Source organism: Lonchura striata, chromosome 1A (genome assembly GCF_050655825.1).
Source record: "Lonchura striata isolate lonStrDom1 chromosome 1A, ASM5065582v1, whole genome shotgun sequence".
NCBI classification, from domain to species: Eukaryota; Metazoa; Chordata; class Aves; order Passeriformes; family Estrildidae; genus Lonchura; species Lonchura striata.
In genome coordinates, this window is record NC_140741.1 from 47,770,810 (window position 1) to 48,058,370 (window position 287,561).

Sequence of the window (287,561 nt, forward strand, 5' to 3'; positions counted from 1 at the left end):
CCCTGCTTTGAAGGCGCAGCGCGGTGCTCATTTTCAGCCGACAGCCACAGGCCTCGGCTGCTGAGCACCAAGGCGCTGTGACTGCGCTGGAGCTCCCTTCCCGGAGCGCGGCGGAGCGGCACACCGGCCTGCGCCCCGCAGCGCCGACACCGACACCGACACCGACCTCACCGCCCGGCACGGTGCGGCCGGCGCAGCCCCGCCGAGCCCAGCAGCGCGGAGCAGGGCCGGGCCGGACGCGGCAGCAGCAACGCGGCCCCGCCGGGCGGGGAGCGCCCGGGGCGGGGCGGGGCGGGGCGGGGCGGGGCGGGAGGAGCGGCCCGGCGCCGCCGCCGGCGGAAGCCCCGCCGCGCCGCCGCGGAAGTGACGGCCCGCTCCGCCTCCCCGCTCCCTCCCCCTCCCGGCGGCGGCTCGGGAGCCGGGCGCGGCTGGCGGCGGCCCCGGGCGGGACCATGGCGGACGGCGTGGACCACATCGACATCTACGCCGATGTGGGCGAGGAGTTCAACCAGGTACGCGCGGCCGGCGGGCGCGGCCTCTCCGCTGCGCTCCCCTCTGCGCTCCCCTCCCTCGCCCGCCTTCGCGGCCGCGCCGCCTGCAGGGCCCTCAGCGCGGCGGCCGCAGCGCCGCCATTGTTCGGGCGCTCCCGCCGCCGCCGGGCGCGGGCCCGCGCGGGGCCGGGCGGGCGCGGCCCCCCGCCCGGGCCGCGGGTGCCGGCGGCGGCCCGGCCGGGCGGGGAGCGCGCCCGGCGCTGAGGGGCGGCTGTGCCGGCGGGCTGGGCGCGCCGGGGGCGAGCGCCTTCCTTCTTTCCTTTCCTCGCTGTTCCGTTTCTGCCAGCCTTCCTCCCTCTCTGCCTTTCTTTCTCAGGGCCGCTCCGGAGGGCTCTTCCGCGCCGGCTTGGCGGGCGGGGCCCTCCCGGATGCGGCGGGGAGAGCGGCCCCTTCCCGCCGGGGCGCAGGGGAAGCGCTGCCATTGTTCGTAGATGAATCGAAAAGCCGCCGAGCGGTGTCTGTTCCTCGGCCGCGCTTTGCGGGGGAGGCGGAACTAGTGCGGCTTTATTCTGCAGCACTGGAGAGAGTATCCAGCTTTTTGTATTTCCTTTTTTGTTTTTCTTGCTTGTTATTCCATTCTAAAAAGTGACACAAGCCTTTTTTAGAGGGTGAGTTCATATTTTGTTGAGGCAATATAGATGAAATATGAAACTTCTCTGGATTATAAGTAGTCCTCTTTTTTTCTAGGTGTGTTTGGTTTTTTTGGTTTTGTTGTGGATTTTTGGTGTTTTGTTTGTGTTTTTCCCTCATCTTTACCACACAGCCGTGTGCCAGCTTTCCTACCTAAACGCGATGGTTGTATGAGTTTTGCATGCCATCTGTCCTGTTAGCGAGTGCTGCACTTCTCCAGGTTGAGTTGCCCCAAATTGCTTTGTTCCTACCCTAGAGCATAAATAACCGGGAACAACTGCACTTTCAGGAACTTACGGGGCCCGGCTGTATGCCAGCTTGCCCTACAGAGAACTGGGAAATAAGCAATGGCTTTGGAATTCATAGGGAATATGTAACTTTCTCAGCAACTTGTAGCTTTTTTAGAAGACTATTTCTTCAGACATCGATTAATACAGTAATTCTGAGTATTAATAATCTCATAAAGGTGTACTCAGAAAGAGTGCCATACTAAAAGGAGATGATGAAAAGCACTGATTTGCTCTTATTTTGTCTGTATGTGAAGGTTTCTCCCTTACAGTTGAAGACCCACTGTATGAATTTAAACAGGAATGAACCCTAGGGCAGACACCATTCAGCAGAAGAGTACATTTTTGAGGTTCTATGATAACTTGAATTTGGTTTAATCAATTCTAAATAAAACTGAAAACAAAGGAGATTTTTCAGAGAAAAAACCCTCACTTGAATCTGGTAGTGTTTGTGTAAATTCATGTGTGCAGAAGGGCTCAGAGTAGAATAGTTATGTGCTGTAAGAGATAGTGCTGGAACAAAAGTGATGGGGATGATCTGTTTCACTCACACGGTCCTGGTCTACTTAGGTCTCAGGTAGTCATTACTGTTGATATTCTATATAACCATGGTGTTACAAATGAAGAGAGTCTTGTGATAATTTAGTTTAGCTTAATCCAGCAGGCAGGGAACCCTTTTGCTTTTTCTCTGTATTCACTCCAGTTGCTTCCCTTGTGGGTTTGCATTTCTGCAGTTTGTTGTTTCAGTTCATAAATCTTGCAAAATACAGGGCAGAAAGGTGAGAAGAGGCTACTGCCCTTTTTCCATCAGCTTAAATTTGGGGGTTTTGTTTGTTTGTTTTAGGGGGTTTTCTTCTGTGTTTTTGACTGTGGCACACACCCCCAAAAATTGCTGTTTGTTATTTTCCAGATTTAATTTCTGTGACTTTTTATTTAAAGTAATATTGTTGAACTGAGTAAGTCTGGAGACAATATAAAAGTTTTACTTTTGTAAAATTGTGAGAGATTGATGCCTCTGCACTTTGGCATTTCCTTCTGTCATATGTGAAAGAGAGTTGTATTAGTTACTGCCTCTTAATTCTGACATCATTGAGAAAAGGTGTGTAGAAACTTTTATTAACAAAGTGCTGTTCCTGATTTGAAGCTGACAGCTTAAATGGATAATACAGAATTATGTGGATGTGTTAAGATGACAGTTAAAAATGCTTTAGGAAGAAAGTGATTTCCATTATTAATTTGATTTTGTATTTTTACAATTTATGCATTTTACAAACACCATATTTGTAAAATAAATTGGTTTTATCTGTTAAATGAACTTGATTTTTGATTTTGTTGTTCTACATGAATGTGACGTACTAATATTTTTTAAATTGGAGTATAGAAACCCTTTCCACTAGTTTTGGCAGGGACTGAAAAATGTGCTGTGGAGCTTGCTGTTCTTCTCTATGCAGTACATAACTGTATTTATACCCAAGCTGGGACAAGACTTGTGTTTGCATCTGGAGTTAACCCTTCATTTAGATTTAGGACTTATTAACTGGATAAACTTCCCTTGGTTATTTTGTCTTGTTCTACACCTCAAGGTACTCATCCTTGAGGCTCTTCTGGGATTTTTTTAATGCCTTTTTCCAAGTAGGTGGAGGGTAAGGTTGTTCTGCTTGATTAGTGCTAAATGAACCATAGGTTATAAAGGTGAAATAAAGACCACAGAACCATGGGTTTACAAGCTGGCTAAGATGGATGATAGCCATAAACTGTCATGGGTTGTATTTAGTTTTGGTTACAAAACTTGATAAAAAATCTTTTGAGTGAAGATGCATCTTTCCTATTCCAGCTGAACCTCATTGTCTGTCAGTGTTGCCTCTTTTATTAACTTGTTGTTCATGAAAATAATACTTTTTGTTCTTGGGCTAACAGCATTAGTCAATTTGGCTCTGACCAATTACAGTTTTGTTTAAATTGTGGTTTCTTTTTTTTGTCTTGGAGAACTTGGTTGAGTAATTTTTCATTTTTCTTTTCTTCTAAGCCGACTTCCCCATCCAGCAGTCTTATCTATTTATTTAAAGTCTCATTTTGAGATTATAGCTCATAAATGTAGTACTTCCTGCATGCATTGCTTTTGCCCTGTTAGAAATAGGTATTGCATGGAATATTTTACCTTAAGCATCTCCTTACATGTTACACATCTTGCTCTTCAGGAGAGGCAGATCTGTGACGCTTGTTAGAACTGTTACCTGCATACAAATAGCTGGGGATGGTATTCTTTCAAGGGTCTTCTACCCTCAGTAAGTTTGGAGTGCTTTAGGAAATATTAGGGTGTGGTTTTATACACAAAACCCCAGAATATTGCTGTGTGGTACAGAGATAATAAGGAACTTGTGCAGAAGGCCAGTTTGTATCTGACTTGACGCTGCTGCCAGTTTGGCCAGCAAACTGGGTTGCTTTTTTATGGTCATGAAAATTTGACCATGTGTTACCAGTTCCCTGATGCCCTAATCAGCTTTGCATTTTCATGCTTGGAGGATTTTTTCCCCACATGTCCTCATGCATGTAGTTAAACAGTAAAAACTTTTATTATACACATGTATACATGTAAAAATCTTTCTGGTCAGAAAGAGGATGCAAAAGAATTTAAGCATATCATATTTTAATGCTGTGGAAAAGGTGCTTGCTTTGTTTATGCTCTTAATGAGTAAACTTGGGTAGTTGAATTGTGGATATGTCTAGACATGCCTGTAGTGTTCTATTTTGATTTTTAAATGCTAACAAATTAGGGATGAAAGACTTTTCACTTTGTATTTTGTAACTGGGTAATAAATCTGATTTAGATGGACTAAACAGTTAAGAGGCTAATTATCTGAAAATTACAGTATCTTAGTAATGTGTTAGTTACTGTCTTGACTTCAGATCTGTAACACAAAGGAAGTTTTTTTGTGTGTGATAAATAATAAAAGCTAGCATTTAGTGGCCAGTTAAAGCCAGTTATTAAGAACAGCCTTTATATCAGAAAGAGAGGTGTCTTATCATGGGAGGGGATTGTGGTATAATAAATTTCTACTCCTTAGGGCTGTCCTAGTCAGAAAAAAACATAAAGTGACAGACCTGCATGTGTTATAAAATATGTCCACAACATGTGATGGCGTATACATTTTGTCAGTTCTGCTGAAAGGGGCCATGGAAAGACATAACTTCTGTATATATATTTTTGTTTTGTAAATATCAAACTCCAGAAAAACTTCAGACCTTCTTACCTGGCACCTCTTCATTTTGTTTTAATGTGAACAGTGATGATATGTATGTTTAGTTTGTATTTTTGACTACTTGTGAATGTTTAGTTATTTTTTGTAACTCTGTACTTACTCTGTAATTTTTAGTTACAAGGGATCAGGTTGCTTAAATTTTAGTGCTGTGCCGTTTAGAGCCAAGAGCATTTGGGCCTGTAGAGTAAACGTGAATCCTATGGTCTAGCAAACTTGTCCACTTCTGCCATAGGCAAGTTTGCTATCTGAGAAGTATCAAAGACCCCCTTTTTTGTTAATGTTCCATTTTGTATGTTCAGACAGGTAATCAAGACCAGAAAGATTTTTGTTTATGTCTTTGTTATTCTTCAGGATCTACAAATTTATTTTTTTAAATGAGGATGCTAACATGTGTTTAGAGTTTTTGACCACAAATATGGTAACTTGAGTGAAAAAAACAATAAGGGGGGAACTGAATAGTTTAGGTTTTATCTTTTTTTTTCCCCAGAATTAACAGTAAATGTTTCTCATGAAACTTTATTTACCTCAATTTTTTACATGTGGGGTTTTTTTTCGCAATGTAAGTTAGTGTTTAACTCTTAAATTGGACAAAGGTCTGCAGAAAAGGCAAGTCTAACAGACATATGGACACCTTAAAGAAATTTTACATAACAACAACAAAAGCCATTTCCAAAACAGCACTTGTAAAGGAAGTAAGTGGTTCTCTGCAGCTAAGAGGAGCATGACCACTAAGTTCCAAATAAGAAATAACACGTTAAGTTTGTCCCTCCTGGACATGAAGTTCATCGTGTTCATGGCTTTCATGTGGGAATGTTTCACCCAATAGCACCTATTAGCATAGAATGTGGAATTTCAATCCTGATTTTATGATAAAGTATTTCAGACTGTAGTCTAGTTAAAACATAGACTTTGGAAATGCATTGCTGTCTGAATTGGTCTTAGAGGGGGCCATAACAACAGTGCTCACTTTATTTCTTAGCATGTTTATCTGCAAGCTTGTGAGTTACAGTCATTGAGAAGAAATAATTTCACTTAATGCTTGATGTACTTCTTGTACCTACAGAAGCTGGAAGAGGTCAAACCTTGTTCTGATGCAGGCAGAGCATTTGTTTGAATAGCTGAGACTAGAGAAGTAACACTTCCTTTACTTTTTTTCCTCTTCTGCATCTCTTCTGGGAAGGAAGATTGTGTTTAGATAAGTTTCCACAGAACATGGATGAAGGAGAAAGGTTTGTTGGATCTTGTGCAACATCCATCAGGACATCTTCTCTTTACACTTGGAGTTGCTGGTTCAGATCATTCTTAATCATTGAAGCACACACCTTGCTGACAGATTGGTAACTGAATGAATTCCATGCTGGATGCAAAACCAGCATGATGTGAGAAGAAATTCTGGTGAACAACATCGGGTTTTCTCTTGTGTCTTTCTTTATTTAAAGTAAGACACTGGTGCTATTGGGCCTGCCCTGCCCCCCTCTCAATTACATGTGGACTCTGCTGCCTTAATAATTCTCTCCACTGATGGAGACCTGAAAGCCTGTGAGATACAAACAATCTGTTTCAGAGGAGTTTCTTGTTGCTAGGAGAGTGCAGCAGAGCTGTGGACTGCTGCCCACTCTGGTGTTTTGGCAATGCTGACCTCAGAGAGCTAGGTTAGTGTACATATATCTGCTGTGAGCTTGGTGATTGTGTTTTTGCATCTGTCTACCAAGACTAAATTCTACTTCCCTGAAGTAATTATTCATATGCATAATGACTAGAGTTATTGCACATTTAGCAGAGGATTTCCTTAATTGCCTCGTGACAGCAACTTTTATCTAGCTGTAAGATGGCATGTTTAGGCCTGTCTCAAGCAGTTCTGTGTACCTGATTTCCTTAGATGTGGTGATAGGAGGAATCAAACTGAGAACTGGATAGAGTAGGTGAAATATGAAACCCTTAATTTAATTGTGGTAAGCTTACATTTAGAGAGAGATTCTTCAGTTGAAGTTTATTGGGACAATGCAGTTTACTGAGGATTAAAAGTACTTCATTGACAATGCCAAAATTCAGTTCACCTATTTGTTTGGTTTTTTAAATTATATTATTTTAGTTACACTATCCCTGTTTAAGCAGTAGTTGATAATATTTTTGTGTTTTCAAGACAGTGGATCTTTTGATCATGGTTGTAGATATCTTGGGTGTACAACAAACATTGCCACCTTTGCAGCCTGTGTTTTGTGGAGTCCAGCTTGGTTCTCTGTAGCTGCCATATATGGTACCTTGAACTATTCTGTCTAGGATACTTCTGTGAGTTTCTGGATGCAAATTCATAGTGGATGCTGAAATATCTCTGATACCAAAAGCTGGTGGAGGCAGTTTCTGTTCTGGAGCAAGGTATGAGGGTACAGGGAGCTGCGGGAGGTTGGCTCAGAGGGGCAATTGCTGCTTGTGGATAGACTGAGCATTGGTCAGTGAGTGATGAACATCAGTGGTTATGCATCACTTGACTCACTTGTGCATTACTTAATTTCTTTTTGTCTTCTTTTTCATCAACATCATTCATTTATATTTGACTTTATTTCCGTTATTAAGCTGTTCTAGTCTCAACCCATGGGTTTTACCTTTTCACAGATTCTCTTTCCCTGTTCCACAGGGTTTCAGGAGTGGAGTGAGCAAACGCCTGTGTGGTACTTAGTTACTAGCTGGAGTTAAACCACAATAGCCCTTTTATGATCACCTATTGTGTGGCTTGACAGGTTGAGAAAACAACAAATGTGACCAGAACATGCTAGAACAAAATTGCTTTATGCATTTGTTATATGAGCTTAATAGTTGTTGGGCACAATGTTGATTTTATGCTCTCAACTCTCAAGCAATTGTTCTGCTTGTTCTCAGAGCTCCATTGTTTCTCTCCTTACTTCCAGCATGTGCTCTGTGTTGTCCTGTTTTTCACCTGTGGAAACTGCTCTAAGGTTGTTGTGTTGTGTTGTGATAACCATAAGCGTAAGTCCATAAGCAATCTGGTCTAGTGGAAGATATTCCTGCCTACAGCAGGGGGCTTGGAACTAGATAATCTCTAAGATTTCTTCTAACCCAGGGCATTTGATAGTCCTGTGAGCACTGGCATATGATACAACAGAATTGTTGGTTGTGAAAGAAATCTGTTACTTGTACTTGGCTCTGTCATCTTTGTACTTCGTGAGTGATCTATTGTAAACCATTAATAACTACACCTTTTACCTTTCATCCTTTGAGAGTTAATCTGTGGAGGAGACATGATCCTACATCTTCCCCTTCTCTGCCGGGCTAATGACAGTAGCTTTTGAAAATTTTGAATATCCTTGGGATGTTGAAACAAGCATGGCCCTGTTGCCAGGAATCATGATTGTGGGCCAGGTCTTGTTTAGGGTTAGACAACTATTTGCAACTGCTTAAACCTTGTGACAGGCAGTGTGGCTAATCAGACCTTGGTGGCAGGAGCTCAGACCCTTGTGATGGGTGATGCAGCTGACCCAGAGCACCAAGCCCTGCCAGAATCAGTCACCCCTTCTCACCAGAAGAAATGCATACAAGAGAGCTTGTTTAGCAAAGGAGAACAAAGCAGCACCATCACAAGAGCAGGAGGAAGAGGTGGAACAAAAGGGAACCACTCAATCCCTATCCCTGAGAGAGCTGTGGGATATGCAAAAAGATTTCAGCCATCACCCAGGTGAGCAGGTGATCACCTGACTGCTTGGATGCTGGGGAACAGGGCTAGGAGCCTGGAATTAGAGGCTAGGGAGACCAAGCAGCTGGGATCACCTTCTAAGGAAGGGGGCATTGACAAAGTGATTGGCAAAGGGCCTCAGCCTTTGGGAGGTAACTCCTCTAGAGTGTGAAGAAAGATGTCCCTTCAAAGAAAATGTTCCATGTTACCCGGGGCCACCACAGAGGTATCCAGTACCTTTGTTATGTCCCAGACAGTGCTCAGTCACCCACAGACCCAGATGAATTCCAGTGCATATGACCCTTGTGGCAGAAATTTGTCCAGAGCATGCAATTTTCATATGCTGGGTTTACAGAGTGTATGGATCCTGTGGCCTGGCACATCAGGCCACAGGATCCATACACATCAGGCTCTAGTGCACAGGGTACCCCAATGCTATCCAGCTCTTCAGGGGCAGAACCTATTTCTGTTTCTGGAGAGAGAGGGGAACCCAACAGCTGACTAAACCAGAGGCTGAAGTGATCCTGACCCAGATTGTGTGGCAAAAGCACCCTCTGTGTCTGTTCTTGAGGTTCTGTGCATCCCTGGCACAGATTGTCTTAGGAGAGGGTATTTCAAGGACCCAAAAGAGGGTGTTCAGTACCACTGCCTTGGAGGCAGAGGAAGCTAAGCAGCTGCCTGCCTTGCCTGTTCCCTCAGAGGACACTTCTCTTGGGCTTGCTGAAGGTCAGAGAACAGGTGCTGGTTGCTACCATCGTGTTGCACCAGCAGCAGCATTGCACCAGCCAAGACTCCATGATTTCCCATCCACAAGCTGATTTATCAACTGGAGAATCAAGCAGTGACCAGCAGGATCATATGGCCAATGTGAACCACTATGAGAACCATAGTGAGCTATGGTGGCCTGAATGAAGTCACACTGTGTGGCTGAGTGCTGCTATACTGGACATGCTGGAGCTCCAATTTGAGCTGCAGTCAAAAACTGCCAAGTGGTTTGCCACAAATGACATTGCTAATGTGTTCCAGTACCTTTGACAGGCCCCAATTTACTTTTACTTAAAGGAATGTTCAGTAGACCTGGAATCCAGTGCCCCAGGGGTGGAAACACAGCACTGCCAATTCTATGGACTGATACAGGTTGCATTGGAACAGGGTGAAGGTCTGGAACACCTGCAGCACGTTGATATCGTCATGTGGGACCATACAGCAGCAGAAGTTTTTGAGAAAGGGAAGAAAATAGTCCAAATTATTCCGAAAACTTATTTTACCATAAAACATAGTAAGGTCAAGGGACCTACATGGGATATTGAGTTTTTAGAAATAAAATGGCAAGATGGATGTTGTCAGATGCCAATGGATGTGATCACAAAACATCGGTAACGTCTCCACCAACTTTCTTAGGTGGTGTGGGTTTTTGGAGAATGCACATATTCCAGATTGATGTCTAATTGAAAACCCTCTCTATGAAATGACCTGGAAGAAGAATGATTTCAAATGAGGCTCTGAGCAACAACAAGCTTTTTAACAAATTAAATGAGACATAGTTCATGCAACACACCTAGGCCAGTCTGGGCAGAGCAAGATGTAAAAATGGGCTCTGTACTGCAGCTGGGGCAAATGGCCCTACCTACAGCGTCTTGGCAGAAAGCACCAGCAGAGACTCCAGTCCATCTCCAGCCCTCTCTTATGGAACTGGGGAGACAGAGTATCTGATGCCTCCTATATTCCTGCTGAAAGAGATATTGGAGTCTAATCAAGGAGCTGCTTTGAAAGGGATTAGTCCTGAAGCATAGCTCCCCAGTGACTGCCAGTGCTGGGCTGGATGTTCAAAGGAGGGTCTTCTCTACACATCCTGCAGCTGGTGCTACATGAAATAAGTGGGTTGCAGTGACCATATAATGAGCTCAGTTAACCAAGAATCTTGAAAATTATCATGGACTGTCTAAAATACAAAGATTTCAGAATGTCACCAGAGGAGGAGATAACACATGCTGAAGGGGCCCCATTGTATAATAAGCTACCAGAAAATCAGATGCAGTATACCTAGTTTAATGATGGGTCCTGCTGTCTTATAGGAAAGCAGATGGAAGAGCATCATGCCCAGTACATAAACTGGTGAGAGTTGGGTGGAAGGGGTTGATCTCTACTCAGGGACTTGCAGTTTATTTTATTTCTGTTTTGAAGCTGTTCTTATCCCACAAGTTTTAGCTTTTTCTGGTTTTTCTCATCCATCCCACGGAGTGGTTGGGGAGGGAGAAGTGAGTGAGTAACTGTGTGGTACTTAGTTGCAATCTGGGATTAAACTGTGACACTTCTGCATTTGAATGTATACAATTCTGGGAGTAGGGTTTGTGGATTTTTTGATTTCTGCTTATATTACAAGGGTAAAACTATTGGAATAGAAAGCTGTGGCTAGAAATATTTTTTCCACATAAGTTTAGAATGTAATAGGAGTCATAGGAATTTTATATGTTTTGACATGGAGGAAACTGGTGCTTAGCTTTTCAACAGGGGTGTTGTGTAGGTGGTCGATCAGACTTACTGTGTCTGTGGAACATGGCAATTATAACAACTTTTGCTTCAATAAAATTTTAAGAGTAATATTAGTTATAATCAATATGTCTTTTTTATTTCAGGAGGCTGAATATGGTGGGCATGATCAGATTGATTTATATGATGATGTAATTTCTCCATCTGCAAATAATGGAGATGCTCCAGAGGATCGTGATTACATGGATTCTCTTCCACCATCTGTTGGGGATGATGTAGGTAAAGGAGCTGCACCAAATGTTGTCTATACATATACTGGAAAGAGAATTGCCTTGTACATTGGAAATCTCACTTGGGTAAGTATCTTACTGCTGTTTAGTTGTACATGGGAATTTTAATTATGGATGTAACTACTTGTAAAATTGTTTTGCTTTAAAATGTTTTATATGAAATATTGAGTATCAAAACCCAGTTGTTTTTGTTGTTGGTTTGATTTTCTTTCATTTTCATTTGTGGTTGTGGGGTCATTTTTCCTTTTACCTGAAATTCAGAGAGCCTGTCTGGAGCTGTCATGATGTCATAAAAATCAAGAAAGTCTTCAGAAAAATATAAACTTAAGAGTTTCTGTCATGTTTTAAGTGTTATGAAAGGATGTTTGTGCTACTATGTTCTTAAGGTTTTCAGAGAATCAAATGAAAGAAGAGAACAAGTTTAAACTGTTAAATACTTCATGCTTGTAAATACTTCAAGGTTTCCAAACAAACCAAATTTTTAGTAAACTCTTGCTGAAAGTTTTAGTTTAAGGTTCTCTGGGATTTTCTTGAAATTACTTTTCACATTTTTCCAGGGCCTTTTCCATCGGCAGTGACTCTTTCAGCATAACTGTTTTCAGGTATTTGTCTTGAGGCTTATTTCTCCGTCCAAGAAGAACAGGTTTATGATAACTCACTGAACTCCAGTCACCCTTAGGATAATTGCTTTTATTAGAATTAAAATATTTTAAAATCAGTTGCAGTTAAGGAAACACTGCAAGAGCTAGTCAGTAGCTTAATTAAGTGGAGCTTTTATATGTTTACATGAAATCAAGTGCTTCAGGGCCCACATACGCAAAATTCTATTTTAGAAGATAAATTAAATTTTTTTTTTCATTTCTGATTATTACTTACTGTAGGTGTTTTTTTCATTAGCTATTACAGTACTTCAGGAGCTAATAGGTAAGTAAAGGACCTGACTGTTGACTTAAGTTGTCCTGTTTTGAAGTACATGACATGAAATCAGTACAATGTGCGTGAATTATCTGAACGAATTGTAAAATAAAAATTACTGTTCCAAAAGTCAGACTAGATTGACAGCCTGAGTAAAATACTCCTCTGGATCAATTTCATACAAACACACTCAAAAAATCCATGGAAAATTTAGTTGCCCTTTGCCTAGTGTTTTAGATAAGCTCTCATTGTTGAATATTAAAAATATTTTTCAGTGGACAACAGATGAAGACTTAACTGAAGCAGTTCATTCACTGGGGGTAAATGACATTTTGGAGATAAAATTTTTTGAAAATCGTGCTAATGGCCAGTCTAAGGGGTAAGAACTTGTCATTTGTTTTTTTCTATATGTGGACTGAAGTTTGGGAGGAGAAGGAGTTCTCAGTTTTCATAATTGTCAGTCTTTGAACTGCTCAGCTTATTGATCCAGAAATGATTTCACATATGATTTCGTACTAATGACTTAAGTTTCAGGCATAAATTTTTATAATAGTATTGTGTGCCTCATTATTTTGGGAGTTAAAGCTCGTTGGTGATCTTCATATAAGACTTCCTATATTTTTATATTTGTAGTATGGTGGTGATGCTTGTTTTTAGTCAGTGTAAATGCTGTTTCCCCAACCTTCATTATTATGTCTTTGTTTACATCTTTATTTTCTATTAGCTGTTTAAAGTAAGTGCTTGAACCCATTTTTCACTGACAACCTAAATTTCACTGCATGAATGTGCCTTTCTGTCTCTTTAGCAGCAATGAGCACAGTGTATGAGTATATGCTTAATAACTTCATCATATTAATTCATTATGTAGTCTGTTGATACTCCACCAAAAAGCTGCCTTTGTTGGGATAAACTTTGATGCATCCTGTACTTGCTGTTTTGATTCCTTCTTTTATGTCCTAGGATAAGTTATTTTACCTGTTCTGAAAGCTGGACTAAGACCTGTGAGATATTGTCTGTGTCTAGTTGTCAAGTATTCCTTTGCTTACTTTGTGTAATCTTTTTCATGAGACGTCAGGATGTCAGAAAATGAACAAATTGTGGTGTAATTGTTTTTGTTTCCTTTCAGGTTTGCCCTTGTGGGTGTGGGATCAGAAGCATCCTCCAAAAAGCTGATGGATTTGTTGCCTAAAAGAGAATTGCATGGGCAGAATCCTGTTGTAACTCCGTGTAATAAACAGTTTCTGAGTCAGTTTGAAATGCAGTCAAGGAAAAGTAAGCTTTTCTTAAGTGCTGTCTTGGAAAAGCAGAAGAAGTAGAATGGCAGGTTCTTAGCTCAGCGTCTTATAATTTCTGCACAGTTTAAAATAACCATAAAATACTTAGAGTCCAGGTGAATGAAGTTGTATCTTTATTTAAAGAAATCACTTCATACACTGAAGAGCTGCTGCATTTTGAGAGAAGGTTGCAGCTTTGTGCAGCTCTTGTCTTAACAGCTGTGGATGATTTCTCAATTTCCTGTGGATGTAATTAAAAAAAAAAAAAAGCACAAGAGCATTTAGAAATTTAACATTTGTAAACAAACTGGACTAAATTATAATGAGTGGATGGTCTGTATTTATAGTAGAATGGGGAAGAGAGGTTCCATGTTGTACTTTAGCACCATGTCTTGTGTTTCCCAGTGTGGTGTTGGGCTTCATTGAAGGAGACTGGCAGTCTCTCCAGATCCTCTTCCTTTAGTATGAGGCATAGTATTTTAGCAATGAATGGTTTCCTTCCCAAATGCATTGGGTTTGGGTACAGGGAGCAAGTTGGTGCTCGTAAGGTCACACTTCAGCACTGCATAAAACTTTAGGTCAAGTGTTGAAATATTTCAACCTATTTTGATTTATGTAATGACATTATTGCTTTGTTATTGCAGCCACACAGTCTGGCCAGATGTCTGGGGAAGGTAAAGCTGGTCCCCCAGGAGGAAGCTCACGAGCAGCATTTCCACCTAGTAATAGAGGTCGGGGCCGTTTTCCAGGTGCCATTCCAGGTGGAGATAGATTCCCTGGACCGGCAGGGCCAGGAGGGCCACCACCGCCTTTCCCAGGTAAAATTATGCATATATGGAGTTCCAGTCTTATATGTGTTTCAATGTGTCTTACTTATTTGGGAAATGATAAAGGTCAAGGAAATTCAGTAATGAGCTATAATCGGTGGTCACACATAGATTATAGGACTTGACTGTTCCTTTGTTGATATTCAACAAGAAGTTGGACCTAGTAAATTTGGTAGCAAGGCAAGAGTTTTTTTACATACATTATTTATACAGTGTCAATATACATATTTAAGTATGAAAAAAAATTAAAATAGATCATGTTAGCAAATAGATTTGGCTTTAGGGTAGTGCTGTTGAGATTTCTGATTTGCTGTATGTGCTGAGAATTGCCTGTGCTGCATAGTGTAAAGTAACTAATTTCCTTATTGTAGTACAAGTTTATTCATGCCCACTGACTGGTCAGTTAGTAGGCACTTAAAACACCAGAAATTTGAAGAGGAGGTCTTAATGTTTAGTTAAATATCTGATATAGAAGAAATATCTTAAGCAATTAGGTTTGCACTGCACTGAAGTTCTTTTTTCAGCTGACATATTTTTTAGTAAATATCATTCAGAAATAGATTGTCTACCAACAGTCCAAGGGGCATAGTTAAATAAAAAAAAACAGATGAGAATCTAAAGTAAGGCTTGGATACTGCATTTACATTACTTTCTCCAATACACCTTGTCTAATATTTTTAATATATATTTTATCTTAAGCCCCACATGAAAGACTAGCTGCAATAAGATGTAACATCTTCTAGCTTTTGTAATTTGCAGATTTTGGAAACAGCAGGTGATTAAGTGATTTGAGGAGCAGAGTTGTCAGTGTTTAAGATAATGTTGTTCTGTTTAGATATCTCTAGATATCTAGTATCAATAGATACAGATAAGTTAAGCACTTTTTAGGCTACTGGACCCAAAACAGGAACATTCATGTCTTGTACATGTTGCAGTGTTCAGGGAGGGAGGGTTGGTTTCTTTTTTGTCACTGTTTTTTAGAATAAAAAACCTGAAGAATTTTAAATTTTATTTCTTTGTATTTATTCACTCAATTTTTTTTTTTTCTGTTTGTTTGTTTATATTTTAGCTGGACAAACTCCCCCACGTCCTCCCTTAGGTCCTCCTGGCCCACCAGGCCCACCAGGCCCTCCACCTCCTGGTCAGGTCCTCCCACCTCCATTAGCTGGACCTCCTAATCGTGGTGATCGTCCACCACCACCAGTTCTGTTTCCAGGACAGCCTTTTGGTCAGCCTCCACTTGGGCCACTTCCTCCAGGCCCTCCACCACCAGTTCCAGGCTATGGGCCACCACCAGGTCCACCACCACCTCAGCAGGGTCCACCTCCACCTCCGGGTCCATTTCCCCCTCGTCCACCTGGTCCTCTTGGGCCACCCCTGACTCTTGCTCCTCCTCCACATCTCCCTGGGCCACCGCCAGGTGCTCCACCACCGGCACCACATGTGAATCCAGCTTTCTTCCCCCCACCTGCCAATAGTGGCATACCCACTTCAGACAGTCGTGGGCCACCTCCGACAGATCCATATGGCCGACCTCCACCATATGACAGAGGTGACTATGGGCCACCTGGAAGGTGAGTTCTTTTTGTCTAATGTGTTTGGGTAGTAGATTTTACTCCTCTTATTGGAAACATTTGATTTTTTTTCCATTTTAATGCAAATGTTAGGAGTAATTAGAAGTAGGGCCAGAAGGGATCCCACTGATCTTGTAGTTTCCCCCTTTTAACTTTTCCAAGGGATTAAATCTGAGAAACATATTTGCAGCAGGAGGAAAATCCTGAAATGCAACACCAGTAATCTCACTTCACTTTTCAGCTCTGAACTGTTTGTCTTCACTGTATTTGGTAGTGTCATCATTCCATGTGTTCTACATGTAAACTTATATATAATTTCTTATGCAGCAACTTCTGGTTGTGCTTCTGTCTTAACTTGAAGTTCTGACTTTTACCTGTATCATGGTGCTTTGCAGGCTGCCTTTTAAGAATGCTCTGAAGTTTTCTTTTTTGAATATGTGTCAATGTTGAGGTCATACCAAGTTCATACCATTTTCATCTTTCAGCAGTGTTGCTTGTCCCTTTTTTTCTTTAGGATTTAATTAAAATTTAGTGTTTGTCTTAAAAGCCAGGGGTGAATTTACTGCAAGACTTTAACCTTCCTTTCCTATCAAGATGTTTCTGCTCATTTGGTGCAATCTTAACTGTGTTTGTAGCAGTGGCTTTTCCTGTGGTTAATCCTATCTGTGACAGAGTTCTTAAGTCCCTGACTTGACTTGTCAAGTTTTTCACATCTTGTTTGAAACATCTTTTTCATCTGTGATTTCAAGCATCCCTGTCTTGCTGCTATTTCTTGATTTTCACCATATTTGTATTTGTCAAAAATTTTGGCATAAATTGTAAGAGATTATTTTACATAGTTAGATGTGAATTTTTCAGTAGTAATTTTACTGCTAGCATGAGACACACTTTTCTGGCTTAAAATGTTTCCTGCAAAGATACTGTGCTTTGATTCTTTCTTTACCACAATGTTTAACCCCCCCCCCCATTTGTACATGTGATGTTCATACCAAAAAAACTATAGAAATTCAAGCATTTGGCTTAATTGCCTGAAATATAAGACTATAAGGTGTTGGGTGTTTTTTGATGAACTAAATCAAGGTTGTCTGCAGTTTATAGAATGTCTGGGGAGGGAAGGAGTGGGAATAGGACAGTATAAATTACTGTCCAGTATTTTCATTTAATAATGTTGAAGTTATCATCCATAACTATTTAAATTGTCATTAATTATATATCATAGGCGTTTCACTGGAAATAACATGTCCATAAGAGAAAAATTACATATTCCATTCTATGGGAGGCACACGAAAAATAATACTCAAAACTCAGGGAGGTATGAATTTTTAGACATTTCCTCTTATGCTAAACTGGCTATAGGATCTTGTTCCACTTCTTGCAATTAAGAGGATAGCATTGCTTATTATTCTGCATTTTCTTTCTACCAGAAGAACTAACACTGTTCTAGAAATATCAAGCAGTGGGCCAGTTTGACAGTCTCATCATTTATCTCTTAACACATTTCTCCAAATTTTCTATGTGACACAGAGACTGGCTAATAGGACACTGCAAAACTTTTGGGAAAATTTAGGTTTACTTCTGTTACTTTGCAAACCCTGTATAGGTAGCTGATAATTGAAGTGCAATGAGTACGAGGATTTTGCTTTATTGTTTCCTCCTTACTATGACTAGTAGGGAGATCAAATTGGAGTACCTTGAACTTGACCAGAAATTAATTAAAAAAAAAAATTGCTGTAAAATGCTGACATATAATTCAGAAAATTGAGTGTTTTAAAGATGGTAACTATATTTGTTTTTCAAAAGTTACAGCATTCTGGTCTTAGTTAAGATCTGGGAAACAGGATCATATAGTTCTGATTCCAGTATTGTTATGAAAATTTTCTCTAATTTTGCTCAAAGCTGCATTGCCTATGTACATGTATTTCCACATCCATTTAGTTGGGAATATCTATTTACGTACCTTCGAGGATTTTATGAAAATTGTAAATATTTGTCAAGCACAATATTAAGTGCTGCTGAATATTTGAAATAGATGGGATAAACAGAAAAAAAAGTCTATTTATACAGCAGTGTCTTAATTGTTTCTTTGGGGTTTTTTGTTTGGTTGGTTTGTTGGGGTTTTTCTGTTTGTTTTTTTTAAGCTTTCAGGATTTTATACTGTAACGATGGTCCTTAACAAAAACCAAACCCAGATCCTGCTTTCTTTTCTGTTTGTCATTGCTTAAAGTTGCAAACTTGGATTGTTGAAATTGCAATGCTAGGTTCTGAAGTTCTCCTTAACCTTTTAAATACTAGTTTTATTGCTTGCAGAGAAATGGATGCTGCGAGGACACCTCTGAGTGAAGCAGAATTTGAAGAAATCATGAATAGAAATAGGGCAATCTCAAGCAGTGCCATTTCAAGAGCTGTATCAGATGCCAGTGCTGGTTAGTAAAACTTAAGTCATGTGTTTGTTTTTCTACACAGCTGAAAAGAATTTGCAGGGGTTTTTTTTAAATTAGGAATCTGAAAAACCTGAAGACACATTTTCCTGATGTGAATTTAGATACAACTTACAAATGATTTTGTACTGTTCTTCGGTTAGTTTCTAAGAAAACTTTCTCAGTACTGATTGGGACAGTATTTTAATAGTGCTGCAGTAAATTATCTAGATGGCTGTTTAAGAGAAGATACTCAAAATGGCAATACTGTTACAGATAAAAATCTGTCTTTTAATTTGCATGATTTTCTGATCCTGATCCTGCATCATTTTCAGGGGACTATGGAAGTGCTATAGAGACCTTGGTAACTGCAATTTCCTTAATCAAACAGTCCAAAGTATCTGCAGATGATCGCTGCAAAGTACTTATTAGTTCTCTGCAGGACTGCCTTCATGGAATTGAGTCCAAGTCTTATGGTTCTGGATCCAGGTAAAACATTCCTCTTCCATCTGCTCTTACTTTAAAAAAGAGAAGGTATGGTGCAGGACTAATTCACAGAGAAGAAACTAAGGCTTGTAAGAAGCCAGTGATTTGCTGAGTTGCACATGAAATATGTGAAGGAACCAAATAAGGCTTTCCCGTGAAGGAACCAAATAAGGCTTTCCTGAACCTAGGAAAGCTGCCTTTTAATTAACCCTCTTTTCAAAATTGATCTGATTAGCTTCAGTTTAACTTTTAGTTTTGAATGGTTTTGGCCCATATTTTCCATATGCAGATTAGCAGCCATGTTGTAGTAATCATTTGATATGTGTTGCATTTCCCCCAGCGGATTTCAGTCATTCTCCATTCTGAGTACATACTTTGACTTTTCCTTGCTACATTAGAAAGTGGGTGCCCCTTTATTACTTGTAACTGTGTTCTTAGCCACCACTGTTTGTACCAGATATCTTTAATGTTACATACAAAAATATACCTGCATTTTGATCAAATTCATACTCATAAGCAGAATACAAAACTGGCATGGGGATGACAAGTATTTTGAAGAAAAAGTTAATGAAGTAATTTCTTTTAGAAGACGTGAGCGATCCAGAGAGAGGGACCACAGTAGGTCACGAGAAAAAAGTAGGCGCCACAAATCGCGTAGTAGAGATCGTCACGATGACTATTACCGGGAAAGAAGCCGTGAGAGAGAGAGACATCGCGATCGTGACAGAGATCGTGACAGAGAACGAGACAGAGAGAGAGAATATCGTCACCGTTAAAGAAGGTGAGCATTTCTTTCATGTTCTTGAACTGTATTGGCTTACTAAAAGTAACTTCTCTAGGTTTGAGATTATTTGTTTCATTCGTGTCTGTATTTAAATGATCCTGCAGTATGTACTGAATCACCTTCTTCTTGCAGCACCTGATATGAACACAGGTAAGTAATAACAGGTAATTAACTCATCTTGGGAAGGAGCAAGTACTTGTGCAATTATCTTCTACATTCTGCATGCCACTTCTCTTATTGTGGCTGATAATAGTGTTTCCAGTTTTTATGAAATGTGATTGAACCACTCCTTAAAAAGGCAATAAGTCAGACTGTTCTCTTTGTAATCTTAAAATATTATGTGAATTTTAGTTTTATTTCTTAATTGTATTTTAAAATACTAATTTTCAATTTGTGATTATACTTCTGTAAAGACTGTATCATTTAGCCCTTCATAGTTTGTGTGTGGATTATTTCAAGTCCATACAGTTATTGTCATTGCACAGGTATGGTGGTGATTTTGTGGGTTTTGTTGTTTTGTTTCATGTTGCTTTTGTTTGATTTTTTTTCCTGGTGAGTTTTAGTCAAATTCAGGAAATATAACCAGATTTTGCTCTTTATTTTATGAAATGTGATCTGTCAGTATCTTCTGCCTTCTAGCTAAATCCAGGTATTAACCTTCAGTAAAATTTATTATCAGTTGCTGCCACCACCCTGATTTTTCAGTCCATCCCCCTTCTGGTAGTAGAGTCATTTTCTGAAGACCAGTAAACCAATGTGTGACAATAGAATTGGTTCTTTTCTGGTTGTTCACAAACTAACGTGCACTTTTATGCACTTTCATGTGTCTGAAGTCTTGTATGCATCAAATGTCTAGACAGCTAGAGTAGCATGCTAAACAATGATTCTTTTCAATGTACTGCTTTAAAATACATAGAAATGATGGCATTATGTAATGTACCATTTTTAGGGTTTGGGATTAAAGCCACCCATGATGCCTTATATTTGACAATTGAAAAAAAAAACAACCCTACCTACACTAGAGAGTAGTGACTCTCTAGTGGTCTTTTCTTTTTTTGAAAGAACTACATCTACACTGAAATTGAAGCTTGTAGACATGCCTGTCTGCCCAACTTCCATTTCTTACATTTAACCTCAGATTTAGTTTTGAGATTTACATGTGTTTTTTGTTCATGGGAGTTCATTTATAGATGTTACAAAGCAAAGTTTATAGACGTCATATAAAATGTAGTATAGTCCTAAGTGAAAATACAGTTCTGTATGTGTTATATGTCAGATTTTCAGTCAGGTTTTTGTGTCACTGACACTCCTCTGGGAGAGAACAAATTATGATAGTAAATGCTCTAGTGTGTTGAGAATTAAGTGGGATGTTGTCTCAGATTCATATACCAGCAGGGGACACAAAAAGAAATAAGAGCTAGAGAAGGGGAGTCAAAGGCTTAAATAGAAAGGTGAAACATGGCAGCTGAAATAAAGTTGGCAGTATATTTCTGTTAATGCCACTTTCTGCCATTAAAAATGGATTGGTAGAAATATTTCTGGAATTTTGTAAAAATATCAACTCTGGTTTTTAATTGTAAAATAAGAACGTAAAAATACAGATATAACAAAATAAATGTAATTTCTTTTGTTGAACTGGGTTTTTACCTTTTATAATAGCTGCATATTTTTGATATTTGCAAATAGTTGTTACTAATAGAGGTAACCATTGAGCTGAATAATGGATGCATTTCCAGAGTGTTTTCCTTCTGGTGGAGATGAGCAAACCATACTAAAAATTGTTAATAGTGTGGAATGAAAGATAATTTTTTTAACCCTTGGCATAGTTTACTAATCTAGCTTTAGTTTGTGTATTTAGTGTTGTGCACGTAGATACATATTTACTGTGACAAGTACAGATTTCCTACTCTCTTACCCCAAGAATATATATCAAGCAGCATTAGGTTGCATTTTATAATTTCTGAAGCACAATTTACACTGAGGCTATTTCAGTCTCAGTTCAGGTGGGATTTATATTTGTAAGATCCTTCAGCTTTGTTGTGTGCTGGGATTTCTTTTTTCTTTCAAAAGGGGGACTTGGGCAAAAAGATTCCCTTGTGCAAAGAAAATAGGTCCATAGAACTTGATTTAAATGGCAAATTAAGTGTACTATATGTAAATTAGAACATTTGGTATTTTTTTAAGTTGTAAACAGTTTGTCTTGTTGCTGTCTTAATGAAGAAGGGATATATTGTAGTTTTGTTTTTATATATTTATACACACACACATACATATAAAAGAAATACAGTTATCTCCTGGTTTGTATGTTTCATTTTCACTAAGATATATGTTCCCATACATTTTTGTTTCATTTTTTACATTGAATAATATTCATAAACTGATTTAACACTCAGTCATTTAATAAATATCAACAGTGCTGAAACGAGTTATTCCCCATATTACTGTGTTTTGCCAGAAAACATGAAGTTGCCTCTGTGCCTGTACCCTATGAATGGCACCTATATTTCTCCTTATTGTGTACCTATAGTCATGACTGTGATACTGTACTGGCATTTTTTCCAAAGTGTTACACGTCTAGTTCAGAAGGATTCTAAGGGTCCATTGTGAAAACTTTTGTGAACAGTGAAATTCGGTTTGTTCTGTATAACATTTATAGAGATGGGTTAAATTGGAATAACATATGAAATATGTTTATAAAAGTAAAACTCTAAAAAGTTTAGTTGTACCATATCAAGTAATTTACACTTCTGTTTGTACACTTCATGATTTAAAATCAAATTGTTGCAAGATTTTTGTGCCTCCACTTGAGTAAGACTTCTGTACATTAACAACCCATTACTATAAACTGAATGCTTCCTTGGAATATCTTGCCTTTACTCATAGAAAGCCTGTAAATATAAAAGATAACAATGGATTTAAGACGAATGTCTAACCTGTGTTAGTCAAAAAACTGAGAACCCAATAGATAGACATTTAGAAAAATTAACGGCAAAATTAACGTGTACAAACAGAATAGTAACGTAACTTCATGAGCAAGAGTCCTGACGTGTTAGGCAAAAATTTTTTTAACTGATAATAATGTATTTCTAGCTGATACATCGTCCCAATCTTAATCTGTCTGAATTTCTATAACTGCTGAATGTTAAGTTTTTCATTTTATGTTTTTGTTACTGGGTTGATTGATTATTTCCTATTTAAACTGGATTTGGATTGAACTGCAAAGACAAAACCACAACATTGTAACAGTTGATATGTATGTAGACTTTGTACTCCATATTTCATGTTTATTCTCTGATTTTTCTGCTCTCAAACCACTGTAAGCAAAATAATTTGAAGTTCAAGGCTCATATGCTTCATCAAAAACTGCTTCAGATCACTCTGAAATTACTTTCAGCTTTAGAGTGATTCAAGATTAACATGGTTGAAATTTTTTGTGTCAGTAGGAGGGGAAATTGTACTGACAGTTTACATAATATTCATTCTATTTTTGCTTCTCTAAGTTGGAATGGTCTTGTAACTGTGCTAATAACCACCTAAACATCAAGTGAAGTATGAAATTAGCCTTTTAAGAAAACTTGTAATGAATTGGCAAATGTTTGCTTTTAATAGGCTATTTTAATAATAAGCTTCTAGCTAATATTAAGTGAATCATGTGGTAACATTGTTCAAGACCTGGGTATATATACCTTTCTAGAATTATAACAGGTCTTAGTCTTAAGATGTTATTAATATTGTTTACCTAAACTCTTCTTTTTTAACTGTGTGTTTTATGTGAGGCTGGCACAATTCTGTATTTAGCATTCACCAGAGAAATAATGCTTTGTGCATCTGATTCAGTATTTGCAATCCAGCATAGCATGAATAGAGGCAAGCAGTGCCACTGGTTTATATGCTTCATAAAATCTGTTTTACCATTATTCTGGTGTTTTGCAGAAACACAGAGCTTGTTAATGTTCAGTGATGAATCTGATTTTCTTGAGATTGAAACAAGGATTAAAAAATGATCAGAGGATCTTATGCTACTTATTTTCAAATGCATTAACTTTTATTACTTTTTTCCCATTAATATGTTGCTGTAATTTTACTAACTTCTGAGGTGTCTGTAGACACACTTATTTTTTTTGTTCCTCATATCCTGGGGTTTCTTTATTTTGTGAATTCATTAGTTTTGACAAATTTGAAAGGTTCCCCAAGAAATTTTTAGGTATATGAAACACAAAAATGAAATTGTTGGTTTGAATCAATGTTCTTCAAAGAATGAAAAAAAAATCACCTTTTTACTTTTGCTCATTGTGGTTTGAGAACTAAGATTTCTTTTTACCAAAAAAAAAAAAAAAAAAAAGGAGACATATGAGAGATCTTATTTTTATGTTTTCCTGTGGCATCTCGATCTACCATTTTGTCTCTCCCTCATATATTAATGTTAAAAGTACTTGCCAATAATTATTATGTTTTTAATTTGTAAACTAAAGATTGAATTTTCTGAACATGCCTCTCTGTTCATCAGTTAGTTTTGGTGAATAGACAGGCTGGGATAATAGAAGAAAATACCTGACAAATGAGGGTCATTTGTTTAGGAGGATTTTCCCCCATGTAAAATGATTTAAACAATCATGAAATTGTTGTTGTGTGGATCTTAAATTACACACTAAGACTGAACAAAGACAGCAGGTAAGTACACTCGTTATAGGAGGGGGGAGCAGGCAGCAAATGTGAGAAGGTGCTAGTGCTGGTAAAATACTCTGTATGTGTATAGTGAACAGGACAGAACCACATTTGTATCTCTGCTTACATGCTGAAAGACAAATAGAAAGTCAAGCTTGACATTCCTTCTTTGTCACTATGTTACAGCTAAAGCATCAGAATATTTGGGGTATTTTGTGATGTTCTGGAATGTAGGTTAAATTTAAAATAAATTTTTAGCTTTTAAGCTGATACTTTTTGTGGGATTTTTGGTTTGTATATTTCTTTTTCTTCATGTATAAAATAAAATAAAGGAGAATTACATTAAGTAATTCATAGGAGCGTCTAGGATATAATACCAAATGTATCTTGTGCATTTTACTGAAATGTGAACATGTGAGATTGAAATTCAATCTCTGAAAATAAACTACTATAATAAACTTGACGGGTATATGTATATACAGCTTTAAAATTACTGTAGAATTTTCAAAATTTTAAAGGCTGTTTAAAGCTTTTATGTGAATATTTGGATAATTGAAATTAAACAGAAAAAACTAGAGCTGCTATTGCAAGATGCTTTTGATATATATATAATAAATCTATTGGGGTTTTGTTGTAAGAGTGTGTTTTTGTGAGTAAAAAAGTGCTCAAGTTGCATCTTGCATAAATATAAAAATGTTTGATCACTCAAGTTCTGGGATTTCATTTGTGAAATGTTCTGGCATAAACCCCTAACTTTTAAGCCACAAAATTCTATTCAACACCTAAGTCTGAAATTTGGATAGAGTTGGTAAATTTTGGTAGAAATGCTGAGAAACTGATTGCTGTTTGGTGTTAAATTGTACAAATATAACACGTGCTTGGGACAGATAGCTTATGTATGAGCTTGAGGCAGATGGAAAGATGCCAAGAAATACTGACTAGAGATTTAATTTTTTTAAAAAAATTTTGTTGCTTCAATATTCTACTTGCTTGTAGAATACTGAAAAAGGCTAAAATCACGCAGGTATAATCCATACAGATTTTTCTTTTCCGAGCCACAAGGGTTTTCAGCTTTGCCAAGATATAGTGGCAAAATACTTGGAACTGAATGTACACCACTTTGGATTTTAGTTGGTCATGTTTTTAAAAATGAAGGCTCAGTGTGGTTCTGACCATCTTAAGAGCCCTATACCAAAAAGCATTAATCCTAAATTCACTTCATTGTGCATTCTTTAGAGTTCCTGTAGATCCGTAAGTACCTTTACAGATATAGCAAATTATTCCCAGGAACTGAAGCTTTCTTATGGTAGTATTATAAATCGTATATAGGGTGCTTTGGATCTGTTAATTGTTGCCATAGACATAATAAAGATCCATAATTCTGGCTGCAGCAATTGTATAATGAGAGCAGCAAATTCTGATGTACAGTCTCACAGCTGTCAAGTACTGGCTTTCTTCACTAGAAAACTGAGATTGTCTCCTGTCTGTTTGTGCTAACTTAGTTCACAACTCTGAACATGTTTTTCTTGTAGAGGTAGCACTTTGTCACTTTGCTACTAATTAATTTCAAAAGTGTGTAACACTGGCCTCTGGGAAAGGAGCTTCCCCAGAAGTAGTTGTCGATAAATTCAGGACCTGGGAACAAAATCTGTGAATAAGATAAGAAATTTCACTCTCTGATTTGGATTAGTTTATGTGCACACTATAGTGTATAGGATCTACTTGGTTATACTTAGGAATTTTTTAAAAGTTATTGTTAACAGTCACTTTGAGGAAATGAAGAAGAATTGCATACTTAGTTTTCCCAGCTTTGAAATTATTGTACTAGTAAAAGAATATTTGACAGCTGTGTACTGTTGTACATTCATGAAATTGCTTCTCTAAATGTTTTGGTTTTCAAATGAATAATTTAATGTGTTGGGTTTTTAAAATAATTTGATTGAAACTATTTTGAAATTATTGAATGTTGAAATTGTTAATTATTAATGAAATTAAGATAGCTAATTGTTTTGTAATGGAATTCAGCTGAAATCCAGTGTATGGAATTATACCATCCCAAGTATTTTGTGAACTCTTACAGTAATTAACTTTGAATTGTGTGGTTCCCTGATTTGCCAAAATACGACAAGAGCAGGAAGTAGGGCTTGGGGATTTTTCAAGGGCAAGTAGGTGAGGAAACCTGCAAATCTACATTGTATTCATTGAAAAGTGGGTTCTTGTGCATAACTACAAGTGTGTATTTTTAGATGTGAGCCCCATCCAGCTTGCCACTATTCTTTTGAAGTACTGGTGTCAGATTCTGTGTGCTTTTAAATGTTACTGAGCTGTGAGCCATCCACTTCATTATAGAATCAATTAACTACTTAAATGTCAAACCAGCTTCAAAATTATGTAAGTGGGCAGGTAAAAATGTAAAAATCTAATTGTGGTAAAATTACCTTAAATTCTTGTTCAGTTACTCTTGCAGAATGCATACTTTAGGAAATGTTCTATATAAATTTGGCAGTCACAGAAGCAGTAGTTATTTCTTTCTTTATCATCAATACTTTAACTGTGAAGTTTATATTCTTTCAACTTTGTTGTACAACAACATTAATCTTATTTTTAATTACTTTATTAGAAAACAACTTCAAATAAGTAGCTACTGCTTCTGGGTGTTTTGTGTTAGTTAACATCATGGTGAAATAGATGCACGAGTTGTGTATGTATAGATAAGCCAACAATTTTCTGTGTGTTTTGGGGACTAGCAAAATCTACATCACAAATTTTGACACATTACAGCTGAAGGAAGAGGAACAGCATGCAAGGCAAGATACATTCTTCAAGGAAAGATGCTTGTCCAGCAGTTTGCTTCATGTGATTGAACTGAGCCTGTAAGGATTCATGGATAATATGAACAGGAATAGATCTGAATAAAGCAAATCTGCATACATGGTAACCAGTAGCTCTTTTACTTTTTATGTTGCTTAACTGTTTTATTTGAGGGAAACCTGTGTGATTTAAACCTTATAGCTTTTGCAACTTTATTACTGGTTATATACATTTGGCAATTATAATGTGCAAGCAATTGAAAAAGTCAAGTAAATGCTTGTTTTTATCGTAGTTTGTTCATGTTAAACTGTTCATATAATGTCTGTACACAGCACCACTGATTACAGTAGATGTAGTGTTGTAATAAACTGTTTAATGGGGCTGATGTGTAAAGCTGTTCAAGTTATTTGATGTTTACACCTCAGGGAAAGTCATGTGTTCAGCAATATTTAAAGATAATGTTACAATGAAAACATTGATGCTGTCTTCAAAAACATCGCAATAGTTTTTACATATGCCTCAACCTAATCTTGGATTCAGTGAGTTAAACATACTAATGTTGTGCTCTCCCACTCAATTTTGATACAAAAATAGGTGGTTACGTAAAACCTTTAATTCTGTTTTGCTTTTTAGCAGTGTTTACCTAGGTGGCCTGTGAATTTGCTAATTGACTTATAAAACTGTAAAAACTGCAGCTCTCTGTGGTCAGTTGTTCTGAGGAGAGATAGTCCCAGGTCTGTGATTTCTAGCACAGTGAAAATTTTGTCTCTCATACACCCTTGATCCTGATTGACACTACTGTTAATATAAACTTAGACTGTTTGTGTGAACTTAAACTGCCCATAATAAGCGGTAGAAAGATGAGGTTTAAAACACTAAAAATCCTGCAGTTGTTTACAGTTTTATAGTAATAGTGCTTTTGTGTGTTCCCTGTCCACCCCCCAAGGCCGTAGCAGTCTGTACATAGTTGTATATTAGAAATATGCCAGAAGAAACAAGATGTTACCATTTTTATGACTTCATGGGTTTGGTATTTTCTTAATACTTAGGTGTTTATTCACACATGCATATGGAAGAGAAGGTACATTTGTATGTCCTTGTTCACCAGTGGGCAATATTTAAAATGTCTTAGCAAAAAATGGCACTGATTAAATTTGTCAGATGAGGTTTTGTAAATTTACCTAAAAACAAATTAATGGAGCACTCAGTGAACGTAGGGGTCAAATTAAAGATTTTGTTTTAAATTTCATCAAGTATGAAATGCAAGCAAATAGAAATTGCATAAAAGCTGCAAAAGCTTCATTTCCGTCAGCCTTGACAAAGGCTCATTTTTAGTCTATTGTAAAGGGTTATGTAACAGACACACTCTTGGAGTTGTCACTTGTTCAAATAGCTGCACTTAATGTTTTAAGTTAAGTTTCAAGACCTCAGATGGCTTTAAGAGGCAACTCCTAGAAGCCTCTTTATTTCTTTTTTACCAATTTTGAAGATTTTACAGCTGACTTTAAATGTTACCCTGTTCAGGAAAGCATTTAAATCTGTTCGGTTTTCCAGAGCATATAAAGCATGTGCTTACATTTCATAGATTCCAAGAAATGCAAACACATGCTTTAAGTGTCGGATTTGCATACGTGAGTGATTTTTATGCTTTACTGAGTTGGGACCGGTAGCTTGTGCAACTGCAAAAATTTTGCATAAGCCTGAAATACTCTAATATTTTTGGCACCTACTATTCAACCAGGTTTCCTGCAGCCAGGTTAATACTGTTGAACTTGGCTACAGCTTCAGACTCTCCCCTTTTTTTCTTGTGTACCTCCGTTCCTCACACATGGGATCACTGGTGTTTATTGAACTATTTGCTTCTGAGAAGATATTTCAAGTGTTTGTTTAATCCTGTTTTAAAACTGCCTTCAAAAAATTTGTAAAACTGAAAGTTGTATCAAGCAAGTAATGAATCACTTCCTGCTTTTTTTGTGAATAGGTATTGGTTACAAACAGTACTGTTGTAACTTCATTTTCTTTACTTAAAAACATTGTTTACTATTGTGTGTAATAAGTTTAAGGAAGAAATTACCTGCCTGTAGCAGTTAAATGGGGAATAGCTAATACTGAAAAATCAGCAGGTAAGTAATGTTCCATCGCATAGATATATTAAATTTTAGAATACAAAACAGTAATGTTACAAGCATTTTATGTAGGAACTGATATTTTAGTCCACATTGAAATAGATTTGAGATTGTTGCTCTTTTTACATAAGAGCGTCATTTCTCACTCACATATTTCCGTTGCTGGCAATGGAAATAGCAGGGAGAGTATAGCAGGGGGTAAATAATGTAAGTTAAACAGAATGACCATTGTGATCTGAGAGATGAGATCCCTGTATGAAGCCCATTATTTCTGCCTGTTCTCCAAATCCTTAGTTTTAACCGATAAATGTGCTGTGTTGCAATTTAGATAATATTCTCTTCTTGTTGTGAGCTTCCTTTGTTAGATTTTTTTAATAAAACAAAAAAATGTACAGAAAAAAAATCCAAAGACCCTGATAAACACCAAAAAGGAATATGCCTAATGTACATCATGTGTAACTGGATCTGTAGTAGAATTTTTGCCAAGTCTTGGTTTACTAAAGGTTCCTGCAATTTCCTGTGCACATGCAGGAAATGGCAGTTTGGAAACTTGCTGACTGGTGGTTAAGCTATGATGGCTACTGCTATTTAATATTCAGTTGTATTTCATTTCCTTTTGCTTATGAAAGGATGAAATAATCTGTGAGGAAATACTTAATTTTTTTTTTTCAAATATTGAGTATATAAATAACATTGAAAATATTATCTTAAGGCTATGTCCTTTATCTTGAAAGACAAAACTAACAAGTAGTGACTTAGGGGTGGTGGTGCTTTACCAACAGAGCTTGTTTTGGTGGTTTGTTTTTTAGAAGTAGAGGGTGTTTTTTTTAAAGTAAAATTTTTACAGGACTATACATTTTGACAGGTCAAAGTACTTAAGAAGAAGAACATAGCATTTTGGAAACTGTACAGTCTTGCTTCCTCATTCCTTTTTTGCTTTCTGTGCCAATATTTTTTGTTCTGATGACATTTTGGAAAATGTTTGTCAGAACTTCAGATTTTTATTTACAGTGTGGCTTATAAGCTTGGATAGCTAGTTTTTTTGTGTTAAACAAGATATTTTTATTAAATTTAGACATTAGCTTTTTTCTTTATGGACTGCGTTCTTTCTGGTTTTGTTCCTTTGAAATTGGTGAGGCTTAGTTTTTCTATCTGTATTTTTTTACCTGATTGTTTAGTAGCATACCCAAACCCTGGTAAATGTTTTTTTCCTAGTTGTATGTGGACAATTGGAGATTTAAATGTTGTATATACTTGTCATCTGTGTTTCTAGTAAAATACATGGCATTCTTTGTAGAAATACTTAATTCCTGATTTTCTTTCTTATCCACTTGCTCTTTGTGTACAGGTTAAACAGACATTGCTCCTGTTTTTATTTATAGAATTTTATACATAGCCTGTTAAAATTGTCTTTGGTTCTTGTGTGAACTGAGATACAGCCTTAAATTTCCTAACACAATGCTCATTAAGATACTGTCAGTAATGTAGAATTAAATATAAAACATGCACGTTTAGGACGGGTACTTTTCAGAGATCTGAGACACTAAATTGCTTCTGCATTGAAATATAAACCCTTCAAAATTTTAGAGAAGGAAAGTGCAGGTCAGTGTCCATATAAAAATACGAATTAATTTGAATTCCTTCCAAAATAAGAATTGTAATATAGAAAAGAAGCAATGTGGATTCAGTTGAGATGCAATTTATTTTGGTAATTGACTGCACAGGTCTTGAAATAATGATTGCAGCATGCTGATGAATCATGATGATTATGCAGAAATACTGTCTCTTGCAATTATGATGCCTTGCAATTAATACTTCGGACTATCTTGGGGTGGATGGGGGTGTTGAGTTGGGGTTCTTTTGGTTTTGTAGTTGTTTTGCCTTTCTCCCCTTTCTTCCTCGTACCCTATTAAGGTCTGACATCCCATGTATTTTTAGATTTCCATTAAGCTTTAGAGGATAAATTCACTAAGGAGCAGTTTGGAGTATAGAAGCTCATCAGTTTGATATTCTTGTGGAAGTTGTTTTTCCCCATGTTGGACAAAATACAGTAAAGCTCCTTATTTCATTTATATATTATATGTTTGTTAATTCATGAACCCTTTCTGTAGCCCCAGTGATTGCAGTGGGTTCTGGGATGATGCATATGCCTGTGCTTAAATCTTCAAAATACACTAATTTTACAGAAGTCTCTTGAAAATAGTAAACATATACCTTTGATCCTGATTGAATGGGGCATTTAAGTTGTAAAAATTCCTATCTATTCATACCATCTAATGTGATTTTTACATGATTTCAGAAATAACACTTTAGAGTATATTCAATAGACTTCAGCCTCACCCTCTTGTACACAGTATTTTGTAATAGAAAATATTTTAAACTGTGCATATTATTATCACATTGAGACATACATTCCTTTGATCTTCAGAAGTAAGAAAATGAGGAATGTGTGCTTTTATAAATATAAGTGGTTGCAAATTCATATTCCTTACTACTGCAGTTGTCCTTTTTTAAAATAATAAAGAAAGGAAAAAAAAAGCCAAGTGTTTTGAAGGTGAAATACATTCCTATTTGGTAAACTTTACATTTTTATGACGACTACCAGCATTGCTGACTTTCTAAACAAAAGGCTGTATTGTCTTCCTGTACCATTCCATTTTCTGGTTTCCGCTTTGCACAAGGATATGTGAGTAAATATTCAAGAAATGGTTTGAAATACAGGAGGGGGTTGTCCAAGTTGGAATGCAGAATTGCAATATAAAATGTAAGGAAATGGATGCCTGTCAGAATGCCTGACGCCAAAGGATTTTATATATATAGTAAACAGTTCCCTAATGCTGGCAGGCCAGAGAGACTGTTGAATACTGCAGTTTTTGGAGACCTCTATTTCTCCACAAGGTAAGATGGTATCCTAGCAAATGTGCATTTCAATACATTTTTAGCAGAGGTACTTAAATAATCTGTAAATTTAGGAATAATTTCATTTTTTAGATGTTATACTTGAAATACTGCACAACTTTTAGCTTTCATAGGTTTCTTTTTTTCAGCCTTTAGGAGACTGTTAAGCAATTTGCTGTCCAACTTTTGTGTTGGTCTTAAACTGCAATAGTTTACCTTGTATTGAAGAAATAAAGACAATTTTTATATTAAAAAATACTTTTGTCTGTCTTCATTTCAGCTTGTCTAATTTCTTTGCAATTCTCATTATTGACAGACTTCAAATTTTCAGGCATTAAAACTTGGAGGGTGGACTTTTTGAGATAGATTCTGTGCTATAATTACTTCTGAATCTAGAAACAGTTTATACTAGCTCTTATCCTTATCTGAACTTTTTGCAGGGTTTACAACCAGTGAGACGTGCAGACTTTTTTTTAAGCTAACCTTATTTTTCTGTAAAATACAGTGACCCACATGAAGTCTGTTAACTAAAGGGAATAAAATAAGCATGTGCATAAAGCAATTTCAGTCTCAAAATTACATTTTCAGACTCAGACATCAGTGTAGTAATGTTTGGCGCTGTGGGCTTTCTCTATAGGAGGCATTAAACCACTGATGATAGAGCTTTTTAATCTGGTTTCTTGCTTTGAGTAAATCTAGCAAATGTTAATGATTGCAAAGCATGTGAGAGTTAAACGCAGCGGTTGTAAAACAGCTGTATGGCAGGTTGAACTACTGTCAGCTCATTTCATGCAAAATACTGGTTTCGTACCAGTGACAATGTCCATCCTCTGATGATTTAAAGCTGCTTTTGATACTGGGGTTACATGGGCAAACATTTTAACTGCTAAAACAGAACATTGTGTTGCATAAAACACATCTCTGTGTTACATACATAAAGGCACTAGCATTGCTATACTGTGTCATTCTAGGGGTGAACTTCCATAATTCATAGTACTTGTCAAAGTTAATTCCCTCTGGCACAAAACAAGCTAGATCCATTGTACCATTTTAGATTACTGGTACAATTTTCTGTGCTGTTGGCTCCACCTTTGGTCTGTGATGAGCCTCTGCCATTTGACAGTGGTAAGATTGTGAGAATGCTGATGTTCATTTTTAAAAAAAATTACAGTTTCAAAAATAAGTCTAAAATTTAATCTAATTGACTTGGAAGAACACAGCATTCATGACTGTATTCACCATGGGTAACTGTCCAGGTCTCTGTAGAGAAAACAAAATGTTAATTAGAAAATTAACTTGAATTTCTTTGGGTAGTGCTCCAAACCTGCAACAATGGAAATCACATTCACTTGCTCTAAAGGGCTTGGGCGTTATTTATCCAAATAGCAAACAGGGTAGCAAAGCCAACTTTGCCACTGAGTTTACTGTGTCAGAATTCCCTGTAACAGCCTGAGTTTTTAACATGGTTGTGTGTTGTAGCCTGGTTTCATTGACCATGGGAAATTCTGAGATGGAAATGGTGTTGGGCTGTGGCTGGTGGGGTTTAGGGGATTCCAGGCTTTCTTCTGGGTTTAGAGCAGAGAGGGAAATCATTGTGAACTCTTGATTTTAAAAGTATCTTCCTGCAATTTTCCTCCAGGTTAGGGTGTTCAGCAGTTCCAATGGCTGAAATGTGAAACAAGTTTAAAGTATCCTGTCCCCCAAAACGTATATATTTATAAGATAAACACAGTGAGGATTCAGTAGTTCGTGGATGAATTAGTTGTGGAGGTGTTCAAGCATAGGTCAGCTAACCAGGATGCAGGATCATCAAGGTATGCTTTGAAATGGTATTGGAGAACGGGGAAGGTACTATAACAAGTATGGGGTTTGTTTTCTTCCACCGCCGAGAGTTGCCTAGGAAAAATATCCTTTGAGTTGTAGACCTGGAAATAATTTGATAATGCTTACTAGGAAAATGTTTTTGCTCAATTCTACTTGTAAAGACCTTGCCTCCAACCTCTTTCAGGGTCTTCTTCATAACTGGTGCAGATTGAAAGGTCTAGAGGCCTAGATGAGCTGGAGGGAGAGATCTTGGTGGAATCCAGGCTTCAGATTATTGTCCTTGCTTGTTTCTCTCAGTCTGGAGAGTCTCCAATGCTTAGCAATGTGGAAGCTGGTGCAGAAACCTCCTCTCTGCCACCTCATCTGTCATGTCCTCTAACATTTGGAAACAAGATAAAAATGCCAAAAACCCAAAATCACCCCCACACCAGGATAAACCTGTTCCTGAACATGACTGTACTTGGCTGGATAACCTTACTGTGTGGCCCTTACTATTGACTGTTAGTTTTTTGGGAGGGAGGTGGAAGGCATTTGTGAGGTTTGGCAGGGGAGCCTTAAAATAGTTCTGTGAGCCTTCTGTTGTCACACTAACTGCAATTGAAGGGAGATTACTGTAGTAACTTTTTCTGTGAGGAAGCTCTGGAGTTCCTTTACATATTTGCTGTGGGTTTTGCATGCCAGGCAGTGGGACAGCTGAGTTCTCCAGGTGTTTTTACAGGAAGAAATCTTCCCTTTTGCTGCTGCACCTTTTCTGTGTCAGCTTCACTGAAAGCACGACTGAAGTTTCTTCTCTTGCAAAGCTGGCATTTTGCTTTAATTACTGTCAATACAGGAGTTATTGATCAGAGAGAAGCTTTAGTTTTAAAAGCTCTCTATGGAAGCGAGGCATCTTCAGCACCTTCAGGGAAGCAGGCACTGAGTAAGGAGTTGAAAGTGTCTTTTTTAACCCTTGTTTGGGCTGGAAAGAGATGCTCAGGTTTGGAGTATTAGTGCTGTTCTCTGCCTTTTAATTTTCCCCTGTTCAACATTCAGACAGTTTCACAATACTGCAGCTTGTCCTGGAAAAATGGTAAGCTGCAAAAGAGAGGAGCAGCAGAAAGCAAACACCCAAGTAAGCAGAGTAAAGTCTATGAAGCTAGAAAAGGTAAGTTTGTCCAGTGCAGACCGAGTAAAGGAAATCAGAGGTATGTGTGTATTTCATTATCACAAAGATGCCTTTTTTACAAACATCATTACGTGAAGTTCAGGTGCAGACACCTGAGCATCTGTACCACAAAATTCTGGACTATAACAAATCATGACACACAAGGTGAGAAAAAACTGGTTTAATAATTTTGGGGCTGGGATCTCTGTTTTGCATTGGGATTTAGCTAGTCCCCTGGAAGGCCTGCAGTATCATGCTCCTATATATAAAGTAGTTGATTGAGAAAGGAGTTTTGCCAAGTTAGCATTTTTGTAAAGATATCCTCCTGGTCAGCACAGCATATTTGTTAAAGGAACACAACACTTCTGACAATGAATTTAGCACATCCTAGAGTACTTAAAGCCTGACACTACTTTCTGCATGTATCTTGACTAACAACAGAGATTACTCCAGACATAGTGAAGAATTTATGACTTAATGCACATTCTTGTTCTATGAGTATAGGTAAGGCTGCAGCTGCTCAGGAGACTTTGTCACACAATAGATGGACAGATGAACTGGAACTGCATAAGGAGAAAAACGTACCTATCACATTGAATTTTTAGCTATTTTATCTCTTGGAAGATATAAAAGCAAGTGATGGCTTCTGTAAAATGTAATTAAATGGCTGGGAATGGGGAGATGATAAGTCTGCTTGTGTCCAGGAAAAGTAATATGCTGGGAGATGTACAAAAGACAACAGAGAGACCAAAGTGAGAGTGAGGTGGGAATATATTTCCTTTCTTAGCCTGGAGGAGAAAGGAGGGGTTTGTAAAAGGTGCAGAAGCAGTGCTGTGGAGTGACAGCTGGGGAACGCAGCACATTTGTCAAGGATGTTGCAAACTTGAGAGATGTGGTGGTGTCCTTGGGATGAGGGAGGGAGAAGGGCTGGTATATTTAAGCTCTTCTGCTGGACAGATTTTTAATTACTGAGTTTGAGCTTGAAGTGAATCAGAGAAGTGACATAGTGTAACATAATGTGTAATATAGAAAACAGATAAAGATCAGCTCACACTCAACACTGAAACATAAAAGTATATGGTGTCAAAGAACTCATCAAAAACTTGATAGCTTTTTTCTCCTTTCTTTCTGTTCCTCAAGAGAGTGTGAAAAACAAAATGCAGCCAGGTAGAAACAGCTTTTTGCTGCAGATAGAAGACGGCTAGTCCTTTCAATTAATTCAATCTGAACCTGTTTCTGCCTTCTTGTGAACAATTTGCAGAAAATTTTTAGTACTTAGCTTCTCATCAGATTGCTGGAAGTCTTGTGTTAGGTATAAATGGGAAGGTAAAAATTAGCTTCTTCTCAAAGACGACTTCTCAGCTTTACAGAAAGGAGCCAGTGTAAACAGATGGTTTTAAAAATTATATATTGCTGAACATTTTTTTTTCAAAACTAATCTACTTAGCAATGGCAGTTAAGTAATTTTTTTTCTTTTATCCTGCATCTTAGTGGTGAAGATAAGCCCCTAGGAGTCCTGTATATGTTCAAAATGGTGCAGATGCAATCAAGGAGTGTAAAAGGGCTTTTTCTGCCATCTAGTGGCAACAAAAAAACCATTCCTGTGCACTTAATAATCTCATTAATTGTGTCTGCAGTGTCAGCAGAACTAGGTGTAATAATCCTCGAGTGTCCTAAATTTAGGAAGATAGCAATCACTTTTTACTCCCATTTCCACAAAATAACCTGTATTTTCCTTGCCTTGACACCTCATAAAAAATTACAAATCCTTGTTTATTGTCTGAATGCCTTTTGAGTGCACTGCTCTTAAATTTCTGTGTGTGTTTCCCTATATTATACACTGGTACTGAAATACTTTAAGGCTTAGAAACCTTTCTTTGATGCTGAAGACATTGGAAAAAGACATTGTCCACACAGGTAGATAAAATGTTGCCTGTAGTGGAATGCATCTCTGAAACCCTTCTGAAAATGAGTGGGTTCCCCTGTGGAACAGCAAACAGCATTTGCTTCTGAAGGAGCAGTAAGCTCTATGCAGCTGCTGCATTTCAGAATGGTTACTTTTATACTTAAAACTGATTTCTGAGGCTTGCTGGTGTCCCATTTCCCTGTTAGCCATTTACTACTTTTGACAGGCCCTTGCCACCTTTTACAATCTGCAGACTGTGCTTCTCTTAAAAAATACATGGCTCTGCTTGGATGTCTTATAGCTCCACACTGGTGGGACTGGATAGAAACAGAGACCATTCACGCCAAACAGAATCCTTATTCATGGGTCAAGTTGTAAGGGACTTGGGCTCCCTCCTCAAAAAGTTAATTGGAGCCTATATGTAATTAAAGCTGTTGTTCTCACTTTCCTGAAAGTGATATAGCCTGAATTATTTGCAAGATGAAGGTTCATAGCCCCTACTTCCTCCAATACCTGTAGTGTAAGTGTATTGAAAATGGTGAATAGTGTAGAATGGCTAACAGAACTCTGCAGAAGATACTATTGAAAATAATGTCTAAATTGTTTGGTGGATTTTTTTTTTTTAGTACATAAAGTACTTTAAATAAAAAGAGTCAGAGAAGGCCAATCTTTTATTAGCAGCTCTAAAAAGCTGTATTTTGAACTTCTCTATGTAAGTATAAATTCTCCATAAGATTAAAGCTATCTGCTGGCTGGTTTCCATCTCAGCAGCAGTTCAGGAAAATTTTCTTCCTGTTAATTTCACAGTGGTCACAGTGTGATACTTCAGAAAAATAACTTATTTTGTCATGTAGGGTTCCTGCTGTGCCCTCTAGTTATCCCTGCCTGTTCCATTTAGTTAAGTAATTCATCATATTTTAAAATTACTTTTATGCCTTTTACTCAAAAAGAATTTAGAAATAAAATTTAAACCTTTACATTATTTTTTTTTTTTTTTTTTTTTTTTTTTGTAATAATTACAGCACTAGATAGTTCAGATTTTTAACTGTGAGGCACTTGGGTACATTACTGAAGAAGGGAAGGTTTCTAAAAATGCAAATTTATTTGTGGGAAAAAGTAGCAGCTTGCCAAAACCATGTTACCATCAAATTAAATTAGTAGTCTGTTAAAACAGGGTTAGTGAGAGAGATGATGGTATATCATTCCTTGCTGGAACCAGGTTTTTGCTACCTCCAGCTGCATTTGATCCTTGGAACAGATGGCCTCTTTGCCTGCTCAGTTTGTCCTTTCCAGGACTGGATGAAGTTTGAGGAAGGTCTTACATGACACTTCTGCAAGGGCAACTCCTGTGAGATTGTATGTAATCCCCTTACAAAGAATTAAACCCCACAATTTTGGAATTAAATCTTGGTATGACCTGACCTGGGTGAGGATGCTGAGGAACCTGGTAATTTTGCTGAGAATCTGAGTTGGAAGTTGTTCTTTTTGTGTTATGTATGACAGTATGCGGTGTTGTGTGTGCCATCTGAGGATGGCTGGCAGGTAAAGGGCTCAGCTCTGAGGAGCAGCCAGCTCCCTGTATGTGGCTCTTTCACAACAGTGACATGAAGAAACTTCACCTAAACTGCACACTTGGACACAGGCTGGGCTCAACAGTTACACTCTACATGGTGGCAGATCATGTGCAGCAGCTCCGAAAAACAGGTTGGTAGAAGCAGATTTCAGCATTTACCTTCTTCAGAGTGCTGCCAGCACTTTGCTACAGCCAGGAACCTGCCTAATGTGGTTTAGTTCAGACAATCCCATCCATTTCTAATCTCTCCTGTGTCATCTTGTTACGCAGGTTCTTCTCATTCCATATGTTCCAACAAAGGTTTGCCCTCCATAACCACAATCTGACTCTGAAATTCAGTGATTGTCTTGAAGCCTTCTGCATTTGAGATTATATCCTTTATTTCAGTTGGCACAGAGTGCATGTCCAGTGCCAGTTTCTCCAGTTCTGCCACTTCTTTTCTTAAATGTGCTTCCATCTTTGTAATAACATTCAAGACTGTGAATATTTAGATAATAAATCCATTAACCATTATTTTGGTGAACAAATTTTTTAGAAAAGGAATTTATTTCTTTTTCAATCAACCTATATCTCTATGATTGGCCATTCTTATAGGCAGAGCAGGTTGGGAATGGTGTGGGTGTGTTTTAACCTTCCATTGCAAAGCCACACAAGAAAGCAAAATAGCAAGAAAGGCTGGAAAATGTTGCTTGGTATATGAAGCTCAGTCTTGTCCTGGGGCAGGCAACTGCATCATTTAACTTCTTCTATCATTTATCTTGAAGCCTCGTAAAGGTCTGCCTGGGGTGTTTGCTCCTGCACTTCTTACAGGATGAGTATCCAGCTGCTCCCTTGATCCAGGGGCTACAAAAGGAAATTGCTGCCTGAGTTGTTTCTTGGCTAGATTATATTAATCTCATTTGTTTGCTGATACTACTTGCCCTCTTGTTATTTCCCTTCCCATCTTACTTAACTGTCTAAAGCATTTGCAACCTTTACCTTTATTTTGGCAAATTTGTTTAAGGAGGCTCTGGACTTCTTTAGGGCACATGGTGTTTACACCAATTTGCCCTGTTCTTGCGTATTTGCCTTTCAGTTAATTTTTTTCTATAACGGGAGATAATACACTAGGTATTAAGAATTGTTTTTTACTGTGGGGGTGGTGAGGTACTGCAATGGCTTGCCCAGTAAAGTTCTGGATGCCCCACCCCTGGAAGTGTTCAAGGCCAAGGTGCATGGGACTCTAAGCTACCCACAGTGGGGGCGAGGGCGAGAACTACATGGTCTTTAAGGTTCCTCCCAACCCATTTTATTATAGACTCTTTTAACAGAAATGTGCACTCTTTTCCAGGTGAGGTCTTAACAGGGTTTGTACGATAGCTTCTGATGAAGTTTTTGATGCTCTTACTTTTCTCTTTCTGACAGATTAACAAAGGTTGCTTACACTTTTCTTTTTAAAAACCAAAGCAGATATGTTCAAGCCCACCTATCCCAAAGGTAGATCTGTAAAGCAGTCATGAGTAAATGGGAGAAAAAGGTTTCTTCAGATCAGGAATTGCACCATTCCCCTTTTTGTTCATCTTGTCACTGGAATAAAGAGTCTTCCGCAGAAGCCAATTATTAATTAGAAGTTAGATTAACCTCAGAAAATTTTTATTTGAAGATAGAGCTTGACCACTTGTAAAAGAGTGGCCCAGCTGCCAGTCTTGCCAACTTGCTTTAATAAACATAGCTGTAACATTTCAGAGCTGTTCACACACTCTAGTTCAAACAAGGAACAGGGTAGGAAATTTTTGCTTTCTGGGAGAGGGTTAGGCATGATGTTCACTGTCTTCTTGTCTGCCAGGAGTCCCAGCACAGGTGTTGGAGGGATGCTCTGGAAAATGATTTGCAGGCAGGGTCTGTCTGCATCTCCCCAGAGGAGTCCACCAAGTCCTGCAGTCCGTGGCAGGGACAGACAGAGCTGGGCTGGAGGCACGGAGCAGCTCCACAAGTCAACAACCCCCTCAGACTCATCTCTGAGAGAGCTGGAGAGGGACTTTTTGCAAAGGCACGCAGTGTCAGGCCGAGAGGGAATGGCTTTAAAACTGAAAGAGGACAGAATTTAAGTTGATATCGTGAAGAAATTCTTCCCTGTGAGGGCGCTGAGGCAGTGGAACAGGTTGTCAGGGCAGCTGCGGATGCCCCATCACTGGGAGCGTTCCAAAGCCAGGCTGGATGAGGCTTTGAGCACGCGGGGCGTGGATCCGGGGCGCCGTACGGCGCCCCGGATCCACGCCCCGCGTGCTCAAAGCCTCATCCAGCCTGGCCTCGGCGCGGGCCGGGCGGGCTCCCGCTCCGCCCCGGCTCCCGCTCCGCCCCGGCTCCCGCTCCGCCCCGGCTCCCGCTCCGCCCCGGCTCCCGCTCCGCCCCGCCTCCCGCTCCGCCCCGGAAGCCGCGGGGGATGGCGGTCGCGGGGCGGCGGCGGCGGGCGCGGGTGGCGGCGGCGGCGGGCGGCGCCCCCGGGCAATATGTTCAAGAGAATGGCAGAGTTCGGGCCTGACTCCGGCGGCAGGGTGAAGGTGCGGGCGCCGGCGGGGCTCGGGCCGCGGGGGGCGGCGCGACGGCGCCTCTGAGCGCGGCGCGCTCGCTTGTGTTCCTTTTCCCTCAGGGCGTCACCATCGTGAAGCCCGTCGTGTACGGGAACGTCGCGCGGTACTTCGGGAAGAAGAGGGAGGAGGATGGTCACACTCACCAGTGGACGGTGTATGTGAAGCCGTACCGGAACGAGGTAGAGCGGAGCCGCTTCCCCGAAAGGCTGGCCAGGCTTTGGAGCAGGCGTTGTGGGGAACCGGGAGCTGCCGTCCATGGGAGTGTGCAGAGCGCCTGTGGAGGTGGCCTTGGGTTAAGGGTTGGACTCCGTGATGTTAGAGGGCTTTTCCAGCCCAGCAGCACCGGGACGCGGCGGTTTGAAAAACCGGGATTGGAGGAAACGGCAGGAGGGTCTTTGGCTGTAAACCGAGAAACACACAGGCTGGTTTGGGCTTCCGAAAAGGAAAACCGTGGGAAAGGCATGCTTCCATTTATGTTTTCTGGAGTGATCCTTCCCAGTGTAGGGGAAGACTGGAGAATATTCACGGGGATGAAATACTAACAGACCTGTGTGCAAGAACTAATTTTTGCATTTACTGCTTTGCTTTCCTTCTGTGCTTAAAGTCAGAAGAAATACTATTTAAAATCAGAAGTAATGTAGGCACGTAGGATAGATGACCGAATAGTAACTTGGCATGCTGAATAATCACAAATAACAATGTTTCTGTTTCAGGACATGTCTGCATATGTGAAAAAAATTCAATTCAAGTTGCATGAAAGCTACGGTAATCCTTTAAGAGGTGGGTTTTGCATTTGGGCAGTTGTTCCTAGAACTGGGCTTTTGTTTTAGCTTTATCATGGGATTAACACTTCTATGTTGCCTCTTGCAGTTGTTACCAAACCACCATATGAAATCACTGAAACAGGCTGGGGTGAATTTGAAATAATCATTAAGATATTTTTCATTGATCCAAATGAAAGACCTGTAAGTACATTGAACTTTTAACAAAGCTTAAATAATTAATTATGGTGGCCTACAGCTCTAGGAAATAGTTGGTCAAAATAAGTCTCATTGGCCATGGAAGTAATAAAAGTCTTTTTTGAAGAAAATTATTTTAAGGATTGGTCTCATTTTCCTCTTCCTGTGCTACACTCCTGGTATTCATGTGCTTGGCTTCTCCAACTCACCTGGGTTGAGCACATGCTGAGGATTTCTCTTCTGCTTAACTTCCAAGCTCTAGGATATTTGAGTATTTTAATTTTTATTTTTTCTGTCAGAATAAAATCAGTCAAAAAGCAGTAGGGCTACTATGCTAACATAAGTCTCTGCCTAAGAAGACCACGTTTAAAACAACTCTGTAGTTGTATAAAGTATTGGAATTAATTTCTTCCATTTGTGTGTTTAAGACATATATTGTTGGTTTGTTTATGCAGATTTAGGTAGGAAACTCAATTATGTTAGGGGAAAAGGATGTTTATTTCTGGAAGGATTGAGTTCCTTCTGTACATGAACAATCCTTTTTTAATCCATTTGTTGCTAAATGAGAATGAAACTGAATTTCATAGTTTTTTTGAATACGTGTCAATTGGTAACAATGGGTTTCCTTTGGTGTTGGGCTCGGTAGCATCCTGACTTGTATTAATTCCGTTCACAGCTTGACCAAGCTGTCCTAAGGTTGGTTGGGTGTTTTTTCTTTGCTGCTGTTCTTGGAAGGCTGTTTGGGAGCATGTCACGTTCTTCCTTTCCAGGAGGTACCAAGGGGAGTCAGGTACTGCTCTGTTCCACCGCCGCTCCTGGGCCTGTTTGTGGAAGGGAGAAGCGTGGGCTGTGTGTGCTCTTCCCAGACCATGGGCCAGGTGGTCAGTGGCTCCTCCAAGCTGCACAGAGGGCTTCCAGTCCTCTCCCCACCCTGCCATTTGCAGGGCAGGGATGGAAGAGTAACCCCACAAAGAGAGATTTCAGTGAAAAGCAATTCGTAGCATCCCTGGTGCTTTGTTTTCTCAAGAATAGAGGATAAGGTCACAGAAAGCACTTTCTAACTGATTAATTGAGAAAGTCAGTTCTAATTAAATCACCCATTTGGAAATGTTTCAGAAGAGATAGTATTTTTTATAGATCAGTTCTAAACCACTTTGGAGACATTTTTAAAGTCTCAAGAGGCTATTGGACAGTTGGCATGTTTTAAGAGTTAATGTTAAATTTAAAGTAATTCTACTGAAGCTATATGACATTTATATTTGCATTCCTAAAACATTTTTAAATCCTGCAGTTATTTTGTAGGAACAAATACTACTTGTTGATATCTAGAACAAGAGTTCTATTTTGCTACAATTTTGAAGCTAATAAAATTCTGTCTTTTGCATAGGTAACTTTATATCACTTGCTGAAGCTTTTTCAGTCGGATACCAATGCCATCCTGGGGAAGAAAACTGTAGTTTCTGAATTCTATGATGAAATGGTATGAACATTCTTAATGTAATCCTCACTTTATTTTGAAGAGCATTAGTGATACCATGTATTTTTCTCTTTCATTAGATATTTCAAGATCCTACTGCAATGATGCAGCAGCTGTTAACAACATCTCGTCAACTAACACTAGGTGCTTATAAACATGAAACAGAGTGTAAGTTGAAAATTAAACTATTAAACTTTAGAAATAACAATAGATGGATTTGCTTTTAACATGGTTTTTGTGTGGGGCTGTAACAGTACAATGGATTTGGAGGATGCAAAAAGCTGGTAATTTTGGATTATATTTAGCTTCAATTTTTGCAAAGGTATTAATACTTATCTGAAAACTTCTAAGATTTTCTTATCCCTGTGGCTGCAAAAAACAAAAGGAATTAGGAATTATTTGGTATGATGGTATGAACTACACCTAGTCTGACATCTTTGAAATGAATTAAACCAGAGGATAAATGAAGGCCACCCTATAGTACAGTTATGTTCAGCACTGCAAGCAAAGGTCACACTTGAAGGCATGAATTACAGAACAGTTAGTGATGTTTAAGTCAAAGCAGCAATCCTTTGTGGATAAAGAGTAGTGTCTGAAAGTTCTTTTTCCCTTCTACTTCTTTAATTTTAGGAAATTTCATAACATACTTCTTAAGTACATCATAATGGTTTTTGTGGCATTTTTATCCAATTTGTCTCCAAATATAAGCAAAAATATTAAGAGAACTAAGGAAATTTATTTAAAGATCCATTGATTCATAAGTTGTAATGCATTTAGTAATTATTTATTTTCTGATCTTTTGTATTTCATCTGTTGTTTGCTTTCTGAGAGTAGAAGATCTAGTATTTATTGAGCCAAAATCCTGCCCTATTAATTACAAACCTTAATCCATTGTAGTCCGCCTCACCTGACCTTAATGTTCACCTGACAACAAATGTCAGGTATTTTTTGGTCAGCAAACACCTAGAGCTAAGAGTGGCAAGTGATTATGAGTTTGAAGCTCTTTAAAGTTAGGGTTTCTATTTGCCTGATGCCTGCTTGCTTATGTGGATATGTGAGCTATTTGTATTTCCTGCCTCAGGTCAGCCAGTCTTGAGGTAGATTTTTGGTTTTGTTGCATGTTACAGTTTTTGTTTAGAAAATGTTTAATAATATGATTGAGAAAAACATCCTCATTTAAACTTTTTTTCATTTAAAATTTTTTGGATATTTCTCCAGACAGCAGTAGAATTTTTCAGTGTGGTTTCTTTGTAGAAATAGTTCCTTAAAATGTGCTAATGAAGCAGATATTTGCCACTGCCACAGTTATGTAATGTGTGGGATATGAGTGATCTCTGCAGCCTTCATAGATTTGTCTTTACCATCTTTGTCCTAAAACTTGTGCATGAAGAAATAATAAAAAAATAGAATGCTTGGTGTCAGATATTTGTTAAAGCAGGGCAGTGTAACCAGAACTTCCAGATCTGTAGAATTAAACTCCAGTGAGACACAGAAAATGGTTAAAGTACATGGAGGAGGAACCACAGAATGGTGTAGGCTTGAAGGGACCTCTGGGTGCATGTTGTCCATCCCCTGCCCTAGCAGGGCCACCTACAGCTGGTTCCCCAGGATTGTGTCCAGATGGCTTCTAAATGTGTCCAATGGTGGGGATTTCACAGCCTCTCCGGGCAACCTGTGGTCACTTTCACAGACAGAGTTTCCTGACGTTCACAAGGAACTCCCATGTTTTAGTTTGTGCCTGTGGCCTCGTGAGCTGTCACTGGGCACCACATACTAATATTCTCTGTAATTTTCTATGTATTTGCTGTCACCATGTCAGGTTTTATTTTCATCACCTAACTTTAAAAAAAATCAGAAAATTATTTTATTAATTGTATAACTATTTGCAAAACTGATGGGCTGAGGGCTGAATAACAGCAAAACAAGTTGGGGTTTTTTTTCCTACATCGAGATTCTTATGTGGATACCATTTTGATTACAACTATTGAATCTCTAAGGCTAACAGTAACAGGTTTTTTTTCAGGACAAATGATATCCAAATTACTGTTTCAATTTTTTTTTAAAAAAAGAAAATTTCATGACACTTTATATTTTTCTTTATCACTGCCATAGTTGCAGATCTTGAAGTGAAAACCAGGGAGAAGCTTGAAGCTGCCAAAAAGAAGACTAGTTTTGAAATTGCTGAGCTTAAAGAAAGACTAAAAGCAAGTCGTGAAACCATCAACTGTTTAAAGAATGAAATCAGAAAACTTGAAGAAGATGATCAGTCTAAAGATATGTGACAAATGCTGACTTGAGTGTGTACTGAAAATGGAAAGACTTGAGTCATGGAATTGTATGAGTTTTCTTCAGCTCTTTAACTGGGACTACGAGAATTTCACTGGCAAATGATGCAAGTTTGTGGCTATCAACTCCGTAAATGGAAGAAAAAAGAAAGAATGTATTCTTGTTTTATAGTTAAAATCTATGGGTACTTAGGATTTTGTTCAAGTGGAAGTGGTCTTGAAGACCAGACTACTTTTTCTTTGAAAACTGCATTTGAGTCGTGTATGAAAACTTTGTATCGTCTTGTATTAGTTCAATATGATTTTACAAAATGCTGGTGTTTACTTTTTTTACTTTTTTTTCTACTGACTGTTTAGAGCTGCATCTTTAAAGCTAAAAATAAAATACACATTTTTTTATTTTAATGCTTTTTGCCTCTGTCCAGCTTCAAGAATAACTGTAAGTATGCTACTTACAGTAGCATACCCTGATTTCAGGTAGAGGCTGAAATACAAAGGTATGCAAGTTATTTAAGTCTGGTTACAGTGATTTTTGGCATGTCTCTCTATGGTCAGCACAATGAGAACACTTTCTGAAAACAGGATTTTAAATAACTTGTATCTACAGATCAGAGTTTCTGGCCCCAAAGCTGCTTTAACACATACAAATGCATCAATGCTACAAACTATGCTCAGAAGCAGCAAATAATTCCAGTATGTTTTGTAGGATTTTGTTTCATATTTGTAATTTACTACAGTCACTTCATCAAATACTGTCTCTGCCACTTCTTCCTCCTCTCACTCTACCCTGCTCCAGCCTGGTGTCCATCCCACAAGAGGCAGTCTTCCATTAATTCCTCCACTGGGAGAGCTTCTCAGTGGCTACACTTCTTCACAAAGCATGAAGTCCCTCTTGGGACTTCCAACAAACCTGTCCTGCCAACAAACCTGACCAGTGTGGGCTCCTTTCCATGGGGCCACAGGAGCTCGTCCAGTGCAGGCTTTCCACGGGATCAGAGTCTCCTTTGGGCGTCCCTTTGGTCTCGTGTGAAGTCTTCCATAGGCTGCAGGTGCATCTCTGCTCCAGCACCTAAGGCATTTCCTTCCTCACTGACTACAGTGCCTGCAAGGCTGTTCCTCACGTATTCTCAGTCCTTTCTCCACTCCTGTTCCCCCTGCCCAAGCAGGTTTTTTTTCTCCCTTTTAAAATCAGCAAGCTGTTGTGCTCAGCCTTGGCCTGTGGCAGGTCCAACCTGGAGTCATCTGGCATTGGCTCTGGTGGACACAGGGGATGCTTCTGGCAGCTTCTCACAGAAACCACCCCTATAGCCCCCTCACTACCAAAACCTTGCCACATAATTCTTAAGTCATTTGCAAGTGTTCAATCCTTTAAGAACAAAGCACTCATTTCTTCATATTTGAAACAACTGATGATTGATGGGCTTCTATATGGCTTAGTGAAGTGAAAGTTTCATCACTCTGTATGTAGATTTAGAGTTTTCATTAAGAACAGCAACTTTGCATAGTATTATGAATACACATAGGTTGAGGAACAGCTTGTACTGTGGTATCCACACAGACCCTTCCTAGTAGTGCAGAATATCCAAATTTGTCAGTTTTTGGTTACCTATGTGCTTTGGTTTCTTTATTCAGTAGCCAAGTTCTTTCTAAGCAGCAGCTGAAGAATGTCATTTTCAGAGATGTGCACTTGCATGAGCCACAGTATATTGTGCGTGCTGAAACAAAAATGGGAATGGAAAACACAAGTTTTGGTGTATACATTATTATTTTCATATTTGTCAGTTAAAATAATAGTAATGATGACCAACTCAAATGGAATATTAAAGAGGTCTGTAGGAGCTGTGACTAGCATGAATAGGTCTGCCACAACAGACTTGAACAGACCAAAAAATAATGGAGATGTACCTTTTGAATCCAACTCTTTGTGGGAGGCTGAAATACTTTTTTTGTTTACATCCAATAAACAGCCTAGTGTCTTAAGATACAGGAGCAATGATCTTGGCTCCGCTGCTAGTAGCCATCAGCATGCTAGACCACAGATGTAATTTCTGTTTGGAGTTAGTGGTCTTTTTTTCTTCAGTTTTTCTTTCAACTGTTTGTATTTTTTTTCCTTCTCCTTTGCACTCTCTGCAAAGATCTTAGAAGAGTCATTAGGCTCCTTTCTCAATAATAAGAAAATTATTTGCTAACACAGCTGTCTGTGCTGAGTAGTCACTGTCAATAGACAATAGGAAGAACACAAAGTTCCAGTTAGATTCTGTGCTTTCGTTAGAAAACATTTTTTTCAGGTGCTGAGAAAACAACTGAGCCCTAGATAGTAACTAAATTCTGGGAGAACGACAATTCTTCATAGACTCAGTCATAGAGTATCCTGAGTTGGATGGGACCCACAAGGATCAAGACCAGCTCCTGACCTTGCACAGGCCATCCTCAAGAACTCCATATAATCTCAGCTAATTGAGAGGTTATGCTTGTTCCTATGTGCTCTGCAGTTAAAAGCTATGAATGCAAACACCTGAGAGCGTGGTTTACACAGTAAATTTGCAGTAAGTGTTGATCTTCTAGTGCATATCATTTTCAAAGGTATTAGAACTGAAATGGAGTGGGCTACCTAAGGACACAGTTGCATTTGACCTCCATTGCCTTGAAGAAAAAGCCAAATGCTACACTAAGGACACAGTTGCATTTGATCTCCATTGCCTTGAAGAAAAAGACAAACCCAAATGCTACACTTGGCTTCATTTTTGGCAACCCTATGGAGATGCAACTCCAGAAAAATAGTTCCAGTTTGTGCTTGCCAGGGTGCAAACTTAAATGCTGTTTATATTGCTGAAGCTGACCTTATACTATGGCTTCATCCTGAGTTATCATTGGGAAACACAATTGTATTTAAATCTTGTTTTGCAGAGGAGGAGAAAAAAAAAATCTCACTGTGCTATAGGTACAGTTTGATATCATTGAATGGCACAGTGATTTGTTCAGTTGCTGGCACTAAAACTTTAACCACCACTTGAAGTAACCTTTTGCTAGGTAAAGATAAACATGGTTTATCTCAGTTTACATGCTTACTGTTTTGAGTTTTACCAGTGAGCATCAATATCAAGTATGCAAAACTATTAGTTAGTGTCATTGCCACTTAAATTATAAAGACCTGAGCATTTAAAATGTTTTTGATAAGACAAATTAATACTCATCACAATAATTTCAGACAAGGAATCATTACTCAGTACCCAGTATTATATATCACTAGTCTTTTTCTTACCTAGCTCCATCTCATATAACTCAGTTCTTTCCTTTGGGTTTGGCACACTGTAGTTTACTGTCAGACTGTGAAGTACTATAAGGCTGTTGCCCAGGATGTTTCTCATCAGAAGTGCCATTATCTGACAGGAGATGTATAGATACAGTTAAAGAATTTTCGCAGTCAATAGAGATGGAACTGGAAGCAACATTAAAGTACTGTCTTCATTTTCTTTCTAGACAGATGCTGGTAGTAACACCAATCTTTTGCTGCTCATGTATTTAATCCATAGAAAATACATCAAAGTGTGTTTGTGTCTTAATGAGAATACAGATTTAAGAGCATTTCAGGTTATTTTCAGACATGATGTTTTCCAAACACCAGGGGGCAGGTATGCCCAAAATAGTCTCCAGTCTCTACAGCAGTTTAATTACTGGTATTTTGGCAGATCTGTGACATCTGTGGTTAATCTCATTTGCTTTGACACTGGGTCCTGATGAGAGCACCTGTATTTGTTTCTGCAGAGGTGACCAAATGATGTCTTGCATGTTACAGAACTGTTCAGCAGCCTTGTCAACAAATCAAGTGTGCCATGCCAGGAAGCACAAAATAAAGCATGAGTGTTTAGAATTTTTCTCTATTTGGGAAGGGAAGAAGCTTTCAAAATACAAATCTCTGGTGCTGCTTTTAGTTTTTGGGGTTTTTTTTCCCCTTTCAGGCCAAGATTATGTGTCAAATGAGTGCACAAAACATAACTAAGGCATTCTACTGGACTGCACACTTTGCTTGCACTCAATTGCATGTCCAAATTGGCAGAATTTTACACCAGTAAAAGCAATTATTTTTTGCAACTTAGTGTTGATAAAGTTAATAAACTGATTTGACTACTTACTGCATTATGAATAATGAACCTTTGGCTTCCAAGTGTGTTGGAAGTTCTAATTTGCCTGCATACAGCAGGGAAGAACAGTTTCACTTAAGAGGGGGAAAAAAAGAGAATTAGGATGGTAGAAAAGGATAGCAGCAACGAGAAATTATGTATCTATTTAGTTGGGATTTATGTAACATTTGCTTATACATTCATACTATTTCCACTTAAAAATGTTTTAAGCTAGCACATGAAGTCATGTAAGTTTCTCGTGAAACAGTCCAGTCTATACAAATAGCTAATACATATCCAGAATTTAAATTTACATCTTGATTTTCATAGGAAAAATCTCTTGAATGTCAGTGATTAGGCCACAAAAAGAACTTCATTAACATTGCAATATACAGTATTTGTCCTACTCTACCCCTAATAATGACTGTCTTTTTAAGGTGTTCATTCCCTCACACTTGTGGGGAATTGTGTACTTTAGGACAGAAAACCAATTTTATCTGATCTACTACTGGCTTCTGCATTGCAAATATTTTCACCTGAAGTGATCAATACCTTATTTTCTTCTTAATATCTTAATTTTACAATGGTAGGAAAATCTCACTTTTTTCCAGTCTACAAACCAGCTTTTTTCAAATTGAACATTTTGTTTAACCTCTGATCTAGAATGTTAAAGAAGCATCTCTATGTTTTTAAAATAAGAATTAATCCAGGTTATTTTTGTTTTAATTACTGTCTTGAGTAGAGTGACAACTGTGTTCCACCTAAAGTTCCATTCAGGTCCCAATCCACCTGAAATCTGAGCAGGTAAAAAGAAGAATATTGAGAAGTTATGTTTGAGGAGTTTGCAGTTAACTTTTGATGTTATTTCCCAGTTTCTTTCTGGAAGATTATATAGTAGGTAAAGCATTTACTTGGTAAGCGAAATATTCCTGAGGAAAACTGCATGACACAGTTTTAGTTCTTCACCATGATATCATGAGAGTACTCTCCTGTGCTGCTGCCAACAGTGAGCTCTGCAGGATTCCTGAGCTGTAGCTGACACTGATGCTGCAGAGTGCTAGCTTCAGTCTTACTTAAATCTAGACACAGTTTGTGTGACAACTCTGAATACATTGTGATCATTGAGTAGCTGTGCATTCCAGCATGTCTCTGTGCCCCTGTGTAAAAATACCCCTAAGAAACCAAAACTCTGGGGCTGAACTTCTATCCTGGATACAAAAAATAAAGTTTGCAGATCTACTGTATTTTAATAATAATGTTTTGTAAATGCTATGTAATGCTAAATCATTGATGTTTCACATCAGATTCTTGTTACCATTACAGCTTTGGTTGGAATTTCTGTCTAAAAAACCCCATCACCACATAAATCAACTCAGTTATTTGTGTTCATTCTGATCTCTTTACTGCTCCATACTCATACCTGGTTTTTTGAGGACTGACTGTGGTTTACTCTACTGGGGTTAGAATTGCATCCAAACTAACTTCAGTGAATATACTTTGTAATTGTGAAGCAGAACTGGATTTGAAATAACTCTCATGATCAAAGATTCCAAGAAGCTTTTGTAGTAATTGGAGAATAACAACTATAAAAAAATGTGTTTGCTTCTCATATTTAAATGAAGCATAAAGATAAAATGCATGAGAGACATATTAAATTAACACAGAGATACTTTATCTGATAAGACCAAAGCAATTGAGTGGGATTTTAATTTAGGCATTTGACTGACTTTGTGAAAAAAGAAATGTTTTTGAAGTAATGCTGGCCTTGTTCCACAATATCTGAAAGGTTCACTCAGTTGTGGATTGTTACACTGGGCTATTCCCTTCACTGATGATATATTATTATTTATATTGTATCCTGAGAATACTGCACATGTAAAATGCACAGGCAGAGTTCCAGGCCTGAAGGCCTGCAATCTGAATGGGCAATATGGGATGGGTGGTACAATAAATTGCTGTTCTTTTCTCTAAATGTAAGCAATGTCTTTCAGCTCTAAAATGATACCCATCACCCACTTTGATCTGAAGAAGCATTCAGTACAGTGCAGTTCTCATCCTGTGGCAGCACAACCCAGTCTGACTATAGTGGGTAAGAGAAGCAACTGTTGTCTATGAATTCACCATCTTTAATAAATCAGACTTATTTTAAAAGAAGCAGTATTCCAGGAAGTCATTTGCATAAAAAATGTTGCTATGGCTTTAAGAAAGGAGAGATTGAAAAAGAGCGAAAATATTCTGAAAATCTGCCATTTGTAGCAAAAAGGCTGTTTGAGGGTTGAAGTGGGTACACATTTGGTACAGAATTAAGTAGCCTTGGGAAAAAAAAATAAAGAACAAAAACTCCAATCATCTTGCTTCATACTTTGACGAAATAATCCTGTTCCCACCAATTTTGAAAGCAGAATAAAGAACCCAAATACTTCAGGCTGCTTCACAGTGGTCTGCACTGATGAGTGGGTCTCATTTAAAACCAGGATATGCAGTCTACCCTGAGCTCTGACACAAACAGCAACTAATTGAACATCTCAGGAAAGGCCAAGACTGTGACAGAGAGAGAAGGAAAAGCCCATCAAAGATCATCTATGGTCCACAGTTACCAGTTTGGCTCTCCTGACATAATGAAGCTCTCTGTCATGAGGGGCAGAAGTTTTCTTGGCAGTGCAATGAACTTCTCCAAGAGGCAGGCTCATAAACTTCACCTTTTTTCACTTCATCTTGAAGGCCTATTTCTTTGGGGTTCTTTGATGTAAACACAAGACATTTTTTTAAAAAAATGCTTTATTAAAGCAAAAACTGTTTTGTCATCTTTCACTCCTCCTGCAAGCAGTGAAGCAGTGGGGAACAACAAACACAACTGGGCAAATCTCTATTAATAGAATTAGTTAGTCCCACCTGAACCAAACTGCTTCAGGAAAAATCTTATGAGCAAGACTTCCTTGGTCTCCATCCTTCAAACTCTTCCCCGTACTTGTTTCTGCATGAGAGAATAATGTTGGTATATATTTTGATTTTGTCCCTAAATTGCCTTAAAATACAAGCTATTATATGCTACTGAAGGGAAATTTAATTATTTCTGCTTGAAATAATAATTGGTTAAAATATCATTACGTTAACAACTCAGCTTTTATTTCCCTTGTTTCAAGCAATTATGTAGTTTGCTTCTACTGACTTATGTGTGAACTTAGGCAGTGCTAAAAGTTAGAAATAATATGCTGGCTGCAAAATGAGAGTGCGAAAACAGCTCTACATTTTGTTACCAATAATTCTGCTTTGCCACAAGTCACCTTTTCTTCTTCTATGCCTCTTCTGAGGGAACTTGTCCAATGTTATTTCCACAGACTTTTACACTGTCTGTCTCAACTCTAACTAAAGTTTTTTCTTGGAGGGCTTGGAGTGGTTCATCACTTTGGATGGCCCATTACCTTTACTTGGTGGTTTCTGCCCACATGGTTATAAGGTCATCTTTTTCCTAAAGAAGTCCACTCCTAACATGATGGGGAGAAATGGAAAAAAAAAAAACCAAAAAAAACAAAACCAAAAAACCCTGGCACTTATGCTTTTCTTCTCTTAAAACATGGGGGTATGACCAGTACTTCAGCAAAAGCTTTGTAAGCTGAGCCTTTCCCTAAGCAGGGGTGATACCCTTGGGGGGGGGGGTAGGTGGTACCTTTCAGAGTGCTCCAGTTTTCCCCTGTCTGGCTAAGTCACAGTGCTTAGTTATCTACTCATGTCCAGGTGTGATTCTGGAGTCTGTGGGACAACGGCACATGAATGAAGGCGAGTGAAGCCTGCTCTACCAGTGTTCAGAACAGCTGACCTTGCACTTCCTTTGACCACTGCTTTCACTAACAAATCATGATTAAGAGGCAGAAGTGTAATCCTGCCAGTGTGAGCTTGGGTTCCCTCTGTAGATTTACTGCTAAGTAGGCAGAATTGTTTTGGAAGAGAGAGAGTGTGTTTTACTTTTTCTCAACATGATAATTTGACTTCTTCAGAAGAGCTTTTATGTTTTTCCTGAAGTACTATATCCATCCCAGGGAAACTGCATATCGCCATGAGTCCAATTTATGTCACTATTTATATAAAAGTTAATTTGAAGTAATGAATTTTTTTTTTTTTTTTTTTTTTTTTTTTTTTTTTTTTACTCTGGATAGGAAAAACACAGGATTAAAACAATCACCATTAAATCTGATTTTGCTAAATCAGTTCTATCACTGCTAGGAGAAAAAAAGTTCCGGTTGCAACTTTAAATGTTCCTTTAAACTTCTTCCTGAGCACACCAAAGGGCACTTTTCTAGGAAAAGCCACTCTCATTGCATAGGATGTGCTAATTTGTGTGTAAGAGAGTTTCAGAAAGGCAGATACACAATTCTGGTATGTAATGTAGATTAGAAGTTAACATGAAAGACTATTTTAATGTCCCTTAGCTATGCAAATGACCAAGTAGAGCAGCAATTATCTACCTGTGACAATGCAGGTCTTTCCACTACTGCTAAGGATAGCTTTTTGAGAAGGTACCTGCTGCCCCTAAAAGCATTGGGTTGCCTGAGGATCATTTTAACAATCTTTGAACATGAAAAAAGTTTATTTAAATGTAGTCCTGAGACCTGGAATGCTTCATTCACCCATTCATGAGAAGCTGTCTGTAAGCTGATGCAAAATACATACAGTCAGAGCTATTCTAGTAAAAGTTTACACTCATTTGCCAGTTTTCTTCCCTCACTGTCTCAGATCCTACATGTTGCCATGTTATCATCAGACTTTCTGCTACTGCCCTGCATTTACTGATTTGAAACCATAGCAGGACATACTCTTGTAACAATGCAGACCCAAGGAGAAAGTTGTTTTTTCTCTCTAGTAGTCACCATTCATAACTTATAATATACATTGTGAAAAGACTGAAGAAAACCATTGATTGATTTAAATCTGCTTTAATTTTTGACCAAAGGCAAAAACTCCACACACTGATGCTTAATCATATTTTGCATCAAGTACAAGCATGCAGTATTCCATACAAATTCCATAAGGTGTTTAATCTGCTATTGCAAAAATACTTATTTGCATACAATCACACCCTGCTGTGGTTTTAAATGTTTTCTGAGAATGCATTTTGAGACTATTATCTTAACCTCACTGCCTTTCTACCCACATACAGACTAACAAACATGCAAACCCTTTAATTTTTATTCAGGCCTGACTGTAATTAAGTTGAAGTACATTTGTTCTTTAAAACTATAGGACTCAGCTTATTCCATAAGTATTGCTGATGGTTGTTAAGTTGCTGAGCTGCGGCAGGATCTTCAGCTTACAAATAAAAGTTCTTATTACAGGAGAAAACAGTGATGGGCAGTTTTGGGTGTTGCTGTAGTCTGAATTGTTTGTTCATGCCATGCATTCCAGGTGTTGAACAGAAGCAGTCAGCCACAAACAGCATTATCTCACCTTTCAAAGATCTTAGCCCAAGTACTAAAAAGCAGTGACCCTAGTTAGACATATCAGGGTGAAGAACAACTTTTTACTGACTTTCTTGCTGGAGACAAGTTTGATCCAGATGCAGAGAATATGTACCTATACAAACACATCATGTGACATGGCAGCACATAGTATGCCAGGTTAACTATTCCCCATCATTCAGTCTCTGACAAATTAATTATGTCATATTTTTAAAGAAGACATTGGAAGTAACAAAAAAGAATGGACAACAAACAATACAACTAACTGACTCCTGCTATAGCTGCACCCTGACAATAAATTCCTCTTGTCGACATTTTATGAAGTATTTTAATACTTTGTCAAGCCACTAGACAGAAAGTTCTATACTCTTGCTTTGTTCATGCCAAATCCAAAGGGTCTTAGCCCCACAATGTTCTTGAATTGAGTTTTAATATGTAGTTGTTAACCTGGAGCAAATACATTCCACATCTGTCATGGGTATGCCATCTAAAATAATGTATAGATAGGGCACAAGCATATGGTAAGATCCCCTCTTAAGAAGCCAGAAGTCATAGGTTGCAATGGGCCTCTGGAGGCCACTTAGGACAGCTGCTGCCCAAAGTGGGGCCAGTCAACCCAGATTGCTCAGGAACATGTCTAGTCAGACTCTGGGTATTTCCCTGGAAGGAGGTCACATGCCTCTCTTGGCAACTTCTTATGATATTTGACCACCTTCTTGATAGAAAGAAGGACAGAAAGAGACAGAGAGACAGAGAGACTGAAAGAAAGCAAGAAAGATAAATAAATCTCTGAATCTCAGCAGAACATAGTAGGATGCATCCATTCCCTCTCAGCTTATCACTGTGTACCTCTGAGGAGAATCTGGCACATTTTTCCATGTGGGCAACAGCAGTAAGTCCTTCCTGTAGCTGGCTCCTTCTAGCAATACACAATTTTTCCAGCCCCCTGCCCATCTTGGTGTCTCTGTCCTATATTAGCTGCCAAATGGCCGTACTGCATCAGGCTACACAAGTATTCCCAACCTGATTCTGGTCTTAATGACTAGGACTAAACAGTCAAGGCTAGAAAGAACAGGTCAGGTACAGCACAGTCTTTTTTGATATATATTCAGCTTTTTGTAAATCATTGGCTAGGGTAAACCATAACCAAAGGCCACTATATTCCATTCAATGTACTAGCTGATAGTGCACTGCTTTGCTTTTATTTCCTTTATTGGTTTTGCCCGCATTACTTCACATTTAGAAAACAAATTTCCACTTCTGGTCTAAGACCCACGCTGTTTAGCAGAAGGAGATCTTTTTGAAACTACTTGCTGTCAGCTTCATAGAGGACTACTGCACAGGATTTTGCATCAGCAGCACACTGTGCTGCTGCTTTTACTCAAGTTTCTTTCCAAGACCATTTCTGAGTATGCTAACTAGTGCAGGTCCCGGCATGAATCCCTGTGGGAGTCCAATCTACTCTCCCACATTGTAAAAAATGACTATTTATTGCTACATTGTTAACCCTTCTCTTTCAGCAAGTTACTAATTCACAGGAGAGGCTTCCTTCCTAGCCTGTGACAGCCAGTACTCCTTAGCAGCGCTGTGAGAGACTGTGCCAGAGGCTCTGTTGAAATCACTACAATGAATGCATCACCCTGGTTTATCAGTTTGTTGATTTTGTCAAAGAACTTAATAATTATGAGAAAGCTCCTCTATCTATGAAAACCCATGTTGATTTTTCCACAGTCTGACATATTTGTCTGTATGCTAAAGCCTCACCCCACCTCTCTGTCACTGGTTAGCTTCTATGACCTGAGACAAGTCTTGCTGACTATTCCAACAAGAGGGCTCAAATACTGAAAATGAACACTTATGTTCCATAAATCTCAAATTATTGTCTCTAAAATTCTCACTCAATTGTTTTCCAGCTATGAAAGTGCTTGTATTCCGCAAATTCATGTACCTCTTAGCAAGCTAATTCTACTCCCAAAAGTTCAGTCCACATGATCAATGAAACAATTTCAGTGGATTTATTTCAGAGCTGAAGGCAGCTGTAGTAACTCTATGATGGCTGTATAACACACTGAGTATGTGGAAAATACTAATTTATAAATTCACAGATTGAGGATGAAATGAAACCCATATCCCTGACAGGTGAATTTCAGGCTTTCTAATCATTGGACTACAGGAAAAAAGACAGGATGGCTTTTCCCAGCCTTGAATATATACATTCTGCACAAAAGGTGTCTAGCAAAAAAAGTTAATTAACATTAACTCCTAGTGGAGCAAGCAGCTCTTGATGACTCTGTTACTTTGAGGACTTTGAGGGACACACTTTTAAGTTTTGCATCTGTACTTTCCTGCCTGCTCTGCCTCTGCACCGAAACACTGAAAGACTTGCTATGTTGGCAAAATTGAGTGTTTGTCAGTGTCCTGGTTATGAACTTGCAGTGTGGACTTAACTGAACATTCCTGAATTAGCATTGTCATGGCTGAGGCAAAGGTGCACAATCCACCCACAAGTTTTCCAATAGCAGTTGTAATACTGGTTCACAGGGGACAACTGACACAAGCCCAGCATTTGCCAAGATTATTTAGCACTATTCCCCAGTCACTGTGACTTCAGTCACATAAATGCCATTTCACAGTGAAAAGTTTAGCCAGCATCTTTTTCATAGTGGATCCCAAGTGATCCTTTTGTCCACTTTCTTCCATCACACACCACACAGGAAACCTGGACAGAGAACCAGATGCAATTGAATTCACCCAGCACCAAAGGTTATTCAATTTGTTAACTGCCACAAATCTGAGCTGTGCAATACCAAGACCTGCTGCAGAGCTAACCCACATTTCCTTGTAAGCAAGATGAAACTCTATTGCAGAATTCATGTGTCCTTTAACCTTGTTAGAGGTTTAGTTGTACAAGGACAAGGCAATTTATAAAACTGAGGAAAACCAAATTGCAATACATATAGTCATCAGAAGAATTCCTGAATGACCAGGTCTGCTCCACTTTTCCCTGTAAGAACAGAAAGTTTGTCATATTCCAGTAGTCATTTCAGGAAAAAATTCACTATGTGAATTAAAATGTCCAACTGCAAGACACTTTTATATATTATTGGATTTATACTTTCTTTTTCACTTTAAAGTGAAATCACAACTAATGACAATATTCAATGAAGCAGTAAACTACTAGTTTAAACTAGCTCAACCTTGCACTTCCTTCTGGAAAAAAAAGCCCCAAATATTAGCTATACTGTGGATGTGTGCTTTCATAAGAAGGGCAGGATCTGGCCTAAGTAGCTGCTGTATGGTCCTTACTATATGCAGGGGGTTTGTTTGGTTGTGAAAACAAAAACTTGTTGATGTGGTGTACAAAGGGTTATTCTACTTAACATACCACACATGAGGGGATGCAGAATGTGATGTGACTGCAGTAATTATGTTCAGCTAGCACACTAAGTCCAACTGTCTCCCTTTGTAAATTTTTCTTCCAGCTTTTGAAATGTTTTCATAGTCTGAATGTGTGGGTTTTAATTTTTAGTAAGGGTTTGTTAGTGTCAAATGGGTTTTGGAAAGTGTGGGTCAGAATACAATTACTGCAGGTAGCCTTCTATAGCAGAGAAAGTACACAAGATTCTGCACTGATTTCAACCAGAAACATGCTTTCACTGCAGTCATAAACCAGGAGTGTTCATAGTACAGCTCTCACTATAGCTCTGTCAGGTGGTGCCTACAGGAATATCAAAGGCCTTCTGTGTTACGAAACAAAGCAACTGTAAACTTCTGTGATTGGTCATGAGGCTGATTTTATTTTTAAGAGAAACGGTATACTCTCCTATGTTTACTGCAAGAGTAGAAGTTATATTTGAAACATTAAGGATCTGAGTCCATATTCATCTCCAAGAACATATCCAGGCTTTGTGCTGGTGTAGACATATCTCATACCGGTCAGAAAAGACTTCCCTGAGGATAAGAAAAACTACACATTAAATGCAAAAGGATCCAAAGTTCTTGAAAAAAAGTGATATAAGTTTCCACTTGGTGGCTTTGATAAGTTTGTTGCCATGAATCTCTGAACAGCATAGAAAAGGAAACTGCAGAAACAGAATGCAGAATTTGGCGTTTGATTCCCCAAGAGTCCTCTCTTTGACAGATTCAGATATTAAGAAAGAATACAAAATAAAAAAGAAAACACTGTTTTAATCTGATAAATCACAGACTCAATGAGGTTGGAAAAGACCTCTAAGATCACTGAGTCCAACCTGTAACCAATCACCACTTTGTCAACTAGACCATAGCATAAAGTGCAGTCACTTCTTGAACACCTCCAGCATTGGTGACTCCACCACCTTCCCAGTCAGTCCATTTCAATCGTTAGCAACCCTTTCCATGAAGAAATTCTTCCTGATGTCCAACCTGAACCTCCCCTGGTGGAGCTTTAGGCCATTTCCTCTTGTCCTGTTGCCAGTTGTATGGGAAAAGAGGATGACCCCTACCTTACTACAGCCTCTTTTCAGGTAGTTATGGAAAACAATAAGGTCTCCCCTGAGCCTCCTTTCTTCCAGGCAAAACAACCCCAGCTCCCTCAGCTGCTCCTCATATGACTTGTCCTCTAGACCATTCCCCAGCTCCACTGCCCTTCTCTGGACACACTCCAGCACCTCAATGCCTTGCTTGCAGTGAGGGGCCCAGAACTGGCACTGGACTTGAGGTGAGGCCTCACCAGTGCTCAGTGCAGGGGGAAAAACAAATCTGCTGTTAATATGTATGTGACTGGACTGTGTTCCTGCTTACAGAACTGAATATTGCCTAAATCATCGTAGGCCCAGGGCAAAAGCACTTGATCTGGAGAGTCCAAATTTCATTATAAAAGGCACCAAAAGGTGTCAGGTATCATCTTGTAAAGAATTCAGGATCTGGAACAAGAGTGGTCTATGAATCAACACTGAAATACTTTTGGACAGTGCAATAAGAATTTCTGGAAATACAATCTATGGTATATCTGATGCAGTTCAAATTTATTCCCTTTTAAAACACTACAAATATTTTCAAAATACTTATATGACCTAATTTTTAAATTCTGTTGCCTCAGAAAAGCCATACATTTAGCACACCCTGTAGTGACTGTATAATACCATATAAAGAAATGCTGAAGCAAATTATTTGAAAAGTTTCCTTACTCAAATAATAATTTAAAAAAATTTATCTATGGATGAAACATTTTTGGAAAAGCTTTAAAGATAGTAGCAGCACCTAATTTTTAAAAAGAGAGAATGTGAGCTGTAGTGAAATAACACAGAAGGCTTTTGACTTCAAAGCTGACATAAAGAAAGTTTAGCAAGATCTACTAGAAATGAAGATGCCATCAAAGGACGTAAAACAATAAAAACTCATAATTTACAGAAGTCTGTAAGCAGCTATGTAATCTTCGAAAGACTTGTAATTGATGCAGCATCTGGACAGACCTGAAACAGAACAGAAATTCCCACCAGGAATGCAACACAGCAAGGTCTCAAGAAGCAAGAAAATGCCCTGGAGAAAGATCTATAACAGCCACAAAACGCAGGCCCAGTATCTAAATACTGAATTGGTCTGTCAGAAAATGAGTGAGCTGGGTAAGGTATCACTCAGGTAAACAGTAAGGATGACCAATTTCACACATGAACAAACACAGCACTTCACCTTTGATGAAGATGTTGAACTTGACTGTCAAAGAGATGCTGTGCTATCCTAATTTAATACAAATCCTGACATAATTTAAGTGCAGCCATTTAAATGAACTGATGAAGATGTGGTGAGCGCTAGAGGGAGGAGAAAATAAATAAATTACCCAGAAGAAGAGACACATTGAAACTTTGTTCTTTGCTCATCCAGACACTGCTGAAAAGACTAGGGAAAAATTGCGAGGCACAGTACTTAGTTGAAGGTGCACTGACAGATCACGATCAACAACTGCATCTGAACAGACTTTAAGGCAAGTCTTGTGACCTGAAGGTCACAAGGAATCCTGCAGATGTTTAAGAACAGCCTATTGCTTTGTAGCCCGTTGGTATATTATGTTTATGGCATAGGAGCAGATACTGTATGTTAGACGACAGCATTTGCTATGTGACTTCTCCTATTACATGACTCAGATATAGGAAAATCCCATTTGCTGTGCTTTATCCATCTAGTCCTCTCGGTCCTGACTCACACGCACAGGAGCCAATAGCTGCGGTGATACAAATGCTGAACCACAGCTGTGCTCTCTCCATCCTTTTCTTTCTAGGTATTATCACCTTTCTAAGCATGTCCAGCTGAAGAAAATTTCTGCATGGACTTCAGCTTTTTCAGCTCTCACACAACCTACAGATTAAAAGAATCTTAGGATAGTGGATACTGTGATTCATTTACTTTCAACATTTCTGCTACAAAGAAGTAACTGTCCAGGGAAGGGAAGAAAGTGAGCAACTGTGAGAGCAAGATTTTCTCTTCTCCTTATCATGTGGTGACTGAAACAAAGTCAAAAGAGGAGTTGCACACCCCCTGAGAAAGTCAGGGTCATAGAAGACCTATTCTATGGAGCAACTTGGTGCAAGGCATTGTTTGGTGAAGAGTTCAGAAGTTAGATTACGGCCAAAGCAGGTGGATAACAAGAAGAGACAAAGCTGAATTTCATGCAGGCTGCTGGCTGCTCTGACTGTGAGCAGTGTGTTTCTGTGGATGTTGGGACAAAACCTACACATTCTATATTTATTGTGGATCACAGTGTGATCTGGTCCAAGACCTGTCACACGTACTGGTCTGTAAAGAGGGAAGAGACAACGGTGATAGAGAGGTAGCGAGAGCAAGAACTAACGTGCGGGATTTTTTGCACTGGCTAAAAGGAGTGTTAAGCGTTTCCACAAACCTGCACAGGTGTGGCACCTCCTCTGGTTCTTGCTTCCCGCATCAGTTGTTTTTGTTTGTATCTTTGTTTTCAATGTGCACAGCGCCTGCCTTTGTGTTCAGTCGCATGTAGCGCAACCTTACCAACACAGCCCAACTCCGACGGCTGTAGGCGAGGAGTCACCGCGGCAGCGCCTGAGTTCACGGCGTGACATCGAGCGCTACAATTGTTAGCGCAAACCCAGCCAATTCTTCCCAGAGCTATGCGTGCGATTACAGCTTTATTTGTTTATTTATTTATTTGTAACCCGAGGAACCAGTAAGACACGCTTCGCAGCCGGGGCCGCCCGCCGAGCCCGGCGCTGCCCCGGAAGCGATCGCGCCGCGCTCCGGAAGCGGAGCCGGGCAGGTCCGGCCCAGAGCGCGGCCCTGTCGCTGCCGCGGTCGGAGGCGCAGCTGTGCCCCGGCCCGACGCGGGGCCGCCGTCTCGCCCGTCACAGGCGGCCCGGCGCGGCGGCAGCGCGGGGCTCACGGCCCAGGTGGGTGCTGGTTCTCGCCCTTCTCCCGGCCGCTTCCCGCGGGGTGCCTGGCCGGCTCCGCTGCCGCCCCCTCCCAGGGAGCCCCCGGGCCCCGGGGCAGCCCTTGTCCGGCCCGCGCCACGACCTGCTGCTCTTTCCCCGCGGGTCCGGCCGGAGCTCCGTGGGGCTGGGCCCCCACGGGCACGGGGGGCTCCGGCCCGGGGCTGTTTCTGGGCGGGGAAGGCCGGGCACGGAGGGGGCTGGCTGCCTTACTCGGGGGCTGGGGCGGGAGCAGGGGTGGACGAGCGGAGTTCGTGTTTAGAAACACAAGACGAGGCGATGAATTTGTCCGTGCTGTGGCTGTGTCGGAGGCAGGTCTGGCGCGGGGAGCGGTCCCGGCTGCCTGGCCGCCTCCTCGTTTCTCGGCGTGTCTGATGGCTGTGTCTCGGCTCGTGTCACCTGTCAAGCCCTCGCACCTTCCTCTCGGTCAGCTGTGTGCGGCACATGCCTGGCAGGACAAGTTGTTTGCTATTCCGCGGCGTTCGAGGTGCGAGCCCTGAGGCTAATCGAGAGCTCTGTCGGGGCGGTGGGTTGGCAGACAGAGCAGACAGGGGAAGGGGGTCCTCCCGGCTCTTGGAAGGGGTGCCGTGCATAGGAATGAAAGCGATACCGGGCTCACTTCCTCGTCATTTTAAACTGCCCTTCCTCTGACGTATCGCTACGCATAAATGTAGCAATGATAGAGCTGAAGACATGCAGACGTCAAAAGATGTCTCGACACTGATTTGGCTTGAGTGCTCATGTAAACTTGAAATTTTGGAAGAAAAATGCATGTTTTTCCATCTTCCTGGTCACTGCATCTTGCTCAAAGTCATTGCATAAGATGTGATAATCATAATTAGAAATCACTTGGGATATTGTTGGACTGTGAGTTGAAAGTAATGCTGTTATTGCAATGAAGAAATAGTATAGAAATCAAGATAGATTTCAGTAAGTATTGCAAATACTGCCAAGTGTGATTTGATATTAGTATTTTTAACAAGCATTTAGTCACTTTTAAATACTCTTGGATTTTTTTTACTTTAAGGCCTAGTGACAAAGTGATGTTTAGTGTAATGAGCAAAAAGAGTTTTCTGACTAAATCTTTAATGTTAACACTAGCAATAATTCCATATTGTGAGCCTGTCATTTAATCTGTTCTGCTAATTCTACAGTGCATTTATATTTAGCAAAATGAAAAACTAATTTTTGAAGATTTATTGCTCTGTTAAAAATGTCTTGTTATTAAGATATACAGGTTCAGATCCAATAAACATTCTGGTTTTTTGTTGAAATCAGCAGAACTGCCAAGGAAATGAATTTTCTGTTTTCCTTGGTTAGCAAGTGCATTTGAACAGCACACCTGTCTATACCTACTTGAAAGGAAACCTGTATCAGTATCAATAACCAGTTCAGATCCAAGTACTGCTAACTCCACGCTGAAGGGAACAAAATTAAGAACCTTACTCCTTGACAGAGAGTCCCTCAGTTTATTTACTTCCATTTAAACAATGCTTTGAAAATGCTTGTTGAAACAGTGTGTCAGCAGTTGTATGAATATATAGTTAAATAGGTTTTCAGGGTTTTGCTCATTTTTCAGTTCAGTGTCTTATCTCAACTGTTGGTGGTGAATTGTAGTAAAAATGAACTATTCTTCTCTAAAATTTTTATAGGCAGAATACTTTGCAACACTTTTTCATCATACAAAAAACTCTGTTAAAGAGTAAATAAATAAATAAAGCTGTAATTGCACACAGCTCTGGGAAGAATTGGCTCAGTTTGCGCTTATAAAATGCTGTGGTAGGCAGGTGGTAGGTAGTCTGTGGAAGAATATGGCTTTGTAAGAGAGTTTCATTAACTGGAGAAATAAGATGTATGGCACTTGGGAAGACTGGTTTTCAGGAAAAAGCATCTGCTTCTGCATTTCAGTTCTTGAACTGTAATGTTGCTAGGTCTTCATCTTTTGAATTGATATGATTATGTTTCTTTTCTTTGTTAACTGGATGAACATAAACATACATTTACTTTGCATGAAAATAATTCTCTGCTAAATTTAACAATTCAGTTATAAATCCCATTGTTTATAAGTTAAAAAATCGCTGCTAACAGTTGCACTTCTACTTATGATACTTTGTTTTTCAAAAGTTAGCTTGAAAGTAACTACATCAGTGTTTATTAGGTGTCTGATTATGACCTCATTGAAATTGATTTTGTTAATTTCTGTGATCATTGGGACTTTAGTTTAAGCAAAACAACTTTTTGAATAATGGGTGAAATTCAATCCTGAGTGGAGAAGTTTTAGATAACTTTAATCACCAGAGCCATTTAAATTCCTTGTAAGTACTAAACTATGGTTTAGATAATACTTAACATGACTGCAGTGGTTTTATTCCATGTATGTTCTTGTTATGCAAATATCTGAGGTCACTTAATCAGTGATGCTTAAAACAATTATCTGGTAAAACTATCATTAAGTTAGAGAAACTAATCCTCCCTCTTTGTTTTATTGATTATGAAGGGTGAAAGTGGTTAATGTAGTGAACTGGCCTCACTTCTTGCTTGTTGTGCTCAAGTCGACTGTGGCTGCTTAGGCTCCTGCAAAGATTGGAATAAGGTTTAATCTTTGGAAAAAAATTGATTAAAATAGTCACATTCAGCTCTGCAGGCAAGTTGAAATTTAAATGTGGTGGTATCTGAGTATGTCCACAGCATCCCAACCTGATAAAAATTGGACCTCCCACCTTCCCAGCATCCTTCCTTCGCTTCCTTCCTTGTACTGGTAAGGATTGCAGTGGGCACTGGTTTACAAACCTGTACTGGCTGAAAAGTAGCAATTTTTTTTTTCCTTGGTAGAATTATGTTTCACTTGACTCGGCACCCTGAACTGACTCGCCCGGCAGTTACACAGCTGTCAGTGGCTGTGTGAGGAGGGGTGGGATCCCCGAGAGGAAGGGCAAGAGTGGCACACTGCGGGCCCCCATGTGTGAGGTTGGTTGGTGCAGGATCCATGAGGCGGCTGCGGACAGATCTGTTGGTGTTGCAGGACTCCAGCCTCGACCTGCTACTCCTGCTTTGCATTGGCATACATTGGCACAGACCAGCTCCACCATTGAAAAACATGGTCCTGTTTGCTTCCACCCTGCTCTGCTGCTTCCTCCTTCGTGCAGGAAATACTTGTATGGTTATGTGGTGAGCTGGGCTGAGGATTGAAGTAACCTGGGGGAGGGGCAGGCAGGGAAGGGTTCGCTTTGAGCTGGATCAGTTTGCTGCACAAACATTTGTGCTGGCGCAGAGATGGGGATGGAAGCAAGCAGTAAGGGGAGTAGGGTGTGTCTTTCTTTTGGTGTCAGTGACACATGATGCCAGTTTCAAGTAAATTTGATGCTGGCCTAATTCCTGAAGTTAAGATGGTACAGCATTAAGGGTTTGAAGACATCATTTGGTTATGGTTCTTGGGAATATTTACATCTAAGACCCCTTAAACCAGAGTAGTGTGTGTCTGGTTTCATTCTGTGCTTTGAAGGGATTTTGGGGGCAGAATCTGACCTTTTGTATAGTAACTAATTAAAAAAAGTTATTTGGTATCTATTGTTTCATATAACTGGTGTTCATCAAATTACTGCACAAATGGATTTGCTTGGCATGTATATTGAATTTTTAAATTTAAAATACTTAAATAAGGAAAGTTAGTGATCAGAGTGTCCACTAAGAAAATGCCAGGCTATTTTGCAGTAACAAGTAGCTAAAGAGACAGAAGAAATCTATTAAAATTATGAGGCTGATGTAAGATACACATACTAACTTCACACAGTTTCTGGGGAGGCAGTCTGTGACTTCTCTTCCTAAGTAACTATAATGGATAGTGGTTCAGCCTGTCATAAAGGTTGTAGCTAATGTTTCAGGATATGGATAGGCATTGATTTTTATATGTTTTTTGCCTCCCCTGATATCTGTGAAAATTGTAGATAGAGTGCCCCCTATCCATTTGTGTCTCCTTCTCTGTCATGGATTACCATGTGTAATAATCCTTTCTACCAGAGAAGCCATATGTGGTGTTACATGCTTTAGGCATAATCAGCCATTAAATGGACAGGATTAGCTCAGCCTACCTTCACTGGTTAGTTACCTTGATTAATTTTTCCCAAAGTGGATAAATGTGCTCTTATGTGATTCACTCTGTTGGAAGTTTGTATGGGTGGTAGACTCTCTTTGCTCAGTGGTGATGAGTAACTGGGCAGTAGCTACTGCTGGAAGAGATGACCTATCTGCAGCTCCTAAGTAACGTTTGCTGTAAAAATGTAATCGGTTTTATTTTTGCCTGCTACTGTTTTTTTATCAAAACGAATTGAGGAACTGTTGGCTGAAAACTGCTGTCGAGAGATGTGTAATTTCATGTAGGGCATGCAGATGGTATTTTGGTTGTGCGTGAGTTGTAGAACAGCAGTTGTAATAGACTTACACTTTTCTGTTTCTACATCATCTTTTGTTGTTGGCCCTTCTGTGTAATCAGTGCTAGATGTGAAGATTCTTTTTAAACTTGAACTGGTGATAAACAGGTGTGTGGTGCTTTCTTGTATAAGCATGTGTGCATACAAATGTCTGAGTATGTATGTCATGTATTCTCCAACCATAGTGCACTTTTCAAAGCTTCATCTTCACTCATCTGGCAGGGTGGCAACAATCATGATGGCGAATTTAGTTCACTCTTTATTGAGTTCCCTCTTCCTGCAACCATGGGATTCTCCACAATTTCATTTTTCCCCTCAAGCTTCAAATGACAACAGAAATAATTACCTCTTGGCTTAAATAAAAAGAACTAATAACTTATTTCTGATGTTTATACAATAAAAATTCATGATTATTGCATGCTTGGGACTGACTATATGCATTCTTTTCTAATTAGTGGAAATGGCATGGTGATTACTGACCTTCTCATGTCTCAGAGTACTTTAATTTCATGTTTTATTTTGTTATTTTTCTAAAATGCTTTTATGTCCCTATGTGGGGTAGTGAGATGAGAAGCTCCTTGTCACAGGAGTGATATGCAATCTGTCACTGACTTCTCAGGTGGTCCAGGGTAATCCCTGAACTTTTTGCTTGAATCCCGATCAACAAAGTAATACTAGTATCTGTGTCAGGCAGTGTGTTCATCTCAGATACTGCAAATGTAAAATCATTGTGTTGCATGGCATTACAATCATACCTGACCATGCTGGATGGCCTTTATTCACTTCAGCTTCTAGAATCAGCCAGTTACTGGACCTGCTGTTTCTTCTCACAGAAGTGGGAATTTTTTGTTTTGTTTTTATTTGGTTGCTGTTTGATTTTTTTTTCTTTTTTTTTTTTTTTTAATAGATCTTTAGGTTCTGTTTCGGCTGTAGGTAGAAGCATGTCTGTGTTGGTATATTTTTGGACCAGTATTTAAAAAAATACCCCAAATGTAGGTTTTAAACTTATACTTTTTCTTTCCTTTATTTACAGTAAATATGTATCTTATGGAAAGGCTGCTCAAGTTTATCTTGCTATTCAGGTTTTTCTTGTACATGTGTTTATTATTTTTCTGTTGAGAAAAATCTAATCTACAAATACTGTATTAATTGTGCTTTTAGCAAATGCTTGTAGCAAAATACTATCAGACAATTGGCATATCTGAGATAGTGATACTTCTCCTGTATGGATGCCCAAGTCAGGACAGGCTAGAGCCCCAGGTTGTCAGTCTGAAGAACTGACTCTTTTCCTTGGCTTTTCTTCATCGTGATTTTGGTCCTGGCAGGGTTGAGATGTTGCTGCTGTCATTCGCACAGTGGTGATGGTTACTGTAAACCCCTGATATGTACTGAGTGCTGCTAACTCAGTGGTGAAAAGTTGCTTTAATTTCCTGCCTTTCGAAGGATAAAATAAACTCTCTATCCCATATTCCCGGATTCCTGTGTTTTTAATGCAAGATACAGATCTTTGATCTCTCATGAGACCTGCAGTTTAAAATAGTGTGTTGATATTTTCACTGTTCTCCTGTCACTGCTGCCAAAGAAGTTAAACTGCATAGTAGCTCTTAACCTGCTGGGATTGCACATCTTGACACAGATGAAGCATTTGTCTTTCACAAAGATTTTCTTAAATGCTTTGCACAGGGATATTACCTTCTTGTGTGATAGTATGACACCTGGCACAATATGCAGGTGGGGACATTTCATTCTTACAATTATTTATTGGGCAAATGTGATTTTAGTAATACTGCTTGCTGAGAATCATAAAATAGGATTTGGAAGAGACCAAATTGTGTGAATATTGGAAAAATATCAATCAGCACAATACTAGATTAATTTCTGAGATGAAATGTCTTTATTTCATTACTTGCAAGATGTTTGACAGGGTGGGGAGTTGACTGATTTTGCCATGCTTTAGGGCAGTAAGACATTTTTCCCTGATGGGGATGTTGAAGCAGTTGGTTTAAAGAGGGAACTCACACTATTTCCTATTTTTCTCCTGGAGAAATGAAAACTTTAGTTTATATTTAAATTTGAAGTGAGAAATGAACAATCTAGTGCTGTGTTCAATTTTGGTAGCAATGTATCAATGTTATGCTGAGCTTGTCTGAGCTGACAGCAGTGTAGCTTTTTGCTTAGCAGCATGGCAGAGCAAAACTGAGTTGACTATGCAGCAGTTATCCATCAGACATGGCTAAATTTTTCAGTCTATTTATGAGTATCAACAAACACTTTGTGCATACTTCTGCCATGCATTGAATGCTTCTATTTTCCTTTAATTTAGCTGAAAACTAGTAATGGAATTCCTGAGGTTTTGAATGGAATAGCTCTTGGCAAGCCTAGGGTTTTGAAACCCAAGGCAAATTAAGATACCAAACAAACACAGGGAGGGCTACCTCTTCAGGGAAATATGTTAAGATTCTTCTAACATCTTAGCATTTGTTGTAGGTTATTACTGTGTTTTTTTTTTTTAATCTCTTTGAATTACTCCTTTAAAGCACAGTTGTTGTTGTTGTTTTTATTTCCCCTTATGTTTGAAATACAAGGGGACCTTTTTTTCCCCTTTATGTCACTCAACGAAGTTAGCATTTTCAGGCAACCATCACAAATAGAGGGTATTGGACTACTTTGTAGCTGTCTTTTTCAGCAACTCCACACTGATTGAAGCATGTAGCTAGAACACAAATTTTAGTTTAAATATGATCTTGTTTTTAAATCACCACAAAAGTTGTAATTGAAGGTAGTTGCTGTTGTACACCTGTAATTGTACAATAATACAATTAAAAATAATTTAAATTTTCCAAGTGTAGGTGGGCTTTTTATAAAATGCATAACTAAGCTTCTTTAGGTTTGTGGGAATGAGTGGACGTGTGATGTCGGGAAACTTGCCTGGCTGTCACAGCCTTGACCCTCTCCTGCCTTTGCAGTGCTGCTTCCTGCAACCATCTTCCCACTTCTCTACCCTCTTCCTGCTAATCCCAAAGGGTGCAACATTCATAGAAATCTCTACATCTCCTATATTTTAGGTTGCTGTAAACTTTGTAGAGTTTCATGGCTTGTTATGTGTCTTCATTCAGTCCTGCATTTCCTTTAAGTGTTCTTTATCATCATAAGCATTTTGAATGTTTCAGAGCTCTTTATCTTCTCTGTCAAGCTTAACTCATTTGCCTGCCATTTGCAATGCTGCTGACAGTGTAATAATCCTCCCTCACCCAGGGAGGGCACTTGTTTGGGAATAACCATTTCTTCTTCTTGAGTCCACAGCCATGTTTTATTAATATACTCCTTCCTTGTCCAAATAGTATTTTCAAGACCACATTTTCTTTTTCTCTTTGCAAATGGAGTTTCTGTATCTGCCATCTGGTGTACTTCAAGTACCTTCTCCCTCTGCTGATATTCCTATCCCTGCAATCTGTTCAAAATACAGCTGCTACAATTTTTCAGTAGTCTGACTGCTACTTTCAGGCTAAAGCTCACTTATTGTCTTTGAATTCAAAGACCTGTATCTCATATTTCTGCATCATAGTCTTTTTCCTTGCTACTTTTGGCACTTGAATCTGTCTTTTTTTCTTCCCCCCAAGTCTTTACTTATGTTTCATGTCATATACTTTGATTTACAAAACTTCTGAGATATTATATATGTTCATCCTATTACAAGAGAAAGTGACTGCACCTCTGACCTTTCTTCTTGGGTATTAGACTTTTCTGTTGTCTCTTTATTTATACAGATAACATTTTAAACCATGTAAATGGTCAGGGATACATGTTACCTTTAGATCTTTCCTTATAGGTACTTGGGAAATGTATATTGCTGTATGTCTTTTAAATTTGATTTATTTGTCCAGTGATTATACTTTGGAGTAAAGTGTACCAGTGGCATGATTTAAAATCTTTTGTGTGAATGCAGTGTCATATTTTGTGGACATTTAATATCATATGTGATTTCAGTTTCTTTGGTGAGGCAGATGTAATCTGCAGCTTTTATTGAAATAATATAAGAATTAAACTGTCAATCAAAGTAGTATTAGGTGCTGTGTCATATACTTGACTTATTGTAGGACTAATGCTAATATTAGCAGAGGTAATATTTTTTTGTTGTTGTTATTAAGGAAAGCCAAGTCACTCTTAAATATTCTTTCATGCTTCATGAAGCTTTGGTCCCTAGATTTCTGTGGCTTGTGTTTTGCATTTTGTTTGTGATTTTTTGAGGGGGGTTTATTTTGGAGAAAGGTAAACCGCTGTGGCTACTGGTAATTTGAGGTTTTTTGCTAGTAAGATAATGAAAAAGTAAACTAGTTATAATGAATAAAATAATAAATTTCATTGTATAGCTTGCTGTATGTGTTTTAGACATATTTTAGGATAGTATTGTTAAATCGTTGTGACTCTCTTCTGTGTCCTGGCAGCTGCCTTATGTTTTCTTCTCTTAGAATCTGCTGAGTAAACTTTCATGCTTGAAATTGAGAATGTAGTCTATGTGTTGCACATCAATTTGTATTGTCATAAATGTAAAAGGATAAGGGCAGTCATAATTAGGGTGTTAATTCTCTCAGGTGTACCAATGTTTTGCTAGGAGGGATGCCATTATGTTAATCTTAGTTGTTAAAAGGTATTTAGTTAAGACTTTTTAGATGTTAAAAAGAACAAACAAGCTAATATTAAATCCAGTCCAATGCATTGTTCGCTGAGCTTGAACTTTGTGGTATTTATTTAGTATTATATTAACAATATTGTTGTCCCTATAGTTAGAGAAATTCTGAGTAATACATGCTAATTGTTCAGTCCTGCCACTCCATTCCTAAAAACTGCTGGTCTGGAAAAGAAGGTATAGAGGAAATGAAAAAGAGAAGGTGCTACATAGACCTCAGACAAATGATTTTTTTTTTTTTATTTTCTTCCCCCCTCCTTTTTTTTTTTTTTAGTAGAAAAGTGAACCTTTCTTGTGCAGTACTTATATTCTCCCTCCCTAAGTTCCAGAACTTTTTTTGATAACAGAGCTTTGGAGAGAATTTCCAGCTTGTCCTGTGGCTCTTTAGTTCTAGAGCAATGTGTGTTTTGTCTCGGAGGTACAACATACACCAGAAACTTAGATAAGCTTCTAGTTTCTGTAGGACTCTTTGGGTTTAAGTGTACATTATGACTCTTATTTTTAGATACTTGTGGACACTTAGGTTCTTGAAATATTTCTACTAGTAAAATGCAATTAAGTGCTCTTCAAAATCCAAGTTATTTGTCTTGGATTTTCTCTGCCTACAGTGTTATGTTGATCATCTGACCTTCACAAATGTGTTTTCTTTTATAATTATTTTAGTCCCTAAGTGTACGTACATTTGCTTAATAAATATTTATTTCTTTCTGCTTTAGAGTTCATTATTCTGTTAAGTTCCTGTTCAGTAGTCCCATAGAGCACAACTTCATGTATGTCTGCTAAATTTAAGTTTACTTCTCTTGAAGAGTTTGTATTTCTTATGTCAGCTGTAATATAGAATTCTATTTGTTAAATGGATATAACTTAGTAATTGTAAATGGTATGGTTCTAAAATAGTTTCATATCAAAGTGAAAAGCAGTTTAACAATGTCAGTAATATCAAATTAAAACTACCTCTCTGAAGGTTTGATTGTGCTTTTACCATATCAGTTTAGCTTTACTGGTTATAAGGTCTTAGGATTTTTTTTTTAAGTTGTAAGATGATGTCTGAAGAGAAGAAACATGTTCAGCTGAGGCCTTGAGGACAGGCTAAAGTACTTAATGATAAATGGTGTAGTCTGGGGAAAACTCTAAATAAATTATTAAATGTTGATTACCAGGAGATACTTTATGCTGATAAGTAGAGATAGAATCAGTAGTTATGTGACATATCAGACAGCTCTTGAAATGGTGACTGGATGCAGTGGTACTATTTCATTGATGATGACCTCTAAAGTGAGCAGTGCATTAAAGAGAGTGCACTGGATTCTTATCAGTAGTGTCCTATCATTCTGTATTAGTGAGCTTTTAAATTAGTTACACTTTAGGTTTATTCTGTATGAAATATTATTTCTTGAGTGCCAGGGAAATGTACCTTCTATAATTATGACTTCAAACAAGGACGTATCAGAGAAGAATAGTTCTGATGATGGAATAATAAAGTCTAGCAGTGGTGAACACTAGAAGTGTTTTTTTGACATAGTACTTTGAACAGTAAATATTGTGTCTGACAGTGATTTTTGAGAGATCATGGTTGACATTCATTGCAAAGGCTTTCTATGAATTAATTCCAATACCAGACTGTTTCAGCAGTCACATCTCTGATTGCCTTTCAGTGTGAATGAGCTTTCAGTGTTTCAAAGTGGGTAGTTATAGGAAATTTTTTAACTACAGAGTGACAGGCAAAAAGAATGTAAAACTAGAAAGAATAAGGGAGTGTTGTCTTTGAAATACCAATCTTGGATTGTGAATAAAATGCAACTAAAATTGTTACCAAAATCTGTAACCAGAGATATTTGATGTTAAATTTTGTATGTTAAAAGCTATTTGCCAAGCTGCTGATAGGCTAATCCTAATAACAGAGTTTATTTAAACTTTTTTTGGGCTTCAAAACGATTTGTGAATATATTACTCTTATGTTAGTGGTGAAAGTAAAACCATTGTTAAATGGAAATTTGGCAAAAATAACTGAAATCTAGAAGCTGGATTTCCTTTGGTCATTGCTAAATATTGTATAATTTGGGACCAGGGACTTTAGACTTTTTTTTTTTAATATATTTTAATAGAAACACTATTTCCGAGGCTTGAAAGTTTTATACTGGTGCAGATGCACAGTGAGTAGATAATTCCCTGTTTCTCAAACTATATTTTTAATTTGTTTGAATAGCACATTTCTGCCCAGCAGCTGTACAATTGGTAAAATGGTAGCAGTTAAACTGAGCATCAGTAGGTTTGGGTTTTTAAGTCAGAAATGGCATATCTGAGGGCAGGTAGTGAACTTTTTTCTGTAGTCTGTTTTACAATCCTCTTGCACACATATGATTAAACTATTTGTAAATGAGTTTGCAGCATGGCCTTATGGTATTTTTTTGTTTGTTTGCTTTACGAGGCCATAGTGAAAACTGCAGCAGTTTAGCAGCTGGTTCATAAGTGGCTTGGGGTTTGTCTCCTGAGTAAGGTGGGGATTTTGGTGGGGGCCTTGCACCTAGTGAGTACAGTGAATTTATCAGCTGGCTCTTTGGTGGTGGTAGTTGCTACATCCCAGAACTTAATTTCATTTCTAAGAAGACTGTAAATGCTTCTTTGCGAAGTGTGTGCATTCGCAGGCTCCTATTAGACCTGTGGCTAATGTAATGAATTGTGCTAGTGAGTTTTGTGGTGCATTGCAGCTTTTCATATGGATTTAAAGCATTATTTACAGATCTATTTTAGTACTTTTTTTAACTAACAGAGCTACTAGATGTGCTTCAACTAAGGTAATATTTCACAACTGATGACATAAGTCTATAGTAGTGACTTGGCAGAGATTTTAAACACTTAAAAATGTAGTAAGACTTCTGCTAAGTGTCAATTTTAGAAGATTCCCTAGGGAAACTCTCAAATGAGTCATGTACAGTACCACATAAGTAGCAGACTGAGTTCTTAGAATCCTGTGATTGCTTCTTGTTTGCTAAGCTATCTGATGACCATCAAGGAAGCCTAGGTTTGCTAAAGGTTAAAGAACTCAGCTCTTGCTTCAATACATAGTAAGTTACAAAAATGGCATTAACATACCCATACAAATTTGTCCTATCCAGTTTGGTCATAGTTCAGTGAATATAACAAACAAAATGTATTGCCTCAGCAGTCAAGAATTAATGCAATTTAGGTTGAATAATAGAAAAATTACACCATTTGGGTTAATTGATTCATGCTGCTTCTGTGTGGGGTTGTTAGAAAGGGCAAAGTTAACATGCTCAGTTAACAGGTGTAATAGGGCTGCCTGCAAAAGTCACTTCTGCAGTAGGAGAATTTATGTCAAGATGCAGCACTAAGCAGGTTTCAGAATTTGACAGCAGCCCTCCTTGCTACATCATACTACAGGCTTTTACGTGCTGGCACAGCAGAAGCAGGGTATTAATATAATCTTGTTGTGAGTATAATCTTGTGTTCTTTTCCATTCTGCACTACATTTTGCATCCCTCTCCCTTAGGATGTTTATGGGTGTGTATAGGATGACTGAAATAATGTAAATTAGAAGTCTTTCTTGTTAAACAGTATTGACTTCCAGCTAAACTGTACAGTTTTCTCCTGCTGTAGTTTAGGGGGTAATGTACAGAAATTGAGCTACGTATTCAGATGGTCAATATAAATGGGTTGGAATTCATATGAAGGAGTGTAGGGATGTTAATTTACTAATATTGAAAATGTCCAGAGTCAAGTAATTTACTTGGAGTTGTACAGTGGTATCAAAGCACATATGTTTACAAACACAGTAACAATTTACTTCTTTTAATGATCAGCTATTAGAGGGAATACCTCCAATTCAGATGTAGAACTGGAGTTGTGAAAACTTGCAGTATTTTGCACAGGTGAGTAGCCTAAAAGTTGGTGGGTTAAAACAGAAGTTGTTGGAGCTGGGCAGGATAAGGTAAGGCAGTGAATCAGCCCAGAGAATTGTATGGGAACTGTTATAGAAAGAGGCCTTGAAATCAGTTAGGAAGAAGCTTGATTTTTTGGGAATTTTGTGTGCTTGCTTTAATTTATCCTAATGTTGCCTGTTACATATAGAATTTGAATTATAGTGTTTTATTGTCTTAACATTAGATAATTATCATGTTTCTTAGTTCTAAACTACTTTCAAAATCCCTGCAATATTTTAAGGCAGGGATAAATGGCTTCTATGCTTTTGGGTGTCTTCCAGTATATACAAAGGGGGGTTGCAGTACACTGTAAGTAGCATAATGATTATTTCACACTGCTTCTGTAGCTGCATCTAAACCTCCATCAGTTCCTTTCTATTTCTGTTCTAGAAAATAATGTAACTTTTGCAGATTTTATTGTTGGGTTGCAGTTTCTGTAACATACTCTTGTTGACTGATTTCATTATTTATTGATGATAATCTGTTGCTCTTACAGAAGCTTGTATTTTGTTTGCTTGTACAGTGTTAGACGCACCATTTTCATTTGCTTTTGAATTTTTATATTAACTGGAAAGTACAAAAAAAAAGAATAGGAATTATGGTTTATCTTGGATATCCAAACTTGCTTTGGGATATTACTGCCAAAGGCAATTACTCTTAGTGATTATTATGTTTACGAAGTTGTTGTGTTTTCTCAAACCACAGTTCTTGTAAAAGGGTAATTAAGTTAAAGCTTGGGCTATTCTTTGCAGATTCTGTGCCAGTGCCAAAATATTTTCAGACAATATGTAGTTATAATTTCAAAGATATCCTTTTAACTTGAAAGTTAAAAGCCAAGTAGTATAAGTTTTTAAACTGGTATTCAGTAAACTAGGACAGTAGTAAGTGTAAGGTGAAAATAAATAATTTATCTTGCAGTGTCATTAGAAATCAGATGTAAAATGTGAAGGCCTAAAATTTGTTCTTGCTCTGAATTAATTTTTCTCCTATTTATCTTTTGCAGATGGGAGGACAAAAATCTTTCAATTTATAGCTGTGCTAGCTGAATACTTTAGTGATCATGTTTAGAAAACTTCCAAAGGTTTCATGCTGAGTGTTCATGTAAAGTGTAATTTAAAACTTGATATTCGTATTTGTCTGCTTGACAAATGATGGGAATGACTTCCATCAGTCAGCTGAAACAGCTTAACTGTTAGGAGCTTAAATTGTACACTTAAATGAGATTTTGTGTTCTTATTTTAAACAAAATGCAAACTTAAGTGCACTTCTGTAAGAAAACAAAGTCTGCACTGGCTAAATTGTCACTAATCCCACTCTTGAATATTTAGGAACTTTCGAAGCTGTATCTGTGCAGAATTTTTGACACACTGTAGTGTAAATGCAAGTTAGAAATAGCACTGTTAGAAGTTTGTGGAATACCAAGAAGCTGTGTGTATAAGTCTAGATGTAATAAGCCTTATCAGTACAATTTTTTATGTTGCAACTGAAATACTGTACTTTGTATGTATAAAACTCTTTCCAACTTTTAAACAGATTTACACTTTGCATTTTAACTTTGCCTTTTTATGAATTTAGCTTTGCATAATATATGTTAAAAGAAAGCAGTTTCAGAGGCTACAGATTGGTTCCTTTTCCAGTGGATTTCCTGTAGGATTCTGTAGCAGTTATACACAGGTTAATTTATTTTGGCAAATTCTGGTATCATCTTAGATTACAATGAAGCTTTATTTTCATAACAACTTTAAGATAGTTGAAGTGTGACCTGCTGTGAAAAAAGAAGGATCTAATTTCTCCTTAGGCATCGTGGTCTGGCCTTCCTTTTGTTGGCACTGGTCACAGTGTGGTCATTTGATCTGCAAGACCAGTGCAGTAGTTGGGATTGAAGCTTGTCTGGCTAATTAGAATATGGCCAGAGCAGGAAAGATCCTGTCTTTCAGCTGTTGTCACCATTACATTAGCTGACTGGAACACAAAATAGCATTCTGAGAAAGAAAAGCAGTTCATTTAATACATCTCACCTCACAATGACTTTTTAATTTAGGAAAGCAAAGCTTCACACTACTTGGTAAAAATACAACTATCTTCTATACATGTGAGGAAATGATAGATCCTTATTATAAACTGATTTTGTATGACCTCAGAAACATAGGTTTGGTTTTGAAAGAGATGGGTTTTGTTACTACCTTTTAACTCTTATTTTGTCAGTTCTAGTAGACATAACTGCAGTAGAGAAAATTACAAATTTTAAAAATAAATATTTTTGGCATTTTTGGGCTTCAATGTCAACATATAAGGAAGAAAAAGTGGAGTAGGACATAGGTATGTAAATATTAGTATTGAGTCATTTGGATTTCCCTGTGATTTCACAACAGTAGTAAGAAATTAGGTTTTTTTTCAGGCAAGCAAGCAGAGATTGGCAGTATAAAAATATATGGAGCAGCCCAACTTAATCTTTAGTGAGTGTTACACAACTGTTGTATTACCAATATTCACTGTTTTGGCCTTTTTATTTTTTTTCTTTTAAAGTTGTCATCTTAAGTTGCTCCCTTAATGTAACTAAAATCAAACACTGTGGTTAAAGTACTTCCTATAATGAAAATTATATTCAGTAGAATACAACTGAATTTTTTCTGTTTATGAAATTTTTTTACCTCCTTCTTCCTACCTCCCATTCATTCCTGCATCACATATACTTAAATATGGCTTCTGGGACACATTTAATGTCATGTGTGGGATTTTCTTTTTTTGTAATTATGAAAGAGACTATTTAAAAGAAACTCAAAACTTCTAGAAGTTTAGCTTTAATCTTGAGTATAAGGTCAAAAGAGCTTTCACAGTTTCAACTGTTTGAAAGCTGTCTGGCTGTAATGTTCAAATCTTTGACACAAAAGATGGCCCTTATTAACATGAGCTTATTGGAGTAGAAAAGGCACACTTTTCTTTTAATGTATTTCCTTTTGATATTAAGTACTTGTTGCTACCTGCAAAATAATTGGACTTTTGGGTACATTCTGCCTAGATTAGTATTGTCTTTGGATGTGCAGAATATATTAAAATGCAAAATTTTTTGGGATTTCTCCTGACTTTTAAATTTGGAATTATTGAAATATTACTACAATAAACTTAAATTTTTAATATTAACGTGCAGCTTTACTGACTGTGAGTAGTGTTATTAGACACAGCTGTTCACTTATTTTCTCTGTTCTTCCCAGAAATATTCTATCACTCCTGGCTGCATGAAAACCCCAGAAACCCCAGGTTTCTGGGGTTGCAGTGAATCAGTAGGAACCTTGTGGTGTTAATTAGATGTTATTAACAACATCTGGCTTTGCTATTTGTACTCCTGTCTTTTTCTGGATGGACTAAATAAGCAAGACCACTTCAGTATTTTGAATTTGGAAGCATCAGCTTCTGGTAATTGAAGATGCGGCTTTTAAGAAAAGACTTGGAAAACACTTTAAGGAATAAATTTAAGGCGTGACTTGGAAAATACATTTAAATTTTAATGGTATCCTTTAATGGTTCATATTGTGTATATATATAAATTTTTATGGGAAAATGCAGAGTGTGGTATACATGGCTGGGCTATTGTCAATATGTCTGGTTGTTTTTAAGTGGTGGTTTGAGGGGACCGTCTCTTAACTCAGTGTAAAATGATAATCTTTGTCTTGGTTCTCACAGATCTGGTACAACTTTTTGGGGATCCCTGTTGATATTTACAGGTAGGAGGATCTATCTAATTAGCGCAGGCAGCAGTAGCAGTGGTGAGATGGAGGCAGGCAGTTGGTGCCTTGAAGTTTATAGAAAGCTCAAAGAGGTATTCCTTTTTATGAAGTGAAGACCAACAAGCTATTTCAGAGTTAGGAGAGCAAATACTGGATTTATGTATGGTGAGACCACATGTAAAATCTGCCCTGCTTAAAATCAGATATGCTGGGTAACGAGGTTTTGGTGTGTAGTAAAACTTTGGAAAAGAGAAACTACATGCTCAAGGATTCTGCATCTGTATCACCATGCTGATGAGTACAAATTATCATGTCTTTCTCTTAGTTTATTGCGTAGTTTGGATAAAGATTGAACTTTTTTCTTTAGAATAATTCTTTGTATTTTGGGAGTAGGTAATTAATGGATATTTCAATACAAATAATGACCAAAATTTGCAAACCAGTCAAGTATACTTGCCAGTGTGTCTCCAAAACATGCTTATATCCAAAATTGCAAGTTTGTTGAACCATTTAGGCAGATTAATGAGATAATTTTTGTGTATTTGGTAGAAATAGGTCATCCTGAAGACTGTTTATTCGTTAAAGTTCTCACTGGTTATTTACAGTGTAATCCATACTAATTAGTGCTCAACTTCATTTGCCATGCAGTAAGTTTTCTGAAATGTTTGATGGGTACATGTTCTCTTCACTCACCTTTTCTCTTTGCCACATAGACTTTCTTTTATACAGCCTTCAGATTGTAGGGGAAGGGTGAGATTCCGTGACAGGGTACCTCTTTTACCTTAGTATGTATGAGCAAAACTCTTAAAAATTGTTACAAAAATATTTTAAATACTTTATTAATATGTAATATTTAAAATATTTCATATTTAGGACATGATTGAGTTTCCTAAATATGGACCTTTGGACTTGCTAGTTGTATTATCTCTAAGAACACAGTTTCTGTAAGAAAAGTAAACTAATTGGCACAGCATGTCTTGAGAGTTTCTTTATTTCAAGGTTGTACAGCATCATGTTTTCTTCCCTTGTCTCTTGAACTATTGCAGAAAAGTTTTTAAAGATAAAAATAAAAGAGATTTGTCATCACTCTGCTAACTTGAAGTAAGGTGTAGCTATAGTCTTTTAGGAAGCTTTGTTTTAAGCCAAGTATACTGACAAACTGTACACTTTCCCTTTTAAAAACCTGTGTCCATCAAATGTGTGTTTGGTGTCTTCACAGTTCAGGGTTAGAAGGGTTATAAGCAGTACAATATGAGGTAATACCTCTGTAGGTGTAGAATTGCACATGAAACCCCCTGTACACAAATTAAAGATGAAGTACAAGGCACTTAAACTGTATTATAAGCATAAGAGTGTTTTAACATAATTGAAAATATTCTGCTCATTGCTAGTTCTTGGATGCAGAATATTTTCATTGCATGGGAACAGACAAAAGCAAGGTAGCTGTGCCATAAAATGGGGATACCAGTTTGGACTGGTAGACATATTCCTGCCAAGGAGCTGATGCTGGCTTGAGAATTTTTGTGTCTGTTACACTGTGTGTAATGATCAGCTGCAATCACATCTTCTGTGATGGCTGCAGTATAAATATTAGGGCAGGTGTTACCAACTGTTCTTTAGAGTACAGTCTAAATGGGTAAGACAGGCATGCAAAACAAGAAAACTACATTATATAAGAGATTGTAGATTGACAGCAATGATGGTAGCAAATTCCCAGGTATGAGCTAGGGATGAGATGAACAAAGAAAATGAAGAAAGAGGCAGATAACGTGAGATGAGGTGAGATTGTGCAAGGAACTGAGATGAGGACTGTAACAGAAAGAAAACCTCTCGACAACATAGGAAGGACCGTCAGTGAGCTGTACAGAGATTATTTCTGATGTCCTGGAAACAAAAGGTCCTGGCCTTTTGTCCTGCCATCTGGCTCCAATTGATGCTGCCTTCACTGGACAGAATAAGTGGCAGTGTGGTGATTATTACTGATCACCCTATTGATTTGCTAAACCCCCCTGAGTTGGTACAAAAGGGTCAGTTGTTATTTTCAGGGTGTTTGCCAGCAGAGGTGTATTGTGGAGATGAAATGCTATAGAAAAGACAGTAAAAAGTAACTGAAGTAGACATAAAAGGAACAAGCACTGTGTTCAGTTATCATGTTTTATGAATCAGTTGTCATATAAAAATCTTACCTGAACTGTTTGCTGTTGGAAAACCTCCCCTTAGAGAGTCCAGTGACATTTTCTCCTTTAATGAATAGGGGAAAGTCATTATAAAAGATACCAAAGAAAGTAAGTATAAAAGATAAATAGTTATATTAATGAAACCTTAAAGTTTACATTGCAGACTTTGTAGCTTTGCTACATAGCAAACATTGTCATTTTTCTATCTAAACATCCACATATGTTCAAAGTATTGGTGTCTATTTGTTTTATTTCCATGGTTCCATTTTTAAGATCCTCAGTAATCATTTTTGTAATTTATGTCAGTTTAGTATGTCACATGGTGTTATGCTAGAATTTAGTTCTTGCCAGGAATATATTTCAGCACAAAGTTCAAATGTAGTTTTTATCCTGAAACTGCTTTTGAAAATCAGTAAGTATTGGAGAAAGGGATTTTTTTCTTGTTTGGTTGGATTTTTAATGCCAGTGTTTATTCTTTATTGTAAGTTGCTTAAAGCTAGCATGTGTGAACCTATCTTTACTCCTTTGTGTTCTGATAAGACACTACATCTCACCCATTTATTGCAAGCTGTTAACTTTCTATCTAATTAGGTATTCCAGAAAGTTTTTTAACCTTGATCTTGGAGCTCTTCAAGACATTGAAGCTCCACCAGGTTTCTTGTCATCTTATTGCATACATTAATTACCATGTATTCATTCGGTATTTAATTATTTGGTATTTTTTATAATTAATGGGTTTAAAAGGTTTTTTCATTTTTAAACAGTCTATCAAGTTTTCTCATCATGAAGTGTAAGCTTTTTTTTATGTGTAGCCAATAATTTTTGTGTGTAAATATTTATTAACTGTGATTTCTAATCCTAGAACTTGTTTAAGATAAAATAGCTCAGGTATCTGGTAATATCCCATGTTTCTTATACACAATAGTGCACCACAGAAAAACCTGCATTTGTTCACACAATAAAATATATGGGTCTCCAGTGTCAGGGTCTTCAGCAGAAGTTACTTTTAAATTACTGTATTTTGTTATGGTAACCAGTAAAAGCCAGTCTATTCTGTAGATAGTGGTAGTTCAGTTTAGCTGGTTTAGACTTTTTGTGTATCATTCCTTGGACTCCCTGAGCAGTTGTAATGTGCTATAGGGAGTGAGAATATGCTGTAACTACTTCACAGGATTTTGAATATTAACAGTGGTAAGAAGCAATTTCCCTTATTTCAAAAAAAGCTGGTAAAATATATAGTTCACTGCAGAAATGCTAATAAGCTGGAGTAGAGAAATATAACAAAGGAAACCAGTACTTTATATATGTTACTGCTTTGAGTTTTCACCTAGAGAGTAAATCTAGAAGGGGCTTAGTAAGTCAGGAACTTGAATTCCTCCGTACTTGAAGTCTAGTTTAAGATATTGAGTCATGTATAAATACTACATTTAAAATACAAATCTAGTTCTTAGAATTGAGCAAATTAGAATAGATTTTGTTTTCTTTCCACTCCTTTCTAAGTAAGTGCCAGCAAGCTTTATGGGGTTGTTATTTAAATGGGATTTTTGCCAAGTCATATTACATTTCATGTTTTTAAACAAGTGGTGCTGGTTTGCTAGAGACTGCGGAGTTTTTACCCACAAAGGGTTGTACTTTCAGCATCTGCAAATGACTGGGTTTTTTGTCCTTTTTGGGCAGACTTCTAATACTTTGAAACAGTAAATTGGCTGATTGAACTATCTGACTTATCTGTCCTCTTCTGGAAAATTGTTGTATCGGAGTGGTATCCATTTTGCTTGTTGTAACTACTTTGAAATTAAGCTCCAAGTCCTGTGGATTGGTCAGAACCATAACTTTCTTTTAATTATTCTGTTTAAAAGAAACTGCCTAAATCTGAATTCTTCTTTATTCTGTCCTTTCTTTCAGGTTTTCTGTCTCTTTTCATTGACAGTAAGATGTGACTGATTACTTAACTGGAATATGAAATAAGTAACTACAAAGATATATCTGTAGGCATGGTTTCAAAGTGCATTTTTCTTTGTGCTGCTGTTGGTGTAAACAGTGCCAGCCCCTGACTTGTGTTTGAATGTTCGTGTGGTGAACCTGATCAGGAAGGTGGCCCAGGTTAAAAAAAATAGCTGAGCAAGGAAAACAATGAGCAATTATGAGTTATGAGTGACCTGCTGATGTTTGGAAGTGATGGGTAATGTAAAAAGTATTTCTAGAAAGGAAAACCTGAGGTAGCTGGAATTCAGGTGGTTATGGGATTTTATTATTATTTTGTATTTTATTTCTCAGTAATGACAAATGGTATTTTACATACATTTAGGTAGAGATGCATTAACTGGAGGAGGAACATAACTCAGTTTATCCCGTTGCAATTCTCCATTGCCTTCTGCAAAGAGCTTCTTGAACTGTGGGGAGAAGAAGAGGGATGGGAAGATGAAATGAACCTTGAGATTGTGAGCTTTATTTTGAGGATTGCTGGTTTAGGAGATGGTGGCTAACTCATGAATAGGGACTCTTCATAAAGGAGACAACTTGTCTTTATTGGCTTTAGCCAATACACCTCATAATCAACAACTCTCATGGAGGCCTGCAGGGTTTCCAGAGCTTCAGTATTCCCTTTGTTTTGGTTTCTTGTTTGCAAGGCCTTTTTGAAGTTTAATAATAAAAAAATTAACAGCAGAGCTACTGTTTGGACCTTATAAGCCAGTGTGCTCTGCCAAGTGGTACTACTTCACTATCCATTAAATAGCACAGGTGGCATACAGTATCACAGAGTGTGATCAGTTTGACTAGTGATTTGTGAGAGAGAGTGTCATAAAATATGAAGAATTAATGTAGTGTATTCTACACATGCTGGCCCCCTGGCTTCAAATGTATATATTTTCCACTGTGTAAGTCCATCAGAAAAAGCACAAACTGTGTAGCTGTGGAGGGTAGATTTTGGAGACTTCAGTCCCAGGTAGAGACAAGACCCTGTTGTGTAACTCATAGCATTTTCAAAGAGTGTTGTGAGTGCTGCTTTGATGTAGTCATGGTTAGTAATGGTAGTAAAATTTGGCATCTTCAGCAGTTTCTAGAATTAATTCTTTATGAGAGAAAATGTGCATTCAATATAGCCATCAGATGCTAACAAAATGGATGGGTAAGGGCAAGCTTGTTCATGCTAGCTATAAATCAGTTTATTTTCCATATGCAAAAGTGTTTGGAGTTTTAGTGTGGTATTTAAACTACATCAACCTTTTTCTTATTATCTAGAAGTTACAGAAATTTGCAGCACAAAATGAGTCACAAAATAATACAGAAAATGTAGCCAGTGTGAACTCGTATGTAGAGATTACCTCTGAATGCAGTTGTAGAGAAACAAAACATCTGTATGGAGGCTTTAAAGGCTACACTGTTTCAAGTGATATTTGACATTGCAGTGTTTGGAATTCCCCATGGCCAAGGAAAAGAGAAGGTGTGTGGGGTTTGTCTGAGGCTGAAACTTAAGGCTACTGTGCCTGCATTGGGAAAGTGCAGGGTACTTCTTTAGGCCTTTTAACTTTTTTTTTTTTTAGCCTAGTTGTATCACTCCTGCTTATTCAATCTGAACAGGTACTTATGAATCCAAATCTTGGATATGACTGTTTTGTGAGAGTATGTAATACACACATTCTAGCATCATAGTTGTTGATTAGAATACATGCATGTGTTACAAAAATGAAGATCCAAAAAGGTTGTTTTTTATCCTTAAATATCTACCACTTATGACGATAGGAGATAATTTCAGTACAAGAAAGAGAATGTGCTTCTAAAGAGTGCTTCTAAATATCATGTTACACACAAAATCAACAGTTTAATCCTAAAAACCTTCCACAGAAATTATTTTCTAAATGATACCTATTCAGACTTGTTAATAGAAGGGATCTTATGGAAGAACTTGTTTAAACAGAAACGTATACGTATATATAAAAACATAGCTATACACTTCTAATGTGTATATATATTTTTTTTTTTTCTCTCTGGTGAAGAAAGCTTCCTTTTGTTGTAAATGTCCTTTCTTCAAAAACGGGCACTATTACCATACAGTCTTTCTATCTAAATATATCGGTCAGTAAAGTGCCTGAAGATTAAGCTGCAGTAATGTCTTGGGAAGAGTTAAATTTTACAAAGAGAAGAAAATCAGATTATTTTCTTTTCACCTCCCTTTTTCCACCATCTCAAATCCTGTCCCGGGCCATACTCTTCTAGGAAATAAAGATAGAGTTGGTAATAGAAATTCAAAAAGGTGACCCAGGGAAAAAAAAAAAAATTATGTAGCAAATAATGAGGTCTGTTATGAACAAAACAGCCTTGCTGGGACACCTTGGCTTGAGCTAAGTACTAACATTGAAATGTTAATTAGCTAATTGCTCCTGGGAATCACCTACAACCTCACCCACACTAGGAACTGGGATGCAAAATAATCCAGTGGAATCATGGGAGGGGGTTTTGGGAATGAAAAGCACCCCTAAATGGAAAAGCTGGGCACTGTGGAGGGGGCTGGATGGGTGTGCTGGTTGGAGAAAAGGGAACCCCATCCCTAGTCTTGTGTTTGACCTGTCACCATAACCTGCAGAGGACCAGACTGGACTGGGAAGCAGGCACAAAGGAACACACTCTTCCTGGTGTTACCAGGAGGGAAGGAGAGGGATAGCTGCTGCTGGATCTGGCAACAGGCTCTGCACATCCCCCCCCCCAACCCTTTGGCTACCAGTGTGCCAGGAGGAAAGGAGAGAGGACGGTCTGCACCTCTTCAATTCCAGCCACCAGTGTGCCATGGAGACTCCAGGGACAGACTGCACACCTTCTCACCCTTTGGCTACTGGGAAAGAGCTGCAACAGCGGGGGCGAGCTCTGTGTCGAGCCCCCTGCCCAGCCAATCTTTTTAATAAAGAGCTGAACATTAATAAAGGCATAGACCCTGCTCATTTCAAGGTCCACAGCTGATGGTATTGAGGAATTCTAAATAGTTGCTGTGTTTGCATAAGCCATGTGTTCATTCCTATATAACAATTAATTATGTTGACTTTGTCATGAAACCAATGGTTCTGTGACAGTTATTTTACCATAAGAATCAGAGATTTAGTTTTATCTTTTTAGGAAGAATGTCATAACAAAATTCAGTGCAAGATCCTGAGGTAGGGCAAAGTGATATTTGTTTCTATGATCTTCAAGTTACCTGAGATGCATTCTCTTGACATATTTAATTTGCTTGCACTCTGTCTGCTTGCTCACTATGCAGCCAGGCTTGTTCCTGGGTGATTTAGCCAGGATCCCTTGTGAGTGACACAGGACAAGAAAAAAGCTGTAAAATCTTAATAACATCTCCGACATCTTTATCAACTGCTAATGTGAAGATGATTTTTGCATGATCTTTTATGTCTTTTAATCATCATGAGATGTTGTGATGTGCTTTTCTTAGTCTTTAGCTTCCATGAGTCACAGAAGGGTCATCAGTGAATTTTGTGTTAAAATACATGTCAATAGTCTGTTTCAGGGATGTGGTAACAGGAAAAGGAACGATATACACAGTAAGATGCAAACTTTTGTTAGGCTGCAGGCTCTTCCACCGGTGGCTGTTCTGATCAGGCCTTGCTGCTGGGGAGCACTCCTGTGGGTATGGTGCTCTTCCTTATGTGGGCAAGCTAAGCTTTAATCTTTGTCCTGCTCCTTGTTCTGGTGTGTGGATATTGACATGCACGTGCTGACATACGCATTTCTATTGACACATCTTCTCCTAATATTTTTTTAGCTTTTTAAAATACTAAAAGGTAAGTTATGCAAAGCAGACAATATGGATTTATAAAAAGGTAAGTTTATTTGTTAGAACAAAATGGTGCCCAATCTTAACGTTGAAGAGCAGTTGTCAAATATGGTGTAAATCATCCACAAGAGAATCAATCTTTGTAGGGTTCTGTATTGAGAGAAGTAGGCTAATGCAAACATTTCTGTAGTTTTTCAGCAATGATCAAGAAGGACACATAAGACCCTAAATGGAGCTTTTTAAACACATGGAAGTAAAATATAAGGAAGTGGACTTTTTAGGTGTGTTAATTATGGAGGACTGTGAATAAAGGTTGTTTTGCTTAATGAAACTTTGCTCTCCATTGTACAGGTAGATCAAACTAGTTTTTAGTAGCTTCCATCTCAAACATAAAAATAATTTTTAGGGCATGGATCAACTAGACTAATGGGAAGGGTGTTAAATCACTAACAAAGAAGTTCTCAAAGATGTAGTTGTTTAGTGACATAAAATTGACTGTAAGAGATTCAACAAGGAAAAGGAGAAAATAATTGCTTGTATGTAAAAATGTGATTTTGGGTTTTACTTAAATCTGCCATGCACATTCCAATAATCAGAATTTGAATGAGTTGCTTTAGCCCAAAGCACAGACATCTGTGCAATCAAGTTACCATGATTTAGCAAATCAGCCACATTAACTAAATGTTTTTATGCTCTTCTTCACTGTGAATACAAAGAAAATAAATTTAATTTAAACCTGCTTTTTCGCAGATGCAATTCAGTGGTGACAAAAGATACCGTAAGACTGTGAATTTTACTTCAGTGACCAATCAGCATAGTTTTTTATTTAGTCTTTCCTTTTTATGTAATGATTTGGGGCCACAGGGTAGGTGAATTTTAATGATTATTGGAGGGTCTTCTAAAGTGGGAAGAAAAAATGTGCAAGAAGCACATGAAGAGATATGTAAGCAGAACTAAGAAAATTGTGAGCCTTTCAAAAGTGATGAGAAGAGTTCTGTGTGGAAGATGGAAAAATGGAAATTAAAGAAGGCAAGCTATTTTTAATAGCTTTAATGAGGTCTTGGGAGGATTCGGTTGTCAGTTTTCCAAGAAATAAAAACCATATATAAAAGCTTGATGTTCAGGTAGGGCCAGATTCCTTGTATCCAAGTACTAAGAACTTGCTGATAGTGGAAGCAATAGATGGATAGATGAAGAAGGGCACATACTGAGAATACATACTAAAATGATATACAAACTATGTTTGGTTATTTATTTAGTTTAATAAAACACAGTGGAATGGTCTCAGTTTTGATAACTTCTTACTGAATCTACTTAATATTTCAGTAAGAACGACCTTGCAGGCTTTCCAGAGTAGTTTCTATTAATGTATTAGAAGATTGCGTATAAAACATGTCAAAAACATAAAAGCAGAACTTAACCCTTGCTGAAATGTTTGAACAAACAATATTTCAAAGATTAAAATATTGCAAAATATAAACTTAATGTCATTTACTTAATGACAAGATTTGGCACTTTACTGGCTTTGAAAACTTGGCAAGAGCTGCAGGCCTCAAGTTGTACGAGGCATTTGTGGTTAAATATTGGAGAACTGACTCACTATTTAAACAATTTCAAGTCAGGCTTCCTTTTCAAGAATTAAGCTAGATTCTCTCTTCTTCCTTGGCCCCATTACTTAATTATTGTAGCCTTCCACTATATTTTCCCATCTTGTTACCTTACTCCTTGATCCTGTATCCAAAAAGCATTTCCATAGCACAGCTCTTAAAACTTCAGTCCCATGTCTGCTGGTTTATTGTTGTGTAAAAATGATGCTTTCAGTATATGCTATTTCTTAGAGGATGTTTTAAAAGAAATTCAGATTTTCCAAGAATAAAATACTTTATAATGCTTGCTTATTTAACCTAATGTCATGGTTTGGAGTTTGATGTTCTGCTATTCTGTTAAAAGGATGCAGTTAATCTGGCAGACATTCACAGGAAACAATATGGTGCTGTGGATCTGGAGAAATTGTTTTACTAAGAAATTGAAAAATATTTGCGTGTGTGTAAGTTGTTTTAAAAATGATACCAAGTAAAACATAAGTCTTGTTTCTCTGGAAGTTTAGTGTAAGAGGATCAGGTTTTGGAGAGTGATTAAAGAGTAGAACAAGCAACCATGTCCCACATCCTCAGAGGGACTAATGGGGACAGTGAAGCAAACCGTGTTTGTGCTCCTGTTCAAGATTCATGTTCATTAAAGACCTAGAGTTTTCAAAATGCACTGAAGTAATTCTTGTTCATTGACAACCTAGGGTTTTCAGAATGCACTGAGGTGAAAATTTGAAACTCTGTTTAAGGCTGTACGTGTGTCTGTGTGCACTTGGTGAATCGAACAGTTGTACCAACCTAGTATCGGGATGAAATGTGTGATTACCCTTTATATTGCATTGGGATAGGCCAAAGTATGGGGGTACCACATCTCAGGATAAAGGAGTGCAGTTCTTAGAATGTCATGCCAGAGCAAAGTGGAGAGATGTAGGATTGGTGTTACGTAAATTGGTCTTAAATGCCATGAAGTATTTAGGGTTGGCACAACATTGCTGCCTGCTGCAGTTCTTTCTCTGCTCATCGTAGCTCAGCTACTTGACCTGGACTTTAATCTTCACTTCTGCAGTAATTGTGGTGAATATAAAAGCTTTTCTGTCAGAATGAACATATGTTTTTTTAAGGAATTACTGTTGAACAATGTTCCTGCAAATGTTTAACTATCTCACCTAAATGTGAGCATTTTGCTGAAATTATCACTTTTAAGGAGAACTGTAGAGAATTAATAGTAGCAGAATGTTTCAAATTTTTGCATAATGACTCTTCAAGATCAATTGCTAGTTCTGAATTTAAACAAACAACAAGGCTCCAAAGTTGCTTTTCCTTATGTTTAATTTTATGCCATTTTAGTTTTATTAAATGATACTGGCTATTTTTATAGGGCACTAATAAATATGAAATAAAAAGTTGTTGTTCATTTTGAATCCAAATATATGGTCAAGTTGTGAGGTGATTTGAGTGTTGAAAAGCACGAGTAAGAAAAAAAGAAAGTCTCCTGTGAGTTTGAGGAGCAGGCAGTTGGCAGCAGCAGAAGGTGCCGGCAAAGGAATGCTGCTGAGAGGGCGAGTTCTGGTGTGATCCTGCATCAGCCTCCTCAGGGTGTGTTCAAAGAGGCTCTGAGGGCACTGCGCTGAAATGGCAAACTGGTCTGCTCAAGCTGCTGTGTGGTTGCAATAATTTTGTTTTCATTGGAGCCAGAAAGCTTTTACAGTTTAGCTTGGGTTATGTCAGTTTTGTTGTTTTGTTTTTGTTTTTCCCTTTGGAAAAGGCTAAAGAGAGAAAAGGAGTGTACATTTATTGCTGCGTTTTAATCATGAGTCTGACAACATGCTCATTTAATAAAAATATTGAGTGAAAACTGCACCTGTTAGCATAAGCAAAGTTATAAACTAGATTCTGCAGCTTCACCTCAACCCTTAGTACTTTGTTTTCCCTAATTGCAGCCAGCGGCACCAAAGTATTTCTCAGCATGTTTAGTTTCTTCTTGGATCTCCTTCATTGTAGTTTTTAACTCTGCTATGGTTTGTTAGTACTGCTTTTTTTCATCTGCCTAAGGTACTGAGGCACCTTCAATATTAATTTTCCTAATAATCGTTGCCAAGAGGATGAAGGGCAAGGACTATGTCTGACCCTAGTTCAGTTTGCTTTACTGTTAAAGCAGCTTCTTCCCAAAATGCGTTGGTTTCTTGGGTGTGAATTGTTGTTGTTTGTCAGACTGCGTGAGGCCAGAGCCTTCCAGAACACCTGAAAGAAGATGAGTAGATTTAAATGATGGTGGCAGGCGTGGGCAGGCAAGGAGAACATTTTGTGCTTCTTTTGCTGTATTTCTCATAGGGTTTCTCCCTGTTCTTCTGAACACTCACATGCCATTAAACCCCTGTGTTTCCATGAGAGAACATTCCAACTTTGTCACCTCTTTTGTCTCTTGTAATTCCAAACATTCAAGTCAGTCTTTGCATGTACAGATTTTACTTTTTCTCTTCTGGTAATTATAAAGCAAAGAAGTCCTTTTTTTTGACCATTGGGGAAATAAGGCTCTTGGATTTTAAGGCCACACTCAATAATTATTAGCTTTATTTTGGTGCTTCATCTCTTATGTGCATGTGAGGTCTGGTACATAGGAGTCCTGTGTACCAGAAACATTTTGTTTTCCAGTTAAAAAACTTGGCTTCATGGCAGTGAAGATACGCTAGCCAAAATAAACAGAAGGTCAAAGTATAGGTTATTTTAAGTCTGAGTAGGATACCAGGATTCTTAAATCATGCAGAATTTGCCAGCATGGATTACATCACAACTCTAAAGACCTAGGATATATCACATTAGGTACAGAGGTTATCCATTTAATTTGTTGCATTAGCCAGTTGTGAAATGGGCAGTTTTCAGCTACCAACAAAATTCAAAAGACTGACTGCAGTACCATTCAGCATTCTTCACCTATATTCTGAAATGAATAGCGTGCTAATAAAACAGTCATTGTCTTACTAAATAACGTTTTTCTTACATGTTAAATTGTTTTCTCTTATTTGTCTGCTGTCTTACACTTTCATACAACATTTCTTTTGTGTGGTAAGCTGAAAGCTGCTTTGGTGTAGTGACTACTCTGGTTAATGAGGAGAGAGGTGTAATGAGTTACTTAGAAATTTTCTATGTATAACTTGAAATGTTCAGATTTATACTCTCGGTTTCAATTTAATCTCCGAGGCAACATTTTCCAGGTGAAATTATCACCTGCTGTATGAAAACCATTGACAAGTGCTTGGAAACGGAGATGAGAAAATGAGTTAAAATATATCTGTGGGGATTTGGCTGTGATTTCTTCAAGTATTTCCTGTTTGTGTGTGAGATTGCAGGATGGGCAGGTGTACTGATGGTCACTGTAATACTAAATTGGGGATACTTCTCTGAATCCTTCTAGAAATTGTAAACATCCAAATTCTTGAGGGCCAGGAATTTTGAACTTTGGGAGGAGGTTATCCAAGTTAGTTTTGCCTCTTTCAGTGTGTTCAATTGTCTAGCACATTACTTGTGATATTTACTCCTAGTGTCTACTTTAGATGCAGTTTAGACAACCAGTGTTTGGACTCTGTTTCTTACACACTAAATGGAAAGACAGAGCAGAGGACCTAGCACTGTGGCAAGCTAGTGGTTTGGAAGGCCAGTTTTTCATTTGAAAAGACTCTGCAAAAGATGGGTTAACAGACAAGGCACCCTTGCTTCTCCCTGCCTCTTCTGAGGTGTGCTATGATTTGGGCTTTTTTCTCTCCCTGATTTTTAGGAGGTTTGTGAGAGGAATTAATGTGTATGGAAAATATCTCCAGCTTTTAGATCAGCTTTTCAGCCATGAGCTGACTTGAATGAGGTGACTACCAGCAAATGAGGAGTAGGATAGCAGCATGCCTGTGTGGCCTTTTTGTGTAAGGGGAATACATGCCTTTTTCTCATCATTCCCAGCCTGGAGAGACTGCAGAATTGCAAATGTTTGAATATCTGCAAGCTTTTGATTGTGTTGTTCTTTTTAAAGTACCCACTCTTGTTTACACTGATGCATTGTCTTCTGAGAGATTAGCATAAATAATAGGCCCTGCTTAATCAGTGAGGTAAAGAGCCATGTTTTACTTCACAAAGTCAAGTAATAAATCTTAGTGAAGTTAACAGCAGTTCCCACCCTTTACTTCCATTAACAAGGTTTAGATGAGTGTTGGTCCTGGTTTGTCTTGCCTGGGATTTTTACCTTGCAATGCAGTAATGAATGTGTTAGGAACAAGCAGAGGATACCCTCCATCCTTTTCCCCCTCCTTGAAGGACTGCACCCAACCACCACTGATGCTTTGTGAATGGGAAATTACAGCTACTAAATTTGACATTGTAGACATAACTTAGGGTTGTGACTGTGGAAATGTCTACTACTTCTTGTATGTTTAAGTTTGAGTAAATATTTTGCAATCTGAAGTTCTGAACTGAATAAACAGCCAACTTCTGATTGGAAGCAACTGTTTGGAGAATTTTGTTATTGCTTTACATTTAAAAGAAGTTAAGTACTGCAAGTTTGTGTGCTTTCTTTAATCTATTATAAAACTCTGTTTAGATTGTTTAAGAATCATTCTTAGATAACTGAAATAGGCTACTCTGCTTTAGGTAGCCAAACCATGTAAAAGGGTTAAAACTGTGCTAGAAAAATACCAAGGTAAAGACCAGTGCAAACATACCTGCATTAGAATAGCTAGCCTGTGAACATTTTTATTTTAATTATTTTTCCAATGACTACCTCCTAAGATTCACCCAAGTGAGTAGGTCATGTTTTCTGCTCCCTCTTTCTATTTGCCTGTTCTGAAAATTTTAACAGGAAACTCGGTAAACTTCAATCCCAATAGTTAGTAAAGTGGCTAATTTTTCTGAAAACTGGGTGGATGTGACTAAGGCTGTGATTCTGTCCCCAGCTGGTTCTGGCACTTGCCAAACTCTCTGCTAGCTGGTTTGGTATGCTAAGCCAGCAGAAATCTAACCTGACCAAAATCACAGTTCAATAATATCAGCTAGATTGGGTAGGGTCATCCCATAATCAAATCTTGACCTTGCAGAGGGATAGGTGCACAACTGTATGCAAAAGTGCATCTCTGTCAAGCAGTTCAATAAGTTTACCTTTTGGTACCTTTGTGAAATCTCGGATTTAGTTTCAAGTTATGTATAAGTTGTTAATTATTTCTTTTTTTTAATGTCCTATTGCAGAGTGCTCACAAACTTATGTTGATATCATAAGTTGATATGATCCATACATGTTAATCAGAATTACTTTATTGGGTCACACTTGAAGTATCAGTTTGTCCAGTATCCTGTTTCTGACAGTAAATAGTATATTCGGAGAGCCAATAGTAAATATACAGGGAAGAGTATAGTAAGAAGGAACATGTTATGATCATTCCTTAAGGCCCTTCTAAGTATCTGCACCTTAGAGACTTTTTAAGCAAGATATGACATCCTTGAATTTAAAAGTTATTTGTGGAGCTTGCATTTGTCCAATTTACTTTCTGAATCTTTAACATTTTGGAACTCATTGCAGATCACAAAGCTTAGCTACAGATCATGTGCAAAAAATAACTTTTATGTGTTTGAACCCCAATTAATAATGTCAACTGCTGTTCTCTAATGGTTGCATTTGGAAAATACTTTTGCTTTATTTAACTTCTCTTTGTCACCTATAATTCTGTACTCATTTTTTCTGCTCTGTGTGCTCCTTTTTTCATCCTAAGTTGTCTAAGTAGCATATTTCTGCTTTCACTCTGTCTTTTTCGACAGGGGAGGCCTGATGGCATACATTACTACATCTGTGGGTACACTGTGGATTAATGCCATAGAATTGTCTTTTTGGTTTGGCACTTTCAAGTCTTTCCAAGCAGTTATGTTTTGTTTGCTTTATGATAGCTGTCCAGCTAGAGTTTCCTTTGGATTGCATGACTACGTGACTGATCTTTCCTGACAGATGAGCTCCTTTGCTAGGAGTGTTATTTTTGCATTTGCCGATGTTGAATTTCTGGTAATTTCTTCCACAATCCCTTCACAAGTAAGAGGGTTCTGCAACTGATACAATCATGCATGCCTAGGACCTGGGATGAAATTAGGACTAGATTGCACGGATGTTATGCAAAAATGCAGAGTACTTTGGTTTGCCAAGATTTTAATCCAGGGGCAAAACAGGGGACAGCTGATGAATACAAAGAATTGCAACAAAAAATTTATAAGCAAAGCTGCCGTGGTCTCAAAGAAGTTTGCATAGACATAATAATAAAGTATTATTCTGAGAAATTAGCCCATCTATTGTGTTTAATAAGTAGCATCAAAGGAAGCATCAAGTATTTGGCAATTTTACAAAGAGAGAACAGAGACTGCCAGCTGTTAGCATGATGGAAGCAGCAGTTAGCTTTAAGTGTTACATGCAAGTGGATAGCTAGTGTGAGAATAATCTAAGGGGTGGGGAAGTAAAAGCAAGCAATTTATGGTTAATGTCATGGAGCAAGAATCATGAGGAAAGCAGAGAAAGGGTGATGTGTTAGCCATACAAGTCAGCATTTATGTATGTTCAGTAGGATAAGCAGGAGGGAGTTAAATGGAGTGAGTTGTACATGTTCTGTTTGTCTGCTGTGGTTTGGGTTGGGTTGGTATGCACTGGGGATAATGGGAGCTTCACATCTGTCATTTCCACACTGAACTGGGTACGCAGTGAGTGGAGAATGAATGGAGTCCCCAGTGTGACGGGGTACATTGCAGAAAGGAATGCCAGATCCAAAGCATTGAAATGCCAGGGCAATGCAGAGGTCAGTCTTACCTAAAACATCATGAAGACCTTGCTTGATGACTAAATAATTATAAACAAAAGCATGTATTCTTGTTAATTTACTAACTGGCATCTTAAAAAGGAAAAAAATGTTATTTTTATTTACTTTTCTAGTTCTAGGTCCAATGATTAGTTCTGTGACAAGACAGCATGACACTTTGAGTATGACAGAAGCCCTGATGCTGCAGCAGAGGCTGGGAATATTAATGGCCAAATCTAGGTGAGTGATTTTTAATTCTGCCAGTTCCCTACCTGTTTAATTTCTTCCTCATAGCCTTGGTTTGCATCTCATCTTTGAAGTTTTTCTGAAATATTAGTGTTAGAGCATACTTGAGACAAAATAACAAGCTTGTATGATTATTGATTACATACCCTTTCTTTGTTGTTCCTGAGATACAGAGGCTGTGCTTCAAATATCTTCATATACTACTGTTTTCTTCTTGCAACTGTAGTGATTTTTTTTCTCCAAAGTGCTTTGGATTTTAAGTTCTGGGTTTTTTTTAAAGTTTTTTAAAGAAGCAGGCACCTGTATTCTACGGACTGTCAGTTATTTCATGCTTTGTCAGCTATTTCATGCATAGGAAGTCAGCATGCAGCTATGTAGTTCTGTTTGCACTACAAAAAACATTTGAGGAGGTCTAAGTCTGGGCTTTATTGAGTGCATGCATTTGTGCCTGAAGGCTGCTTGAGGCATATGCAACTACATTGGGTGGACCAGAGTATTCACTGTTAATCTGCATTGAGGCTGTTGTCACCTGATGCTCTTCATAGCAGGGGATTCTCAGGCTAAACAGCACAGTGGTAGCAGGTTGACAAGAACATCATCTGAACATTACCCTGACATTGAGGGGTGCCAGGGTAGGAAACCAGAATTACGTGTTATCACCTGTATCTCCCTTTCTAAACAGAAGAGGAGGAAGAACTATTACTGCTACAACTATTGCTGCTACTACTATAAAAATTTCAAAACTTCACAATGCAAAAAAAAAAAGTTGTGTCTAGCACAGATTCTCTGCAGCAGTAGAAGCAAACAAACAATGCCCAGTTTAATTTTGAGTTGGGGAAAAAATATTTATTAATGTAATGCATGTTTTCATGTTACGGCCAGAAATGACATTAAAGAATCCATGATTTTGATAAGGTGTCTGGTATTTTGCCTCTTTATGACTGGATTAATTGGAGCAGTGTTGTTACCGCTGCAGGAGATTCTTGGTGGCTGATATATACAGTCTCTGGAGTAGGAGTATCTCTTTTAAATGGCTTTTCTGATGAAAAAAAGTGGAAGAGTTAGCTGCTCTTAATTGTATTCTTTGCATCTTATCCCTTAGCAGACTAAAGAGCTACGTGGACACTACTGTTGCGTGCTAATAAAAATGCCTGTCTAGGAACCAAGTCATGGTTTTCTTAAGATGATGACATTGGATTTTTTCCCCTAGGAAGACTTACCAGCCCATACTGTCTTCTTTCTTCTTGATCTGTAGTGTTAGAACTCTTGTTGACTTAATAGTCTCTTCTAGGATTTTGCCCCATTTTTCATTTGTGTGGTGGAAGTTTTAGTTCTTATCCAATATAAAAATGGTGTGAAAGGGTTGTGTTTTCTTTTGTCAGACTTTCTTGCATTTAAGAAATGTGAGATTTAACCCTTTTGTACGGTGGTAGAGAGTGAAACAGCAAGTTACGAGACTTCATTTTGTGAACATTTTATTGAACTGTTTTGTGAACGTTTTCCTACACACAGAGAAATCTTTAAATGAAAATACCAAAAATATTGAGGTGATTTTTTTTGTTTCATTACTTTAGCCATGCTGTTCAGTGTTACTTGAGTATTTTTACGGTTTTAAAATGAATGTGTAATGCAATCCAAATGGAAATTTACAGAAATAAGAAACTCCAAGTATTAAGACATTTGTGTTGAATGTGGGGTTTTTTCCTTCCCTTGTCTTTGAATACATAGTTTGATATACACTGCTATATTGGAAATACTCAAAATTGGAAGCACAGAGCCTCACTGCGTGGCTGCCAGCACAGGGCTGCCTGCAGGCCTGGAGCCCCTCCACCCTAGAGGTGCCAAAGCCAGGGCAGCCTTTCAGGGTTGCCATATGGGCTTTTTGTCTTGCCTGTGCCTGGTAACCTGCTACAGCCCAGGGCTTCTAGGGGTGTCTCTAGTGCTCTGCTCCTGAGCCAGGGAGTGCTCATTTAGATGGAACTGGAATCCAGATAGCTGCCTTGTGTAAAAAACCTGGCTTAGGAAATGAGAATCTCACGCAATAAGTGGTTTGGTTTAGTTTTCTCTCAAGCTGCTATTTGTCACCTTATTGGGAATTAAGGTGACAAATCAAGAGTCTGCTAGTAACCTCAAGTTGAGTTATTGGTAGGACTTTAACAGCTCAGTTTTGCCAGTCCTTACTGTCAAATCCAAATTAACTATCATATTTGCAGTATCTATGTTGACTTTTTTATTAAATGTGACTGTAACATTCATCCTGAATAATTGTATGTCAGAGTAATTTGCATTGGGTTGTTTGTTGATGTTACTTCATTTTTACTTCAACTAAATGATCGTTTTGTTGGTTGATTTTTTTCCCCCCTTTAGAGATCAGATGGTCTTCTAAAGAAGTCATGGGTAGCTGTTGTAGCTGTCCAGATAAAGAAACTGTCCCAGATAACCACCGAAACAAATTCAAGGTATGCAGCTGGTGTGATGTGCTGTTAACTATTTTGTTGTTTTGTTACAGACTAGGTCTGTGATTAAGAAAAAAAAAAGTAATGAAAATAGAGTGCAAACGTCTGAACAGTTGAAACACTGCAGGCCGCCTGTGGCTACAGGTTTCTCGTGCACCTTTGAGAAACCTTCTCTTCTCAATGGTGACAGGAATTCCCTAGACAGGGTAGGCTTTTTAGGACAGTTTTGATTTTCAGGAAAGAGGAGAAGCCCTGTGATTTTCATCTATCAACATTTCAGTTGGTTGAGCCCAAGTAAGTGGTGTTGCCTATGGAAGTTTATAGACGGTTACGTTAGGAAAGGAGTCCTTAGTAGAAGGGAATAAATAGCTTTTGGAGAAGTGTGATTATGAACCTGAATGTGGGGTCATAAATAGAAAATTTTAGGAATGCTGGTTTGACTTGAAAGTCGCTACTGATTACACATTTTGAAAACGTTTGTCCTTTATGTGGAGAAATTTTATTTCTAAGTGCCCTTTTGTCTCAAAAATCTCTGGAATTTATAAGCCTGTGAACACTCGTTCATGTGCTTGACACGCTAAACATGAAGCAGCCGAAGTCACTGACTGTAAGTCAACATACTTCTTGTTTTTCTCCTTGTAGAATTTCTCTATTTTTTGTTTAGCGGGGGGTGGGGGAGGGAGAGATAATATAATCTGCAAAATTATGAAAATGGGCATGAGCCTCACAGGCAGATGAAACAATTCCTAATTCTTTTCAATTGATTAGATTTCAAGTTGAAAATTTATTTTTAAAGGAGTAACATTAATTCTATAGGGAAGTTTTTTTGATAGATTTTTTTATTGATTAAGAAAGAATCCTACTAAAAGCAGCATTGTGAGGTAAAATAGAGGGGAAATATGTATTGTCCAAATTCTATAAAGGATGCAGATGACGTCAAAACTGTCCTAAAAGCAGAAAGAGCAAGAGTTTAGCTTTATACACATCTTTTCACACAAGATAACTATAAGGTATTTGAATTATTTCTTGACTTTAAAAAGGCAGCAAAATGTCTAGATATATTGGGTGATTCAGCACAGTGCAAGGCTATACATGTATGTGAAGGAAGCTTTATCTTGGAGCCACTTACCCTTTCTCATTCCTTTTCCCAACTGTAAGCGGGGTTATATGACAAAGCAAATAATTTTTTTTTTTAGAAATGGGGCTCTGAAAGATTCCATTATCTGAGGTATGCCATATCCATGTGGGAATTCTAGAATATGTACATAAAGCCAGTTTAAAAAAATATTTAACTTACAAATCTCTTCTACTCTAAATTTCTCATCGGATTTTACAGTAATGTTAGGCAGCCTCATTTGTATTGTTTTTAAATAAGTATTATTTTAATTTTTTTACTTCTGGGTTAGGGTAGCACAGAAACTAGTTTGTTAAGTTATTTTTTTGAGTTTTTTTAAACATTCACTTCAAGGATTTTAACAAATATGATAGCACAAATGGAATCTCCAGCCAGGAATTAAGTATCAAAAGTGGTGTTGTTTCTCAAAAGTGTAATTACCTAATGATATTTAATTTCTTTTTTATAGGTTATTAATGTGGATGACGATGGTAATGAACTGGGTTCTGGCATAATGGAACTTACAGATACAGAACTAGTTTTGTACACCCGTAAAAGGGACTCTGTAAAATGGCACTACCTCTGTCTCCGTCGCTATGGCTATGACTCAAATCTTTTCTCTTTTGAAAGTGGTCGAAGGTGTCAAACTGGACAAGGTACGTGGAAATGTTGTATATAAAGTGTTTTGGAAATTTATTTGATATTGGAAGATATTTGCCAGTCCTTTGGCAAGAATTATAAAGGCTACAGTTCTATATGTGAATGTGGTTTCTGGAAAAAAATTACCTTATAATGGTCTTTTGGTAGAATGAGGATTTGAGTTGCACATAGTTTTTGGCATTTGTAGGTCTGGAGGACTTCAAGCTTCTGTGTGAGTATTCTTTTGGTCAACTCAGGAGGTGCTTTTGACAGGGAAATTCTACTGCTGCAGAGGTTGACTTGACTTTCAGGGGGAGGCAGTAGAATCTGAAACTGTGGAGGAATCCCCTCAGAATTCCATAAATTCTCTATTTTTAAGGTTTTAAAAGCCTGGGGCACTGATACGAACATGATGTCCCCAACTTATTATTGTCTTCAGTAATGAACTTGTGTTTCATCCTCTTCTTAAAGCAAATACCACTTTCATTAATATCAATGACATAATTCTCAAATTTTGACTTTTTGTATGAGATGTGTATACTTCAGTTATGTTCAGATATTTTCTGAGTGACTTTCATCAGAAAAAGAGGATTTCCTTTTCAGTACCCAGACCATGCATGCCTTGGCCAAGGTTGGCTCCCTCTGAGAATATTCAGGTGTGTGTTTCTTCCCCCTGCAGCAGTTCCTGAGGGAACAGCTGTCTCTGTTGAGCTCTCAGCCTCGTTTTGCATCTTCCTAGTGTGAAATAGCTGTGTGTGGCTGGAATTCTTATGCATTCATATGTTGTGAGGTTAAGTTCCAATGTTCTTCTGGATTTTTGGCATTTACCAGTGTTCTTATCAATAGTTTTAGACATTGAGAAATCACAGGTTTTGTTTTTTAATTTCACTGTTAAAAAGTCAGAAAGATGGAAGAATTGGATCATGTATAAACATAGTCAAAATTCATTGTACAAGCCAAGGTAAAGGAAAACAAGTATTTTTTTAAATGTGAGTTTAAAAGGCACTCTCAGTTCATCTCCTGATGAGACATGGAGATATTTTCAAACGTTGAAGTATACTCCATACTTAACTATATTTTCATAATTCTTAAAGAAATAAACTTTGTTTTGAAGATAATCACTTTAATGGGTTTTGCAGCTGAATTTACTGTTTCTTTTGAACATTGAAAACAGATACCAATAATACTTAATTGAAATTCTAATTTGAATGTTGTTCTCTACTGTCTATTAGCAAATCTGCAAAATCTTAACACCAAGTTTAATTGACTTCTCCACTTTCCTTCTAATTTATCCTTTTTTTAAATAAAAAAGATTAAGCAGGTTGTGTAAGCAGCAACCCTTTCCTCCCTCTTTTGTTTCTTGCCTTCCTTATGTAATACTAAAATACTGTGAATATTGGGAAAAAAGAAATCTGGCAAAAAATGTTCTCTGCTGCCCTTTTGGAGATCTACAGTGGGTTTTGTGGGCACAGTTGCAAAACTTCATCTTCACTTCATGGGATGACGAAGAAATTTTTCATTTGAGAATTCCCTGAATACTGCCCAGCAACTTCTTACATTAGTCAGTATTCTTGTTTCTTTTTTCCTTTAATATCTAGTTATTTCTGTTGTTAAGTTGTGAGAAGCAATGATGGTGAAACATTGAGTTTGTTTTAGGCATTGCAAACATTGCAGACATGTCTTGGGAGCACATTTTACAGATAATTCAGGATACAGAACCTGGAGAAGCTGGTATGTCACCATGTTGTGTGATAGATCACATATGAATGTATTTAAAGGCAGCTGAATTTCTCAGAAACATAGTGGGAGCTTTTAAAGTTTGTGAACCTAGATTTTTTTAAAATCTGGGTTTTGTCCATTGAAATTCAAATATCCAGTGTGAATGTTCAGAAATATACAAAACATTAAACGTGGACTATTGTACATGGCTGGGTTAGGGGTCAGGGACATATAGTAGTAGTTCTATAGCTGCAGTGCTGCATACATGAAGCTTATTCAGTGCAGCAGCTGCATATTAAAAGCTAAGCATCACTCCTTGTAGCCCATTTGGTGTATTCCCAGCTGGGGTTGTGTGAACTTCTGCCATGTGAAGCATTTCTGGTGGTTCTGATCTGTCACAGCTCTGCATTCCTAAGTCAATATATGAGGAATTGTAATTGCCAGCATATTCACATAACTGCACTTACAGAAGTGGCTATATAGGTAGGTAGTTTTCAGTAAAGAGTGTTTTAAGATTGTAATACTCACTTAAAAAATGAGCACCTGCACCCACGTTTAACAAGCATGTCAACTTTAACTTCATGCTTTCAATGGAAGAATAATCCAAAGCTGCGACTTTGCTGGTGAGGGTAAGTTGGGACACTCCCTGCTGTTCAAAGGCAAAGTGGCACAATACACACGCAAAATACATGGTATTGCTGCTAACTTTGTGTTCTGTGTCTATCCTTTAGCCTAAAGCAGTTAGTTTGTTACTGTCTGTTTCACACAGTTCGTCTTACTGGCTTTCATTTTAGTCTTCTTAAAGAAACTAATGTTTTATCCGTCTTTAAACCCTTTTCTGTTGTGCAGGTATCTTATTCTCATGGTAGTTAATAGAAGTCTGTTTTCGGAAATTCAACTTTGTAGCACCACTGTAGTTTCATTTAATGCTTTTAAAATATATATTTATTTAACAGGTATCCTTTTTATTAGCTCAAAAAAAAGCAACTTGGTTTTTTTCCCCTCATTTAGTGCTCAAAACTTAGTTTTGCTCGTAACTGAATCAGTTTTCTGTTCTAATTTAACTTTTGGTGCATGGGAACTTTATTCTTCTATTAGATAAGCACTTTAAAGGTTGTCACATTAATTTTGTGTGTTTTGGTGCAATAAAAATTTTGTAACACTTTTGCTTCTTTAACAGGTATTCATTATGTGGATTCCAGTTCCATTTCTTGAAAGTTATATATATTGTAAGGCATGTTTCTGAGTTACAGGACTTTTATTTTTTTTTTTAATGTATTTATAGGAATCTTTGCCTTTAAGTGTGCCCGGGCAGAAGAGCTATTTAACATGTTACAAGAGATAATGCAGAATAATAGCATAAATGTGGTAGAAGAACCAGTAGTAGAAAGGAATAATCATCAAACTGAGTTGGAAGTACCAAGAACGCCTCGAACACCTACCAGTAAGTATGGTTTTACTGTCAGATGGCATATCTGAATGAAATGTGGTACTTAGTTGAAAATACCATTTGATTTGAATTTAATCTTTAAGTAGTTAAAAAGAAGGCTAATTTAAAGCTAAGAGGCTAATTACCAGTGCATTCTCTCAAGGTACTTGCTGAGGATTATCTTCAAGAAATAAGTTTTGGGAACTTAGTTGTTGCATAAGAACCCTTATGAATACACCTATTGAATTGCTGTATGATACATCAACATGCTTTACCTGTAGCATTTCAGAGAAATGTTAAAGTTTGGCAATGTTTCAAACTTTTTATTAGGGGAAAAATACTGTTTAAATCACACGTGCAGTTGGTTTGGAATCTTTCTTTTGCTCTGAGTAGATGAATGGATGAGTGAAGTATTTATCTAAAATTTTCTGATATTTTTGAAATCTCAGGCAGATGGCTTGATATTTGAAACTAGGAATTCCAGTGTATTGATGATTTCAGAGAAATGGAAGCTTAGGTAAAGGAGTCTGTTTGACAGGGAGAGATGTTAATGGGGGAAAGAGAAGTTGGAGGGAGTTTACTGGGTGTGTAATACACCTAGGTTTCAGTGGTTGCTTCATAAATGTGTTCTGGTAAATACTGGGATACTATTCTGTTTTCCATTTCCTTCCTCCAGGCAAAACTGAGCTTTGTGAATATTTAATATTGTTTTACATATTTTACTTTCTCTTTTGAAAATTAAACTTAAGATATAAAGATATTCATATACAGTAAAATGTTCTATTTTAATATGGTTTTGGCTGTTTTCTAATTGAATCAGCTCCTGGATTCAATGCACAAAGTTTACCCAACGGCTATCCCAGATACCCATCTTTTGGAGATGCTTCATCACACCCTTCCAGCAGACATCCTTCTGTCGGCAGCGCACGCCTCCCCTCTGTCGGTGAAGAATCAACACATCCTTTACTTGTAGCAGAGGAGCAAGTGGGTGTTTTTTTCCCTTTGTACAACTTAGGTTCTATATTGCTTCAGATTTTTCTAATGACTGTTCTGTTGGCTTTCACTTAGTTTTTCAGCATCAGGTATAAATATTCTTACAGTATTTTAACTACCTTAGAAACGTGTTTGCCTTACCTCTTTAAAATGTTGCTTTGTAGAATGGCTTGCTGAGGAATCTATATTTTATATAAAAATAAAGATACAGAAAGTACTTGTTTCCATTATACTATTTTCAAATATTTCAGTTACTATTTTTATACAGTTACTATTTTTAAACATGAATATGTACATTATAATGAGCGATCCTGGTCAAAAAGCTTCTTTATATGTTAATCTTCTATTTGCCAAATAGAAGTCATGGAATAATTTAGGTTACAAGGGACCTCCAGTCTTCTAGATCACAGTTCTAAGTTAGAGACGGTTGCACAGAGCATTGTCCTGGTCATGTTTTGAATACTACAGGGAAGGAGATTCCACAGAATCTGAGCCATGTGTTCGAGTGTTTCACTGCTTTTGTTGTGAAATCATTTCTCTCTGTGTTACCAGATTTTTGCCTGTTGCATCTGGTGTTGGCTGTCCTTTCTGCTGAACATCCCCAAAAAGAGTCTGGCTCTGTTAGGTAGTTGAAAACAGCTATTAGGTGGTTCCATGCATTCTCTTAAAATGGAACTAAGATGATGTCCTCAGCTTCTCCTTGTATGTCATGTACTCCAGCTGCTCTCTAGTCATGGCCCTCCACTGGACTAGCTTCAGTATGGTGCTGTCTGTCTTATACTCTGGAGCTCAGGTGCAGTCTTGTGAGAGCTGAATTGATGGTAATAGTAACTTTCCTCAACTTACTGGCTGTGCTATTGCTAGCACAAACCAGTGCATGTTTGGTTTTCATTGCTGCAAGAGCAGACTGCTGACTCACATTCAACTTATCATCCACCTGGGCCCCTGAAGTTTTGCTGCAAGGCTGGTTTCAATCAGTTGGTATCTAGCCTGTACTGTTGGTGCTGTTTCATACCAAGCACTGAATTTGATATTTGCTGTTTGCTGAACTTCATAAGGTTTCTATGATGTCAGTTCTCTAGGGTGCAGAGGTTCCTCTCAGTGGAAACCCTGCCAGTCTGGATAGAATGAAAACTGTCAGGGTATGTTATCTCTCATCATTTAGGTTGCGGAAGAAAATGATAGTCAAGTTTAAAAATGTCATGTGGTTTAGGAAGACTTTCATGTGTGATAAGAAAAAGTGTTGGAAACCAGCAAAGGTAGCCAGAGCAGAGTGCTGTGAACTGTCTTGTGGGAAAGGATTTGTTAGGAGCCCTCACAGAAGAGCTCAGGTATTATCACTGGAGTTACTGAATAGTAAGTGAGTTAAAAACATCAGGGGAGGAGTCAAGTGATCTGGTAAATGACACTTCAGCTGGCAGAGCTTGACAAAGAGGTTGGCAAGCTACATGATTATTGCTGTAAAATACTACTTTTGCTATTTGGGTGTCCAGACATAGAATTAAAATTTAGAAAAGGATTCCAGTCTTTGCCATTCAGCCTTCTATTGATCCACTGTGGAAACTGGAGTGATATAACCTAGGAGGGTATTTCTGCTGTTCTTAGTGACATACAGTGCCAACTACTGCTTCTTTTTAATTCTGAGTGCCACACTTCATATGGAATTTTATATTTTTCTATGAGTTCCTGTTCTTAGGAGGCTGTCGGCTCTTGAAGAAAGAATGGATAGTTATTCCTGTAGACCCAACCTCTCTTTTTGTTCCTGGAATAGTACACAAGGCAAGAGAGCAAGAGTTTTCTTAGGTCTCTCTGTGGTTTTCTTTTTGGATTTTTTTTTTTTTAACTTGTATGGACAGTAGATTTCCTTGTAGTGTAGAAGTTATGAACATAAACTTAGCCAAAGTAATTGTTGGTCACTGGTCAGGGACAGCAAAGCAGAGCTCTCAGTGATCTGCCCAGGTAAAGTTATGAGCTAGGCTGGAGCAGCCCAAGGTGGCCTTGATTAGAGCCAAACTCTAGAAGTAGAGCACAACTGAGATAAAACATCAAATAAAAATAATTATCAGTCTAAGATATAAATTCTGTTTTTTCATTAGTGGAACATTAATATAATGAAAAACAAAATTTCAGGGAAAAAACCTGAACTGAAAAAACTTAAACTGACTACAGTTCATCAAAATGCAAGAGAGGTGACTTTTGCTCTTAAACACCTGCCAGCACAAGTTTTTCTTTTCAGATACTTTGGTTAGAAATGTGGGGAGTTAAGAAACTAATAAATTTGGTGGGGGGGAAGGCACAATAGTGTTTGAATTTCTTCTTTTTTCTTTCCCTTTTAGGTGCACACTTATGTAAACACTACTGGAGTACAAGAGGAAAGAAAAAATCGATCAAGTGTGCATGTGCCACTGGAATCAAAGCTTTCAAACACTGAAACAACTAAAGTGAAAGAAGACCAGATGTGTACTGATGACAGAGATGCTCAGGTTCTCCTGGAGCCTGAGGGAGTGAAGTTTGTTTTAGGACCAACACCTGTTCAAAGGCAGTTAATGGAAAGAGAGAAACTGGAACAACTTGGGAGAGATCAAGTTAGTGGCAGCAGCACAAACAACACTGAATGGGACACTGGGTACGACAGTGATGAACGTAGAGAGACACCATCTGGTAATAAATTGGTGTATGAAAATATAAATAGGTTATCAATCCCTAGTGCCTCAGGGGTCAGGAGAGGTCGCTTAACATCAACCAGTACCTCAGACACCCAGAACATTAACAACTCTGCTCAGAGGAGAACTGCGCTGCTGAACTATGAGAACTTGCCATCCTTGCCTCCTGTTTGGGAAGCCCGGAAGCTGAGCAGAGATGAAGATGACAGTTTAGGACCAAAGACCCCGTCTCTGAATGGCTACCACAATAACCTAGATCTAATGCATAACTATGTCAATACAGAGAATGTAACAGTACCAGCAAGTGCTCATAAAGTAGAATTTACACGACGTCGGGACTGTACCCCAACAGTCTTTAACTTTGACATTAGGCGTCCAAGTTTAGAACACAGGCAGCTCAACTATATACAGGTTGACTTGGAAGGTGGTAGTGACTCTGACAACCCTCAGACTCCAAAAACCCCCACCACTCCACTTCCGCAAACTCCAACCAGGCGCACAGAGCTGTATGCTGTGATAGACATTGAAAGAACTGCTGCTATGTCAAGCTTGCAAAAAGCACTGCCCCGAGATGATGGTACTTCTAGGAAAACTAGACATAACAGTACTGACCTGCCTATGTGAGCCTGGGGAGCATTGAATCATTTGCACCTTTTGTGAAGTTTATAAAATTGAAGATGCAAGTACTTTGCATTTCTTAACACTAACGCTTTTTATAGACTGAGAGAACTTTTTCTGCATACTTCATGTACTTGTCTTACTAAAGGGAATTAATGTAGAGCAAGTATTCATTTTAGGTAACACTATTTCATTCTACAGTAGAAGTAATTACTGCATAGCAGCATCACCACCTTTCACAGTGCCTCTTTAATTGATTAGAGTCTGAGTGACATGCCAGTTTTGAATTTAAAAATATTCTGGTCTGGTGCCTATACTCATTAATGGCATTTATAACACTTTTTAAAGCCTCTTGATATGTGCATTATTAGCAGGTAAACCTAATCTTTCAATATATATATATCTCTGACGTTCATTCCTCATTGAAGTGGTTCCTCCAGAATGCATTGTATGTAATGTGTTAATTCACTCAGTTTGACATGCACAGGATATATTGGTTCATCTCAAGGAATATGAACACCACACCTTTTTTGTCTGTGGGCAAGAAGGCCTCTAATTCCTGATGGTTTTCTTAACTTGTATGGTATTTGAGAGGTCCCATTGATGGTTGTTGATTGGAGCTATAAACACATCAAAAACCAACCTTAAGCTCCTTCTGTTGGATTAGAATTCCAAGTGATATATCAAATTCCCTCTGAAATCTGACAAAATTTTTATCTCGTTAGAGTTTTGGGGTGTTTTGTGAAGGAATTCACAGGTGGGCTGTATGAATTAAGGCTCTCTTGTCATTTCTTAGTTCAGTGTGCCTTCTTTTCTTTGTGTTTGTGTGTTTCCTTTTTATTTGTTCCTAATGTCTTGTTTTAAAAGTCAGAATTTTGTACATAGCTTTAATTGTTCAGAATCATATATGTATTTGTCTTACTCTCTGCATTTGACAAAGCAAGACTCTTGAAGGTCAAATGGTTGTCTTCGTCCAGTGTTCTACTTTTTTATGCCTGACAGAAATATCCAAGCTCTCCAGCAGCATGCATTATTGCACAACTGGAAAGGTTTATTATGCAGTTATTGTCTTCCTCTAAAGTGTCAAACACAGGTTACATGGGAGGCAGGGTACTGGACTTGATAGTTCTTCATAGGAAGTTGTACGTTCTAGCAATGTGCATCCATAGGTGATAGTGTACTTTAATTTAAAAAGATACGTAGTAAATTATCTGAAGGTAGTATTATCTATGAGCATACTTGTTTTCCTTTTGCAGTTAGTGAATTTGGTTGCAATGATGGCTGCTCAGTGTTCCAGGTACATCCAGGTAGAATGTTGTTTGTTGAATATGCCAGAGGCACCCTTAGACTTTCTTTTTCTGTATTGCTTATTAGTCTCTGAATAGCCTTAGAATTCTGGCAGTATTACAGGTGCACCTTGGTACTAGCAGCAGAAGAGATTGCTCTTGAGCCTGTGATTGCAAAGGACCTGACACTTGTGTGAACTGGTATCATGTAAAATAGCCCTTGAACTGTGAGGAAAAACATGCAAGAAAAGCCATTTGGAGATCTGAAAAAGCATTCAGGGTCTCCATGCAATATTTGAATTGAAGTTTTATAAAAACCAACTACAATTATTTTCTGTCTTTTGAATTGGTGTGTATTTCTGTTCCTACAACTTTTTTCTTTGGTCTTCTCTCACTTAGTAGTGGCAGCAGTAGTAGCAGCACCTGAAATATCTCTTGCCATATGAATGAATGGCATCAGGCCACCTTTTCACTCTGGCTTTCGTTATTCTTTACAGACTGTATGGTACTGAAATACCAAATGGACAAATAACATAATTTGCTGAAGTAAAAAATGGGAGTCATTGAGACCATTGTGAGGAACTTAAAAGAGATTTTTTAATAAAAAACTTTATTAATTATTTCATGGTCAGCTTCTGCATAATCTTGTGATAGACTTGCTGACTTGTGAGGAGACCTTGGTACTCAAGAAGGTAAAGACTACCTAGAGCTAGGCATTTTAAAGGCTGTAGCCAGGTGGATTTTGGTCTCCTCTCACAGTCAGCCAGCAACAGGACAAGAGGACATAGGCTTAAGCTGTGCCAGGTAGATGTTAGCAAGAAATTCTTCACAGAAAGGCTGATTAGGCATTGGAATGTGCTGCCCAGGGAGGTGGTGGAGTCACTGTCCCTGGAGGTGTTCAAGGAAAGACTGGACATGGCAGTTGGTGCCATGGTCTTGTTGACAAGGTGGTGTTTGGTCATAGGTTGTCTTCAGTGATCTCAGAGGTCTTTTCCAAGCCTACTGATCCTGTGATTCTGAACTGTTCCCTCACATCTTTGCCATTGCCTCACCGTATGAACCTCCTGGTCTATACTGAAATTACCATGTATTGCAAAATACTTACTGGGTTAATAATACTGGTGTGATTCTTGTTCTTAGCATATAGCTCACTTAAATTTGTGAGCTGCATGTCTTTTGAGGCAAACCTTTTTGATCTAGCTAGCTGCTTAGCAATATATGGTCCTCATCTGTATAGTTTGGACTAGTTAAATGAACCCTTAAAACACACCTGTGAGGCAGGGGAAGGAATAATATTCTTAACTACTAAATAAGGAAGCAGAGGCTTTGGGTAGATCATAAGTGACCTGCTGAAATTTCAATAACTAGCCATATCCCTCCTTAGTTCCAGTGCACTGTCCTATGGATATATTCTGAATAGTCTCAGATAAAAAGAATGTTCTGAGCAAATTTTTTACATTGTTGCAAGTTTCACAATGTTTTCTTAGCTCTGGTCCCCAGAATTGAGATAATACTGAAATTTCAACTGTCTGTAGCCTTACTTATATTAAGAATTCTGATGACATATTTTCCAGGACTACTTTTTTAACCTGTTATGTTTCACAGGTGGGATAATGCTTTCTTGTTTTGTGTACGCTATAAACATTCTGGGTAGTCCCTGTCACTCACGCTACTCATCTTTAGCATTCCTTATTTTCCGCCCCTTGAAGTAGATGCAGTTGCAATGCACTTTACCCTTTGAGACTTGGTAAATATTTTTTCAGTTCAGTCTCTTTTAAAGGCTGTGATGTTAGATTTAGTGTCTGTAATCTAGGATTCAGTTTTCAGCTGAAATCTCTCCATGGTATTTAGATCATATTTATTTTGGGCCCACAGGTGTATAGACTGAGAAACTAGAAATATGTAACCATTTCCTTTAGTAAATGTGGCATGTTAAGTTTACATAAACTAGGTCCTATAAAAATGGTAGCATCTCCATCAATTCCAATTTTCATCCATAATGTGCAGTCAGTTGCTGCCCTTCAAACACATTTGACAAGGGGAAACCTTTAACTGTAGGTATTCCTTTAGTGCAATGATTTGGGAAAGACATACATTACTGTATCTTTTAAACAAGGAAACAGAATTGTTAAAGAACACAAAAAAAGTGACCAAAAGTACATAATAAAGATTGTGCTAGAAATACAGGGAATGAGAATTTATTCCATTGTTATACCAGGAAAATAATCTTTTCCTCAAAGTTATGTCAGAAGGAGGACCAATTGTTTTAATTTTTGTGGTGTTTTTTGCTGACTTCCTAAAACAATATTGAAAAAGACCATTCTGAAAACCATGAGATTCATTAGAACATCTTTTGTTTCCCCCAATAAGTATGTTTTGCATTTAGCAGGGGTTGAATCTGATGGTGTGCATTGAAGCACTATCCCTATTAAAGTCTTCAGAGCTTTTATATTAAATATAAGTGTTGAATTGAAATTTCATACAATAAATTGATAAAATGTCCTTCTCATCCCCCCCCCTCCTCCCCCGAAAAGTGTGTGTGTGTACCTCTAACTAGGCTTGGGTGTAAAAAGGATCATGGAAATGTGTAAAGAGTACAAAGTCCAAAGCAATGTCAAAACAGGGCTGCTTTTTATAGGTGACAGATCAGCAGTTGATTTTGCTGGTTTTATAACACTGTGTATTGGCTCAAAATCTAGCTGTTCTTGTTTTTGTTTTATATTTACCTTCTTCTCAAAGAGAGAGATTCAGGAGAGAGCAGATTGTTTTTATTCATTGTCAGTGAAGTACGAGTGGAAATTCTGATTCATGTCAGTTACTAGTTTGAGCATATAATGATGTATCGGATTTGGATGTCTCTTTTTAAACAGTATTCCTCGCTTCATGTAAGGCGAGATCAATGGTGAAATTCCATTTCTGCACTGTACTAATTTATTTTATGTCTTCAAATAAGATAAAACTAATGGAGTAGGAACTAGTAGTGGACTTAAATCTGAAATTCTCCTATTTCCCCTAAAGGAGTCTGGTCCTTCATTGTGATAGATAGAGTTAGGTATTTTTGGAATTTAATAATAGGATCTTTCCCATCTCTTCCTTGAGGTAGCAATTCAGGCATTTATATTTGACAGTATTTACTTAATATAAACCTAAGTTCATTTATTATATCTTTATTTTTAATTCATATACACTCCAAGAAAAAAAAATCCAGAAGAAATTCCACCACAAAAAACTGCGTTAAGATGGAGTCAGGTTTACTGATGTCCTTCTTACAGAAGATTATTAAAAAGGAAGTCATGTTGAGGTTCTTTCACGATCTTTAGGATTTACTTCCTCTTTTGGACAAGATGAGTGAATCAGATTCAAAAAAAAGAGCAATTTAGCATCTGCAACTCTGACCATGTATACATTATTTCTTGTGCTGTGCTGTAAGGTATGTGAATAAGTCTGTCAGATGTCTTATGAGGATATTTTCCTAACACGTTGTTTACTCCAGATTAACGCAGTATTTTGTTTGGAGGTATGTAGGTGTACAGGTAGAAATAGAATATGAGAAATAAGGTTGATGAAACAATTGTTGGACATTTCTATATTTTTATACATTATGAAGGGCATTTTTGAAATTTTTCTTGCAGTTTTAGTAATTAGTGTGATAATATACATATATTGTGACAATGTTTTCCGCTATATCCATTACTTTGGTGTAATTGTATTTTATGTAGCAAATATGTGTATATAGAAAGGAGATTATGTAAAAGCTATGATTAAAAAATAGGCTTAAGCCCTTCAGAACAGGAACTGTCTTCCTCTGTGTCTACAAAGTACTAAATGCCTTGGGGTCCCAGCCAGAGCTCCCGTCTGAGACCTGTAGTGACGGAATTGCCCAGTGAGGAGTGTGGGGGAAGCAGCTCCCTGCTTTCCACGAGAAGCCTTAGTACGAAAGGTGCCGTGAAGCTCACCCTGCCAGTCCCGGTGCTGGGGCTGTGCAGGGTACGGCTGTTCCCAGCACCGCCTGCCAAGCGACCCAGAGAGCCCGGAGTGTCCTTTGCTCCGATCCTTCCCCTTTGCAGTAGGAAAGCAAGTCTGACAAGGAGCTTTGGTGTCCTCAGGAAATCTTCCTTGTTAGCGGGGTGACACTTCCAGAGCTTATTCAGTCTGCATGCAGTGTCCCTTGAAGACAAAGAAATGATTCCTGTTGACATCAAGGGCCACTGGATGTGCTCCTGAAAGATCAGGTACTACTGGTGTAACAGCTGTGTTACACCTGAGGACCTGCTTGGTCAAGTTCTTCAGGAATGGTCTAAAAAGATGTAAAAATATAAATATATTTAATTACATGTACTGAAAACCAAATCCTATTTGTTGTGGTCAGAGTTCAGATAATTACGGGAATTTTGATTTCTTAAGTCATAGTTGCATATATATTGCTTTAACTGTTGTGTATGAAAGAGGAAGTGATTCTAAAATGTGTGAAAGGTCAGGATTATACCTGTTTTTTAATAATAATGTTATTTAGGAATGGATGTCAGCAAATTTAACTCCATAATAATGCAGTATTTTTTGCATTAGAAAAACATTACATGTGCGTATCTCATACACCCACATTTTATATATAATATATTATATATTTGGTACTAAGTTTGTATTTTGAAATTTTGCCAAATCGCAAACACAGATGTTCTCACTTGTAAGACTTTGGTACTTAATAACTGAATGTATAAGAAATGCTCTGGTATGAGAGGAAAGAGTGTTGTATGGTGTCCCACGGTCCAGATGGCCCAACCAGCAGGCACGTTGCCTTTTTTATGTCTCGCTTCATTGCAGCATCACCTTTGGTCTCCTGGAAAGCAGTCTGTGTCCCAGCCAAACCGCAGGCCAGCTGTGCACCGCACTAGCGTCAACGCTGACTGGTAGTAGTGATACAGTAGTCACCAGTGTGCCACAAATGCATTTATTAAATGCAGAAATAGACATTTCTACAAAGGCCAAAATCTTATGTTGTATGTTCCTTTCTTGTCATTACATTGTATCATATTGTAAGATTATTGTATGTCCTAATTTGCATTATAAAATGTTTTTTCCTACTTAAAGGCATAAATATAGCAACTTTGTATAAAGGTAGCTTTCTAGATTTTTATTTCTTTTATATAAAAAAGTCTAAACAGTGGGAGTACCATTGCCAAATTGTTTATAAAATTTCAAGTAATTTTCCCTGTTCAGTGAATTTGTTTTTACAAACATTCCATATTTCTTATACTATGCAGAAAGAGTGTATTTTTATGCCATTCCACATTAATCTTAAAAAAAAATTCACTTCTTTTAAGCTGTTGTTATAAAGCTTACCAAATGTGCATTAAAAAAAAATGTGTTATGTACATTTTTCCCCTTACCAGTGCCAACTTCATTTGGAAAAAAAACAAAACTGTAGCATGGCAATAAACTATTGATTTTACATTAAAAATTGTCTGTGGATTACTTCAGTAGTTTGCAGTGTTTGTGTCAATGTATTGTGTTTTGTTTGTATAATCTTTTTTGCTTTTCTTTAAATTATTGCTTCTCTCTGCCCTCCTCCCTGCCTCCCTATTCCTCTCATTACTCAGTAGTTTAAAAAAACCCAAAACTGATCATGGTGGTTTGAAGTCTGTAAATCCATCTCCAAGATTTTGTTTCATTTCTGCTGGTTTGCTGTCACACCTTTGTCATGCATGTTGATGGAGATTTTTTTTTTTAAGAGGCATTTTTTTTTCTTCAGGTACAGTGAAGAAACATACAGCAACTTGAAATATTGCCCTTGGCACAAGAGAGGTGAGGGCATGGCACAGGTGAGAGAGGTGAGAGTCCAGAACCAGCACTGCTGCTGTGTTCTTCCTATTCTGGTGTCACTACCTCTACACATTGTAAAGCATACCTTAGCAATGGTCAAAAGCCCCTTAAACCCAATTTATTAATTTGCTGTAGATTTTCTGTGAGCATTGGATCTTTCAAAGGCTAACTCACCACAGTAGCAGCAAATGTCAATTAAAATGAATTGTTACTTCAGTGCACATCTTTATGAATGCTGTGATTCTGAAAGAAGCTGTTTACATTGTTTTAATTGTATTATTTGCTCTAGCACTAAATAGTTTTCAGCATAACTATGATGAAAACCAAAGATATTTAAATTAAATTAGTAGTCTAGTTTCAGAACAGGGTTCTGGAGGGGAATGTAACCTAACTGTGAAGAAATCGGGACAAAAAGCCTAGCACACTCAAGACTAATACTTACCAGGTATTGACAAAATTAGCAATACAGATGAGAGTTGGCAGAGTTTTAGTCATGTTCTTTTTTGCTGTCTCCATTGGGATGGATTTCTCTCTGGCCTGTTTGAATCTAGAACAAACAACCTTCCATATATCCCAAGAGTTTAGTACCTAGCAGCAAGAAGACAGATACCAGGTGGAATTAATTCCTGAAGATGAGTCATACAAAATAATACAGGTTGGGTTTGGGTTTTTTTCTTTTTATATGACCAGGTAACAGGCTTTTTGTGTGGAGGAAAAGCGGTGACAAAGCAAGGTTTAAGTGTTGTCTCACCCTGGTAAAGCTGCCATGGGAGTAGTTACCAATTTTTCTGTATTTAATTGCAGTGTATTCAGTGGGATTGTGCAGGGCATCTGTTCACTGCATGTAACTGGAGATGTGGTCTAAGAGCAGCCCTCTGGGCTGGGCTGGCAAGCACACTGGAGGCCACAATCAGTAACTGAAAATGCTTTTGACCTGTGTGAGAGCTGACCTCCAGGAATATCACAGAACCACAGAATCAAAAAGTAGCTTTGAGTTGGAAGGGACCTTAAGAATCATCTAGCTCCACAACACCTTCCACTCGCCCAGGATGCTCAGAGTCCCATCCAACCTGGCCCTGGACACTGCACGGATGGGGCATGCACGCTTTCTCTGGGCAGCCCATTCAGTGCCTCTCAGCCCAGGGTAAGGAGTTCCAGTGCCCCTCAGCCCAGGGTGAGGAGTTCCAGTGCCTGAGCCCAGGGTGAGGAGTTCCAGTGCCTCTCAGCCCAGCGTGAGGAGTTCCAGTGCCTCTCAGCCCAAGGTGAGGAGTTCCAGTGCCTCAGCCCGGGGTGAGGAGTTCCAGTGCCTCAGCCCGGGGTGAGGAGTTCCAGTGCCTCAGCCCGGGGTGAGGAGTTCCAGTGCCTCTCAGCCCAAGGTGAGGAGTTCCAGTGCCTCAGCCCAGAGTGTGGAGTTCCAGTGCCTCTCAGCCCAAGGTGAGGAGTTCCAGTGCCTCAGCCCGGGGTGAGGAATTCCAGTGCCTGAGCCCAGGGTAAGGAGTTCCAGTGCCTGAGCCCAGGGTAAGGAGTTCCAGTGCCTCAGTCCAAGGTGAGGAGTTCCAGTGCCTCAGCCCAGAGTGAGGAGTTCCAGTGCCTCAGCCCGGGGTGAGGAGTTTCAGTGCCTCAGCCCAAGGTGAGGAGTTCCAGTGCCTCAGCCCGGGGTGAGGAGTTTCAGTGCCTCAGCCCAAGGTGAGGAGTTGCAGAGCCTCAGCCCGGGGTGAGGAGTTCCAGTGCCCCTCAGCCCAGGGTGAGGAGTTCCAGTGCCTGAGCCCAGGGTGAGGAGTTCCAGTGCCTCTCAGCCCAGCGTGAGGAGTTCCAGTGCCTCAGCCGAAGGTGAGGAGTTCCAGTGCCTCAGCCCAGCGTGAGGAGTTCCAGTGCCTCAGCCCGGGGTGAGGAGTTCCAGTGCCTCTCAGCCCAGGGTGAGGAGTTCCAGTGCCTCAGCCCGGGGTGAGGAGTTCCAGTGCCTCAGCCCAGGGTAAGGAGTTCCAGTGCCTCTCAGCCCAGGGTGAGGAGTTCCAGTGCCTCAGCCCGGGGTGAGGAGTTCCAGTGCCTCTCAGCCCGGGGTGAGGAGTTTCTCCCCGAGCGCGCTCGCAGACGCCAGCGCCGCCCCAGGCGCGGCGCGCAGGCGCGGTGGGCGCCGGGCGGGCGCCGGCCGGACTGCGGCTCCCAGCAGGCCGCGCGGCCGGAAGCGGCGCCGCCGTGCCGCCATTCCGGAGGAGCGCGTGCGGGCTGCGGCGCGGCGCTGGTTCTCTGCGGAAGGAGGGGCGGACGGCGGGTCCCGGCGGCACCGGCACCATGGTGAGCGGCGGGGCGGTGGCGGTAGCGGCGCCTCGGCCCGGGCCGGGCCGGGTGCGGCGGGGCCGGGCGGGGCTGCGCTGAGGCGGGCGGGCGCGGGGCCTGGCGGGCGCGCCCCTCGTTGCCCCGCGCTGTGCCGCGGCGGCGGCGCCCGAAGGTTCTGGAGCCGGGGCGGGGCGACTCCGAGAGCCCCGGTACCAGTGTTCGGGATTTGATCCTGCTTCATGTAAGGCCTTGGCTGCTCTGCAAATGTTGGGCCTAAAGGGCGGGTATTGGTTGCCGCTATGATTAATTTGCATTGATACGAAAAAAAACAAAAAAAAAGCGAGTTCAGCTCAGGTATCAAAATGCTAAAGGCTCAGTACGGCCAGTACATAGACTTGCATTGGTTCCTGCTGGTTGTGCGTGCCCTCGGGCTGCAGGCCGAAAGGGATGGGCTGGCAGAGCTCGGTGCGCTGCGCTCTGCGGGCAGCTGCGCTCGGTCCGGGGATCCTTCACAGGGATACGAAATTGCAAGACAGATTTTTAAGAACCTTGACTATTAAATATACCTGTTATCACAACAAAAAGGAGTATGGAAGTAATTTTATTTAAAAACCGATTGTTTAAGTTGTTACAGTGAGGGATTTAGAACACATAGTTTTACTGAAGCTAGAACAATATTCTTACATTAACTGTGTTTTAGGCATCAATTTCCCTTGCTCCTGTGAACATTTTCAAGGCAGGTGCAGATGAAGAGAAGGCAGAAACAGCTCGCTTGGTAAGTTTAATTCTCTAAGAAACTGGTAGTACTTGAGGTAATTAAATTTTGTCTTTTCTACTAATAAAAATATTTTCACTATATTATGATATGGAACTTTTTTCTCTAACTGGCTTTTCTTCTTGCACGTCTGTGAACAGAAGGGAGGCGGAGTGTTTATACTAAAAATTAGAGAAACTTTTCATTGTCAAAACGAAAGTACCTCTACTGGAGGTCAGAAAACTGGTATTTATTGAGTGGCATTTCTTCTGGCTTTGAGACAGACTTACAGTTTCTGGGGGATTCAAGTATATTTGATCTGATTATCAAATTTTAGCAGTTAAGAATCTTGCCTTAAGTTCAGTTAAGCCTCTGTTGAAAGTGGTGGAAGGGTTGGGTAAAATGTCAAAAGCTGTGTGGTAATGTATAATAATTTTATTAGAATAGAAATAAATTGTTCCCTGAGGTATATTTATTTTCATTTCAGTCATCCTTTGTTGGTGCCATTGCCATTGGTGACCTAGTCAAGAGCACCCTGGGACCTAAAGGCATGGTAAGACAGTTCCTGGCTCTCAGTAGGCATGCCCATTAATTTAGCTTTAATAGTTACAGTGCCTTTTCAAGCAGTATGCTAAATCTCGCATCTTGTAGGACAAGATTCTTTTAAGTACCGGGAGAGACAGCTCTGTCACAGTTACCAACGATGGTGCAACCATCCTGAAAGCTATTGGAGTTGACAATCCAGCTGCCAAGGTCTTGGTTGGTGAGTGGTGGAATCTGTGGTATTGGTGATTCCAAGATTGTAAAAAATGTCTTTCTGCCCCGTTGCCAAAGAAGAAGCCATAATTCATCTGCTGGTTTCAAGCTTGTTTATTTTTGCTTATCTCTAACATGTTCTGCTGCCCTGCTGCAGGTCTGTCCTGCAGGGCAGCGTGTGGGGCTCTGCCCTCAGTGGGCTGTTACAAACATTAAATACCAGAAACTACATGTGCTATATTTACAATAATGTGCCAATATCTGTCACCTACATTGAACAGTGTGTCCCCAGCCTAAACCAATAGAAAAATGCCAGCACTACAGTGAAATATGGAGGTCATGAAGAAGGAGAAAAAGGACAAGACACACCCAATTTCCTCCATCTTGTCCCCTTTAAACCCCTAATCTAGAATCCTAAAATTTTACTTTTGCACCCGTGCCACACTGAATTATTACTTACATCAAACACTCAGGATGTTAATGATTACTTATATCAAACACTTACAGGATGAATTACACTTGTAATTCATCCTGTAAGATTGAAAACTTTTCCATGGACAGAGATCAGAGACAGTGTCTCTCGGGGCTCTGTACAGGGGGGTTCCTGACCCCCTGCCAGGGTCCCAGGGCAGCCAGAGGGAAGCTCTGGATTCCCCCAGGTGAGTTCTTAAAGGCTTGGTATTTCTTAATTTGTAACTCTATCGTGGAGTTTTTATTTGTTCTTAGAAAAATGTTCTTGAAATACTGTGAAAAATTGAATGGAGGGGGAGTAGAAATCTGAAGTAAGAAGGGCAGGGTACTGCAAGAGTTGTAGCATTCTGCAAAAGTAAAATTCTGATGTATGCTGCTCCTCAAAACTGATTTTTTACCTTCTTGTCCCTTAACCCTGCTTTGTCCCAGTAGTCAGAAGGGACAAAAGACAGCTGTGTGCCCCTCCTAGTGCAGTGGGAAAATTTGAAACAGAAATCTGTGCAGCAACAGAAGTTCTCTGTTTCTTCCAGATTTAAATCTCTGTCACTCAGTGAGCACTGTACTTCTGTACAGTTTACTGTTGTGAGTGACTGTTCTGTGTGCCAGTGGTCCAGTACTGGTGACAAGCAGGAGCCTGAACTATTGGATGTCAGGTTTCCTAATAATTTTGCTGCTTCCCAGTTTATCAGCAGTTCATGCAGGAGACCTGGTTATTATAGTCTCTGATCCTGTATCTATACCTTAGAGCTTCTATCCAGCTGTACTTCCTTTTGATAACCATTATTAGGATGGGGAACAGAGGGGAGCATCCTGACCATCACCAGGCTGAAACTGGTGTCTAGGTTGTAAATGAAGAGGAGGAATTTGAGGGATGCCAAGTTTAATTTGTATCTCTTGTTTTTCTGGGTGTTTTTTAGAGTTCCCTCTTTACACAGAGAGTTAAGATTTGTTTTTCTTGTCCAAATTAATGCATGAGAAAAATAGCATTAATACTGTGTTTTCCTTCTTCAGACATGTCAAAGGTTCAAGATGATGAAGTTGGTGATGGAACTACATCTGTCACAGTGTTGGCAGCTGAATTATTGAGGGTGATGTATTAGTTTTTTCGGATGTTTGTCAGTGTACTTCTGTGATGCCACCAGTAGGAGGTGTGTTATCCTATGTTTGTGAAAGGGTTCCTAAAGCATAGAAAGGAATCGCTTGCTCTGTTGCTGGTGAAATTGATAGGGGGCAAAAAACAACCCTTAGGTATTGCATCATCATTTTTTGGGTATTATTTTAGACTATTATTCCTTATATTATTTTTTATAAACTCTCAAGTATTTTAAGTTGACTCTCACAGCTTGCTTCCTGACTATTGCACTGAGCAGCATGCAGCATTGCTTAATTGTGAGGCTCAGTCCTCTGAAATCCATTTACATAAAAAAAATTTGTGCTAAATTCTGTTATTTTCTCAAGGCCTGAATTCATACTGTTCCTTTACTGTTCTGTATGGATTTTATACTTATAGAAAAATTTATACTGCCAAACTCTAAAACCTGAAATTACTATGAAAGAGACTTAAGAAATGCATAATTCTTCCTTGCAGAGCTGTGTCAGAAAGCCTGATCATCTCAGGTCCAGTAACTGGGATCAAGAGCATCTTAAGGAATGATCTGTCAGCTTGCCAAGTTCCACAGAAAAAGAAAGATAGCTTTTTTCAACTGCACTTTAAGTTGCATCTGTAAATGAACATGTCTTTTCTAGTTAGTGAAACTGTACTTTTTCGTGGGGGGAGTAATTATTGATTTCATTTAAACAGGAGGCAGAATTACTGATTGCGAGGAAGATTCATCCTCAGACCATCATTGCAGGCTGGAGAGCAGCCACAAAGGCTTCAAGAGAGGCACTTTTGAAAGCAGCTGTGGATCATGGGTTAGTAATGTCCATTTGCTGTAACTCTCAGTGTACTTCTGAGTTCATTAATTTTAACAGTTAAGAAAAAAATAATTATGTTTTCTCCAAATGAGTTAAAGAAGCTTCAAAATTATTTATGATATGCAGAAATTAAATTCAAGCTGTAATTTGCTCCCTGGAACAAAGATCTGAGCTGGCATTTCAGATTTTCTACTCACATTTTAAATATAACTATTTCCCATGGCCAGCACTCTGGGAGCACAAACTTTCTAAAGCTGAATGCAATAATTCTCCTAACAAAACTTGTATTTCAAATAGAAGGTTGTGTTCTCGGACAGTGGAGGGATTCTGTGCAGTGTTCCTCAAAAGAAAATATGGTACATGTAGATACAGGCTAAAAGAAGTGGCAAAGACTCAGGGTGGTAGCTAGTGGTAGTTAAGGCTTTCAGACTTGCCACTTTAACTGAACTGTCTTTATTTTAGTAATGATGAAGTGAAGTTCCGTGAAGACTTGATGAACATTGCGGGAACGACTCTATCATCAAAATTGCTTACTCACCATAAGGATCACTTTGTCAAACTAGCTGTAGAAGCTGTTCTTAGGTTGAAAGGTTCTGGTAATTTGGAGGCTATCCATGTCATTAAGAAACTTGGTGGAAGTTTGGCTGATTCCTACTTAGATGAAGGTAAGCTTTTGAGTGTTGACTGTGTATGCACTTGAGAAATAAAGCTGCTAAAGGTTACACATCTATGTAAATTTCTTATAGGAAACGCTGTTATGTTATTAAATTGAAAACTAAAGATGATGGATTTTGTGATAACTAGTAGTTACTCTCCTTTTTAAATTCGAAGTTTGACAAGACCTTTCTGTTACTACAGGCTTTTTACTTGACAAGAAGATTGGTGTAAATCAGCCAAAAAGAATTGAAAATGCTAAGATTCTTATTGCAAATACTGGTATGGATACAGACAAGATTAAGGTATGTGACAGAACTACTGTTGAGAAACTGTTTTTGTAAATGGAATTTTAAGACTGAGCTCTTTTCTCTTTGATTCAGATTTTTGGCTCTCGTGTTAGAGTGGACTCCACAGCAAAAGTGGCAGAAATAGAACAGGCAGAAAAAGAAAAAATGAAGGAGAAAGTGGATCGTATTCTTAAACATGGAATAAATTGCTTTATTAACAGGTATGTATTTCTTAGGAAAAAGGGAAAGTTACATTACTTTCCATGTTGTTCTAGTTCACTCTGCTAGAATAGGCAGCTAGGTGCCTGGCAGGTACTTAGGATCAAAGGACTTAGACCTTAAAGCGTATGGCTGCCTGTGCTTAGTGTGGTAGTGTTTCTTCACAGAAAGGATATTTCAAAAAACATCATAGTTTGATTTTTTTTTTCCTTAGCTTTGCATGTTTTCCTGTCACTACGTTTTCCTCCATGTTGTGTAACATTCCATGTGTGGCAGATGCCTCATCCATTGACTGCTTTAGTAGCTTTCAGAAATTGTTCTGTGTCCATGCTACTGAGAATCTGGTGTCTTTTGTTACTGTGTTATTTTCAAAGGTTTGTTCTGTTTGTGATGGTGAGATGTGTTTTGATTTTAGACAGCTGATCTACAACTACCCTGAGCATCTCTTTGGAGCTGCTGGTGTCATGGCTATTGAACATGCAGACTTTGCTGGTGTAGAACGTCTGGCTCTTGTCACAGGTATGTAGAGCTATATGAAACTTGGAGGAGCACAATATTTGTTTGAACATTAGTAAACATAAAACTTATTTAAACATACTTCTTCAACATCTGTGAATAAAGGATCATAATTTAGCAAGTTAGTGCCAGTTAGTAATTTTCTTTCCTATTTTAAAAATATTTTCAGTTAAGATCCTGCTTGATAAGATTTTGATATGTTTGTTTTCTAAGAAAAAGATGAAACGTAGCAGCAGAAAGAATAACTCCACAAGTTAGTATTAACAGCTCTTGATTCTGTTGTAGCAATTGGTTCTAAATGGCTGTTGTTTGACTGTGATGATAGAGAAGACTAAAGAGTCATCCTTTGTTAAAAATGTGGGCCTGAGTTGTTGATTTGAGGTGGACCTCAAATGACATGAGCAACCTGGGTATTTTGAGTAGTGGTCAGCATAAATGTGATTCTAGTAACTGCTGAAAATGAAACCTCTGGAATGCTGCAGATAATTCTCATTGCTGAAGTCATAGATAGTTAACTGGGACATCATAGTTGACTTTGAAAGTGATCAGGAGGATGAATTTGCTTTGCAGGAGAAAGGAAAAGACATTGACTTGCTTATCTTAGCAAAATTAAAGTAGCAATTGCAGATAACCATCAATAGGCACATTGACACAGGTAAATGCATGATTAAGAGGAACATTGCTTAATGCTGAAATTAATTGAAAGCAAACTTTCTATGCAGAGCAGATGGGCCTTATTAGACCACACTGGCTTGAATAGTATAGCTGAAAAAAGGACAAGTTTTTAATTTACACAAACTCTCTGCTACAAGTCTTAGTTTTTCTTGTGGTGCTGCAACTACGCAGTGCTGCACTCTACTGTGGAATAATTGAGCATGCATTGGGAATGCATACATGTAAAGAGTTTTCTAATAGGAAGAGGAAAGAATTAGAACAATAACTAGAATGATGTTGTTTTCAAAGACATTTTGGTCTTTGTAATGCTTGTTTGGTTTATTATATGACAGTTTACAGATTGTGCAGAGTATTGCTGCTGTAGCATGGAATGAGACTTGGGATGCAGGAGAATGGTGGCCACTGGCTTTCAGCCATCATCAGGCAGGCAAAATGAATACTGTCACAAGCTCAAGTTTTAAAGCATAGGAGACTTAATTTAGTATTTCATAAACCTTTAATCAGTAAATACTGTGAAAACTTGAAACATACATTTTAATGGTAGCAAAAATGTTTATTCTGCTATCAGACACAATTCACAAGCATTTTACTTGTGATGTGAAACAAAACATTGGTGTTTTAAGGATTTATCAGCATTGGTTAAAGGTTTCTGGTAGCACATGCTGACATGAGAAAGTCTTGACTTATCAGTACTGTTAATTTAAATTTATTTTGGGGCAATTACAAAGACCGTTTTTTTCACACAGAGCCCCCCCTGCCCTTGGTTAGACCCTGCCTGAGAGGATGCTTTCATTGTGAGCTCTGATTTCTTCATGATCTTACACTTGTAGGTGGTGAAATTGCTTCAACCTTTGATCACCCTGAGCTAGTAAAACTAGGAAGCTGCAAGCTTATTGAAGAAGTCATGATTGGAGAAGATAAACTCATTCATTTCTCTGGAGTAGCAATGGGTAAGTGTTTTATCACTAATGGTGTATTGTAACATTTTTGTTAACCCTGTGCTAATGCTGTTCAGTTTCCAGTGATGCATAGGAATTCTGTAACTGTTTATGTAACTGTTTTTATTAAAGCCTTGCTTTTGAGTAAAAATCTTGCACAGTTGCATGGTTGAAACTGTGGATGTTTTGTGTTATGTAAATTAACATATAATCACTTTTAAGGATGGGAACCAAGGGTTCTGCTTTGGGAAATTCAATTGACAAGAAAAGTAGCAATATGTCATACTTAAAGAGCTTGTTCAGCATTTACTTGTTCTAGTAAATGCCAGTGCTCTAATGTTTCAAGGAGTTTTGAGGCGATACTAATTTTCTGTTAAATTAATTAAGGTGTTGTGGAACCAAAGCAATAGCACTGCGCACATAATTTCATTCTATCTTTTAAATGTCATCATGCTTTCTTCTGCTCCCAGAATTAAATAATACAGAACTCGACCACAGCAATAACAAAACCATTGTAAATGCTTTGTGATAGCCCATTTTTGTGTCCTGGTTTCTCATTTTAATCCTTTTACATTTGTGCTTTCCAGGTGAAGCTTGCACCATAGTTTTGCGTGGAGCCACACAGCAGATTCTAGATGAAGCAGAGAGGTCTCTGCATGATGCTCTCTGTGTCCTGGCCCAGACTGTGAAGGACACAAGAACTGTATATGGTGGAGGTGAATATCAGATTCTTTGTACATGTCACACATTTTGCATTACTGAGGGTTAGATATGTAACATCTGTGTGTCTTCAATGAATAGGTTGTTCAGAGATGCTGATGGCTAATGCTGTTGCAGAACTTGCTGTCAGAACACCTGGCAAAGAATCTGTTGCAATGGAGTCCTTTGCTAAGGCTTTACGAATGGTAGGTTTATTAATCAGGTCGCTGGACTAAGAGACAAAGTTTCATGAAGTTTACTAACTTGTGACATGAGATATTTGCTTCACTTTAAAAGTTGTGGTTGTCCAAAGTAGAAAACTGAAGTTTAGCAACACATCTTGGATAAACAAAGGGGGAAATTGGTTTTTTGTCTTAGGAAAAAAGTGTTTTAGTAATTCTGCATGTTACAGAATTGTAAATGTTCATATGCTAACCCTCCTCTAATTTGTTCTTGCTCACCTTACCTGCTAGTTAAAAGTGCTGCAGAAATAGTACATAAAAATCTCATCTTACGTCGTTGACAACTGATTTAGGAAAGAGCAATGCTTCTGTTCCATTGATGCTCTAGTGCTGTTTGGGTGTATTCATACTCTAGTACTAGCTACAAGTTTCTGGTCTTGCACTGGAGATTGCACCTCAGTAGGAAATGAGAATGTCACAAGAAACATTAATAGACTTGTGATAACAGGCTGTCAGTTTGAGAATGAAATTGAATTTCTGCTATTTGAATTAGGGAAAACCTTTCTCCCAAGAAAATTAAATTTAAGAGCATGTAACACTTGGCATTACCTCTTCAGTCAGCACATGCAAGTTTGCACTGCTGTCATGGAAACAGTGAACAGAATGGTCAGGTAGTTAATGCTTACCAGACTTGTGCTTTTTAAATGAAAACATTTTCTTCAGTTGTTGTCTGAAACGATAAAATGACAAGATTCTTTTTTATCTTCTGTCCATGTAAAATGGGCTTACAAATCTGCTAACATGCTTCTGTCCTCATAGGTACTTTCTTAAAACAGTCTTGAAATTCTTAGAAAAGTAGTTCAGGTTTTTTACTTATCACAGTAACAGATCATCTGGCATGTTTCTGAAGCATCTTCTTGAAATTCAGTTGTAAACTAATAATATCAAAGTATGTTTCATGTTTACTAACAGTCAGTCCCAAAAACAACCTGTGTTTATCCCCTTAGATCCCAACAATAATAGCTGATAATGCTGGCTATGACAGTGCTGATTTGGTTGCTCAGCTCAGAGCTGCTCATAGTGAAGGGAAGACTACTTATGGACTGGGTAAGGGGATCAGCTTCACTTCTGTGTTTGAATTGCTGTTTGGCCAGATCCATTAGGCTCATTAAAGTTGTTCATGTATGTCTGTCACACGTATTCAGCAGGAAGAACTGAGTATGTTGATATGTTTGCTTTGCATAGAAATTGGTGTACAGCACTACGTTCCTTTTCTGATATACCAGGCTTTTGACAGTAGAATGAAAACGTTAGATTCTTAAATGGATGGTGTTCACCTCTAAAAACCACTTTCCTTACACTGAGTCTAGTTATAGGAAGCTTTAAAAGAAAAACATTGTTTTAAAACCAGCAACCAGCTAAAAACCCAGGAGAACCAGACATCCTTCCGTTTGCCCTTCCCCCCCATCCCCCAAAAAAACCCCAACCAAACAACAACGACAGAGTTGTGAAGAAGAGCCCTGAAGTTAATGTACCTAAGGGCATAGTGTTGAGAGTTCTGTTTGGATCTTGTCTCTTCATCACAGTGTATAAAGTTTTTATCATCAAGTGTTTGTGTATAATTGCAAAATTAGGCTTTAATCAGGAGTCTTGAGGTAGAAGACTTTATTTAATACTTCCCTCTCAATATAGTTAATTTGAGCAGGTAAATTACTGTGCTCTCAGTTTCTTATAATTTCCTTAAAAAATGCTGAGTTAAAAAACAAAACCAATCCCCACCTCTTAATGTATTTCTTCTTCCAGATATGAAAGAGGGGGTCATTGGGGACATGTCAATTTTGGGAGTAACAGAAAGTTTCCAGGTCAAGAGACAAGTTTTACTGAGTGCAGCTGAAGCAGCAGAAATGATTCTTCGTGTAGATGACATCATTAAAGCAGCACCAAGGTATGACCAGAGTATCTGCATGATTAGTCTTTCTGTGGAAGAGTAAAGTCTTGGTCTAAACATGCTTTACTTGAAAGGGAACCTGACGTGTGACATGCTGATGTTCATATTAGATAATTTTACTGCATTAGCAGCATCAGGCCTTTAGAGCCATCAGCAAACTTAAATTGCTGTGCCTTAGTAGTGCCTAGTTAATTCCAGGTACCACTAAACATCTGCACAAGTGGCTCATCAAAATGTAAGGGATCATGCTTTCTTTTTTCTTTTGGCAAGAATTATAGTGAAATGCCTAGATGTTTCTTAGAATGTTTGAGAAGAATTGCACTCATAGGCAGGTTATCCCCTGGGTGCCTGCTACCAAGTAGTTTTCACTGCTTTTTGCATCACAAGGTATTTTTTTAACATGGGCATGGGTGGTGTGTTAGATTTGAGGTGGTACTGGTTTTTGTGCTGTGAGATAAAGCTGTCACTGAACACAAAGTACTTACTAAAGGTTAAAAATAAGGGTGGGTGAGGAGGGGCTGGTGGACATCAGCATGGTGGGAATTTTCTGATTTTTCTTTTTCTCCCCAGAAAACGTGTACCAGACCATCGCCCCTGTTAAATTTTCTTCAGTACCAGAGGATGTGTGGACCAGATCTCACCTAGTAATTTTTTTAATGGTCTAGTTTTTGTGAGGTTATGGAACAGAAGCTTCAGAGAAACAGTTGGCACTGTCTTCAGTTCATTTTTACTTACTGGAGCCTTTATGTGTTGTGGGGAAGAATTCACTTTCAGGAGTGCATAAACCAGGGGTTTTCAACATCCCTATTCATTCTGTTCCTTCAAGGTTCCACTTAAAATACACAGAAATAAAAACAACAAAAAAAAATCAGATTTCCCAAAGTTGTATTTCTTTCTGTAGAACCAGGAAGGGCAGCTCCATGAGGACAGCTGTGGTGCAAATCCTCAGCTGCTTCGGGGAGTGACTAAGCCCTCATGGCTCACTGGTTCATGTTGACCTGCTGTGTTAGTGTGAGTGGTGTGTTCCAGTCCTGGCTGCATAGGTTTTGAATTGGGGTCCTGGAAATTGGCTCTGAAGTTAGATAGTATCTTTTTCTAGTGGTACTGGAATATTACACTCTTTTTTTTTTTTTTTTTTTTTTTTTTTATGATAGAAGAGAGAGAGAGTGGCTGAAGAACCTCAATCAATGCCCAGAACTACAACTAAGTGATCTTACAGCTTTTTACACCACAAATTTTGCATTCTGATCAAGGGAGTTGAGAGGAATGTACAGTTTGAGAGGGAGTCCAACATTCTGGACTAAACAGTCTGAGTGTTGATCTATAAAGTATTGGGCTGACTTTACAAACACTTGTAATTGTGGACACATAGCAGAAAATATGTCAGGCTCCATAACATTCACTTCCTGCCCTCTCTGCTCCCCCTCTTTCATGTCTGTTGAATCCTGTCTTTATATTCACTTTCCTATTCTATTAGTTGCTGCAAAGGCAACATGTTTCTTGACTGGTCTGGTTTCTTTGTGCCTAGGTTGGAAGGAAGCCTGTGGTTCCTGCAGCAATCTGCATGCAGATCTGTGAGGACTGTAAGCACAGACAAGCAGGGCCCTGTCTGTGTGGGAGCCCGCCAGGCCTTGTGACCTTTCTGGCCCTTGCAAACACCAGGGCAAGTCTGCCAAAGCAGAAAGATTAAGCTGAAAGAAGCAAGTACGTGTGCAAAGGTTTTTCTCCCTTAGATTTCTTCAAATGAAGGGAATCTGCTTACAGAATCCTCCCCTTAATACTTGACAGAGACTCTTCAGCTCTGTGGAAGTGATAGTGTTGTATGGAGAGGACTGGGTGAAACACAGACCATCGATAAGCCAGTGAAAGTGTGCTCTTCCCCATCCCTCAGTACCAGCTCAGTTCTGTAGGAATATTTTAATATTTTATAAATATTGACCTTGGATATTAAAATAGCCCCCCTAACTCACGTTCTGCTCTCTTTTTTGTAGGGAGAAATTGTTGGAACAAGACTAGATAGAGAATCTGCTGTTAATTCCAAAAAAGGATTTTTTTAACTTGGCAAAAAAAAAGCATTCTAGTATACTTTTATTTAATTTGACTAGGAGCACACTACATGGGTGCCAGCCAGATGCAAATTTGGATTTCATTTTACAAGACAGCAAGTGTTAGCAGAGTCTGTATATGTCCAGATAATTTTTCAAGCATGTAGATGACATTAAGCAGTCACAAACTGGCATGAAATCAAACCTTTTCTGGGAAGTCAACTGCCACTTCTGCAGGCTGTGCTGGTGAGACAGTTCTCAAAAAGTGTGCCACCAAGGACTTTCCACCCTTGTTAATTACAAAACCAGTCACCTAATTCAACCATGCTATGGAGTCTAAAGTTTAAAATGTCACTTTGAGCCAGATTTCTGTTAGTCAATTAAAGCAAAGCTTAAGAAAAAAGTGCATTTATAAGGGGATCTGAAATGGTCCAAGTTGCAAAGCTTGAGAAATACCCAGCTGAAATAATCTGAGTAAGGTTTGCCTCATGAGATTATGTGCAAGATTATAGTGACAGCTCACAGCCCTGGATTTTATTCATGCAAGTTTACCTCTGCAGCTCTTGCAGCTTTTTCTTTTTAGTCAGGCTTTAATTTTCTTCTTTGCTCTTGCATGAAAATTTATCCTGTACAGCTGCCCTCAGAAGCAATGTTGTCAGTAACAAAACCCAGCAGCAAAGCCTACAGCTTTCCTCACCATCATTTGAATGGTGCTCATCAGTAATGAAGCAGTTGTCACAAATTTTGCAGGAAGAAAGAGGAGAGCCCCCTGGACATAAGTGCTGTTTCCTTGAGAGTGCAGCTGGGACTCTGCTGCCACTTCCCACTCAGCAGACAGGGAAACCTTCAAGGTGTTGCTGTGTTTCAGAAAAAGTTGAGACCAATGCTATGGGTTGCTTTGGAGCTCAGTGACGATCACCTTGAGCAGTGGCTGCCAGCTGAGCTGGGACACCTCAGCAAGGTGCACGGGAGGAGAGTGAGCCCACGGGTGAGGAGCAGCAAGTCCATTCTGCTCCATGCAATCCACCCATGGCAAATATCTAAACCGAGTCTTATCTCTACTGCGAACTGTGTGTGGTCCTGGCATGGGAAGAGCGGGAGAGGGAAGAAGTCTGTTCTAGGGAGAGCGCTGGCTACTGCACAAAGACGGGTGTCTATGCAAGAGTTTTGCTGTTGCGTTATCTCCGAGCTGGTGCACATACTCCTAATGATTGCCGGGCAGTGTGGTGCTCCCTGGACACCAGCAAGCAAGGGAGAGGTAGAGGTTGGGCAGTGGTGGGAGTGCTGCCACCATGGCCAAAAGGGGCAGCTGAGGGTCAGCAGGGCTCGGCTTCTGGCTCGGTCTTGGCAGCAGGAGGTAGCAATGGTTTCTCGTCGAGTGTGATTTCTATCACCGCCCCGGATCGCTTGCGGGGCTCGGGGGTCTCCTCTGACCATCTGCCCACCCTGCGCACCCCTCTGGCCACTTTGGGTGCATTCCTGCAGGGGTTGTGGTCATAGATCACCAGCTTCAGGCCGGGAAGGTGAGCAAGGCTGGGGAAGAACCGGATGGAATTGCGATCCACGTCGATCACCTCCAGGAAGGGCATGTCCAGGAGCACGGGAGGGAACTCGGACAGCAGGTTTCCCGACAGCCAGATGGTGCGCAGCTCCTGCAGGCGCTGCAGCTGGGCAGGGAGGCTGCGCAGGGCGTTGGAGCCGGCGTGCAGCGTCTTGAGCAGGCTGAGCTCGCACACCACTTCGGGCAGGTACTGCAGGCAGTTGGACTCGATCCACAGGGTCTTCAGGTTCTGCAGGAGTCGGAGCTCGAGGGGCAGGCTGCAGAGCTTGTTGTTGCCCAGGTAGAGGATGCACAGCTGCTTCAGCGTACACACAACTAGGGGCAGTGCTTTGAAGTTGTTGAAGTCCAGTGCCAAAATTTGCAGGTTTTGCAGCTGCTCCAGCTCAGGGGGCAGGTGGTTCAGGTTGTTGTCACTCAGGTACAGCTTAACCAGTTCCCTAAAAGAGCAAATGTGCACAGGCAGCCGCCTCATCTGCCTGCCACTCAGGTCGACCATTTTATCCACTGGCATCTCTTCTAGGTCTTCTAGGAGGTACTTCTGGCACTTGTTTGAGGGCACAAAAGCAAGTATGGCTTTCAGACTGTTGCCCATGTCAGGAGTTTGTTTTGGGATGGCAGGGACTGCAAGGGACAGGAGGCTGCCTTGATCTTCTGCTGCACACTGGCCTGTTGGTAACTCGTTCTTCCCAATATAAGGCTCTGTTTACATGGCACCAGCCATTAATCTCAAGGGTTCTGAAATGCTTCTGATAACTGAATGAGTGTTTGGTGATGGGGATTATAGACTCAAGGCCCTGGTCTCCCTCTCTCCCCACACTCCCACTCACTCACCCTCGCTCCCCCCCACCATTCCTTCTTTCCTCCCCTTGCACACTGTAAATGTTCTTTGATTTTGCCCCAAACAAAATTAGGGTCACACCAATGCCCCAGCCCATCACCTCTTGCTGCAGCTGTGTTGTCTGTGTAGCCAATGCAGGCAGCAAGAATGGGCTTGGGAAAGTAAACACCAGAGCAGACCAAAGTTTTAAGCTCAGATATTTAACTTTGATGAAACTTTCAGTAGAAATGTCAGATCTGATCAAATTGCTGTTTAAAATACCTGTCAAGACTTGGCTGACTTTCAAGACAAGTGGCACTTTCAGGGATGTATTTTGAAAGGTGGCAAATACTTGGATTTCAGACTGTAACTTGCTGCCCAGTACTTATCTTAAAGCTTTAACACAAATACTTGGCAAACTGCTATCTTGAGCGGTTCTACTGTTTATGTTCCTAATTTAATGATATTTATTATAGCCTCTGGCACTCTTGGTTGTGTAGGGCCTTTTTCATTACATTTTTGGCCTTGTCTGTAGGGCCTTTTTCTTCACATTGTTTTACTCCTTGTCTGAATCCCAATGTAATGTGTTATCACAAATTGCCAAGGTTGTTCTCCTGCATTTCAACTGTGCTACTGCAGTTCCTCTGTCTGTACCAAAACCTGTCAAAGAAACTCCCATGGATTTATTTCTGTCAAGATTCTCACTTGTTGTAAGTGAAATAAGTCTGATTTTGAAAAGTTACGGCTATTTAGATGTGACAGTGTAAACTGTTCTAGTCTCATCATGACCCATTTTGCTATTCAGTTCTAATTTCTAGCAGCATCCCCATGTATAGGAACCTCTGCATAGTTTGACATGTTGAGCTGCTGCTATTTCAGGCTTTCCTGGGGACTCCTGTTTGTCCCTACCCATGGCAGGGAGGTTGGAACTACATGATCTTTAAGATTCCTTCCAACCCAACCCTTTCTGTGGTTGTCCTGCCTCTCTGCTGGCCATGGCTCTACCATGAGCTTTGGATGTAAAAGCTGGCAGAGTATTTTAAGGTAAAAAAGTTTTTTCACCACCTGGCTCTTTGCTTTGATATCTACAGCTCATTGCTGTAATTTTCCACACTTACTGTAATTTAGGGAGAATACTTTCTTTGAACAATCTGCAATTGGTTTTGGGGTATTAGGTGCTAACTACCAAAATCTGTGACTGCTGAGAGCCACACATTCTTGAAAGATGAAAGGCAGAGCAAACAGAAAATTGAGGAAAAGGCACCACTTAAAGTGGCCTCTGGATTTTTGGTCAAATCTAGTTATATAGAGCTCTCTACTATCACTTGGTTTCAAATGTAAAGCAGCTCTTAGCATCAATTTGGTACAGGCTATAGGATGTTTATGAGCTTTTTCCCCACAAGATGAGTGGCTGTGCCATGCAGCAGTGATGCAATGAAGTGTGTGGAGGACAACAATAGAGAGGGCACCTGGGAAACAGTATTGCAGCAGGACAGAGAGTAGTGAGTGCTGAGACCTGCGTGCCATAAAATCAGTTTTGGATGGAGAAGCTGGGCAGAGTAACAAGCTTGGAGAACAAAGACAATGTCACAGTCATGTGTGGTGGTGCTGTGGAATAGAGGGCCTGAAAGTTCCCTCTCTGATGGTGGGACCTGCTGCACATGGCATCTCAGAAGAAGCCAGTTTGCACTGCATGAGCATCTCCTTTTAGACACTTTACTGCTTTGATACTCTGTGGCCTGTCAGAGGACCACTGTGGGGAATGTGTCAGCAGGTTGTTGTATTTGTTTTTCATTTCTATACAGCCATGGCACCTTTTGAAGACAAGGGTCCCACCCCTTAAGGCACTGTAGACTACAGGTGTGGAAAACCAAATGCATTTGACATAATTAATAATGAACATACATCCACAGCAAGGTCTTGTATTTTAGACAAATTTTTTCAGATAACCTACTAATCATAGCAACACAAGATCATAGCTAAGAATACATTAATGATATAGTTTAGGCATATTTTTTCTCAATAATCCATATGTAGACAAATAACTTAGCAAAGTATTTTATGTCTGCAGATATGGATATGGATATTTTTTTTTTTCTGCTTGAATTATTTCTCCTTAATGGAACTTTTAAGCTGCAGATAATTATTTCTTAGGGATCCTCTGCACTGTAGTTTAATCATTATTCCAGCTTATCAAAAAAGGTCACAATGACCTTTTGTTGCTGCATTTTGTACCTTTGTTAGCTCAATTAATGTCTGCTTGGAACATAGAGTGAGAATTTGGGAAAGAATAACTTCTGTGTGTGGATTAATAAAGGACTACACTTGCAGTAAAATGAACAACTGCATTCTTTCTGAGAATCAGACACTCAGTGGAGGCACTAAGGCAAAGGCAGTCCTCACAGTAGACCCAGGCGGTGTTTTGAAAGCTGCATGTCTTCAAAGTTACCGTGGTGCCCTCCAACAGGAGCATTATCCGAGAAGCATTTGTAGCATTTGAGGAAAAGTTCAAGTGATAAAGACACTCGGCACAGACATTGTCTTGCTCTTGTCAAAGCGACACTGCCCTACCCAAAGGCATGACATCTGCTCTGCTGTGCATCAAGTGACAGGAGGGGGCTTCTTGCGAAATGCCTTTTCTTTCTAGATTTCACAAATGGCTACATCTTTGCTCACCATTCCCATTTCCAGCACCCAGCTCTTGCAGCTCGGTGGCTGGAATGACAGTGGGACAGAATGTGTGATTGTTTGCTGATAACTTGTATAAAACCTCTGAGTTCAGGAGAAATGGGGACTATTACTCAGAGATAGATAACTGAAAAAAAAATAGAATAAAATAGAAATCAGTATAAAAGATGCATTTTTAAGATTCTATTATTTTTTGAAACAAGATATTATAATAGAGATGCTGGTGCTTTTTCAGATCCAAAGTTCTGCCTGCAGCTGTGTGATGACACCAGGCTCAGCCTTTGCTGAGTTTTTTTAGCCCTTACAATTTTGGAGGTACATTGGAAAAAGCAAACTGTATTTCAAAATCGGTGAGAACTAATAAATAGAGCTCTAAACTTATTGATTTTAAGGCTCTCATACCCCTCCTCAATCAGTCTGATATAGCAAGGGAAATTAAGGAGCAATTTTTTTTGCTTTGTATTTATTTGAATACAATGCCTGTGACAGGCATTTAAACCTCTTCTTGGTCACAAATGCTGTGTGATTGGGTTTTTCTGCTCTTTTTTTCTTGATATTGCTGCTGGAGCAGAAGATGACAACTCCTGCTTCCTCCATGTCCATGTCCTTTGACATTCATTCCTTGCTGTGCTGTTGCACATCTTCTCTCTTTTGGGAGAATTACTTAGTTCCAGTTCACCTTTCCATAGTGAGCAATTAATTTTAAATACATGGTGTGTTGTGAGGAAAAAAAAAAGTGATTGCTCTTTTCCCAGCATCCTACCATAGTCTTTTGAACAAAAATGGCTGATTATTCAAAGTTGGCTTTAAGATATTCTAGGCTGCAGTATGTGGTTCCTTACTGCTCTTTCTTGTGCAGAGGAAAGATTCAAAAAGTCTTGTAAGTAAACCGCAAACTCAGTGCTCTGCTTCCTCCTGGGCAGCTGATGGGTTGGGGGCTGTGCTCTGCCATATCAGCCTCTTTTTGACTTCATTATTTCTCTGCAGGCTTGACTTGAACCCAAGTGTAGGAGTGGGAGCCACTAACCCCAGGAAACTTGCAGGAAAATAAACCCAAGAGAGCTCTTCCAAATGTTTTGCTGAAATATGTGCAACATTATTGTTGGTTTTTACTGTATTTTGCAATATTGTACTCTTGTGTTTTTTACTTTGAATATCCATTTTATGGTGTGGCAGTCACATTTATGTTTAGACTGGAGCTCTCCCATAGATACGGAATTAAACTTCAACTGTTAGGGGGTGACTTGTTGCAAGCCTACCAAATGTCAGCTCATCCCTGCTGAAATGTCTCCATGCAGAAGGGAGATGGTGATATATTATGTCCTCTTTTTCTGCATTGAATACTTCTGAGAAGCATCTCACTAAAGCAAGCTTGAAAAGCAGCAAGTCCTTGGACTCCTTCCTCTTTCGCATTCTAGCAGGAGCTAAGCTCACCCCATGAATTGTATTTATGTAAAAGACATTAAGGATTGTTAGTTAAATGTCTGTTAGGTCTAGACTTAGATATCACAGACCTGGTTATCTGTGCCTGAGTAGCTCCACTGGATACCACTATTTGCACAAACCAGCGGTTAGTCTGAGAGTAAATGAATCAGTTTTCTGCCAAAGCGCTGACCTCCTGAGATTGATTGACCTGGCAAGCAGCCCTCAGCTGACAACAGGCCATAGAAAAGGGACTTCTGAGCAAAGGAGTGTCATTAGACTCTGAACCTCCTGGAACCATGAGGGCGATAGTGTTGGCTGCGGTTTACATCCCGCTCATCATGGCTGTAGAACGGTAAGAAAACACATCTGGCTTCACTGGCACACATCTCAGCTGGCTTCATGGGGTGACCTGTGCTTGTTGCTACTTGAGGTCTCAAAAAAGAAACCTTTTTTAAAAAAAACAGAGTATATGACAGTTCTAGGAAGGACAATCAGGTGTTTTTTTGTGTGTTTATTTTGTTTGTATAGAATCCCCTTGATTCGATTCAAATCTATCAGGAAACAGCTGAAGGAAAAGGGAGAATTAGAGGAATTTTGGAGGAATCACCACCCTGATGTTTTTGCCCGGAGGTATCTGCATTGTTTCCCTGCAGATATTGCTTTATCAGTAGGAGCTGCTTCAGAAAGACTGTATGATTACATGCATGTAAGTACAGTTTTGGTAATACAATCATTAGGACTCATTGTTCTACTGAAGGCAGGGTTTTTTTCCCAGCATATTTCAAATCTAGTCTGTCAATGAAATTATAGGGCTTGTGGTGTTGTGTTGCTTTATGCTATAAATATTAGATCATAAAACACTAGGTTGCAATCTGCAAAATAAAGCATGTCTGGATCTAGAATAATATGGGACCTGAGTAGAAAGCTGATGTAGAGTAGCAGTAGTAGTCTTGTGGAAAGTTTTACTTTTGTATAGATCTGTATTGGATTCGGTTGGATCCCCAAAGAAATATGGGAGGTTTACCTGTATCAGTCTTGATGAACTACAGGGTTTTTCACAGCAGAATCTGACTGCTTCATTTAGTCATATTCTACTTACCAGATACTTTGATGCTTCTGTGTTATAAAAAAATGCTCCAAATCTCATTTATTTAATCAGAGGGAATCACAAAACAGTGATGATAAAGACTTAAGTAGAGTTTTTTATTTTTCTGCTTTTATCTCTGGAATTTATATGTATTAAATATTGGAGATTGACCTGGGAGGATTTACTATCTAAACTGAAAAAGGAAAAAATATTAATTTCTCTGGATCTCAGACAGGCAAGTCATCAAGTCTACCATTTTGTAAGCTGTCTTTTCTGGTGTTAGAATTTTGTCTGTTTGGATAGTCTCTATTTTCTGTTTTATTTGGTTTTTCTGCTATGCTTATCTCAAGGGAAACTAAACTTCAGAAATTTTGTGGAGTCTGAACAGGGAATGGAATTGAAGGAAAGGCCAAATTCATTCAGCAAGAACTTATTGTCACTTGAGAGCCATAAAAAAATAAGTATGTGAAGAAGAACAAAGGACACTGAAACACTTCAACCTGCTTTAAAGCTTACTTCAAAGAGGGATAAAACAACAAAGCAAAACCCACTTCCCCAGCATATTCAGGTAGCACCAGGAACGGTTTTATTGCAGTGTGTATGTGGGTTTTCTGGTTGTATGTTTTTTTGTTTTGGGTATTTTTTTAAATGAACATCCCCTAGGTTTGTTTAATGCAGGAAGAAATAGAATCCTACTGTAGAGTTGGATATTCTCTTAAATGGCATGCCTTTTCAAGATTATCTCGTTCAGACGGTATATTCTGGGGGTCAGAAACGTCAGTTTATTAATTATCAAGTATGCACTTGAAGGTACATATTCAAATACTTGTATTGCTGAAAAACATTTGGCACTAACTATTGCTGTTCTATCTGTGGTTGAATTCCAGAAATGCCTCTTCCTAAAAATAGGTCTCTTAATGCTGAAGTGCTCTTCCAGGGCCAGATAGGAGCACTTAGACACTTGTATACGGGATGTGGATAAGCACTTCACTGCAGCATTCACGTGTTCACATATTATCTCAGTCTCAATTGATATCCAGGGATGGTCAGTGGTTTCTTCATCTGCTGGATGAACTTTGTCCAGTACATCAGGAACAGTTTGTGCAGCACAGTACTTTTTGACTTGCTATAGTAGCTGCTAATTACAAAGGAATAAGGACAGCCACATAAGACAGTATTTGTGCCACTGGTCGGAGCCCTCTGAAGCTGGCAGAGGCAGCTCATCCTGACTTTGCAACACTGTTTTCTTATTGACATCAGCGAGCCTGAAAGTCTGTGTGGCCACATGGGGGTTTCATCTTGAGGATGACCTTACCACCTCTGAAGCCAGTGCAAGAGGGCTTTTTGACTCCATAGGGAACCCAACTGAATGTTTGCTTAAAAGGCTTTACAAATGCCACACCATTGTTCATTCAGCTGGAGTGAAACCTGCTGCTTGAAGCCACTCGTGGAACCAAACACGCTTCGTGTGGTGCGCCTTCGTGTTGAACTGGAATTGCGCAGAAGCCCCTGAGGGAGCACTGTGGGATGCTCCCAGTCAGGGCTGTTCCCCAGAGCAGCTGGCTGGAGGCTGCCTGGCTTGGGGCTGAGCGGGTTGTTCTCCTGCAGGCGCAGTACTACGGGGTCGTGAGCGTGGGGACGCCGCCCCAGAGCTTCACTGTCGTGTTTGACACCGGCTCCTCCAACTTCTGGGTCCCGTCCGCTTACTGCATCAGCGAGGCCTGCAGTAAGAAATGCTGCTCTCCTCCATGCTTTTCTTGTCTTGGTCCAGAGACCCTGCCCAGTTCTCCTTTCCCAAGAAGCTTGCTTGCAGCAGGGATCTTTGATGGGGGGATTTGGAGCATCCCTTAGGGCTGTTTCCTCCTCTGTCCCTCATGTCACTCTGCAGCCAGGGCAGGCACCGGCTGCCACTGCCCAGAGACCCTCTGCACCATGAGGTAAAAGGCATGAAAATAGACCTGGGAGACCTACCAGCAGAGGTGGAAATGCCCATTTCTGTTCTAATATTTTCCTCTAAAATGCAAAATTACCACTCTGTATCTCTGGTACAGAAAAACTGGGGTCTGCAGAAGAACTGAGGTGCCTGCAGTACTTTTTCAACACTTCTCTTGAGAAAAAAATCTTCTACATCTCATCTCATTCTGCACTGGGGAGTGGGTGGGCTGCCAGAATCTCCCCTCAGTGTAGAGATGTAATTTTTTTTTGTGTAGGGGTGCACCAGAAGTTTAAGTCCTTCAAGTCAGATTCATATGAGCATGGAGGGGAAGCCTTCTCCCTGCAGTACGGCTCAGGACAGCTTCTGGGCATTGCTGGCAAAGACACACTGCAGGTGAGTGTCCACCTCAAACGGCTGTCAGCCTCCACATCAACTGTTTGCAGGGCAGCTCAGATACTGGCCTTGCCCTGGAAAACTTTGCCTGGTTTAGGCAAGGGCAGAGTGAGGTCCCACCAAGCTGAGTGCTGAGAGGTGTGGGTTCTGCCCCAGCTTTGTGCTACCAACACAAAAGCATCACATTTTATTTTTCAATTCTGCTTGTCTTCTTGGATCTTCTTCTGGGTTTATGAAGAAGAGCCACATAATTGAAACATTCTAGGGAATCTGTGCTGCCTACATGTCAAATGGGCATGTGCTATGTTGATGCAAGTCACACAAAGATAGCCAGGCTTTATAAACTGAATGAATCTATTGATATGGATCAGAAATATGGCTAATTCCTTGTTATTGGTGGTGTCATTACTTCCAGTTGTGGTTGTTCTTTGCTTGGTTGTTTGTTTCCTTTTTATTTACCAAACAGATAAGTAACATCTCCATCAAGGGACAGGACTTCGGCGAGTCAGTATTTGAGCCAGGAACAACTTTTGTCCTTGCCCACTTTGATGGTGTACTGGGCTTAGGCTACCCCTCCTTAGCGGTAGGCAATGCTCTGCCTGTGTTTGACAGCATCATGAACCAGCACCTGGTAGAGGAGCCAGTCTTCTCTTTCTATCTGAAAAGGTCTGTCTTTAAAATGAACTGCTAAAACAGAAGTAAGTCTATTTTAACTGTTAATAGAAACAACTGTGCATCTGTATAAAGCTTCAACCCAAGAAAGACATTTTCCCCATTTTTTGAGTCTTTGTGTTATTATTTTTTTTTAATTTCAATTTGACATTGAAGATTATGAAGAAAAAATGTTATGGGGAGGACCATGACTTTTTGGACAGAGATTCATTTTTGGAGCTGGTCATAAATAAAAGTTCCCAGCTCAAACTCACCGTGTCAGTTGCCAGAGGCTTCCCACTAGCCCATGCAGATGAACAGAAGTGCTGTGCTACACCCAATTAGCCACATTTCAGAAAAATACTGTTCCCTAATCTGGACCTAGCTGCAACTCTACCTATTTCTCTAGTGTTTCTTCTGAGCTGAGAGTAGCAACTAGCTCGGCCTGCTCCCCCTGCCTACCCTGGTGCCAACAGTAAGTCTTCTCAGAGTTTGTTTGGAAGGTCTGAGTTGGAACACATACAGTGATAATTTAGTAATAATCCCTTTCAGCCATCCATATCTGAATTTAGAAAGGGCTGTGATTTGACTTTTGCTTTTTAAGTGTAATCTCATTGGTGCATACTGCCACACTCCCATGTCTGTGTTAAACTGTTTTCTGCTTTCAGAGGAGAGGACACTGAAATTGGTGGTGAGTTGATTCTGGGGGGAATAGACCATTCTCTCTACAAAGGTTCAATCCACTGGGTCCCAGTCACTGAGAAAAGCTACTGGCAAATACACATGAACAAGTATGTATGTATGTATGTATGTATGTATAAAAACCCTGATGAAATTCACCTTTCTAGGTAAACCCCCAGAGACAGAAACACCTGGTGACACAGGTGCAGGAGGGCTCAGCTGCAGTGTTTTAGCCCTGTGCCCTCAAAGAGGGGCTCACCAGGATGAGATCAGGGTTTGTTAGTTCTCTAAATCTGGTGTGACATGGGTAGCTGGTGTCTGGAAGAGCATGTCAGTAAGTTTTAATATGATACACCAGTGGTCAAGATGAGTCTTGGTGGACTGTTCAGTTATGAGGTTAAGGCACCCAGGAATAGAATCTAGCTCTAGGTCCTGCTAACTTTGGTCGAAATAGCCAGTGTTCCTTTGTCCCTCTTCTAGCACACTGCCTAAATTGGTGAGAGCACATACCTGGGGGTGAGGACAAATTCATCAGCAGGAAGCACATGATAGGAGTTGTAGGAGTCTCGAGAGAGAAAAGTGGGTCCACAGACATTCTTGTCTTTAGCAAAGCTTGGCAGCTAGTTTTAATCATAGAAACACAGAATCATTAGGGTTGGAAAAGATCTTTAAGATCATTGAGTACAACTGTCAATCCAGCACCACTACCAAGTACATCATTAAACCATGTCTTCAAGAGCCACATTCACACATCTTTTGAATACTTCCAAGGATGATGACCCTACCACTTCCCTGTACAGCCTGTTCCAATGCTACAATACTTTCTGTGAAGAAATTATTCCTAATATCCAATCTAAATCTACCCTGGTACAACTTGAGGCCATTTCCTCTTGTCCTGTCCCTTGTTGTCTGGGATTAACTTCAGTCATACTCTGGTACTTTAGCTAGCAATAATACAGTGTATCAGTCACAGTGTATATGCCATTTGCTTAAAGCTGCATTTTTTTTTTTTCATTTGCAGTATAAAGATCCAGGGCCAGGTGACATTTTGCTCCCACGGTTGTGAAGCCATCGTTGACTCAGGCACTTCTCTTATCACTGGCCCCTCTTCACAAATCAGGCGATTGCAGGCATATATTGGGGCAAGTCCATCAAATACTGGAGAGGTAAAAACTGTACAGCCAGAAAACCACTACAGCGAAACTGGTATATGATGCAAAGAGTTGGAAAATAACAGAAGTGATGGCTTAGACAGGTGCCAGTGAAAGCCTTGTTTCCAGGACAGTACTGAGCTCTGAGCCAAGCTGCTTTTGACTATATGCCTTGTCCTAGTCCTTTTCCCAAATATTCACTTCATCTTCTATACTGATGTGTAAGGAAATAATGGGGATGTCTGTTTGAGGAATTGATCTGTACTCTGCATGAGAGAGAATTTTCTTTTGGAAGCTCAGAGGGTATTCAAGGTTCCCAGCTCTAGCTGTTGGCTCTCCCAAGCCAGGAGGGATTTGGTGCTGATGGCCAGCTATGTCAGCATCAGATGGAAAGGGAATGGTATTTTAGTGGCAGCCCCACAGTGGTTTCACTGACAGAGCCTCTCCCTGTCAGCTTGCAGTGGAGCAGTTGGTGTCATGCCAGAGCTCCTGGGAGGGATGCACATCAGTGTCACTCACAATGCTGGCTCCTCACAGGGCACAGGACAAGGCTTTCTGGCTCTTACTCTTCCTCCTCAACTTTACTCCACTGACCATTTCCTGGTTTTCCTTTCTTCCCTACTGCTATCTCCTGCATCTCCCTTGCTGACACTCCTTACCACTCCTTCCTGTCCTGCCTTCAGAAAGAGCAGTTTATTTTACTGTGCCCTTGGCTGACTCCCACAGGTGACCAGCACATTGCCACAGCTCCAGTGCTCAAGCAAAGCTGCAGTGTGTAGCTTTTTTAACACTGAATTTCACATAATATTCTGAATTGGAAAGGATCCACATGGATCACCAAGTCCAACTCTCAGGCAAATGGCCTGACAGGGATCAAACCCATGGCCTTGGTGTTATTAGCACCATGTTCTAACCAACTGAGCTAATCTCAATTTGTCTTGATCCTGACCCAAACCTACTCTTGGAAGAAAATTAAGAGTATTTCAAGTGTCCAGTGCACTGGACAATGAGAAAAGACAAAAGTGGACTCTTCTGTCATTTGTAAGAGTGTTACATAGTGACCTCTGTGTAACTCCTGAGGCTCCTGATTCTTTCTCAATCAAACCTTTAATCTTGATTTTGTTCAAATTTTTAGATACATGCAAAAAAGTACGCTCTGACAACAAGTTGATTTTATAATGAGTCATGCTAATGAACATAGATAAAATACCTATTTCCAATGTACTTATACTAGCCCAATGTAAACAAGGAATGGGTCATTGCTGTGTAGGTTCATATATACACCAGTATTGACTTAAGAACATTTATCTGGCATCTCAGATTTCACAAAAAAGTGTCTGGAAATAAGAGTTTCTGTGACTGGTTTTTAGCAATCATAGACAAACAGCACACATTGGCTCAAATTTATCCCAGTACAATTGAGTTTATCCATCACAGATTTTACCAGAACTTTTATCTCTTTTCAGCAAGGATTGATTTGTTCTGGATGTACTATTCTGTAATAGCTATGTAAAAAAATTATGTCTTGCTTCTTGTATCCTACAAATCATTTTACTGGGTCTTTGTATCCTTGTCCTCTCTATCCCATTATTTATTTTGTTCTAATGGTATGACAGTTGGCAAGTGTACACAAGATGTAGGGTTATGTTTTCATAAAATAGATTGAAAAACATCAAAATGCAGATTTTTCCTTCTAGAAAGCCTCTAAAAATGACTTAAAACACTACAGCAAAGATTCCTCTGGGACTTGGAGCATTCTGCAGTTCTGTTTCCCACACTAGTTGTTTCATGAAATAACTAGAAAGGCCAGGAAAGTATCTTGTCTCTTACTGTAACTGAATATGTTATTTATGTACATTAATGATCAAGCCAGAGTTTAGTCCTTCAACTCTTTAAATCCCATTCCAGGGCAAAGTTTAAGCATAAAGTGCTGTGTTCCTCACTAGCTTTTTTTTTTTCCCCTAAAGTGATGGTATTATGGGAGGACCTGGGGTGAACTCCAGCCTCTGTGGCTGGAGCAGCTCCTTCTGCCCTGTCAAGGCCAGAGCATTGGAGAACTTTTGCTCAGCAGACCTTGCTGATGCAGGCCGGCTGGGGCTCACACACTTAGTTTTGCCTTTGAGTTGCACAGGGAGGATATCAGAGCCCCTTCACCTCCTTTCTTTTGGGACTTGCAAGGATTTTCATCAGCCCGGGGTCCCTAGGGTGCAGTGGTCTGGGCTGCTGGGCTGGTTTGACCGAGTGCAGGAAAGCTGGATGGCAGTGTTAGGCTGTAAGTCAGCCTGATGCTGTTTCTCTCTAGTAAATTCACAATTACCTACTCCAAAAGCCTTGAATTCAAAGATCAGTACTTGAAGAAAGACAAAGCGATCCCATCTCAGTCAGTGCATTGTGTCCAGTTTCTTGTAGACTGCAGAAGACTGTCGAGCTTGCCTCACATAAGCTTCACGATTGGGCACCGTGAATACAAGCTGGCAGCAGAGCAGTACATCATAAAGGTGAGCATCAGCAGCTTCCCTGCTCCCTGTTCCTCACTCCCTGACCTGGGGATGGAGCAGGCTGCTGCAGGGACATGTGTTTTCCCTTGCAGGAGTCTATTGATGACCAAACCTTCTGCATGAGTGGCTTTCAGTCTCTCGACATCCCCACTCGCACTGGCTCACTCTGGATTTTAGGAGATGTCTTCATGTCTGCATTTTACTGTATTTTTGACCGTGGGAATGACAGAGTGGGATTTGCAAAAGCTGTTCACAGAAAAGATTACTACTGAACCATAATAGCATTTATTCTGTCCCAGGTTAATGTAATGGTCTTCAACACATGTGTGAAGAAGAGCTTTTACTGCAACTCTGGACATAAATGCACATTTTGTTGTTCCTCTCCAAGTTTTAAGGACTTTGCAGTGATCTTTGTCCCAGATGATATCATGTGGTTAATTATCTATATGTTTACAGTGGAGAAACAATTTTTCCTGAGTAACTCATGGACACTACAGCTCTCATTATAAAGCAGCAGAGCATCTCAGCATTCAGATTTGCAAAAGATCAGGAAGAATAAAAATACTGAACTGTGCCAGGCTGAAAATACAGCAGATATGTGTGGGGAAAATGAATCCTAATCCTGCCTGGTCTGACTATCCTTTTTTCCTTCTTGTGTGCGAGTTTCTACCTAATTTCCAACAGCTTTCCTTTCCATCATTATCTTCCATGTTTTGGGCTTTGTTCAACTTTGTTTCCTGAGTGCCGTGGAAATTCTCTTTAAATTAGCTTGCTCCAAACAGCTTATATAAAGGAGAATTTGACTAATGCCTGTGTAGCCACTAATTTCAACTCCTTGCACAGTTTCCTGCTCCTTACACCACCTATCAAACCTGCTTTCCCCCCAGTATTCATTATACCTTGCTAATTCTCCTTTTTTTGTTCTTGGCATTTGATGTCTGTGCCTTAGGTCAGATGCTGCTTTTAGTGCCTGACTCCTCTCCCCCTCGGCAGTGTGAGCAGCTGGAGCAGCATCTACTCACATTAGAAATGCAGAATGCGCCCAGAGTGCAAAGGGATACCAGTGTTCCTCCATCTCAGATGAGTTATGGGACCCATGCACCAGCACTACACATCTACTGCCCCTCGCTCAGCCCCTTCTTGTCAGCTGTGGCACGAGTTTCAGATGAAACAGTCACAGGTAGCTGTGCTGATCTGGCAAAAGATTCACCTAGATTCTACCCATTGGATTATTTGTTTGGATTGCTAAAGCTGATACTGCCCCCATACACATGCATAAAACTCAACCAAACAAAATCTGCTTTATCTCAGTGCTGTTTCAGTTACATTTTATGTTTCTTTACAGTGGTTCCAGTGCTGGGAGGAAGGGGAGTTGAGGGTGGAGCAACAATTGGAAATTCAGGTTTCTCTCTGTCCTGCAGGAAAAAAAATGTAATTTGTTGGCATGTTAGGGCTGCTTGTATCTTCCTAAAGCCTGCAAATGTCTGAAGTCCCAGTCATGTGTGCTGGGGACCTCCTCAGCAGGGCAGAGCCATGGGGAGATGAAGACTGGCCCCATGGTGGCACCACTGGAGCAGAGGCTGGTGGCCCCTAGGCACTTGCTGCTGCTGTCTGTCTGGATGTGCCTGACACTGACCAAAGGCAGTGTCCATTGCTGGCCTTGGTGGTATCACAATCACAGCCCCTTATATTTTAATAAGTATTACAAAACCAGGATAGTTTTCCTGTAGGTATCTCTAAATACTGATCTTGTCTTCCAATATGAAATAATCTTTCTCCCTCATGCCTGTTTTCATGACTCTCTATTTGTAGCCACATTGTGTTGCACATTTGGCATCCAGGATATCAACCTCTAGCAAAAGATACTCTGCTGCTAGCTGTCTCTTTCTGCAGATGAGACTGAGCTGTGTGAAGTTACTGTGTATTTCAGGCAAATCTTGCCTTGATTCCTCTTTTTCCATGTCACCCTCAAAGAATGGATTAACCATGAGCTAACTTATTTGTTTAGAAAATGTCATTTGTTTGGCCATGAGTCAAGAGAAACAAACATCTATAAATCTCCATCCCTCATTTAACAGCAGGAGGGTATTTTCGCTTTCTCTGCTATGAAGTATACCTAACACTCTGGTATATCTTCATTATATGTACACTATATTTATGTTCCTCAAATATGAGTTTGCAGTCAGAGATCTGTTATTTACAATAGTTAAGGGTGTTAGGACATGTCCCCACAGCCAGTCGGCCCCAGCACTGACCTCTTGGCTCTGAATTTCAGTGCAGAGTGTGAACACATCCTAGAAACAGGTGGGAAGTCAGGCAGCATGCACAGGGACTAGCCTTCTCTTTGTTCTGATGTATCTGATCTTGCTCAAGATTAACACCATCTGATGGGAGTAAACTGCTGCTCTGACCTAGTTGTCTATCCTGGCCTTGTTCTATCCTTGTCCAACTTTGCTAACTTCTGTAAGTGCCTTGCTGTTCCTGGTAGACATCAAGTTGATTTGCATGATAGGTCAAACCCTTGCCAGAAGTGCTTCTGGAGAGTTTAGTAAAACCAGGACAATGGTGTTTCTCAAAGTGCCTTTATTCATGCAATAATTCAGCATTGCTTATACCTGTGAACATGAATTGCAGATTGTTGGGTTTGCTAAAATACTTAATGGCAAATAGTTTACTGAGAAAAGTGCATAAAAGAGCATATAATCCCAAAAGATAATTTAATACAAAGCAGAGTATACTGTTGTTTGCCAAAGTGAGATAACAGGCTAAATGATGAAAGGAAACTTTTCTGATAACTCATCCCAGCACTAGCTTCTTCAGAAGCAATGAACAGACTACTGTAGCTAACCTGGAGCTGGCCCACTGTATGAAATGCTGGTTGTGCATTACAGATTGCACTGCATTACTTCAGAACTGTAATTCCTAATTTAGCATGCATCTATATGTGTAATAGACACCTCTGTGGAGCTTAACTGAAGCTCTTACCTACCTAATGGCTGCTGTGTGGTCACCCTTAGCCTCCATCAAATAATGAACACTGTTGCAGGACAGGGTGTGCTGGCAGAGTGAGTGGGAGAGGTAGCAAAATCATTGCTGATTAGATGTATAAGGTTCTGGTGGAAAACAGTGTGCGCCCTAGGCAGTAGGCAGGCTGAGAAGATGTGCAGAGCTTGATGATGAGACGCTGGGAAGGCTTTTCACACTTAGCAGTGCTGGGATGAAACAAGCTGATGTCTGGGTTGGGAACTAAGAGCATTTTGGTCCAATACCTTAAGCCCAGTGGAAGCTGTGTGAAGGATTAGAGGGAGCAGGTATGGTGGGACAGGTCTCTCAGTGCAGATTTGTGGTGGACACTTGAGAGTCATCTCCAGTTTCTGGCTTAAGTTCCCTTACAGTGTGAAGCACAGCTCCTCAAGCTGTGTTTATGTACTGTGAGGAGAGAGCTAGGGTGTGGGCCAGCTTCCTTCACAGCTGCTGGAAACCATTCCTACACATGCCTACCTAGGAGGAGTATGGCCAGCTCCCCAGAAACTTGTACTGCTCTTCTGACAAAAGTGCTATAGAGGAGAGCAGAAGTTACTTTTACTTTGTTTCTAGCTGTGTGACTGGACCTGTCTGGCTGTCCTGAAAAGTATTGTTTGTACTTAAAATTAGCCATTTATTTAAGTTAAGCTCATTGGTTAAATTAATTTCCTTGACAGTTGCAGATGCAATTAGTTTGAGAAATGCTGAATTGAAAAGTGTGGCTTCAGCTACAAGAAAGAGGGAATTAGGAGGAAAAAGGGAATGCTTCCAGAAGTTGCATAAGGGCCATTCAGAAAACTGGACTGCTAGGCTAAGACGCTGTTTATTTCTGTATAATTTCACTCCACAGAGTTTCTCATTTTGTTGGTCAAACCTAAACAGAGCAACCTGAATTGCCTGAAGACTTCTTGTGGAGTGGCAAGTGTGAGGTTGCACCAGAACACCTGACTCCAAATTGTGATCAAATTTCAATAAGCTGCTGTCAGACACCAGTGTCACTTCATATCATGGTGTGAAGAAGTCCTTCCATAGGTGCCTGGCAAATACATGCTTGACTTTACTGCATAACTGGAATTCACATAATATGAATTTAAACAGTGCTTCCTTGGGCCAAGTGTCCTCTGCTTCCTAAACTGACAGGATAATGTGTTGTTGTCTAGTGTCTTTGGAGGATGTGAGAGCATGGCTCTGCTCAGACCATACCTAATATACAGCAGCAGGAGCCACTTTCCAGGCTGAAATGAAGCTGGAAGAAGTACAAGTGGGAAGGGCAGTTGATTTTTGTACAAAGCCTACCCAGATGAGATAGGGTCCTGCTGTATGTGACACCAACCAGAAGGGCTCCTTACCTAAGTTGTTGGCTGTAGGACCAGGAGCAGGCAGGTCTGTTCATTCCCTTCCCAGGTTCAGGGAGTCCTAAATTCTCCCTGGAGCCACTGACGTTACCAGTTACTTGGCAGAGAGGCTGGTTTGTTTTTTGAAGTGCAGCCTTCTGAGCAAGAGAGCTGTGTGGACTTGCTGTCCATGAAGTCCATACTGCTTTTGCTGGTTGTTGCAGACTCGTAACTTTCGGTCCCACCCCACCCTCTGTTCTTTCAGTCCCTAAGCTACCTTGTCTGTCCTCTACTTGGATACTCACTGATGGGAGAATGCTGGCAACGTGCTCCAGACTGCACTTCTGTAAATGAGTGTGTGAGCTAAACCCAAGGAGCTGTGGCTGCTTTCCTGGCCTACTTTGAGACTTTTGCAGGAGTGATAGCTGAAAGGCCAGGACACTATAAGCAGGTTTAGGGAGGTGGCTTGGGCATCCCTGGAGTAGCAGGAGCCACCTAATACTGACTCAGGTTTGGGTTAATTAAGAATGTGTGTGGTATATCTGGGAAGCATGGGAATGGGGGAGAAGTGGAGAACAGTTTTGGTAGGAGGCATGGGCCACTTCATAGTCTGCCTGGGATGACTACAGCCTGTGCTCTTCCAGCTGAAGGTCTCCACAAGAGCGGAGTCTCGGCTTAGTTTCACCCGCAGTTCCATCACCTCTTGAGACAGTGCTGCAGGCCTGTCATCCCTAGGGAGGTCACCTGGGAGCCTCATTTTACAATAAACTGTCACTAGGTATGCTACATACGTGCTCCAAGGCTCAGACATACCATGCCCAGCCCATCAGCTCTTTTGCACCTTCCATTATTTAAAACAAAATTGAACATTTAATCCTTTTATTTTGTCTACTCTTTAGTGGCATAGCTTCATCAGGAGTGGGGCAGAATACTGTCCTACACAAATGACGGGCCTGATTTTTCAAGTGTTCCTCCAGGCAGTAAGAGATGGTGGGCTGACTCTCTCCAGGCTGAGAAAGGAATTGAGCCCACATCTTGCCTTTGAGCCACCTGAGTAGAAACCAGTACTGTTGGTAGGTCTTACAGGAATGTCATGGACCTTAAGCTGACAGAGCAGACAAAGGCAGCAGAGTTCAGTGTATATCCAAAGTAGACAGAACCATACTCACTCTCCTGATAACCTTAGTGTTTCCTCTAGTTATGTCTACACAGCTCACTGCCATATACATCCTGAGGCTCCTAGTACTCCCTGTAAATTTATTTCCCACAGAGTCACAGATTTCAAGCCAGTGACCAAGTGGCTTAAAATATGTCACCACAGTGCCTCCTATTTAGGTGCCCAGATCCTCTGTTGGATATTGTTCATGACTTGTCAGAGTACTGAGTCTGCCCTTCTGCACTTTCAGCAAATTTGTGTGAGAACCACGTTCAAGAGAAGACATGAAGTTCAGTCAAACCCAGAGGAAGAATGTTCAAAGTTTTCTTTCACTCTCATCATTAGAAAATTCTACTATGGCTGTTTCTTTACTGTCCAGGTTTTCCCACAAGTCCTGCATCTCAAATGTTTGTGGAGCACAAGCAGAAGTACCATTTTTCCCATCACTTAATGTCCTTTGCTGTGAAGTAGTCCCAGAATCTGTTGAAGGTGGTGCAGCATCAGTGTTTGATGCTGTACTAGGACTATGGAAGCTTGGTAAACTCCATCGCTGAAGGTTTCTCTCATGATCTGTTATGAGACCAGCTATGTTACTAACCTGGGGCTCATGTTTGGGCTCTCCTATCACACTGGGAAGTGACTGATGCACCTCTGAACTTGAGAGGTATGGAGTCATTTCTGGGGGGAAGAACTGTTGGTTCAGAAGAGCCACATTTGCCTCAGCTAGGATCCTTTGGAGCTTCTCTTCTGGCATGCTTGCGGAGCGCTCTGTTGGAGGGTCTGGTTTGTCCAGCACATCAGGCTCAATCTCCTGGGCTTCAGAAACGATGACCTCAGGAACTGGCCTGGTTGTCTCAGATGAGGTGTCACTGTCACCAAACTGTGCCTCGTTCCTTGAGGTTTCTGTTATGGGTCCTAGCTCTCGGCTACCGTGAAGTCTGTTACTTCTGGTAACTCCTTCATGTTTCTTCTTGAAGCTTAATGTAGAGTGCCTCCCTCTTGTGTGCATTTCCTGCAGCCGTCTGATGTGCCCCTTCTCATCTGCTGGGAAAAAGACCGAATTCTCACTCGTCTGCCGACTGTAGCGCTGGTGAGTTGGGTATGAAGGACCCTCATGGACACTGAGAAACCTCTTGACTCTTCTCAACACTGAATACTGTCTCTGGTGTTTCTCCTCTTCCCAAGGCCACTCTTCCCCATAGAGAAATTCAGTATCAGCCAGCCTGCAAAGTAAAGCCAGGTAGTAGATGTCACTTAAATATAGGAAGCATCTATGCACATTATCCCTCTGTCTCAGGCATAGGACACATGACATAGGAACCAAAGCCCTAGTGTGTCCCTAAAGAGAAGGAAGAAAAGGATGAGGGTGCCAGGAAAGAGTGTCTGTGCCTTTGAATCAGCCAGATCACACAAAGAGCTTTTCACATCCAGAAGTCTCTTTTCCTATGGACCAGGCTGGGAAGGCATCCAGCCAGGCATCTGGCACCATTTCATATTTGAGCTGCAGCCTTCTGAGGCAGCGCCACATGGTCAGGCTTGTGTCAGGGTGAGGGAAAAGGGGAGAAAGGAACCCTAGTCAGTGCTGTAGTTACTTTTTCAGGAGAATCCTTCAGGCAAAAATAGCAACAGTGAAAAAGCTACTGCTGGAAACAGAGGACAACAGTTTAAAAAATGTTGAAACTACTCTATGGCCAAATCTCATTTACTTCTGGGGCATGACAGTGTGTCTGAAGGTCTCACCTGTACCTAGTACTCTTCTCCTGAATAGCCTTGTTGCTTCATGAGAACAACTATTGCTGCACATGCCAGTGAATTCAGGACACGGCACTGACTCAGTGCAGTCTGGACAAGCCAACTGGCCCAGTTACCTGTCCTAAGGATAAGAATGGCAAAGGGGCTTGGGCCAAAGCTGAGGCAAGGAGCACAGGCAAGACTAACCTGGAGGGACAGAGGAACTTCATCCAGCATTTCTGGAGATCATAGAACCTCCAGAATCTCCTTATGCTGAAAGGAACCTTTAAAGGCATCTAATCAAACCTCCCTGTGATGAGCAGGGAAACCTTCAACTATAACAGGTTGCTCATTGCCCCATGCAACCTGGCCTTGAATGTTTACAGGGATGGGACACCTACCACCTCTTGAGGCAACTTGTTCCAGATATTAGCTAGAGGAGACTGGAGAAGACTTTGGGTTTGGGCTCAAGTTTTATATATTTGCTTTGGATTTGGAAGGATTTTAGAGCTTGTTTTTGAAGTTTTTGTAAGAGTTATCCATAATTTTTAGAGATATGAACAGAGAAACGTTTCACATGAGAAGATAATTAATAAAAAGTCAACACCTCAGAGCTGTTTGCATTCCACAGGAGTGATCAGAGAGTTACTTCTCATTCTCTCCTTCCTTAATTTTTTGTGTAAAGTACCTTTTATTAGAAATTGTTTCCACACTGAATGATGTTTCTTTTTTGCCACCTTTCCCCCCTAGAAGTTACCTTAAAATAAATTATGTTCTATGAATTTTTATTCTTTACTTTTTTTACTTCCTTCTTTACTTTTCTTTTTGCCATTTTATAGTTTTTTCCAGAAGGAAAAAAAACCTTCTGAAAAGGCTGTGTGTGATAAACCATTGTCCTTTGTAGTAGAATGAAAAATGAAAATGAAAAAATAAGAGGAAGAAAAATGTGAAAGCCACAATCCTGAGGCCAAATGAAACAAAAAATTAAAGACACTTTATTTTGATAAAGGTGGGAAATTATGGGAAAGTTGTAAATATCTTGAGATAATTTTTAAAGTAAAAAAAAAGTCTTCTGTAAAGTTTTAAAAAAGGTTTTCAGATGAAAACATCTACTTGCCTTGTATTTTCTCAGGCATGATGGTATTTACACTTATTGATCTGTCTATTTTACAGCATGCCACAAGTATGTAAACTAGCATCTTCTAAGCTAGCTGGCCTGTCACTAATTCCTCATATAGATCCTGACAACAGGGGGCAATCCCATACCCTCTGTTCTTTGTAACCATTATTCTTTGCTCATCTCTGCAAATAAATCCTCTTCATACCTTCACAAAATCTGTCCATTTCAACTTCCATGCCAGGATTATTAGTCAATGAAAAGTCATACAACATTCAAGATGGTTCCTTGTTGATCTTCACAAAAATCTGGACTGATTTCAACTGTTGTCTGCTAACTAAATGAACAAAGCAATAACTGTTTTGCTAACTGGGAATGCATGAAGAAGCTGTAGCAAAGCAAGTATCATTAAGATAAGTCAGTCACTGTCTTCAGGTATCATCCTGTGCTTAGGGACTATCAACAAACCCTCACTGCAAACACGCTCTATTTATTGATTATACAATTTAAGATCTGCGTGCACAACTTGGACGAACACATAGACCACTGAAGACATCCTCCCCAGCCTGCCCATTCCCTCCTAATTTCTTTTCCCATTTCCATGTTCTCTGCCTGAAGTATTGTCAGAGCCCGCATCCCTGCTCTGACTGTCTGCCAGTCAGTGCAGACTGTTGGGCTGGTGATCTTTCTGATGGCATTGAGGACCCTTAGTGCCACTCACCCCATTTCAATAGTCGATCCAAGAAAGGAAGGAATACAGTAATCAGCAGCTGCTTTTGTGTAGGGTGGGCGGGCAGAGGTATCATTCCAGTAAATATCTTTCTCCATCCTTGGCAAGTTCATGTGCATCTCATCCACAGCCAGAAGTGAAACCTTAATTTTTTTTTGCATAAATCATGTCACTTTCAAGATAGTGGAGTATATGAAATAGTCTACTTTATACTCCCTGGGTCAACATTTCTTACACCCTTTAACCATTTCTTAAACCCCTTAACATAAGCTGTGTATGATGGCCTGGGCATTAGGAAGAGACTCAGTATTACAAAATAAACCCCCTATATCTGCCTATATTCATGAAAGGATACATTTTATCATAACTTGAACCTTCTGGACTGCAAAGATATTTGTGCCAGATTGAAGTCCTTCCCACATGAATAATTAATTAAATGTGATCCTTCATCTGCTATGGAAAATCTGTGTAAAGTATTACACATGTGCTCCTTAAAATGTCCAGAGGTCAAGAATCATTCTGATAGGCTTCATTGCCATTTTAACATTCTGAATCAAGTATGTAAACATCCTTCTAATAAATTTTACACAAGAGGCTCTAACAGTAGCATGAGTATCCTGACATGGTACTAAGCCAGAGAGAATCTTTATCCATATGAAGTCCTTTCCCATTCTTGCACATACTTGCATGGCTTACTCTGGTTTCTTTGCTTAATTTGGTGGCTTATTTGGTCCTTGCTTCCCCTAACTCCTGAGCTCTGCTTTCCTGGAGTGGAGTTCAACAGCAGCTCAGCCAGGCCTGTGCTTTGCTCTATGCAAGGGGAGCAGCAGGTGTTGTGGGAACTCCTCATGTCTCTGAGCTCCTTAACAGCCCAACAGTCAGGACTCTTTGGGAATCAGGGGTAACTGGAATAAAACTGTACCCTTGCCATCTCACAGCCCCTATGACCGGGGACACTGGCTCCTGGGCTGGCCACAGATACTGCCATGGGTGACAGCATCCCAACATGAGTCATGGTACTGGCCCTGCTTATTAGTGTTTTTACTGGTTTTGCTGCCTTTCTTTTTAAAGGAATGTTCATATGCAATATTTTAATCTCGAGACTTTCAAATTAGCAAAATGTGTTCTTATCTATGTGGGAATGAATTTTGGATTTTGCAGGATTGACCTACATTGCATGTTTTTCCAGGCATAGAGTGGTTTTATAATTTAAGCTGTTTGCATGTTTAGTCAGGCATTCTAAATGCCAAATACCAAAATCAAGATGAATTAGCTTGTGAAAACAAACTCTGTGGATCACAGCCACAGGTTATCCTTCAGGGAAAGAATATGTTTTGCTAACATTTTTTGCCCTGATTTATTCCTCAATTTAAGACATAGTATTAGATGTAATGATAACCTATGGTAGAATAAAGCTGGAAGTAGAAATAACAACAGCAACCTGTAAATTTCTATCGATGCACCAGTTAGTTTCAAAATCATCATCATCTTCTCCAAATGGATTAATGAGTTGTTCAGCGACCTGAAAAGAAAACAAGACAGTGAAGAGAGGTTGGCATGCCATGTCACGACTAGTGCTGCAGAGAAAGTAGGATTGGATTTTTTGCTCTCTGCCTGCCTGTCACTTACAATCATAACTTGAGCTCTGTGTGATTGTTCAGCCAGCCTAGCAAAGCTTAGTTTGCTTTCACTATAGATTCGTATCTCTGTGCCTCGCTGGTGCTGTCAATCATAATTGTCAGTGCTGGCCTACTGGGAATTGTGACATGTCTGGGCCAAGGTAATTGTCATATCCAATAGTCATTACCTTTCCTTACTGTTGTCTTTGGCTCATTTAAATCAATGGTTTAGCAGCTAGAGGCTCTGTTACTGTACTGTCTGCAATAGTCCACCAGCCCACAGGGTTAGTATTCTCAAGCCTTGCAGCTGGAGTTTGCTGGAGGGAGTGGAGCTCATCTCTCCACCTCAGTCCTTAGCCCCTACTTCTTTATCAGCATTAACCCCAATGGCAACCTTCCAAGGCTTTTGAAGAAAAGCATCATACAAAAAACTTGAGTTAACTCTGCATCATGCTAGCCAAATCCCAGAGACAGAACCTGATTCTGGTTCTCAGTGTGGCCTGCTGGTTTGGGTTTCTGTTCCTAAACAGGCTGAAACTGCAGGGCAGAAGCTCATCCTGTGGAGGACACAATCAAACAGTGAGCTCAGACATATTTGTGGTGAGGTACCTTAGTCTGGGAACTAGTCTGGAAAAGTACCCTCTCTGGCTCTCCATATCCAGTGAAAAAACCCACAGAGACTACCCCCCACCCCTGTGATCACTAAAGTATATCGTGTGGAGAGTAAACACATAGCTGCTGGTGGATTAAATAGAAAAAAAAAATTAGGAAATTTCAGACTGCTTCTCTATTTCCTAGTTTCTTGGTATGCTGACATTAAATATCCTCTCCCTTCCATTATTTTCTCCTTCTGGTTATCTTTTTAAGCCCTGGTTTTGAAGGTGATCGTATTCTTGATAACCCTTCCAAGCCTTCCTTGTGATTACCAGGGCCATACACAGGAGCAGCAGTCAGGTCCTTTGTTTAATGTGGATATGGGTAAAGCAACTGTATGATTAAACAATCTTGTTTATTAACATCACTATGGACAGCTATGACCTAAATAACTTATAGCTGCAAGGCAATTGCTCCCTGGATATTTTTCCTATGTGCCTCTAGGTTGTACCTGTGGATAAGGACTTGCTGCCTCTCTGAGGCCACCAACTCCCAGGTCAGCATTGGCACAGAGCAAAAGAACTGCTGAGTAGATTTAACACTACAGAAACACCTGTAAGGTGGGAGCAATGAAAGGAGACAAGGGTCACCTCTGCTCACACTCATTCACATGGGTATTAAATTCTGGGTACAGCTATGAAAGTGCTGCAAAAGGGAGGAGCCAGAACACAGTCTGTCTTGTGGCTCTCCAGGGAAGACATGGATCAGCTTCATGTAAGCCAGCGGACCACCACCCAAAAGTACACCATAAAACCTATCACATGAGCTTAAAAAAGTGAGGACTGGGACAGTGCAAACAGTGGTGATGGGTTTTTTTTTTGCTGACCTGGTCCTTGCATGTGAGACATGACTTTATTCTCCAGGAAGGAATGTAGTGCTGGACAACTAAATTCTTTATTTGGACAGTTCATTTGTCCCTGTAAAGAAAATGGGGATTTAGAAGTGTCTCATGCAATGGGAAATTTTGGCCCTGTATTATAGGTATAACAGACCAGGCTTCAGGCCAAGGAATGAGCTCAGTTTACCCATTATTTCTGAGGAATTGCCAAGTTACTGGAAGTCAATACTTCAGGGCCCTTTTTGCTGCCTGGCAGCCAAAGTCCAACACATTCAGTAGAAAACTGGCTGTAACCTTCAAGACAGAAATATCCTGACTCCAGGCACTGAAGGTTTGGATGAACCCCCAGTCTGAGGAAACTCTGCTAATATTAAATTAACTTTTAAAAACTTCTCTTTTTGATTTTGCTGAAGATTTTTCAGTTACAAAGGCACCTCATACCTGCCACAGCCAGTAGTTGGCTGGAAGCTCTGAGCCTAACTATAGGAGGAGATGCTATAAACCTCCTTGGGTGATGAAGAAGGAAAACCCATTTCCCCTCAGGGGCACCAGCAGGGTGGTCAAGAGGAACAGCTTACAGTTTTTAACCCTTTAGTATATTGGGAAGACACCTCCTACAGATAAAGCCTCACTTTTCTCCAGAAGTTGCTACCTTCACTGTACCAGCCTCCCTTCCTCTCTCTCCCACCCCCATCCAGGCTGGTCCCTATGCAGCAAAATGCCTTTCCCCCTCATTTCCTAGGACACAACACTAGAGGAGCTTGTCCTGCATGCACTTTACTTTTCTTCACAATCTGCCAGCTTGGTGTGCTGCCTTCTTTACTCTGCCCTTCGGAGTTGGCTGTGGAAAGGCATGTCTATGGCCAACTATATTCAATTTATATTCTAACAGAAAAGTTATATTCTAATAGAAAAGTTAGTTCTATATTTCCATCCATGATTAATAAACACAAAAGAAAATATAATGTACATAGACCCCTATGAAACTTTTCTAGCAAGTCTGTTCAGAGGAGAGAACCACCTTGAGGTACGTGGTGTGATTAGTCAGCTATCAGATTGATTGTGATACACTAGCCAGCAGTCATCAACAGGTGGATGGGCAGCATCCAGTTCCTCTACAACTCTCCTTTTTAATGAACACTTTTATGCAGTGGAGTTCTAGCCAATATTGTCTGTTACTCTTTCATAGCCCTCTGGAACTGGAGACCTTTAATTGCCTCTGATGAGGTTAACAGCAGATGCTTCCAGCTTTGATCATAAGAAGAAAGTATCATTCAGTCCCTTTCAGCTGATGCCAGGTCTGCAGCCACAGTTCCCCACTGTAGAATGGAGTGGGAGAAAGGTTTTTTAATCCCTTTTCTGTCACTTTATAGTTAAAGTCCTGAGATTTGTGGGAGTAATACTCCCTTGGGGAGTTGTCCAGCATTGGTGCTACTAAAACGGGCTCTTTCAGATTCATGACCATTTCTTACTATACCGTCTGTCAGGTGGAAGTAAAAATGTATTGCATTATATTTCTATATGACCAGAGAACACTTCAGGCTGAATTAATCTCCGGTGTAACTTCAGTATTCATTGGAGATTTTACATGGGTATCACAGAACTGACACCTTGACCAGCCCCCCAGGGAGGGTTCCCCCATCACCTGTCCAGAAAGCCAGTTTACCTTGAGCCATCCTGCATAGAAGAAGAACTGCAGCAGTGTGAAGATTGGAATGTAAATATCTAAGTCATGTCCCTGATACCCTTGGTCAGTATCCAAAAATTGACGCCCTATCAGGCAGGCAAAGAAAAAGGTATAGACTGCAAGAGTAACCACCTGAAAAGAACAGAATTTCATTGAGATAATGAACCAAGACAATTTTATGCATAAGGCAACCCATACCCAAAGCCCTTTGTCTGCCTTTTGCCATATAATTTATAAATCTATAGGAGGTATTGCAAATACAGAGACTGCAAGAATAATTACGGCCAGGAAGAACACTCAGGAAACAGAAAAACATTTCAGTGCTTCCCTCCCCTCTTCCAAATTAGGCAAGATATTAAAAATATCTCTACATTAAATATGCCTTAAATAGTTAGCCAGGCCTCCATGATCCTGTGCAAGTGAACCAGTGCTCAGTATCTCAGAGACTCAGGTCAGGACTATGAATGTTTTATACCATAAATGTTGGGTACCAACACCCCTTTTATGGAAATTGTGTTTTGAACTTTCTACAGGATAATAGCTCAGTACCTGGGTATAGACCAGTGGAATTCCAACCCAGTCATAACCAAACAAAAGGCTACACCACGACCGGTACTTATTCATCTCCTAAAAGGGGAATAAAAACATCAACCAGCAAGAAACCACAACAAAATAAACTTGCATGGGATACAATTCTGAATTATAAATATTTTGTTGCAGTTCATTTTTGCACATATAAAAGGACAGGGAGACAAGAAAGCATAGTATGTATAAATTGATACTATAACTGTACCCAGCACCCCATTTGAATATTGACTTGGTTTATGGATTTGGAGTACTTAGTATACTTTGTATTTCTTCACAATTCACCTTCTGTTTCTGTCTTATTCACAGTCTAGTGATACATGAAAGAGAATATATTACATCATAAAAAGGATGTTTTACCATTAAATGAAATATTCAGGAAGATAATCTCTCCCTGACAGTAAAATCTTCAAAATGCCATATTATTCTCACTTCTCATATTTTTAGCAATGGAACAAGTATGAATTTAGAGTGATGTTACAATAATTTTTTATTTATCAATTTTTTGTTTCTTTCAATACCTTCTTAGTCATATTAAAAAGAATCCCAGAGAATGCTGTTGTGTGTTTAAGTGTGCATTGGTACACAAAGAAAAGTAGGATAAATCCTGAGTAAGGTCATTTAGATGACACAGGAGATCTGTTCATACTAAATAAAAACATTTATGTAAGTGAAAAGCAATTTCAGATTAGTTTTTTGTATATTTCTTTTTTCTACTTACATTCATCAGTGTCTGCAGATCCACACTGTCTCGAATTCTTCCCTCTTTTCGTGCCTTTGATGCCAAATTTCCGAACCAGACAAATGGGACCCAATATTTCAGGTGGGGAGACTTAAGGTCATCAAAAAGTTTTCTTTCATATTTTGTCATAAAACCTGTATACAAAAAAATCAAAACAACCTTCATTTATTCTGTGCTTTCAGTATTACTGATACTATATGTTTGGAATATGTTTCTTTTTATGTAATATTTGCATAGAACTCTGCTAAACGCAACATATAATTCTAACTAGTAACCTCCTCATAAAAACAAAAAAAAATTGTGCCAGATCTTGCTTGAAAGAACTTCTTTTTGCATTAATTACCTATGCTAAATTCCTCTGTACCAATATAGGCAACAATTTGCTATTTACTGTGTTTTTATATCTAACTGCTGATATATGGTAGATGCATAGAATAGTAAGAATTGCACAAATTACTCTCTAGTTTCATATTCTACTTTCATAAAAATAAGGACCTGGATACATCCATCAAGAAACATTTTTCACCAATGATGGGTTTCAGAAGCATTTTGACATATTGTAAGTGCAGTTATATGACCTTCTGATCCTGATAATTTTCTGTTATATCTGCAAAGCAGTGATCAAGCAACAGAGGATATAAGTACATGCATGAAACAAAGCCCAACAGAGTGTTCCTTCTGCCAGTGAAATACTTCCCTGACAGATTGTTTGTTGTTTTCTTTGGCATTATGAAGGCATGCAAAGAGATGAAGAAGGAATCATGCACAGACATCCTGCTGCTAAGGGGACACTGGGCCAGGTGACATGCTGTGGGTCTGCAGGCTGAAGATGCTCTCTGCCTGGCAATTTGCCTTGCTGGGATGCTGGGAAAGTGTTAGGTTGCCTGAAGAGTTCCCCTGCCTCGTGAAGCCCTGCTTCACCCTGCTGCAAGGTCACATAGCCAGGGAGCCAGGGCTGTGTGTGTGACAAATCCTGCACCAGAGCCAATCTCTGCCCGGGACTGGCAAGGGAGCAGCTGCCTTTTGGAGCAACACCTCCACCCCTCTGGGGAAGAAAGCGCTGCTCTACTGTCCTCCTTCTACCCAGGCTTTGACAAAAATAGCCTCAGAAAATTCACATTTTCCTTTGTCCAAACCCTGGATTTTCTGCTATTGTCATATTTGGAGGCTCTTAGATTTTGCACAGGTATGTGACATCTATCAGGGTGGGTATAAAGCTTATTTTGTTGTATTGACATTAGCTCTGAAATAAGACAAAGGTAGTAACACAACAGCAACAAAATAGGGGGCTCAGCCAACTAATTACAAGTTTGAATGCTGAAAATTCAGTAAGGGAATTGACAGTAGACTCCAACGAGTAACTAAGAATTTGTCCATTATAGCTAACATTGCTAAAGACATATGACACACCTAACAAATAAATATATAGAAACTCAGTTGTGTTGCATAGAAATGTGAATTAAATTACAGGAGATTTGCTAAACACAGTGATCTTAAATATTCTGTTGTTGAGGAAAATGTCACTAATGTACAGTTGGAACAAGCCTACACAGGAGGTATGAAATGCTGCAACTACTGAGAAGGAAGGCAAGGACAGGACAGAAAACACTGTAGAAGAGGAAATATTCAGCAGCAAGAGACAGTACTCATGCAGTATCATAGAATTTCAGAACTGAATAAGATAAAGCTTTTAAAAGTTCCCTGGGCGTTTTGCAGCCACTTCTCATAATCAGAAATAATCAGGCAACCAGACAAATTAACCTGCTAGTTATGGCTCCTGACTCCTAAAAGTCAATCTTTCAGGCTGCCTTTAGTTTTTGTTCAGCCAGCCTGCTTATTTCAGGACAGGAAAAGATGCTTCTGTCAGGCTGAAACAGACAGACAGAAAAACAAAAAATTGAGCCTGAGGTAAACACTGGATGCAAGTCACTTGGAGGCTCTGGAAAGACACAGCCTGAAGGGGTCACAAAGAATAGCAAGGATCAGTTCAGCTTTCCACTGAAATTGGGCACCTTCTGTTCAGAAAGCTCAACAAAGTTTGATTTTTTTAATGATAAGGTTCAAATTGGCATTGAAGTGTTTGTGTTAACATTGATTAAATATTCTCTTTGATTAATATCAATAATGCCTAGTATTCTTATTGCAAAAAATACTAATTCTGGATTGCTCTTACTGGTGGCAATACAGACAACATACTGTTATTGCAGGGGTAAAGAAACACTTTATATTCCATCAAATATAGGGGAGGATATAAAATTTCAGTTATTAAAATTACATGGTTTCTAAATATGGTAATACTATTTTTATTTAAGAGTATTCAAAGAATTAACCAAGAAGCTCTATAAACAAGAATACTGGTTTTGACAAGCACTGGAAGACTGGAGCAGCTCCAGAAGATGGGAAATATTTGTCAAATATTGTGCCAAGATCAGGAAAAAGGATGATCTAAGGCATTTCAGGACACTGAATTCTTGTGAAAGTATCAAAAGAGTGACATGGAGTGCAATCAATAAATAATCAAAGGACACTAATGTGAACAGTGTCAGCCAGAGAGATCTTACAGGGAAATTATTGATGAAAACACAAACCTAGCTGGGACAAAATCACTCGTGCTCTCCCATGAGTGATTCAAAGAGTATTCATTTCTCCTGTCAAAACTCAATGGTTTGAGACAAGACTGGTTCAGATTATTCACTGTAAATATTTTTAATACTAGTGGTTAGAGAAGAAGGAACATGATCAAGTAGATAAAAGTTTCATTTTCTGCTTCTGTGTTATGTGGGAAAGGGTTAATTTAGGTGCTTCCTTCCAGTAGAGGATTTGGGACTGCAGTCTTCAGCCATCCATAGATATTCATGTTGCTGAGCTCACACCTCATATTTCTCTTCAGTGTTTCCCATCAGCTCTTTTGGGGTGCTCTCTGCTCTGTTGCTCACTCATTACTCTGTTTTTTAACAGTTGTTCTCTTGAGCATCCAACATCCCTCTTGCACTTGCAGCCAACAGGATTGCTGTGCTCAGCTGCTAAGCATTTGACACTTCCTGCAATCAGCATCATAAAGGAGTGAATCCACATGGATCTACTGTTTACAGTTCCACAGATTGTTAAAACATGAAAAAGAGTCAAGGAAGGTCCAGCACTCAAGACTGTATCCTATAGGCAGAGCCTACAGTTGGTGAAGCTCCTGAGTTTCATTCAAGCCTTTATGCAGTGTGCTAACATGTAACTATTGAGGGAAAATATATGTTTTCTTCTAATTAAAAAAAAAGAAGAGCCCAAACCTATGACAAAATCTAGTGAATAGAAGATAACACTGTGGAAGTTCAGACTAAGATGTCACTCTTCAACAGCAGGTTTACTGTTGTGAATGTCTGTTCACCTAGGATGTGGTTTAGTCTCCAGTATATCCATCTGAATTTTAAATCTGGGCTGATTATATTCCTAGAAGGTATTACAGCTCAGTCAGAAATTGCAGCATGTTAAAGGATGATACTAGCAAGCTTTTGTGCCTTGTGTTATGGATGAGTCAGACTAGATCATTGTGATACTGTTCTCAAATTTAAAATCTATGAATTTAAGCAGTTCATTTGCTGAAAAGAGAAGTATGTAGCAATAATCATGTCATGGCAGTTCTCAGTTTGACAGCAAAATGCAAAATCGTCATAATTTGTTTCAATGATGACTGTGCTGTAAGTATCAGATTTGTGCTGTTCACATTCATACTCAATGCCTCTCTCCTGTGCAGTCTGATATGTAATGCCACAGGGAACAAGGGAGGGGATGATTGCAGAGTATTGTCTAAGTCACTGGATGTTAATAGGAGCGAAATATACCCTGAAAAGCTTGGTACTGCATCAATAAAAGCTTTGCAGCACAATATGCATTAAAACCTACAAAAAAAGTACTGAAATCCAGAGCTGACTACACTGTCTATACTTGCATACACAGTTTATTTCATAGTAGAAGATTTTTCACTGTTAAAAAACCCAACAATCAAAACTTGCTTTCCAGTCTACAATTTGGGTACAATGCTGTGACATTCTGTCTCTTTGGAACAGATTGTCTTTAGCAACAGGGAGGCAGAGCTGGATTATCTGCCTGGAAATGTTGTAATTTTCCAGTGCATAGTAGAAGCAGATTGCTGGGGACAGTGACAAAATCTTCCTTGACCTCTCACAGGCTCAGGTAAACAGTTTTGTTGTACAGCACAAGGAAGAGAGATTTAAAATTCAATGAATCCAACATAAATGTTTGTGTGTTTTTTTGTTTTGTTTTGGTTTTGGTTTTTTTTTTCCCTCCAGTAAGATTGGTGCATTCTGCCTAGCATTTTTTTTAAATATCCAAAGCTTCTCACACATATTTGAAATGTGTATATGTATATTACACTGCGTATTTTAACTTGCTACAACTTTGCTTACTATTATCTGCCAAAGGAATAAATTTAAGAGATTCGAGACATTCAGTAGAGAACATGACTTTGTATTGCTGTTCTACCTGACACTGACCATGTCAGTCAGAAGGTACAGTGCTACACCTTGCCTTTAAATACTGAGCAGTCAGTCCTTAATAGATAATCAAAGTGTTACACGACTGAAAACTCTTCACCATCATTACATTCATTGTGTTATTGAAAGAAACAGAAAACAAAGACATGTTTAATACTTAGTTTAGTTATCCTTGAAAAACTAAGTTTAAAGTAAGTTTTCAATATAAAGAAAACCCCCTTGGGGCTGAGGGTTTTTTTGAGTAAATCACAACACTTCAAATGTAATCTATTAAAAATGCAGTCTACTTCAATAAAAATTGAGATAAAGCTGTACTTGTGAAGTGCCTGAAGAGATCAGTCTCTGATACACCAGAACAAGTTATATCCCAGACATTGAGACAATGCCATATAACAAGTCATCATTTCTACTGCATCAAACTATATTGCAACTTGTTTTTTTTTTGTTGGTTTTTTTTTTTTTTTTTTTTTTTGTGCTTTAGAGAATGTTGTACCTGCTCCATACACCTGAATGTTTGAGGCAGGCCTATTGCCTCCATGGGGTCTGAAAGCAGATTCACATAAGACTGTCAAAGTCAGTTGATTTCTGTAGTGTTGCTAAAGACTTCAAGAATATTAAAGATGCACTCTTAAGGTTATGTGATTTGACGTAGGCTAGTATGAGGAGCACATGGGACCAAAGGAAAGAAAAAATGAGGCTAGCTCCTTCCCTCCTTGAGTCCCCACCTCTGAGAGAAAGCAAAGCAATTTTGGGGAGTGAAGTGCAGTACCTGCTCCAACCACATGGTCCATGGTGGGGAACCTTTTGTACACAGCTGTGCTGACAGAGCGAAAGATCAGCAGAGATGTTAAATTCACGTAACGCATGAGAGTCCTCCTTAACAAGCGCCCATACTCATCCCTGCCCTGCACGCAGCTGGAGATGAGCAACATCAGACGATCTGGCCAAGGCAAGTTCACAAACTGGTTCCACCAGCGATTCACCACCAAAGTAACATAGAAACCTGAGGGTTAGGAGGGAAAAAAAAGTTCAGTGCCTATCAGGATTTCAGTTACTTTAATTTTAGTTTGCAGAGTGTTGTTCATATCACTGAGCTGTTACATTTCCCAGAATAAAGGCAATAGGCCATGTTAAAACCCAGGATACAATAAATACTAATTATTTAATGGACATTACAATGTGACAGGGCATACAGCTAAGTATCTCATACCCACAAATTAACAAATTTCCTCTCTGTAGTAAAACTTAGGGTGAATTAATCTCATTGGAAGATCAGGTATAAGGAATCAATAGTAGTGAGCATGATCTAGATCTAGATTTATGGAAACCTTTCCTGTTAGTATATTAAAAATATGAGCATAAATATTGATGTGAAAAAAGCAACTTGAACTTGAGGAGGCCTGATGGAGGCAGATGATTTATTGTGAACCTCAAACCTCCCACATTCCCCTCAGCTCTGAAATGCTTCCATGCACCAACATTCACAAAATGCCTGAACAGAGACATAGTTGAAGAATAATTTCACATTTAACCGGTACTTACCAAGCACAAAAGTTACTGGGATTTGTTCAGCATATCTGTCACAGTAAATTGATAATTTTTCAAAGAATCGTTTTTGGCTACCTGTAAGAAAAAATCTGCAGCAGAAATAAAATGTATCTGTCCTTCCATAATATTCTGGTACTAGATACTAAGTGCAAGCATGTATAAATAATCAGATATGTACACTGGGGAGCAACCTTGGCTAATGCCTTCAAGCAAATTCTTAAAGGTAAAGGTCTGAATGCTTTTGGCAAGTATTAAAGAAGCTGGAGGAAACAACAGTATTATTCCCTGTTTTTTGTCATTTTCTCAGGACTAATTTGACTGGCACTACTAATTGGATCAATATGTCTGGAGAATCAGTTTGCTGTCCCATACAGACCAGAGATGACAGCAAGCTCTAAGTCTGCAAGTAGAGCTTAGTCTCCTTTTCCAGGGTGGTACTTAATGGAAATGCTCAGGTCTGCCTGAATTGCAAAAGGTAACCAATAGAATTCCTCTGATTTGAAAATGTTACATTGGTGCAACAGGGTTTTTATTCTTACTCCTATGAAATTTTTCTTTTCCACAAGATTAAAATACAACTGTATTTTGCAATTAGGAAAATATTCACCAAATTATAGCAAATGGGCCATGGTAGTAGCTTCTGCCCACAGGAAATGATATCTGATAAAATACAACAAGCAGCGGTATAATTTTTTTTTATTTGTGTAGGTGAGTATTACATTTATTCTTTGATTTCTTATAAAAGGAACATATAACAAATATTTGGTGGGTTTTGCTTACAAATGTGCAATAAACTGGAGCACATAGAGAAAGCTTTCTGTGGTTTATTTACCATGGTCTTCAATTGCCTGACATTTCAATAAAACTAAATTAATTAATAACTGTGAGACTTTGGTGTTCCTTTACATATTAATGGTATAATTTTTTTCTTTTTTTACAGGTATAGATTACTGAACAAAAATTAGTGATTAATCAGAGAAAAACTGAAGCTCATTTTCTCCTTCCTTCCAATAAAAAGCAGAGATCTAATTAGAGATCACGGTAAGAACTGAACCATCATTTTGATACTTCTATGTAATGTACTTCATCAATTAAAAGTTTCACTGTACTAATTGATGAATTGCATCTGTCATATGGTGTTTAATTCACACCTTGGTAGAAAAAGCAATTCTTCTTGTAATGTATTCTTGCCAGGAGCTGGGTGGCACACAGATAATAACCCTGTCGGGCTTACATGCAGTTTTCTTTGGTTCTTTGCAAGCCTAAAAATCAAGTTTGCATGCCTTCCTAGCTTGAAGCACAACTTTGCTTTTCCTGGATATATAACTTCATTCTAAAATTATTATCTCATAGTGTTGGCAAATTCCCACCAAATTATTACCTCTTGGTGTTGTAAATTCCCAAAGCAAACAGAGTTCTGCAGGGAGAACAAAACGTCTATACCTTTGATCTAAAGCAGGGAGGCACTCTCACAGCTGCCAGCTCAATGTCAGAATGACAAAATCTAGGCTTGCTCTGAGTTTTTATTTAGTCTAACTTCAGCAGGATGGTTACTCAATGCTAGGCTAAAAGTACAATCAGCTGAATATGATAAACTGTATTGACACTCTACATATTTTCTCTGGAACCTTAAAGTAAACATGGAAAGGTAAACACATTGGAAAATGTCCAAGGAAAAGACAATAAGTAAAGAGTAACCTCCCCCCATCATTCATCAGCCTAACACTAGGAAGTCTGAAACTTCAGTATAACATTTAATGAGATGTGAATTGGAAAGAGTGTACCTGTATAAAACACTTATCGCTGTGTAAAGAGTAGCAAAAACAATAAATTCTCTGTACAGCAATTTGTAGATGCTGCCTTTCCACCTTAGGAGTAATCTGTGAAATCCAAAGAAAGTGGCATTTGCTACTTTGCTGGAATAAGTGACTGTCATCGTCGTAGTAGGCTGGGCCTAGAAACAGTAGAAGAGAAGCAGGATACCAACAACATTTTAGACAGCGTATCCTAACCTGAATGTACCCCTGTATAGACAGATACATGGATATACATGTAAATTTAACCATATAAAATATGTGTACATAAATACATGGTGTTTGTATTCATATATAGAGAGAGAGTGAAAAATAAAAATCTTGCAGTTTCAAGCCCTGTTGAGACCTGCAGATTGACTGATGCAAGGCTGTATTTGGACTTTACGTCAATGACCACCCAAACCCAGCAGTCAGCACTGAATGTGGCCACCTTTCTGGGTGGCAGTGGCAGGGACATATTACACCTCTGCAGTCTCTGCTTACTCTCAGTTTGCTCCACTCTAGTGTGAGAAAATAATAGGAAACAAATTTGCTTGACATTGTTTTCAAAGCTTTTCATCTTGGTAAGAGAGGTAAAGCTATATTCCACAAATGCATGTACATCCCCAGCCATTATTTTTAATTGTCTGTGGTGATTATAATCATTGAAAAACCAAATGAGATTTGGAGACTGCCTCTTTCATTAACAGTTACAACAGCAGCTGAAACCAGCTGGGGAATGCTTTTATTTCTCTCCTTGGCAGCTAGACTTACTCATCAATACTTCAGCATTGCATGGCCATGCAAAACAGCCCTAGGGCTGCTCAGGTAGGTAGTGTGAGACACAGTGTAATTAAAATACAACTGAAAATACACGGGCAAATACTTTGTTTGGTACTTGCTTACCCAGTGCAGGAAGATGCAGCAGGAACTTTCATATGCTTACAAAACAAATCTTAGCTCCAAACATGAATGAAAGCAGTTTTATACAGCATGCAAGAAAGAGAGTAATTAAGACAAGCACAAAAATCTCAAGAAAGTTACTGTGTATCACAAATATTATTGTTGTCTATAATTTTGTGATGTCACTGTAGCAAAGTTATTGGGGGGTGGGAGAGAAAAATCTGAACTCCTAGTTAATAGATGACAAATATTTTGTGCATCTTGACTGTGTCTCTGATATAGAGCATAATGTAAGCCATTAAAATTCACCTGTAAAAGTGCCAGTTTTTATTTTAGTCACCAAGGGAATCATCAGGGAAAAGATACCATAAGCCTTGTATTGCTGACAGGCTGTCTCTTTTCCTCTGCAGAATGACTACTTGATATTTGCCAGCATGGGTCTGAAGATTATTTTTTGTGCTGGGTTTTTTTGTCTTTCTTAAAAAAAAAAAAAAGTATGGGTTTCGGTCCTTAGAATCCAAATGATAGCTTTTCTTTTCCTGAGTCTTGGCACAGACCTTTAAATTTTTTGTTGTCATTGTTGTACTCCAAGAAGTTCTATGCAAGAGCCAACTTGTCTGACTGGCATGCATGGAGATAGAGTCCTGTCTGCTAAAAATCTTGTGGTCAGGAGGCAATGCTTAAGAAAATGGAGGCAAAGATGTCCATTCTCCAGCAAAAGTGCAGCTTTATGAACAATGAAAGAAATCTGTGGCTGGGCTATAGGGGAGAAATGGGGTAAAAAAAAAATGCTTAAAAATATATTGTGTTTCCTGGAACTGTTGTAGGAGCCTTTGGATCCTGCCCATTGATGCTGTGGAGCATGTGTTTAAGCCTTGCCACCAACAAGTGTATCTCTATCTTCCCATTAATATCCATGTTGTAATGGAAATCTCCAGTAGGGACTTAGATCTAGAAAAGATGTCTGATAATGGGAGGGCTTGTAGCTTGTCAAGAGGCCAGACCCTCAGCACAACACAAGGCCACAATGAGAGGATGAAGTTAGACAAATGCAGGATGAAACAAAACATAAATTGCTAACTGTGGGGGCAGTCAAATATCAGAACAGGGGACTGGATAGTCACCCTCTTGTTTAGGATCTTTAAGCTGAGGGCAAATTGTAGGACAGAAGATGACCTTCAGGAAGAATTCATATAACTGAGACAAGCAGGGTCTGAGGGGTTCTGCTGGTCTCTCCTGGAATCTGAGCATTTGCTGTGTGCCACAGAGGAAAAAATATTGCTTGAAGCACCCTTGCAGCTTCTGCAGCTCTGCAGGAAGGCAGGCATTCGTGTTAAAAACATGACTTTTGGAGTTTCAGGAAGGACTCCTCCTAGAAATCAGAAAGTGAAAAGTGCTAGAAACTGGTCAGTAGCTAAGCTGGACAAAGTGGGTCTACCTTCTCTACAGACCTGAAACAAATCCTGTCTTGCGAGGCCTAGTAGATGGGTTTTGGCTACAAATGCAGAATTATCAGGAATCAGGATTAAGAATATTTCCCCATGCATTAGACTGGGAGAAGAGTTTTATATACTAAATGCAACTTGTCTGCTTGATTCTAGCAACTATTTTTCATTTCATCCCATTTCAGCCGTCTCTTAGCACCTTACTCAATGCCCTTGACTCTGAATAGAAACTCTTGGAAGACACTGGAGGCCCCTGCTTTTTCTTTCTATCTCTGAAGCTGGGCAAAGAAAAGTGGGACTGTTGCAGCAATTTTAGGCTTTGATGCCTTGGCTTCCTTGCCTTTCCTTGCCTGTGGTACAATCTGTTTTATTCTCTAGCTAAGTAAATGTTTTGCTTAACATTTATCATTGGGTTCATATTGGGACTTCAGGAAAATATAATTCAATGTCTTAAAATATACAGTAGGTCAGATTAGGTGATTACAGAACAGTTTAGACTATATAAAGCTATGAAAGACAGCTATGCATTTGTCTGGTTACATTTCTCAACACAGCAAACACAAATTTAAATCTGCTTTTGTATTTTTTTTCTCTGAGTACAGCTACAACCATTTAGGTATGGCCTCTCCTTGCAACGGGGAGTTTTGGCCTAAAGCCTTTTGCTGACTCTGGCTCTTGCACAGTGGTCCTGAGTCCTTGGTTCACGGGCAGCATGTTGGCAGAAAGTCCTTCCTACATTACTTATGGCCACAGGAAATTAAAAAGCTAAAACTGAGATGGACAGGAAGAGCAGATAGTAACAATGCCTCCCAGCACATTCCTTCCCGAGCACTCTTGGCCAGGGCTGAAGAAGGACAGAGTACACTAGATCAGATACCACAGGCACCATTATCATGAAAAACATTCCTAATTATCATTTTGCCTTTAAATTCATCAGCAGATATAGGGCTAGGCTTTTTGCTGGTACGGATTTGTGAGTTTTGAGGACATAACACAAGTTATGACCATTTAATGCCTGTAGAGACCTTGACTCATATCTATGATGCTGCTTTTTCTTTTACTCAGTGTTTATTTCCTTTCTGAATCTTTCTCAAGCACAGACTGAAGTGAGTTATATATTACTCCACTTTGGAGATGATCATCAGAAGACTTTAGGCATAAACAGCTAAAAATATAAGTGTGTCCTCTCCATTAATATTGAACCCAATTGTAAATGGGATTTTTGCCTGGCTGAGAATTTCAGGATGCATTAGGATTCAGAGAGAAACCACAGTACAAAATAACAGCCATCAGTGTTTCCTAACTGACCATGAAAGGCTCTTTACAGAATGTATAAATAAATAGTACCTCTATGCAGACCTACCCCTTGTCATTGTTCATCTTAATTTTTAATTTACGGTATAGAAAGGAAAGTGAGTGAGAGAGATTTGAGTTAAGCCAACTGTAACAACATATTAAGCTTACGCTGTATCCACTGACCTGCTATTTTGATTCAGCAATCCAAGCCCGAAAGCAAATCCTGGACCCTTCCTCTTTCTCAGACGTCCTAAACCAAGTCCCCTTCAGATCTGCAAAAATCACCTTGCTCTTCCCTTAACCTGAAGCAAGGGGTTGCTGCTGCAGAGCCCTAAGAGGAGTGGACTGACAAGAACAGGGGTTAAAATGTCTTTCCACTTCTGGAAGTCTGTTTTTGCCAAGTACTCTGTCCTGTCAGTTACACGGGGAACAAACGCAAGCAGCAGCAGCAGCAGCAGCTGCTGATCTTGCTCTTTTCTAGTCTATAATTATAACGCCACTTGCCATCGGAAGGACCTCTTTCATTTGAATGAAGAATCTTGCAATGTTTTTGGCTGGCACGTACAGGTTTTTTTGCATTTTATTTCCTCCAAAATGGGATGGACAAGAAGAGAGCATTATTTTCTGAGACTTGTCTTGGAAAGGGATAGGTCTCTAACACGGTCCTGTGAAGACACGTCAATGAATTGCACTGATTACCTACATCGAAATAGGAAGACCAGAGACAACCCCACAAAACCTGACAATGTTCCCCATCTGCACCTTGGTCCCACCCTGGAGCACAGCATTTGCTGCATTTTTGATTTGTTGATTTGATTTGAGAAATCAGGTCTCTGGGGCTTGCTGTAGAAATCACTCATCCCTCAAAACAGGCAGAGTTGCTGCTACCAAAAGCTTCAGTGGACCTATTTACAACTGTACATTTCACCATGTGAAAATCCTTCTGCAACTGGAGGTTTTACACAGGACTTCTTTCCCTCTTCCCCTTTGTAAAATGAGATTAACTCTGTCTTTTATGACCCATGGCATTAAGAGCAAGCTGTAAAAGGTGATAGACTGTGAAAGCCCAGGAGATATCATATAATGTTGTCATAAACTTCAGCAGAGAATGAAATAATGTTACTGTGAAGTAAATAAAAAAAAAATTCAGGGGAAGAGAATTAGCAAGATTTATAGATTTAATTCATTTTATGATGAAAGATTTTCCCTGCTGCCTTAGTTGCATTAAGCTATTTGAGGCCTTTTATTTAATTAAAACTCTCCCAGAAAGAATGGAAGTTTCTGCTATTGTTTACCTTTCTTCTTGTTGTTAATGGCCGAAGAAAGACACTTTGATGTCAAAGCAGGCGAGATATTAGACTGTGGCATGTGTGTGTCAGGCAGTGGCCTGTGGCAAAAGATGACAAATCATTTTAGCATTCAGTGACTTGGCATGAAGAAACATACTGCCTGATCCTATTACAGAGACCGCCCTGTGCAAGGAAAATTCTTAACAACAGGGATATTTTAAGGTCACGGGGAAAATAATTACTTAGAACTAAAATATTTTTCTTTGCTGAGCATAATAGTTTGCCGGTCTTACTGAGCAGTAAATAATAGCACCTCTACGTGTCAGTGGGTATCAGGTGGTTTTCCTGGCAGCTCTTCAGTATTCCTGCAGATTGGAGTGCCTGAGATTGCTCTACTGGCTCTGAGCTGTTTTGGAGAAAACATGAGATTTAGAGCTCCTATGTTTTCAGAGGCAGAAATAAATACAGGTTTCCCATCTGTGTAGCTCCATTGGGATTGACACTCCTTGTCGGATATTTCCAAAGATAGGCAATGTTTTTACATCTCTTTCTCTGTTTCTCTCTAGGGAAATGTAGTTTCATCTACAAAAATAGTTTTCAGAAGTTCCTTTCTATATGCAGTTCTACTAATGATCACTGATAATGGTGTATTTTGCATTAATTTTCTCTTGATGTACTTTGAACACATAAAAGAGACAAAAGCATTTTAGCACTGTGTAACTAGACAGGTATCATCTAGATAGTATCATCCATGGATGTTTAACAAGACAGCTGAGTGCAACAGATAGAAATCTATAAAATAAAGTTATTTAATATATTTATGCTTTTGACTTCTCTTTCCTCTAGATTTTTGAGCCCATTTATACTGGAAGATTTCTGGAAGAGACATTAATATGTATCATGTGCTAGTGAAGCTTCAAGCAAGCACTTCAGTATCTGTAACGACATTGCATAATGCCAATATCCAAAGAAATGCCATAAAAAATAGGCTAAAATGTGGTCTGAACAACACGAAAGAATTTTCTTATTAAAAGGAAGTGAGTAATTTAAGTGTTGGGAAAAGAGCAGTATTAAAGAACCCGCTGTCAGATTTTCCTCAAATGAGAATATATTGAGTTTTGCTATACTTTTTTACTTACTGTCACTTGCTGCTGGAATTCAGTCTTAAATAAATAAGTAAATTAATGTAAAATGTCCTCTGCCCATAGAATGACTCTGTAGAGACTTGCTCTGGTATCTTACAGTCTCTTTCATGAGAGAAATTGCAATAATTAAAAGTTAATCTAGTGGGAGAGATACCACTGTACTTAGCATCACTCAATGTGGGTTATGGAAATATACTTTAAAGGAGGCTCTTTTATCTCCTGAAGTCACATGGTAGAATACTTGAGAGGATTACAAATGAATTTGTCTGCAGGATAAAGCCTGCTGTCCTGATAGATTAGTTCTCTGAGTACTGTAAAACTGCAATCAAAAATACTGTGCTTTGCAACTTCCTTGTAATTAAATAAATATCATTTGTTATGCAGCAGTGCTGAGTTTGCTATTAGAAATATTATTACTGTGACTCTTATCAGCCTCAACAATCCTTTTATTGGCAAAAGGCACAGACACACAATGTCACCATGGGACTTATCAGACAGAAGATGAGATCAACAATGCATCCAGGAATAACGTGTCCAGGAGCTGGATTCAAAAGCCAGTGCCTGGATTGACTGGGAGAGCTTTCTCACAACTTATGTCTCCAAAGTGCTCCATATCATGTTCATCTGAAACAATCTGGATAGGTTCTTTAATACATGCTAGCACAGTTTAAGGCAATCACAGAAGGAGAGGTTTTTATTGTTCTGGACATTGAAGAGTACTGATAGTTGATAGTCTGTGCTTCATAATATATACTTATATTTCTTACATTTCTCAGGGAGTTAAATTAGAGAAAGACAAATATTTTCTCCCATTTAAATGTTTATTTTGCCCCATAAATATTCACCTAATATATTCATATTAGAGTTAATAATGCATTGTTGTTTGCACAACAGGCATTTTTGTGCTCTTAGTCAAGATTTTTGATGTATCACTGGAATCCGCATAAACTCATGCTCTTTATAGCTTAATGGCCTAGGTTTTCAGTGAGGGATGTTACATCTCAGAATAGCAAATGATGACCCATGTGCCCTGCATGGAAATATAATAATAACAACAACAACAATAATAAGAATAGTATGTAAAAATGGACAATACACATAACACTACAACTGAGCCATTCTGTTTCTCCCATTTTACAACGGTTGCTTTGCATATTTGGAGAAATTCTTCATAGGATTATATTTTGGTTTGTGTTTATGAAAATCCACCTACAAGAATGATAATCCAGATCAGTGTACTGTTTAAGATAATAACACCATGCAGTGATGAGTGATACAAAACTGTGTAGCAATTCACCCTATAAAACACTGCTAGAGGTGTGATTAAACTGTGTGGAAACTGATTGGAGAAAGTACACCCTTCATTTCCTCTATTCGAGTTAAAGGGGACCTTAACCCAAAATTTAGAGTCATGGTACCGGCAAACGCAAATGGGACTTGTAAGGATGGAGGTTTTCTTTGAGCTGTCTCTTGGGCAGAGAGATTTGTTGGAGTATATCTGCCTGTATGAGAGACAAAGATAAGACAGACGAGATTCCAAGAACAAGAAAGCAACTAAGAACAGAAAAGCATTTTCAGGGAAATGTGTCTAGAAAAGGTGAATTATTTTGTGTTGCTTATTGTCTGGAAAGAATTTGGAATTGTTGTTGCTGTATTTGTGAGAATAGGATGATTGGTATTTATGATAAAAAAGGATTACATTGAGATGGCTAACCATCATTAATTTCTTTTTGTAAAGGGAACAACTCACATGAGTTTTATCTTATTTAACTAGTTTTATTTCAAAGAACCCTAATAATACATTCTGGTGTTTAAAGCAGCAGAAAAGGATATGAAAAGGATAAAACTGAGGACTTTACTCCATCAGCCAGGTGGTCCTGCCAGTCCTGTATTAAAGTGAACTCTGACTTTCATCTCCCATATAGTTGAATGCTACACATTTCCCTCAGAACTTAATTTGTTCACTTTTTAGATATTGCTTAAGAGGGGAAAAACCAGAAAGAGTGTAAAAAGACCAAGTAACATGCAGGAAAAAGAATAGCATATTCAGTGAACCAAGAGAGACAAACAACTAACCTTTTTCTGTGGACAAGTCTGATTATTTCCACCTGATTTTCAACAAATCCTCTCATTCTCTGCTCTCTGCAACTTTTCACTTAGAAAAAATGCCTGAACGGCACCTAAAGCCTCATTGTTCCCCCAGACATGGGGTTCAATCAGTTTGCCAAGAGCAGATGAAACAAACCCTCTGCTGCTGTGCTGCTGCTGAGCCAGTGCCTGGACCAGAACATGCACAGGCATTGAATGGTGCTAGCTGGGGAATTTATCCTTCACTCTCCTCTGGGTAAATCCATGCTTTGACTATTTTAATGAGGTGGCAGAAAAAGTTTCCTACCATGGTGAGTGTGAGAGAACATTTCCAATCAAGGTAACAGAGATGTATATGATACTAGGGACTAGATTCCTGGGAGGCCTAGCACTTTTAAGGTCACTTTGGGAAGTGTAACAGTAATCCCTTTCTTTTGTGCAACTGAAACTGCTCTGGTTTCAATACTACTTAAGCATTTTTTAACATCTACTGAATAAAGAATTCAGATTACTTTTCAGAAATGCTTCTCTGCTGCACTGAACTTGCAGAGTCCTGGCATCATGAGTGTGCTGAGCTCTAGAAGACAGAAGACAAGGAGAAGAAAAGGCAACTCTAAACTGGGACACATTCCTATGCCCAGTGGAGTGATGCCTGTACCAACTAGTTAACTCTCAACAAAAGGTGAATATAATGGTACTTCTATCACACAGGGAAATCACTGGTACCTGTAGAAACTTCTCCATAAGATCAGCTTCACCTCATAGAGCAGAGCTCAGCCAAAAGTGGCAGGCTTGACTGAAATCTGATTTTAAATCTCTGTGTTATTGAGACAAAGAAAAAACAGCCCATTAAAGCCATTATTCCGTTTTCATAGCAACTTCTGTCTGAAAGATTTAAGACCATTGAAATATTATTTAAACATTATAATGTGAGTATGTGTTATGGGGAAGGAGGAAGAAGTTTCATGAATTTCATTTAGAGATTAAAAAATTAAGGCACAGGGAAGGTACCAAGGCCCAAAGCATGCTTGTCAATAAAACACAGGATTCCTGAATTCTCCCCTGGTACCTTTCACTGGTTTTATTTTCAGTACTGGTGGAACTATTTTTGGTCTCATCAAGTAAAAGAATTCTTCAGTTTTAACAACAGGTTTGTTGGGGCTACAGAGTTTGTTTGGGTTTTTGGAAAAGTAACTTTCATGTGAAAATGTATTTTGTATTTTTATTTTCTGATTTCTGAGTTGAGGTTTGGTGTCTCTGCTGTCTTCCAACTAGGGATGAACACGTTGTACTATTTTTAATCACTCTGGATCTGTCCCTGGCTTGCTTCTAAAGATAAACAAAGCCACATGTCAGTCCTTACATAAGTTGGTAAGCCCATTTCAGATGTTATGTTTCTTCTATTTAGTATTGCTACATTTATAGGCACCTTCAAAAAAATGTAGCGGCATTATTATTTCATATTCAACAGCAGAATCTGTCTAGTTGGGCAGCTTGTTTGCAGAATCAGTCTTATGGTCAAAGTGGATAATTGTAATCTAATGTGCTTGAAGGGGAAATTTCTTTTTAATCCTTGTTATTTTAACAGTAATGAAGAATGTATATTTTTATTAATTTGTACATTCCTTGGTTAGCCTGTGTTCTGTGTACTCCCTTAACAGTGTTATTTTGGTTTTTTTTTTTTCATCAGTAAAGAATGTGCCATTGTTTTGATACTGTGTCAGTGAGTTCTGCCAGTTGTGTATAGATATATGCTGTGTATAAAATAATTTACCAAGTTTATATTTTTTAATATTCAAACCTTGACTTTCAGTTAATGAGTACATGGCTTTAATGAGTATTTCCTTTTTAGACATCATTTTAAGCTCTTGTTTCTGACATTAATTTAGTGCACAGACAACAGAGTTGGTAACATTGGTAACAGAGGTGAAGACTATAAAGCAGTTTGAGGTTTTGATGCTGCAACATATTTGTTGCATGATTTGAACACATCATTTGAAGACAAATAGGAAAGAATCAATATATGTGATACAGATAGAGTTTGCTAAGGTTTTTGAAATTCCCTCCTGTGACACCTCATAAGAAAGGGAGGGGCATGCTGTTCAGCATAAACTACTGTAAAAACAATACAAGATGGGTGTGAAAACCCTGCTCAAACCATGTTTTTAGAAAGTAAATTTTTTAAGAGGAACATCTCAGCTCAGAGGATCATTCTGGATCTGATAACATGCAGTATTTTAATTAAGGACTTGGCTGATGGAATAGACAGCACACATCAAATCTGCTAGATGTGAAGGGTCAAACATTTTTCAGAACAAGGTTAGAATTCAGAAACAATCCATGGACATAGAAGAAAATTCACAAGTAAGGTCATACACAAGCTGAAGAAGGACTGGCTAAGCAGCGTTCTGCTGCCAAAAGAGAATAAGCAAAGGATTGTTTGTGGGATGCATAAGCAAATGTGTGATATCTTAAAGCCTGTGCTGGTCAGACATCAGCTAGACTGCTGTTCTTGGAATTGTGCACTGTACTGACAAAGACCCACAGGAAGAAACGCAACAAGAACAAGAAAAAATAATTTGAGGTCTAAAAAACATCACCTTAGAGGAAGTATTAAAATAATTATTTATTCTTTGATAAAATTGAGGGTGTAGGTGATGCTATCAAATGCCCTGAAGATTGCTACTTCCTGTATTCACTGAGATAAGCTCGTTACCTCTTCTACACTGCAGCACAGGAGATGAGGTTAGACTTTGGAAGATATTTGTAACTCCAAGGTTAGTTCAGCACTGGAATGCACTGCTTAGGGAGGCTGTTCTGTCTTTCACCATTGGAAGTTTTGAGAAAGAGCTTCAGGAGCAGTTAATATCACTCCTGCTTATTTTCTGTTATTCTGGGCCTTGTTTTAATGTATAGATTTAAAAGATAACACAGACCTCACCGGTTTTAACATTCTATTAGTTGGACAGGCAGGGCAGCACAGAGATAAGTTTTAGGGCTCCAATAAGCTGGAAGCTCATTTATGCCAAAGTACCAATTGGATTTGCTTTCCAAATGCTTAGCTTAACACTGAAGAAATATGCCTGAGTGGGGAATTATAGTTCCCAGTGCTGCTAGCACTGGTTCACCTGAGGTAGTAGAAAAGTGGGGGGGAAAATTTCTAAAATAGGTAATACAGTCTCTGTACCTTTCTTTGTATATAGTGAATCATTCTTGGGGTTTTTTTTCACTGTACTATGAGGTTTCAATGCATGTGTGACTACTATCAATAGATTTATTCTTTGGCTTTCCTGAATTTATTGTTTTGTAACATCTTGACAAAAAGAGGGGTAATAAGTACAGTTCATTCAATATTAAAAAAAAGTAAGATAAACAAGTAAGGCAGAAGAAAGGCAAATAGAAAGTGAGAAAATGAGTAGAAAGTGAGATTTCAAATTTTATTTGCTTTATTTATCCATGACATTGCTGGGATATCATCCCCTACTAAACAACTTAAGATTTTTCTACAAAGAGAACAACCATCTCTTTCTTTTATTCCTCCCAACCTGTAGGGGGGAAAATTACATTAGCTGGCATTTGTGCTTTGTATAGAGATGAGAAATTCAGATCAGAGCAAAACTACACACTTGTATTTTCTAAAGTCCTGCAGCAATCCTTGCCTTCAACAAAGAGCTCTGCCATGGACTGGGACTACCTTCTGCAAAACAGTTTTGTCTCTTCTGTTTTCTCCTAGAAACCTGAAACAGGTTTCTTAGGTCAAGTGGACTGTAACTATTAGGAAAGGAAACAAGCACATTTGAAGATATAGTCTCAGACAGATTTTTCACATGTGACAGAAAACATTGACAGACAGAGCTGCAGTTCAAGGGAACTCTGTGCAGTGCAGGAAGTGTTTGCAGTGATTTTTATCACACCTTCCATCAGTATGACTTGGAGAAAAGCTACACAAGTCAAGACTCAGTTTTCACTATATAGATTGCTTCAGCCAAGTCTGTGCCAAGATACCTATTCAGTGTTCAGCTGGAGAATGGGACTGCTCTGGGGCATTTAACCACACTATGGAGCTCAAAACAAACAGACAAACCATACTCTGTCTTGTGTGAGTCTGTCTTGGATGATTCTTCCTTGGATGAGCCTCAGACCTACATTACAGGTGTAGGTCTGCACACAGGTCATGCATGTCTCCAGTACTGCCTCCTGAATGGATCCTGGACTTGATTTGACATCTCACTTGAGTGATGGTCACTGGTGTATGGCAAATCTTGTTGCTATTGCCCCCTTGCTCTGCTCTTGGCTGTGCCTTCATTGGTGACCTTGGCTCTCAGCCCATAATGCCTGGAGGAGTAGCTCTGCCCTGACACTGATGTGCAGCTCAGGAAGGAGCAAAGGGGTGGATAAAAATACTCTTATATCTTTTTCTTTTCCCCCAGCCCCATGCAAAAGACTCCTTCTCTTATTTAAGACTCTGGATTTAATTCTATTTATTTATTTATTTTAGCTTTTAATCTTAACCATGTAAATTATGTTTTCTGTGATTTGTTGCTGCCTGACTCTTTAGAGTATTACACACAGCAAATTACAGGAATACTTTGACAAAATAAATCAATTGGTGATTAATTTTAGCAGTCAAATGTCTTTGGGTCTGTATTGTTTTTATTTCTTGACATGCAAGATGTCTAATCTGGTTAAGACAGCAGACTGTCATGCCAAACACAGTCATTGTACAGGATTAAGAACTATAGGATTACAGATCCTAATTATAGACTCTTGTTGGTTAACTATGTCTTAATAGGTTGTTTTTAACTTCTGATTCCACTTGTCATTTATTTTGCAATCATGTTTTTAATAAATTTCTGATGCATCTTCTAATTTGTCAAACCTGTATGCTTATAGTACTGCCTGGATTCTATTTCATGTCAATATTAGCAAATTAAATAATTTAAAGTTCAAGGTCCTTCTACTGAACATCTCTGCTCTTTTAGTTTTTTTACAACAAACTTCAAATTATACTGCTGTTTGAACATTCCCTTCTTGCACTTTGGTTTCTTGGTATTCAGATTGCTTCCAGAAAAGTTAGAGATGAAGATTTTCTGTAGCCATTTTTCTGCCTGAACCCCATTGTAGTCAATGTAGATCTACATATGGGAAAGTAATTTAGAAGGTATTAGTATTTAAAGGTACTGTATTTACTTTATGAGGAATGGCATTGATATAGTTGCCTTTTGACGTCATCTTTGTCATATTCTTTTGCTCTCAATGACCTTTTTGCTTGGTAGATGCCATGGGGAATGTGCCACAGAGACTATTATTTGTCTGTGGCTATGTCCTGCAGGACTGGCCAAACAGGATTCTTTCACATTCAGTGGAAAGCTGTCAAGATAATCGAAGTTTCAATTATTGACTGGAATTCAGCCTAGATTCCTTAACTGATGAATGGGACAAGGTCTTGTTTATCTTAGTTTTTGCTCAAGTTCTTCACCATGCAGCACATGATTCTGTTCAGCTGCACTAACAGCAAGGAAGGTACATGGTCCAGCTAATACTGCTGTCATTTGAAGCATATTTTTTGGCACTGTAATCAGACCAGTGGTGAAATGGAGTCTTATTTATAGCAGCTTTATAACATTTTGCCTATCACCTTTAAGACATAGGACATGCAGAACAGTACAGATCAGGACTTCAAGTGCACTAAGTACCATGCTTGTGTCAGGGTGGCAATGGAGACAACTTAGGGCAAGCCTAGATGAGACACGATAGTAATTGCTCTTAATCAAACTACTGGAGCTGGAAAAACACCTATCCATAGCAAGTGAGGCCTTTTATAGCTCTGTATGTGGCCTCATTTCAGAAATTTTGTGTGCACAGTTCAACCTTTAATTATGAAATTATAAATACATTAGGGAGGCTTGGAAGCTGATTTGGAGCAGTGCATGCCCCATGAATGAAAATTGGTGGATAACCACTTGGCATATTTTTAATTTTCTCCTTTTTAATTGCACAATCCTGCGCCTTTGTTACTGCATACAATTAAACACAGAACTATTAACTTCCTCGTGTTTTTCACGGCACAGAGCGCTCAGAGCTCGGCAGCGCTGCCGGGATTTAACTGTGGCCCAGGGGACGCGCAGACCCGCGGGCGCGGCCGCTCCTCCTCCCGCCCCCGCCCCGCTCCCCTCACGGAGTCACCCCGCCCCGCCGCTAGGGGGCGGCAGCGGGGCCGCGCGCACCTGCCCCCCGCCCCGCTGCGGGCGCTGCGCTGCGCCGCGCATGCGCGGCCCGGCCCCGCAGGTCGGCTGAGGGGACGCGGCGGCGGCGGCGGCCGCTCCTCTCTCGAGGCTCGGCAGGTACGTGCGGCGGGGCTGCGCGGCCCCGGCCCCGCCATGGCAGCGTGGGGTGGCTCCCCGCTAGTGCTGCTGCACCTGCCCCCCGGCGCGTCTCCGGCTGCCTGCGCCCAGGCGGGCGGAGCAGGCGCCGCCGGGGAGCGCTGCCCCTAGCCGGGGCGCCGTGAGCGGGCGCGGGCTGGCTGCGGCCGCTGTGGGACTTGCCTGGAAGAACGTGGGGACAGGGGACGGCCCGGGCCACGCCGCTGTGCCCGTCTGCGGCGGGAGGGCGGCCCCGGGTCCGTCGGGGCTTGCGTGGGCACAGGAGGGGCAGTCGGCGGCAGAGATGCGCTCGTCCGCGAGTCCAGCCGCGGCCGAAGGCAGAACTGCGCAGCAGTGGGGATCGGCCCGGGAAGTGCCGGGAGCGCCTGCCCCGGGGTGGCAGCGGCGGCGGACGGAGAGCCGCGGCGGCGGACGGAGAGCCGCGGCGGCGGACGGAGAGCCGCGGCGTCCCGGGCCGGCGGGTCGGAGCGGCTCCCCAGGTAGTGCCTGTGCGGGGCCAGAGGGGAGGGGCGGCTCGGCGGCGGCGGCCGAGACGAGGAGAGGAGGGATGCGAGAAGCTGAGCAAGTGCCGCACGCTTCGCCTCCGCTCACGGAGCTCTCGGCCGGCGGGGCGGCAGGTGCGGATCGGGAGAGCGCCGAAAGCGGCGGGGGGAGGCCGGGCAGGGCCCCTGGTGGAGCTCGCAGATTTCGCCTCCCTCGAGGGGTCCCAGAGCAGCGTGGGTAGGGACAGCAGTGGCGTTCTGCGCTGTGGGACTGCGCTGGCCTCTAGCTTTTGTGGTTGCTTTATGGTCTGTCGAACAATATTGAGGGCCATACTTAGTCGCCAATAAGTTGAAGTAGTTAAGTAGCATATTTGACTTAGCTTTATTTTCTAATGTAGTTATGTTGGACAGTAAGGCTCAGAAAGTAAATTTTGGTACAAGTTGATACAAGCGATGAGCTATGCAGAAATTTGTGGTGCCCGACTGCTAATGCTTTATTAATTCCCCGAGGGTCGCAGGGCTTTAGAAGTAGGAGAACATAGTGACTAAAGCCTTAATGATACCCTCAGTGTTTGTCTTGCTGACAAAAAGCTACAGTGTTTTTATAAGTTTGAAAATGTTGTCTATTTTGTTTGCAGATCGTATACTAAGTTTTATGTTGCTTGCTTTATTTGCTGCATTCCTTTTTAAGTATGTTCGTAGGAAGTCTCGAAACAGTTATCTAAATAGATAAAATAATTAATCATGTATAGACTTGCTGTAACTGAAACTATCAGCTTCTCTTTTGAAGCAGATGTAAGGTTATTCACACTAGATGTATGTATTGGCAGCTACCATCTGTTCAAATATTTGTATTTCTCACTGTAGGGAAAAGCCTGAAATCTTGTTTTTTTAATATTTTTATTGATGTTTCTATTATAGAATCTTAATGAGTTTTTGGAAGGGTTAAAGTTTGGCCTTCTGTATTTGTCTCTTGGCAGTCATTCATCCGTTGTGCTTGGTTAATGTTACCTAGTGAGCAAAGAAGGATAAATAATTTACTGTTCTCATTATGCTTTTAATAAATAACAAATGGGAGTGCACCTCACAGCTGCGACTGGAATATCCATCTTGTTATGCTATATTTAAAAGGGGAATTTTTTTTCCGTAGGACAACAGAACAGTCACAAGAAGCATTTTGATTATAGACTGCAGCTTTCTTCATAGCTTTTATTGATTTGGTTTAAAAATTCATGTAAAATACCAAATGAGATGGTCACTCACTGTTCCACTTAGGTTTATGGATTTTCTCAGAAAAGAGATGTGTACTTTGGATTTTTATTTTTAAGACCCTTTTTAATAAGGCACGTAAAATATTGTCTTAATGTAACTTGTCAAGACTTGTATTAGAGACTTCATTAGCACTAATACGGTAACCATTTTTTAATAAATTAAGAAAATACTTTTTAAAATGCATTTGCAGTTACAGTGTCAGGAAATTAATGGTAATTTTACTGAAGTTTAAGTTTACTTACTGAATATTTTCAGTGTTAAGTGAAAGCAAGAGGGTCTTTAGGTCCAAGTCATGGCAAGAACGACACTACAGTCATTGTGATCAGGTTTAAACCTGAGATGGGCTAGTAAAATTGTTTCCAAGATAAGGCAGAACAATGCTTTGCTTTAAAAGGACCAGGAACTGCAAAGAGAATCGTATTTTCATTTTAATTAACTTGGTTTAAGAGTCTTTGTGAACAGAACAGCATTCTTTGAATGTTTGTTTACAATGAAAGTTTGTGGTATTCTTTGCCTTTGCAAAGCACTGACTTTTCACTGTAGTAAGAGGTGTACTATCTACCAAATCCTAAACCATGTTTATATATAAGTTTCACAAACACTTCATAAATATAGGTCATTGAATCTTGTGTGCTGCTTGTTTCTGTAAGAGACACTTGCTGTCTGTACCTGTATTTTTCTAGTTGAAGATATATCTAAAATAAAGTTTAAAAAGAGATTTTTTTGTCATCACTTCATCAAAACAAAAATCCTTGTAACTTCATAAAATCCAAAGTAGACTGTTTCTTTTAAAACAGTGCAAAATAGTGTTTTCAATGCGTAAAGTGAGAGTAAAAACAGATTCACATCATAGTATTATATGACAACACTAGAGGGAATGCCGTAGAAAAATATTCTCACGTTAAACCAAGAGTGTTTCTGCTAGCTGTTAAATTCTGTAAACTTGCCAAACTTATACCTTACTGTTTTACCTAATTTATCATTTGTTGGTAAATATATGGTGTGAGGTCACTTGAAAATAAAAGTAGAATATGTTAAGACTGGAGTAGTCCAGTGCTTTCTTTCCTCTCATATCTTACTGGCTAACAAAAAAAAAAAAAAAAAAAAAAAAGGTTTGTTTAAAAGTTTGTTTTGGGTTCCTGGAGCAGAAATTTCTATCACAATTGACAATTGCAAGATTTTGCCAGGACTGGGAATTATTTTTTGCAAACCTTAAAGGAATTCCTGTGCCAAATCTTTGAATTGTGTTCATGCAATCAACTGGCTTTGATAATGGTATTTAAATTTGCTTGAAATCTCTGGCTAAGCTTAAATATAAAACAGTTTAGGAAGAAAATCTACCACACTTTGTCCTTTGAATATCTTATACTGGAGAGATGTAATTGAATTCGTTTTGAACTTGAAATTATTGCCCATATGTGCCTTACAACAATTTAAATTTTAAACCACCTATTTGCATCTGATAGGTTTGAAGTAGCAGTACTTAACTGAACTGCTTCTTTAAAAGGTATTCATTAGTCCACTATTCTTAATTCCCTACTGAGTTCTGTAGAGTTTAAAACATATTACATTCCAGCCTCTAGAATGCCACAGATTTCAATTTTTTTTTTCCTTAGCCGATTGAGAAGAATGCAGGCCCAGTGGTGGGCTAACGGCAGTCGTTTTGAGGAAAAATCTGCTTTCCAGACCCCTCCCAGACCGGCTGAAGCAGATGTTGGAGTCTGATAAATGAAGTCTTTGGGACTCAGTTACATATTAAAGGCCTGCAGCATGGAGGTTAAACCACAGTGGCTAATGGGCACATTCTTTTGATAAGTACTAACTAGAATTTGCTCTTGGTGAAAATGTTTAGAGGTGTTAACTTTCTTCCTTAAGGGTTTTTTTTTCCTTCCTACTCGAGCAGGTAGCCATTTTGTTATGATTGTTCTCTTTTAATATTAAAGCTAAAAATGAGATTACTGATATGTGAAATGTTTGGTGTTGGCTTTGCTTTTAAATGGACTATAGCAGTCAGGAGGTTGTTCAGAATTGTTATCTTTGAAGTGTCTGGTATTCAAAAGTAATCTGTGAAAGACAAACTCCAGAGTTTGTAGGTGGTTTTCAACATTATTTTTTCAAAAGGAAACAAACCTTAATCAATTGCTGCCTTTCGGGGAGCTTTTTAGTATTTAGTTATTGAATGCTTTGATTCAGACAAGTAGTTAAACCCCTCTTAGAGTTATAACAGAAAAATTAGGTTAAGCATTTTGATTTGACTGCTGTTAAAAATGTTTGTGGTTCTCAATTTCTGTTAGAAGTTTTAGGAAGTGTTAAATCAACTGTTGCTAAACTGGTTTCTTTGTAGTACATTTTAGTTTACTATTAGACAAAATAATAGATTTGAGCATAGTTTCCTCATGAAGTTGTGATTAGTCATCAATGCAAGTGTGGCAGCAAAGAGGTAATAAAAATTGGCATTTTGTAAGCTCCCTCCAAATTTGCATTATTTCCAGATAACAGCATAAGGAAATGAATTATTTTGTTGTTTCATCCTGATTTATTACAGTACTTTACATTTTTTATGTGATACTAATTGCATAGCATCAACTACGAAAAAAATAATCATGGTTAGTAGGCACTAATGTGATTCCAAGCCTTCACCTTATATAAATGTGGTAGAAGAAATACTAAGAAAATTAATTATTTTATTTAACATCTGTGCTGCCCTGAAATGTCAGAATATCAGCTTTTGTTCACATTTGCAGAACTACTACTAAAGAGTGCTGTGTCAACAGTGTGTGGGTTTTTTGCACACAGTCAGCTTGACTCCTAGTGAAGCTCTCAGCTTACCATTTGCTTCATGTTCCTTCACAGCAAGGCTGTTCACTGCTGCCTTAGTCAATAATAGGAATCCTTCCTGCAAGCCTTAAGGAAGCCTCTAATCTTTAATGGCACTGAAATTTAATGTGCATTTTTAATCCTTCTCCTTTTGGTTACCACTGCTTTGAAGAGTTCTTTCCCAAGGGAGAGCTTTTACTTTTACAACCACCTGGCTTTTTGGGTATATGTTTGGTTTCATTAATGTGTAATGTGACTACATAACAGTGTTGGTGAGCCTTGAAACGGAGATACTTCATATGGGCTCTTTTGTCTTGTCTGGGTGGTGTACCCAGCTTCTGCCTGCTCACTGCCTAGTGAGGAGTAATCTTAGGAAAGAAAAAGGTTGAGAATGAAAAGTGTTTTACACAGATGGTTTGCTTATGGGTGCCCATTTGACAGGCTATGGGAAAAATATAGCTGAGGGACTTTATTTTCAGCTCTTCCAGGAATAACTTGTATAACTTTACAAACTTTTTTACTTCTTGTATCAAAAAAAATACCTTGTTTTTGGATAGCTGAGAAGTTATGCATAGATTTATTTACTGTTTAGGCTGAGGTCAATATTTAATGTATAAGCAGAGTGATAGTCTTGTAAATATCTTTATCTTTTTGGTTTGGGCTTTTTTTTTTTTTTTTTTTTTTACTGTTAAAAATACTGCAGGGAATAGGCAGATTAGGTGCAAAAGCTGTAGAAAAGTTAAACAGAACATTTCTCAGAGGAGTGGGACCATGTAGGTAGGATAGATTCCTCCCATCCATCCCCTGAACATACTGTTTTTCTAGGGTAAATTGATACGATGGTCTAGAGGGACAGCTAGGAGTGCATTTGAATATTTGAAAGATAATACGTAGGCTTTCAATTGTTTGTTTTTTTTTTTTTCTGTGTGAGCCATCATGGCCTTCTGGGCTTCAGAATGTAGAGTCTGTTATCACAGATATATGGAATTGTGCATCTTTTAACCTGTTGCTTATTCTGTTTACTTAAAGTATTTGCTCCAAACAGACAGCCCTAAGATTTCTACAGAAATAGTAAAATAAATGAAAAAAACGACAGATAAGCTTTTCTTAAACCTTTTTTTTTTAATTCTTGGAAAAGGTTAAGTAGTATTTAAAAAAAACCAAACAGTTTTTTGAAAAAAGCCTTGCATAGCAAAGCTCAGGCAGTGGTACTGGTGTTGCAAAATTCCATGATATCTCTACTGAATATCAAGGTAGACTGTGAGTTTTAAGAGTGACTAGCAATGACTAGCATCTTTCAAAGTTTAAATAGAAATTAGTCAACAGCAGGGAGTGTGTGACAGAAGTGTGTTCCTGTTCTGGTCTCAGGTGGGTCTCAATTTCTGCTTCTGTTGTGTGGATTTGAGTGCACTTTCCTAGGTGCTGTAGAAAAGGCAAGGCATCCAGGCAGCCCTTCTGCATCCATGTTCGGAGCCTGTGTCTTTTGTTAGTTGTGAAGACTGGAATCCAAAGAATTGGGAATTTTAAGTGGCAAGTTGGTACTGTTGTCAGTATAGTGGTGCTGGATATGGCTGGCTTGGTGGTCAAAAAGGAGGAGAGTGGTGGGAACAAAGAAAGGGAAACTGTGTAGATGTGGCCCTGACTTTGAGATCTGTGACATGGATATTTTTCCACTGGTGTGATGAACTATATAGATGGCAGTATTTTAGCTTATTAAATATAAAACAGTTGTGTAATAATTACATTGTAGAGCTGAAAACATTCTTGAAATTAAATTTTAAAGAAAGTCCTGTAGCTGGATCAGTTCCTTAATTTTAATTTGTCTAATTCACAGGCTTTATCATCATGTAGAGCATGTAATTATATGACTTCTAATAGTTAAGAACTATAGGGAAAACAAACAGCAATATTTGCCAAAGTTACTTAAACTCAACAATAAGCTTTTCATGTCTGTTACAGGAAAGCTTCAAAGCCCAAAGCTGTGGCAGTGTTTTTCTGCATTAATTATATTTGTGCAATTGCTCTTCATAGTTCAAAATAAAACAAAATTGTGCATAAAATTTTCTGCAGAAAAGGAACCCAAAACAAAAACATTCCTTCTTGTTCATGTAAGGTCCTTTTCATCCCTTAAATTTCTTAGAGGGAGGTGAATTTTTTTTTCCCTTTCCTTTTTTTTTTTCAGCAATTAACATATTCTTGCTGTCTGAATGGTTGAATTTCTCCCATATGTACCTGTTGATGTGTCAAAGCTCCTGTTTTACGCTGGTGTGTACACACCACAAACCTTGAGATGCAGAACAGTTTTGAATAGTGTTCTTTGAGTTTAAGGTGACCAGAAGGTCTTAATTTAACTAAAACATTACTGCATATGGAATTTTGGGATTCTGTTCTTGATGTCTTCCTGTGTGTTTTGTGAAGTAGCTAATGAAGTGGATGTATGTATGTGTAAGTTGACGGCATCCTCTCTTCATGGTTATGACCATCATCTTTCTAGATTTTCTCCCTGCCTTGTGTTTTCAAGTGTAGGATCCAAGCAACTTTCTCCCTAAAATACAATGTATTATTTTGTTTAGATTTTTTTTTTCAGATTAGGTAACTTTTTGAGCACTTTCTCTCTTCTGTATTTATATAACATGGAAAAGGTGGGGTTTTTATTGCAGTGAATAATCAGTGCTAAGTAATTCTTTCACAAATTTCTTCATACTCCTTCCAAAATACAGTTCTGAATTATGCAAAGATTTTTGTCATCTCTGAGAAATTGCTGGAAAGTAGGACTTGTAAAAATCATGTGTTGTACATGTTTTCTGTTGATTTTATGAAAAGCATACATAATTAAAAAATAAATTGAAAAATTGTCAGTGAAATTGCCAATTCATAGTACTTTTAGCCTGTAATATATTTTTGGTATACTTGTTCACAATTGTCATGTTAACTAATCATGTGATGTATTAAATATACACCATCATATTTCATGAGAAATCTTATTGGCAAAGTCTGTCATTTCAGTTAACTGCTAAAAGATCAGATGAGTAATTGAGCCAAACCCACTGTGGACTGTAATTTATTTAAAGGTTCACTGATTTCTGTCCTTGATTATTTGCTTCATTGAGATGAAAAATGAAAGTTTTAGGTTTAGAAATTTTTTTTCTTCACTATTCCCAGCTCTACTCCTCTTTCACGAATGAAATATATTTTTTTTTATATGAAACAGCTCTAGATTATATTAAGAATGACATTGTTTTATGATATAGAGTATGTTCTTGATTTAATCATCCCATTTAGATGCGGAGTCTGCTGTTAGATCTTCTGGACTCAGAGTACAATGGGTGGGAAAAACCATTTTTTTGGTGGTTAAGTTTGTACTTTTGCTGGAGTAGGCAGTCTCTATTCTATCACAAAGTATTCTGAACATATTTGAGTGGTTTTTAAATTCAAATAGCTGTCAGGTATATTTAAGTATTTCCTGTTTACTTTCTGATAATGTGACTATTTCCTTTAGGGATTCATATAATGAGGCTTTTATTATGGCCAGTGACCCCTTGGAAGGCTTTCATGAAGTGAACCTCGCTTCGCCTACTACACCAGATCTTCTTGGAGTAAATGAGCCAGGGACTCAGGAACAAACTACCTCACCCAGTGTAATCTACCGACCACATCCTTCTGTTGTGTCCACACCAATCCAACCCAATGCATTAAATGTTTCTGACCTTCCTACACAACCTGTTTATTCATCTCCCAGACAACTGAATTGTGGAGAAATATCAGGTGTCAGGTAAATGCCAAGTGTCTTTTTATTGATGTTTGTTGCATATAAACTATTTGCTTCATTAAAGATACAATTTTAATATTATTTACAATGTTGCAATGTTAAATTGTGTCCATAACTATATATTCAACATCATTACTGCCATTTCTAAAATAATTACTCTTAATGTATTATATAAATGAATTTTATATTGCTTTCTTTCCAGCATCAATGTTACCGACGCAGTACTTTGTTCTACCTCTGGACCCCAGAGTGGGTCGTTCAATCACAGTAATGCCAGGAAGGAGAGCAATAACGTAGAGAGAGAGCTTTTGCAGGTTACTACAGTAGCAGATGTTGCTGAAGGAAATGAAGATATTTTTGGGTTGAGTACAGACAGTTTATCTCACTTACGGAGCCCATCTGTACTGGAAGTAAGAGAAAAGGGCTATGAGCGATTGAAAGAAGAACTTGCAAAAGCTCAGAGGGTAAGGTTCGTTGTCTTGTTTCCTCCCTCTTTTTCTCTCTTCAAAGTGTTTTTAATATTGCAGAATGATAGATAGGCCAGAAGGTGCACTTGAAGTCTGCTAATTTCTTATAGATTTATTATGATGTAATTATTTTATGTAAAATTTTCCAAGTGCAGTGCTGATGTCTTAGAATTATTCTTTGATAATGTTTTTTTTTCTGGTGCTGTTGCTGCTACTTAACCATGGAAGCTTTTGCTGCAATATCTGGTTATATACACAGTCTTTTTGAAATGTAGGCTTTCCTTCATTCTGACATTTGAGAATAGGAGTAATTTTCTGTCATTCTGTTGTCACTGAATAAGTATTTATGGACACTGATTATATACCTTTTGAGTTTTCTTTCCTCTAGAGTTTAAAAGTGTAGCATGTGTAGAATTTATAAATGCTTTAGAAACAGAAGTGTTTCATAGGGGAATGCTGCCTCTGATGTTCTTTAGAGTACTGTTACACTACACTTCAAATTGAATATGGATACCTTTGAAGACACTGTGTCTCAATTCATTAATATTTGTAAAGCGCTTTGTCTTGTTTGGATGGATGGTGCTATATAAATGCAAAGCCATTATTTGTCATTTTAACATTTCTTTGTGCTTAAGTTTTTGAGTAGATTTTGTGCTATTTGTATCTGTGCCCTTTCCTCTCTAGTGATTCCATTCTTGTTTAGGTTTAAGCTCATCTTGTGTTTGAACTTGCTACCCTCTGTTTGTTACCTTATCTTGTTGGATGCAGTCATCATTACTGTCATAGTGAACCTTACCTATGGATTCAGACATTACTTTTTCTGTTGTATTGCTGAGTAGTGGCTTTCTTTGCTAATGTGTGTTTGCTTAGCTTTTGACCACTGAAAGAAAACATTAACCTGAGCTAAACTTGAGGACCTTGCATGTGAATATATAATCCTAGCAGTTAAACTTGGAACCCCAGAAAATAAGAACAAATTAACATCCAAACTTTAGAAAAGCTCTTCTTTACAGTATATGAAATTACAGCTCGTGTACTTGAAAACCACAACTTGGATGTGCTTGGAATGATACAAAAATCTTATTCCAATGTATACCACTTTGACTCTTAAAGATGGAAATGTTTCCTATTTCACTCTAAAATTTGTTAAGACTGTTCTTAAGGAAGTGGTATGAAGGCTGCTAGGACATACTTAACTGCATGTTATGTGTTTTCAAGCTCTTTGTGTGGTCTTAACAGAAGCAATTCAGCACTCACTTGAGACTGTTAATGTCAGAGTTCTTGCTAATTCTCAACTCTTCATGTGATTCTTACCAGTGTTATACTGGAGAGGTTACTTGCTTTGCTTGTCTTTCTAAACTTGCACTGTTTCAGAATTGCTTAGTCACGGCAGGGATCTGTACAAACAGTACAACCATAAACCCTATTCCTTCCATTATACTCACTTTCTTTCTCTTCCTGCATGAGGACTACTTTTTCCTGTTCCTAACTCATCTCTGGTATCTTTCCTCCAAAACTCATGGTTGTTCACATAGTGCTCTATCCTCTCTGTGATATTCATGTCATGCAGTCTTGAAACTTCTGTTTCCAAGCACACTCGCTTCTGTTGATGAGGACTCAGTTCAAATCCCCTAGAGATGTAATGAATAGGTGGTTGTCTTTTGTGTAATGGCTTTAAATTCTCTGTAATTCTCTGCTGTTTACTAGTGAGAAAAATGAGAATTACAATTTGCACTTGAAGCTTTACAGGCTACAGAGAGTGAACAAAGTAAATGCAAATTTGCTATTTTGCATTTTTCATTTGTTCCAAATTTCCTGCTCAAACTGTGTGCTATCATAGTATACATTAAAGATTGTTTTGAAATTGTTGCAGTTGTGATCAGAAAGGGAACTAGAAAGGAAAATGAAACCTTAGGGATTCACTGATTTTTTTTTTTCTACTTTACTTAGAGTACAACTTTTTTCTTAAGGTGCTGTGAGTTTTTTTTTTATTAGATAATGTATGTATGCCATCTAGTTGTTAGACATTTCAATCTGGTTCCTGAATACATTATTCAGTAATCGAATAAGTATTTTTTTTCCTGCTTGAGTGTAAAAAAAAAAAAAAAGTATTTCAAAAGTTTCTATCTTGATGAGAGAAAAATACACTTTCTACTTCAATCTAAATCAGTTGCAGCATAAGATCATGTCATAAGATTGGGAGGAAGGTTGGGTCAGAGGCTAGCAGCAGTGCTGAATTCTGTACTAATGGGGCATTTAAAATTTTACATTTGCCTTAAAATGCTCCCTTAATTAAAATGACAGTTATTTTTCAATCTTTGAGACAATTCAGATAATTTTTTTGCTTATTTTTTCACTGAACTCATAATTTCCAGGTATACTATAAAGGTGGAGATGAGTAGTGTTTGCTTTAGATCATCTGAACCCTTCCTGTTTCACTAATCTTCTAAAGCAGCATCAGGGAAATTGAGAAGGTGTTCAAAGACTTTGTGACTGTAGTGCCTAGGACCCCATGTCCTCACGTCTCTATGCATTTGTATTTTCTCTGCCATGTTTGCACCGAGCTCTGTCACTGTGGTCTATTGGTCACAGGTCAGCCACATGTAGATAGCTTCCCAGAGAATAGTGATGGTATTATAATACATGGTATTTCTTGATATACAAATTTAGTGGAGTCCTTGGGAGGAAATACTTTTTGCTTTTCATCTGAATTAACCAGCATACTGCATGTGTTTTGGATAGCTTATCTGTAGTTTCTGAGCTTTAGCATTTTGTAGTCATGTTTTTCTTGAATTTTTGTGTGATTCGACCCAAACCTATTTCCTGGTCAAAGAAACTGATGTTTTAGCCCTCTTTGATGAGGAAGGAGCAGTCTGTCAGTGATGATGGTAACAAGTTTGGTTTCCATGATTCCCATGATCTTTTAGAGTAAGATCTGTACAATTAGTAGCAGGTAAAACCATGTTTGACTTTTAGTGATAAAATGTGAATAAATTAAATTTTCCTGGTAGAGTACAATTGACTGGTTTTCCCATGATACAGTAATTCTTGTGACAGAGGTGATGGTATAGAATGTACTATCAATTTCAACATAGTTTGAGAGCCGGATTCTCAGATTTAGAATTTTCTTTTAAAGGCTTTAATTTCTGTTTACATTTTTCATCTCAGAAACAAACTGAGTGTTACAATTTGATCTCATGACTTCAGATCTGCATAATGTTTTAAAACTCTGCATGGATTAATCATTAAACAAGTTCACAATAACTACCCAGGAATTCCAGTGGTACTGTACAGTACTATTCAGCATTTAAAATTTTCTATTTTATATTGTCTTATATTTCGTATAAGTTAACCATAAAAATGAGGATGCATTAGAACTGTACTGAAATGTATGCTTTCAATCTTTAATAAAATAAAATTGCAGTTGAATTGTAAGGTCACAGGCTTGGAATGGTTGAAGATGTATTGATTCTCTGAGGCTGCCTTTGATGAAAGTTCCCTCACTTTTTATGCCATTGCAGTGCATTGTAGGCAGAGAAATTTTCTCAGGCAAGCAGAAAGAAAACTACATGAAAGCAAAATAGAAACATCTTCACCCACACCATAAGATAATTTGATAGTTTGTGAAATTATGCTAAGTTTGAAGGGAGATTCTGGATCTTCTGTCACATCATATCACTCCCTTGTGAATCTGGTTGCAAAGGACTGATTTTTATGTAGCTTTTTAAACTTGTGTGCTGAGTGAAGACGAGTCAAATAGGAGTGCATTTAATATAAGTACTTCTTTGACAACTTCAGAATTCAGCAGTATCCCACAGTTCAGAAATTAGGTGATATCTGTAGAAAATGTTTTTCCCTTGGTATTATATGTCTAGTTCTGACTTGGTTAAATTGCTTAGTTAGATGTAGGATAATTTTCTTCCTAGCATGTAGAGTGAATGGTTTTGAAACAGTGATTTGCAATTCTTATCTCACAGTTCTTTTTGAATACCCACCCTATAGTCTGAGAAGGTCAAAGAGAACTAAACAACAATATGACCCTTTGATACAGGCTTTTTTTTTAACTGTAAGATTTTTTTTTTTCCATGAAAGGTAATTTTTTTTCTTGCCTTATGTGTGTTCTTAGTGTGCTTTAAAATAGTTCCTCATCTTCATGTAGTTACCTTTTCAGAACAGTAATGTGTAAAGGACTGCAACATTAATGGTTAGTCTAGCACACAGAGTTGTCTTTTCTGCTTCTTTATTGTCTATGGCTTGGAAGTCTCTAGTAATGCCTTTAAGTCACAGGCAGTAGTAATGTTTCTGGTAACTGCTAAGCTTTTTGCTTTGGGCGCTCTTTATTTCTGCCCTACCTAAAAAACCTGAGCTTAACTTTGCTTGACAAAAAAAATGTCTTATATTATGCTTCTCCTGAACCATGTCATGGAAACTTGCCTGGTGTTTGACAAATCCAGCTAAACAGCCATGTGTAGTAGACTGCCTGCTGTTGTCTCTTTGTTAAGAAACTCTACTCATCTGCCTAAATTTTAATCTAATCTCTCCTAATCTTTCCAGTTGCAGGCAAAATGTAATTGTTGAAAGTAAGTAGTGTATCAGTAGTGGTAGGTAAACCTGGGGTTGTTTTACTTGCATTGCTAGTTTGACAGCTCTTGACCTGAATATTGATACAACCTGCTTTAAAGACATACATAGCAGTATCCTTATAAATCAGGGAAGTAAACCAAAGGAAATGTTGATGTTTCCTCTGCATTTATAGGAAAAGTTTAAAATCTTTTTTGAGCTTTAAGCATTTTGCATCAGAATATTCCATTTCCTGATTAAGAACCATACTTTATATCAGAAATACTTTAAACCAATACAAAATAATTGAATTTCCCCCCCATCCTTTTATTAACCTCTTCTTTTTTTTTTTTTTTTTTTTTGTGTGTGTGTTTAGCTTTTTGTATTCATTTCTTTTTCTCATGCCTCATCTGTAGCTATTTTCCTGCTGCCTTTGCAGGGTTTTTTTGGAGAAAGAGATAGGTCACTATGTGTGGAGTAGTAGTTAACAAGTAAGATTTGAATAGAATTTGAGAAATACCATGTTTGGAAAAATCCCCATAATTTAAGTGGTACCTCACAAAATAGTTGCATATTGAAGCAAAAAAAAATCCAAATGACAAACAAACTAGACTAAAAATCAATCAAAATGTTCAAAGTTAAAACCAAATAAAAGAAGGCTAGAGTAATGCCTCTGATATTAAATGATTCTAGAAGAGTCCGTAAACTCTTGTCCAGTCTAGGACGTGAAGTCAAACAGGACCCTTCACCTTACATAAAAATCTATTGCCAATTTTGCTGCCAAAATTGAGACCAAGACCTAATTACCAGCATGCTACAAGGCAAGATATAGTTTCCCATGTAGTTGTATGCAACATTACTTCAGTCATGAAGACTTTGGAGGAAATACTAACCACCTTCCAAAAACACAAGAGAAGCTGCCATTTGGGCCTTTTTTTATGACTCTCTTGTGACTGGCCTCCCACAGTTTTCTGAAGGCAACTATTTTTTACTGGCTTGAGGAGGTTTTCAAAGCAAATCACTGCTAGATTGTATTTGAAATCTTTAACCTACTAGTGACAGTCTTTGGTCTTGCATTTCAGGAACGATGGCAGTGTAATACCTTTCTTGACAGGGAGAAGTGGAGAAAGAGGAGATGGATGGGGATGAGAAGGGAGCTAGGGCCAAAGAGAGTTTGAAAGGTCAGAATTGGCTACTTTTCTTTCATTTACTTTAGCTCTACATCCTTCTCTTTCTGCAAGCGATTCCAGGGTTTAATGGATACTGAAAGGGAGAAAACTTTCAAATTTCTTGTTAGCCTTTTTATACTTCTCTGCAAAGTACCCCACTATATCCTCAGTACCGATGAGATTGGGCATATGTAACCATTATACTGCCAAATCTGTGTTAAAATCTTACTGTAAAAATGGTTATGGTTAGACATTCACTTAAATTGTAGTGGGGTGGACACTAACATTTTAAATTTCATTAAGTAGCTTTAATTTTATTTATAGATCTGCATAAACAAGGGCAAGGATATAATTAAAGGATAATTTTAGAAACATCATGAGGAGATATTTGGGATACAGTCTATATAGTAAAATATGTTTTAAGATTTGTTTAGAATTGCAGTCCTGAGCCAGTGCTTTTAATTTTTTATAAGAAATTTATTTTTTTTTAAAGCATATTTTAATGAATGGGTAGATGAACTGGTGTTCTGTCTGCCCCAGTAATTAATTTGATCTATATTTTATGTGAATACAGCTTTTTATACTTACAGGGAAAAAAGATGTTTTTACTTCAGCGTATTTTGGAAGTGTTGGTGTTTAGCTTAGGTATACATTGGATTGTCCTGGTGTAATTTTGTACAGCAGGAAGAAACAGCTATATATGCATAGCATTAATTTAATTGCTTTTGGTGTTATGATGACTATTTTGAAAGTCTCTGTTTAGCAAAGGTTTTATGCTCCTCTGATTATTTGCTTTTATTTTTTGTCCCTCGTCTCTTGTGGTATTAGCTTTAAAAGGCCAAATTACTACTCTAAGTCAGAATAAATAACTTTCAATTTTCCATAGGAGCTGAAGTTAAAAGATGAAGAATGTGAAAGGCTTTCTAAAGTGCGAGATCAACTTGGACAGGAATTGGAAGAACTTACAGCTAGTCTGTTTGAGGTTTGTTGGAGTCTTCGATGTGATATACTTAAGAGAAGCTGAGCCAGATGTTTTATATAGAAGCAGTATATTGTATGCTGAATTTTTCTGCAATAAGTGCATAAAAGGATTTGTGTCCTGAAGACTTGGGTGTGTTGAAGCAGAGGCTTAAGAGAAAGCAGCAGACTTTTCACTTAGATGCGAGACACCGTATTGTGCTTGTCAATCTGCCTAGACACAAAATGAAGAAAATAAGGGAAATAAATCAGCTTATTTTTTGGCATAACTATTTTGAGACCGCTTCTCTGTCTGACAACAAGGCTATCTAGATAAGAGCTAAATTTGGGGTTGCCATAGTGACTAAATAAAAAAACTAATGTATTTCCAGATGAATGGAGGTAGCAAGTACATAGCTTAACCATGCTTTCAGCTTCTGAATTTTGGCTCTGGCAGGATGTCACACCCACAGGCTTCAAAAGAAGCATTAGTGCTGTGTGATGCACCGGGCTGAAACTTGGTTACGAAGTGAGAAGCCTGAAGTTTCAGTGGGACCTTTGCATTTGAGGAAAAGGCAGTAGTACTAGCAAAGATTGTGAGATTGTACTACATAGAAATAGAATGCTAAATCCATAACTTGAAGTTGGATCAGTTCTGATTTTATCTTAGGAATATATATAGGAATGCTTTGGGCCTAAATTGTGGTATCTTTATCTGTCAGAATAAATTTCATAGTCCATGGATGATTTATACATTTACTAAATTGTAAGTATAGGCTTTCAGTGTATGCATAAAGATACAACATTAGGTATGTTTCAGAAGCAGTGTTTAAGCCTATGATGTTGTATAAAAGCTCTATTAAACATTTGAAAATCAAATTACAAAGTACATCCTGGTAGAGCAAGGTTACTTAAAATATTATGCACTTCCTTTGTGTAAAACAATAAATAGAAGAGTGGAAGGGTATTTTATAGTATAAATACTTGTGTATGCTGGGGGGAGGAAAATGTCGGACAGGTATTTTAACTGTGCAGGAATAAAAGGAAAGTTATCAGTGAAATTTTTTAAATTATGAAATTGAATTGCTTAGAACAGCGTCAGTTTGTTAAAAATATGTTTGAAATACAGTTTATCAGTAATAATAGTTCGAGTTTGAATTGTCCAGACTGTTATAGGCATGTTACCCTAAGTTTTCTTTTGTGATTTGATTTCACTTAGAGGCTCTAACAAGACCCAGTGGTGAGGTTTATTGATTTTTTGCACTGGGATCTGCAGCCCTTGAATTCATGTTTAATTTTGGATCCCACTAATTTCAGCAGCCATATAAATGGATATGCTAGGGCTTATATTGTTGCATCCCAGTGGAGGATTGAGACTTGTTTTGCACAGCTGGGTGCATATATCACGTTATTACACTGTAATAGCACAGTAACATGCTTTGCTTTCAAAGATGCATCACTAAGCAGAAACTGCATGGTCAATGTTAAATGTATTTGTACACATTGTATAAATGTGTATGTTCCCATTCCTGCATGTGTCTTGTTACTTATGAGAATTTTACAAACCCATACTATACAGCTGTGTTGTATGCTAGTGGGAGCCAGATCTTTTGGTATGACAATGTATGAACTTTTTTGTTTTATTTATATAGTGTCCAGATGTGCTAGGCGCTTTACAGATATGAAAAGGATCTTATCCCAAGTAATTTGCTTGGTGGCTCTGATATTTCGATTTTGGTTGCCTTCAGTAAGTACCACGTGAGAACAGTAATTTGATCATAGGCACAAATTGCTGGATCAGAGCCTAAACAAATACATTATACAGACAAAAGGCTTAGAGTTATAAGATAAAAGGATGTTGGAAAAACCCTCAGTCCTTTTATGCTTCTTTATTGGCTAGCCTTGTTGCTTTACTTGGATTGTTTTATTAGTGCTTTTTCCATTCTACTTAAAAATATTTATTAAATAATGAAGTATTTTTATGCTGATTTGTCTGTTTTATTGATGGCAAGAATTTAGACTACGTAGTTGTTTGACTGGTTCCTTCATGCCAAAATTTACAGTTGTCTAAAACTGGTTGTTCTGGCTGCAAGAAGGGAGAAGTTCTTTTGAATGTGCTACTGTGCCTATGTTGCTTTTGTTGCTATTGGTTGAATCTTTCTCCTGGGGGTCAGCCACTGAAGCGTGATTGGAGCCTGGTGTTCATGACAGGTATTGTTCCTGCTGCAGTGGGGTAGGTGGAGTTGCTGAATTTCTGAATTTGGGCTCAGGATCAAGGAGAACCTTAGTTGGCAAATGATGAATCAAAATCATAGATTTGTAGCGATTTTTTTTTTTTAACCTAGCTATTTCATTTCAGACTATTGCAAATCTTAATAGTCAACAAGTAGTCTTCATGAAGCAAAAGTTTATAATTAGTTGTTGGATTTTTCATAAATTTGTGTGAAGCATTTATACTAGCTAAACATCTCTTATAGGAAGCACACAAAATGGTTAAAGAAGCAAATGTCAAACAAGCTGCAGCAGAAAAACAGTTAAAAGAAGCACAAGGAAAGGTGAGTTTTTCCCAACTTGTTTGCTTTGTATTTTCACATGGTTTTAAATCTGAAGTGTGAATCATACAGATATAGGTAGAGGATTACCTGTATACATTTTTAGAGTATATACTCAGTTGTTTTGTGTTGCTTGACATATTCTTAGTGACCACCCATGGGCACGGTGTTTCAGTGTCATGTCAGCCAGCAAGGTGCATAGGAAGCCAGTGCTACTACATTATGCAATTGCCTAGGCATCTGTGTATTACTACTGTTGTAAGATGAAATTTTGATTTGCAATGAAATAGCTGGAGATGTTTTTAATTGATTTAATGTATTTATAAACTAATATATTTTTTGTTAACGACTTTATTCCTCTCTACCCTGTGAAGATTGATGTCCTTCAGGCTGAAGTAGCAGCATTGAAAACACTAGTACTGTCTACTTCACCAACATCTCCAACTAAGGAATTCCAGTCTGGTGGAAGAACTCCTTTTAAGAAAGGCCATGCAAGAAACAAGAGTACAAGTAGTGCCATGGGTGGCAGTCATCAGGACCTTACCATGATGCAGCCAATTGTAAAAGACTGTAAGGAGGTAATGTACAAGGATTGTTCTCTTTTTGCTGGTAAACTGGCGTTATTGTTTTGTTCTCCTCACAATAAATAGAGTATATCTTAAATCTTCATTTAATGCTTACTATCTTAGAGATATGTTTCATTAATGAAATAACATTCCTTACATACCGATAGATGGTGATTTTTCCAAGTCTTATTTACCTTTAAATCATTAAGGGAAGATAAGATTTCAAATATTAAAATTGCATGTGGTGATGAAAAAACCCTAAACAATAAAGTAAGCAATATAACAGATTGATCGGTCCTGGTGGCCTTTTTATGAAGTCCATCACTGAAGTTCATAAACTTTCATAATCGTTGTATAAACTGTCATAGAAAAGAGGAAGAGTAATTTTGTAGATCAGTAGTGGGTGAAAGAGGCCAGGGAAAAGATGAAATCAGTGATTTATTAGAGAGGAGATGCTGAGTCACTGGAATCCTGAGGCCTGTGATTTTTGGTGGGTTTTTTTTGTTTGGGGGTTGTTTTTTTTTTTTTTATTTGGTTGGTTTGTTTGCTGGATTTTTAAATCTACTAATGTCACTGAAAATAGGGAAATAATGTGGTGAGGGGTTGGTACTTGAGTCCTTGCAATGGTAGCAGCAAAAATTGACTAAAGTGTTGAGAAGGAGCTTATTTTACTGGATGGTTAATAAAATAGCAGATGAAATCCAAAAATCAATAAATGAGAAATGAGGCGTTGAGGAAAAAAAATGCAACTAGCAAGCTTGCAATTATGAACTTGGAAAGAGCTACATTGTGCTGGGAAAAACCCTAGTGTCCTTGTTGATCATTGCCTGAAAATCCCATCTCAGTGTTCAGTGATGGTCAAAGACCTACAGACACTTGGGAGTTCTTAGGAAAAGAATAATTAACAAAAGAAGTAGTATTGTACTGCTGTATAAACATGTAGTAAGAGTGTTTCTGTACATGCAACTATGATACATTCCTCCCAGAAAGGACACTGAAAATAGCAGGAAGTGTAACATAGATGGTCAAACATAATGGAAAGATTTCTGTGTAAAGGTACTTGAGGTAGAAGAAAAATCTCTGCAATCTCAGGTGACATGGGGAAGATGAATGATGAACAATTGTTAATGAATTAATGACAACTCTGGAAGCTAAAAGGAAAATCAATTTTAATCAGTACATAATGAACCATTGTCATGAGGAAGCAAGATGAAAATATATTAAAAATAAAGTCATGCAAAGTGACAAAAAAAAAAAGCCTCTCAAGATACATAGAAGGTAGATAAGACATTTGGCTTAGAAAGCTTCTTTAGCTACAGGCTGCTAGAAGTTTTGAGGCTGTACAAGAATATGCATCACTGTCCTTCCCCTCAGATGTCTCTTCAGCCAGCTCTGTGGCTGCTTGCTATTGTCAGAGGGATAATATGCTGACTGATCTTTATTCTTTATTTTACCAGTCATTGCTAACTGTGTTTGTACTAGACACCATTTTACTATAAACCTAGAAAATTAAGGCACCTTCCACTTGGTGTTTCATTCTCAAAAAAAAATCAGATTATTTGCAACCTATTTGCCCACTTTCAGTGGTATCCAGGATTTTTCCTTACTAAAATGGAATCCTTGTTGCCCTTCAGAAAAGGGAAGAACTGGAATAGAATCCAATTACTTCATAAGCGTCACACCAAGGTCATGACTCAATGAAATTTTTAAGTGTTGAGCAAGAGTGAGAGACCAGAGAAATCTGTTTTGCCTTAGTTTCTCATGGAGAGAAGGTGGTGATTGTGGAGAATGTGCGGCAGAAGAGCCAGTCTGCCTGACACTTTTCTTTAGTTAATTCACCTTTTTGTTGGCTGCATTAGGAGACACCAAGGCTGCTCAAACTGGTGACTTTTTCTTCCAGTGACAGCCAGGGAATCACTAAGAAACACATGGGTTTTCCACCCACTTGGACTTGAGTATTTTTATTTATCTTCTGAGCAGGAGTATTCAATGGAATGTAGAATGGGATGAAAAAAGCAAGAGTATCTTTGGCATGGTAGCTAGGACATCGCTTTGAGCAGGGGATGCATGCCTTCCCAGCTGTTCCTGTTATCTAGTGCTTTGTCATTTTGTTTGCTGGCTTTATTTGTAGCTGCTCTAAGGTAAATGTTTTAGATTTCTGGTAGCTTGGGTCTGAAACCCTAGTTCAGTCCCCTTCTTGCTAGTTGTTTGTGCCACTGAGTTGTTACTCTTTGGATCTTACTCTTCTGATTTTGAGTGACTTGACTTCAGAGGGGGGGTCAAGAGTACCCTTGCTCAGGGTTGTGTATTGGCCATAAGCCAATACATTTGGGCCCTTTAGCAGAGTCTACTGCCTGGAACTTTGTGTTGTGGGATGGAGCTGGGTGTAAATACAGGTCAGCTCTCAGATTTCTTTGTGGAATGTAGGCAGAGTCATGAGTGTCTGGCTGTCCACCCTAAATTGCAGTGGAGCTAGAAAGCTGCCAACATCCCAGAGAAATATTTCCTAGTATGTGGTAGTAACCTCTAGGATAAATAGACATATGTAATGAATTCAGATATTAAAAAGATTGAGATAAGCTGCCCAGATCTCAAGCAGACAGGTATTATTCAGATATCAATCAGAAATGTTGATATATGCATCAATGTTGTTCAAAGAGCTGAGATATTTTGCTGATACCATATCTACTGTAATGAAAGCATAAAAAATTTAACTGGAATTGTTATTACATTTAACTGTATATTTAATTTCAGGTAATCAAAACTGGTATTTAGTGAAAGCATATATAAAGACAGGAAGGAGATACACACGTATCATACATTGTAGATTGACAATTAAGATCATACAGCTATGGTCACTGAACAATTTTTGTCAGTTTTCCTCACCAGCTTCTTTATAAATTGTAGGTTTAGGTAAAATTGAGTAAGTTTAGCAAATAACCAAGTTAATAGGAAATGCATCTTAATTTCTAGAATTCTAGAGTACAAATGGAAAATGAATGTTTTTCTGCTGGATTCTCTTGATTGTATTATTTTTAAAGCCAGACCTGAGATGGGTTTAAGTTATGGGAAATGTTCCCTTTAAGGGAGCAAGTTACACCTATTGAATTCCACTTGTACAATGAAGTTGGTGGCTTAGCAACCAGAACACTTATGGATTAGCTTAATTAAGATAGTTGTTTCTGATTGTACCTGAGTGTAATGCAAGTGGCTCTAATGAAAAACAAATTTTGCAGTCTAATTTTTGTAAGTTACTTTTTAAGGAAAAAGAAGAAAAATAATAAGCTTGAACCAAAACTCCCTGAAAATGATGAAAGAACTCCCCAGAGCAAATATGTAAAAGAATGATAAAGTGCAGAGAACTCAGGAGTGATACAGGGGGAATGAAAAAGAGACTGAGGTTGGTTCAAAGCAGCATACTGATCTTTTAAATAGGATTAAAAACAGCTTTTAGTATATGCTGTTTCCCCATTTCAGTAGCTTGTCTGTATTGTTTTTTCTTTAATTGTACAAAATTTTAAATTCACATCCTGGCTTATCTTTCTCCTGCGGTGTACATCCTTTCTGTAATTTTAGTTTTAGGAGTATAGGCCTGCTATAGTTCAGCAGACTGAAGGTGCTGAAGCAGAATGTCAAAACCAGTCTGGGAATGGTGCTGCATATCCCTTTGGGACTGGAGTTAGTTTCATTTGTTGGATTAGGAGCACATGTCAGAAGCACTCAGCCCTACTCTGCTTGGAGCCCATGAAAGGTCTTTCTCAAGTAACTCTAAAGCAGGCGATGTGCTCTGGGAGCACCTCAGTGTGCTCTAGCTGTTAGTGGGCAGCAAGCCCGTGGGACAGACTTCCCCATAATGCAAATAGATTTTTAATAACAACCTAGTACCCATCTCTGAACCACCACACTGGGTAGATGCCATCCTGCTCCTAACTGATCTCAGCCTGGAGATGACAAAACAAGGTGTTTTCAAAGCAGGTACAATTACTTTTCCTAACACAGAACACAGTTCTTCTGAGCATGACATAATAGGTAATTTCAGCACTTCCTCTTTGCCTAGAGGAGCTGTTGGGGGAGCAGGCTCATAAATCATTCCCAGTGACTATCATTGCCTTTCCGTTGCAGGGAGACATAGGAGAGAGTTTTGGCATAAAGATGAAAAGTGAAGAATAGCAGTGTACTTTTAACTGAGTTGTACATTGACTTCCTCTTTTCTTTTCTTAGGATATTCAGTATGTTAGTCTTTCTTCTTTTAGTGTTTGGATAGCAGCATATTGGAGTCAAATGCAGCATGAACATGTAAGATGTCTAGGATTGCAGTTGTTTTCTTTGAATTTTTCTGTTTTTCTTAACTTACAATAAATGGAGGTAAACTAAAATACTTCAAGGAAGATGCATGAAGATGGAAAATGTTTAATGGCTCTTCCTAAGTATTTCAAAGCTATCTGTAAGCTTAGGAAATGGGGGAAAGGTCATTAGCTTGTGGTGGTAGTGGGCAGTAGTAACCAGTAGATGCACTATCTCTGTGTATTGAAAATCATGTTTTGATTTGCTTGATTTACAGGCTTAGGAAAGTGGATTTAAGAAGGCATTCATAGCTGAACCATGCTAGCATTTTTCAATTTACATATTCTTTCAATTTTTACATTGCAATAGAAAGTATTTTAATGCTTATTCTTTACCTGTGGATATTTGCAGATGATAGACACTAGTGTGATAATTATGTTACTAAAATATGTGAATTTTTGTGTGTTCTAGGCTGACCTGTCTCTGTACAATGACTTCAGGTCTTGGAAGGATGAGCCTACTATGGACAGAACGTGTCCTTTCTTGGACAAAATTTATCGGGAAGATATTTTTCCATGTTTAACTTTCTCCAAAAGTGAGGTAATGGAAATAGTCTAAATGTGCTCACTGATGTCTTCCCCTTAAATATGTTACATGGAGCCAAAAGACTACTATATTGTTTTCAACATGAAGTTAACCATTTTTGTTTCATTAGTATGTGACAATTTACAGTGAAGTCCTAAAGTTTGGTCTGGAGCATTGAAATTACCATTTTTTTTCTTCACTATTCTATTCCATTTATGCTCTTCCAGTTATGGCCTTTTTATGTCTACTTCTTCAAATGCTACTCCTGTTAGAATCTGCTCTTTATTGTAATGGATGGAAGTTTTCCTCCTGATACTTCAAATACAGTGTATTTGATTTGAAAATTGTATTCTGTGTCTTGTTTATATAGGGGGCAGTAGAGACCAATATATTTAATTTTGTGGACTGATTTTCTCTCATATCAGTCAAATCAGTCTGGGCCTTTTCTTGGAGAGAGGTTTGAGTTACAAGAATTAGACTTTGGGATTTAAGATTCAGCAGGGGCAGTTGGTCAGTATGGTTTTAGAGGAATCAAATTAGGAAATTTTTTTCCTTGTGCTATTCCCTCACGCTCCCATACAGAGGAAAGACTGGTGTTTCACCTGTCCTGGGAATAACATGGAACTGATTGCAGATTCAACTGCTTTACTTAGTTCTTGTTCTTAAGCAACATTTATGGGCTGTACTTGTAGTATCCACCAGTAGAGAAAAGGGACCATATTCTTAGATCTTTATTAAAATCAGAACAAGGCATGTTAAAGTCCTAAGTATTGATATTCTTTAACACCACACAGAGAAACGCGTCACATAGAAAACCCTACATTTTCTTCATTGTGTTCATCTGTTGTTTTCAGGAGGTGTTATGTTCTTTTCCCATGCTTTTCATCTACTGTTACTTGCTGGTCATAAACACATGCAGTCTTTTAGTCAATTGTATACCAGTTTGTTACGGTTGGTGCACAGCATCATATGAACCTCTCCCACTAAAAATTTACTTGGTTACTATGGGAATTAAATTGCTTCTGCAGTATATGTAAGTAGGCCATCCTGTTGTTATTTGCAGCAACTTAATTTTGGATTTTGTTCTTCGTTGGTAATATAAGTACTGTAGATTTATATTGCCTTTTAAGGGAAGAATGAGGCTTCTAGCACTTGTCAGTTATACCATTTATTGTTTCCAAATGCTGTGTGTAGTGACCAACTTCTGTTTTACTTGGCTATTCATGCTAGTATGTGGTTAAACCAAACAATTAGTTACACATGTATTGTGTTTTTGAATAAGTGAAAGTGCAGTTATGTGAATAGTTGAAGTATTACATTAACCCTCAGTTGCCTCTTGTGTGTATGTGTAGTATTCTGCTTTTGGGAGAGGGCAGAGAGAGTATTTCATATGAACTACTTTAATAGTAACATTCTGGTCTTAAAATAATTAAAGTACAATAGAAAAAATATCTTTACTACTTAGTAGAAAAGAACCTTGGCACAAAATTTCATTAGTAATGTAAGTTGCACCTTTTTTAAAATCAAGTAATGACTGCAACTTTAAGCAGTGGTCATGGACAAATGTTCAGTCCAATCAAGCAAAATGGTCACATTTCCAGTGTCTTTTGATTATAAGGAGTGAACATAAAGAACCTGAACGAAGTTGCACTTTAAGTAGGCTAGTGTTTGAAAGTTGCATCTGGCTTTTCTACATATTGTTCAGTCTTCCTTGTTTGAACACCTTGTTAAAGCTATTTTTAGCTGAAAACATAGTGACATAACACTTGTTTTATTCAAGATAAAGATGTATGCAGTATAAATTTGTATTTTTCATAGAACACAATAAAATTAGACCAATTTTTTAAAATGAAGTTTGTGCCATATTCAGTCTCTGACAAGAGCATAGCATGTACAAATACATGTGCTATTTGGGTGTATGAGGAAAGGCTGAAAATACAGTTAGCATTTTAAACATGCTTCACTACATTCCTGGCTGTAAAGGAAGTTAGGTTGCCTCAGGGAAGGCAGGGTTATTTGTAGTGCAGAATTTAAACAGGAGCCTGGAAATGGGACCTCTTGCTCATGATAAAAGTGAAGTCTCATTTGTAATAGAATTTTTGTTTGTGGGTTGATTTCTCCCCGCCCCATGTTCTTAACTTTTCAGAAGAAGAAATATGTCACTGCTTTGAGACACTGGATGAAGCAGAGCTGTTTTTAACTGCTTTCTAAATTTCTTTTGCAGTTGGCCTCAGCTGTTCTGGAAGCTGTTGAAAACAACACTCTGAGCATTGAACCTGTTGGCTTGCAACCTGTTCGATTTGTGAAAGCTTCTGCAGTTGAATGTGGGGGACCAAAGTATGTTGAGCTGACACAGGGGGATATTCTTGACTCATTTGAGTTCTCTTGGCTTGAGAAAACTGCTATCAGCTGATTACCTCAGTCAAATTTGTGTATCTTAAATTTAATTTCCTTAAAATCTAAGACTTCAAAATTGTTGTTAGAAATTTTGTGGGAAAGTAGCAGCTAATAAATGAAACTTAAAAAATAACCCTAATATAGAGTAAACCTTATAATTAGGGGAGAGCTTGACTTTTGCTTGTTTTGATGCATTGACCCTGAAAGTAACATTCACTTCTTTGGAGAAGAGCATTGTGATACTTAAACCTGATGGTTTTGAACTGGGGGCTCTCAGCTGGAAAGCATAATGAAAGAAATAGGTATTGAAATAGTACAGTCTGGGCTTATGACATCTGGAGTACTTGTGGCATAAAAAAACTCAGGACACACATAGGACACTGACAAAGGCAGCTGAAATATTTGAGAAATATAGAAAGAGTTAATCCTCTGAATTTGAGCAGGAGGAATGTAAGTGGGAATGAAGTTGAAAGAGAGTTGGAACTATGCTTGAATGACAGGTAGGAAGGTTGTTTTAGAAATTCTGGAATGGTCCTAGAGAAATGTGAAGCAAGACTTGTTGTCAGGTACTGATACAAACATTGAAGTTGGGTGGGAGGAACTTGCTTGAGGCACTGAGGCTTTGATTATGTGGAGAAGGAAAGGGATTGTAGGATGCCTTAATGGATGTTGGAGTAAGAAAGCAAGGTCAGTCTGGATATTAATCTGAAGCCTTCCAAATCTTGAGAAAGACTTCGCCTTTCTTTTGGAGGAATTTTGGACAAGCTGACAATTTACTCTGTTATATTTGATTTGAGAGAGCTCAATTCTACAATGGAAAACTTTCATAAAAATGTTTTCATCTGACTCTAAGAGTTTTTTCTTTCTTATTGCCATTACTTGTTATTCTGTTTTCCTCTGTTGAGTGGAAGAGAAACTACAACTGACACATCTCAAAATCTTTATTTTCTGTTTAAAGAAGCTGTATAAAATGAAAATTTGTTTTGTGTGTTTTATGATTTAGCCTTTGATCCCTTCTAGCCTGCAGAGTTCAAGCAATCAAATTTTTTTTCAACTTCCTCTTGTCATTAGAACACACTCTTTGAGCTGTAGCAGCCTCTCATCAGAAGGGCCCACACCAGTAATGGAGCTAGTCAAGGAGTATGGAATTCCTGTCCAATATCTGCCACTGTAATCTGTGTTCCCTGAAAGCAGTAGAAAACCTGGACAGTCAGAAACCACTGAAACAAATCATGTGTCATCAAAAAACAATTAATAAATGGATTTGAAGCCATTGTGATTCAAGCACTTTGCTACATCTTGATGTAGCAGAGAGGAGACCCAACTGCATAATTCAGAAATTTCTGGAGATTTTTAACCTGTTTTCTCCAGTGCAGGATAATTTTTAAATTAGAACTGAGAAAATCCTTAAATATTTGGCAAGATAGAGATTCATGTTTTGAGATGATGCGCAAGTTGTAATTTAGTTATTTTAGGTACACCAAAAGGTCAGGCAAATTCTTTTCTCCCTTTTCCAACTCTTCTGTACCAACAAAAACTCCTGTGCTGCTGCTTGTAGATAAGCAATAGGTAAGGAATCTGCAGTATTTAAGTGTAATTTGACAGCAGTTGTGCTTTGCCTTATACATTATTACTGGCACTGAATGGGAAGCAGGTGTTGCAGTTTTCACTGAATCAGTGTAGCAGTTTCATGATTTTATTTTTATACAGTGCAAAATGCTTTTTTTATTGGGGCATATCTTAAATGGGTAACTTAATATCTTCTTAAATGGGTAACTAATATAGACAAACTGAAAATAAGCAATAACAAAAGCTAGAGTAATGTTTTCAAAGAAGTAATTTTGTTGTACATTTGTATGTGGGTAAAAAGATGCATTAAATAGTGGGTAACAGCCCAAGTATCATAGTGAGGGATGGAGGACAGAAAGCTATGATGGTAGTACAGAAAGGTTCTTAATATGTAGAAATTACTGAATGGTAACTGTAATGGTGTGCAGGGAGTGCTGCCTTAACAAAACACAGTGGGGTTTTCCCAAAAGATTCACATAATTGTCCCCAAGGAGAACAAAGCACTGAGCTGTGCGTGCTGTACACCATGGAACCAAGTCACCAGCAAGAACCCTCAGCATTTAACTGGTGTGATGGAAGACAACATAGAGAAGGCAATTACATAACCAGAAGAAAAAAGGGTTTTATTTTCCTAGCATTGAAAGTTTGTCTGCTGACAAAAGCTTGACTGAATTGTGGTCCAGCTTGCTTCAGCTACTTTAGGGTTTCTTGTATCACTGAAATGCTGTCAGTCCTCATAAATTGCTATGGAAAATTGTATGCACACTTCATTTTCTCTTGTTTTATATGGTTCTGTGGACCAGCTGCAGGCAATTTAAAAGGGCCTATGAGCCACTGCTCAGAGCCACAGAAGCTTAGTAATTTTTGTTTCACTTTTGAAAGGCAGCTTGTTCTTAGACTCCCCAATTTCATGAGGTAGAAATGGGAGAAAGAAGAGCCAGCAGCTTTTAAAATTAATGAAACAGTGGTTGCCATGACAACCCAGTTCAGCTGAGAGGCTGTAATACAGACATTCCGAATAAATCAAATTCTTCTCATCTTTAAAAATTCATTGGTTTCCTAACTTGTTTTTTTTTGGGAACAGTTTGTGGTGACTAATGACCTTTCCTGAATACTGCATAGTTGCAATACACAAGAAGTAAAATTGATTATTTTACTCACCTTTTGTAATGGTAACAGAAAGAATTACTGCCAGATGGTCCATTTTCCTTTGTCCCAGAAGATTTTATACTCTGAATGTAAAATATGATCTCAGTTTGGGCATAAATGCAAAACTAGATTTAAAATGCATCTCAGAGAATTGACTGCTCTTCTGTGAGGCTGATTTTTTTTTTTTTTTTGGATGAAATACAATATCAAGTGTAACTTGAAAAAAAAAAATCTGTTCAAATGTTGGCATCAACTGATAATTTAAAATATGTTTATTTGACATATAAGGAGTTAATTAAAGGAATCCCACTGTGCTGGAGTTGTCAAGCCAATTTAAATTAGTGAATATGGAAGTGCATTCCCAGAGCTGAAGAAAGTTTTAGAATGAAAAAAAGCATCATAACGCAGAGTATTGAAATTAAATTAGGCCTTGTGAAACTAAAAAAATTGACAACATAATGTAATAATTGCAGCTTGCAAAATGAAGTAGAGACTCATCTATCTGTGCCAATATGAAGCAGTTGAAACACCATAAACACACGTGCATGTTTAGACATTGATGTCAGATTGGTTTATTGAATCATGTGACCTTTATATTTGTAGGAAATGTGCTCTCAGTGGACAAAGTAAGTCATGCAAGCATAGAATCAAATTGGGAGATTCAAGCAGTTATTACTACATTTCTCCCTTTTGTCGTTACAGGGTAAGTAGATTTACTATTATTTAATTTTGTGTAGTAGTTATTTAACTATTTTTTCCATCCCCTTATACAAATTACATTAACCATCATTATTTTTATGAGTTTAGATCACTTCTGTGTGTAACTTCTTTACATATATTCGATACATCCAGCAAGGACTGTTGAAGCAGCAAGATGGTGAGTATAAAAAATTGTATTTGACCTATGTAAAGAGACATTTCCATAATGCCTGTTCCTAAAAGTTGCTCCCTGTGGAACAAACTTGCTATCTGTGACCTGACATTAGTTTTTCAGTTAATCATTGTTGTAATTTTGAGAATATGTTGGTATTTCACTCTCCAATAAAGGTTTGTTTTTAAAACAACAAATTATAATGCATTGATTTTCAGTCCATTAAAAAAACCCTTATACAGTAAGAAATGTTAAAATAAAATCTAACTAGGGGAGTTAGTCACAGTTTTTCCACACAGTGGTCAAAAATTAAATCTCATTCACAGAATGTGGAGGTATTTTGGATGCAAGAAACTTCAGTTTGGCTTGGTCTGGGCCATTTTTTCTTTAGCTTGCTGTTTTGGCATGTCTTCTTGTTTTGTGCAGTGGCAGTTGAGACAGCTGTTCTTGTTGGACTGTTTTTTCAGGGGGAACTGGTAATAAACATAATATTTTGAGTTAAATTGCAAAATGTAAACAGGTAACCTTTTATATATACAGAAAACCTGTAATCATTCATCTGAGTGCAGCTGAGAAATGAGATCATTGCAGTGGCATAGCCAAATCTTGATTAGGGCTATGGTTATAAATGTTAGGTTTGATCACCCTCCACCCCAAAAGAGAAATGTGCTTTTTACTACCATTGCTTCAGGCTGTGGTCTGGGGGGGGGTTCCCTACCTTTGTTAGCCACTTGCTTTGGTCATGTGAGAATATAATATTCAACAACTACCTCTTTAAACTGTGTCTGTACAGTAATTCAGAAATTTGCTTAGCTTAGCTATGTGGTTCTCATATGTCCATATAGAAGATGTTTGTGAAAACATATTTGCGGTACACCCAGTCACTTGATTCTGGAATTTAAAAATATATTGTGTGTTGGAGGCGTAGCTTTGTCTTCATTTTCAAGACCATTTTGCCTGTTTATCACTATAAAAGAAAAATAAGATGATTTTATTTGTGCTTAAACTGCACACAGTTGATTTAATTGTATTTCCTGTCCAGATCAAAGAATATTGCCAAATGGCTTTCAGCCCAAATTTTTTTTGAAATGGGTCATATCACTCAGGCTTCCAGAAACACTGAGCACAGATAGTGGAAAAAGCATTATTAGCCCCATGCCAATAGTAAGTTAAAATATTTATTTTCACTGTGAAAATGTAATTTTTTTTAGTTCAGTTGCATTTTTGAAAGTAAAGTAAACCAGTTAACATTGTAATATTTATGGATGTCTGTGCATTTCATTATTCCAGTTTTCAAGTCTTTGTGGATTTGCTTCATCAAGAATTTGGCTAGAATTAGCCCTGCTTTGCTATCTCACCTATAGTCATCTCTTCCTGATGTTTCCAAATTTCAAGAGCTCAGGATTTTAGCTACACCCAAATAATTCTAACCTGAAATACTTCTGAGGTGATAGATAGACTTAATTACAAAAAATAATGCTGCTAATTTCCAATGTTAAAGGGTCATGGAATTCACCAGAAATTCAGCTCTTTTCTATACTTAATTGTGTTTAATAAAATCTTCAGATGGTTGTCATTTTTACTGATTTATTAGTATCATTGAAGATCTTGAAAATGTATCATTTAAGTTTTAATATGGTTTGTAGTTAAAAGGCTTTTGCTTTGACCAAAAGGACCTGTAAAGTTTCAACTAAAAATTGTTTACTTTGCTATTGAGATATAAAAACTTAATGAGTTTTTTACATCATATAATGAAATATTTTCAGCACTATCAGATTGATTTATTCTGCCCCAGAAGTTTGTAAAAAAAAAAAAAAAGTTTGGTGTTTCAGCTCAGTAGCTCAGTTGTCATCTTTACCTGTAGAACATTGTATTTGCATTTCTAGCTTTATATAAGGATTTCAACAATACATTCACAAGAATGTAGGCAGTCAGCAGTCAGCATAATTTTCTGTATAATGTGCTGCACGCAATCCTACTAATGCACCATATAATTTTTAAGACAGAGGACACTTTTACAAAAGTGTTTTTTGAACTGAGGTAGGGAAGACCTTGTACTTGTTGTTCAGGTTAATGATATTTGTAGACATTCTATATCAGGATTTTGACTGTATGGAAATTTTGTCTTGAATAATTATATACCCCATGATTTTGATTTGTATTGCTGTGATGTCTAGAAGCTTAAGCTGTGCATTAGATTTATCGCCTTTGGAAAGATAAAAATGAAATAAGAAAAAAGGGTCTTTCCCACCCTATTTATTGTTGCTAGTAGATTACTGTAGGAAAAAAGGGAACAAGGAGGATTATGAAAGGCAAAATTCTAACAAAATTGCAGATTCTTTGGTGAAACAATTCTTATTCAACAAGCTCTACTTTTTTTTTTTATAGACTTTTAGATTCACAGAAAATGAGTCAAGGGGCAGGGAAGCTTAAGTAAGAAGCTGCAATTAATTGAAGCTGACAAGAAGTACTGATATAGTTCTGTTCTCCATTTAAAAAAAAATCTGAGGAATTTTTTATACAGCTCTCATTTAGAATGTTTAGAATATGTGCTTGAACAACTTTTGTCATAACCAAGTACAATTAGCCCTTACATATACTAATGCTGGTTTTACCAGATGGTTGTTATGAGGTTCCTCTAAACTCATGTAGAGTAAGACAATCTGAATACATCAGCAGAAATAAAATGTGAATTTGATATATTTAATGATATTTCTGTCTTTTTTAGTGGATCAGATGTTCTGGGAAGTTATGCAGCTGAGACGAGAGATGTCACTAGCAAAACTTGGCTATTACAAGGAAGAGCTCTAAAACTTTTTTCTCGTGCGCATGCATGGACTTCATTGAATATACATGACTAAAATTGCTGAACCTCTTTTTGTCACTTGATATTTATTTCCACAAAGTGGGTCCAAGATCTTTCTCCATTTGCAGATGGCACTAAGAAGTACTGTGATTGTTTTAATCTGACCTATGCTGTATATGCATACATATAATACTTAGTTGAACAAATGTGGTAAGCACTTGCAAGTGTATTAGTGATTGTAATTTACATTTAAAAACAAACCTTCTGATTAAAGTGTTAATCTGAAACAGTCTCTGTCTTCTGTTCTTTGTGATGCAGAATGCGAACCTCCCCAGTAGGACACTCCAAACCATAAAACTGGTTTTATGAAGAGTGAATAAATGCCTAGTATTTTCTTCATTGTAGTGTTTAGGTACACTATGTAGCTCTCTATGCATGTATACCAGTACAGTTAACAGACAGCTGGGAGAACTTGGAATTGTTTGAAGTGCTGCTTTCCTATACTTGTAATTTTTAAAAATATATATGCAAAAAGAGAAACACATATAGTGAAGAGTCACAGCACAATAAACTTGAGTATCTTCTCTTTAAGGAAAGGTGCTTCCCAAATATGAAGGAACAATAAAATTATCTTATTTGCTTTTTGGTTAGAAATCTATTTTGACCCATATATGACTGCTAAAAACTTTCTCTTTCACTAGAATTTTTTCATTCCTTTAAATTAGTTTTTTTTTCCCCCTAATCTTCTGGGATTTCCAGTTTTCAATGTCTTATACATGATTTTCCCCATAGTTGTTCTTGAAACTCAGAAATTTCCATTATGTGATTTCTTTAATATGTTGATGATAATTTCCATATAATGTTACAATTTGTGTGTATGAAAAAATGGTGTCAGAGAACCTCAAAAAAAGGATCCTGGCCTGGCCTCTTTAGAGATGCTTTTTCTGTTGGAAGTTTTTCTTTGGCACTTGTTTTTTTCCTGGGCATTGTCTCAGTTAAAGCAGATAGTTGACAATGTTACAAGGAACGTGGTTGTGGGTATGTAAGAGACTTGCCTGTTTTGAAAAACATTGGATCTCAGTCTTGATCAGTTGCACACAAGATTAAAACTTTGACAGGTAAATTGACTAGAAAGTGAGCTTATACAGCTGTTTCTCTAACAAGGAGGCATCTCACTAGATCTCTTTGATGCTGAACAAAATCAACAGTATTCATCATTGTCTTTCTGCAATGTTCTCTGTTTTCATAAAAGTCAGTGGAAGGGGCAGTGAAATGTAATGCCATGCTTGTGTTGCTTGTATATATGTGAAAGCACTTTGCAAGTGTTTGATTTGACCAGACATTTCAATGTTAAGGTAAAAACAAAAAACTGAACCTAGATATTATTAGTAATGGAGTATGTAGGTTCAACTTGGGCAATTTTAGTTCTGAGGGAATGCTTTTCTCAGTCTTCTGTCACTGGGTACTACTTGCTGTTGTAGAAACTTCTACCAGCAGTTGTGAAAGGATTGTTTATCCTTTCAATAATGCTAAGGAAGTCTGGCTTTACGCAGTCTTAGAAAACAAGCTGTGTTTATGGGTATTAATGTTTTATGTTAGGCTCATAAATGCTTCCTAAATGCTTGTTAATCCTTAGTTTAGATAGTGAGATAGAACTGTTTCCATGATTAGCTAGCAGTAGGCAAATGGTAGCCAGTAGCTGGTGCTATTCTGACTTATCCTTTAAAATAAAATCCTGTTGCTCATTTAAGCAGAGAGATTGGTCCTTTCTGTACATGGTAGTATCTAAAATGTACTATCCTGAGGTGATTTCTTGTACAAAGGTGTACCCCATATAGTGCATCTCAGCAGTAATGACTGGCTCAACTACATCAACATCTTGTAAATGCTGGCTGACTTCTGTCTTCATGCCCGTAATCCAAAATGCTTTTCTATATTTTTCATATGAGCTGCTTATCATGAGAGACCTCTGTCACTGAGTGCCTGGGGCTTGTAAAAAAGTGGACAACAGCTACTTGTCTGGTGAATATAATTACTTCCAAAAATGTCTTAATGCCAGACTTCACTGGAACTTTTGTTATAACAAAATGCCTCTTTTAGATGTCTGCTCAAATTACTTGAGTGTTTCTTTCCTGTTAGCTTAGTGGTGACAGAATGGCCGATTTTCATTGTTTAAAGATGAACTAAGAGAAAGTGTAGTAGAGTTTACTGCTAGCCTTAATAGAGATTTGTTCCATGTTCTGCTTTCCCATATGTTTTCCAATGTTACCTTAGACAAACAGTTTAATGTGTGATTTTGTTTTGTTAATAGTAACAACATAGTTCTACTTTCCTACCAGTGACGGCTTTGCTCTTGCATTTTTGATTATTATTGCTTTCATTGATAATACTACTTACATGACCTGTGTGAAAGTACAAAGACAAGATAAGTAATTTTTATTGCTGCATTTTCTTTGCGCATGTGTAATTAGTACTGGGACCAAAGGTCCTTAAAACGAGAACATTAGACTTACTGACTGGCTAGAACACGCATCATCTTGCCTTAAAAGCCTTGTTGAAATCTCCTTTATGTGAAGTTTAAGTCCTTTACATGAAGCCTAAGTATAACCCTGACTCTAGTTAGAGAGGAATGAGATCAGCTGGGACAAAGTAATTGAAACCTCTGACAAAAACATGATGTGTTCCTTGGTATGTTTATAATCATCTGGAAGAGAGTGCATTTGTCCCAGAAGGAGCTCTTCAAGTAGTAGGACAGCAAAACACTTCTGGCTTTTCATGGATGTGGTGGGAGAAAATGAGGCCTTGCAGCAGTTCTTTGAAGGTAAGACTAGTTTCAAGAGATGCCTTAATTTTTAGTGGCAGCAAAACCAGTAATTGTTCAGGGGTAATTGAGGAAGAAAGGAGGAAGAAAAAGTGCTCTAAAACCCAAAGCTTAGTATTTACACTAAGATATTGTAGAAGACAATACCAGAATGCTTACAAATAGTACAGATGTGCTCCAGTGCCTTTTTCTTTGTTCTCTGGTCAGAATACCAAAGGGAAGGCACATGCAACAAAGCCTGCAGTATGGGCAAGGTAATTGCCTTGAAGAAAAACTGGGGAGTGATTGAGGACTCATTGCTGTGTAACACTTCTGAAATCTTAGTGATTTTCATGTGGTTAAACTCATTTCCTTCTCAGTTTTATCATGTCAAGTAAAGCGGGTTTTCCTTCCACTAACTAAAATGGCCTGATTGTAACTGGTAAAATGTTAATTGTGTCAGTATCCTTAGGACCTTCTGAGGAGTTAATTAAACCTGGATATTTTTGTCTTTTGGCTGGGATCATCTGTCCTGCCTTTTTCTTCAGGACTTTTTCCATTCAAGCTGGTGCAGTTAGTTTCATCACTTTCTCTTACTACACAATTAACTTCCTAATAGATTCCATAATAAAACTGCATTTTTAGACTCTCTGATAATGTGTTCAAAAACCTATTACTTTTATTTTGATGTTTACTATTTTTTTCTCTCCCTCCAGTTTACACTTTGCTTTTTGTTTTTAATATGTTAACTGTTCTAAGCTGCTTTTCTTGTATTTATTTTCAAATGCAGGTGTTCACTGATCTCAAAGTAACTTGGGAAACTACCAAGTTACCTACTTGGGAAAATCACTCTTGTGATTTTCTTTCTGTATTATTCTTTCCCCTGTCCCTCTGTTAGCCTGGGTGAGAGGAGGCAACTGTATTTTTTAAATTTTAATTTCAAGCTAAGACATTAAAAAATTGATCAGGGAAATACATTTAAGCCAAGAAATTTAAATTGGCGAGCTACAATCTAGGACTGCTAGCAAAAAAATGTGTTGTTTATAGATGGTAGGAAATTCACGCCATATTCCTTAAATGTTTACATCATGGAGTTGAAAGGCTAACAAACTTTTTTGGCTTTGCTTTCAGCAGCATAATACTTGTTTTTATTAGGCTTTTTTTTTTTTTTTTTTTTTTCCCAACTGCTGCATTGCATAGCTGTTAAATATCAAAATAGTGTTGAATACAAATTATATTACAGAAAAGCACATTTTTAGGAATCCTCTTGGAAAACATGACTTTCTAGGGGAGCATAGGCTAGATTCTGTTGATTTTTATGACAATGATACTTTGATGGTGGAAGATGTAGCAAGGATTTTAGCTGTATGAGCTCTTTAATGAGAATTATTATTTTTAATTATATAATTATTACTTCAACTCCTTTTAGAATGTCTTCTGTTAGTGTGTGCCAGTGTAAGGGTAGAGAATCCCTGTTGATTCCTTTTAATTACAGGAAAAAGGAAACATCTTAGGATGTCATGTCCCTTCCATAATGTGTGCTTCTGCTGTGTTCCATTAGAATGTCACAAAGGTCTGCTAAGTCCATACAGCATGCAGTGATGCTGTTAGATGGCTGAATTTCATTATCTGGACATGGATATGTGTCAAGGCTGCAAGAGCTAATCATTCATTCAGCATGGAGTAGGCTTTCTTGCTTTTATAAACCATAGGTAAGTCTGAAAAGGGAGCAAGCTGAAGAGGTGGTTAGCCCCCTTTTCAAGCAGGGGTTACACTTACTGAGTACAAAGCCAGTTTTAAGTAGTGGCATCTCTGCAGCTTAGCACTACGGCTTGTGGGCTGGCTTTGTAATGCAGCAATGAGGCAAAACCTCATGAAGCAAGAGTCATAAATTGTTAGTGTTGATTTGGTGGTCTCTGTGATTAGTCATAACAGTGTTAGAACATTGTTTTTCAAGGCTATGAACAAACTGGAAAGTGCAATATCAAGTGGAGAATGGTGCTACTGAGTGGTTCCTCAGTGGTTCAGTTTTGGCTTACAAACGCATCAGCTGGCAGTTAATGAATCTACAGATCTGCTTGATAAAATTATTTGAAATTCATGAACAAAAAGAGTCCCCTCTGTCTTGTGCTCTCACTCCTTACAGTGCATATTTGTTTTGACACTCACTAGTAGAACAAAATTGCATCTGCAGTAATGAGAGGGGACAGTCTGAAACAGGGTTTATTTTTTTTCAAGGAAAGTGAGATAATATTTGTTTTCCTGGAAATCACTTCTTTGAATAGTTGATAGACCTTTTAGATTAGATATGACTCTGGGATTTGAGCATGGCTTTTTCTCATTCAAGTAAGCGGCTTTTGTCTAGTGTTGCTGGGAAGTTCGAATTTTTTTCTATTTCATCTTTGATGCAGGCTTTTTCCTATTATTCTTGTTGAAATGAGTATTTACAATTAAAACATTCTACATTTTAGAGTCTGTAAGTTCCTATTTGTCAAGGGAAGGTCAGAGCTCCTGGTTAGCTCTTCCACCTGTATTTGGCAGAACAATCTGTTCTTGCTGATGTTATCAATGAGAGAGACCTGGTAGAAGGTCAGCCTAGTTAAATTGTTGAACTTGGTCCTTTCTGTTGTAAGGTACTTTGAGGTGTCTGAAATGCATGTGTTTTGTCTCTGCTGTGATCTAAGGAAATATCTTCCTTAGTGGAATCATCACCTCTCTGTATACTCATACTTCTGCATGGGTAACATGGAATATAGATTAGTTTGTGGTAAATAATGAAGCCACTGAAGAAACATGCCCTTAAAATACAAAACACATAAACCCCAGAGGTGCCAAATACCATTTTAAGGATGAGAGTTTGAAACAGGAATAAAATATGAAATGAAAAACATAAAATATTGATGGTAATATTTGTTTCTATAGAAAATTTTACTCTGGGGGGAAAAGGGATATCTTAACGCAGACTCACTCCTTAAAATTTGGACTAACCAAATTACTGAAGTGGAATAACCTAAGCTTTGATACCTCCTGGCTGGTTGCAGCTGGTCTATACTTATAACCCTGTAGCTCTGCAGCTTGTGTCAATGACAGCAGGTCACTTCCAGTCAAATTGAGCTGGATTTTTGTACACAATTTAAATGGCAACCAGTCTCGGAGTCCATTACCATGAAAGAAGTAATACTTAGCTTAGTGTAAGTCAATGAGGTTCAGCTGGACCATTGAGCCTGTATAGTGGAGCACATAAAGTGCTGAAGCCTCTTTTTGTAAAAAAAAAATTTCTGATTTTCATGGTAAAGTGTCTTTAGGTAGAAATTCTAGTTATTAATTCTTAAGTAGAAACATATCCCTCAAGTTGAAAGGCTTTGTAGCAAACATGAATTTGTCTGTTCAGCTAGAATAACTGAACACTGACCATGTTCTCTGTGCTGTGTTTACACCTTGAGCTGTATACAAGGATTGTTTCCAGTGTAAAGTAGCTGGTACTTTACCACTGATCTTACTACAGATTGCCGGACTTGGCTGGGAGCTTCCTGGCATCCTCTTCTAATGTCAGAAAATTATTAATTTAGTATTGATTTTTAGTCAATATTATTTCTCTGTCCCCCATCCTTCACTTTCCATTTAGATACCACTGAAAAGGAGGCAGCTGATTTAAATGCAGATATGCATAAGGCTACATGAAACTGTTGGGAGAATTGATCAAGGTAGGTTTTTCAGGGATTGAGGCTTGGTCACAGGACCATAGAGTCAAGGGGGCCAGGTGATGGGAGCCTCATGTCTGGAGGAAAGAAGGGGATGTCTGCCAAAGAGTAACTGCCAAATTAGTAGGCTGGAGTTCATACTTCTCCTTGGGGGCCTGTGGCAGGGTATTAGGGACAGGCTAAGTGAGAATGGACAGGAAACAGAAGACAGTAGTAGTACTGGTTTTAGACTTGGGGACAAAACAGCAGAAGTATCAAGATAAAGAAGAAATGAGAAAAATATATAATCATATGCAGTCTGTGACTGCAGTGTGTGTTCTGCAAATATCTGTGTGTGACCCTGTGCCATGGTACCACCTTGTGCTTTCATCTTCATCTGTTTGTTGGGTAGCTGGTAGTCCTCTGCACAGTGGCACCGAACGTGAATGTGTCACTCAGTGCAGACTCTTCCAGAGACATCTGGGCACATTGCAGTATAAACTGTGAACTGCAAGCAGAGCACCAGCTGATGATTGAGCCTGTTGACTGCACATATCCTCCAGCAGCTCTTAGGCAGGTGCATAGTTCTGTGCTTCACAGAGGCCCCACTGTAGGGCTTGTCCTGCCACGTACACACAGTTAGAGAACAGTTAGTTCTCTGCTCTTACAAGCATGTAACATCCAGGTGAGTGACTGTCTTGCTTGGTGCCCATATCTGTTAAGTACTTACTGTGATCAAATGCCTGTGAAATGGATGCCACCAATTAAAATAAATCTGCATATGATCCAACAGGTCCTCTGCTGAAACAGATGTACAAGCATGTGATGCCACTAACCTGAAAAGTACATTCACAGAGTTCTACAGGGTAGCAAAATGTGCCCACTCTTCCGTGTTCCTGTGTCATAAACATTCATTAGCAGTGGCCTGTCTTCCTAGTGTACTTCATTCCTCTCCCAGCACTGCTTATTCTTTCATTCTCCTCCTTGCCATTTAGCTGTTCATACAAAGTGGAGAGATTAAGCAAAAATTATAGATATTTCTGTTATCATCACTTAGCAACAGAGCTGATCTCTGAACTGTGGGATGTCCACTTGAAAGGCCTTGTTCATGTTTGATTTAAAGCTATATTCTTTGATTCAAAAGAGCCTGTCCCTGATCTTGGTCAAAATAAAGGATTCTTGGTGTGTGGTATAGGAAAAACATTTTGCATTTGACTTCTGGCCTGAAGTTAGTAATGAAAGTATATCATTCTATGTGAGGGTTTGGAGGTTTGAACAGGAAGAACAGGTGGGGTGAAAGAAGAAGGTGATAGAATCGTTTTCCTGTGGATCACATTAGTAAAAGGAGACGGGTTTGTAATTCAAGGTAGGGGGACCCTACATTCAGACATGAAGAATGAGAAGATGAGAATCCAACAGGTTTGAGGAGGGCTGCTAAGGAAAGTCAGGCTCTTTTGCACTCTCTGTCTGGTTTTGCAGAGTGATTGCTGCTGCTTCCAGAATTTGTGCGTTGCAGTTTTGCTGAGATAAGCTAGTGGGCTGCACCTATTGAATCTCTTCTGTGGTGTGCGTGGGACAGTTCTGTATACAACATCAGTAAATTGAGGTGCAAGGATCTATCAGTAGCACACCTCCAAGTTGCTATCCCTCAGTGAAAGGCAGTCAAAATGAAGCCTGCAGCACCAAAAGTAAACAATACCTAGATTAATCTACGATCACAAAGAAATTTGGGAAACATTTATTAGCAGTGTGGATTTATGTACTGAGGGAGTCCTGTGCAAGGTGGTAGATTTTTAGATTCTGCTTGCATGAACGTCCTTTCTAAATACTGGATCAAGAAGGAACAGCATCAGACAGACATCAGAAAAGGAACTGAAGATATATTAGGGTAAGTGTCCTATGCAAGGTAGCAGAGTGAGAAGACAGCAAATGCACCAAAGGCAGTAACTACTCCTTGGCTCAGAGGCAGAGATTAACCTGTTGTGTTCTCACACCCTGCTGCTGAGCTGGAGGGACATGGTTGGTGTCAGACTCCAGGGCAGAGCTTCACATCTCTGGCTGTGTGGGCTGGTCTATTTAATGACGTGTGAAGTGGGACAGAGGCACTTGCAGCTCAAGCAGGAATGTCAAGGTCCTTATCTTGTTTGCATTCTGACTGGCCACACCTGCATTTATGGAAGGCCTGCTGCAGACCCGGGGAGCCTGCAGAGTAGGGCTGCTTGGCTGGGTTTTTTAATGAGTGCCCATTGACTTTCTACAAAAGTTGTCATGAATTCCGGAAACTTTATAATCATAAAATCTGTTTATAGCCTTCAGTTACTAAGCAACAAAGGACAAAGTACTGAACCTTTCTATTTGCTAATACATTGAACATGTTAGTGGGCTGGTTTTTTAGGCAGAATAAAAGGAAGCCACCAATCAAACATTTTTTGAGCTTTATTTGGGCTTTATTTAAACTCAGATGGTGGATTTTTAAATGGAGTTTTATATCAGAAACTCACTTGCAGTACTTGTGAGCATTAATGCACCAAGTGGATCTGTGTAAGACAGTGTTTGAGCTTCAACCCAAAAAACCTTTAGACCTCAATGTAAAAAAGTTTCAAAACCCTTTTTCTCAGTTGCAGACTGGGGTCCTTCATCCCTCTGCTGGAGTAATTCCCTGAAGCCTTAATGCCATGCATTCAGTGGTGTTTACCTGGTGCTGCACTGTCATCTGCAGTGCCCCTGCACATTGTTAATTACTCTGCATTTTTCATCATCCTTTTTCCCAGAGTGATTAAACCAGAAGCATCATTCTTTTTTTACACATGAGACAGGACAGATTTGGTTTTCCTTTGTGTAGGACCATCAGCAGCATCACTTATTCTGAAATACTGACAATTCCCTCTGAATTTCTGTCTTTTTTACTTTTAACCTTAGGGCAAGATGTCCATGGAGCCTTGGAAAATCCCATGGTGGATACAAGCCTGTTGGAAGAATTCATTAGTAGTGACATAGAGTTTGGAACTTTGTAAGTATTATAGCAACATTTACTTCCTTTCCTTAGCCACGGGTCTTGAATTGTTTTATTAGTGCCATGATAAATTCTGAGTTTCAAGAGGATTGTAGCTCTCTTGACATTGTTTCTTGAAGCTGCATAGGAGAACTTAGAAAAATTAAACTACAGCCAGTAATGGAAATGTGGTTGTCTTCTTGTTCAACAGAACAAATGATAATAAAGTCTGAGTTGATTCACAACTGTTGAACTAATTGTGACATCAAATGCAGAACTGTTATTTTAGCTTTCCTCTACATGCTAATTTACTATTTATGTACAGAATAAGTGATAAAGGTGAGACTACTGTGTAATAAATTGAGAGAATAACAGAAGTCTCCTAGTTTGAAGGAAGCAGAGCTACTGTTTTCCCCCTAATACTTAGAACAGGAACTCCATCATCTCTTTTGAGACTAACTTTAAAGCTTTCAAAGGATACAAGGTGCAAAGGCTTATGGTCAGGGGTGAAAAATTATGTAGTATAGATCTATCAAAGACTTAAACCTCAAATCTTTCATCTAGACAACTGTCAGATGATTGTTGTTCAAGGCAAAGTACTATTAATAGGCTGACACTTGCACTTGCCAAGAAGCAAAGCAAGAAGGGTTATTTTAAAAATAATTAAGCATGAAATTTTACATTTTAGACAGACTCAGCAGCACGTTTACTTAAAGTGAGCCAAATAGGCCCCTACCTGATCTAAATATAATGAAGTGATTCTCTTTGCCCACACTATAAAAGTAAAGAAGAATGAAGAGAAGTATATAAATATCCATAGACTTTATTTTTAGAGTGACTAAATGTGTTTTAGGTTAACAATATTATTGAACTCCTTTATGACAACTTAAAAAATGTTATTATTTTTCTTTTATGCATAAAATATAGCAAAAATATAAATGTGCATATGTGTGTTATTATGTAGCTTAAGTAAGTTAGCTATTATAGTTCCATTGCTACAAAGTACTTACATGCAAGTAAAACTATTATGGGTTTGGAGGCTGAACAGGATTTTACACTAAAACTAGAGCTCTATTTTGTTCTTTATGGAATTAAGAACATTTACCGAATCATTGGATCTGTACAGGTCAAATTATTAAGCATTTTGCTGTAGTGCAGAAATTTTATGCATAAACAGAATAGAATATCATAAAGGAACATGTCAAAATACTTCTAAGGAGAAAAATATTAAAATCCTCCATATAGACATATAAAATGCAGAACTTCGTAATGTCATGTGCAATGAAAAGGGTGCTGTTACCACCAAGATCTTGGGTGTATCTTGAAATTTCCATTAAAGATCATCTTGCATCAGAAAGGTAATTTGCATTACATTTATTCTTCTCATACATTACATGTGGAGCATCATGTGATTTCCTTGTCTTTTCCCACAGTAATATCTTCCACATTATCAAAAGGAGAAAAAGGGCTGCCATGTCCTTTACTAAGTGGGCATTTAATTGATTAACTATGATTGTAATGTAGAATTATTTAAACTACAGATTATTTTCTTCTTCTTCAAAAAGCACAGTATCAGTCTCTGTAAAGTTCTAACTTGGAGATATATCCCTACTACCTCTTTACTTCATAAATACTTTCTCCTAGAAAGTGTCTGTCTCTCTATTTTACTGAAATAATCTACATTAAAGCAGAAATCAAGTACCCAAGGCAACATCTGAAGCCAGAATATGAACTGAATGTGCAGAAGGGAAGTTTTAGACTTTTATGTATGGATCTTTTAAAATTTTACAAAGCACAATTGGAATTCAGTATATATAGATCAAGTATCCCACAAGAAAAAGAAAAATTAAATATATACTAAGTATTCAAAGTTGAAAACAAGGTTTAGAGTGTAGTCATGGCATTTAAAAGCATCAGAGAATCTGTACTGAAAGAAATTAAAGATTATTATAATGTGGAATTTTAAAATTTATTTTTAAAGAGGAGCCGTGTGGTTGAAGCTAACCCAAAATGCAGGGTTTTGGACATAACATGTTAGAAGACTAGTAGCAATGCCATTAAGAAATGCATAAGCACACGTCAAAAGTAGTAGCCAGTAACGAAAAATGAAACTGCTCTCTTTAATGCTATCCAAACTCAGAAATACAAAATCTGCAGTAGAAGCAATAGAGTCAAAATTTTCTATTGATGCTTGAAAATATTTTCTCTCTGTGTGTGAACATGTCTTTTATATATATGAGGGTGTCTATTTAAGAAATGTTATTTTTTTCAGCCTCTGAGGTGAGGTGTGTCTCATTAGATTTCTGTCATCCTTCCTCTGCTGCAGCATTTTCAGCCTAACATGTGCCTTAAGATTTGTGTTTCAGATTAGGCTTCAGAGCAGTGTTTGAGCTGGCAATTCATAGGAATACCTGAAGGGATTGATCCATTTCTTAAACACCCATCTATTCCTAATGTAACAGAAGAAGCCTCTGTAGCTCCTTTGAATGGCAGCAAGATGCATAGGATTTCCTCTTCCTTAAGAGAGATGAAGATACTGCAGATCTTTAACCATTAGTTTAGAGAGTGGGGCTTAAATCCCTCGTGAGTGCTGTATGTTGAGAGTCACTGGCATGCCTGGAGGTAACTGAAGAAACACTCATGGGAAGGAGGATTGAAGTCAGCAGGCTATAAAGGGGGGATTTGGATGAGAAGGGATGGGGATTGGGCTTTCCTTCATGGCAGAGAGGCAGGGGGCCATAGGAGATGGTCTGATGAAGGGTAGGTGACACTGGTCCTGTGAGAAGGGGCAGCAAACATGGTGAGCAATTCTTCCCAAAGACCCTTGTCGGTAGCCTGGTGGTCCCCCTCCACTTGATTTCAGCATTCCTTCTTGCTGTCCTTTGTGTCTTGTTCCAGAAGAAATTAAAATCTCTTTTTCAACCCTAGGCAAAGCCAGTTGCCAGACTCCCCACCGGACTCTGGTTCAGAACCATGTTCCCCACCACAGCTACAAAGTAGGTGACATGAATTTGGCCCCTCCCAAGCTTGCCTGAAGATCTCCAGCTCCTCTTCCTTGTGCTTATGTTCTAATCTGTTTTTTCTCTCAGTCCCACGGTGTGATGCTGTGTGGCCCAGTGGGCTGCAGCCCCCACTCCCATGCCCATCTGTCGGGGCACCCAGCAAGTTCCCCTGCGGGTTCATGGAGACTTACACTGACCCCAGTGCCACGGGATATCCTTGCACCATCTCCCAGGGCTGCTGCCTGAAGACAGAAAATGCTGGGACTCCATGGAATCATTCCACATCCTCCAGCTGTTTGGGTTTTAATTATTCATACTTCCAGCCTAATGCATCTCAGATTTCTGGGTAAATGATAAAACTTTTATGCAAAGGGTTAGACACGCAAAACCAGTAAAACTGGTTTAAAACTGGTTGCAAATCCCTGTGGGTGTAGGATTTTCCACAGGATGGCAGTATTTAGACATTTTTGAGACACTTGTGGTTGAGAGTTCTTTAAAATACCCTGATTGAGGTTTAGATTTGAAGTAGAAATGCATTTCAGTTTTTAAAACAATAGAAGGCTACTGAGAAATCAACAGGGTTTTCATAACTGGATTATAAAAATATTGAGGAGTTTTGCAATACCTGTTGTAGAAATTTGTGCATGATCTTGTAAATGTTCTTGCAAAGGACATTAGAGAAAAGGAATTGTCATATCTATGTAAGCAAGTGAAGCAGTAATCATATACTCTCTGCCATATTAACCCATCAATGTGTTCTGGATGCTCAATTATTTAAAATGCTCTGGTATTTTAATATTAACTGGTAAAAAGGAAAATTATTCAAGATAAAAGCTGTGATTTTAATGCAAATGTCAGGAAAATAAACCCCTGCCATTGTATACATTTTTAAATGGAATAATCTTCTTTATTGGTGTGAAATAAAAAAAAAAAATAAGGTGTTTTGAAAGGAAAAAATTGGATAACTCAGTTTTAAAAACCCCCCAACAGTCTCCTCCCTCAGCAAATCAGAATTTGGATGACAGTGTAGTTAAAATGAGATAAGAGGTACCGGGGTGTTCTTTTGTTATTATTCTGTAATATCTATGTTTAAATCTATAAAGGATTAATGCAACATGTATTTTTATGAAAGTATTTATGCAGCATCAAGCAAAAAAAGGAAGCTCTCCCAATTACTAGGAGATGGGATTGATTCTTCAGCGCAGTCTCAGGATTCCAGACAAGGTGAGCAAATGTGTGAAGAGGAAATTTAGTGTTTTATGCCATAGACAAGTGAATACTTGAGGAGCCCAGCTCCTGCTGGCTCAGAAATGGTATATAGTATTAGTGGTCTGTACTCCACTACCCAGTATGGAGGAATTTACCTTTTTGGAAAAGCAGGATTTATTTCTATTTGGAAAATAGGAAAGAGCATTAGAGGTTCATGTTTCCTGAGGCTTTTATTGATAGAATATTCTGTGCTTTTCCATATGTGAACCTCCGCTACAGAGATGATAATATATTTTACTTACTTTGCTTGGCCCTAACTTGACTGGGCAAAGACACAATTTTGGGTCAGCTGAACAGGGAATTAATGGGGTGGATGAGTAAAGAAATTACCATTTCCTATTATCTCCTCCACTCCATATTTTCTTTCTACAAAGTGTATGCATAAGCAAGCTTGGTAAAAGCTGTATGTTTTTTCCTGCTCCTTCCCCATATTGTTTTATCAAGATAAAAATAATAAGCTCATACAAATTTATACAAAAAACCTTATCAGGCATCTACAGAAATGAATCAGCTTCTGTGAAGTGTAAGGCTCTCTCTGAATGAACAGTTTGTAATGACTGATTACCTGAGCAATTTTACTGATGTCTGTTAGTGAAAAATCTGAGCTGCTTGTTATTTCTTCAGAGTAAGTTATTTGTCAGCATCGAATCAATCTTTTAGAAGTTGTTTAATGGTAGCACTGGATTTAGTAAGTTGCTTTTTCTTTGATATTTTTTGTTTAATCAGTGTTTCTTGATTGTGGCTAGTCCTCTAAGTCAGCCACTGCTGAAAAGAGAGCGCAAGCAGCCACTTCTATATCTGAAATTGCCCTTGCTGCTTTTAATACTGAAAGATATAGCTTTGAAACAAGCTTTCATTGGGTGTCATTCTTAATAGCATCTCACTTACACGTGTATTGGAAAAAGAGACGTAGGTGAAAATGTCATGGGGATAATTTAGAAGTGAGGCATGAATTTCTTTACTGTGGTGTTTATCTATCTATCTATCTATCTATCTATCTATCTATCTATCTATCTATCTATCTTTGCTGTATGTCAGAAATGGGGACTTGCAAATGAAGCTTGGGCCTGAAATTATTCTGAAGGCTCTGTTTTACTGTGCTGTCACTGGCTGTGGGTGGATCTTCGTTACATGCACAATTTCAGTTTTTCTCCTCTCTTTACTGCACTGTATTTATCTATCTCTCTTATCACACTTTCCTCTGTCTTCATAAAATGTGTAATATCTCAGAGAATTGGGGTTGACCCTGTCTGTCAAAGGATTCTCTAATGTATAGGCAGAAAGCTGTAAGGAGATCGACCATATGTAATGGTGAATGTGCTTGCTATTGGAAAACTGTGCCTCCTGTAGTATATTCTTCAATTCAAACTTGTGGTAGAGGGAATGGGAAACAAATACAATTATTTTGCTTAATTACTTTTTGTAGTGTTGCAAAGGTACAGTAGAATTCTTAGCTTTCCTTCACTTCCCCCCCACCAAAGGAAACTATTCATCCTTTTGGAGAGAATAAAAAATAGAAAGTGCTACTTGTCATGTCAATCAAACATTTGTTCTGCAAATCAGGAAAGCTGAAAATTTTATTTTCTAGAACAAGATAATATAACACAATCTTGTGGAATAACTGCAAAGGCTAATCACATTTAAATATATACACAATGCATTTGTGATTTATATGTATGTGCATTTATGTAAATATATTTGTAAAAATGGCTATGCAGGATTTTTTGCAAGTCCCAAAAGAAATAACTGCATTATCACTATCTCTCTACAGCAACTGTAAAGGATTGTGCTGCTGAAGTGCAAGAATATGACAGTGATGGACAGAATGCAGCTTTGGAAAAATGCTGTCAAGCTCTTACATGGCAGCCATATCAAACTTCTCAGTGGAACAGCTTATTTGACTCTAATTACGAAAAATTGTAAGCAATGATGTTTGCACTTGAAAAAAAAATGGTTTCTTCTGTTTTTTCCCTTTTTTATCTGTTGTTGTAGTTTTGTAGGAATAAATGATACATTTGGCATCCCTGTTTCTTAGAGAAGGAAGTATAACAGGTATGATGAAATATGAACTTGCAGGTGTATCAGATAAGAAACACTGGTTGAAATTGATGCCAGGTTTTCTGATTTCCCTTCATGGATTTAGGGGCAAAAGAAAAGTGAGTTAAGACACCTGGTAACTTTTGTTTTTTGTCAAATGCATTGGGGCAAGTAATTACTAAGCATATGGCACCTTTCCCCCTAGTGGTCTAAAACATTAAAGGAAAACATTAGAAGTTACCAGTATTACTTCTGGGCTCATACAACTTAAGTCTTAATGTCTTAATTATAGATAGACTTGTTAAAGACTTATTAAGACTTATTAAAGTCTTAGTTATAGATATGTGGGTGACATGTAACTGTTTAGTCAAATATTTAGATTTTTCCTGTGTTAAACAAACTGTAAATAATTTTTTTTTGGCACATGATCTGGAAAAGGTCATTCCAAATTCACTTTACATCCCTGATTTTCTGCATTCTAATATTTAGGATATGATCCCTTTTAACAAATTAACCCTTTTCTAAAGCATCTGGTTAGTTCTTCAGGATTGGTGCAAAAAATTTGTCACTGTCTACATGGGGCTTACTTAGCACAGTAAATTTTAATGCTCCTCTCGCCCAACCTGCCAAAAAGTGTCATGGAATCTGGGTGCATATCTGTGTCATTGCTGGACACTGATGTTCTCTGTTTGCACAGGGGATAGGGGCATTACACATCTTACTATGCCCCACACAACCCTTCTCTTCAGGTATTGATTGACATGACAAGAGAGCAGACCTTTACACTCCTCTGGGAGCTGGATGGACCCAGAAGGCTCTGGTTGAATCTGTGATATGAGTATTCCCTCTAAATGAAGGCTTCCATGTCCTGGTTGCACTTTCAGTCAATGACTACATGAGGGCTGTGTGCTGATGGTGGGAGATTGCTCTCCTGCCACTACCCAGTTACTTGTTGCTTCCCATACAACTAAAATTAAGGTTCTAGACACGTTTATTTGTGAACAAAGCAATAAAGTATCCCAATACATGCTCTGTTGCCATTACTGTAGGAGGGGATTGAGGTGTTATTTGCAGAGGAAGTCAGTATTACTTTTAAATGAGGTCAACGGCAGTGCTGTTTTCCAAGACACACTGTAATTACAGCACATTGCACAGATTTTCTGCGTAGGGATCCTGTATTCTATTGGCCTCAAACACTCACATGCTTCTCATTGCTTAGTGTAGATGGATTAATTCCATGCCTTCAAATTGCTGCACCCTTTTGAGGGGTATTTCTCAGGGTAATTATTATTTTCCATTTTATTCATACAGTACTTGAACATCTTAGTTATTTCATTTTCACAGCAAAAATACTGTTAGCTGAGGTAGATTAATTAGAAAAGTTTACGGTTAATTCTGCCCTTCACTGTGTCTGCTTTGGTGCATTCTTGGCTCTTGTCTGATATTGGTGGTGCTCTGTCCCAAATATGTCTGAAGACTTAAATTCTGATTAGAAAGAGGAATGTGAAGCATATTTCTAGTAGGGATGCTTGTGTGACAGGGATATCTATTACAACCTAAAAGTTCTTCCAAATTTTGCTGTACTGCTTGGTATGACTCATCATTCTTTGTGGACTAAGAACAAAATATATGTTTGCTCTTATTTACTATAAAGTACATACTTAGAAAGTTATAATATGAAATTGCTCTTTGGGAGCCATCATTCCAAATACTGGAACTTGGAGATGTGGACATTTGTAATTTTGCTTCTCAAGCTTCTTGCCTGTGTGTAGGAAAAAAGTCTGAAATTGCATTAAAAATATCAGCTAATGACCTAAATACACCTAAATACAAAAAATGACTTATTTTCCTACTATGAAATATATTCACTTCCTATATACATAAAAAATACCCACTGTAGGAAAAAAAATGAGAAAGTTCTATTTCTTTAATAATTGTGGTATGAGGAGATGGTAGAATCTTCATTATAATTTTAAAGTTTTGAAGTAGTTACAAAATAGTTTTCTCTTTATTCCCTGTCCCAGGTAATCAATAGTTGTTTGAAAGGGGACTTCTGTTCATAATTTATAAAACAATAATAAGGTCTGTATATTTTCTATGAAGTCTGTACATTTTGATTTTTCCAAATAATAATGGAAAAGTAATGAAAAATACATCTTCAGTAATTGTGCTAATGAGAGATTCTCAGTAGTATCATACAAGATTATCATTATCAAACTTTCATTAACAAGAAAAGCCAATGTCTATATAAGAGAACCTTGCCATGTAGTTATTTCAGAATTATCCATCACTTAAATCAGAGGACTGGAAACATTGTTGGGACGGTGAGTTCACTGTCTCTAGTAGAAAGACCTTTTGATACCTTTCCTTGTTTACTGTGAATCATAGAGACAGAATACTCTTGCTCTTTGGGTGACAATTTGCCCTTTGAAGAAATAAAATAGCCAGAATAGGATGGGCAATTTAAAGTCAGGCTGAAGGGCTGGTACCTATAGCTTTTTTTTTAACTTAAGCAAAGCCTCACTGGAATCCCTGTAGCTTCTGCAGAAGCACTTGCTGTGGGAACTTGTGAACAAAGTGGGGAGTCTTGCTGGCTCATTTGCTCATTGTTGTCTGCAGCACTAACTGCAGATTGTGGTTTGTAGTGCTGTTATAAAGAATGATTGAATACACTAAAAGGTTAGTTTGCGCTCTTAAGTGCACAGAGTTCCTTTATATCAGATTTTTAAGGGAGTATAATGTAAGCCTCTCCACCTTCGGTTTCCAAACATTTTGTTTTCAGACTAGAATTAGAGGACATTTTATATGTGTTTTAATTTTTACACCTTTGACAGTCTAAGAAAATACTGGTAGAACTGGTGATTGTAATGATGTATTTTACTCCAGATTTGTTACTAAAAATCAGATGAATTTTTGGAACACTTTATAAAAAAGGAGGTCAAGATGTCACTTAAATATGTCAGTACTTAAAGTTGCCATACCTTCTCCTTGTTTTTGTAGACCTGCTGTAGGATATCACATTGTCACAGATAAAGGATTTAATTTTTCAACAGCAGATGATGCCTTTGTGTGCCAAAAGAAGAATCATTTCCAAATCACGGTTCATATTAGAATCACTGGACATCCAAAATATGTCAAAACTCAGCAGGGGAGGAAACTAATAGAAAAGTTTTACTTGAAAGCTTATGGAATTAAGGCAAGTGTATCTCCTCTTTGAGATTATTACTTTTAATTATCCATGTAATGAGATAAATAATGGAAGTGAACTCTTTTCTTAGTAATTTTTTGACCAAGAACATGTAACTACCTTATGTAGGATCTGTTCTTGAATAGCTACACTTAAGCTTGGGCATGGAATGAACTAATAACCGCCTGGATTCAAAAAGCATTTTTATTTTTGTAAATTAATGCACTTACTTTCCCTTTTTTTTCTTTTTTTCAAATTACATCTGCAGAAAGACTTGGGCCTTCAGATTAGATGTCAATTATCAATTGATCAGCAGTCAGTTCCTCTATTAATTTCTATGTCGTTCTATTAGATATGAATGCATTTTCACTGTTTTAGGCACAATTTGCCTATTAATGTCTATTTCAATTTTTATGTGTTTGAAAATTTTATATTCTTGTCATTTTTGAACATTATTTTTGTTTTATAGGTGGAAGCTCCAAATGAAATAGTTGCTATTGAACAGTCTCAATCAGATCGAAGCAAAAAAACTTTTCATCCTGTTAAGTAAGATTTTTGAGAAAATTATTCCATTTTGTTTCAATATGTATGGTTGGTTTGAAATATGAAGTAGTTGTTTCTTGAAATCTTAAAGTAGCTCTATGCCAGTTTTCTGATTTTTATCCAGATTTCATTGTGGTTGCACACATAGAATCACAGTAGTAATATATACCTGGTCACACTTCATTAAGAGAAATTTTCATCAGTTTTACAGATATGTTAAATATGGCTATACAAAATATTTATATTCAGCTAGAAACACTATTTTACACTTAGAGCTGTATGACAGATGCATTTCCAATCTTAAAAAATGTCAGAATGTTCCTGTCCTATATGAACATGAGATACATTTACAGTCTTTTTAAGGGGGAGTGCCTCTGCTAGAAACACTCATGCAGCATCTTTCTGGAGCTCTGCCATTCTTGAGCATTTAACTCACTGGCAGAATCTATGTTTATTCTTCTGGCCTGTTTCCTATGTTGGAGCTGCTCTGTTTTCTATAAATAATTAATTTCATAATACAAAGAAGGAAGACAGCGTCAAGTTAGACAGGACAGTCCTGGGATAAATGCTGCACTATATTATTACTTAAACTGAACTTTGAGATTGGAAGAAGAGCTTGATTTTCACAAAATTGTCTCTCTCATGACATTTTTCCTCTTTTTGTGTACTAACAAATAGATTCTGTGTGTATGTAAATTATTTTATGTATGACTGTTTGGTGAACTGTAATTTTATCTATATGGACTCTTCATTTGTATTATTTATCACTTGTTGGAGGACTCCTACTATGTATTTGAGACATAGGTATCTACTGTGTACTTCCAGACATGTAAATTAGGTGCAGATGAAAAGAAGGACAAGCAGTAAGACCTATCCATTTTACTGTGGAAATTCAGGCCCAATAATAAGCAAGTAGTTATTAATCCTGTCAAGCAGAAAATCGGCATCATATGGAACACATACAGTTTTATTATATTCAAGGCTGCATACAGACCAAGAAACATAAGTCTCTTATTACTAAGAACAGTCTCTTACTACTGGTGGTTTATCACGTTTATCTCCTTGGTGTAGTCACTGTTTTAAATATATTTTTAGAAACCAGGGTTACTGCATTTTTACTGTGGTTCCTCTGCTTTATTGATTTTTCAGTTTTTCTCAGAACTGTTTTAATGAGTTTGTGGACACCTGGTTTGAGCAGACACATCTCCAAATATTTACTTCCCTGATCTTGTTTTTTCTTCTGTTTTAGAGTTGATCTGCCAGGGGACCAGATAACTAAAGTAACACTAGGACGGCTGCATTTCAGTGAAACGACAGCAAATAATATGAGAAAAAAGGGGAAACCTAATCCTGATCAGAGGTATTGCTATTGCTAGTTGGCCTGTGTGTTAGAAGAAGAAAAGAGAAGGTCTTTAGAATGGAGTCAATGTCTGTGAAAACTCTTTGCTGTCAAATCTTTGGTATTTTTCAAATTCTGTGATAGATCTGTAACACTGGGTGTGTTCTTAAAAGCCTCTTTCTCTGCAGTCACAGAATGATATGATAATAAAATACTCCAAACTTCATCCTCATGGTTAGAGATAGTTTCAAGAAATCATAGGCAGAATAATGGCTGACAAAATCAGGAAGCAAAAAACCCCAAATTATGACCATTTTCTTCAGAGGCAGGAAAGGTTTTAATCTTTGAAGCTTCTTGAAATTACTTGAATTTCTGAAAATTATTGTATTCTTTGCTAATTTTCAGTGATTGTGGGGCTTGTAAGAGCATATTTCTTAAGAGTGAAGGAAATACTTTTTCTTTTATATTGTAAGAAATAAATTTAAAAAACATTGTCTTTTTATGTATCAATAATAACAGCTGTATTTAAAACTTTTTTTCAATGAGAAAGAATTCAATTTTTGTCTTGATTAAATCAATTTCAAATTAGATACTTCATGCTGGTAGTTGGACTGTATGCTGTCTCTCAGGACCAGTTCTACTTACTATCTGCAAATGTCTCTGAAAAGATCATTGTGAGGGTAGGTATAAATTTGTATTATTTTAATATAAAAATATTTACGGTTTTGATATTTACAAGAGATTGTGGGGTCATGATTCTTGGGGATAAAAATTAACACTGAGTCAAAAGATTGAGGAAAAAACCTACAGTTGCATTGTATGAGTATGTTATTTTCTAATTATCAGAAATTAAAAATGTTATAAGTAGGGCTATAGAAGGATTTTAAAAGAAAGCTTGTTATGAGTTCCAGTATACAAAATATATTGATTTTTCCAGAATTTTTTTTCATTTGCAGTGAAACAATTTACTTCACTTGCCAGGAATTTTGTAAAAGCTTTCATTAGCTAGAGTCTTCAGTTTTCAACGAGGATGAGAAGGAAAAAAAGTACAGAAGAAGATCAAGCAGCTCTAGGAAGTTTAAGACCTATAGCTTTGCTTTTCCAGTGTTCTTCCAGAGTGTCCCACCTCTCAATTTGATGGTAGTAATCTAGGTTTTAAATTAACAAAAGGAAGATAATCTCTTTTCCTCTTAACTGTTACTTTTCAGTTGCCTGGTTCACAGAATGTTTTTCTTTTAGTACTGAGCTTTGACCTACAGTTAGACTCAGAAAAGAGAAAAAGCCCAGATCTGTAGTGTAACAAGAGCTATGGAGAACTGGGGCCGGGAGAGGGAGGAAACAGAGTCCCAGAATGAGTGGGATTGCAAGGGGACTGCCAAGGGAAGGTGGGGGTTGCTAAAAGCTTTCAGTCCTGGCTCCTTTTTCTTGTGATCAGTAGGTACTGGTTAATGTTTGAACTGGGCATAGTCTGGAGGTATAGTTATTTCTAGGATGAATGTTATGTTTAGAGCTTAGAAAGATGGGAAATACGTACGGTGCCATGTGGTGGGGCTGCAAAGAGAGGGCCTCTGGAAGATTGCAGTCCACTGAACTTTTTCATGTGGGTCAGCTGAAGAGCTGCTTCTTGTTTGCATGGACTCTTTCTAGCCCTTGGCTTATGGAGAGGAATAGGCTTAGTGTATTAGCTTGCAGTCAAGCGACACCAAAAGCTCCTGTGTATTAAGTGGAGTTGTGAAGAGGCTTCTAAAGAAAGTCAAGGGCTGTCAGAAGCTTTTAGTCCTCACATTGTTTTGTGCAGGCCATTGCTTGCATCCTTTTTGGCAGCCCATCATCTGCCTAGGCTTACAACTATGGTCTGGTTTAGCATTTTGGTTTCAGAGAGAGCAAAAGGGCAAATCTCCAGCATGTGGGGTGTTGCTCAGGGGTTTCCAAAGGAAGATGGGGGCTTTCAGATGGTTTCAGTCCTGGCTCCTTTTTCATCTGAGCATCCTCTTGTACCATAAACCCTCTTTCTGTAGTTATAGTTAGGTTTTCAGGGGGCATTATGGCCTGGAGCTCCTTTCTGGGTGGAGATGTGAAAAGACTAGAAAGCAACATGTGGAGTTCAGCAGTTTTCTGCACAGCTGAGAAGTTTTATCATCCTGGCTGCTGCTGTGGATTTTTGCTTCAGAATGCTGAAGCAATGTGCTTGTATCATTCCTGCATATATAGTTATTTTCCTTTATTTGTCAATTAATTTCCACAATCCTGTTTTAATCTGAATTTCTCTTTCTGGATCTGACGGATATCTGATACCTGTCACAGATATCATGTAAGTAATATTTTGGGGAAGCTGTTGAATTTTCACAATTGTCTCATACTTGTTATTCACAAGATACATATTTTTTATGTAAGATTTGGAAATTTACATTTCCCCACTATTTTTAATATTAGATTCTTTTGAAATTTCGATGAAGAGGGCTCCTTCAAAGCATGTGAGAGAGTTTTTGAACAGGAATTCATGGAATGAGATTTTTCAAAACTGGCCACTATTTCAGGCAGAGGAAAAAGAAGGCAGACAGGCAGAAAGATCAAGAGGCTCTGGTCTGAAGTGGTGAAAATATCAAGAAGAAAGATAGAAGGAAAATAAAGATATTTTCTAGCTGTCTAACAGGCTTTCAGTGGGAGGGTAAAGCAAGTCAGCCACTGGCTACCTTAAAGTGGCAAAGCCATGCAAATGCACTGTGAGAGAAAGCTCATCTTCTGGCCCTTTATACACTCCAACACAACAAAGCTGCCAGCTGAGTGGTGCTTGTCAGGCTTATCAGATCATGCTCTAATTGTGACAAACAGTGGTGAGTACACAGTGCCAGGCCTTGTAGCTGGCAAAGCCTTGTGAAAGCCTTGCTTCTTTTTATCATGATTGTGTTTTGGCCTGAATTCAAATTTAAAAAAAAAACCCAAAACAACAAACAACCCAAAATGGGCTATTGAAATAAAAATGTCTTTTCTTGTTATATGCATTCTGTTGTTTTATTGGTGTTCTTTAAAAGACTCTGTTTCCTTGACAGGAGATTTTCAATATGAGTTAATTTAAAACATTTCAGAGGATTTTATGAATCACATGTGTTTAATCTCTGCCTTGTTTCTCTTTTTTGATTTCCAGTCTCAGCTAAAATTTAGTGGTAGATAAAGAATGGTTATGTTGTGTAAAGTTAAAATTTGGAAAGCTTTGGGCATTGTCAATTTAGCTTAAGGTGCTAATAAATTAGAATTCAAGGGAAAAAAGCACGAGGCCAGTGCAGTGTAAGCAGAAACCTTTAGAAATAACTCCACTCTGTTTTTTTTCTGTTAGAGTGTTAAAAAGTTCTTGAATACAATTTCAATATTTAAGATTTGGCTATTCATTTTCCCTGAAGTTCTAATAGAACACACAATACTGCATCTATGCTATACTGTATCTTTAAACAAAAAATTTCCTTCCAGGCATCTAACCCAGGGCAGTTTGAGACTGACAGCGATGTGCTGTGGCAGCGAGGCCAGGTTCCAGAGGCAATAGCCTACCATGGTCGCGTGGGAATTAACACAGATGCCCCAGACGAAGCGCTGGTTGTGTGCGGAAACGCCAAGGTTATGGGCAGAGTCATGCACCCCTCTGACAGCCGGGCGAAGCAGAACATCCGGGAGGTGAGGCCCCTGCGGTGCTCCCACGCGCGAAGCAGCCCCTGTATCCTGGCTGTGCTGAAAAGCTGCCTTAAAGAAAGCAGAGGTACCATTGTGCTCTGAGAAGCATCACCTACAGACTGGACAAGGCTCTCTGTGGAAGCTGGGGGTTGTCAAACAGGAGGGTAACTGGCCGTACAAATAGTGGGGAAAAGGAAGATTGGCTGCATTTTTCTATGTGATGATTGGCCAAATGACTGTGTCAGGCTAGATGCTCTCCCAGTGGTGTCCTAGATACCACGCTTAATCTTTCAACATGTAAATCTTGGTACTTTTCCAAATAGGTCGACACAAATGAGCAGTTGAGAAGAATAACACAAATGAGACTGGTGGAATATGACTACAAGCCTGAATTTGCATCTGTTATGGGAATAAAAGATACCCATGAAACAGGTATAAAGTCAGCTCTGTTCCCATTTTTCATTAACATCTTCTGATATTTATTGTGCCATAGTGTCTTTTAACATCTTGCTATTTCATCCTCATTTTTTAGGTTACTGCAGTGTATCTCTTGTGGTATAAAAATGCAAAAATTAGGTATTGCTTGTACTTTTACAACTTCTGTTTCAATTTTTAAAGATGGGGAGTTTATTTTCAAGAAGTTTAATGAGAATGAAGTCTGTGCTTACAAACTATTTTGTTCTTTCTGCAGAAAAATGAGAATTCTAAAAGTTTCTAGGGTTTTTTTTTTGTTTGTTTGTTTTTTGTTTTTTTTTTTGGAATGGAAAAAAACCCTTGAAATCCTGGATTTTCCTACCACAGAAAAATTCTAGATAATTTTTGCTTTGCCCGTAGTTTTTAGAATGGTCATCAGATATGCCAGTATATTTCCTGACATTAGTTTTTGTGACCTCCTGAACAGGAATAATAGCCCAGGAAGTGAAGAGGCTTTTACCTGAAGCTGTTAGAGAAGTTGGAGATGTTGCTTGTAATGATGGAGAAAAAATAGAAAACTTCCTCATGGTTGACAAGGTATGGTCTTGAGCGAGAAAGTGGGGATGTGTATTTAGACTGTTCTTCCATGTGGAGAGCTATGAACACACACTGTGCCCCATAAAATGCTGTAGCCCCCCACATGTGTTACAGAAATGATGTTTGATGAATCATCAAGAAAAACATAACCAACAGCTGCTAGTAAAGGGATGAATCTTTTAGTGATAAAAGTATCTATATTAAAAACTTATTACAATACTATACGCACATACAGTTAAAAAGAAAAAGCCCTAACTTTTCTGAATAGAAGTGGATAGTGATTTCATAGCATTGGTTCAGCAAATGGTACTCCAAAACATTGTTTTGTGCTTAAGTGTTTCAGTTAATTAAGCTTTCCACAAGTGAATTAAGCAATGATGTCATTCAATTTGCTAAATAAAAATTTCCTTAGTCTAATCCTGGTATAACCTTTACATACCAAATCCAGGTGCTAGCTCTGTGTGTAGGTGGGTTTTTTTTGGCAATCTGAAATGCTTTTTTTAGGTTCAAAATCATATGTTATGACAAGGCACACAAAATAGTTACCATGCTCATAGCTGGAAATACTGCCGAGGTATTGTCTTGTGCTCTCTATTCCTCCTTTTCCCGTGGAAATACTGCATGAGACTGTCAGTCACCGCGTCTAGTCACACAAGCTTGCAGACAGCACTTGTCTCAAAGCAGCCCCTCTGCTAATTGCTGATTCACTGCATGCCAAAGACCACTTCCCAGCTTTTTCCCACTTACAGCTGATAAAGAGAAGAGGGAGGTTTTAGAGAAAGGTGACCTTATCTTGTCTGGATGATATCATGAAATCAATCCTGCATTCATCATCATAATGCATTCTTTCATTATTCTATAGAAAACACAAGTTTACACCACCAAACTTGGAGAAAATATCTACAAAAATATTGCATGTCACTTGTCATCTTTTGATAGGCTATAAATAATTTAAATTAAATCTTCTAGGTTGCATTCCATATAAAAGAAGTATGAATTAGACGCCTTGAATAAAACTGTGGAAAGAGCACTTCTGGAGATACTGTTGAAAAGCAAACTTTTAGAAAATGTGCTCTATTTGGTCAGGGTTCCAGCCTGTAGCTTATTTCTAGGTGCTAGTAGAAGGGCAGTGGTGGTAGGTGACCCCAAGTTAATTTTGCCCTTTAAGCCTTCCAATTATATGGTATGACACCTGTTGCATCATTTGCATTTTTGAATGCCTCCAAAATTTCTTTGGGGTAGTCGATTTTTTTGTGTGGCAGAAGTTTAGGTTGGAAAATTGAGCTTTTGATTCATATCTCTTCCTTGATGAAATATCACACAAACTACCATCTCTAACAGTGCCTCACAGCACTGCCATTTGGGCCCATCATGTTCCCTTTCTTCTCTGTACCTTGGATCTTGCCTGTAGGGAGAGTGCTTGCCAGGATGTCTTCCAGGAATGTGACCTACAGACAGAGAATGCCTTCTGTTCATCCCTGTAGGGTGTGATTCTGCTTTGCATGTGGCCCAAGCAGGAGTGGATTGTTACAGCAATAGCTTATTTGCTGCTTATCATTTTCTTGACTATTTGTCTAGTTATGGATCTGGGATTACTTCACAGGCACATTGGTGTTTTAATATGGTCGGATAAATCTGTGCTTTCTCCTCTTTCTCCTAACACTTGTGGCAGAGTATATAGATGTCAATTCCATGACCTTTGGGGTGACAGGATCAGGAGAGATCTGTGTCTAACAGTTTAAGATGTATATTGAATTCAGAGATTTGGAACATGTCTTGTTCAGGTGGAACATCTGATTTAAATTTCTGGAGCTCCCAGCCCCAGAATAGCTCAGCAGCTTGAATAGTAAATGGACAGTGCTTAATTTTCTTTTCTTTCAGTTTGGCAGGTGATGAGGCCTTGAACTTTGTTATTTCATATTCCAAGTTTACATCCAGATTAGTAGGGTGTTAGCTGGTGTTGCATCTCTTTGTCAGTTTGGAGCTGTTGAACTCTGTAAAATTAATTGATTACATTGCATTTGAACCAGGCTCTGCTACTTTCTAGAGAAATGTCTCAACTAATTTTTTCAGATGGAATCTTCTCAGTCTCACTGTGCTCAGTACTTTGTCACTAGAGGGGCAGTGAAACTCTGATCAGTTTTTTTTCCCCTCAAATAGAGTGTTCCTTCATTTTGTGAGAAGAGCAATTTTCTCAGCTAGTTGAAGCCACCTAGAAGCAATTCATTCTTGATTTGAAGACAATGGAAAGGGCAGCTGCTACGTATCATTGATACGAGGGCAAGTGTCCGTGTAAGTGATTTCACAGTTCTAGGTAAAGGACATTATTTTGAAGTCACTTTTTATTTAAATGGGCTCTTGGTATTCTGGCAGTAGGGAAACTTGTGACTTGCCACTGATAGTGTGCTCTGATTCTGATTACATGAAATGCTGTCTGGTTTTATGGAATGCAGTCACCTTTAAATGAAAGGTGTGCATGGCTTTTACAATGTGAAAGGCAAAACTCCTTTTACCTTACTTCTGCATAACTTGACTAGACTGGAACAGAGCAGCATTAACTGCAGTAACAGCTTCATCCAATGGCACCAGTCTGGCTGGACTTTAGTATGAGAAAGCCATTCTTTCACACACAGCAAACAAAGTACTCTGCTACTATGCTCCTGCGGTGGATCAGTAACCATTTCTTATTCAGAAATTGATAAAATACTACCTGGATGATTATACTGAGGCCTTCTCCAGCAGTAAATTGATACCTAGATGATAAACAGAGGTAGGAGAATAGAAGGATTTTCCAGGCTAAAATATCCAGAAGGAGTAAATGGAGGGTGCCTAAACTGTTTTAAATTGCAGAAATGACCATGTTATTAGAACCTAGGAGACCCCTGTAAGAGACTGAAGAGGATGAAGGGGAGAGCAAAATATTATACAATCACAACTTGACATCTGGTTTGGTTTTTAATCTGTCTCACTTATCTCTGATTAATATTATGTATACAACATGTATAGAAACTCTGGTTTGTCTAAGCCTACCTAATGCCTGTAGGGAGATGGTTGGATGTATATTTTGCTAAGGGATTCTAAAATCTGCGTTCAGCTAAAGCACTGAAAATCAAGTAGTAGATGCCTGTTGGAACAGGGTTAAGGTTTCAATACAGTATGAAGGTAAAATACAGCTTAAATTCTTGATGTAAAAAGCCCTTTAGCTTCCATTTTTCCTTCAAGTCCTCATTTTCAATTTACTGCAATTTAAATGTCTAGCAAAAGGGTTTTATGGTCATCTACAGTGACCAGTCATCTACATCTACAGTAATCTACATCTACTTGTGTTTATATAGATGAATTCTGCACTATTTTCTGCTTGTTACGTCTGGTTGATGAATATACTATGTATCTACTATGTGCCTACTTTTGTCATTGTTTTCTTCTCAGGATCAGATCTTTATGGAGAATGTTGGTGCTGTAAAGCAGCTTTGTAAACTAACAAACAACCTTGAAGTCAGAATAGAAGAACTGGAGCAGTGGAACCGGAAACTGGCCAGGCTGAAACGGATCAACAGTTTAAAGTCAACAGTCAGTGAAGAGAGCAAAGTCAGGTACCTCTGGCTGGGATGTTCTCTAATAGTTGTCACACAAGTTGTTAAAGTGATCTCTGAAGCGATAGAAGGGAAACCCGATTTTGCTTGACAGTAGAGTTCAGCTATTTTCCAGTATTTAAGTTTCGCAAAAGACTCCAAATTTATAAATTTTTTTTTTAGTCACTGAAAAAATTAATGTTTGAAATGGCTGTTAAATTGCAGTAATTTTTGTAATTGCTTCTGTTTCATAAAGGGTAGATTATGTCCAGTTACAGCTCTGGGACTTGGAAATTGCTTCTAAAACAAATCTGCAGAGCTTCTTCTGCAAGAAAGAATCTTCACTGGTGCTTCAGTGGAAGTGATGAATGTTTCCTTATTCTAAGCCATTTCCCAAAGTTTTCTTCGAAATCAAATATAGCATTTAAGACCATTCACCTGAATGAGTTAACTGGAGACTTTTATCCTTGAAAATGAATCTGCTGACACTTGTGCCTTTCCCTTTGTAAATGTTAGAATTACAAAAGTGACATTAACACAGTAAAAATGTCTTTTCTTCATTAATTACTTGAAGCATTTGAATGTTAAAGAGATCTTGTCTCTTACAGCAGGTATAGTCGAGCTAATAGTCTCTTGCCATCAATAAAATCAGTCCCACTAAAATCCAGGAAGGTGAGTGAAATGAAATCCTTGTCTGAGTCATTCACTGTGGTTTGTTTTCACTTTCTCATGCCTCTATTGTGGTATGGGTAGTGGATACCCTTTTTCAAAGGGATCATATGAGTGAGGAAATACATACATTGAGACACCTTCCTAGGCTGCCAAGCCCTGTTCTTTAATATAAACTAATGCTCATTTGCCTACTTTGCTTTTGCCAGTGCCAAAGAGCAAGAGAAAACAACAGGTCAAATATGCTTCATACCATAATGACAGTCAAATGCTCCATCACCTAAGATTATCCTACTAGTTTGGAAAGTGCCTTTCTTCTGTATTTGTACCAGTCCTGCTTTAGCATGATTTGAGCACATACTGAAAACTGCTGAACTTTTAATTCTGGACACTTACTGAGTTCTTGATTTGATTTTGAAATACTTCATACTTCCAAAGTATGAGAAATGGCAGGAAGAAAGGACAAGAATCTGTTAGTTTTAGCTATCCTTTCTTCCTCTATAATGTTTGCACACCCAAACTATCAACAATGCACATTCTTAGAGACCTTTTAATTTTTTTCTCTGTAGATGTTGACCACTATATAAGTGTGATCATGAAAAAAAAAAAGGGTGATGTAAAGTCAACGTAGTGTAGTATTTCTTAATCTAATGGTAGTTGTTTAGATATGTGCCACTTGAATTAACCAAACTTTTTTTTTACCCTAGGTTTGTTTATCAAAGACTAAAGAATCTTGTTCCGTGAAGATTTTCCGGGTGACTATAATAGCTTTGATTGCTATTATGACACTATGGTAAAAATTAATTAACAACAAATTGACTTGTTTATCCCTTTCCTCTTTCTACTTATCTGAAAGAATGTAACATTTTTTCTTCTTTTCCTTTCTGACTTGAAGAACACAATGTATTAAAATTAACAATTAATATCCTTGGTAATATTATAAAGTTGAAACCACTGTATAAAAGTAAGCTACTCACAGCTGATCTCTCTCCATGTCACAATGTATGGTGCACCTTGAGTCTATCTCAGTGGCTTGTACTAGAGGTGCAAAACTGGACTCTGCATGTTTTATCCAGTCATTCTGTGCCTAAGTACAATTTCTGATGTGAGAGTGAATCTGTTGTATGAAATGAAGCTGAACTCATTCCCATTGTGGTGGATAATTAAGTGACTGGAAATTTAACTTGTGGTATTGGACTTGTGGAAAGGAAAGTATGCTCTGGACTTCTGAGATTGCCATTTTCTGTCTCCAGTCCAAAAACCTATGGCTTGCAATCAATCTCAAAGTACTCAGTGACCTGAGTACTTTGAACTGGTGGTGTGATTTTATTTAGGTTGGAAAGTGGCTGTATTTTGTGTTGAATACAAGTATATGAACACAATACTCTATATGAGTATCTGATCTAAACCCCATTAAATTCAGCCAGTATTTTTCCCACTAAAGGGAAAGTGATCAGATAGTTAACACTTGCATGACTGCATTTTGACACAATGCTGTCAAGGTATTTTTCATATTGTGTTGCATAAAAGATGGGTGTAAATCTACAGAACAATTCTCTTTCTACAGTGCTTTGACAATATGGAGCCTATATTTACTTAGCATTCGTGACAGCCGTTTTGAAAAACAGCCAGTTTACAGGCAAGTAGTTAAACTACCATAGTGAATTCAAATTAATAGAATCAGTAACAGGCTGTGGATCAATTTCTTTTGGTCCTCAACTCCAATGTCCATTTCTTAATGAATTGTTTTTCTTCATCAGCAATACTTCAAGTTCTGTCCCAGTTTCTCCCGCTACTACCACAACAGGTACTGTGTCTCTGCTGGTCTGCATACACATAATTGGCTATTATAAAATGCCAGTATACAGCATTTGTGAGAATTATATGTTGGGGTTTTTTGTTGATGGTTTGCTTTTTTTTTTTTTTTTAGCATTGCAGAGTGAAAGCACAGTTTCTCAGACAACACAACCCACCAGCAGGATCCCTGAAGTGAATTTCTGTGACATTTTACCTTGTGACAAGGTCTATTGTTGTCCAATTCATCACCCAAAAGTCAAATCTCTAAGTTATGAAAAAAATAATGCAAAGGAGAAACGTAAGTTGGAAATGTAATTCTTTATAATTTGAGCAGAGACTGTATGGAAAGTGTGGGGAAAGGCGCAAGAATCTTTGAAGGTAGTTAGCTTTCTACAAAAGAGCTTAGTTCAGAGTATTTAAAAAATCTTGATATAACTAATCCTCACTATAGTCAATATGTTTTTGAAAAATCCAGCCTGGTTACCCTTAAGAATTTGGGGCCCTAAGGTGTCTTGTCTGGTGTCACTGTTCTTCCTGGCCATTCTTGGTGAATTATGTGATGTGAAATTGAAAGTCACAAATCCCTTTAACTGACCTTTGGCTGCAGTTGGATGTGAGTTGATTAGGAGTAGTAGAGAATTAATTAACAGATGCAAAAAACCCCAGACAACTGAATTGTGTCACAATGTGGTGGTACTACATCTTTGCTATGGGCAGAGACAGAATGCCAACTGCCTGAAAGCATAAAAATTACTCTTAAAACTCTGATTGTTAAGGCAGGGGTTTTGAGCAGTAGCATTTGAAGGCAGAGCTCTATAAAATAAAATACTTTTACTGGAATAAGTTATTTTACTGACTCTGTCTGCCAGGTGTTGTATGCATAGTTTATGAGAAGAAGCGTTGTTTACAACTTCTATGATATTTATAAGAAAGGGTTAATGCATAAAGGTATGGATAATTGTGGGAATCTTGTATTCCCCTCTCCCAGTGCTTAACATATCCAGTGTCTGGAAGCGAGTGTTAATATTACTAAACCAGGATTCATACTCTTCCTATCCTGGCCTTGGGAACAATTCTTGCAGCACAGTCGACAAAGTGGAGTGAAACTGGGGATGGATGCAGTTCAGCCTCTGAAGTACAGACGGCTGCCAGGACAGGCATTACCAATTGCTGTGACACTCTCAGCGTGAGCTGTTTCAGTGGGACGCACCCACTGCTCACCCTTTAATCTGCAGACAAGCTGTGTGTGAGTGGTCCTTGTGCTTCTTGTGATCAGTGCTGCAGTAAGCTCCGTGGCAGACAGAGCTCAATGCACGACTTTCAGGAGGTCATACCTGAGTGATTGGTACTGCTCTGAAACCTGAAAGAGTGTTGATTAATTAAGAAGACATTAATCTCATTTATAAATGAGGGAATTGTAGATGGATGAAAATGAAATATGAAAACCTTCTATCCTCACCTGGCTGCTTCTGATATTAGGTGGAAAGAGAAGACAAGAATTAACACAAAGCATTACCTCCTCAAGGTTTTATGCTCCAAAAAGCATTAAGAGTGGATCCAAGAGTGAAAAATTGGCACAGTACACAAGCTACTGAAGCATTTCAGTTCTGCACAAGTTTCATGAACCTGAATATATCCCCAGATGGAAGGTAGCAATGTCAATATGAAATCCAAACAGAAGGAAAACCAACAAGCTGTTTAATGTTGCTGTAGCCAAGATAAATGAAAAGGAAAATGTTTTCAGAAAAAAAAAGCTAAGCATTAAATATGGGGAATAATCAAAATAAAAAGTGGATACTTTAGAATCAGCTGGTTATTCCAATTCATGGAAAGGTAGAACTGTTTGAAATTGCAATTAAATAAAACACTAATTTAGGAGTTACTACAGACCTTTTGCTGCTCCACATCCAATACTTGAATTCTGTGGGTGCAGACTACTGTGGAGTGCACACATTGTAGCTCCTAATCCTTTGCATCCCAGAGCTGTTAATGAAAAGGCTGTTTGGAAAGTTCAAGTAGAAGCAAAAGCATTCATAAGCAAGAGGAAATTTATTAAACAAAAGCTCAGCAGATCTTTATGTCATCTAGCTTAATGCGACCTTTTTTTTCTCATATTTCCTTTTAACTGATTTCTCTGGAGGATTTAGGCTTTGGAACTTCCATTGATTTCAGTGGAATTGAGGAATGTGAATACCCTTCAGCATTTTCTGCTCTCTGCTTCCATGCCATTAGTGCTCACTGCTCTCCCCTTAATGTTAAGCGCCACCAATAACCAGGAGCTGTCCTTACTTGTTGTCTCTCCCGTGTCTCTCCCCTCACAATAAAAGGTTGGTGAGAGCCCCTGCTGGGTTTTGGCGATTCACATTTATTGCCTTCAGAGGGCAGTTAACAGATTCATAGTAAAATACCATCACTATGAGAAATCATCAGCAGATTTTTCCCACGCTGCTTACAGAATATTATAACTCACTTGAATTAAAACCATAGAGTATTCGAGGAGAGAAAAAAAAAAAGATACTACATTTATTGGATGAGTTTTTCTTAATCTTATCTGAAGATGATGGTTTTCCTCATTACATTCTTGTCATGCTTGTAGTTCTATATTTGTTATTGAATTGGTTCTTCACACCCCACATGGGCGTTTGAGAAAACCCTCAGTATTACTAAATGTGAAAGAGTGTAATTTTATTTACAATTTATTGAAGGTTGCTGTGGTGCTTTGTGATAGTTCTTGGTGTTTTCAATTGGCACCTTGTATTCAAAATTTAGATTGCAATATATGAAAGAACAGTGAAAAGGTAATTCTATTATGAGTAAAAACCCAAGTGAAAATAAAGTTCTATGCTGGTTACTGACTCAGTTTAAATAGTTGAAATCTTAGTGAAGTAAATCTGTCTTTGTCCTGGTTTTTGTACAAAATTCTGATACCTCTTAATGGTTTCTTCCATCACCTGCAAAAGAACCACACTTTTAAGTGTTTACTAATTCCAAGTTTTTAATGAATATTCCTACCAACACTTGCATGGGCTGAACTATTTTATCTACATAGAACAATCTTTTACCTCCACTAGGGGATATGCATTTTCTACAGAACAGCTCTCTATTAATGAAAATAGAAAATTTCAGTGTTTAATGCATAGCTAGCATATCTGGACCATTAAGAGAAACCAGGAGAAAATGTGTGACAATTCATTTGTGAATTAAAGGGGGGAATGAGAGAACGAACAGGCTTTTATTAGGTCTGCCCCAAGATGAGTGTACATGTCTAAGTGGTTGCATGTGTTCAGTAGCCATTTTACTACGTGTGTAGAACTGTATAATGAAATGGGACAGCAGATGACTACTAAATGCAGCAGTTACCACCAAATCTGGTGGAACCTGTAGATCTGTATGATGCACTAGTAAATAGGAAATTAATTCAAGGAATAGCTGGCAGCAGTATCAGAGTTTTATATAAAAACACAAGACAGATTAAAATCTCAAAGATGATTTGTATTACATTGCTTCTGGGCCCTTGAATTCCATTTGTTGATGTTGCTCCATGCTCTTGGTCACCTACTAGCATAAGAAAAGTCTGGATTTTCTAATTTCCCAATACTGAAATGAAATCCAAATCTGGAATGAGTAAGAAAACAAAAAGGTCAATCCAGCTGTTTTGTTTCAATCTCAGTAATAATACACTTCGATCCTTGCTTCCTTTAATGAAACAGTCATTCTGAAATCAGAAAGTTTCCTTTGGAAAACATGTTAATGGAGTATTTTGGTATTCTAGAAGTGATATTTGATGAAGCACATTAGTTTAGGCAAAATCAGCATTTCCAGTGCCAGTTTCCTGTTAACATGTCTCTGAACAGATTCTTAGCTGGCAATCTGTGTAGAAGCACAGGAATAGCATTAGACCATTTCCCATGGGCTTGGAGGGCCATTTGCCTTCCCCAAGTTGTACTATATGATGATTATTCAAATGATCATTAAAGTTCATTTTTCTAGGCAAGTGTTGAGAAAATTAATAGAATAACAATTGAAAAAAGAAGTCATCAGCTTATATTACACAGCCTAGTTCCATGTATGAAGTTACAGAGGTGACATCAGTGAACATGGTGATCATTTGTTAGAGACAAGTATTAGCTTTTTAAATTTGGTTATGCATCCTCTCTCTGAAGTACTGGCTCAGTCTGCAGTATCTTAACATCTCACATTAAAAAAATCTAAGTTGCTCCCTCAGCCTATATTTGCATGCCATATGCCTATAATTTCTAAATGATTTTCTCACTAATAAGAAAGATGTGGCTTTTTGGTCAGATTTGTGCTGAAGTGCCTGGCTGCATATTGACTTTCAGCTTGGCTCTCTGTTATAGAAATTGATGATGTTCTCTGTGTATGATGAAGTCTTTTCTATTAGGCTATGTTTTGGATAAGTTTTTGATATTCTGTAGATTTCAAAAACTTGTTTCTTCTTATCTGCAAAATTATTTTGACTGTGTATATCTTCTTCTGAATGGAGGTGCTTTGTATTTTTGAGATCTCTCTCATGGTTATGCATTTCTATTCAAGAGATAATTAACAAAATATCTTCTGGTTTTCTATTCATACTTTGCTGTTACAATTGTGCAAGGCTAACTTGGGCAATGTTTGTGCATTCATCCTTTCACAGGAAACAAAAGTGATTTGTTACCCAAACGAGATCCCCTCAAAAAACCTGGTGGAAGACCTGATCTTGGAAATGACTGTAAGTCCGATATTTAAATGAAAAAAAAATTAAAGTGTTTACTTGTATAATTTTCAAAATCTACTTTTAGGCTTTGAATTCTACTTCTGGAACTTAGGGAAGTTTCAGTTATAATTAATCATTATAGAGAATTACCACTTGTGAGTCTAGTTCCTGTGAACAACAGGAAACCTGTGATTCACTGTCATTTTCAGTTTATTCTTGCTTCTTCATTGGATTTTTATAGACATTCTGACTCCCCTCTCTAGAGAGTTCTTAGGCTTGGCTTCAAATACAATAAAATGACAAGTGCCATTTTCCTTGACAGGGGCTAAAATCTTGTGCTTAAGGATATGAGCATGATATTCATGTGCAGGAAACTCATAATACAGTGTGAAGGAAGTGTTTGGTGTTTGCCTCATCTCACCTAAGGGATTAAAATGTCAGCTGCTCAAAGGGGCCATCTCTACCTTCAGATCCTGACACTGCCTTCAGAGGAGATGAAATTAAGTTCCTTGACACAGGAAATTTGGCTTGATTTCAGGTTCCCCTTTTAGTGACTGTGCACTGCTGTCAGAGCCAGCCTGGGCTGAAAATATTGATTCTTTTATGTAAAGATGAGTATCTGCTGACTACATATGTTATAACAGCATGCTCTGGCATTCATTCAGTGTGAGCAGGATTATGTCTTGTGTCTTTTTGGTTTATGTAGATCCTCTGTTTTAAGGCTTGGTTTTTTTTTTTCCTTTTTTTTTTTTCTTTTGATAAATATTTGATTAAAGACTAGGCAATATTTGGAAGATAAAACATCTAGACTTAGACATCTAGAACATGCACTTAAAGCAAGTGAGGGATAGAACACAGGTTCTACTTATTGCCTGGATGTGCTGCAGTGGGATAATCTGGGAAAAATCATTCCCCTTCTGTTTTTTTTTTTGCATGTGTACACACACCTCAGGCATCATGATGTTGCATCTTGTAATAAGTTGCTGTGTCACAGGGAAATGTTCTCCTGTGCTACTTCTCTGAGATGAACTTGCTCAATTTTCCTCTGTCACTTGTAGATATTTGCATGCTGACAATTAAGTATATACTACCACACAGAGATTCTATAATCAGAGAATATGTCACCCTATACTCAGCAAGTTTCTCTGCAAAGCAGGGAATGGTTGCTGTGGAACAGAGGAACAGAAACTCAAATCCAGTGTACACAGCCTGATATGAAGGGCTTGGGCTTGCTGACCCAAGTCCTCCTTGTGCTTTCTGCACCACATTGTAAGACCAGGTGAAGGGTCTGCAGAGGAAGCTGTATGAGGAGCAGCTGAGATCCCTTGGTTTATGCAGCCTAGAGAAGATATTGAGGGGAGACCTCCTGGTGGCCCACAGGTTCCTCGTGAGGGGAAGAGAAGACACTGATCTCTTTGCTCTGGTGATCAGTGGTAGAACCCAAGGGAACAGCATGAAATTGTGTCAGGGGACGTTTAAGCTGGATATTAGGAAAAGATTCTTCACCCTGAGGTTGGTCAGGCACTGAAACAAGCTCCCCAGAGAAGTGGTCACGACACCAAGGCTGCCAGAGTTCCGGAAGGATTTGGACAGCACTCTCAGACATGTGGTGTCTGCTTAAGGGAAAAACAATATTATCATGGCTAAACTCACCATCTATCTGTAGTATATTACAAAACTCTTGCAAAAACAAAAATTCTTGCAAGTTCAAGGCAACATTATATGAAGAAATTATTATTTTCTTTTAAGCTGGGAAGTTTTCTTCCACAGATAATTAGAAACAAGTTTTGTTGCATTCCATATTATTCCTCTCAACAAAGATGAGATTTTTCAAGTTTGTGGTTACTTGAATGTATATGGCTTCTAGTACATGAAAATGAATATTGACCCATTTGAGTTTTACTTGGGATGCCATCAAAGTAGCCTTGAACATCTGTGCAAAAGAAAATGGTGCAATATTAGGTTCCCAGGATATTGGTCCTTGCAAACTGAACAAGGTTCAGTTTCTCCAATGGCAGAATGAAGGTAATCAACCAGAGGTGTTTAATTGAGTTTGAATTTACACCTGCAGCAAGTCATGTAGTGGCAATCAAGGCAGTAGACTAACTGCAGTTTTAATATGCTCTTATCTAAGATTTCTGAAATAATCAAGAATAAACTATTATTCTTAATATTTTTAGGGATTGATACAACAATCAGTTCCATACAGATTTTGGAAACTCAGCAAAGCATTGACAAGCGCTATTGTAGTAAAAATTTGCAGTGCAGGTAGGTGAATTTTTAATAATTATTACTTTATTATTTAATAAATTAATAAAAATAATTGTTGTATTATACTGTTGTAAAATTAGACACCATTATTGTGCCCTGGCTGGCTCCTGCTCACAGTTGATTCATCTAGTATGCAGTAGTCTTTGATACTTTTTAATATTTTTTTCTTTTTAAATTTAAATGCAATTTCCATGTTTTGATGAAGATACTGTCTATCTCAAAATCCCATGTGTATTAATGCAACCTTTTTCAGCTCTGGAAACTACAGCTATGTTATTCCTATTAACAAATACATGCCCACGGATGTAGAAATCTCACTGGAAATAAAGTAAGTACAATTAAAAGGAATGCATGCAAACGACAACAGTGGTTCTTAATTTGATAGAAATTCTTGCCTGATGTCTATTGTTACACAAATTCATCCTATTCAGAGGAGTGGGAAAAATCTATGCACAATGTAGACCTTTTAGGTAGATTCCTTGCTGTTGCATAGGCCCAATACCATTCTCAGCTCAAGGAAAATTTCACCTGATGTTGCAGGTATTGAAATCCAGAAGTCTTAAGCTTCAATCCTACAAATCATTTGGGCAGACATGTATGTATGTATTAGCAAGATTGTGGTCTCTGGCCTAGGGATCTGATTTTTCTTTTCTTGTAGAGAAACATAAGGAACCTAACATGAGTAACTCCAGGGAGTACCTTCTTTGGGCCTGTTGTGCCAAGCCCTGTAAATGGGGGATTCTTGTGCAGGAACTTCTGGTGTTGCGTAAAATTGTGACTTACAGCAGGGAAAAGCAGCAGAATTAATCCTTTCAGCAGGTTTTTTCTCCTCAAAAGCCCACCTCCACTGTGTTCTCCCAGAGGGAACAGGTCATTTATTTGTGAGTTTTATTCTGAGAAAGGCCAGCAGTAGTCAGAACAGCTGCCAAACAATCTGCTTGACAGCAGTTTATGACTTCTGTCTCTGCAACAAAGGACTTGTCCAGTGTTTTGATCTTCAGTGTAATCCCTGTAGGCATCTGCATTTTTCAGATAAGATGAAATATAACAGTGCCCTTAAAGTGTCTGCTTGTTTTCTACAGCCACTGAAAATTTGTCTTTTAAATGTATGCCGTTATAATCCAATAGTATAGCCCTTCCATACAGGGATTAATACATCATATTCAGAGTTTCACTGAACATGACTGTATTTTGAGTATTGGTTTGGGGGCAACTGATTTTATTTTTAATAGAGTAATTTATCCTTATTTTTCTCTGTTTCTTGAAGCACCACAGAACCATTAATTATATTTCTCTGCAAAGTCACATTTGGAAATTATTGCTCTCATTATTCTTCAAGCCAAAACACTAGGAAGAATTTCCAAGAAACCACACAGGTAAGATTTTTATAGCGATGCTCTGGGTTTTGGGAATCATTTTTATGAAACTAATGGCTACAAAATTCTGATCTTTGCTGGAGTACTAGAAGTCCAGATGCTGGTACTTTGAGTCTGTCAGTCATGGCTGGCTTTGGCATGACCATAATGAGATGCAGTCTTTTTGTTGGAGTCAGTTTTTTGCCGACTGTTATAATAATCTATCCAATAATTCTCTGCAAGAACAGTTTTGATTCTGCTTCAGCCTATGCCACGACTACAACTCATTATAACGCCAGAGATACTTAAGAAATAGGAATAACTTATCACTCAGAACTTTAGGAGAGTATTCCAAACTCTCATCTACTTGATGGTTTCCATTATTATCTTACGGGTAATGAATTCCAGTTTTAAGGTCTGGAATTTGCTGGTAACAATGGTAATATTCTGTTTTATTTCTGTATGAACAGGAGTTTACCAATAAATCCCTCTAGGGAAAAGTCTTCATTTAAAAGCAAAATTGTTTATGTGTCATTCTCTGGATTGCCTCAATGGGGATAAAAGGTGTTGAAACAGGTTAGCTTTTCCCACTAAAAAATATTTAGTAACCAGGTCTAGCAAATCTTGAAGCATCTCGATGAAGGCTTTAAACTTTCTTCAGGTTCCCTGGACATACAGGCCTCCTTCAAGGCCCCCATTTGTTAATGCTTGTTCAGAAATGTTTATTCTGGCTAAAACAGTAGGAAAGGCAGAAGCAATTTCTGAACACCTTGTAGGAGAAACATCTCTGAATTTGGAAGTAATTTCCAATTTCTTCTGGAAAAGAGTCTTCAGAATTGTGATCTATGATCCCATATATAACATGTTTTTAATTTTTTTTTGTTTGTTTGGTTTTTGGTTTTTTTTGTGCTTAGTCAGATTACAGCACTTGAGATACCTCCAGCTGACTTTTTGCTCAGCTTTTCAAATGTCCTTGCAAAAAGTTTCAGGCTTCTCTCTAACAGTGGCATAGTCATCCAAAAGCCCAACTTTTCCAAGTTTTGACCTGTCTGCTGTAATTTCAGCAGAATTGAAATTAAGTCAGAAATGAGAGTTTCACAATGCAGAAATGTCCTTGAAGGTTACTGACAAAACTGGTCAAAGAGATTTCCTGTGTCAACCTGAAATCCATATCAAAAGACTAAAGCTAAGTAGCCTCCAGCAGCAGTGAGCTTTCAGATTTGATGTGACTCAGAATAGAAATGCCTAACTGAAGAGGTTTCTTTTAAGAGGATTTTTCTAGGGATGGGAAGGCTTATTCCCTGCCAAAAGCCAGAACAGCAATCATGTGGACTCACCAGTCCCATGTAAGTTTTGCCATGTGAGCACGTTGTCTTCAGCAGAGAGGATGTGTCAGAAAGTGAAGTGAGGAGAGAAAGATGAAGGAGATGAGACACTAGAAATATAAGTTACCATGGGTCATTAGGTGAAAGAGAGGTGAGGATTGAATTTTGTTTTATTCATTTTAGCATTAACATTTCAGGTACAAAATATGGTTTTTTGCTATTGCACGGCAGAGCACTGTAATAAAAAATAGCATGAGACCTTTCAGGTATTTGTTTTTGAGATACAGGGTAAAGAGTCTACCCATGTCTTTAGAATATATGGAGGAAATTTTTTGTCTTCTGGGGACTGCTAAAGTTGCTGTCCCAAAATCAGCAGAATTGCCATTTGCTAGTATTACAAATTGAAGCTCTCAGGCCACCTGGCATATCAAGAAGAATCCCCATTTTTGGGGAGATTTGCTTAGAAAACAAGTGAAGGAATCCAGTTACTCAGAGCCAGCTGAGTGTCACTGGGAGTCAGATGCCTGCCAGTTCTCCATGTGGAGCCTACCAAAGTAAACCCACATTTGCAGGTTTTAAAGTCAGCACTTGATCTTTAAATACGTAATTACCTTGCACTGCATTTGTCAATGAAGCATTTCCAGAGTCTATCCTTCTCTCCAGTTTCCCACGAAATGAGGTTATCTAATCTCTCTCATTTGTCACCTAGGGACGGCAGCACGTTTGGGCTCTCCCTGTGGCTAGGCTGTATGACAGCGCATACTCCTTCCGCGTAGCTGTGCCGGTAAGCCTTTTCAAATGGCAGCATAGCAAAAGACCAATAGCATTTGAACTGAAAGAAGTTCCTATATGAATCTCCTTTATTTTTCTTTTGCAGGGTTTTGCCAGCTGCTCAACAGACCGTTACTTTGCTGGAATGTTTTTTACTGATTACTACTTCTACTTTTATCGGCAATGTAATTAAAATGTTGCTGAATATTCTGTTCTTTGGGGAAAAGATGAGGAAACAGTTAATATGAAAAAGAGACTTGCAAATAATCCTGGATTTTTTAAAAAACCTCTTTCTGGATTGTATGGGATTTTCTTGGGTTTTTTTCACTTTTAAATTAATAAAAAAGTAGAAAAATAAAGTGTTTGACAACAACCATAGCTCTGCATTTCCAGAAACTGTTTCTAAAAAGACACAAGGTAATGGAGTATATGATGGTTTTGTGGGTGGAATGGGAGCTTCAAAGTTTATAAGAGAAGCCTTCCCATTGAGTCACAAGGTGCAGAATGACCTCTGGCTTTCTAAACTCCTCAGAGAGGAGTCTGGGTGTGGTTGGATCCAATCTTAGCCCCAGACTTGGCCAACGGTTTAAGTCTAAGGAATTATGCACCTGTGATTGAACCTTTCTACAATTTTGTCATGCAGAATTAAGGATGGCAAGACAGATGTATAAAAATGAATTATTTATTATGATAAATGATTAGACATAAAGATCTTAATCAGGATTACTTATTACATGGTATGGAAGTTAACACTGCTAGTGTAATATATGATAAGGTACTCTATTAGAGCAATGACATTAAAGTTATCAAAAAAGAAACAATTATTGTGTAGAAATCAATGTTACTCACCCATGCCAATGACTGTGGGCAAACATCATTAGCTCACCTTAAGAGGTGTCCCCACCCAGGAGAGGAATCTCCACACATGCTCCAAGGAGTGTGCTAAAAATCCCTTCCATTTGGAACTTTTATAGTATATCTATAAGTGGTACTTTTATAGTATAAAGTGGTTCACTGTCAGTCATATGTCTCCATATGCTTATGGAGAAGTCAGTTGTGTCAGCTCAGCATCTTTAGGTAAGGATACTTTGCAATACCTGCCATACCTTCACCTCACTCTCAGGATGTTTAGCTTTGGAGCCGATGAGTCAGATTTGGTTTTGTGTAATTCAGCACCAAAAGCAGCATGACACCTCCTCTCAGTTCCTATTGATAGCTTTGAAAAATTTGCATTGCTCAAGTCTTTACTGCATCCCAGATAGATGTGTAAATAAAATGATCATATAGATCATGTAGAAGTTATTTGATATTATATATATAGCAGACAAGAGCAAATGGGTAGGAACACTGCTGAGCTGGGATACCCTTCAGTTTTCAAAAAATGGGAAGATGATTAAATGTTATTTCAAATAAGGAGATCTGCTTCTGTCCTACAGGCATACACTTTATTTTAGTATTTGCTGCCCTTTTTTAGATATAAATCCATTTCGTTTTTTGCTAACAGAACAAAAAAAAACCAAAACCCTAAATTAGAAATGTAGCACTCTGCAAATGCCCTCTAAAATAAGTGTAAGTTAGGGAACAACAGGTCAATTCAGTTGTCTGTATAAGAGTTTCCGTTTCAAAAAGCAGTCCCATCATTGCCACCACAGCTGTGTGATTTAACAATGCTACTGCTATTTCAACAAGTTATATTTTAGCCATTTTCCCCTCTGAAACTGTACACCAGGAATGAACTATTTACTCCTAAATTCAGGTCATATTTTTTCTTGGTGTTTGTGCTTTGAGTTAGTATGATAAAATAATAGAAATATTGAAAATAAGAATGTCTTGCCTTCATGGCTTTCTAAGTTGCATATGGATACACACCTGCATGGGAAATTTTTTCTGTTTATATTTAGGAAATACATTTTTCAGGATGACTATTCAAATGAAATTTTACATTAGTTACTCAGAAAGAAATCAGATCTAATAATCAACTGAAGCGTAAATAGTGTTGTAGGATATGTTTAGATCAATCCTCTTTTTTTGTGTAGACAAGAGAAAGTAAATATAACAGAGAGAATGTAGGCTTTTAAAGATTTATTATGTGAAAGCTACATTTGAACAACTGTCCTCTGAATGAAATTATTTAGCAGTGAAAGAGAAACATTAGGAAGAAAAATTAATATTTAAAGAAGACCTTGCCACAGTCTTTGTGAACACCAGTGTGCCTGAATTGTATATTTATTGCCTACCAGTGTGATGGGAGAGTTTAATTTGTTTCTGTGCCTTGATTTGGCACTTCTTTTGTCGCTATTTTGGAGCTTCCTTTAAAATCTCCTTCTCACTGATTTTTTTTTTTTAGATGCATGTGCCTAGTTGTGGGTCAGTTGCAATGTCTGGCTTCTTTTTCTTAAATTACTTATTTGTTTGACTTTATGTGTAAAGGTAATTTTGTGGTGTAGGTTTTTTTTTTTGTTTTTTTTTTTTCCTGGGAAGTATTTGTGGTGTAAACCACTGTTCTATAATATTCCAGAGACTAACTGGTTTTGGAACTCTGGATACAAAATAATCAGAATCTGTGCCTTTAATTTTTTGTATTTTGTACTTCAGGGTAGAGTCAATCAGCCACAGACGATAATGCATGTGCATTTTGACCAAAAATTCTACCTTTTTAGGCCCACCTGGTTTTCATCACACTATTCTGGATTGTAATTCCCTTCCCAATGGCCCAGAGCACTGCAGCAGGAGAATATAAACTGTGTTTCCTGTCATCAAAAGGCTTTCTCTAATTAGAGTCTAGAGTGAGGTGCATGTGGGATAGCAACTATTTTATTTCTTAAAAAGCTTGTGGTGATTTAATTACACATCAGTTTGCCCATTTAAGAATTTTCAACTAGTTCTCTAGTCCTATGTTTGTAGTAAGATACTGTTGAAGATATCATTCAGGTTTAAGGTGATGTGTGGCTGTATGAAGGCTGTGTTCTAACATGTCTGAGATAACAAATATCAATCTTGGCAAAAGCTAGGGAAGACCTAGCAGAAATTAAATACTTTATGGCAAAAGAACTGTGGCTGGGTGCTGTTTACCTGCTTACTGGAGTTAGACCGTGACACAGCCCCACCAGAAACCCAGTGAGTGACTGACCTACATGACCAGATTTTGATCCATTTTGGACTGGAAATATAGAAGCTCTAGGAATAATTCTCACCCCCCTAACTGCCAAGCCTCCACTTTACTGTGTTTGGGAAGTGGAACTCATTTTGACAGCACTGGACTGGTGATATTCTTGGCCTCCTGCTGTCCTTCTCCCTTGTATGGCATTGAACCAGAACTACCAGAGAAAAGAATACCACATGGAAAACATGGCCAGCAGCATTTTCCATCCTGTAAAGCCAAAGGAAGTATGGATTAACCTTTCCAAATGAATAGGTTTTAAAAAGTTTAAGCATGTCTGTTGTTGTTGTTGGGGTTTTTTTGTGTTTTTTTTTTCTTTTGGTTTGGTTTTGTTTTGTTTTTGTGTTTTTTTTTTTTTTCATTTGTCCTCAGTAATGGAGTTACAACATTTTTTAATGGTGGTCATTCTAAGTTGAAAAAATTTTTGTGAAAACTGATTTATTAGTTATTAATGGTTTACGTAAATTCTAAGGAACAGGAAATTCTCTTTCCCTTATCTATTTTTTACCACAATGTGGTTGTAAGAAACCTTCAGACATCCATCACTGGAATATTTCTGCCTAATTTAAGAGAGAGCTGAGGCAAAGGAAACTGCCAGGCTGCATGAAAGTCACAGCTGTATGTTGCAGAAGGCAAATGCACGGCTAGAATGGGGTGATCTTGTGCCATCTGATCTGGGTTTCAAACCATGCTGTGCATACCAAGAACATGATGTGGCAATTCATGTTTTTACTTGACTGTAACACAAATTACTTTGCTGTGCTTTCTCTGAGTTTGATCTAGCAGTGGCAGCAGCATTTGAAGTAAGAGCCAGAGATCAATTCAAAGCCAGGGCATTGAGCCAAGAGGCTGTAAAGGCAGGAAATCCTGCATGGTCACTTCATGGAAACCAAGGGCAAGGCAGAAGAGCAGAATGAGCAGCTCTGAGGTGTGAGTCTGCAGCTTGAATTGCTAATAGCCTTTGGCACATCTGTGGACAGCTGTGAGCAAAAAAGCATTTTGGTCTCTTACTACAGCTCAGTTCAAGTGACTCTTTAGTTCAGAAGATGCCTGGTAGGTAGTGAGGAGGCAGCCTGGTGACATGCTGTGAGCCCACCCTGAGACGTTAGCAATGCCAAAACTGGGTTTGCAGTCCTGCATAGAACATGTCTGAAGGGAGACCTAGGGGTGATCTTTTTATTAAGTCCTGATTATCTACATTTTTCTAGGATTTTAGCTTGCTTTATAAAATCAGAAAAATACTTTTAGTAAGATTTTCATTAACTTTGGGTTAAATTCTGCTCACAGTACAAGAAGTTCCTCACTCATAAGTCACTGACTTCTTGAACTATGAATCTGTTGTGTAGAACCTGAGCCAATCCATCTGCAAAATGCAAACCTGATTTATATCAGGTTTCTATTGATATGGATGCTACAGTGTGTTTTAAATAAGCCAGTTCATTATAGGTATAGAAACTACATTTAAAATATGCAGAAAATGAATAATAATTTTTCAGTTGCAGTGCTGTAAGACTTTCATATGAGGACATGGCTTTTATATATGACATTATAGTAAACTCAAAAGCTTTGAACAACTGATGGAAACTCATGATAAGGAATCATTTACTGATATTGTCTTCATTGTGGAATAATTATAATAATGTCTCAGATAAACTGTGCTACAGAGGAACAACTTACTTTGGATTTGTGTTCTGTGTCACTGATAATCTGTCACTGCAAAAATTCCAGCTGCTCTGCTGGCTTTTGTGGACTTCTCCTCCACAAGATGTTTGCTTCCCCCCATGTTCCTTATATATTGGACAAGGCAAAGGCAGGACTGGCTTTGATTTGAGCTTTTCTCATACTGATGGGGTATAACTGGATGCTCACACAGGATTTCTTGCCTCTCACACAGGGATTTCTTACTTGCCTTAGTAAATATTAAATTGTTCCTATCTGTTTCTTTCTGTGGGCACAAGTTCTGTATTTTTCAGCTTCCTGGCTGTGGATTTTCTTGCATTTTAAAGAAACATAAATTGGATGAGCCTCCATCAAATTTTATTGTAATTGATCAACACCTTAAAATTATTAGTCAGCAGAACAGTGAAGCTGATCATATCAGCTTGTGAATTTGATGCTGGGTTAAAAGCCAGGATTTAGTTCATTCCAGGCAAAAAAAATCTTGCATAATGTCTCTATGTCTCTCAGGTTTATTGAGGAGGCTGGGATGCAGTCCTGCTCATGTATAGACCTGGGTCCACTGATGAAGCCTTCATGCCTCCATTGCTCACTAATAAAAATTTGCTAATTGTGTTTTTACTTCACGAAGGGAAAGAGGATTTGGAAGTGGGTCAGTGTCGTAAGGGTAAATTAATTAGGCACACTGAGATGCTCAAATGTGTCAGGATTATGTATGTCTGGGACTAATCAAACAGGTCCTCTTTTAGTAAAACAATGTGCTCAGCACTTTAGAAAAATCAGGCCCAGTGAGGAGTGTACTAGGTCTAGATTTAGCTTTTCAGCTTGACTGCTTTGATTCTGGCATGTTAACTTCATATCTTTCTTGAGCTACAGAAATATTTCTCCAGAAAAAGTATTATTTTTTTTTTTCTGTACAGTTGGGATCAAGTAATTGAAAGAAACTATTTTCACGGTTACACTTCCAAACCCCCTCCCCTGCACTTGTGCATGCATAGTATTTGTTACATTCTTCTAATATGGACAGAATACTTTTAATTAGCATCACATAATGCCTGGAGTAGCAGTTACTGGCTATGAGTTATGCATTTAGCTGAAAGAACTGTACTTTCTAAGGAAAGGCCAAGGAATAAGTATGTCCCAGTCCTAGATCACATATATTTGTCCAGTGACTTGCTTCCTCTCCTGCTTATCTTTGGGCCATGCTGGCAGGTGGTCAGGAGCAGCCTGGCTGATGCACCCAGGGCCCTGTGGGTGTTGCCTGGAACCTCAGTGAAATCCAAGGTGTGTGATGGCACTTCTGTTAGTCCTAGTGTGTCTTGTCCAGGTACTGCACCAGCAAAAAAAGAAAAATTCATGCACTCACAGCACTTTGGGCACTGATTTCCTCATAAGCATATTTTCCTCTCCCCTCTTCAGCTTCACCAAATAGCATGTTTTCTGTCAAAACAGCACATGAATGAACATTTTCAGTGCAAGCCTTATATTCAAAATAACAGGTTTTGCACTGGCATCCTGACCCAATTTTAACTCTGGTTGCTATGGTGCTCTGCGGGCTGGGTGGTCGGCAGGGCAGGACGATGTGGGGATGGCACACAAGCCTTTTGTTGCTCCTTGGCCACGGTCCAGCCAGCTTGTTTCCCCCCTTCTCCCTCCACCCCGCAGCAGCTGGCAGCAGCCTACATCTGCTGATCAGGGGCAGTGGTCAGGCTGCAGCCTCTGATGCCTCTCGTGGTCTGTGTCCTGGAGGAGGCTCCCAGGCACCCAGAGCTGTACCCCTGCAGACCAGAGGTCCCATCCTTTGGCTGCATGTTCCTGTATTGGATAAGCCTTTGTCTTCCCGCCCCTGGGTTTTAAGCAGGTTCTCTCTCCTCATCCCTCACTCGTTGCTTCCCAGACATCCGGTGTCCTGCTTTACTCCTTCCAGAAAAGGAACTCACCACAATACTTTTAAAAAATGAGATCTAAAATAGGTCATCTTCTTAGTAACGGGTGGAAAGTGACTTTTATGAACAGGATTTGAAACAAAACTCATTATTTTAAAGGCAGATTTTAAAATTTCTAGTTGATGTTAAATATATAACAATTGCTTACATGCAGTAATATAAGCACAGGATTTGCAAATGTGAGTTTAATGTTAATTTAGCTGGTAGACAGTCTGCAGGGTAATCAGTGCTTTGCATTTTTCGTTCAATCTTAATGTTACACTTTGCCTTCCACAACATAATCCAAACGACAGACCAGCTGGCTATGTTGATTAAAATCCTTTTTCTGCTTTTTATTAATCTTCATGGTTTTGCCCTAGAATTATGAAGTGGTCATGGTCTATCACAAAGGAAATCTGCTGGGCCAGAATGCAATATTTACAAGTTGAGATTTCTGCCTAAAGTATATTGCTGATTCCTAAAACAAATTGTGTCCTGACTACTTTGTTATATCTGCAGAGCTTGACATGAATTTGGAACAAAACTCTTTGGTAAATTACTTACAAATCATTTGCTATGCATTTGGATGACACATTTTCTCATTGAAAACCTAGATTTAAAAAATATCCTTAGGGGGTAAAGGTGACAGAGGACTTTTGTTGTCAGTTGGCCTAATCCTGCATTTTGGAGGCACAGAGTCATGCAAGCTCTTCCTGTGGACCCTCATGACCTTTACCTTGATGGCAGAGGGAGAATGGTTGGGGTCAGGGTAGTGCTGCAAGGGGGAATATCAGAGGTTCCTCAGGATACATAGAAAAGGGACACGAATAATTCTTAAACTGGAGGTGATGGAGCAGCAGGAAGGATACTCTGATTCCCAAAATTAGCCCAAAAGCTGATGGGGCAGAGTTTTGATCTTCCTTCCTCTGTAAAATTCCTTGCACAAAGGCTGTTTGTTCAGACTTGGTGAGATAGACCCCAAACAAGTAATGTGCTCTGTGTGTCGTTGCTTTTTGTAAATAGCTATTTGATCACAATGAATTGAATTTTTAACAATTTTGATGTGATGATTAGGCAATCATTTTAGCATGTATTTTTTCAATTATCCCTTGTTAACAAAATGAGGCAGTAGCTAAGCATGATCTATATTTTCTGACTTCTCAAAGTGTTAATTAGAGACTGTGAATGTTCTTGCTGATGTGTTTGGATATCTTTACATCTAATGGTGGTAATAATGGTTATGTCCTGTAGTTATGCCACCCATACATGGACCAAGACCCTACACTTAAGGGTAATACTCTGCAAATGTTGCACAGAGAGACAGATGTGCTTTCAGGGCTTTGCTGCACTCTTCTCTCCCCTGCTCTGTGCTGCTCTTGGGGACTGTGTCAGTTCATGCCTTTGGTGCAGAAAGAGCACACTATGTTGATGCTCATAAACAATGCCTACTAATTCCTCAGGGTTTTGCTCCAGGGAGTTCAGTTTTGTGTTAGGCTTTACTCTTTTATTCCCATAGTTGCATTTAACTGCAAACACCCATTTTTACTATTCAGAGTAAATTTCCTTTTGGATTTCATACCGTTGCTATGTGCTTTGAGCTTTAGCAAGGGGATATTAGATGTGCAGGTTGAAGAGTCAAGGCCCCACACTTTTCTAGAAGGTTTTCTTTCACTCTGAGGAATGATATGCTTCAGCTCAGCATGTCTCTCACCAGTGCAGGGGTATCCACCCTGCAGCAGAGCAGGACAGAGATGGGCCAGGAAGACATGAAATACCTGCAGCATTAAACCCATGGCCTGCCAGATACCAAGGAGAATGAAGTCTCCCCTGAGCCAGATCTGCTGTGACTTGAGCAGTTGAGCACAAGCTCTGTGAATGGAGCTGTTCTCTAAATTATTGCAGGTGTTGTAAGGCCTTTATTGGGCACCCTTTCTGCAAACTCATGACTCTCAGTTTCTAGGCTGCTTGGGAGTCTGCTGCAACCTTGTGATTTTGCAATTTTAAATTTTTAAATTTTTTCTTTTTCTTCCTTTGGAGGATTTTGACTGCAAAAAAAGTGACTTCCTGTCTTCCTGATTTACTTTGGTCAGTTTCTTAGGAATTGTTAATAGTTTTCTGCTTTCTTCATGCAAAAGAAAACCTGCTCTAGCAACTTATTGAGATAACCTCATTGCTTGGGTGGCTGCTGAAGGTGCATGGGCACTAAAAAACAATGAAAGCTACTGTATGGGACAGGTTAATTGCCTTGTTTTTACCCTCATGACTGCCCAGCTCATACTTTCACTGGACTTTAGCCATCTCAGATATTCTCTTTACTAAAGTGCACATAACAGCTGGGCTCTGGCTGCTGAAGTGACTTCAGTGGTATTCAGTTCCTTCTCTCCCCACTGTGCTCCTATCTAGCTTCCCCCTACAGTAGTATGGTTGAAGCAGTACCAATTATCCTCTTGCCTGTTGTTTTATCACTTTCCTAGGTGATCTACTTGCTTTAAGGATCTGACTATTGCCTTGTCTCTTGGTAACTATAATCCCAAAGTTAAAATTCTTACCTTTTTCTTCCAGAAATGTTCAACGCTTGGGATCTCTCTGCTAGCTTTTGTATTTCTCCTTCCTTCTGGGCCATCACTTTTGTCCCTCTACTTTCTCATGTAAATCCTTCTTTCAGGTCACTGTTTCCTACAAATAAGTTATCAAATGCTCAGCCATGCCACCAATTATGTACTTTGTGAACTTTCATATCACAGTTTTGTTTTTTCAACATCTTCTGTGCTTGTGATGATCTTACTGACTTCAGCGGGTGCTGCAGGCAGCACTGAGGGGCTTCTGGGAACCTCCAGGTACTTTCTCTGCAGCTGCTCCTGGACACAGAGCACAAGCTGGACACTTCACAGGCAGAAAAAAAAAAAAAAAGAACAGAAGCGCTTAACAAAAAGAATGGAAACTCTGTTTCTGGTTCACTTTACTGTCCCTTAAGGATTTATTTTTGCATGAAGTTGTGTGGTTATATGTGTTTTCCAAGACAACAAAGAGTGACATGAAGGATCTCATTTAATCCATCTGTCTTGGCAAGGTTCAGTTTTCTTGCTTCTGTTCGGACAGCTACCAAGAACCATGTTCCCTGTGTTTACTTATTTAAACTGAATTAGGTATGATGGTTACACAAATCTAAATAAAAATGGTCTGGGTATACAAGAAGCAACAAGGTTCTGTTTCTGGAATAAGATATATGTAGAATTTTTTTTTCCAAGTTGGAATAATTAAAAAATTGGAATCTGTCAAAGTCAAGCATATTAAAGCAGATGGCTGAAAGAAGTCCCATATGCTGTACATAGTATACAATTTTCTTTCTCTTCCCTGTCTGCCCTCTGAGAGATGAAAAACTACAAGGGCTGAAACTGAAAGCATCATTAAATGTTAATCTGCTGGGGCTTCCTTAGTGGTAGCGAGGTCGAGCTCTGCTGCAGAGCAGGGTGACGGATGGAGCATCCTCTGTGAAATCTCTGCGTGCCGCCGAGCGCCGCGGCAGACGCGCGGTCTGCGCCGCGCCCGCCCCGAGCGCTGCCCGCGGCCCGGCCTTGCGCAGGGCAGGGCGTGCGGCGCTCCAGGGCCGGCGCGTTTCATCGCCTTGTATTAGAAAAGCTCAAGTCTTGGAGACTTAGCATGTTTGCAAAATTAAGTTGAAAGCTGAGTGAGAGCCTTAAGGGCTTTTCATAGAAACACGTAAAGCTATGTGCAGCTTTGGCAGACGAATAGCATTTTGCTTGGTCTCTAGATACACCTGCTTGTGACCGGGCTCCCTGCATTGCTGCACTTTTGGCATCACCACTTTGTAACTCACAAGCTAATTTAGTCATGAAGGTGCTGACAGGAAAACAAACCAGCTGAGTTCTTCCCTAAAGCTTTGGCTCAGCAAAAATGGAAACAATATCCAAATCAATGCCTGCCCCAGCTGCTTGTTGCCAAAGTCCTTTGCAGCAGAGGAGCTGAGACTGCTCCCGGGGCTGCCAGAGCAGACGCCGTGCTTTAGGACCTGTCTGCTCTCGTTCGGGAGGGAGATAACATGAGCACCAGTTCAATGTCACCTCCCTCAGTGACACTGCACACAGCTGTCTGCGAGCCTCTCCTTACTCTGCTGCAGTGTAAACCGGTGCCACAAGAGTGAGTACTCAGCTACGGGGTGCTTTTCAGGGAGAAGTGGGCAAGCTAGCTAGAAGCCCCTCCAAAAATATTAGCAAGGTCGCTACAAATATCGCTGATGAGCCCTGCAGCAGTGTAACTAGAGAGCCCTCACAACTAGCAAAAACTCTCCTAACATTTCCATCAAGGATTAGGGAAAGAAGAACAGCTCCCTTGACTCCTTAGGAGAAGTCTTCTGATGTGTGCTGCGGGGTAATGGTGGTCCTTATCACAGTTTCTGCAAGTATGGATTTCACTTTTGGGAATCTGGACAGGACAGCTTATGTCAGCCCAAGTATTGAGTGGAATAATGTATAATTTTCTGGGTGATCCAAGTTAAACATCAGTTCCCGCACCACTGGAGGTTTTCTTCTCGTTTGCATTGCCTGCATCTGAGCTCTGAGCCAGAGAATGCATCAAGGTGACTTCTGTGGGGCACAAGGGCCACTGGGAGCCTCTTCAATTCTCCACGAGAAAAAACATTCCCAATACTAACCATTAGCCTTGCCTGTGATGAACAGGAACTCTTTTCTGTTTTCCATATTGTTGGTGCTTTTTCCTTTGTCAATAAGAATTGGTGTCATGCTATTTTGGCCCATTCTTTGTTGATTTCTTAATGAGTTCCTCTAAGGACCGTTGTTTAAGTAAACAAAATTTGAAGTGTAAACTTAAGAAATACCTAACGTGCATGCATTTTTGGCAGGATTGAAGCACAGAAAAGAGGGAACAGATAAACTGACAGATGGAAAAGGATACAGCTGAAGGAACTGATCCATGAAGGGGCCTCTTTAACATGTGAGGTTGCTTTGTACTCACTACCTTTGCTTTCATTTGGATTATAATGTCAAAATAACTAAAATAGCTGAAGCACAGACTTGAAGGAAATGACACATTTATGACAAATTAATCATTTCCCTACTTGAGGAGAAAGTTCCTTGGGCACAAGCTAGATGGTGCTAGAGCATACGGCTAAGATGATGTTCACCTAACAGCTGTGTGAAATTAAAATATGATCATCAAAACAGACTTTACTAAGGGAACCTCTGCAGTGTTAGAGGTTTTTAAACACCTGGTTTTGTCTGTGGCTTTTGTTCTGACTATATAAAAGTTGTTTCTGCATCCCTGAGCCTCTCAAAATGCCCTGTCAAATATATCAACTTAAGGAAAACGCTCTTTGATATTCTTATTTTGAACTGATTAATACAGACAACGCTGCTCTGTGATTTGAAGTAAGGTCGGTTTTGTCTCTCTCTTTCACTTCTCTATTTGCATTACATCAGGAGAGCAGTCAGACATTCTGCCAAAGGGCAGTGCTGCTCGGCATGGAGCTTGCAAAGAAAGATGAGCATTGTGCAGTAAGTGTTCAAAAGCATTCGTGGGACTGAAGGGCATAATTCCTATTGAAAACCAGTGGGAGCTGTACTTAGGAGTTTCCTATGCTGCAGAGCTTTCCCCAGCATGCTTATGTCTGTACTTCCCCTGTTCAAACCTAGGGAAAAAAACACCCATGGCTGTGATTTAAATGATTAAGTGATTTTTTAAAGTTTTGACATGGTTAAAATATGAATTAGTTTGACCTAAGGAATGAAAGAATGTCACTCTTTCAGCTGTAACTACAGTCAAAAATTTGTGACCTAGTCAGAGGATCTAGTAATGCCTCTAGGGCTTGTGCTGCTGCTGTGCATTTTGATAGCACTTCAGGGTGATTTTCCCATGCAACAGAGCCCAGAGTACCATTGGCTGGAAGCATGCATTTCCTTCAGAGCAGAAAGGAGTGGGAAATAGTGCCATGCAAGTTGAACTACTACTACTACTATTATTATTATATTTTTTAATTCTTTTTTTTTTTTACTTTTATAGATTTTGAAATACAAGATCTTTGCACTTTTAAAAGCTTGGCCTATGAAGGGTTTAAGGTGCATATAACTTCATCCATGTAAGGAGTTGAACAGAAAACCAAAAGACCATTCACTTAGGTAAAAATCCCATATAATTTAAGATTCCATACTTGCTACCTTTGTTTGTAGTTGTACAACTTTATCAGCATGTGGCAGATCCAGCAATGTCCCTCCACTGAAATGTGATGTGATGTGATGTGATGTGATGGACAGAGCACTGTATGGTGAGTCAGGAGTTGTTTCTCCAGGCTCTTCCCTTGACTTGACATAAGATATTCTGCAGGACCTAGTCTCTGCTATTTTTCACTTACAAAACATTATAAAAATGTTTTCCTAGCCACATAGAGTGCTGTGACATGTATGGGTCACTGAGTGTAGCAAAAGGAGTAAAACTGGAAAAGCTGAGTATGTTCGAGGCATGCAAATACGCCTGGAGGTTAATAATTTAATTGGCAGAGTGCCCTATTTTTCTGGCTAATGGGCCTGTTTAGTGAGCTCCTGCAGAGCCTGACATACTGGCCCGCTGCTGTTCAGACACAGTTGTACATCTGGTGAACTGAGCTGTGCTGCTTCATCTCTTGAACCCCTTTGGTGAGTGTGTCAGAGCTGAGGTGATGCCTAAATTCTCAGCCAAAGAGCTGTGCTGCTGTCTGAGGCTTGAGGTCGTGCTGGAAGTGGTCCTTTTTACAGTATTCAAGGTGATGGGTGGGCACAGTGGGAAGCTGCTGTGATGTGTGGAAGAAATGGCATTTGCAGAGCACTGGTGCTGCTCTGTAAGGTGTACACATGGGAATATAGGTCAGTGAAACATCCAGAGGGGTTGCACAGCTGCACAGGGCATATTTTCACATGCAGGGTGCAGATGGCAGGCTTGAGCTAGACAAGCTGCTGCTGAGCAGCCTAGTGTGTCCCTGGGAAGGGGATGTCAACACTTGCTGTCCAAGCCTGGTCCTCACAAATAGCTATGGTGCTTTGGTCAGAGCAGCCCTCGGGCTGGCAGGGCTATTTTGTCTCTGAGTGGGGTGTCATCTGTGACACAGGACTGTGGGCCATTAGAATTGCCCAGGTCCCATGGCTTCCCTGCAAGTCCTGGCAGGACTGTGTGCCTGGTTCTTGGAACTGCACTGAGCTTTGCCACTTTGAATGTGAGCAAGGTGAGGCCTGGGGGTTAGAGCAGGCACTGCCTGTGTTTTCCAGCTGTATCAACTGATCTGATGGACATGGGCTTGGATCCACAAGCCCTCTTTCATGCCTGAATCAGTGGCAGCCAGTTTTGCTCTTATGCAAGCCAAAACAGCTTCACTTGCATCAGCTGGTGAAGTATTTACAGGTTTATACTATGAGGTGTTCCAAGTTTCATGGTCCTTTCCTCCTTAGCTGGGTGTGCAGCTTCTTGTAAAACTTCTTTGCTCTTTGCTGCTTATGTTTATTTGACTGCCATGATTACCCTGGTACCAATAGAAGCTGATGGATGAAGGGATTGAGAGCAGCCCTGTGGAGGAGGGCTGTCAGGGGGCTGGTGATGAGAGCCAACAATATGTGTTTGAAGCCCCAAAAGTCAAATATATCCTGGGCTACATCCAAAGCAGTATAGCCAGCAGGGCCAGGGAGGGGCTTCTGCCCCTCTGCTCTGGTGAGACCCTACCTGGAATACTGCATCCAGCTCTGGGGTCCCCAGCACAGAAAAGATATGGACCTGTTAGAAGAAGTCCAGACTACAGTCATGAAAATGACTGAAGGGCTGGAGCAGCTCCGCTATGAGGAGCAGCTGAGAGAGTTGGGGTTGTTCATCTGGGACAAAAAAAAGCCTCCAAAGTCCAGGAGAGACCTTTTGCAGCTCTGCAATACCTATAGAGGGCTTATAAGGATGATGGGGACAAAATGGTAGGACCTGTCATGATATACCTGTAGGACAAGGTGTAATGGTTTTAAAATAAAGAGGGGAGGAAGAGGGTCTTTATAATGAGGGTGGTAAAATACTAAAACAGAGTCCCTGTTGCCCAAGTTTGAAAAGCACATGCAGCTCAATAGGGAGTCCCTCTCTCTTAAGACTGTTGAAAGTTTTTGGTTTGAATGTTACTAGTCAAGCAGATGCTTAGCTGACAAACTTGCCTTCTGTTGTTCTGTCCTCTGCAAAAACATGGAAAACACAGTACCTTGTGTCTTTCTGGAGGAGAAATTGAGGCTGTGGGGAAAAGAGTTTGCTGATCGTGGAAGCCAGATGTTCTCACTTGTCATTCAATGCGTCTCCCTGTGCATCTCAGAGTGAAGCTGCAAGATTGTGTTCAGTGGCACCCCTTTTGAGTTGTTGCCTGTTCTGGTTTATGAAATAAGCTCAATAAAACCTATTCCACATGTTTATTTTACCAGAAAACCTATTTGTTTGTGATACCACAACTGATCATGTTCATGGATATTCAGGATAAGGCAAAGATTTGCTCTACAAGGAATTTTAAGTCTAATGTTAATTCTGCTTTAGCCTGGATTATGCAAGTGCTGACAAAAATTAATTTGGTGGCTTATTCCTGCTGAACAACTCAGGGTTTTCCTTTAGGGACTCTCAGATAGTTCTTACCTAGTAATTAATTAAATCTTAATCATGTTTTTGCCAAAAGCAGTATATTTGGCTTGCAAGAGGGGAGATCCCTCTGTATCTGTCTGTCCCTCCTCCTCCTCCCAATCATGTTCACCTTGTCAGTTTTTCAGTCTCTGACTCTGCAAACTGATACCTGGGTCTACTGTGCTTGAACAATCCCTGTTCTGCATCCTGCCAGGAGTCATTTTATTTTGTTCCCCTGGCATCCAGAGGAGGTTTTCCTTCCCAGGAATGACATTCTTTCTCTGCCAGGAGCCACGGATGCACAGTGTGACTGGCACAGGGCCATCATGTGCAGTACCCGCCTGCTGCCAAGCAAGGACATGTGGCTGAGATCAAAGGACTCCAGGCACGAGGCCCTGGAAAGCCCCTGCTTTTCATCCATCCCAAGGGATTTCCTGGCAGAGTTACCTCAGGTAAATGACTTCTGTCCTTTAATAGCCAGCCTGGAAAACTGTATGTGCAGGACAGAGCAAGGGAAACTTGCCAGATTTAGAAAAAGATAGTATGTAATGCAGCATGCAGATGTATTTGCGTATATTATTCTGTTGTGTAATTAATCCCATATGTATCCTACTCTGGATTCTGGTAACATATTTGTCTTTCCAGGACTTGAGTCCTTTCTTTGTTCTCTTCAAACCCAAAGAATCACTGTGTAAATGAGGTTAGAAAAGACCTTTGAGATCATCAAGTCCAACCTACGACATAACACCACCTTGTCAACCAGACCATGGCACTGAGTGCCACATCCAGTCTTTCCTTAAACACCTCCAGGGATAATGACTCCACCACCTCTCTGGACAGCGCATTCCAATGCCCAGTCACCCTTTCTGTGAAGAATTTCTTCCTGAAGTCCAATAGAAACCTCCCCTGGTGTGGCTTAAGGCTGTGTCCTCTCGTCCTGTTGCTGGCTGCCTCGGGGAAGAAGCCAACTCCCACTTGGCTGCAGCCTCCTGTCAGGTGATTGCAGAGAGTGACAAGATCTCTCCTGAGCTTCTGCTTCTTCAGGCTAAACAACCCCAGCTCCCTCAGAGGCTCCTCATAGAACATGTGCTCCAGGTCTTTTACCAGGCTTGTTGTCCTTCTCTGAACATGCTCCAGCATCTCAACATGTTTTAGATGTCCTTTAGGGTTATTCTGAAAGGATTCTGCAGTCTTCTTCTGCCATATTACTATTATTATTTTGCTTCTAGAAATGCTCATAAAAGCTGTTTCAGGAAGGGGAATGGTTATCCCACTTGTTTTCAACATCATTGCCACCATCAAAACAATGTTCTGTGTTACTGGCTCTGTCAGGATAATCTTCAAAAACATTAAGTCAGTAAGTTCTAGAAAACCTTTTGTACAATGAGTTAAACTTCTAGATGTATTAACTACCATGAAAAAAGCAACACCAGAAAAAGTAACAAAATCTGATCATCTTTTCTGTCCCTTGCTCAGACTATTACATATATATGTCCTAATGACAATTTTTTAAAATTAAACATGGATTTGCTTTCAGCTAAGAACAAAGTATGACAGTACAATCTATTGGAATGCAATTTTCTTTTAATTGTTTTCATTCTGGAGCCATATTCTGGACTATGGGGCTTTCCAATTTAATGTACAAATCTTTTTTTTTCTAGGCAGGAGTCAAACAGATATGTATATGTATCATAATGCTTATTTCTGTAACAATTTCTTATTTTTTACTTTTAGGAGTATGTGAGAACCCTGGGTTTGATTTGGGTTCTTGTGTGGTGGTAAAGTCTCTCCTCCAACCCGTGCGTCCAAAGAAAATCTCCGCAGCCTTTCGTTGTTCAGTCTCAAGGCAGTTTATTGTTGGTTATCTAAAAGATTGTCTTCTCAGGCTGTGGCTGTTTGATCTGCGGCCTGGGCAGAGGCACACACACACCCTGACACCCTCTCTGTCTGCTGTCTGCTTCTTCTCTCTCCCCACCCAGGGCTGCTGCTATCTTTTATATGATATATTGAGTATTACATGTTTACAGTTATTCCCCAATACCTACTACCTATATTAAAAGGTGCTTTTCTACTCTAAACCAATCTGTGAGTGCCAACATCACCAAGAACATGGAGGTAAGGAAGAAGAAGGAGGAAGAACAGGATCAGCCCTCTTTCCTCCATCTTAGAACTTCTGATCCCCATGTACAAAATAACAACCCCCCTGTACAGGTGTTAAAACCCCCCTGTACAATACTAAAAAAATTTCTCCTATACTTTGTAACTACTTTTACTATACTATCTAACCCTTTGTGACTGCTTGTTCCACCTTCAAAGTTGGTAATTCATTCCATGGCTCAAACTCAAAATCACAGCTGTTTCCAGCTGCCTGCCATGATCTAAAATGCTTCTGACCAAGGCCTGGAACCTCTAAAAATGTCTGAGAGACATTTTTAGTTCCCACAGGAGTACACAAAAATATTGCTAGATGTGAAATATTTAGAGCATGTAGGGCTGGAAAAGCTAGCTTTATCACAGCTTTGTCCTTTGCATGACTCAAGGACTTACTCTGCTATGAAAATTACTTGCATATTCTTGGAGAAACATTTTCTTTTCCTTTCTTTGTTTTGTTTACTTTCTCAGACATAGTCTCCATTATGATGATAAAAATTAAGTCTCTGTAGAGTTTTGCCAGGAAGACTATTGGGATACTTTCCCATTCGTCTCTTGTTTGTCTTAGAGGAGGATTTGGTTTGGTTCTGGTTGCCATGTGCATTGCAGATGCCAGAAAGACCTTCAGGAGACACAGACACTGTCATGAAGGAGCTACCAGTAGTGACAATTGCATGTGATTTGCAGAAGGTATCCAGTATTTCCTCCTGTTCTTCTCACATTAGTTTGTGAAAATGGACTAAAATTGTGGTTTCCAGTGCTCAAAGCAGTGTAAAGGAGTAAAGTTTTTTTCTGTGAGTCAAATTGTCTGCAGCACATGCCAGCGTTTGGAGTTGTGGGACCACAGCCAGATCATCTCAGTATGGATTACATTGCAAGGAGACATTTCTGTCACCCATTCTGAAAGATCAAAAGACTTCAAGATGTACATATGTTTCACAGTCAGCAGTAATTGGTTTAATGTTAAGCCTTAGTATGAGATTAGGTTTGGATTTTGACTATCTGAAGTAACACAGCAGTTAATGTTTACCTAGCTTATAGCATTACGAATTGCATTCAAAATAATTTGCTGAATGACTAGTACCAGAATTGGTTTCCTTCAGGTGTTCTTGTTGGGCAAATGCACTGAAAAAGGAGGTGCTGCCTTCATAAGTGCTAGGACCCACACCCTATTCTCTAGCTTGGATAAACTTATACTATGTAGGGCTTTCAACTTCGAGTGCCTTTAAAAATGGAAGTATTGTGACAATATAATGTGAAGCCCCTAGGTGTGCCAGAGTTTCCTCTGGATTTTCACTCTTAGCGACCTGCTTTTCTCATCTCCCACCCACAGGCCACTCTTCAGTCCTCCTCTTCCCACATTTCCCTGTCTTCCTCTGGCTCCCAAACGCCATCTCCAGGTGCTGCCCTCCCAGTACCTTGCCAATAGCAGAAGCCAAGTAAGCTGCAGCTGATTTGACTCAATGCTTTTGCTCCCATTTTGTGGCCTCCAGGTTGCACTCAGGCTCTGCCCCTAATGCAGCACTGCACTGCCTGTTCAGCAGGAGAATTGCTGCCATTTAAGAGAGTATGGTCATTTTTCTGGTGATTAAAGAGACAGAAGTTAAAGGGTGGCTAGTAAGATCCCCACTGGTCAGTGTCAATACCCCAGTGAGAACCCTGGCAACACCATTATGTCCTAAGTGGATTCCCTTCGAGTCAGCCATGAATGCATAAGGATAAATCTAGGATTTGGTTCCCCATTCAGTCCAGCTCTAGAAATCCAGCTGAAGGCTTTTTTTGGTGGGGGGTGGGTGTTGGATTCAAGCACTAGCAGGTCATGAAACCACAAAAGGCACTCAGATTTGCAGGTGCCTGCTGTGCATTTGTGAAAGTCAGGCTCCTGTGGTGGAATGTGGAAAGTATTTTGAAGGATAACGTAAGGAGTATGTGAGCTTGTGAAGAGACAATTGCCTGCTTATGCACGTGTACTGTTTTCACTGCCTCCAGTTTTCATCTCTGTTGTACTTAGGCAAGAATGAGGAGAAAGCAAAGTCAAGGCTCTTCATGTTGATTATGCTTAGGCAGTGGATTACTCCAGTAATATGATGGGGCAGTGACAGCAGCAGGGATGGGAGTAAACTGCTCCTGCCTGGTTTCCTGCCTCTTAAGATAAATCTACAGCTTAGGTTTTCTTCTGCAGCCTTCATCATACTGACATTGATGTCAGTCTGTACTGACTTGTTTTTTCACCGCAAACAAACGTCACTTGACGTGCATATTGTCATTTTCACGGCCCATAAGATCTTCTCAGATTCCTCAGGTGCTTGGGAGAAAGGTGTTATTCAGCAGCAGCTTTAATTCATGGCACCTTGGGGATTCAGGGATTGTCCTCAATGAGGGCAAGCAGCTAATCCTAAACCTAGCAGTAACCTCTGTCTAGGATGGTCTGGTTATTGGCAATGTGGAGCATGGGAGTAATTTAAGAAAAAAATGAACCTCCCTGAGAAAGGAGAAGTTCCTGAAGTTACTGTCAAACTTCACATCTGCAAGGGAGCCCAGCTGGACCTTTGGGGCTGTAGACTTTTACCCCCACATAAAGGTGGAGCTGGTTGTCCAGAGGAAAAGGCAATGAAGTGCAAAGGTTTCAAAGGCTTCAGCTTTTGTTTTATTTCTACCTGGGGTCAACTCCCTTAGAAGTGAGACTTTCTGGATAAATGAGCCTAGGAGTCACGGGAATTTCTGCCAGTACAGAGAGGCTGGGTAATCAGTCACATTAATTTGGGCTAAGTGAAGCATGAATGAGGCCTTTACTATTCATTCAATGTTAATCATATTGTTAGCTAGAATAACAAAACTGACTCTGTAGAAATCCAGTCTAATTTCCTTTTGTTGTAAAGTTAATCCAACCATGTTGTTATTGCATAGAAGTTCCGTCTTCCTGAAAGATCTTTGACATTGCCTTAACATCTCTTTCATAAGCTTAATTCTCCCAATTGAATATTGTTTTGGTATTTAGCAGAAAAAACTACTCCACATACTTTGTGAAAATAAACTTTTAATCATCTGTATACCCTTCAAAAGGGAGACTACCAAACATGCATCTAGGCAGAGTATGATAGCTCTGACATAATAAGGAATAATCATGTGAGAAATCATAAATAGGGACATAAACATTTTCTAATAGGTAAAATGACATAAGAAATTCTAAAAAAATCTCCTTCCAGAGACAGGACAGACAGCTGTGTGTTTATACTCATTTTCAGGGAGAAAACAAGGCTTGGAAAAGATGTCTTAATCAATGTTAATTAATCTGTATTTTGACTCAATAATTAGATAATATGTATTGCCCAAACTTTGGCAAATGATGGTTCTTCCTTAATATGTCCTTAAAATACACATGGAAGAAAAGGTTTAGGTCAGTTAATCGAAACAATCCCAACCTTGACTTTCGATAATGACATAATCAAATAAGTTAAAAAATACAATTTAATTATATTTTCAAGTCTGTCTTTTGAGTGTGCCTTGTGCCCTCTGCTTAAAATATTGCCTCCAGATATCCTTGCATACTTTATAAACAAAAGCACAAAGGATATATATAACACAGACACAAACTAAAATTCACTGGCAGCCAGCATCTAACTTTCAGCCAACTGCACTTGTGTGGTGCTTGTTCTTAGTGATTTAGTGCTATTTATTTTCTTTCAAATTCATATAATGTTGAGTTTTCATCACAGAAGCAATGAGGTCATATTCAACTGGTTGCTCAGTTCAATGTAGAGAAAGCTACTGAGACATCCCAAGTGGCAGTATAACCATCAATAACCATCTTCACCAAGTCTACCTTGATGTGCTTAAGCTGAGTTTAGAGTGCAGGAGCATGGCTGGGTCTGCCCTTTCCACCTGGCACTCCCCTCTGTGTGGGTGTCAGTAGCTGCACTGCAGTGTCGCTGAGGGGTACATTGGGTGCAGGTTGAGAATACTGAGACCTGGTACATCAAATTAATGAGCTGAGGTTAATGCCTGGTCATACCCATAAGCTGATGAGACCCTGTGTGGCAGCAGCACTCCCAGCCCTGTCTGAGAGTGACTATGGGAACATGACATGAGCATGGCTGAGGTGCCAAGTTGACACTGAAAGGAGGTGGTGTTTTTCTTTTAGGCAGAAAGGAATACCAAGGGACACCCCAAATTCCACCACCTTTGAAAACTGGGGAGGACATTTTAGCTCATGGCAGTCCTGAAGACTCATTACCTGGAGGTTCTGGCTGTTATCAGTGCAAAGTGGTTGTCTCTGCCTGCAGATACCGAAGTGGGGCCATAAATTGCCACTGGGGAAGCACTTTCCCTGGGATTTGTTCTCTCTTGGCTTCGTGTGTCATAAAATAATTAACAGATGCCTGTGAGAAATTCTCAGTAATGGGTTGTTGTCACTGTTTTGTGGATGTAGGAGCTGCCTTCCAGGATAATCCCAGGTCCACACCTAGGTCAGTGTCCTGTGTTCCATACTGGTCAATGTTACTGGGAAAAATGCCCATAAATGCTGTAATAACATGTTGTCCATATGTTTCCCTTGATCTATGTGTGATGCCTGAGTACCAAAAAAGCTTTTATCTTTTTCTCCAGTGTGTTGAGGAAAACAAGAACATTTTTGTAGGTTGCATTTTAGGGAAAGTGTCCTGAGGACTGTCTAATGCTCCCAAGGTTTCTCAGTGCTACAAAAATATGACATATTTATAAGCACATTTCAGTTGTAATGCTAATCAACTGAGGGTGACATCCGGCATTTTGTTAGGGAAGACATTCAATCCTACAGTGCTTTTTGAAGTTGTTTTCCTACATCCATCTATTACTAGGCTTATTGCCTGTTACATGGTCCCCAAATACTCCCAGTAAAGGGATTTTCATGTGTGGGTGAGGGGCAATTTCTGACTGGGTGGGCAGGGGGTCTCTGCATCCTCATCTTCAGATGAGACTGCAGCTCTGTCCCTGTGAATGGGAGGGGTGTGAGGTGAGCCATGCTGGAGATCTCCAGCTCAGCAGCTCAGCCAGGAGCCCCCTCAGCCACCTCTAATTGTCCATCAGGTGCTTTAGCAGGCAAAGGTAAGTATGAGCTCAGATGGTTTCCAGATTTTGTCTGTTAGAGTTATTGCTTGGGTGTTGCATCTTTTATCATTACCTAGTATTATTTGCCTGCTTGTATTCCAGAAGTATTTTAATTTGCTATTTCAAAGTCCCCTAAGTGACAGCTTTAGTTTCCATATCCTTTCCCTGGTCATGACATTTTATTTCTTCTCTTCTCTTTGACTTCATATTTTTTTTTTTTATGTAGCTTTTTGGCTTTGCACCTCAGTGCAAAGAGTATAATGGCCCATTGGGAATTATTTTTCTGCAGCAGGGGCTGGGAGATCATTGTTCACCTCTGGAGAGATCATAAGTGGGTGAAGGCCAGTAGACATGACCAGCATCTTTTCACACCATCCTGGAACAGTCCCTCAGGATAAATCTGGCTTCTTTTAACTCATTCTCATTTTGCAAGAAGCTGGGGGCAGAAACTGTCCTCCAGAAATTTTGTTATGAAAATGTAGTTGGGGCTTTGTCTATTTTGTTTAATAGAGTTGTTAACAGATAGAATCAATTATCCAAAGTTCTTTTACTTTTGACCGAATGGTATAAGGTTACTTAATTGCCATTGACTTTTGCAAACAATATTGGAGAACAGGAATTATGAACATAAAAGTAGTTACAAAGTTATCAATCTTCAGAATTATTTGTTTTAATCATGTGACTTTTAATTAATCTACAATTGCTGTTTTGTATTTAAACTTGCATTGTGATTGCTAAATTCTAGTTAAATAACAATATATCATTTAAAATAGAAGAATGGAGAACAGTCTGCTCTGATAATGTCATACTTCAAGCATAGTTTTCTGCACCCCTGCCAGTGCTAGCCCCATCAGACATCAGAAATATTTGCTATTGGGAGAAAGATGCTTCTCACCGAGATGTAATTAAGCAGTCAATTAGTGTTGGTCACACAAATGATGAAAACTCTGGAGCCCTTTGCTAGTGTGTGCAGTGACACCACTCCAGGCTGAGAGCAGAGGATGTGCAAGGTTCCACCAGCCCTGCTTGGGGCAGATCCTTGGGGTATGGTCCTTGGGGAGCTCTCCTGTGCCCACCGTGCCAGCACACCCTGCTCTCCTTCCAGGGCTGTGATGAGGCACAGAGGAGCATGGCAAACCCATGGCTGAGCTGATGTGGATGCAAAAGCAGTAGAATTGGATGCTGTAGCCCACTGGTCCTCAGTATGTGTCTTCTGACATGTCTTCTTAGGCAGGTTAACTTTTAGGTTTTCATTGGTCAAGAAGAATATGAAAGGAATAGAGTGGCTGATACACTCCAAACAGGAACAGAGGAATTAGTTGTATCATTAAGGAAGGTGACAGGTGATACAGGGATACCCAGAAAGCAGGATTTTGGAATTGCAGAAGTACTCTGCTGCTCCCTATTTTGCCAGCAAGATTGGGAATGAGCAAAGAGGTTTTTTCATGCTCTGAAAGCCACAGCCTTTCCCATAAAATGTGGAAACATGAAGATGAGTTGGTTTGCAGGAGCTGATGCTGCACTTGTGTCTCTGTAGTACATCTCTGAATAAAGGAGCACAGCTTCCAGCACTGTCGTTTCAGCACTTTGCCTACTTCAAACACAATGACAGGTGTTGTTTTGAATTAGTGGCAAAGTAGTCATCATCAAAATTACACTTACAGTATGATGATCTTTAGCATTTACCAAGAGTTATGTATCTTTGGTATGCTTATCAGTGTCTAATCTGCAAGATTGGATTGCCTCAGCAGAAAAGTTGACATCAAACTGCTTTCTGGATTCTCTCAAGCACTGTAAAACACAATTATCTCTACTCAAGCACTCTGCAGATAAAGTAAAAAATTAATTACTCTCAAATACTATCCTTACAATCTTGTAAAATCACTGAAATAGTTCCTGTAACATAAAAATCCCAGTGAGAACAATTTTTCTTATTCTACATAGTTACTTGAGGCCAACCCTACATGTTCTTTAGTTGAGCTTCGCCTCAGTGGTATTCAGATTAAAAAAAAAATGATCAGAGTGTTTTTTCTGTCAGTTTTGCACTCAGCCAGCTGGGCAGGATTACTTTACCCATGAGGCTGCAGAGGCTCTGTCACACAGAGCCAATGCTTTGAGGCTTGGAGTGAGTCCAATCTCTCAGTGGTCACCACGTCTTCACACTTCCAAGGGGAGGAGCTCCTTAGGAACTGAGGCTGTGTCTTTTCTGTGAGCTCAGAGGGAAGGGTTTCCATTAAACTGACTGGCTCTGATGCCTTGAATAGATTGTGGAAATAACTTGGCTCAAAGAAAGGAGGTGGGCAATAGGCAAAGCAAACAGATTTTGCCACCTTTTTCTTCTAATCAAAAGAGAAAGGAAATAAATGGTTTTGAAATTGGCACTGTTCAGCAGGCCAGCACTTCCACCTTCTGTAGGTAAGACATGGAGTTATTTGCTTAGAGTATAAATCATCTCAAAAAGGGGACATAAGACAATAGATCTATAGCTGGCCAATGACACTAAATATTTAAGAAACAAAAAAGAAAGTATGCAAATACTCAATTCATTATTCATTGGCACCAGCTATTTCCCCTTAAAGCAGGCAGATTGGGAAGAGCAATAAACTAAGGTCTTTTTTTTTGGTGTGTGTTAGGGGGGAGCACAATCCTTTCAGATTACAGCATGCAGTGGAATAAAAAAGTATTTCTGTCCCTCTTGGATGATGAATGAGAGCAAGCCCTAACCCCACCTCTTGCTGAGAGACAAAAGTCACTGTATCTTTGTGCCATGGGGTGACCTGGCCCTCGCTGTGGGGCAGGAATCAGCCTGGCATGGCACTGAGCAGCTGTGTCCCAGCTGAGGTGACAAGGTCTGGGATCAGCGTTTGCACTGGTGAGCCAGCCAAGACCTTCATAAGCTGCTGACAGGAATGATTTGAACAATGATTTACCCCAGGGATGCTGGATTAATTTGCAGATGGGATGGAGGGAAAAAGCTAGATGTGACTGATGACAGAACACAGAAAACCCCTAGCTGATGTAGTTAGTGATTAAAAAAAAAAACAACCAACTCAAGTGCCAGACTGTGTAAGGGACAGAGTAGAAAAAAAATTAAATGGGGTTATTATTTTTCCTTTTGAGAAATTTGCTGCCCACTTTACTAGGAACATGATTTCTGTTTTCCTGTTATTTAGCAGAGCAGAGAGTGGTCTGGACCAGGCAATAAAAATTAATGAGAGCAGGAAAAGATCTCCGGGAAATGCAACAGAAAAAATAGATTTTTTCAGCTAGAGTGGAGATGAATGCAGGGACATGTGGAAGGATGTGCATTAACAAACATTACACAGAAAGCAAATTGGCCCAACTGACTTTCCTTCTAGTACTAGCATAAGAGGGGATTTTGTAAAATGAATCCATTAATGTAAAATGAAAGACTTAAAAGAAAGTGTTAGCAATCTTAGTGAAAGGAACAAGCCCAATGTATTTCAAAAGCCCTGCATATCCTAAATCATCCAATTATACAGCCTTTGCAGTAATTGTATCACTATCACAGTATTACCATTTCACAAAATATCACATTGAAATACAGCTTTTTTTTTTCTTTTCTTTTTTCTTTTTTTTTTTTTTTTTTTTTTTTTGTGATTTCAGTAAAGCTTTCAGTAAAGATTAGGGTGGTTTTATAATTGGAATAGCCTTAATGTTCCCCATCTCCACTTCAAATATGCAATTGTTCATTTGTTTGATAGCTAGCTAGGGGCAAACACTGCTGAATTTTTTGTCCTGCCTTCTAAGAGAAAAGAAATAAAACATGTCAGAGAGATTTTGGATTGAGATGCTGGTGAATCCAACACTCAGCCCTTGAGAAACAAAGCGGGGCCATGGGGTGCATGACTGATCTGCCAATGCAGTGCCATGGGGCAGGGATACAGTCCTCTTGTGTCTGTGGCCAATAAGCAGTGGCTCTTTCTTCTTCATTTTCATGGGAGAAATCACTTGGACCTTTGCAGTGATGTGGAAAGACTAAATCTTGTTTCAGACCCAAGGAGCACTTGCTTTGGCATCATCAAAAGAATGGATCAAATCAGAGGTCCCTCACCCCTTGGTTTTAGTCTCAAGCATTTCACTGTGTCCCACCTTGGTTACTTGGGGTTTTCCAGTGTCTTTCAGTGCCATTCAGGAAGGTCCATCTCCAATCTTTGCTTTCCCCGGATGACTGATGGATATGGGAGTGCACACAGTGTGATACAGGTGTCACATCCTGCTAGTTGGAGAGGTCTGCAGAGCTGAGCCTCCCCTTGTTTGCAACCAAACCTCCCCAGTGAGGTTTCTGCATAAAAGTAAGCAAACCCATCCACTTGTTTTTCTGCTCAGTACTTTCAAAGGCATTCCTCTAGAATTGCTCCACTAAAAAGTGTTTTGATTGTTGTCACAGTGTAATAAGATTTCCTTTTGGGATGTTTTTATATACCTTTCAAAGTAGAACCAAACCAACTGTAGTTGGCCTCTTATGAGATCGAAACTGTACAGGCTGCAGAGATAATTTTTTCCCCCTTCTTTCATTTTAAATTGGTTTCTGATCTCCCATTTTATACAAAACTGCTTACCTGGGACAGGAATTTTTGAAGTCCTACACGTTCTACTATTTCCATTTTTGTTTTGTTGGGGTTTTCCCCCTGAAATGTGGGAGTAATTCCTAGTAATTGCTGCAATGGTTTGTGCCAAAGCTAGTAAATTACAGGCTTGATCTAAAGCATTAGGTCATCTCTCTATTTTTATTCATCTAGTAGTAAGTACAGATGTTAAAAGCACTCTTCTATTTCCTGTTCCATGCTCAGAGCAGACAGAGAGGCACCCACAGAAAGCTATTTAACCTGCAAATTTGAAACCCTTAAGGAGATGCTCTGCCATTTGGAGATGCTCTCTTTCCCCTTTGCCAGAGGAGGAAGCCTCCATTATTAGATTTGACTAATCTAGCCTGCACCTAGGTAAAACAAGTACAATCCCAATTTACCAATTTACCGACACACTTACAAAGGTCTTTAGACCATGAGGTTGTGCAATATCCCACTAGCCAGAGTGTTCATTGAGAGTACTCAGAATAATCCTGGTTTGATACTGGAGAGTAAAATTTATTTAAGGGAAAAACCATCTCATAGCAATGCTAAACAAAAAGTGCTGGTTTACTTAAGTAATACTAAGTACTATGATGTTTAAATTTAATTAAAATGTCTCGTTTTCATAAGCAATTGTTTAATTTTTTTCCTGCCTTCATCCCTATTATATATGCCATTTATACAAAGAAGAAATTAAGGAAATTCAACAAATATTCTTAAATGGAAATTGAATTTAGCCAGGAATAGAAATGACACATCCAAAGGCTAAATCTCAGTTGTTTAAACACCAGTCTCTCTTATAAATTAAAGATATATAGTATCCATGAATGAGGATCTATTTAGTATATAACAAGGTTTTGGAAGTTTGAGAATTTTTTTTCTCTTCTGCCTTGTCCTCTGTTGCTTTCTCTAGGCTCTCCTTCACCTTCTCTTTTTTGGTGAAAGATCCTGAGATTAAGAAACTCTTAAAATGGCTATGAGAAAGCCATTTTTCAGCCAGAGTTAATCTCAACCACAGTACCCTTGGGGTAATTAATAAGGTGAGGTGATCTTTATTTATAAAGATAAAACCATGTTAGTTTTATTACGACTTTTTCTATCTAAATATTCATAGGCCACAGCAAGATACTCAGTGAAAGCTATTAGAAAGACAGTAGAAAGTTTTAATCCTTCTTCTTTGTTTTTCCTCTTCTTATTGCTGTTTAGCAGCTGCTTCAAGTCAGAGTCTCCAGGTAAAATGTCCCTTGATTTTGTCCTCATTTGAAATCCTTGCCATGTGAGATACACAGCCATGGCTGGCCCCAGTGGTCACAGCTCAACCTCTTCTCTCTTACCTTTTTATTTTTTTGGCAAGAAGTGATTTATTCACAGTTTGACAACACATTACAAATCCAAGAGTGGGGTCATTGCAAAGGAGACTTAGGTTTTTCTCATTAATTTTGTACCTCCATTTCTTAGTTTTAGACGTGTTTGTCTGGAGTGCTTTTAATTAAAGTATTAATCAAAACTACCTCATTCCTTATTTGGGCTCAAAAATCCCTGGATGAAGGACTGCCCTGTCAGTCAGGCAGCAGGGCCATGTTCTCTCAGCCCCTTTTTCTGTGATTTCTGATGCTGCACAGAGATACTGCCTGTGTCCTGATCTGATTTAGATTATTATCAGGTCTAGAGGAATGACATTCAGATCAAACATTTTTTTAAAAAATCCAATATGCCATGAATTCCAAACAAAGCTGAAGTTTGCCTGGGATGTAACGACACCAGCATGTTGTGCTCTTTCACAGCAGCCTGTAATTATATCTCTCCTCAAACTGTGCATACATCATTGAGGAGGCTGATATATAAATAAAAAGGCTGCATTAATTTCAAGCTACATTAGGAATGCAGGAGTAAAAATAACCTGACAGAAGAAAGGGCAAAATTAGAATAAACTTGACTGTGAGGTTTCTAGGGAAATATAGAACAAGGAGGAAAAAAATATCAGAAAGCAAAAAAGTTTGATATTGTTGCAGGATTACATACAGCATGTGGGCTCTACAGCCTCCCACAGGTGTTACTCTTGCAGAATCACAGAATTATTTAGGCAGGAAAAGACCTTTAAGATCATTGTCCAACAATAAACCCACCGCTAGACAATGTCACCAAGTGCCACACCCACACATCTTTAAATACCTTCAGGGATGGAGAGTCAACAACTTCCATGGGCAGCCTGTTCCAATGCTTGACAACCCTTTCAGTAGATTTTTGCTAATATCCAATCTAAACATGGCCTGGTTTGATCATTGCAAAGGCATAGTGAAGCCCCTGGTTTTTCATATTGATTTCTTCAAGGTCATGAGGGAAATGTGATCACATAAAGCCCAGTGTGATTTTCTAAATTGCACTGAATGTATAAGGTGAACATGTTTTATAAAAATGGGTAGATGGAGCTGGCAGAGGCTATCAGGGAGGTGACGGATACTCTTGTTTTCCCTCTGCTAGTTTGGAGCCTGCAGTTAAAAAGCTTTTTTTGTACCTGAGTACCAGCTATTAAAAACAGAGGATTATATTGGGACTGAAAAGACACGTGAAGCTTGGATTTGACATGATAAATCAAGATCTCTTTCCATCCTCCCAATTTCACAGCTGGTCAGTTTATCTCTTGTATCTAAACACAAGTATCCTCCATACACCACCAGGAGATGCTAGTTTGGCTTTTAAAACAATCTCTTTCAGGTTAAGGGACATTATTTTATAATTTTTAATTTCCATGTCTGTTGTAAAGCAGCAGGAACATGTGTACAACCAGGAAGGAGGTGACTGTATTTTTCAAACCAGCATGTTACAAGTTAAGCTTTTAAAGCCATGATTAGGTACACAAATAAGAGTGATTCAGTTCCTGGAAGAGCTGAGTGATTTCAGCACATATTCTGCTGAAATCCCAAGGGTGACCATTTTGGCTAGGAGAGAATGTATGCTACAGAGGTTTTCAAAACATACAAAATCAATCCTAATCTTACATGTTTAGAAATCAAGGCCCTTGTTAGAAGAAAGGAGCACCAGGATGAGTTACCTGCCTGGTGCGCAGCCAGGTCCTTCTCAGAAAACACGCTGACACCTGTCCCAGAGATGGTCAGCAGTTGGTCTCGCTGCTTTATTTTTCTTGGGGACTCTCGTCAGCATCACCCTCTTGGAAATCTCCCTCCAGGTCTCTGGCAGGGGCTTTTCCTGGAGACAGAGCCTGGTGCCCCTGGTCCTAGAGAGGGAGCTGGTGCCTAGAGCCAGGAGGGAGGACAGGGCTGAGGTGGGGTCCCACACAGCATCTATGATGGGGGTGCAGCACCAACAGGGGAGTCAGGAAGGACTGACCATGTTTGGGCAGTGAATGCTACAGGTGAGCAGGAGGGGAGGGGTGACACCTTGTCCTGAATCCCCGTCCTGCCTCATGTAGCTCTGTGGGGCAACTGTGCTCTGACCACCCCAGAGACCCAGGAAAGAGTGAGCTGGTGGTTGTCCAAAGTCTGGGGCTTTTCCAGTGCCTTTTCTGAATATGCAAGACCTTTCTTGTAATCTGATCCCAAATCTGAATGGAATTCAGGATTTTATTTTCTCTCTTACATACTTCAGTATTTGGGAAAGAGAAGTGAACTAAACAGAAACAAATTTCTGTTTAGTATTTAAGGGACTGTGGCTTTAGTCAGTTTTCTGTGTGATGTAGTAATGCTTAATAAGTTACCAAGAGCAGGCAACGAGCAACCAAGTTTTTTTAGGTGTTTTACAAGAAGGTGTTTTACAGAAATCCATTAAACCCTGAGTGTAAATAGATCATACTTTCCACTAGAGGTTAAGATTACATTGCTGCTACTTCTGCTATGACTAGGGTTGTAGCCTATATTCAATTATAGGTATTCTATGGCAGGTTTTACTAGACTGTATATCCAAGTTAATCTCTGTAACTCGATTGAATGGCACCAGTGAGAAACCTGACTCATGCAACACAAGTTAACCACTTGCTCCCTTATAAATACTCAAGAGTTGGCTTTTTCTTGTGTACCTGTAGGAGCCAATCCAAATAAATTCTTCTGTCAAAGGCTGCTGAAGGACATGTAAAATTTTCCTCTGGAGTAACTGCATTTGACTGCAGAAATACTGATAATTTGGGAAAATGTGTCAATTTCTTTCCTCCTTTCTTTTCTCATCATTGTCTGTTGCTTGCTCTTTGCCACATCAGTATCTTTAAAGAGGGAGCTGTTCCAGCTGCATCAAAATAATTATCTTTTAAGGGTGCATGTTTTCCTTTAGTTGATCAAAAGCAATTAGAGTGAGAAGAGATGACAGTTTCACTGAACTGTCAATGAAAATACTGTAATGAACAGTTCATTATGAAATAACCATTTCTCCCATTAAATTATCTGTAGCCCT

At 38.8% G+C, this 287,561-nt stretch overlaps 9 protein-coding genes across 24 annotated transcripts; 7 read left to right on the plus strand and 2 right to left on the minus strand.

The window, feature by feature from the left end:
• Window positions 1-351: 351 nt before the first annotated feature.
• On the plus strand, window positions 352-27,330 carry CPSF6 (cleavage and polyadenylation specific factor 6). Of its 5 annotated transcripts, none has more exons than XM_021544271.3 (11): window positions 352-512; window positions 11,053-11,262; window positions 12,387-12,490; window positions 13,238-13,383; window positions 14,030-14,203; window positions 15,282-15,786; window positions 17,006-17,098; window positions 18,094-18,209; window positions 18,539-18,692; window positions 19,279-19,470; window positions 26,920-27,330. In XM_021544271.3, the coding sequence occupies exons 1-10, from the start codon at window positions 453-455 to the stop codon at window positions 19,463-19,465; spliced, it is 1,749 nt and encodes a 582-aa protein (XP_021399946.1). In that variant the 5' UTR covers window positions 352-452; the 3' UTR covers window positions 19,466-19,470; window positions 26,920-27,330. The 5 variants fall into 5 exon arrangements, with proteins under 5 accessions (XP_021399946.1, XP_021399945.1, XP_021399947.1 ...); XM_021544270.3 differs by having other exon boundaries at window positions 355-512; window positions 19,276-19,470; XM_085569142.1 differs by lacking the exon at window positions 352-512 and adding an exon at window positions 1,044-1,159 and having other exon boundaries at window positions 19,276-19,470.
• A 13,525-nt stretch (window positions 27,331-40,855) lies between these two features.
• On the plus strand, window positions 40,856-46,220 carry YEATS4 (YEATS domain containing 4). 2 transcript variants are annotated; one of them, XM_085569148.1, is made up of 8 exons: window positions 40,856-40,960; window positions 41,050-41,169; window positions 41,704-41,770; window positions 41,861-41,955; window positions 42,626-42,739; window positions 43,337-43,429; window positions 43,507-43,594; window positions 45,539-46,116. In XM_085569148.1, the coding sequence occupies exons 1-8, from the start codon at window positions 40,910-40,912 to the stop codon at window positions 45,706-45,708; spliced, it is 798 nt and encodes a 265-aa protein (XP_085425274.1). In that variant the 5' UTR covers window positions 40,856-40,909; the 3' UTR covers window positions 45,709-46,116. The 2 variants fall into 2 exon arrangements, with proteins under 2 accessions (XP_085425274.1, XP_021399943.1); XM_021544268.4 differs by lacking the exon at window positions 42,626-42,739 and having other exon boundaries at window positions 45,539-46,220.
• A 16,304-nt stretch (window positions 46,221-62,524) lies between these two features.
• FRS2 (fibroblast growth factor receptor substrate 2) lies at window positions 62,525-111,136 on the plus strand. 2 transcript variants are annotated; one of them, XM_021544267.3, is made up of 7 exons: window positions 62,525-62,679; window positions 95,978-96,083; window positions 98,457-98,548; window positions 100,129-100,315; window positions 103,303-103,461; window positions 104,267-104,430; window positions 106,776-111,136. In XM_021544267.3, exons 3-7 carry the CDS (start codon window positions 98,483-98,485, stop codon window positions 107,724-107,726), a joined length of 1,527 nt encoding a protein of 508 aa, XP_021399942.1. In that variant the 5' UTR covers window positions 62,525-62,679; window positions 95,978-96,083; window positions 98,457-98,482; the 3' UTR covers window positions 107,727-111,136. The 2 variants fall into 2 exon arrangements, with proteins under 2 accessions (XP_021399942.1, XP_085425269.1); XM_085569143.1 differs by lacking the exons at window positions 62,525-62,679; window positions 95,978-96,083; window positions 98,457-98,548 and adding an exon at window positions 98,991-99,152 and having other exon boundaries at window positions 106,776-107,877.
• A 5,880-nt stretch (window positions 111,137-117,016) lies between these two features.
• On the plus strand, window positions 117,017-127,995 carry CCT2 (chaperonin containing TCP1 subunit 2). 2 transcript variants are annotated; one of them, XM_021544266.3, is made up of 16 exons: window positions 117,017-117,121; window positions 117,804-117,878; window positions 118,345-118,410; window positions 118,509-118,620; window positions 120,096-120,172; window positions 120,886-120,998; window positions 121,464-121,666; window positions 121,860-121,960; window positions 122,039-122,166; window positions 122,580-122,683; window positions 124,186-124,305; window positions 124,881-125,009; window positions 125,095-125,198; window positions 126,182-126,281; window positions 126,978-127,119; window positions 127,693-127,995. In XM_021544266.3, the coding sequence occupies exons 1-16, from the start codon at window positions 117,119-117,121 to the stop codon at window positions 127,721-127,723; spliced, it is 1,608 nt and encodes a 535-aa protein (XP_021399941.1). In that variant the 5' UTR covers window positions 117,017-117,118; the 3' UTR covers window positions 127,724-127,995. The 2 variants fall into 2 exon arrangements, with proteins under 2 accessions (XP_021399941.1, XP_077639643.1); XM_077783517.2 differs by lacking the exon at window positions 117,017-117,121 and adding an exon at window positions 117,303-117,344.
• A 1,167-nt stretch (window positions 127,996-129,162) lies between these two features.
• Window positions 129,163-131,429, minus strand: LRRC10 (leucine rich repeat containing 10). The gene has a single exon (XM_021544282.4). The coding sequence runs from the start codon at window positions 131,318-131,320 to the stop codon at window positions 130,484-130,486; it is 837 nt and encodes a 278-aa protein (XP_021399957.2). The 5' UTR covers window positions 131,321-131,429; the 3' UTR covers window positions 129,163-130,483.
• Window positions 131,430-135,879: 4,450 nt separating this feature from the next.
• On the plus strand, window positions 135,880-144,645 carry LOC110477989 (cathepsin E-A). The gene is made up of 9 exons (XM_021544265.4): window positions 135,880-136,010; window positions 136,187-136,364; window positions 138,354-138,471; window positions 138,956-139,074; window positions 139,541-139,740; window positions 140,394-140,516; window positions 141,428-141,572; window positions 143,957-144,055; window positions 144,148-144,645. Exons 1-9 carry the CDS (start codon window positions 135,955-135,957, stop codon window positions 144,325-144,327), a joined length of 1,218 nt encoding a protein of 405 aa, XP_021399940.1. The 5' UTR covers window positions 135,880-135,954; the 3' UTR covers window positions 144,328-144,645.
• Window positions 144,646-146,623: 1,978 nt separating this feature from the next.
• Window positions 146,624-171,213, minus strand: BEST3 (bestrophin 3). Of its 4 annotated transcripts, XM_021544261.4 has the most exons (10): window positions 170,946-171,213; window positions 167,110-167,279; window positions 165,320-165,414; window positions 164,547-164,780; window positions 159,252-159,406; window positions 158,495-158,572; window positions 157,925-158,077; window positions 154,589-154,669; window positions 153,139-153,290; window positions 146,624-150,792 (listed from the first exon to the last, which is right to left on the minus strand). In XM_021544261.4, exons 2-10 carry the CDS (start codon window positions 167,259-167,261, stop codon window positions 149,886-149,888), a joined length of 2,007 nt encoding a protein of 668 aa, XP_021399936.3. In that variant the 5' UTR covers window positions 167,262-167,279; window positions 170,946-171,213; the 3' UTR covers window positions 146,624-149,885. The 4 variants fall into 4 exon arrangements, with proteins under 4 accessions (XP_021399936.3, XP_085425524.1, XP_085425525.1 ...); XM_085569398.1 differs by lacking the exon at window positions 167,110-167,279 and having other exon boundaries at window positions 165,320-165,400; window positions 170,946-171,212; XM_085569399.1 differs by lacking the exon at window positions 167,110-167,279 and having other exon boundaries at window positions 170,946-171,212.
• A 10,357-nt stretch (window positions 171,214-181,570) lies between these two features.
• On the plus strand, window positions 181,571-214,230 carry RAB3IP (RAB3A interacting protein). 6 transcript variants are annotated; one of them, XM_085569401.1, is made up of 12 exons: window positions 181,571-181,628; window positions 189,738-190,010; window positions 190,210-190,471; window positions 197,090-197,185; window positions 199,638-199,715; window positions 200,087-200,290; window positions 205,034-205,162; window positions 207,372-207,484; window positions 210,866-210,965; window positions 211,070-211,139; window positions 212,176-212,297; window positions 213,862-214,230. In XM_085569401.1, exons 2-12 carry the CDS (start codon window positions 189,763-189,765, stop codon window positions 213,892-213,894), a joined length of 1,455 nt encoding a protein of 484 aa, XP_085425527.1. In that variant the 5' UTR covers window positions 181,571-181,628; window positions 189,738-189,762; the 3' UTR covers window positions 213,895-214,230. The 6 variants fall into 6 exon arrangements, with proteins under 6 accessions (XP_085425527.1, XP_021399932.3, XP_085425529.1 ...); XM_085569402.1 differs by lacking the exon at window positions 181,571-181,628 and adding an exon at window positions 182,073-182,146; XM_021544257.3 differs by lacking the exon at window positions 212,176-212,297.
• Window positions 214,231-214,370: 140 nt separating this feature from the next.
• Window positions 214,371-259,454, plus strand: MYRFL (myelin regulatory factor like). The gene is made up of 24 exons (XM_085569406.1): window positions 214,371-223,429; window positions 226,340-226,407; window positions 226,501-226,759; window positions 227,546-227,637; window positions 229,454-229,601; window positions 232,720-232,915; window positions 233,376-233,452; window positions 234,699-234,809; window positions 235,378-235,468; window positions 238,254-238,454; window positions 238,775-238,883; window positions 239,353-239,462; window positions 242,892-243,055; window positions 243,643-243,706; window positions 244,411-244,496; window positions 245,271-245,342; window positions 245,464-245,510; window positions 245,634-245,798; window positions 250,155-250,229; window positions 252,395-252,482; window positions 252,739-252,813; window positions 253,753-253,861; window positions 255,875-255,949; window positions 256,043-259,454. The coding sequence occupies exons 1-24, from the start codon at window positions 223,227-223,229 to the stop codon at window positions 256,127-256,129; spliced, it is 2,772 nt and encodes a 923-aa protein (XP_085425532.1). The 5' UTR covers window positions 214,371-223,226; the 3' UTR covers window positions 256,130-259,454.
• Window positions 259,455-287,561: the final 28,107 nt, after the last annotated feature.

What these genes read in the sequence shown, in the direction of transcription:
- RAB3IP (XM_085569401.1), top strand. Translation starts at nt 189,763, where the DNA reads ATGGCCAGTGACCCCTTGGAAGGCTTTCATGAAGTGAACCTCGCTTCG. An exon ending in TTGTAAAAGACTGTAAGGAG is followed by an intron (nt 200,291 to 205,033) that starts GTAATGTACAAG and finishes TGTGTGTTCTAG; the next exon opens with GCTGACCTGTCTCTGTACAA. An exon ending in TAACTTTCTCCAAAAGTGAG is followed by an intron (nt 205,163 to 207,371) that starts GTAATGGAAATA and finishes TTTCTTTTGCAG; the next exon opens with TTGGCCTCAGCTGTTCTGGA.
- LRRC10 (XM_021544282.4), bottom strand. Translation starts at nt 131,320, where the DNA reads ATGGGCAACAGTCTGAAAGCCATACTTGCTTTTGTGCCCTCAAACAAG.
- BEST3 (XM_021544261.4), bottom strand. Translation starts at nt 167,261, where the DNA reads ATGACAGTCACTTATTCCAGCAAAGTAGCAAATGCCACTTTCTTTGGA. An exon ending in GCATCGATAGAAATTTACAG is followed by an intron (nt 153,291 to 154,588) that starts GTTGCTGTTGTT and finishes AAAAAAATTAAG; the next exon opens with GTTTCACTTCTGGCTGTGGA. An exon ending in GGATCGACTATTGAAATGGG is followed by an intron (nt 150,793 to 153,138) that starts GTGAGTGGCACT and finishes TTTACTTTGCAG; the next exon opens with GCTGGCTGATACTGAATTTC.
- CPSF6 (XM_021544270.3), top strand. Translation starts at nt 453, where the DNA reads ATGGCGGACGGCGTGGACCACATCGACATCTACGCCGATGTGGGCGAG. An exon ending in GCTAATGGCCAGTCTAAGGG is followed by an intron (nt 12,491 to 13,237) that starts GTAAGAACTTGT and finishes GTTTCCTTTCAG; the next exon opens with GTTTGCCCTTGTGGGTGTGG. An exon ending in GACTATGGGCCACCTGGAAG is followed by an intron (nt 15,787 to 17,005) that starts GTGAGTTCTTTT and finishes TATATATCATAG; the next exon opens with GCGTTTCACTGGAAATAACA.
- YEATS4 (XM_085569148.1), top strand. Translation starts at nt 40,910, where the DNA reads ATGTTCAAGAGAATGGCAGAGTTCGGGCCTGACTCCGGCGGCAGGGTG. An exon ending in ACTCCGGCGGCAGGGTGAAG is followed by an intron (nt 40,961 to 41,049) that starts GTGCGGGCGCCG and finishes CTTTTCCCTCAG; the next exon opens with GGCGTCACCATCGTGAAGCC. An exon ending in CTACGGTAATCCTTTAAGAG is followed by an intron (nt 41,771 to 41,860) that starts GTGGGTTTTGCA and finishes TGCCTCTTGCAG; the next exon opens with TTGTTACCAAACCACCATAT.
- FRS2 (XM_021544267.3), top strand. Translation starts at nt 98,483, where the DNA reads ATGGGTAGCTGTTGTAGCTGTCCAGATAAAGAAACTGTCCCAGATAAC. An exon ending in ACCACCGAAACAAATTCAAG is followed by an intron (nt 98,549 to 100,128) that starts GTATGCAGCTGG and finishes TCTTTTTTATAG; the next exon opens with GTTATTAATGTGGATGACGA. An exon ending in AAGGTGTCAAACTGGACAAG is followed by an intron (nt 100,316 to 103,302) that starts GTACGTGGAAAT and finishes ATGTATTTATAG; the next exon opens with GAATCTTTGCCTTTAAGTGT.
- MYRFL (XM_085569406.1), top strand. Translation starts at nt 223,227, where the DNA reads ATGAGACAGGACAGATTTGGTTTTCCTTTGTGTAGGACCATCAGCAGC. An exon ending in CTGAAAAGATCATTGTGAGG is followed by an intron (nt 235,469 to 238,253) that starts GTAGGTATAAAT and finishes ATTTCCTTCCAG; the next exon opens with GCATCTAACCCAGGGCAGTT. An exon ending in ATTTCCAAGAAACCACACAG is followed by an intron (nt 253,862 to 255,874) that starts GTAAGATTTTTA and finishes TTTGTCACCTAG; the next exon opens with GGACGGCAGCACGTTTGGGC.
- LOC110477989 (XM_021544265.4), top strand. Translation starts at nt 135,955, where the DNA reads ATGAGGGCGATAGTGTTGGCTGCGGTTTACATCCCGCTCATCATGGCT. An exon ending in GACTGTATGATTACATGCAT is followed by an intron (nt 136,365 to 138,353) that starts GTAAGTACAGTT and finishes GTTCTCCTGCAG; the next exon opens with GCGCAGTACTACGGGGTCGT. An exon ending in CTGCATCAGCGAGGCCTGCA is followed by an intron (nt 138,472 to 138,955) that starts GTAAGAAATGCT and finishes TTTTTTGTGTAG; the next exon opens with GGGTGCACCAGAAGTTTAAG.
- CCT2 (XM_021544266.3), top strand. An exon ending in AAGAACTGTATATGGTGGAG is followed by an intron (nt 125,010 to 125,094) that starts GTGAATATCAGA and finishes TTCAATGAATAG; the next exon opens with GTTGTTCAGAGATGCTGATG. An exon ending in GAAGACTACTTATGGACTGG is followed by an intron (nt 126,282 to 126,977) that starts GTAAGGGGATCA and finishes TTCTTCTTCCAG; the next exon opens with ATATGAAAGAGGGGGTCATT.